General features: G+C 39.8%; 8 protein-coding genes and 1 non-coding gene across 11 annotated transcripts; 6 read left to right on the forward strand and 3 right to left on the reverse strand.

Moving 5' to 3' along the window:
- Positions 1–1,464: 1,464 nt before the first annotated feature.
- Positions 1,465–30,594, reverse strand: LOC119904422 (protein FAM124A). The gene is made up of 4 exons (XM_038721071.1): positions 30,492–30,594; positions 23,995–24,026; positions 9,207–9,973; positions 1,465–2,557 (listed from the first exon to the last, which is right to left on the reverse strand). Exons 1-4 carry the CDS (start codon positions 30,569–30,571, stop codon positions 1,748–1,750), a joined length of 1,689 nt encoding a protein of 562 aa, XP_038576999.1. The 5' UTR covers positions 30,572–30,594; the 3' UTR covers positions 1,465–1,747.
- trnag-ucc lies at positions 28,112–28,183 on the forward strand. Its single transcript has one exon. It is a non-coding gene; the product is annotated as a tRNA-Gly (tRNA).
- A 4,097-nt stretch (positions 30,595–34,691) lies between the features above and the next one.
- Positions 34,692–39,257, forward strand: tsn (translin). The gene is made up of 6 exons (XM_038721073.1): positions 34,692–34,853; positions 35,489–35,582; positions 35,697–35,793; positions 36,221–36,336; positions 36,435–36,514; positions 37,781–39,257. Exons 1-6 carry the CDS (start codon positions 34,788–34,790, stop codon positions 38,009–38,011), a joined length of 684 nt encoding a protein of 227 aa, XP_038577001.1. The 5' UTR covers positions 34,692–34,787; the 3' UTR covers positions 38,012–39,257.
- A 63-nt stretch (positions 39,258–39,320) lies between these two features.
- Positions 39,321–99,760, reverse strand: LOC119904423. The gene is given in 9 exon segments (XM_038721072.1): positions 39,321–41,789; positions 41,791–42,193; positions 42,499–42,644; positions 46,748–47,337; positions 49,156–49,366; positions 50,731–50,926; positions 57,818–59,538; positions 64,877–64,997; positions 99,475–99,760. Coding segments are annotated over 7 exon segments (3,639 nt in total). The 5' UTR covers positions 59,479–59,538; positions 64,877–64,997; positions 99,475–99,760; the 3' UTR covers positions 39,321–41,357.
- A 3,889-nt stretch (positions 99,761–103,649) lies between these two features.
- eaf2 (ELL associated factor 2) lies at positions 103,650–108,342 on the forward strand. The gene is made up of 6 exons (XM_038721074.1): positions 103,650–103,829; positions 104,316–104,410; positions 104,641–104,777; positions 105,176–105,345; positions 105,534–105,770; positions 106,814–108,342. Exons 1-6 carry the CDS (start codon positions 103,727–103,729, stop codon positions 106,858–106,860), a joined length of 789 nt encoding a protein of 262 aa, XP_038577002.1. The 5' UTR covers positions 103,650–103,726; the 3' UTR covers positions 106,861–108,342.
- Positions 108,343–114,037: 5,695 nt separating this feature from the next.
- On the forward strand, positions 114,038–125,306 carry si:dkey-91i10.3 (cytochrome P450). Its single transcript, XM_038721075.1, has 9 exons — positions 114,038–114,422; positions 115,247–115,437; positions 116,965–117,164; positions 118,208–118,405; positions 119,665–119,828; positions 120,097–120,263; positions 120,747–120,828; positions 122,799–123,005; positions 124,177–125,306. The coding sequence occupies exons 1-9, from the start codon at positions 114,162–114,164 to the stop codon at positions 124,315–124,317; spliced, it is 1,611 nt and encodes a 536-aa protein (XP_038577003.1). The 5' UTR covers positions 114,038–114,161; the 3' UTR covers positions 124,318–125,306.
- A 5,586-nt stretch (positions 125,307–130,892) lies between these two features.
- On the forward strand, positions 130,893–154,454 carry slc15a2 (solute carrier family 15 member 2). The gene is given in 23 exon segments (XM_038721077.1): positions 130,893–131,336; positions 133,351–133,438; positions 135,238–135,379; positions 135,844–135,936; positions 136,297–136,396; positions 137,405–137,495; positions 137,612–137,689; positions 139,788–139,870; positions 140,063–140,087; positions 140,090–140,145; positions 140,300–140,389; positions 142,329–142,373; positions 142,707–142,742; positions 143,329–143,417; positions 144,064–144,145; positions 145,275–145,400; positions 145,943–146,107; positions 146,623–146,669; positions 146,784–146,891; positions 148,838–148,937; positions 149,022–149,165; positions 150,054–150,158; positions 152,258–154,454. Coding segments are annotated over 23 exon segments (2,115 nt in total). The 5' UTR covers positions 130,893–131,327; the 3' UTR covers positions 152,471–154,454.
- On the reverse strand, positions 153,788–168,668 carry hspbap1 (hspb associated protein 1). Of its 3 annotated transcripts, none has more exons than XM_038721078.1 (9): positions 168,558–168,668; positions 166,968–167,166; positions 166,293–166,325; positions 165,899–166,083; positions 163,123–163,259; positions 160,671–160,842; positions 157,600–157,683; positions 157,080–157,190; positions 153,788–155,661 (listed from the first exon to the last, which is right to left on the reverse strand). In XM_038721078.1, the coding sequence occupies exons 2-9, from the start codon at positions 167,161–167,163 to the stop codon at positions 155,062–155,064; spliced, it is 1,518 nt and encodes a 505-aa protein (XP_038577006.1). In that variant the 5' UTR covers positions 167,164–167,166; positions 168,558–168,668; the 3' UTR covers positions 153,788–155,061. The 3 variants fall into 3 exon arrangements, with proteins under 3 accessions (XP_038577006.1, XP_038577007.1, XP_038577008.1); XM_038721079.1 differs by lacking the exon at positions 168,558–168,668 and adding an exon at positions 168,352–168,523; XM_038721080.1 differs by lacking the exon at positions 166,293–166,325.
- A 113-nt stretch (positions 168,669–168,781) lies between these two features.
- Positions 168,782–217,106, forward strand: slc49a4 (solute carrier family 49 member 4). Its single transcript, XM_038721081.1, is given in 10 exon segments — positions 168,782–169,048; positions 169,050–169,216; positions 173,404–173,497; positions 182,534–182,805; positions 183,575–183,704; positions 189,307–189,415; positions 195,026–195,093; positions 201,461–201,588; positions 205,990–206,172; positions 215,221–217,106. Coding segments are annotated over 10 exon segments (1,395 nt in total). The 5' UTR covers positions 168,782–168,920; the 3' UTR covers positions 215,337–217,106.
- Positions 217,107–242,250: the final 25,144 nt, after the last annotated feature.

A 242,250-nucleotide genomic window follows, 5' to 3' on the forward strand; every position in this document is an offset into this window, starting at 1 on the left:
GGATGGTCTTACTATTGAATGGTTGACTTATATATATAAGAAAAGTTAAGGGTATATATTTTATTTAGAGTGTAAAAATGTGTCAGGAATCTTGATCTCAACTTGCAGACTGATCTGTTTTCCAGACTTCTTCATGTATAACTTTTGCACCGTGAAAGCGATTCATTAAACCACTCTTGTGTTGATTGGCTGATGATGAGGACACTTCTGAAGGGCTGCAAGAAGACGTCACCATGACAATCACTGTGCACTATTATTAGATTTCCCTCTTCAGACTGAATGGAGACCTCACAAGGAGACTCAAACCTGTTTAAGTGCTCAAACGGTGGAGCTGAAGCAAGAGGTCGTTAAAGATTTCCCCAGACCCGGATGAGCGTTATAGACCTCAATAAAGCAGACATGATGCTGTTTCAACGAGTCCTGAAAAAATACTTAAATCAATAAATAATTAAATCTAAATAATTTTAGAGATTAGTTTAAAATCAAGAAGCAATCATGAGAAATCACTGGACGTGGAGATCCTATCAAATTAAATCGTTCACCTCAAAGTTCAACACAAGAGGTCAGCATTGTCTTGCATTACAATACTTTCCTCTCTGGTAAAAAATGTCCACATGCAAGAGATTAGCTCATGTTTTCATGAGTCTTGTTGAGTCATTTTTACATCGTAAGACCATCTTTTTACTTTTCAAGTTTTTTGTAATGTTATTCAGACTAAATTTTTTGCCATATTCTGTCTTCGTTATTCTGTAGTTTTCTGTACCCACAATATAATTTATTTGAACGTTTTCTTCTTATTGTGATTATTTTTTTCCCACCTGATTGTATTTCTAACTCATTTTTAAAAGCAATTTGGTCAACAATTGTTGGTTTTAAATGTGCTTTGAAAATTAATTGACTTTTCTTGTGTTGGATACATGTAATGAAGATGTCTCACTATCCACCAAACTATACCTCAAAAGCCCTTTTACATTTTCACATTCCCCTTATTCAATAAGCAGCCTGTCTTTTAAACTTGCCATGTAAAGGAAGCATAAGTAAAAATTAGGTCAGGAGTTGGTGGAAATGAAACCAGAGCTAAAAGGAGAGTGTAAATTGTACGTACATTCATCAGATGACAGAAACACAACACCAAATGAATGATTACGTGGCTCTATGTCTGCCATAGAAATGTTGGTGCCCCCCACTTTTAGTACCGGTGCATTTAGTTGAAGTGTTTGGATGGCAGCTCAAATCACAACAGTTTTTACAACTTAAACACAACTGCAAGATAAAGAAATCCATAAACTGCAAGACCGAGCTATGAGTCAAACTTCAAGTTCCCAGCACTGCAAGTCATCTGCCTAACCCAGTTTAATTTATATTCTCACATTAATGCTCAAACCATAAATGCTGTTCAAATAAACACTTAAAAACGGAGAGTCAAGGATGGAAAGTTACATTATGGGTAATGTGTAGCACACGTGATGGAGAAAAACATTTATTGAATAGTGTCTGTACACAGTTATGTGATTGGTCCTTTAAACATGTAATTTCATTTACTTATATAACCTGACATTTACAAAGCTTAAATCTATATGAAAAATACATTCACAAATACAGGAGAACATCAAATACAGTTTGTGCTGAGCTCAAGTTTAAAGTCACTGTAATTTGTAGTTTTGCTATCAAACACCAGGGGGCAGGGTAGAGCTGTCTTGGTGGTCTTTACTGACCAGAGTGAATCCCCTCAGTTTATAACAATAGATCAAATGTAGAATTCTTGGTCTTCTTCTTCTACCTTGTCTGTCTCTTCAACTGGGACACTAATAATGCTGCAAGTGTCAGACTGGTTCATGGAAACATCGCTCAGGGATGGAGCAGCACTTGTGTTCCCACTGGTTCTTTGGATCTGTGACCCCTGGAAGTTAGAGGGAATGCTGTTGGTGATGAAGCTGTTAGGAGTCCGGCCCAATGTGGCTGCCCTGTAGGGGTCCTCTGGGATGCCAGGAGAGAGGGAGGATCTGATGTCTTCTGGCGGTGCCGACAACGGCCGAGAGGGTTGTGGGAGGCTGGATTTAATGTACGCAGACACCACACTAAGGTCCACACTGCTGCCTGGACCTACTTTGTTCCCTGTGTCCACATCCGTCTCCTCTGCTCCAATCAGAGCGTCTACGTTGAGCCGGAAGGGCGGGATGAGGGAGGAGCTCCTGTTAAGAGAGTGGCTCCTGTGATGGGGGCTGGGAGAAGGCCCAGGAGAGGAGCAGGTGGAGCGGGAGCTGGCTGAGCCCAGGTTGGGTAGAGAGAAGAGGGAGCCAGTCTGGTGACCCCTCCACTGGGTCCTCCAGCTATCCGGATGGTGCTGGTCAGCCCACTGCTCCTGCTCATCCGGCTCCTCATAGGCCAGAGGGGTAGTCTGGTGGACTCTGAGACGAGATGATGCCCGATGGTGGTGCCTACGATTCCTGTGCGAGGCAGCGCTACGGGTGAAGGTGGATGGAGCAGAGGCTGATTCAGTGACAGTGGATGATAGGTGGCAGTGATCTTGTAGGTGTTTGAAGTGCGCACCTTGGACCTGAGCAAGAAGGAAAAGAAAACCAATTAGAATATATACTGTACTGTAGAATGTGTGTTTACTGATATCAGACAGTCTGATTAGAAGTTTTATCAGTAACCCAAATCCTTCTGAAGGATAAACATCTTGCAAAGCACCAGCTTCAATATGTAAATAAATCTGTTTTCTAAGATATTCAATATATATTCAGTTATACAAGATATTCAGATATTTTAGTAAGAGGTTTGGGTGGCGATTCAGAGGTGGAACCAGGTTAGAGCTGACAAGAACAAGTGAATTATAATACTCACATCCCAAACATCATGCACAAAAACAAAACAAAAAGCACTGCAATATCTTTTTTTCCCTTCTTCTTTTGTTGGATTGGTGGAAAGGCACTTTGTATTCACTGCAAAACCATGTATATAAAATTAAACAGAATACACCCTTTTCACAGCAGACATTTTGGAAAAGCACAGGTGGAACTAATAACATTAACGTGTCCCAGTAAGCCATGACATTGACCCAGCATACAACATAGCAAAGCATAGCTAAATGGAATGCAGTTGTTGTTATTAATGTTATTGATTACACATTTGCTTTTCCTGTCATGACATGTCAGCCAGGAAAAAGGTCCATAATCTTATGGTGAAAGTATAGTAATGTATAAACGTATAGTTAAAGTATAGTTGACTTAATGCCGACTGCAGCACTACAAGAACTTTATTCTAAAAAATTCTGCAGAAAAAAAATTATTTTAAGAGGGCAGAGCTGTGGCACAGGGGCAGACTGGAGTTAAATTCAAAATTGCTATAAGTACACTGGCAACTCTTACTTGCACAAAGGCACCAATGATCAGCTGCCTCTGTAAAGGAGCTTTGAACATGGTCCATTTGGATTCCATTTTTCTCATCTCGCACTGGTCCTGCCTAGTTTTAGGAACTTTACTTTGCCAATATCAAGTCTTTTAAGTTCAGACAGTGTTATGTATTGGCCAGGTTTCTGATTACCCCAGATTTTGTTGTTTGATACTAGCAAATTTAAACATTTGTTGTTGCTCGAAGGTTCATTCTTGACCTTTGAAATAGCAGTTTGATACGAATCTTTCCTAAATATGTTGCTTGTTTGTTGAAGGGGACTATTCTTTGTATGCCCCGAAGAGGTAGTTAAATATGAGGTCACAGGGGTTCCAGAGAAAGGAGGTGCATATTCAAGACTATTAACATCTCCCTGTAGGGCTCTCATGCAACCAAGCACTGCTGCTGTACAGGCAGCAAAGACAAGGAGGAAGGAATACAAGGGAATCCTGGGTTTTACAAAAGTCCCACATGCCCCCTGTTCTCAGCCTGGCCACTTCATGAATCACACCAGCAGCTGGAGAATTCATAAGCATCCAGAGGAGCCCCATGTGTATCACCTCCATTTATGGACCAAAGCATCTCAAAACTCATAGGCAGCTGTTCAGAAAAACCTGCCATACCACAAATCTACATTCTGAATGTCATTTACAAAGTAACGGGTCTGGAAAAGCAAGAAACAATATGATAGATTCCCCTCTGATGCGATTTGTGGAAATGTTCTTTTTTTGAACATGCAAGGCAGCTGCAGCAGTATTCATTTCATTGCTCTGTCAGTTCAGTTTCTCGTCTATGTTTTCCTTCTCTGTAAGTACTGAAATGCACAGCTCCCTCCTCCTCTCAATGTTGATAGTTTCTCCATGTTTCTGTTCTCATGTCTGCTCTGTCATCTGGCTTTCCAACCAAACAATACAAGCAGAAGCAATAACTTTCCACACAGCAGCCTCAAGACAATTATTTCCAAGAGCATAGGGATTCAGGGGGGGTTCAGATTTCCATATGTTCACAATAAATATCATGGAAGAGAATGGAAGTAAATCTTAAAGTTTCCTCAGAGCAAGTGGGATGTACCACGTTCTCATGACAGACTAAAGTGCAGGAAACAACTGACGTCTGTATTTCTGACATATAATAATAAATATTCTTACTGATCATTGTGATTGTGAATTGAAATATTTATACAGTGCTTATAACTTCAAATTCAAATGTATTATAAAAGTTCATCATTTAGGGTTTACACAGAAAATATGTTTTCTATGTAAATTTGCTTGTTCATATGTGAGAGTTTGCTGCTTTTCTGTGTCTTCTTTGGTTTGCTTGTTGCAGACAATTGGATTAATTGATTAATCTGAATAACAATCGAGAAATTATTTTTCAATACATAGCTGGAATCATGAAAGCAATATAAAACCTAAAAAGTATGAAAGTAACCATAATAATTATAAGAAAGTAAAAAACAGCACAGCTGGAAACAACAGCAACATAATAGCTTGTACATCACAAAAAAACTAGCAATAGCAAATAACAAGACTGAGAGTCTACAGCCATGCCAGCCGCTCTGTGAGGGTGCATTTAAGCACAGTGGTGCTTTGAGCAAAATGCTAACGTGGGCATGCTAACATGGTCACAATGACAGTGCTAACATGCTGATTTATTCAGGTATAATATTTACCATGTTCACAATCTTAGTTTAGCATGTTTGCATGCTAACATTTGTTAATTCAGCATAACACGAAGTACAGCTGAGGCACCTGATGGGAATGCGACTTGTTTTGGAGGTTTCTGGTCATAAACCAAAGTATTGGTATATTTCAGTAATTCAAGGCAATCCATCCAATAGTAGAGATATCAAAAAACACAAATATCAGTCTCATGCTAGCACAAAAGGAAAAGTGACCAAAGTCAGTAGGATTCATTGTCTGGAGATCATGAATGTCTGCACAAGATTCCATGGCAATCCATCTAATAATTATTGAGACCTTTCACTCACTTCTGACAGACTGATGGACCATTGCAATCCGTAGAGCCGAAACAAACAGCACATTATGTAAAAGCTTATTCCAAAATAAACACTTTAAAACCTGAGCTAGAAACAAACTATCTGCAGGGCTAAGGTAAATTGATCCTTTCATATTAAGGAAAGGGTTATGGCTTAGTCGTGTAGTTGTGATGGTTAAAGCTACTATGTTCAATATTTTTATAACAACAGTGTATCAATGTCACATTCTGCCTGTCGGCTACATTAAGTTTAGCACATTAAGTTTTTGGTCAGTTGAGTTTCTGTTATCCTAGTCCCCTGTCTGAGTTTGTCTGCGTTGTCCTGTTTCTTGTCTCCCTTATCCACTCTGTGTTATTACTTCGGTCCCTGTTTGTTTTGTTGCTTACACCTTGCGTTAGACTCCCTGTTGCTGTCCTGTTTAGTTTAGACGTTAGTAGTTTAGCAGTTAGTCTATGTTTAGCCTTGTTTGTTCCATGGTTCATATGCATGTTCTGTTTTGCTCTCTTAGCATCTTTCCTGTCATGTATCTTAGGTTTAGTTCTGCATTTTAGTTCTGTGTCTTAGTTTATGTCTGTGTTTAGTGTCCAGTACCAAGGTTATGTCTGTTCCCCCTGCTGTCTCTCTGCCTCCCTGTCTCTCTGCTTCCCTGTCTCTCTGTTTCCCTGCTGTCTCTCTGCCTCCCTGTCTCTCTGTTTCCCCTGCTGTCTCTCTGCCTCCCTGTCTCTCTGTTTTCCTTGCTGTCACTCTGCCTGCCTGTCTCTGTTTCCCCTGCTGTCTCTCTGCCTCCCTGTCTCTCTGTTTCCCTTGCTGTCTCTCTGCCTCCCTGTCTCTCTGTTTCCCTTGCTGTCTCTCTGCCTGCCTGTCTCTGTTTCCCCTGCTGTCTCTCTGCCTCCCTGTCTCTCTGTTTCCCTTGCTGTCTCTCTGCCTGCCTGTCTCTGTTTCCCCTGCTGTCACCTGTGTTGCTCCCGCCACGCTTGTTAGTCCCTGGTGTATATATGTTTGGTTTTTCTGTTCAGTCCCCGTCCGGTCATTGCCATATGATGTGTGTTCTGTCTGTTGCTGCACTGCCAGTTCTGTCCTTGGATTTTGCCAGTTTGACACAATGCATTGTGTCAATGAGGGTCCTCACAAGAATGAGAGTACAAATGTGTCCGTATGTATGAAGACAAAAGTGAAAGAGTGTAACAAATCCCCAGTGTTTTCCTCTCTCCCAATGTCAATGTCTCTCCTCTCTTATTAACCAACTTTGTCCTCTTTTCTCTCTCCTCTGCAGTCTACTGCCTCCTGTTTATCCTTCTCTCACTCTCTTCACACTTTCTTAGTCACTTTTTCTTCCCTCTTAGCCATAAAGTGGTTGTGCGGCTGCATACTTATCTTCCACACAGGAAACAAAGAAGCAGTGAGTGTTGTCGCCCACTGTTGAGCACTGTGGTTTAAAACATGATGACACTTGAGGGAGGCCAAAGCAGGACGGGTTTGTGTGTGTGTATTGTTATCCCAAAGATGCTGCAGGTCAACGGCACACATTTGTTATTTACTGAAACTAATTCTGTGCATGTTTAGGGGGGAAAGCGTGCGTGCCTTCGTCTGCTAATGCATCATGACAGTATCTGTTCAGTTTTCCGTGAGGACAACATGCTACAATTCTGGTAAGCAGCCACAGCAGGGGGTGCTGGGTAATGAGGTTGTTGACATGGCAATGATCAGACCCTTACTCTAAGCTTTAGTTTTGTTGGGATGAGCACGGTCAGCCAGAGATCTGACCTTGGCAAGCCAAAAACACCACAAATGAACACTAATCCTCAACTACAAGTTACTGCAGAAGCAAGAAAATGTATGACTGAAGTTAATAAATGTTAACTTAAATTAAAAAATGTCAAAGCCGAAATGATTAGTTGATAGAAAATTAAAATAACAGCTTCATAAATAATCTTGATGGCACACTGACTTGTAATAGGGAGAAAGGCATCTCTGCCATTGCCACGCCGGGCCTGGAGTATGAGTGGCTATTTTCTCTCACATACACATAAAATCATTCACATACTATACTGAGAACCTCACACATACACATGCTCTGTATTCTAAAGATGGATGTCATGGCAGACGTGTACAGCTGTCCTTATTTACGACAGCGGTGAATTACACTCTGAAAATGTAGGGGTGCCAAGTCGCAAAAACACCAAATCTTTCATAATGTTGCTTTAACCTTTTTTTTTTTTTTTTTTTTAAACTATTTTGATAATCAATCAATCAATTGTTCATTTCTGTAGCCACATTGTCAGGTGACTGACATTTGGATCACTTCCAAGGCTTGGATGGAAATGAAACTCAGTTAAATGAATATAAAACTTGAATAACTGTGTTAGAATGATTATTTGACAAAAACCCAAGATACACCCCTATGTACAGTCAACGAAGACTCCCTTGGTGCACTTTACTATGAAACATCCAATCATAAAGCTTCAAATTCTCAAGCTGCTAGTGGAGAGCTAAAGCACTTCATAGAAACCTGGTAAAACAATCAGTCATATCAGCAGTTTAAATCCGTCCGCTTTCAGATTCGGGTTGGATTAATTTGGCAGCTGTGGTGCAGTGTTTAGTTTCCAATTGTGACACTGAAACAATGTTTTCTACGTATGGTTTGGTATTATAATATTTAGAGCCATCAGCCATATCAAACTGAAAAAAACACTATTTCCTCAGAAAAGAAGCTGAAATAATTAAACTGTGTTTCTGGGTCAATGAACACTAGGGATATCATTAAAGAACACTTCCAGAACTACTACAGAACATACTACCACGACTCTGCAACTCAATACACGAAGTATTTTTAGAGGATTAGTTTGACATTTTGGGGTAACCATATTTCAAACTTCTTAGCACAAGACATGAAACTCTATCTGCTAACCACTTCCTGGTGTCAGTCATGACACATTGTAATGCAGCGTGTTACAGTGCGACCACATGACTTTAGGCCAGGTGGCAGTTAAGCATCATGCATATGGTCCATTGTCATGATAGATTAGCTTGTTGTTTCCCTCAGTGCTGTTTCACTCCCACTAATGACCTGCTGCTTAATCGGCTTTAACTTTCAAAACTACTTATCTGCCACTGCCTGGACACACATCCCCAATGAAACCGATACCCTCCAAACAAGGACCATTTTGTGTGTGTGCGTGCGTTCATTCACACACGTTTGCTAGTGATATACATCTTTGTTTGATCATTTTTGAACAGTTAGATGTGTGCACACTTTTGACAGTCTGGATGAAGGATGGATGAACATACATTTATGGTTGGATGGATACAAATTTAGGAGACGCTATGGTGCTTTGTCTGCTGTATGAGTTTGTTATTTTTGGCTGCAGAATTTGTTTTACACCCATTTTCCTTCAGTTCTCTCTCGCTCTGCTTCTCTTGTTCTTTCACCCAAGACACTGACTTTTCCCTCTGTTTTTCTTATACACATTTATGAACACAGATATAGAATAAGTAAACAGGCCTTCTTTCTGTAATTCTGTCCTGCAACCTGGTGACTACAGTGCTCTGACTGAGAAAAGAGCTTCACTTGTTATTGTAATAACAGAAATTGATATAGTGACAGATTTGTCTTGATCCAAGGAAATCAGGGAAAAATTATTTTATTTCTAAGCCTTATGTTTCAGGAGTTACGAGCAAAAGGTTAAAGTGCTTTCAAAAGGCCACATGTTACTATATAGTGTATTATACTGTATTTGTCACTCGAAAATTCAAAAATGGAGAATGGATTTATTTGGTGCAGGTATAAACTGGCACCAACAGAAAGTACTCTCACCTGCAGCAAGATCTTATTTCCATCGTAGTCCTCTGTCTGCCAGCGGACCTCACTGATAGGGCTGCAGGGGTGTGGCAGCAGGGGCACCAGTGCCCCGACATCTCGTACCCTCACCTCCATCACTGCCGAGTCCAGCACCACTGGACTCTGACCTCGTGGGAGCCTCTTAAAAGACAGCTGGATCTCCATTTCTGGGTTGGAGTACACCACAAAGAAGCAAAAATCCTCCTTCTTCTGTGCTACCCTCCTCTGAAGCAGCAGCTTGTAAAGCCGCACCATGTAGACATAGTTTTCATGCCGGCAATAAACAGTGAATCGCACGATTTCTTTCCCATAATGGACCTGCCGCACCGCCCAGAGCGGCGTGCCAGGAGACAGAGTGAAAAAGTCCTGACTGCATGGTGTCAGCGGTAGCATCCGCCGGCTATTGCTGACTTTTTCAGTGTGGTGGTAGCGCCAAGGTGGCCTCTGCAGAGTGCGGTGCAGCATCAGTATCTGTTCCTCGCCACCGTATGCCTCCTGGAAGAATAGGATAACTGCTAGGGCCGGCTGGCAGGCTGCAGTCGGGCTGCCATTTTGATGGTGCTTAGGCCAGTGCCGCTGGCAGACGGAGGCCCGCTCTGAGACTCGGAAGAGCTGCAGCTCAGGGTGAACCCACGCCAGCACAGCATCAGCAGCGCGCTGCAGGAACTTGCCCTGACCAGGGTCGGCAATGAGGTGGATGCTGACGAGGAAGGGATCCTGGAACTCGCCCATGGATAACTCACCTCCACATACAACAGCATCAAGACAAGACAAGAGAGGGTAGAAAGGGCAAGAAGAGAAATAGGATGAGAAAGACATGGGGAAGAAGAGATTAAATTACAATCTGCTTGTTGAATTTGAAAAACACTAGACACTGTCTGTGAAGGTTCTCAGTCATTCAGGTCATAGTTACCAAAGGAAGGTTAAAATCAGGGTTGGCTCGAACAACCATAACAACTCTCGTTACAACATCCAGGAGCACTAACAAAGCAGTGGTATTGATCATCTTTGACAAGACCCCACAGAGATAAAATGGCTGAGTTAGCTGTAAAAATAGATGAGTCAGGCGGAACTGTCTCTTGGATGAGGGACGAAACGTCTTTGAGTATCTTCAACCAAGTCCAGTTCCTTCATTTTAACCTTCCTTGGAAAACTAGACATTATTACAGACATACAAAGAAACCATGCTGCCTGTAAACAAAACATTATAGTTTAAAATTTAACATCAATAGTTTCAGAATGAAATCTGTACATGGCACCTACAGTGTGGTTAATGTTTAAAGAGAGATACCAAGTGATATCCCGATATATCTCTCAATGCCATCCTACTTTCTCCCAATTTCTATCTGTCCCCCCCCCCCCTTGCCCTCGCTCCCCTCTCCTTTCCACCAGACCCATGTGGAGCACGGCTCCTCTGTGGAGGCTCATTAGTGCCATTAGGAGGTCATTACTGAAGCCCGGAGGAATGTTCCAGACCACAGCAGGAGCTATGCATTCAGGTGTATCCTTCTGCTGAACCCCTGACCTGGAAAAGCATGGGACCCTGGCACAGGTACTACCACTGCAATGTTCATATTTAGCCGGTGTTTTCATTCTTGAAAGTTACATGTACAAACACACACTGTATCTCCTCATCTCCATGTTCTCTCATTCTTTCTTTTTGGAGCACTTTTTCTATGGTCTTTATCTGACTTCTCAGGGGACTTGTCCCATTTCGTCTCTGCTTTGAGGCAGTTTGGGAAAGGACACACAGCCTTCTTGTCCCTGGCACAGCAGACTGTGTGGCTGTTGCCAGAATCCCTCCATGAAACAGAGAGGCCAAACAGGGGCAGGTTCAGTCTCAAGAGTACCGTTGGCCTTTGCAAAGGAAGAGTTTCTACTTGACCAAAGAGATGACATTTTCTAAATGTTAAGCTCAGGTTACAAGGAAACATTGCTTAAAGGTGGCCATTAGAGAAGCAACATCATGGTCAGCTCAGGGCCCAGAATGATAAACAAACAGTTTGATATACAAATATTTTTAATATTTAAAACAGTGTGATGGCTGGTATAAAATCTGCAAAAACAATGTTTTAAAATTTTGACAATTAAACTTAGTTTTGTCTTCTTGTTATGTATATTGTTTCTTTTTGGGTGTAAAATGAAAACTGGAGAATCTCTATAAAGTTCTTTCACTCCACAATGCAGGATGTCTTTGTCAAATGTCTCAACATGTTGGAGTGACACAAACAAAACAAGTCATCAAAGACCCTGATTTTATATTTCTGGTCAAGAAAATCGTCATGTTAACATTTTCAACTGAGACCACAGAAAGTGTGGAGTTTATAATTATATAATTTAATTGCCTTCTCTGGCTTTTAATGTCTGTAAATAAAAACAACAAGCACCGTTTGGAAGCCAGACCTTTGAAATAAATGAGACGGGTATGGCAGCAGCCTGGAGCCTCCCGTCTCATGCCCTCTCGTCTGGTGCCTATTGCTAATTTCTACATTTCAAAATAAAAGCTTCCGTCTTGTTCCCTATTTCTACCTCGTTCTTTGGTGTTTTTGAACTGATAAATGAAGACTGTCATGCTAATGATAGTGCTATTATAATGCTGTTCCAGCAATCTGGTAGAAAGATAGTTTTAAACGTAGTTTCAAGTGTCAAAATGGAAATTGCGAATTATGTGTGTTACACACTCCTGCACAGTAGATGGCGGTATGCACCTAAACGTCGGAGTCACGGGTGAGTTCATTCATGCAATCAATTAAAAACGTATAAACTCTTAAATTATGATTTTGGCCATAGATATACTTTGCATATTTCTGGGTGTTATTGTTGTGTCCCTGACGTTAACGTATTTGATGAAACCTGTGATGACTTTAACACTTTAAACTGCAACAGCGTTTCAATTAGACGTTTGTTAACGAATATTAGTTCACCACTAATAACTTATTACCTATAGCAATTTATAATAACAGACTTTAGTGGTTTCTTTCTTTGATTTTACCTAAGGAACACATCAGTGTCAAAAATAACACATGCATAGGGCTCTATATTGTTTCCACACTTAATAGGGAAATCGTAGTAGTAAAGTAAGAAGTATTTTATTCATTCGCATGATTGCTGTAACTATTCGGTTCAAAAACATCAAAGTATTTGCAATCTTGAAACCCATTGTCTAAGTTTTTAAAAAGATAATAAAATGCTAATCTATAGTGCTCCGAGACTGATAAAAAGCTAAATCGATGATAGCCGATCGGTTTCCAGACCGTATTTCAGCCAAAGCTACTACTACAAGCAAACCAGAATGCTTTGGATACCAAAATCTTGTTCCTTGCCCACAGATTGTGCCTTCTTATGCAGATATCTGTTTATAAAGATTAGGTCAAATGCAATCAAATCCGAAACCTAACACAACATGTCCTCATGTGGTTCAGTTTGTCTGAAGAGATAAATACAGCAAGATCAAGTAAGATCTTTGTAGGATTAAGCTGGATGCCAGGGCACAGACGTCCTGACACACACACACACACACGCACGCATGCACGCACGCACGCACGCACACACACACACACGCACGCACGCACTGGGCACCACACTCATAATCGTCTGCCTCATCCCATTAGAATAAATGTCTCTCTCCCTGGCATGTAGCTGGCATAAAGACACCAAACATGATACGTGATCACATTGTACTGTCACACAGATAGCTTGATTTCTCTACAGTAACTCCAACTTCAGGAGTTAGAACCTGAAACGGGAATAGAGACCTTTGTCCAAATTGTACAAAAATACAGCAAACACAGCAGAAAATAAATAAGGAGGTATCATCAATTACTCTTGCTTTGGTTCTCTTCCTTTAAATCTCCGTTTCTTGCTCTTACATTTTCATTCCACTTGTTTTATTTGTCTGTTTTTTCATGTGGTATTTTCTTTCCCCGCCTCTCTCCTCCTCCTCCTCCTTCTTCATCTCCTGTCTCCTCATCATCCAAAGTTCTTAGGAGTCGGCACCTAAAATTACTTGGGGATTAAAGAAGAGTCTAAGTTTGGGTCAGGATCGAGGCCACAGACAGGCTCCCACACACACCGAGGGCCATGCACTCGTTTATTTCTGTCTGATCGCATTAGATCCGGTATATACAGTATCTCCTGGGCATCTAACTGATATTTAGACAAAAAACTGTTTGAAACACGTGGATGATTAGTTTCCAATTATATATTTCAAATCCTAGCCAGGCACTCAAACCTGAGAATTTCACCCTTCATTCGCCTTCAAGAACGCTAATTAATGCTTTTAAAGGCACACATGCAGCAAAACCAACTACACAATACATTCTGAGGACCAGTTGACTTATGTCTGTAGCACTGGTTGTTTTTCAAGTACCAGAAGTTGTTACAGGCTTGGTCATAATCAGGTTTATCATTAATACTCCAACAGTCCAATACTGTATATTGGTGCAGCACTGGCAAAATCAATCAGAGCTGCACAGTGTTGGCCAATCAAAATACCTGTAAGCATCCATGGCAACATTTCATAGTATTTAACTTTATTTCTTTGTTTGATATGTCTTTTTTTAGGCATTTAAATTCTTCAATACCATGATACAGTTTATCAGCAGAATGATATATGTTGAAATCATATGTTGGTTCTGCTGCATTTTTGTTGCATGTTAACACTATTAGTTGAAATACTTGTTGTTTCTAGTGTAAACTGTTATACTTATGTTAAACAGTCATTTTTCAGTTTATTAGGTTCAACAGCACCACCAACTACATCCTCCAAAATGTTTATAAAGTTGACTATCCCCCGGCTTGACTCCCGTGTTCCTGCTCAACACCTTCTGCTACAACTATTGTTACTAGTCCTATTGCTATTATTGTTATTATAATCATTAACATTACGATTATTATCATTTACACTACTATAAATTGCTCTACCATTTTTCATTTAGTCTATAGCAACATCACCTTTACTGTCTGTACCTCTGTGTGTATATTGTGTAGGCTGCCTCCCTCCCCTCTCTCTCTCCTTCCATCCCTCTCTCTCTTTCTCTCTGTTCCTCTCTTGCCCTCTCTCTCTCTCGCTCTCTCTCTCTCCTTCACCCCCAACCAGTCAAGGCAGATGGCCGCCCACCCTGAGCCATGGTTCTGCTCGAGGTTTCTGCCTCTTCAACGGAAGTTTTTCCTTGCCTCTGTCGCCTAGTGCTTGCTCTTGGTGGGAACTGTTGGGCTTCTGTAAATAGCATCACAGAGTACGGTCTAGACCTGCTCTTTTATGAAAAGCGCTCTGTGATAACTGTTGTTGTGATTTGGCGCTATACAAATAAAATTGAATTGAACTGAATCAACTCCTCTCTAAAAAAAGTAGTGACGATAGGATTTATTGCAGCACTGTTGCATTAGACTGCATTCCTTTCAGCTAGGTGTACATCCTCAACTAGCAACAGAGTCTTAGTTTGCCTTTATTTTTTTTTCTTTCCCCAAACCCTAGCTTCCTTGCTGTGTCAGATTTTTCTCATTCGTTTTCATCAAACGACCTTCAGGCCTTTGCCAGGCATTTGTAAAAATGTATTTGTTTGTATCCAACGAAGGTTAAAATGAAGGGCAACTGGACTTGGTTGAAGCTACTGGAAGACGTTTCGTCCCTTATCCAAAGGACTTCTTCAGTTCTGACTGACTGGCAGGGAAACTCAGCTATTTAACCTCAGTGGGGTCGTTATCTCTGAGTTTCTCTGATACTCCAGACACATATGGAATCACAATGTTGTTGCGTTTGACCTTCTTTTCCTCCTCCCCTGTAGTTTTGTTCTTCTTGGATTTTGTGGCTGTCTTCACAAAAGCCCATACATGTATGGGCTTTTGTGAAGACAGACAAATTTTGTGATTCCATATGTGTCTGGAGTATCAGAGAAACTCAGGAGGATTTTTAACAAACATAACATCCCTGTGTTTTTTAAACCCAAGAACACACTAAGACAGATGCTGGTACACCCCAAAGACCGCACACCCAAACACAAGAAAAGCAATCTAGTGTATGCGGTCCAATGCAGTGAGGAATGCAAAGACCTGTATATTGGGGAGACTAAACAACCACTACACAAACGCATGGCTCAACACAGAAGGGCCAACTCCTCAGGTCAAGACTCTGCTGTCTACTTACATCTGAAGGACAGAGGACACTCGTTTGAGGACCACCAGGTGCACATTTTAGACAGAGAAGATGGATGGTTTGAAAGAGGTGTCAAGGAAGCCATCTACACCAGGGTTGAGAAGCCGTCATTGAACAGGGGAGGGGGTCTACGCCACCACTTATCCCCCACTTACAATACTGTCCTTTCATCACTTCCCAGGAAACTCAACAAACGTAACCCATTGGCCTCAGGTGAAGATACCAACGATGGTCGTTCAGTCTTGGCCACAGGTAGTCTCAACGACTGTAACGACTGTCGTCACAGCAACAAGGAACACTAACGAACCAGCGGTATCGATGACCCGAGATAACGACCCCACTGAGGTTAAATAGCTGAGTTTCCCTGCCAGTCAGTCAGAACTGAAGAAGTCCTTTGGATAAGGGACGAAACGTCTTCCAGTAGCTTCAACCAAGTCCAGTTGCCCTTCATTTTAACCTTCGTTGGATAACTATGACCTGGATGACTGAAAATCTTCATAGACGTATTTGTTTGTAGTTGACTAACCTCAATGAATAAAGGTTCAATAAATGCATACATGAGCAATTTTAAGTCATTTAAAGGTTAAGAAATCAACATAGTGAGTGGTTTATTGTAAGATTAGTTTAAAAATCTAAATTCAGTAGATTCACAAATGCATTTCTTGTCACAAATTCACTCAACAGCCACATACACAAGGTACTGAGTTGTGTTTTTTTTGGTACACGCAATACAACTCAATACCTTGTGCATTCATGCTGATGTTTTCCTCTAGCAATAAAGGATAATGAGAAGAATAAATTAGAGATTAAGTCACCCCAATCCTGTGAAGGGAATGAAGGGGGTTTGTGTAAAGCTCTGGAGGAGTGTGTCTAAGCTCTTAATCCACTTGAGTCTTCAAGCTGAAGGTGATGCTCTGACTTGACAGACTACATACACACTCATGCATGTACACAACCATCCTCAACACACACAAAATCAATTTGCACATTTCTAGACAGGCCTGTCTTTTCTAATACTCACAGACTTTTACCTTCGCTCTGTGTTGCAGTGCTAACCGGCAGCACATGTTCACGTGACGTAAGATAAAACAACACGCCTTCTAGTGGCCCCTGCACATATGACAGTGATTAGCAGCAAAAACTCAACTAAGGCCTCTGTGTGTGTGTGTGTGTGTATAGTACTGCAGTCACAGCTTTAGCTAGCTTGGCCCTCAGTGTAAGTCAAAACAACTGAAAAAGGAAATTCAAGATGGGGGCCCCTTTTTGTCATCTGGTAAAAAGACAGAAAAAACAGCTTCCAACACTGACTGGTGCCAAAGAAATTTAAATGTAAAGTCAGTCCAGTAAAACCTTAACTACTCACTTATAATTGTTTCAAAATGTCAGACCAGAGGTTTTACCCTGATTCAGGTTAGTTCCTTTGTGAAACTAACTGTATGTGGGACATGTTATGTACTTAATGCAGCAATAACAGATTTTTTTTGGTGACTTGGAAGTAGCAGAAACAAGTTATGAACACAACACTGACATACAGTATCACCTTTAAAGTTTAAATAGTTTCTTATTTACACATCCAGCAGATACAGAGCAATATTAGCATTAATTTGAAATTGTGTTTCTGGCCAATTTTTAATGTCTTTTGGGTTTTTAGAACTGTTTCACTGCAACACTGATGACGGTACTATGAGTGATGAGAGGGAACCATAACAGTAAAGTTGTGGGTTGGCTAATAAGAGCTAAACAGAGAAAAACACCAGCAGCAGCATAAAAATACCAACATTTAACAAGAAGCCTCTGAGTTCTCGCTCCTGATCCTGCACCTTCAAATGTGTTTTTTGGGGAGGGATCCACTGGGGTGCAACCAGACATCATTAGACTGAATATAAATTTAACCTGGCCAAGCTATGGTCCTGGTAGGTCCCAGGCTATGGTCCCAGGTCAGGTCTTGGTTACAATGAACCAAGTGGACCTGTGAAAATATTTAACTTTATTTGTATCGCACTTTTCAATACAGGTAACAAAGTGCCTTATGGCAAGTCGAACAAAAATCAGTAACAGACAGAGTGGTGGAAGTGGAGCCATAGTGGTTCAAAATCAATAAATAAAACAAATCAATATACAAATAAAATAAACAAATCAATATACAAATATGTAATAAAAACATAAATATGCAGCACACTTTGAAAGGTTTTTGTATAAATGTGTATTAAGAAGTGAGATAAAACCAGGAACAGACTCTGCGAGCTCTGTTCTCCTCTGGGGGACTGTTCCAGAGTGTTTGGGCCCTGACTAAAAAGGCCCTGTCTCCTTTTGGTATTCATGATGTGCTGGAGTGCAGAGCCAAAACAACAAAACATATTTCATTGTGCAACTATTTACAGACTGCGCTGAATGTGCACTCAGTGAGCACACACTCTCTAAGTCATTATCATGAAGGGCCCGCAACAAGACTGACAGACAAAACTGTTTCAATGAAACCATTAACAAGCAGCTGACTGCAGCTGACTGCAGCATATTTAGCTGCGATCACGGCCTCGTAGTCCAAACCTCAATTTGGAAAACGCACATTTGGTAACACTTAATCCAAGCTGCCTTATGGCAGAGCCTGGATCTCATACGCAACATTCAACTAGGGAGAAAGCAATGGGTTGTGTGTCTTGTGTGTATGCGCTGAGCAATTACGGGTCCTTGATCCATCAGGTGCTATTCAAACCGATTGTACTGAAAGTGCCTTGGCTGACATCACTGCAACAGGTTTGGCATGTAAAAGGATACTCAGCACTGTCCTTCTAACACAGACAAGTGCGTCATCTTCCCGTGTCTGAGCTGATGAAAGGCAAAGAGGTAGTAAGCACTTTAACAAATGAGGCTGTAATAGACACTACACTCTGTGTTACACACAAAGACAAGCAGAAGGTTGATCTCAGAACTAAAGTTGATACTGATACTGAAATTTGAGAGTAAAAAATACATAAAGCAACATTATCTTATAATCTTATCTTAGAAATATAGAGTTGTGACTTTAAGGGCTTATGGCGTGGCTTTGCAGCCTCTGTACTGTAAGTACAAGTCGGGGCTATGGCGGCCACAAAGATGGGGTGGGGACAGGAAAAATTGTGATTGGCGGCTTGTGTTTTTTATTATCAGTACAGATTGTTGAGAGTGACGATAACATCAAGGAAATTCAGTAATGTAGACAAGGAGATATACAAGTTACCTGGATGTAACTCCAGTTATATAAGAACCACCACTCTATGTCAAAAACTGAATGAAATCTTGTTAACTTTGTCCGTATGGTATCACATAAAGGACAGTTAGACATGCAGTAGTGTATTTGCACTAAAATATGCACAAAAATATACGTTAAAGATTGTAAGCCCATTGAGGCAAATTTGTGATATTGGGCTATATCAGTAAAGTTGCCTAGGTGCCGTTTACAGTGTTATCCAAAACAAAACCTACGCCAAAAAAACTCACTAGAAATTAAATTCTAAATATCAACTCTAAGCAAAACACAAACACTTGTACAGCAAAAATACTTTCAAGTTAAATTAAGAAAATATGTGGAACTGTAGTGCACTGGTGCTGCAGTAGAACTTCAAAACTAACACAACATTAAATACAGAAAAAAGTTCTCGCGCATGGATGTTTCAGTCCGAACCTACAAACTAAAATTAGCAAAAACAAAAAAAATTTAATAAAAAAAATTAATAATGAACCTTTACATATTCCAGTTTCTGTTTTGTCTGCCTCCAGATATATGAGCTGCATGATGTTCAGCAGTTCTAAATGTCACTCAAAACCACAGCAGACCTGTGTGATTCAGTGTAATAACATTCTGTAACTACCTCTCAATACAGTAGTTTTCATTGCTACTGGAAGGGTCCGCCTTTTTTGTATGACTCAAATTGCTTACTAATGCACAAAAGAGTCAATGTTGCTGTTTTGTAATTTTACCTAATTGATATCAGCCTCTGTGTTAATTGTTCACTGTCCCACAATCATATCAGTGCTGTATTAAGTAACTGATAATGCAAACCAAACATTTCCCACCACTGAACATTAAGTGTTTAGCTGGGGATCCACTGGATATACGGTTTATTTGTCACCAAGGTTAGCATTGTGATGTGTCTACAAAACAAGATATTTTTACTTTTTTTTTTTGTGAATGCAGTAAAGTGCATATGCAGGGATACATCTGCACACATTTACACACAGATATATGTGTTTGTCTCAGCGAGCAGACATCTGTTGGTGACAGACTGATCCCTGACGTCAACCTGTGACTCCCAGGCTTTTGTTCGACTACCATCAATCCTGTCTAGACCTCTGTGGACTAAAGACTCACTGAACTGTTCAATATGCTGATAAGCTTTATTCTATTCAATGTTTTGAAATCTTCCTTTCATTTCTGATTTCTTTCTTAGGAAGAAATGTTTTCACAGTCTTTGTTTTGCTTACAATTACCTGCAAAAGTTGGATGTCCTGAATCTATCCCATGTTTTCTTTTCATCTTTCATCCAAATTTTTCTCTTTTTGGATGCTGGCCGGGGTGTAAATTTTCACGAGTCTACATCTGCGAGTAATAAATACATCTACAGTATATTTTTTAGGTAGGTGGAGTGTGACAAATCAAGCTTGTCCTTCTCAAGTCTGTTTATTGCCTCTGTATTTGTGTCTCTGCTTGGCATCTTTGTGTTGTTACAGTGTGACCTCTGTATAGTTTAAAACACCCTTCAGGCCCCAGAACATTAATTACTCTGACAGCCGACCCCCTCTGTCTTACATATATGTACACAAACCAGTGGGGGCAGGGTCACAGGTCACTCAGGCTGAATGGACATTCGTCTGCTTTGACCAATAGAAAGCAAGGTTGTGTGATTAAGTGTTTAGGGTAGGATTCAGTTGAAGCCTCTTGAATCAAAATCTATTTTTCCTTCTATTGAACGCTCAAAGATGCTGCACACACCAGTGCACACAGCATAAAAGACAGATTACGCATAGCACTGAGATTTCCGTCACTGTTGTTGCATGACATTCTTGCTACAATTTCTACTTCTTAACTTTGAGTTACTGTCACTGTATGTATCACTGTTACAAATTCACCTAATGGCAATAGACAACAAAAACACCACATCTTAGCCTGTGATATTGTCTGTTACTGAGTCTTAGAAGATGTTTATTCATCAACTTGTTTCAAGTGTCTTTTCAAATATTCCAGATACTGAAAGAAAAATTACACTAAATTCTTATTTTAAGAAGTAGCTTGTATGTTCGATGTATTTTTTTAATTATTATTATGTATTATTTTAATTTTAAAGGACAAATCAATTATTGTCAACAAATCCCATGAAAGGACCAAAACAACAATGAACTGATCCTTCTAACAAGTATTTTTGTAATATAAAGTCTGATAGATCTTATTCCTCTGTGCTAAGAGCTCTGTTGTTGCCATTAAAACACATCAGTGAGCCACACTGTTGCTCGGGTTGACACACTTGTAGTTTATTTTGATTCAATCCCGCATGTATCATCCAGAAATACTCTGTAAACACCAAATGTGGATTAATCCACCTCTGCAAATAGTCCCCAACAATTGCAATACTTCCTCCTGTAAAAACTAAACTATATATTTGAGATGTGTTTTCAAAGATTTGCGTCTTCTGTAGGAATGCATGGAGCCTGATGCCACAGGCAGGGTATGGAAGCCAGAAAGTACTGAAAGTTTTTAGTTTTTATGCCTTTCATGTGACAATAAGAAGAAAAAATAGAATATCAGCCATCCTTATCCCTTCAGCTCAGGTAGCATTTTATGGTGGCTATATTTTTATGCTAGTTTCACTAAATCTTATGAAGTCATTTTTACTCATCCCACTGGGATTTCTTTTTCATCTCTTGATACAAGCAAGTTTCACTACATTACAGAATGTTTTGAATGTTTTAAATTGGGTTTTTAGCATTATGGATAGGCTTACAAAAGCTTCAAATGATGTGTTAAAAGCTGAACCCTCAACTGCACCAGTGGAGGTGCTGAGTAGATAACAGTAACATACACACTGTCCTAAAGAACTGGTAATTTAATACTCATTACATTTAGATTCAAACACATTGATGTAGTTTCAAGACTGAGGCCATTTGAATCCCTCCAGTCTCAGTTACATAAGACCTACAGTGAAGTAGATTTTAACCTCAGTCAGACTGATGTTGGTGGTTTAGCAGGATATCAGTCTGTCTCCAGGGCTAGTCTGGGCTGAGGTCGAAGGTCAGGTGTTAAGACCACCTGTATAAACATGAGTACGCTCTCTACCAGAACCTAAATATACTTCTGCGGAGGCAGGAGACGAGGGAGACTGATGCAGCATGCAACTTTACGAATGAACTCCTCAGCACACACTGATGTGCATGAATGCAGACACATAGAGGACAAAAACAGGCAGCCACACACAGCGCTGAGACAGATGACTCTATATTGTCCACGACGCTGGATAATCTGTGACCACAGCAGTTTGCATCAATCTGTTGAGTCATCTATAGTGTGATCATTAGTATGAGACTCAAGTGAACATTTGTCTGTAGGATGTGTATGTTTTCATAAACTAATATTGCGTCTCAGAACCAGTATTAGACAAAAAAATAGTACTACCTGGAGACTTCCTGTGATTTGCAATCATTTCAGAACTCATCACTGTTGTCAACCCTGAGAGAATCCTGCCATGTCATTAAAACTCTTTTTTCCATTTGTGAAGGCGCTTAATGCCAGACATATTCCCTGTGGGCCAATAAAGGTTTGACATATAGCAAGTCACTCAGCGCTCAGTAACTTCTTTTCTTTTTGTCAATTCTTTTTTTTTCAGGCAAAAATTACAGACACTGCAGCAGAAATAAACTATGAACATATTTTAGGTAGCTGGTTAAGGAGGCTGATCCAGCTACTCAGCATTAAGACCCCTCAGGAGAATGAGCAAAAGCCATCCAAAAGTGTGAATTTGTTAAAAGATAATAATGAGATAAATATGTGTGCATGACAGCATTTTGGTAAGAACAGGCGTGGTAACAGGTTACTACAAAGTGACAACACTGTACATATTAAGATACTGATATTAAAAAATTATGGACCAAACAAGGGTGAAAATGCTACAGCCCTTCACTAAGTCTTATATTTACTACACCAGGACACCTCAGAGTGTATTATCGCACTGATGGCACTGCCACCTACTACAGAAAAAAGGTGTAGTTCAAATTTGCTTTCAAATTGTCATACAAGTTTGTTTATAGTCAGTTAAAGTTTAACCCTTGGCTAGGTCCATTTTATCACTGAGTCGTGTGGTACATAGCGTCACATGCTATGGTTACCAGCAGTAAATAGTACCTGCACGTTTATATAGAGCAGTGGTTTAACTAGTGATCAGAGCTCCATTTGAGGTGCCCTGATATACAAAGTAAACACCTGCCAAACAATCAGAGAGTATTTTCCATGGAGAAATGGTAGAAATTATATAAAGTTCTAGTCCAGTAGTGTCTATCTAATTGCGGTCACACTTTCCCATGTATTTAAAGTTCCTGGACAACGTGCCTGTGCACAAATTTTCCCCATTCTGACCTCCAGTGGCGACAGGGACAGAGCAAATACAATAATGGGAAAAAGCTCATCTGATACAGGAAAGACACAGGAAACATGAGGGGAAAGACCAAACCAGACACTGCTGGATCATTCTATATGTGTGTGTTGTTTGTGTGTGTGTGTGTGCGCGCGCGTGTGTGTGTGTGTGTGAGTGTGTGTTTGCATGGATCCCTGTACTTCCTGACTTGCGGGAGTGGTGCGGGTGGGATAACGCAGCTTCCTGTAGACCAGATTAATGGGATAATACTGGATATAATCCTCCCATTGTGAAAGGCCTGGAAATCTGGCAACCAGTCAGACACTGTGCATGCAGCAAGTGGCGACATCATAGTTCAAGCACTTATGAACACGTATACACAAACAATATCCAGTAGCTGATCTGTATCATGTATATTTTGAAAGCTGATTTCCAATGGCTTAGTGATAAATACAATGGGAGTGAGCCACACTTTCATCAATTTGAATGAAACAATAATAATAACAAGAAATTATGATTATGAAAAAATTACAAAAAGTCAAATGCTAATACTGTAAAGTTAAAAGTCACAGCTACACAGATTATTCTGTCCATGTTTTGAATTTTGAAAACAATTCCAATTCCAATTTAGTAGTTAATTTTATAAAATCTAATTTCCCCTTGAAGCCAAATTTGTTTTCCCCCTTTCCCAACCATTTACTATGTCCAATGTGCAAAATGTCTAGCATGCAACATCACAGTAAATGTAAGCTATGGTGAGAGGAGGAAGACAATAATAATCAGTCAAGACAATTGTTATTGCCAGACTAAGTGTTCTCCCTAAAATCTGCTGCTGGCCATAAGGACCACTAAACACACACACACACACACACACACACACACACACACACAATCCTCCCCTGTGAGTGGATTTATTTTATTAGTGTGTATTAGGGAGATAAAGTCCTCAGCCTTAGCTTTGTGTGTTTGAGTCACTGTTAGCAATGCTTCATGTCGCCATTGGTTTACTTACTGCTCGTTGAGGACAACGGACTGTAATCAGACCTGCAGAGGATGACAGAAAAGAGAGAAAAAAAGAGCGAGAGAGGCGATGTGGACACAGGGCGAGGGGGAGAGAAAGGACAAGAAACAGAGAGAGGAGACAGGAGTTTATGTTACAGTATGAAGTACAATCAACATGATTTACAGGATGACACACTCCTATTTCAAATAAAGTGCTGACATCTGGCTAAACAGTAGGAGAGGTCCAACTGGAAAGGTCACCAAAAATGCACACACACATTTCATAGTGGTTTCTATCTGAAGGGATAAACACAAGGACATTCACTTGCCTGTACTGCGTTCCACTATCTTTCAGAGTGAAATCAGGACATTTTTACTTTTAACATTTATTTGACAGCTGTATTTATTAGTTAATTTGCAGACTACAATACATCTTCTTAAGTAAAGTAAAATTAGCCCCATCTCAATCAGCCATGGAATTAAACTGCTGCTTAAATGCATTACTAATAATAATCCAGCTATATGATTTATACTGATGTAACATGCTGAAAAGGGATATTCTATAATGATGAGTACTTTATCTTCAGAAACATGAGTAAAAGCACATAGATATCATCAGAGAAATATACTTATTACATCAGTGTTGCCACTTTTACTTAAAGGAACATTCAACATTTTGGGAAAGAAACTTATTTGTTTTCTTTCCGAGAGTTAGAGGAAAAGATCGGTTTCAATCTCATGTAGTATACGTGGTAATGTGCGTTCAAGTCATATCATTTAAACTGTAATCAAGCACAATTGATTCAAAATAAAACATCAGAGCTACACTAGCACAAAGACTAGAATGTGGGAAACAGCTAGCCTGCATCCTTGCAAAGGGAGAAAATACTTTCACCTTAGATCTCACTCCTCAACACGATGCATCTTGTTTGTTTAATCAGACACAAACGGCAATATAATAACAATGGCTAATGGTCTTAGGTAGGGCTGGGCAATATGGCCAAAAATGTTATTGCGGTAAAAACATTTCATACCATCGATATTGATAATTATCACAATAAATGTCAAATCATTATTTATTTCAAGTTTAAAGGCTGATTTTTGCTCCTGAGTGAAATAAAAAAACAACAACACATGGTTATTATGTGGTTAAACTACTCTTTATGGTCCGAACATGACAAACACTTAATGCCAAACAGTGGATCACTTCACAAATTTGAGGTAGAACATTCAAACAACTATGATAAAATCTTTTTTTAACAAATAAAATAAATACATTAAAAGAAAAACTGAAAAAAGAAAAAGTGCTAATTAGTTCGTGATTCAAATAAATAAAATAAAACATTTATTGACGATATATTGAACATTTGTTATATTGTTATTGAGGAAAATTATATTACGTTAATTATCATCATTGTTTTATTGCCCAACCCTAGTTTTAGGATGAGTTAATTCTTTCTTGAAGTGCTGCGCAAACGGCTCCTCTGTTCATCAAGAATTGTACGTCTGTGAGGCCAAAAACCAACTTACACATGAGATGTCTATTCTATTCTATTGGCTGTGGCACATAACATTTGTCAAGTTTACATATCTGTATAAACAAACAAGATACAGTGCATCATGGTGGAGTTGCCGATATATTTTTTACATTGGACAGAGCCAGCTAGACATCACCCGTGCTACCGATCTACACTGTAAGAAAAGATACACCATATCTACTCAATAAAAATGAGGCAACAGATTACAAGCAATTTTGTTTGGTATTGAGTAAATATTAATTAATGAGACCCTTAATAGTTCCATTTAATATGAGTAGATTCAAATAGAAAACAGTACAGAATTAATTATAACCTAAACAAAAATATCGAGTTGAAAAAGAAACTCCCTAATGTGTAATTACTGCCAAATTTAATTCTATATGTCAATGATATATAATTGAGTATTAATCATCTACATATAAGGATGCGTTGTCATTTGCTTGTAAACTCACCCATACAGGAGAACTGCTTTCAATACAACGGTCAATGATCAGTGCAGCCAAACTTATCAAATAAAACAGGCACTTTCACTCCTGGTTTCAATAGTAAACCATAGACTGTATAACAAAAAAACACCACAAGAATGACAATTACCAACCAAAAACACTATATTCTAAACACACACGTTTAAAAAAACATAATTCACAAAGTAAATTTTGTATTTCAAACAAATAGGAGACTTATTAACTAATTTTAACAGAACTCCCTTCACCGCCATGCATTATGGGAATTCTTGACAGGAAGTGCTTTTTAATTAAAATTTGCCTGATTACATTAATTTACTCAATATTCACTCTATTTGGGATTAGATAAATACAATGCTTATGTTTTATTTAACTACAATGGGTGGATTTTAACATTTTTATTTGAAATTTAATTAAATATTTGCCTCAAAATCAAAAACACAATCATATTGAATATATTTTATCTAATACATTAATTCAAATCTACATGACCACAGAATCCTTTTTTACAGTGTATGCGCTAAGATAAGTTTACCACTTAATGGACAGACATGAGAGAGATATTGATCTAACTCTTTGCAAGAAATTTCCAAAACTCCAATTTGTTTCAGCAAAGAATCCAACTGATCTTCTTCTACTTCTGTGGACACACACCCACATAAATTTTCATTTGGGGAAAGAGACATGTCTAATCTAAAGATCCCATATTTGAGCTGAGAGAGAAGCAGAATTAGATTTCAGATCAGATCTTCATGGATTAGAGAAAAAACTGCATTATAATTCCCTGAACCATCCGTGACACACCTCACCTCTCATGTATACTTCGCAACCTGAGATTATTAGTCCCACAGGAGTCAGCTGATAACCAGAGAACACTGTTCCTCCACACACCCTCCCCGTGACTCCATTTCTAAACTAATAAGGTCTCTGGAGCTACAGCACAGCAGGAAACAGAGGAACGAGTCTGTTTCCTGCAGCGGGAGGTTATCAATCTAACTAACAGGCATTAGCGGTGTGGAGGAAGGATTGGATGGGAGTATGGGTAGAAGCAGAGGTGAGCAGAGAAAGGTAAAAAAGAAAAGTTGAACTGCTGTAAGGTACTGCAGAGGGGGAAATGTTGGCGTATAGGGAGCGAAAAAAAAGACTGATATTCAGAGCAGATTATAAACGACCAGAACGTTCCAGCAAAAGAACACAAAGTGAAACTCAAAGACTTGTCCCTGCATGCCCAGAGAAAAATGACAAAATGTGAAAAAAAGACGAGACTCTTTGGAGTAAAGTTGGAGGTAGTAGTGTGTGCAGTTACAGGTCTGTTTTGATGGCTCCCTTGGGTATGTGTATGGCAGGCCTCCCCCACCAGTGACGGTTAGCATCTCGCCAGGCGTTCCCAGTCTGGCCTCGCTGCCTTGCTTCATCTCCGTCCAAACACAATAAACACAAAAGTGAAGCGAAGACAGGCAGCAGCCCGGTCATGCACACAAGGTTTGACTGCAGAGTGACCTGATGGGCTCTGGAGCGAGTCTAAAAGACTTGTTTGACATGTGGAGAGCTGAACAGATTCAGGTGTCTCCTATTTGATTAGACTGTTCCAAACAACGAGTCATATGAAAATTTTATGGCCTGCCACCTCTACAGTTAAGATCTGGTTCAGTTCGCAAAAGATCGCCGTCATGGTTAAAAGAAACCAATGCTGTCTGATGGTAGGAGATGGAGCGTGAATCACAGTTTCCCGTGTTGAATTTACAATCTTTGTATGCCTAACCATTTAACCCTGATCTCCTCCGTCCTCTGTAAGACTACAACATGCTACTTCCAGCCAGACATGCATTATTCAAACAATCAAAAGAGGTTTATTTTCAGGAAAACTTCATGCTGCTAAATGCTCCAATATGTTCACCAGCTAGTCGCTGTCTGTCTGCTGTTTGGTGCTGAGTAGGTCGTGGACAGTGGGTTTACGTGAGCTTGTTTGCTGAAAACAGCTGCCTGCTGTTGCTGGAAACGAGGGTGATGAGAGCTGACTCTAAACCAAACAGTAAATGTGCAGTAAAGCTGTAAAACCACAACAAAAGATGCTAAGCCTTTTATACTGTAGAGGAGCAGAGTATTGCACAGCCTCAGTACACAGGCGTTGGTGGTATAGTGGTGAGCATAGCTGCCTTCCAAGCAGTTGACCCGGGTTCGATTCCCGGCCAACGCAGATGTTTTTCATCAGAGATCATAATCAGCCACTAACTGTTCTGCTATACCGTAGCATCTCTTTCTGCAACACCAGGCGAACCCTGATCCAGGCTCAGGGACAGCGATGTCCTGCAGGCCATAAGGACGCTAATCCTTACTATGAGCTCTCAAGCTCATCACTAACTTGCACTGTATGATACATGAATGTCACTGTACACCACTGCCATACTTACATTATACTTACTGGTACTGTACATACATATTCTACTGTATTTGCTCAACCTACTTATTACCTGGTTTTCTACTGCTTACAATTTGTTCATCTATATATATATATAACTATGGTTTACAAGCTGTTCCTTTATAAGCTTTATGTGGTAGACTGTACATGGATTTTAACTTTAGCGATGTTGGAGGGACCCTGAGAACTAAGAATTTAATCGCCAACATCTGCTCCACTGTTATTGTTATGCATACAACAACACAGAACTTGGACGAACCGTGATTTTGCCACTACGAGTGACCCTTTCACATTACACATAGTCATTTGATCCATTGTTATTATAAACACATTAATTATCGCAGCTTTAAGCATATGTCACTAAAAACAAATTCTGTCATTTTTTTGGTCTCATGGGCCGGTTCTGACAGGCTTTAAAAACACCATAAGAAAGTTATACACTTTCTTATCTTTAAAGTATAATGAGGCCACTCTGAAGTCTGTGATTTGCGATTGGAGAAGAGATGGTGGCAGAGCCAGTCTGAAGTGAGGAGAAATTACCAAAAAAAGTGAATGTGGGAGCTGAACAGGAAGTGGAGTGAGGAAGAAAAGGTAGAGGATGTGACCTGATGGAGGTGGAGGCTCTCTGTTTATCAGCTGGGCATCCCATGCTTTTCCTTTCACATCAGCGCTTTCCACATGGGTCTCCGCTCCCATTTTCCCATGAAACACACATCATGTTATTTGGTTCCAGTTCACAGCTAATGAAACAGCATGGTCCCAGGTGACTCTCAAAACAAGGGCATTGGTGTGCTGCTGTCAGATTAATTTTCCCAGCTTATTAAGAATATATAAGAGTAAAAGGAACTATTGTTGTCTTTTGTAATGTTTCTGTCTGTCACACACTTTTATGAACTTACTTTATTAAATTTCAACAATCATTGACTTAATCCTAATATATACATGTGTGCTTGTAATGTTGTTTGTGTGCCTTTTGCCTCTATTTTTAAATTACATTTTCTTTAATATCAGAATTATAGGCGCCTAAAACTGTACGTGCTACCACTTTTAATCCTGACAATCTCAAGGTACATAGGAGGTAAGAGAGTCTGGGTGATATTGATTAAATTAATTTCACAAGGATTATCAGAGCTTGAAATTGGTACTACATGTCACTGGAATAAGACCCTATAATAAAAACAATACAGTATTAATATTTTGTATGTGTATGTATCTGAAATAACAGGTCTGGATGACTTAAGACTTTTATTTATTCCACAATGACCCCTCAATCTGTACTTAGATGATTGTCCAACCTGTGGCCAGTCAGATTTCCATGTTGAAGTAAATATGAGTTAATATAAACAATTAAAACCACAAGGCCAGATTTTGATGATCCCCCCCCCCCCCCCCCCCCCCCACCACACACCACACACACACACACACAACAACAAACACAGGTCCTACACTACACAACATCCAGCAGTGACATACCGCGGGAGAAAGTGAGGTACATCTCTGTCTAATGGCTGAAAAAAGAGGGAACAATAAATTCATTTAACTCTCTTAGGTCAAAGCATTCTTGCATTAAGCTCATCTACAGTGACTGCACTCTCATTAACAACTGGGCTGGTGACTAGATTCTATCCAAGAGTAGCAGCACACATAAATAATAATCATAGGCTCATGATAATAAAATTTAGGACCTCCAATGATTGACTACGATAAATAAGCACAGCGGTCTAACGTAACTTTCCAGAATGATATAATAATAAAAACGTTTTTGTAGATATGAATGCGTAAGACATGTAACATAAATCACATTAAGCTCTGCTGTCTGTTTTGTTTTGTCCTACGAGTTGTCAGGTCCGGTTTCGCTGGGATTTGTAACACCAAACCTCATTTAAAAATGTGTCGAAAGGGTTCACTAAGCCTACCTCGTAAAAAAAAACTCAAGGCTATACTGTCTGTAGCCTACTCTGCTAAAAAAAAAACAACAACAACAAAAAACAAACAAACCAGAATCTATGAATATGCAAATACGCCTAGATTATTCTTTTGAAAGGTTTAAACATTTTTTAGTAATTAACTCGGAGGCTTCACTCACCCTCCAGTCTCGGCTCCTGAATCCACGCAGTCATCTTCTGCTGAGGTTTTCTCCATCTCAAAGGGTAGGCTGAACAACATTTAGCTGCATCGTTCAAAGCGCAGAGGGAACGAATAAAACAGGGGATTTTTAAAACACAGTACGGTTGAGACCCGCCGGTTACATGAACTAGTAGACAGTTTAGTGTGAGCTGGGTTTCTAACTCCTCACTTACAATGGGGTGTCTGCTTAACTAGTTGGGAGCAACAGGCGACTGACTCTGTTTTTACTGAGTCAGCTGGGCTCTCAGATGATGCCTTCTGGAGCCGTCGGAAATCTGACAACTACAAATGAACCGCGCATGAGCGAGATTTGTAGTTACTATGGGAGTTTGATTTTGACGTTTTTTTAACGTTTTAACGTTTCTTATTCATAATTATGAGATAATAAGTCATAATGCTGCACTCTGTACTAAAATCTGTAGCCCTTTTTATATACAGTCTATGGGAAAGCTTTTCACAGCCTACTGATTATAATAAAATAGTTCCCTTAAGTAAATAAATGGTAATTATAAAAAACAGAAATAATTCTGCCATCCCAAAATGAGGTGATATTTGTGTTATTTTCAAACAGCAGTCTCACCGTTAACGTTCATTCTTACTACACAAAGGGATTTAAAGGGTGTGGAGTAAGTAATAAGTTTTGCCAGTATTTCTCTGGCAATCTTCTTCAACTGTAATAAAAAGTTATGTTAAACTCTGCCACATGAAGAATCAATTAGGCTAAATAGGGCGGGCAGGAGTGAGACTGTTTCGCGTTTAATGTTGCTTTATTTTTGCAGCACATGAAGGTAACATTAGCATGTGTGCTACTTTGGCTCCATCAACAGGGTGAATGAGGTAATGCAGCATGTCTGTCCACCAGAATCAACCCAGGCAAGCAGAGAAGAAGGTGTGGTGTATTGTATTACCTGCAAGCTGCAAACAATGCCGTTTCTGTTCATGAATGAAACCACACACCTGCTTGAAGACCCGACTTGTAAAAAGAACTATGGTTTCATTGTCTTGAATTAAATTTGATTAACACCACACTTTAAAGAGGTAGCCATAATTTGTTCAACAGACAAATTACAGAATTTATTACTATTCTTATTTTTATATGTCATGAAATGTGTGTTACTATGTTAAACATTACAGCTTGTGTAAAAGTGTGTGCTGGAAAGCTAATGAAAAAAATAATTAGCTTACTGAAAATGATTGATGGGGAAAGTATAGGCATCATTGTTGGTGGGCTGTCATAGTGATAATAGATTAAAGGAATGTAGTAAAGCCTAACGGTTGTAGAAGATTAATGGGAATTAACTTTGATTTTCTTATTGTTATTACAGTTGACAGCTGCGGCTGAATGAAAATAAATAGCTGATAATGAATTCTTAAGTTGAGCCATTTAAATATCTTTTATTATTAAGAGTCCTATAATATTAATAACTATAGCCCCCATCTTCACACAAATCACTGGAGCGGTGTGACGTTCCCTGCTGCTTTAAATGCTCCACAATCATCCCGTTCCCCAAAAAACCCTCTATCTCTGGATTAAATGACAGCAGGCCTGTCGTCCTGATATCTGTATTCTTGAAGTCCTTTGAAAGACTGGTGTTGGTCCACCTGAAGGACATTACAGGCCCCCTGCTGGACCCCCTGCAGTTTGCCTAAAGGGCTAACAGGTCAGTGGATGATGCTGTCAACTTGGGTCTGCATTACATCCTGCAACACCTCAACTCTCCAGGGACTTGTGCAAGGATCTTCTTCTTCTTCTTCTTCGTTCTTCCATTCCATATTTATATATATTTCTACATTTATTTATGTCAACTGTATGTTTGTCTACGTGTAGCATCTTATCACCACAGCAAATTCCTCGTATGTGTAAAACACTACTTGGCAATAAAGCTCCTTCTGATTCTGATTCTGATTCTTCTGTTCGTGGACTTCAGCTCGGCGTTCAACACCATCATCCCAGACATCCTCAGCACCAAACTCACCCAGCTCTCTGTGCCAGCCTCCACCTGTCAGTGGATCACAGACTTCCTGACTGACAGGAGTCAGCAGGTGAGGCTGGGAAACATCACATCCAGCACCCGGACTATCAGCACTGGCGCCCCCCAGGGGTGTGTGCTCTTCCCACTGCTCTTCTCCCTCTACACCAACAACTGCACCTCAGGGGACCCATCTGTCAAAACTGAAGTTTGCTGACGACACAACGGTCATCAGCCTCATCCGGGACGGTGATGAGTCGGCCAACAGACGGGAGGTTGATCAGCTGGCTCTCTGGTGCAGTCAGAACAACCTGCAGCTTAACACGCTCAAAACTGTGGAGATGACCGTGGACTTCAGGAGGAGCCCCCCCACTCTGCCCCCCATCACCATACTCAACAGCCCTGTGTCTGCTGTGGAATCCTTCAGGTTTCTGGGTTCCACAAAAAAAAGGAGTGGAACTCTGTACAAGCCTAGTCTGGCTTCGTTCCCTCCTTGCATTGTTCTGGACTTGTACCAAACGTGCTAAACAAATAAACTAAAACTAAACTAAAACTATATCCCAGGACCTGAAGTGGGAGCCCAACATGGACACGATCATCAAGAAAGCCCAGCAGAGGATGTACTTCCTGCTCCAGCTCAGGAAGCTCAACCTGCCCAAGGACCTGCTGATCCACTTCTACAAAGCCATCATCCAGTTTGTCCTCTGCACGTCCATCACTGTCTGGTTTGGCTCTGCCACCAAAAAGGACAAGGACAGACTACTAGATAGGACAGCAGAAAAGATCATCGGTGCCAACCTGCCCTCCATTCAGGACTTATACATTTCCAGAGTCAGGAAATGGGCAGGAAACATCAATGCAGATCCATCTCAGCCAGGACACAACCTGTACGCACTGTACGCCAAAACCAACAGACTCAGGAACAGTTTCATCCCACAAGCCATCACTCTGATGAACAGCTGATTTCTGACTCAGGATCAATTCCTGTGCAATAACCCAGTAACTCTGCCTCTAATCAGCCACCTGTTTACTGGTCACCACTTATTATTTATTCATCATTCTCTATTTCAGTGCTGTTCTTGTTCATATTGTCATTTTGTATATTGTATATACTGTATACCAAATCCACCTACCTCAAGTACATAACACCTGCACATAATACTTATTTATTCCAGCATCCTTTGCTCCATCACACTGTGTCCATGTATACATGTATGTCTACCTGTATATCATATCCACCTCTGACATATACATAATAGTAATTATTATGATAATAATAATTTACTCCTGCATCCTTTGCACTCTCCTCAGTGCACTATTGTCTCAATCAGTCTATACTGTTTTTGTTTCTGTTTATAGTGTGTATTTATTGTGTTCTCTATACTGTAGCCTGTGTCTGATTTTATTTATCTTATTTTATAATTGTATTAATGTATAAGTAAGCACAACGTAAGCAATGTACAATCTTGAGTCAAATTCCTCGTATGAGTACATATACCTGGCAATAAAAGCAGATTCTGATTCAGATTCTGACTGATTCTGAGTGTCATTGTTTACATACAAGATAGTCAAAATGTTTAGCTATGTTGTCAGTATAACAATGTAGGCTACTCTGTAGATATTTTCTGAGTAACCTATGGCACAAGGCTGCACTTTTTCTGTATGGCATATAGGCCTATATCAGTTTTCAGTAGCACAAAATTACACTGAAAGAGATTGGATTCCCTTTTCCTGTATGTACTGTAATCTGTCAACAGAGCATGTCAATGTGATGCAGAAAAGAAAAAAAGACTGGACTGTTTTACAGCACTGCATAGCACAACAGAAAAACAAAAAACAAAATAAGAAATGTAAACACCCCTTAGGCTGAAGTTGTCAGCCTCAGATTCTTGCATTCTGCATGTAGTGATTTGTACAATGAACTTATTGCTAGATGTTTTGGGGGGTAAGACTATTCAACAGAGCACCAGTAGAGTATAATAGGCCTACATTGTGATCAACATGAAATAAGCAATTGATAATTTAGATAATTATACATAATCATTTGGATAAACGCGTCAAAACATTTGCAGTTCGTTCAAAAAGAATGAGAAATTGCTTTTACTGGAGAGACTTTTTTTTTGTTTTTACTGGAGAGACACCGACGTGACGTTGGAAGGGATGACGTCATCGCCACGCGCCACACGAAGCACGGAGTCGGCTCTCGAGCACGTTGATGTTTTTTATGATTTAGCTGCAAACGGCTCATTATCTGCATCACCCGGACAGCCTGACTCTGATCAGAAATGTCTGTGACCGAGATGTTCAGTTATATTCAGGGCTTCCTGAGCGCCGACCAGGACGTCAGAGAGGTATGAATGAGCAGCAGCACGACAGCTGCAGCGCTGCACCAGCATTAGCTCTCAGAGACAGTTAGCTAGCTAGTTAGCAGCTAACTGTCTCAGTTAACGGAAGGATATACTGGGCACATCGAGACATGAGCTTTTTTTGTGCCTGTGATCCACTTAAAGTGTGTGATTTTGGGGGAGGTGGGGTAGAATAGTTGTTAATAGAAGATACGTTAAATTGAATTTATGGCTGGGAGATATGGCCAAAAATGTTATCACGATAAACAAAAAATCATAGTCGATATCGATAATTATTACAATTAATGTCAAATCATTATTCTGTTCAAATTTAAACGCTTATATTTGTTCCTGAGTCAAAGTTGAAGAAACTAGATGGTTAATTGTGGAAATACTTGATGCCAGTGGATCACTCAATAAATCTGATGTAGAACATTCATTCAGAACAATGATGACGGAAATCTGAAAATTAAGTGCTAATTCGTTCGTGATTCAAATGAATTAAATCAATCATTTCTTGAACATTTGTTATATTTTTATTGAGGTAAATTATATCGCAATAATCATCATGATTGTTTTATTGCCTTAATTGAATTATATTCTATTAAGAAAACACTTACACTTGATGGACTTTGCTGCAGGATATCCGTAAGGTGGTCCAGACATTGGAGCAGACTGCCAGGGAAATACTAACGGTACTCCAGAGTGTCCACCAGCCATCTGGATTCAAAGAAAGTGAGTGTTTGACACAGTATGCCCTGTTTTGACGGGTACTGTATAATGTTTGTCTCTCCAAATGAGACTTTTTGATATTAAAAATGAGTCTTATTTTTTATTTTCTCCCATTAGTTCCCAGTAAATGTGCAAAGGCACGGGAGTTGTTCAGCACAGTCAGGACACAAATTGCAGACCTAAAAACAAAATTTCCTGTGGAGCAGTATTACAGGTAGGAACCACTTTTCACAATGTTTGCATTTTTTCTGCTACCTAATTCAGAATTTTAGATTGGATTAATTTCCTTATGCTGAGTATATATAAACCTTTCATCCAACTGTGAAATTGTTGAGCTGGAGCTCAACTTTAAGGCTGTAGCATGAAATAACCGAAAATTTATCTTAAGTCATAGACTTAAGAAATGCATGAAGTGAAATGCTAATCAAATGTGTGTTTGTGTGAGAAGTTACTAAGTGTACTAAACTAAATTTTGTTTTATTCAGGACAGAACAGTTACTTGACCAGCAGACTTACTAACTGTTTTATACATTTATTTTAATTTAAGTACCCAGAACTCCCTAGAAAGCAGAATTAATTGATAAAGGGTGGATATAGATAAAGTGTTTTATCTCTCTCTTACCTGTGTGATCCCACTTTAGGTTCCATGAACATTGGCGGTTTGTCCTGCAGCGTTTGGCTTTCTTAGCAGCCTTTGTTGTCTACCTGGAGACTGAAACTCTTGTGGTTCGAGAGGAAGTGGCCCAGATACTCGGCAGTAAGTGTCTAGTCGCCAGTTAGTGTGTAACTCTCACTTAGGAATGCGACTTTACTAAAAAAAATACAATAAAATTCTCTGTACTTTTCACCTTACAGTTGAAGTGGTGCGAGAGAAAGGCTTTCACCTGGATGTGGAGGACTACCTGGCAGGGGTGCTGATCATGGCTAGTGAACTGGTGAGTCTACTGTCGATTACTCTGGTGCACCAACAATATACTCAGGCTAGAACAATGATTCTAACTAGGGATGAAACGGTATGAAAATTTCATATCACGATTATAGTGACCCAAATTATCACAGTTATCAGTATTATTACGCTATTGTAAAAATGTGCCGAAAAATATTAAAGCGTACTGATACACACACTGAAACCATTTCAACAAGTTTTATATTGAAAACTACAAATACTATTATTGCCATTTTGTTTGCATAAAAAATAAAATGCCACCAAATACATTTGTAAACATGTGAAAATCATCTACGTGTGCATTATCAAGATTTTATGATATAGGTAATACAATGACCCTGTGGACAATTACATGAAAACAAATAAGTCTTTAGAAGACAGTGATGGTAACTGCAATGAGCCCCAAAACTGATAAATACAGAGCAGTCTGTAGCGTTTCTAGATATGCTGGTTGGTTGACTAAACTGCGTAACGTGTCATCATGTGCAGTGGACGAATAGATTCTGCCGACACACACAGCAACAGAACGTGTAGCGTCTTTACGAGAGCAGCAACACTGAGAGCTTCAGTTTACACGCTGTTAGCAAGTCAGAGAGACAAACCAAAGTTAAAAGTTAACTCACCCTGCGTTCACTATAAGGTTTTCTTCAATCAAGTTTCCCTCAGCACTCTCTTAAAAACTAAACTACGACCAGACTTCAGAGTGACTGAAAAATCTCCGCAGCTCTGTCTTCCGCCGTCTTGTCATTGACCCAAACAAACCCACGTTGCATTCTGCGCATGCGCGCCTGCTTCTGGGAGACGCTGGACAGTGTTTGCCGTGAGATTATATAATATTAACCGTACCCAGTTATCATGGTAATTAAAATGTGTACGGTAATAATAACTTTTGGGAATTTTACCATGGTTTACCGTTAAACCGGTAATCATTTCATCCCTAATTGTAACTCCGTTGCCTATTAAAATAGAATCATACATCAGGGTTCCCCTTTGTCCTGGAACTCTTTAAGGGCCCCCTATACACTGCATGTTTGTGCTGTAGCAGATCAAAGTTGAAAGTCATGAGAGAAACATGGTGAAATATCTGGTTGTGAAACCACAACAGTGGTCTTAGAGCACACTGTGAGACATGTCCACCGACGTATGACCTAGAACTCTGGTGACCAAAGACCTGTCAGATATCAAGGACAAAACTCTCACAATTTAACGGCTGTTATTTCAAGCGCTTGATCTGTGCTGTTGTTTCTTCCTCCAGTCACGGTTGGCTGTAAACAGTGTCACAGCAGGAGACTACACCCGGCCGCTCCGCATCTCCAACTTCATCAACGAGCTGGACTCAGGCTTCCGCCTGCTCAACCTGAAGAATGACCCGCTGCGGAAGCGCTACGACGGCCTCAAGTATGACGTGAAGAAGATCGAGGAGGTGGTTTATGACCTGTCAATTCGCGGCCTGGCCAAGGAGCCAGAGTCTGGCATGGACAAGTAGAGCTGAGAGGTGTTGAATGGCTGTAGGAGACGGAGGAGAAGGAGGAGGGACCTCTCCACGGCTGCTGCACCTTACCCCACTGGGAAGGCAAAACCCAGGGATCCACCTGAGGCCCCAGCAGCTGAAGACAGACTGTGTGAGTGTGTGTTTGTGCGAATGCATGCGTGAGAAGTGCTTTAGATGGATGGCAGTCTGTCAGAAGGGTGGCAGAGACGACGACTGAGCTTGGCACCCTTGTTCAGTGGCTTTAGATTGAAAGGTTCAGTTTGTTGCTGGTTTTCAGAAATCTCAGCTTCATCTGATGTTATTGTTTCACTGAGTTTGTTTTGCAACTGTTTGATCTAATTTGCCACAGTCACCTTTACATTATATTGATGTTTAATTCATTGGAAAAGATAGGCGGAGATCAGAGTGGAGTGTCCCATCCATGCAGAGCTTATTTTTTGTCGATGTTTGTGATGTTTAGTTGCAAAAAAAAACCCCAAGAACTGTGTTTGTGTTGTTCACCAGATGAGTCCACGCCTGGTGGCATTTCTTAGGACTGAATTATTGTCAAAAAAAATACAGCAATCCAGGAGCCTCATTTATGTGGGAATATTTTTGCAACAATCAGACGAGTAAATCAAGAGTCCAAAAATACAGAAGGCAGTAATAACCAATGAATGTCTTACAGCATTCTTACCAGATTTTGATCATTTCTTACTTTCATGAAGAAGCCTTTGTTTGGATTTTGATTATTAGCACCTAACCTGCATATACAGCAGCTACCTAATTTTTTTAAAATGAGGCTCCAGGTGGGGTAGAGCCAAAGAAATGATAAAGATGCACTTCATATGACATAAAGCTACTGTGTTTAGTTGGGGGGGGGGGGTAATTTTTTCAACAAACGGTGCCAATAAACATGTCTGTTGAGCCTTTTTAAAATTTTGATTGTCAGGTGAAGCTTTCTCTGGAACTCCATGAGCAAATACAAAGTAGTCAGAATGTCATGTACTGCATGTTAACAGTTTTTCTTGTTTTTTTTTCCACTTAAATGTCTTGGCAGGTTTGTTTCTACTCTCAACATCCACGCTTCTGTTTGCTTCTATACTGTAGTGGAGCTGGATTGTATTTTCTAGAAATGATTCACTTTCACTCTTTTCCATCTTGTGATAAGTGCATTCCACTTGTACTGTATGTATTCATGTCTTTGAATCAGTTGTCCTAAAGATGCTTAAAATTACTGTAAATATATTTCTACATTCTACGTTTGCAGCTTCATCAGATTTTACAAATTTACATATTGCACAGAAAAATACAACAAGCAAGGTTGTGTTTAAAATCTTTTAATATAATTCACAATATATTACATTGGGGAAATAATACATTAGGTCTTTCAAATGCAACACAAAACCAAAAGAAACCATATGCAACTCAGCAGGCTTTGTTTTTTTTATATGTTGAAAGGGTTGAAACCATGTCCTACGACAGCGCACGAGTATTGGTGTGGAGCTGAGCAGCCCTGCCCTCCAAAACACAGTGATTTGCTACCTCTTCTAGTGCTACTTTATATCAAACATGAAACAGTATCAGTCTTAAATAGTGGATTTGGTTTGATGACTGTATTGCGTTGACCTGCTGAAATCTGCTTCGGTCAACTAGGTTCCTTCTAATATGAATAATTGTGAATAAAAAAAATGACATGTTACACTGGAGAGCATTCTATTACTGAATCATAATAAAGTGCATTAAACAAAAAGCTTTCATAAATGAAAACACACTAAAACAAGAGAGGACCAGGTGATCACTGTCAGAGGAATAATTATATTGCCTGTAAATCGTCCTTAAGTGCCAACAGAGGGCTGTCTAGTCCGGATCCCAGATATAAATGCTACTGTGACATGTTGCAAATATTTCAGTATGTTTTAGCATAACAGTAATCAAGTACCAAGGCACAACAGCTCATCGCTAGGTCACATAACACACAGTTAAAACCATGTCATGACGAGATGGGTGGGATGGGTTTATTTTTTTGAGTCAAATAAAATTGCCTAAATTGTCATGACCTCAGCAGCCAGAGAGATTTCATGGTATGACAATATAAAGATAGCATATATATGTATACTCATTTCAAACCTATTCGAGTTCTTTACAAACTCTCAGTGCTGATATAAGTAAATAGGTTAGTTTGATTGACACAATTTTGATCTCTGAAATGTTTGTACTTGTAAATTAAATAACTAAGCCATTCTTCACTATTTTTGTAGACCGAATGATCAGATTAATTGATAATGCAAATAACTGTTTGTGGCAACCCTACAAATAGATCTATCAAATAATCTGTCCCATGGCCCGATCCGTGCAACCCCACATGGGGTCCCGAACCAAAGGCTGAAAAACTCTGCACTTAACACGTGGGGGGAAACTGTGGTGTTTGACATGATGTTAACACAAAGGAGACTGACTAGACTTCTCACAAACTGCGTTCATGGCACTAACATTATCTTAACTCCAGTGACTGAGTGGGACAGAGACTTCCTTGGTGTAAGGATGATGAAGGGAAGCTTTACCAATGTCAAACATGTTCAGATTTGAGACCTGAATCTGCCACATGACACTAGGTAACAGCGCGCGTTAGAGCAGAATAAAGACCTGAACGCCAAAGGAAATCTTGAGAAATTAAATACATACAGTAGCTACTTATTTTGAAACTGGTAGAGATTATTGCTGTTTTGTGACTTCTCATTTACAGTGATACAGGAGGTATGTTCAGCCTGCTGGGGAGGCTTTGCTCAACTGCATCTCTGGCAGTGAAAGTTGCTCTACCGTCAACATACAGTAGAGGGCGGCACACAGAGAGGTGAGGGCAGTGACGACAGAAACCACTGGACAAAGCTCTTGACCACATTTCCATCTCTTCATACTAAAACAAATGTTTCCCCTTTCGACTGTCTTGTATAAAAAAATTAGATTACAATTTTTGTTTTTGCAATCAGTCATGTTCAGTCATGCTTTCCAACAAACGCACCTTATTTACCTAAACCCTGCTCTTTCTACATGAGCAAACAGTCTTTACAATCAAGGCTGACAAGCCCAAGGTTTTTGGTTGTCCAAGAATCAGATCTTTTGTTAACAACTTAAATCTTCATACACGATTGTATGAAAGTATGTTGCACTTATTGTTTTGTAAGAAAAAAGTGCTAGATCTTTTTCTTACCCTTCCGAGACTTTGAGGAAGATTTTATTTTACTGAAGTCTAACATGTTATAACAGTGGCGTCATTCAAACGTTTCTTGTTGTCAGTTTAGATTTGCTGTACAAGGATTTGGGTTATTTACAGTGTAACAAAGGCTGGGGACAGTTGGTCTCAGGAGCGGGTCTGGTTTGTGTTGATCATGATGTTGGGCAAAGCATTGCGTCTTTTTCTCCAGGTGCCCAAGTCTCGGGCATATCTCTTAATCTGATGGAACCACTGCTGGGTGCGAGATTTGTCCGAGGCTCGGAAAACGAAAGACTCCCGACGAATGTCGAGCACCTCAAATGTGTCCTCACAGTCCGGATCTGTTGACACCACGCAGTTACCCAGACGTATGGGCTCTCTCAGCACTGTGAACTTTCCACTGCTCTTGTCCTTGATTAGAACCAGCACTCCATCCCGAATGCTCTCTCCACCCCCCTCCCCCTGGTCCCCCCCTGCCCCCAGGTCGGTGCCCTGTCCTGGGGCTTCACTGGGCCGCTGTGTGCTCACCATCAGCAGACTCTGGACATTTTGAAACTTGAGGGCCTTGCTGCCCTTTTTTCATCCACTGACCATCTGGTGGCTGGGACAACTGGAGGGGACCCTCCATGACAAATCGTGTGTTTTCTCTCGCCCAGCCCACGGTCTTCATTGATACCTCTCGCATCTCGATGTTGATGACCTCCCGGTTTTTGCGGCTGTCACGGCGGAATGAGCGGAGGGACCAGGTGACGCCGTTGCCCTCCTGCTTGGTCTTCATGTTGATGTGCTCCAAATGGGATTCTACCCGACTCTTAGCCTCACGGAGACGTGCATAGTCGGGGTGACATTCGGGAGTGACTTTAATGATGCGGCTCAATAGAAGCGGGTATTTAGTCACTCGCTGGAGGGGTGCCATGAGGAAGGAGCGCAAGTTCATACGACGCAGTGCCGTGTTGTCATTCTGGGAAACATCCAGGAAGATTCTGAGAAGACAAAAGAGACAAAATTAAGTTGAAAACAGAGATACTCTGTGCATGTCCTGGGAAAACTTGATTAATGTGAATCAAAAGGCAGCATGACTCATGGCTGAGCTGTGGTTCTGTCTAAAAATATGAATCATTGCAGCTCTACTCTCAAAATAGAACTTCTTTTGAATAAGTGATAACCCACTGTCTTTTCCATTAAGAATTATACAGAAGAGCCGTGGCAAGAACTAGAGAAAGCTCCCAGAGTAACTTTTTCAGCTCACAGGCTAACTGGAAAAAGAATGATGGTATTTGGTGTGTACCTGAGCAGTTCTTTCTCCTTCTCCAGCGTGTTGAGCATGTTGACCGAGGTAGACTGCTGCAGGCAGTAGGTCTGGAAGGCAGGCAGCATGTTGACAAACTCCAGAAAGATCTCTCCTATGTACACAGTCAGCAGATCTTCATCTCCCTGGGGTCAAACCACATGAGACAAAATGTCAATGTTCGACTAATTTACATCTTGCACTTGGAAACAATTGGTTTTAACAAATCGTTGTTTTATTATCGTGTCTCAAAGATCTGCTACCAGTAAAATTCACCAAAATTGTTAAATTTGGCACAAATATTTAATAATAACTTTTATAGCGCCTTTAACGGGACCCAAGGACGCTTTACACATAACTACAGAGACAGCGCAATAAAAGTCATTCAGGGTTGAATGCCTTTATAAAGAGATGGATTTTTAGGAGGTTTTTGAAAGTGTCCAGAGAGGGAGCATTTCGGATATCTGTGGGGATGGAGTTCCAGAGGCAACTTGCTCAAACAAGTAAAAAGACTGTTACAGTAATCTAAATGAGAGGAAATAAAAGCATGAATGATCATCTCCAACTCAACCTTTGACACCAGTGTTCTTAATTCAGTTACAGCATACAGTGGCATTCAGGTGAACAGTGAGGCAGCAGGACTGACAAGGCAAAAGAGCACATCTTATCCATGTTGGCTGTTTTGACCTTGGAAAAAGCATTTGATCAAACAATCTCTCCCCCACCACATTTTTAACATTAAACACTTAATTTCCTGCATTCTGGTGAAATTTTCTTATTGCTTACACTTCATTATGCTCTACTGACCATAAACACACATCCCTCATGTAAAGTTTTGATTGAAGTGTAAGAAATGTGTTAGTATGTGCCTTACCAGCTTACCTTGTTTAGCCCATTAATATTGGTCATGTCAGAAAGGGATTTGACTAGAGCAAAGGCATACATATATTTTATGTATGCTATGTTACCTGTGAGCCATGTAAACAATTTGCCACTGCTGCACAGTCACACCTGACACTGCATTGCTCTCACTACTACCTTTAAAACAGTCTGTCTCTGTTATAAGCCTGAATGGAAACCTCTTCTAGAAAAATCCTCATAAAGTCTGTTAAGACTGCTGCTGGCTGTACATCTCTGGCTGTGATGGTACTGAATTTGGATCAACTGTGCTCGTACTGGTTTATGATCCAGCATCTACTCTACTGACAAATTTAAGCATAGCCCCTGTAAATAATAGATATCTATACTTGCTAGATATTAATGTTATCAACTCATCAGGCCCATACAAACTGGCTCCCGGGTTTCCTTTTATCATTCAATATCGATAATTATCAAGATAAATGTCAATCATGATTTCTATCGAGTTTAAAGGTTATTTTTTGCTCCTTAGTGAAAGCTGAAGAAACCAGATATTGTGGTTTAAACTATTCTTTATGGTCAGACCATGAAAATCACTTAACAGGTGGATCACAAATCTGACAATTATACTGTTGGAATTATTGTTAGGCTATTGTTTTATTGTCCAGCTCTAATTTATATGACTCGAATAAGTGATGTTATAAGTGATATTATTTACTGAAAGATGTAGTCTACATCCATATTGCCCAGTATGCCCCACTAATCAACATTGTAATAGTCAATGTGAATCCACTGCTTTCCATCTTGCATTAGTTCATAGTTGTAACTAAACCTTCACTGAGAGACAGATAATCACTGCCTTGTTTTAAAATGATGTGGGCCTATGAGGAGTGCCATCACATCTGTGTGCTGTCTGGTCTCACTAATGTTGCTGCTGGAATGCAATAAAGTCCGGCTGTGGACTGTAGCACCGCTCAGCCGGATACGCGAGTTTCATTTCGTGCACGCGCGACGTAGTTATCATTTCCATGCTGCAGTTCATAAGCATCACTGACCGTCGGCGTGTATCAAAGGTAATAAATAGTTGTTTTTCACTCTAATATTGTTCAGTCACAGTCTGACAAGCAACCAAGACATAAACAGACCTAGTTGCGCTGCTCTCAGAGTTAAATGCAATTTATACTTCTGCGACGGCGTAGCCCCCACGTAGCCCCTATACCGTCAGTCACCTACGCCGTAGCCTGACGTGCACCTCCTCAAAAATGTAACACTTCGAGGCGACGTGGACCATAAGCCTTCCTTCCGGCAGACTAGACGCATCTGTAGGGTATTGCTGCCCTCCTCTATTCGTTATTCACATTCTTCTTCTTCTTCTTTGGGGTTTTGTGGCGGTTGACATCCAAAGTTTTGCATTACCGCCACCTACTGAATGAAATGGTTTCCCAATTCAATTCAATTTATTCAATTTTATTTATATAGCGCCAAATCACAACAACAGTTATCTCACAGCGCTTTTCATAAAAGAGCAGGTCTAGACCGTACTCCGTCCGTATTTACAGAAGCCCAACAATGCGATATATTTACAGTTACTACCCAATGTTCTCCCCTTCCGTTGTCCGTACATTGTTGGGTTCTATGAGTCAGACTCAATAGTCTGAGATGATGTAAATCCTTCCCTCAGAGTTGTGTCTATTTCTTCCCCTTATATGTCTGCAATGCCTAGGAATCTCCTTGCTGCATCCAGTACCATCTTGATCCTTTCTGACTTGTTCTTAATTTCCACAGCACAGTTAACCACCATAGCAATAAATGCAAGGGGGGTAGTCCTTTCCATGGGGACTGGGCTTGCCTTGCAGCTGAGCTGCAGCTCTTGTCACTGGAAATGTTTTAATAACCTTCCAAACTGTCGCAATTTTATTTTTGTGCTGCTTTCTCTGTGCTGGAGTTATTGTAAGAACTTTATGGTCTTATCCAGTTTGTTATTAAATGTGTAACAAACTTTATCGCGTGTCTCCTCATTATAGCTCCCACACAAAAAAAGCTGCTTTAATGGTCAAGCTATGCCTATAGTTTTTCATTATATCCAGTCAAATCTGATGTTCATTTATAAATGCTGCTCGTGGATAGTGGTTACAAATGATGATGCCTGTGCATCGCTGTGTACAGCCAGGCCTACAGCCTACGTCAGCTGGTTAATCTGCCTAATCTTTTGCTCTTTGTCTTTAGACCACGGTGGAAACGCACTGAAGGAACCTTTTAGTTCCTTGAAAGTCCCTGGTACTTTTGGTCAAAAAACGCCTATATGTAGTCTAGATAGACCCTCTCAGGTAAATCTCCCACAAAAGTCAGGCACACTGAATTACTTTCCTCCATTTCTCCTTGACGGAATCTTGTCAGTCTTCTCGCCTCACAGACATTTTCAGTGTTCCAAAAGTCCTCGTCTTCCACTGACAGCGGTACGCCACTTATTACTCCTTTCTTTTTGTTTTTTCCCCCCGAGTGGGAAGCATTTCAAACAGCTGAAATCTTTATACATTTTAATCCTCAACGCTTGGTCTCTCTGATGCCTTGAAACACAGTCAATGACAACCATCCCACTCCTTGTTATTTTGATGGACCGAACATCTCAACAAACTTTCCAACCTCGTGCGAGTCCTTGAAGATCCCATCCGTTCTTGTCACTGCTATCATTCCTACTTGAAACCTCTCATCTGTTGATGGCTGCCATCACTTGAATCACTATCCTTCTTCCTTTTCCTATTCACAACTCCTCTTGTGTCTTCTTCGTTCTCCACACTCTACTCTGACTCCATTTTTCGCGCCGGTTCCTTGTAGCTCTCTGTGATTGGTCGGCTGGGTAGCCTCGCAATGCCTCCGAGCCGACCGGAAGTACCCCGCGCTTTGAAGTAACATTTACTAGCGGCCAAAACGGCGGCTTTTGAAATCTAGAAAACCACTTTTTGTCTTTGCTATGGTCCCTCCTATTTTAACTGTTGTGGTAGACATTTCTTCTGCTTGACAGTTAGTAAGATTGATTTTGTTGTTGTATTAAAAATTATAATTGTGACAACTGGGATTCTGTCTCTGTGTGTGCTTGTAAGTAAACCTGTGGGTCACATGTGTGAAAAGCCTCCTTACTTAAGAATACATTATAACTATATACTGTAGGCAGTTGCGCTCTAAAGAAACCATGCCATGTAATGCATTTATAAATATGACCCTGAAGGTAACTTATGTAATACCAGTAGGTGTGCAAAGCTTATAAGAGCATTAAAAATCAGACCACCTTGTTTAAGCCCTTTTTATGTGTGTCAGAGAGAGAGAGAGAGAGAGAGAGAGAGAGAGAGAGAGAGAGAGAGAGAGAGAGAGAGAGAGAGAGAGAGAGAGTCACCTGGTCAAAAGCCTGGTCGATGCTGTCCTGCAGATGTTCAGTGAATCGGTCGTTAACGTCTATCAGCTCCTGAACGTTACCGAATACCACAGCGAGCTGCTCAGCTGTCAGCAGCCCAGCACTCTGCATGGGGCCATAAAACTCCTCCTTGATGATCCGCAGGTCTTCGCCGTAGCTCGACTCTGTGTTCAGAAACTCCAGGATGGCTTCCTTGCGCTCGGTACGCAACTTGGAGCAACGTTCACACATGCGTTCTCCTCGCTCTTTGGAGGCGCCATCCCTCAGTCCACAGTCTGGACAGGGTCTCTGGGCTTCCCAGGCTCTTAGGGAAGCAGATGGTCTCTTCCAGGTACGGGACAGACCTGGCCCAATGCCGCTGTCCACCCGTTCCACCTCGGCTCCCCGGCTTTTGCGGTAACGACGAGGCTCGCTCTCCTCCTCCTCCCGGTCATCACTAAGCCCCACCACTCCGCTGTCGGCACTCAGACTGCTAATGGTGCTCCAGCGATGCTGCCCGGACCGAGTCACACCCAGACCCGCCTGGCGTTCCTCACCAGGGGGCTCTGAGCGACCACGAATTGCTGCTGGAGCTGGGGAGGGAGGTGATGGTCAGATTTATTAGTGCTCATGATGCACTCTCTACAGTCTTTGTTATTCACATTGCATGGAGGCACACGCATGCACACACACAAAGCATTAATAGCAGCTTCCCTAATGAGCGCCCATTTAATCTGGAGTTGTCATTACTGGTCATGTCAAAATGAAGAAACTATAATTGATATCATCTTTCTCCAATAATTAGATCCCTAACCCTCCAGTCAAGCACTTAACCTTTGTCTGTATGCATGTCAATACTATTGTGCGTGTGTGTGTTTGGAGACAGACAGACTGTATGTGCATGTTTGCTTGGTTGCTAAGGTTTTAAATGTATCATTCAAGCATATGGTTCATTATACAGATTCTATGTTGATTATGTATTAATATTAAACCATTGGTTGATGATTTTGTTTTTGGCACTGAGAAAAAAATCAATTTCTAGTCAGTATCACTTTTATCCACTGGAAAGAGCAACAAAGTCATCATTAGCATATGCCATATTGACTGACACTCTGTGGACAGCGTCCAGTGCCAAAGAGCTTCTGCTGACAGGGAAGAGCACGCTATTAGCAGGGGAGCTCTGTACGTCTGTGTGTTTGGTGGGGGAGGTGAGGACTGGTTGCAAAGGCCGACATATCCAGAGACCAGCACGACACAGTTGCATAAGAGATGCTGAAACAATGCTTAATCTTTTTTAAATTGAACAGATTGGAAAATGCCAGGCTTGGTTGGAGGTTCATTCACAAATTAGGAAGCGTCACCTTCCCTGATGAGGTGAGGGAGATGTAATAAGGACATGGAGTTCTGTAATTACAGTATCAGTCATAATTACATGTATGAACAGAGAGGGCTGGGTGTAGTTCTTCACAGGAAGGAAGTATCAAGGCATAACCCCGGATACAAAGGGTCAAAGCCTGTTTTTGGACAAATGTGTTTTATTATTAGTTTAGCTAGACACAAGGAGAACCATTCACGTTGTGATAAAAGCCATCTTTTGTGGCACTGAAGGAGCTTTCTATTCAGATGATGCTATAATGATGTCATCAGGGTTATCCAAGCTTGGAGACTTCACACTTAACAAAAAGTCTGGGTTGCAAACTAGAAGAGTGGAGTTTTAAAAGACCTGAGATAGATTATGGGAAATGGATCCAGCAGTATTGGAGCTTGACCATTCTTTTGTTCATCTGTCTTTTGCCAGCCCCTCAATACTAAATCACTGGAGTACTCTTTAAAACAGATTTAATGAAGTTTGGTAGAAAGTTAGGCTTAAGGACCAAGGAATGATCGATGGCCTTATGAATCACTGTGGTATGGTACCATTTATAAAGCGCACAACCCTTGTGCCATGAGGTGTAGAAACAAAATTCTAATTTTTTTCTGGAAGCGAATCTTCTTCAGATTTGTACATAAAACATTTGGCCAAACCAGAGTGTGTTTTTCACATGCCAACTTTTTTCTTAGTGGCTTCCACATTCGTTTGCGTGCCTACTTGACATAAAATTCAAATTTCTTGTTGACACATGCACATACTAATGTCCAGCAGTCCTGTAAAATTGGTTGGAATATCACTAATATGTGATGCTTCAGTTACAATTACTGATTCACTTACAATTCTTTAAAACTTAGTTTAACCTTAAGCCAATCAGCATACCTGTCTATGGGGTTTTGATGCAGATTTGAATCCATGTGCAGATAAAAAAATATGTAAACATTTTCTGTTTCTTAAATTACACATTGGTAACTGTAAAAAAAGAAAAGAGGTCAAACACTGTGACAACAAAGAAACAGAAATAGTTGTGTCATGTACTCACCACTGTCTCGGTCTCTGTCGCGGTCTCTGCGATGACCATGGAGTCTGGCGGCGGCAGCGATCTTCATCTCCAATTGTTTGCGCTTGGAGGCGTCGGCTGGCATAGGGTCACTGTAGTGGGGCCGGAGACGGCACTCGCGCTGGGCCCTCACCGTCTCAGCCAGCTCATAGGCTGCATCTGAGCTGGAGCGCCTGCAGCCCAGACCGGTGTGCTGCCGGTTGGAAGACACGTGTGTCAATCAAATGGTCACGTTGCTATAGCGACAGATGAAAATAGGCAAAACTCTCCGATGAGATAAGGTGAGAATGATGATAATCACAGCTTGTGTATCTGTGTGATGTCCCCATATTCACTGTCATGACATCATTACATAACAAACCTTGGTTATCTCTCTGATCCCAGCTTGCCGAACTGACAAGAATCCAGATTTCATACTGAGACGCAGCACTAATCGTCTGCCAAGTCTTGTAACAGACTCTAAACACAACAAGGCCGCACATCCAAAAATCCACTCTGATCACAACTTGAAACCACCCAGCCTTAAAGACGAGAGACGTTCCCCGTTTGACAACTAAAAGCAAGTCCTGGCTTGTTCTTATTTTTTATTTTTTTTGTGTGTAAAGCGGGGAATTCCCAGACACACTGCAGCGTTCTGCATGGACAAACACTCCTCAGGTGGCTTGTAAAATCATTTTATCAAGCCCCTGGGAGTTGACCTAAGGTGGGAAGTTAAAAGGTCATTGCTGTGACACGCAACTCCTCATCCCAGAGGCATCACCCATTTCCATCGCATTTGGTGTTATTGGATTTGCATCAAGGTTTACCTCCACAAACGTTGACAGTTCTCAACTAACAGTTTCACATGACTGAAAGGCACAGAAAGGTTTTCATCACTCTATACCAGAAAACAACATGATATCCAGCCTGCAGCTATCAGGTAAAATGAAGGAGAATAATTCATGTTCCGCTGAATTATCAAATTGCAGCCCTTACTTTGGGAATGCAGAGGCAGGCTCCATTATGGATTCCAAGCCAAAAATTAAGAAAGAAGCAAACGCACCTCGACATCTGTTCTCTAAACTACCTACAGCCTCGTAGCATGCAAGCAAGATGTGGCTCCATGTCAGTCGGGCTCTTCTGTTCTGCAGATGCACAGAGAGGAGCACAATGCTAGTTGCAGCTGAGGCTGGTGTCAAGCTGCAGCCAGTCAGTGGAGAGGAGCCATGCAGAGAGCAGGAATAAAATGCTGAGTTACCAGCAGCCAGCTGCTGGAGGGGAGCTTGATCCTCTTTTTTTACTGCATCGTCAGATGTCGAGCTGCTGCTGGAAGATAGAGCGTTGCATGCTCGTTCTTGTCTCAACAAATACCTCTGCATCAGTATGTGTGAGTGATGTGCATGTGGCTATGTGTCGCAGTCCCCTTGCTTGTCCCAGTCATCCTCGAATACCAATAGATCTTTGTGTTTCTGTACACTACGAAGCAACAATGAAAGGTGTCGAGCAAAGACATGCACAGACGACAGACATTTCAAGACAGAAAAAAAAAGAGGAAAGAAAATGAAAAAGAATCCTTACGCATTCTCCTGCTTCCTCTCTTCCTCCTCCTCCTGCAGGCGTCTCGTCGCCAGCCTCGGTTCCGCAGGCCGTTGCCGACGTTGCCATGGCAACGGCGGAGGGCTGACAGTCGGTCGAGGGGGCGGTGATGTCACAGCCTCCGTCCCGGTCACCTGACAGCCTGACGGGGGCCTCGGCGGAGATCTCTGCACTGCAGCTGGTGGAGAGATGAGGAGACAGTGGTACAGAGGGAGAGAGAGAAGGGAGAGAGAGATGGGGGAGTGAAAGGGAGGGACAAGGGGAAGAAGAGAAGGCAAGGAGGGAGAGAGTGAAATGAGAGGAAGACAAGGAGGAAAAGGGAAAGGGGAGGAGAGAGGAAGTTAATGAAGAAAAAGGGAAAGTCAAAGGAGTATGCAGGAAATGCAGGGAAGGAGGAGAGAGAGGAGGGTTGAAATTGTAATTCTGGCAGAGCTCCCTTCTCCTTACAGCATCCCTGTCATTCATTCCACCTCATTCTTCCCTCTCCAGCTCACATGCCTCCCTGCTTCTTCCTCCTCCTCCTCCTCCCAAATCAATGCCTCTCCACTCTTCCCAACACCCCACCCTCAACCCCTCCTCATGAGGACAGCAATTAGACACATCAGTGGACATTAACACCTGAACCCCTGGACCACAGGGACACTGCCAGCACACACAACATACACAGATGCACACACTCATAGAGGCATCGCACTTTTCCTTCATTCCTTTGTCTGGTAACTGGGGATCCATTTTTGCAACCCACAGCCAGTATTTAGTCTGAGACGCCCCACAAAAGCACACAGGCAATGACACACACACTGTACTACTACACTGAAATGCACACATCCATGAACACAAACCACAAATACATGCCTGCAGGGACCCGTACATGTATTTCTAAGAGCACATAACAAACACAAACAGCAAAGACAAAAAGTCTAAACAAGCGGTGTGCCCAAGGAGTAAGATTCTGACCAAACCCGCACTGTGCGCAGATGCAAACTGGGGACCTTTGTTGCAAGTCATTCCCCATCTCTCTCTCTCCCTCTCTTATTTCCTCTTCTATCTCTTTACAGTTGACTGTTCAATAAAAAGAACAAAAAAGTTCATTGCAGTCCAGTAACACCATTTTAATTAATGCTCCATTGATTCATTCTTTTTTGGCCACTTGTAGGGAAGACGATCACCTCAAACACACTTCTGACAAAATAACGCCTTCTGACGTTGCTATGGCAAACATGTTAGCATATAGTAGCTATTTACACATCTGGCAGACACAAAGCAACATAATCAATCATTTGGAGTCATGCTTCTGGCCACCTGATGAATGCAAATTCAATATCTAATTCCTTTTAGCTCTGTTTGGTCTCCTCAAGAGACTGTGTTAATATATTTATATAAATCTAGCAAATAAGATATTGGATGGAATTGGTTATCATGCTTCCCCAGATAATAGTAGTCCAATAAAAATTCATTCAATAAATTTTTTTACTTAATCCCACTTGAAATATTTGCTAAGAGGGGTCTGATTTTTTTAGGGGAAGATTGACTATAAATAATAACAGAACTCTACAGAGGGTATAGTAGTAGCATAAATCGAGTCTCAAAGGCAAATCCCGAGCCAAACAAAGTCTGCAAATTTCTTGCTGCTGTTGTGGAGCTTAATTACTTTGAATGCACGGTATTATTTGAAAGCAACCTAGATGAACATGTAAACATTTTAATCTACATCTTTCTTCTCTCCTGTGGATTTTGGCAGCTGGACTGTCCAAAAATTCAGTTTAGAGAGATTTAAGTGAGTAAATCAAACTAAAACCCTAAAAAACGGAGGGGACATGCCAACCCCATTCACAATTTCAATGGCCTGCCTGCTGCTTCTGAAAACATTGAGGCTGAACAACAATAAATCAAACCAAAACTGTGAGCTAAAAGAGGCTAAAAAAGAATAATTTGCTGTGGGTTCCTTACTGTAAGCGACCCCTTTCACATTACATGTAGTCATATTGATTAGTTGAGCTTTAAAATGCAGAACATGCAGAAAAATGCACACATCTTTAAATTTAGATATTATTAACAACAGGAACTATCCATGTACAGTGTATTGATTTTAGTGAGCTTCACAGCCCAGCAGGCATGAGTGCGAAATATTATATCACTGCAAGAAAGAAAAAAACCTTGCAACAGCAATTTTAGAGTTTATTATAGTTTTAATCAAATTAAAAGGCGATTGCGGTTCTTTATCAGCTCAGCAGTTTTACTAGGCCCAGGGGTCAAAACTCATAATAAAGTCTCAACCAATGTCTGACTCTCAGAATAAAAGAAAGGCTGTAAATCCCTGAAATATTGCCCTCCCCCCAATTGGTGTATGTAACAAGAGAGCAGGATGTCTCAGGAGCACGTAGGGTGTTGATCGTGGCAAGGATAGATGGTTTTTATTCAAAAGCAGCTAATCTTCTCTTTCCTGTTCTTTCTCTTGTTTCTTGTCATGTCCACAGTATTATTAGAAACTGCTGCTGTGGATACATGAATGTTTGCATTCTTTGTCTAATCGAAATCACTTAAACTATTCTTATTATTTGTTTTAAATAGTACAGAAGCATGTTGCATTCAACAAAGAAAAAAAATGTAGACATCTTATCCCCTAATTATGAGAAGATATGTTATAATTACGAGATGAATATTAGTCTGTTGTAAAACCGTTACCTATAAACCTTCTATAAAGTCTTCTAGCAATATTAACTTATAGCCACTGCACTAGAAGTATCAAGCTGATAACTTAAATTTCTGTAGCTGTGCAGTGGATCTTCTGAGCAAAGCAGTGGCCATGAGTGGCACCTTTCAGTTGTCTCATAATTACTACATCCCGATCGTTTTTCTTTTCCATCCATCCATCCATCGTCAACCGCTTATCCTGCGTACAGGGTCGCGGCGGGCTGGAGCCAATCCCAGCTGACATCGTGTGAAAGGCGGGGTACACCCTGGACACGTCGCCAGTCCATCGCGCCATCCATTTGGTGAATGCAATGTGCTTCCTTAAAATAAGGCTGTAATCTAATTTTGTTGGAAATGTTGGAAATTAGGGAAAATCTAATCATCAGAAACAACTCAAGTTGATGTCTTCATATTGCTTGTTTTGTCTGACCAACAGCCAAACATATTCAAGTTACATTGATATAAAACCATGATATAATATCATCAAATCCCATTTCAGAAGCAGGAACCACAGAATGCGTTTGCTTGTTAAATTACTTAAACAATTAACTGACTACAGTTAATCTAATAATCAATTAATTGTTCCAGCATAATTTTAACCCCTGCTATGGTATGCAGTTGCAGTTCACTTTGGCCTGTTACATATCCTCAGATATCCCTATGGCCACTTAACATGCAGTCTCATTATTCTAATGGTTCTTACATAACTGTCTTTTCTTAGCTCCGTCCCTCCCAAACCAGTTAAACTGAGCTCTTTCTGGACACATCATAACAATGATTTGGCAAAATTCCTTTGATGCTCTGTGGCACTTGCACGCACTTTAACGAGCACACACACGTTTTGCATATTAAACTACAGCAAACCTTGGCAACCTGTACCATTTTGTATTACACATGTAATCATAGCAGATGAAAGGTATCTAAATGTCTAAATTAAACTAGTGCCAGGGTGGAAAAAGGCAGATATAATTAATATAGTTTTGAGGACGCAGCTCTGAAGCGTCCAATCGGTTTTCCCTTGGACAAACTGTCATTAAAAGATTTTCCTTCGCAGTTGTAGTCGTAGCTGTCACACTGCAGATGATGCATGGAAAGTAATAACCTGCAGCTCAATTTATCGGGAAACGACTGTATGTGATAAATCATTACTCAACACAGAACCATGTGACGCTGAAACTGGTTGTCATTTCCAGTGATGCATATATCACTCCAATGAATTCAATATATTTATGAATGTGTGTATCTAATAGAGACAATAAATTATTAGTAGTAGTAAAAAAAAGTTAGATACAGTGCCTCCCTCTACATGCTACTGGTGCATTTTTACTGCAGTATACAATTAACTCAAAAGTGCTGGTTTAATGCTTCACTCCATTTCTATAAAAGCTTCCCAGGTGTAATAAAATGAATATTACTGTAATAATACAACTAGAGCTGTGTTATGCTCTGTATGCAAGTTTGGCTGCATACACTTAAACAGATGTATTGGTGGAAGTCAAATACCTCAGGGTGCAGAGATCACACAGAATATTGTCATGTTTAATTAATAAATCTCCAAGTATTAAAACATTCACAGAGCCGCAAGTCAAATTAAAAACACATGAAGAGAGTACAGTGTCTTGCCTTGTGGGTGCTTTTTGAACATAAAAGATGAATCCACTTGGGATAAACAATGTTGAACGTGAGCTGCTTGAGCTGTCAATGGGCTCTATAAGAGGACTGGAGAAATGATAAGTCGACCAGTCCATTGCAAGACAATTAATTAATGAACAATTTTAATAATCTAATAAATACACTCTGGTTTGAGCTTGAATTTGCTTGTTTTATATCAGTGCAAATGTGTTTTTAGCTATGTTAGCAGCATGGCTCCATGGCCCTAGAGATGGCAATGCCAGTCAGTTGGCCATTTTGTTGTATGTTGATTTCAACTCTGGTGATCTCCAGATTTCCCTCTTAAAGTTGACATTTGTTTCACATCACTATTGGATGGCCATAGAATTAGGTTCAGACATACATGTCCCCCTCAGGATTAATTGTAATAACTTTGGTGATCCTCTGACTTTTCCTCTAGGGTGCTCAGATCAAAATTTGAAATTTTCCAATAATTTGGCTTATGACCAAATACCAATAAAAAACTACTGACCATTACAAACTGTACTTTGTGTCCAGTGCTTATTTGCAAATGTTAGCACGCTAACACGCTAAACTGATGGTAAAAATGTTAAATGTTTAGCCTAATACCTGCTTAGCATCAGCATGTTGGCATTATAAGTACAGTACATGTAAGTACAGCCTCACACATCTGCTAGCATGGCTGTAGACTATTAATCTTGTAATAGCGTTGATCTGATAAAACAAGCAATGTAAAAACATCACATTGGGCATTTTCACCTTTTTACAGGTTATGTAGATTCATTGTAAAAATAACCTTTAGTTGCACCCCAACTGCACTTTCACATATTGAACTATAGGCTACTGTATACAGAAAGACACACACACAGCAGTTATTTTTCTGTTGTCTTCATGCAGTGGAGCGTCAGACATCCATCATCACTGCTAGCAGTGCAGACAAAGGCGTGAGAGTGGAGAATCCTGACAGGCAGGGAAAGAGAGCGTCTATATCTCTCATCAATCGCAGCCCGCAGCCCTCAGGGGGGTGGAGTTTATATTGTTCAACCTTATCAAGTAGCTCCTCTGTGTTTAGGGTCTAATATTTACATTGCATGAGGCCTGGACCCAAATGGCACAATAGTGCTGTACTACACACCCTCCTCTTGTTTGTCCTTGATCAGAATGAACCACAGTGGAGTGAAGCCTGCATTTATTTAGCCAACAGCTGACACTGAGAGAGAGTCTGTAGGGACGGTGCCAGTCTTCCAGTCTGTCATGCTTTATGCCAGCCTCCCTCCCACAGTTTCGTCTGCAGAGCCAACCCTGTTAGCTCCGACAGCTGTTATCACAATAACTGAGATAAATCGATAACACATGTGGGCTCACACAGATGGACTCGCACACCCAGTACAGCGTTCAGGCACAGCAAAGCACACACAAAGAAGTGTTCTCACATACACTTCACTGACAAACACACCTCTGCTGCTGAAAGCTGCCTTGGGGCTCAGAAGATGTACACAACAGGATCTAATTTTACTATCAAACAGATTAGCTGGATTTAAAAACAATATGCTTATTGGACAACTCTCGGGTCTCATTGTAAGTATAGTGCAGCAAAAACAAGATAAAAAAATTCTTTGTTCTCATTTGTCTACGTGGAGCTGGTTTGTATTCAAAGGACTTTCACAACTCCACTTTGATCTTGGCAGTGGTGCAAGAAGTAGTCAGATTCTTTGCACAAGTAAGAGCAGCAATGCTACAGTGTAAATAGTATATGTCAGCTGACAACTAACAAAAAATAACAGCACAGAAATATCAAAGGTATATTTCAAGTCATTTAGAAATAGTGTTGCTATGACAGAGGTTGTCCACCAGACAGCACTGTACATGTAAATGTCCCACTCATATGTATACATGTTGGTTATAATAACAAAATTTAAGGGATCCTTGTGTGAAAGTGTGTGTTCATGTTATGTTTTTATAAGAAAAAAGAAATCTTTACTGGATTTTAAAATACTCTACAGTACTATTGATAACGATCTTGGCCTCAAAAATCCAGTCTTGGTCACTTAGTTGGTATGTTTGGATGGCAGGAGTCACATCAGTTTTTACAACTCAACAAAGAAAATCCATGAACTGCAAGACTGTACTACAAATCAAACTTAATGACCAGAGCCCACTTCTGCAAGCCCACTGCAACCAGCAAGAGTCACTTGCTTCAAGTTAATAACGTAACAATAAACTCAAGCCATTAATTTACCACAGTGACAGCTGGCTAGCTTAGCTGTTAAACATCTGGAGTGTTTGTTACCACTGATGCATTAACTTTTAAAATTGTAGCTTGAGCAAATTTTTTCTACTGTATGTACAGTTTGGAAAGTTTAAGTCATAAAATACATCATAAAAAAAATGAAAAAATGTGTACTTAAGTAGAGTGCTTGAGCAGCACTCACACACATCTTATGTGTCTATGGGTCAGAGCTGTTTTCTTCTTTTAGATCAAGTCCATGTCAAGTCTCAAGTCTACAGACTTTGCCACTGAATGGTGCTTCTATTATATAAATATGATATAATGAGTGCCTTTACTTCTCAAGTCCAAAAGTATGCTCAACAAAATTACTTTGTTTGAAAGCAGCACTTTTTACATCAGATGGACTATTTTAACATTGTAGTATTTTCATGTAAGGATCTGAATACTTCTGACAATATTAAACACACATATACCCCACTCATTCCTCTCCTCATGCCCCGCTCCCAAACTAACCTCTTCTTAATGAGGTCCAGTGCAGAGCCGATGAGGCCATCCTTCATCTTGTAGATTTTGGCTCCGTAGCTGGACAGGTCTGTCCCCTCCAGTAGGAGTGCTGGGCAGCAGCTAGAGGGCCGTTCCCCGTTCTCCCTGCTGGGCGGGAAGGGAACTGACCCAGTTGGTTCCAGACTGCTCCTCCTACGTCTGCTGCTCCCATCATCCTGCCCTGCAGTGGAGGCTTTCTCCTGGGCTGTGCTGGCCAGGGGCTGCAGGGGTAAACGTGGAGACGGGCCCATGCGGATGGGAGAGAATGAGCTGGCCAAGGAATTGGGAGCTACAGTGCAGTTACTGCTCACATTGTTACCTGGAGGTTTCTCTGAGGAGGTGACAGTCTGCGGGGCTTCACCACTGTTGCCTGTCCTTTCACCTTTGCTTATTTCTCCTTCCACCTCCTCAGAGTCTTGCTGCTCTCTGTTTCCTCCACTGGAGCTTGACTGAGGGACAGTCCGATCAGAAGTTGGCATCTTACTGTCTGACGTTGCTGGTTCTTGTGGCAAGTCAGCCTCAGGTTTTCCAGATACCACAGAACCTGCTGTGGACACTCTCTGTCCTCCCTCTTTCTGTCTCATTCTCTTAAACTCCTCAAATGTGGGGATATGTAGGCGTCCTACTGGAGCTCTGCAGCGTTCAGATGCAGAATCTGATCTACTCCTGTTACCTGCAATGTTGTCTGTTGTGTAGGATGTCTTAACCACTTCTGGGCTGGATGGGGAGCTGTGGAGAGCCAGGTTGGGGCTGCTGTTCTGCCGCCGGAGCTGTAAGCGCCTCAGGACCTCCTGTTTGATCTCCTCTGGGCTGGTGATGCGCATTGTGCACAGCGGCCTGGACCCAGCACCTGTTGAATTCACATGATGCACACCCTCCCGTTCGATGGGTACAGCACCCAGGTTCACCTGAGGCCGCAATGGAAGGGGCTTCAGAGGCTCAACTGATGACCTTGCACTCTGGAGGCGGAGTTTCTCCCTCAAGCCTTTCCTTGCATCACATTCGTCGACGCCACCTGGAAACAGCAACTGAGGGAAGAGTGGTAGGTCCTTCCTGGACTGTCCATGTCGAGGGTAAATTGCCAGGCTTTCTGGGTTGGGTACCTGTCCATGGGCCCCCACCACAGATCCATCTGGAGGCCCGCTGCACCAGTGGCTAGTCGAAGTATAGCGTAAAATAAACTCACTATCCACGCTCCTGTAGGGGGCAGCACTGAATGCGCACAGGCCAGAATCTGCTACAGCGTTCCAGTTGAGGTTCTCCATACTCCTGTAAGGCCTGCTGACGTAGCTTCCTGTGTGGATGCAGGAGTCCGGAGCGAGCCCCTGACCTGGCGTCGCCCCCAGAGGCCCATGCCTGCTGGAACAGTACCTTAGCCCCAAGTTAGTTAGCAAGGTGCTGCTGTTGCACCTGGCCATGAGCGGGTAGTGAGGCCCCTGGAAGCCTGGGTAGTGAGGGACGCTGGATCTGTGTTGGGGGAAGGAGGACAAGGGGTCGGGGGCCAGGGGGAGGTTGGCGATGCAGGGCTCCATGTCTATGATGAGGCCGAGGGGAGAGGCGCAGCCAGCAGGAGAGCCCGTTGAGGAGGTGGAGGGGTAGTCACATAGTGGTGGAGGCTTTATGTCTGGCATGGCTGTGGGCTGAGAGAGCAGCCCTCAGACGCACAGTCAGCAGGTACAAAGACTTGAAGCCTGCAGGGACGAAGAAAGAATGTATGACGATAAGATCAGATACATAAAGAGGACAATATACGTAGACAATAACTGACTCTGTCTTGCATCCTTTCATACCGTGTTTGTGGTCCTGTTCTTTTTTTTGTTCTTTTAGTATCAGTGTAGAGAAAACTGTAACTATAATTACGGCAGCATCAATATCACAATAAAATATTAACTTTTGTACTACGTATTTCCAATGTCCAGTCAATATTGTACATTCGTGTCTGTATTGTATGAAAATTAATAGCAGGCCGTTAAAACTTGCTTGGTTTGAGCTCTGAAATCCGTCACCAGTATCAACTCTTCATCTATTTGCAGTCAATATTACATTATTGTGGTATGGTAATACAGTTTACATGCAAACATCATTGATGATGTCCACTGTGATGGATTACACAAGTCCAAAAACCTTAAGTTGTATAACATTACATACATCACCTAGGGTTGGATTATCTGATCCTGAATCTGAATATCTGAGAGACTGGAGTAATGGAAACTAACCAAAAATAGTAATTCTGCTAACTAAAGCTGGGAAATGATCCAAAATGACTTTTGATGGGATCATATTGTGATGATATAATCATATCATGTTATTGTTATCCGTTTCTAAACGAATGGTTGCAAGCAAATAGTGATTCACAATTGACAAAATGACTTCATACCAAATAACACTGGCACGATGTTCACTGCATTAAACATCAAATTATTTTATATGTAATTTTGTGTACATTTGCCATATACTGGTAATATTGTGATAGTGATTTCAATACCACCTTGCTCTGGCCATGTGACCAATCTGTCAGTGGTCTTCAGCCATGGGGACGAAAGCACAGTCCACACACCCATATTGGAACATTGAATAACCACAGCTCTGAAGCGTGGTTCCTTCACCCAGAATAATCACATTCATTTGATATAAATGTCTCCCTGTGTACCCCCTTGGGCTTTTTCTTTTTTCTTTCTCTGCAGCAAGAATAATAATACAGGGATTATTGCCTTGCTTGTCAGGCTATTAAAACATGTGATAGAGAGACAGATACAGAGAGACAGACAGTGGAGGAGGGAGAAAAAAAGAAGAAAGCCCTAGTAAAAGACAAAGATGAGACAGAGAGAGGAAATGAGTGTGACGCTAAGAAAAAGCAGTAAACTGAGGGGACAGTAATGAAGATAACTGCTCATCTGTCCGCTGGCGGCCGGCTCTGCTCTTTCCTTCTGATTAATCAGACAGCAGTTGTAGATTAGCCAGGAGCCGAGAGAGAGCTGGCAAGACGGTTCTGGGTATACTGCAGCTCTTTCTCTCTCTCTCTGTAATGAGTACAAATAGCATGTCGACCGCCCAACCCCAACGCCTGTCATCTGTATCTCATATTCTGTCTACATCATGGTCAGCAGCGCAGGGTTACGGGCTGTGATTATGACTATGATTATGAAACAGGGATTTAGAGGGCTCATGCATTAGGTGAATAATAAAACCCAAATCATCTTTAGACTCCAACACTGCCTAATGCCAAAGCACGAACAGGCCACCATGCTTCTCCACATCATCAGTAGGCCAAATAGACAAATCTCGATTCCTCACACGGTTGGAGGTAAGCAAGGCTGTGATCAGAGTTAATCTGTTACCTCCAACATAACAAGCACTGGCGGTTTCCCTCACATCTCATTTGGTGGCTGTTCACGGAATTCACTGAAACACAGGGTTTTCTCATTTTCAATGAACAGGCTGAAGATAGTTTAGATTTTTGCCATTGTCAACAAATCACATGAAATGACTAAACCCAACAATGAACTAAGTGACTAACAAGTACTGTCTGTGCATGATGATGCTTCATTACCATGAACACACACTCTAGTTTATTTTAACTCAATCCCACATACATGGTCCTTACAAACAGACTAACGCTCTGTTGGTTTTTCTTCATGTAGAATGTAGAATAACGCCAGGCTTAGTCTTTAATTATACCTATTGATGGAGTTACGATTTGTATGACTTTTATAATTATTTACTTTACTTACTTTCTAATTCTACAGTATATTGATATATGTTGTTACATCATTTTCAAGAAAATCCTCTGAGAAACTATTTAGAAGTACAAAAAACAAATAGAAGTGTCAGTTTTTGTTTAATCTAGTGAATTAAATACCTGAAAAATCAGTGTTCATCATCATATTTATGCAAACATATACCCTGACTATGAGTCTTCGGCCATGCTTGCGGCTCTGTGAGGCTGTATTACATCTGTGCTTATGACGCTGTGCATTCAAAACAATTTGTGCACAGTATCACACAGTACACATAAAATATTATGCCTGACTAAATAATGGCTTTTAATACGCTTTTTTCCTTTGCTCTGCCTAAGAGTGCCTGAAGAATGTTTTCATTTCTATGATCAGTTTTTTCATCTTGAAGACCACCTTAAGGTTCCCCTGAGTTACTGCATAGGAAACTGACTGCACACTTGACCTCTACATTCCTTTTCCTATTATCCTGTTTGGCAGATACAATATATGTGTGTGTATGTATAGTTTTGATTGGAGGGAAAGTGCTGATATGTGGAATTTGGGTTTAATTAACAGGAGCGTGTGTGTCTGAATAGCAGGCAACATGCTGCTCAGCATGCCTCTGCCTCTCTCCCTCTCTCTGCCTTTCTCTGGTTGAATTACTGCCAGTATAAAGGCTCTCTGGAGGTCTGCACTTTCTCTGCTCCCTCTGTCACTGGAGCTAACTGAGAAATAACTCATCCCTAACAGCAGGACAGTAAATCAGCCACAATGTCCCAGCATGCACAGGGGCAGGTTTCTTCAGATATGATGGCAGAGTGCGTGAAGAGGACAGCATTAAAATGAGGAAATAAATAATTTATGTGATCGGATTCAAACCTCTAAGATGGTGCATTATGGAGTCCTTACATTTTAAATTATGTGACCAAAAGTGTATGGGTACCTCTGCTTTGTGTACTTGGTCTGGACTGTTTTTTCATGGTTTAGCCATGCTTAAGACTTTGCACTACGGCATACTATCTTTTGTATTATATTTGAATATATTTTGTATTCATCCTAATGTCATATTTCACATATTTCCTGTTTCAACATGAAAATGCCCCATGCACAAAGCTGGATCCATAAAGAAATGGTTTTACCAGTTTGATGTGGAAGAACTTGACTGGCCTGCACAGACCCCTGGCCTAAACCCCATCCAGCACCTTTGGGAAGAACTGGAACACTAACTGGAAGCTCCCAACATCATTGTTCGACCTCACTAATGCTCTTATGACTAAACAGGAGCAAATCCTTGCAACCACAATCTGGTGCAAAGCCTGAAACCAGAAGAGTGGAGGCTGATATAGCAGCAGATTAATGGCCATGGTTTTGGAAAGAGATGAACAATCACGTAATGCATTGGTGTAATTTTGTTTTGGCTATGTTTTGTATTTTGGCTAAACAAGAATAACAAAAGCCGATTATTTCATCTATTAGTACAAATCAATGTTAAGAAATTTTTAGTGTAATTTTTATTGATTCTAGTGCTGTGGAATACAATATGTCTTGAAGGCTGACTGTAATATTAAATGACTTGCTAATGCATTATTTTTGTAATGTACTGGATCATTCAATGTAATTCACTATAAAATTCTGAAATACATGGGATTGGCTGGTTTCCAGAGTGTTTTTAAAAAAAATAAAAACATCTGCAGTATTTCAGATATTTTTGTTGTTGAGACGATGCAGTTTTTTCACCACCACAATACAGAAATGGATGAGCATGAATATTTTACAAAACTAATCAAGACTTAGGGCACATTCAGACCAGGAAAGTCTGCTAGTTCACTTGCTCTGGTTTTGGACCAAATACAATGTTGATTTTCTTGTTTGGTGCAGTTTGCTTTCACACCAGGCCATTCCATTACCCATAATTACATAAAAAAGGCAAACAGTGCATTTGTTTCCAGATTTGTCTGTAATATGAGGTAGTTATCAGTGTAATTAAAGACACAATCTGCATTGACTACGAGAGCCTGTTAACCCCAAAAAAGGCACAGTGCTTTCTGCAATTGGGTCGCATCGAGGTCGGGCCACATTCACACCTTAAACAAACCGTCTAAGAGCTTGTTTGGAACCGGACCGAGAACACATCGAAGCAAACAAGACAGGTGTGAATACACCCTTACTTTACGGGCCAACATGATTTAATTTTGCACTTGTTAAGCAACATCTTCGGACAATAGGTTGTCCTGAGTAGACAATTGTTCCCAACCTTGGCCCACAGGTCCCCGGATAAATCTGAGGCATCAAAAGATAGAAGTCAAAAAACGAAACACGAGTATAGTTTTCTTCTGACTTGTCTCAAATGTTTGTCTTTTTCATGTGAAAAAGTGAGGTGAGGTCACATGTAGACCGTGTTCCATGAGTTTTATGCATAGACTGTATATCATAAAAAGTTGAAAGCGTAAAACTCCCAAATAAACAGCTTAAAGTGTGTTTAGAGTGCAACTGCTTAGCGATTTGTATTCACTTTAAGGGATGACAAGCCTTAAAAGGTCAGTGGTATCAAATGTTGTCCACTTTACAGCCATGTGAGTGGAGAAAGAGAACCGAATTGGGACTTAAGCCACTTCAGCCAATCATTGCTGAGATCCAGTGTTGGGCAGTAGCGCCGTTAGTTTAACTACATTTCTCAGTAGCTTGGTGGTAGCTAAGCTCTTTTATTGGCAGAGTAGTGCGGTAGCTTCCACACATGCTACATTTTCCATATATATATATATATATACATACATACATACATACACACACAAAATTATATTTAAAAAATTAAAAGTAGCTTTGATGTAACTAAGCTACTTTTGCCACGTTGCTGTAGCTTAGCTTGCTACATTTCACTGGGGGTTAGCTTCTGTGTAGTGAAGCTTCATTTAATGTAGAGTAGCTAGTAGCTTAGCTCACTACATTTTCCAAGTAGCTTGCCCAACACTGCTGAGATCTGACTTGCTTATGCATAACCTTACAATAAAAGTTCTTTTTATAACAAAACAAAAATATGGTTTTGGTTGAATTTCTATATATTGTGGCAGGTCATTCTGCCATAAGGCTCTACTGTTATTGTATAATTCTGTATGTGTTCATCACATCATACATACTGTTATATGTGAGTCAGTGTTTATTTTGCTATCGGCACATCTGCCCTCCTCTCTGACAGGGCAGAGGTTACCTATGAGCAAGCCATGTTGCAGAGATCAGGTCTGGAAACAAATCCTCCTGTTGCAGCCAGCAGTTCCTGCAGCTGCTGGCAGTGTGCTGTCTGATCTTCTAAACTTACCCCATTTTAATCAATCTTCTCTCCTCCTACAGATCACTGGCTCAGCTCCCAAAGTGCCCGACTTTCTCGTCTCAGAACAGCGATCTGTCTGGAGTTTCCACTGAGCCAGACAGACGTGGCCCTGAGCAACAAGTAAAGACAGAAAGAGAAGAAAAAGCAAATCAATCAATGAGCTGGTTTTTCTAAACATAACAAAACTACCACTGTGGAGATGATCCCTCTGCCAAGTGATACTGCTTTTCACTCTGCTAAAGAGAGAGACCCACAGAGCAACAGAGACTTGAGGCTTGAATAGCAGATGTATCCTGATACTGTAAAACAAACCGTGTCCTCTTTTCGGAGATTGAATTAGATGAGTCAATTACATAATTAGTGTTTCTCTGTCATGAGAGAGTAGCAGATTACATGCACCATGCCAAGAGCTTGCATATAGTGTCTGTGTGTGTGTGTGTGTGTGTGTGTGTGTGTGTGTGTTGAAAACAGCCTGCGGTCAGTTATTCTATGTTATATTTCCAAGCAACAAGATTTCTATTAACAACAGTTTTTCTTTATAGTGAATATAATGATCATGTTTCAGTAACAGTTATGGCTAAGAGAGGAAAGAAATACAGGTGGTGGACCACAGAGGAAAATCAGTTTTAAGCTATATCTAGTGCAACTGCACCTTTTAAATAAACAATAAAGGAAACAAAAAATACATTAAATTAGAGAACAGAATATAATAAAAATACACCTGGTGCAATATGTGTTTTGGGCTTTGTCCTTGTCAAAGAAATGATAAATTACATTTTTTTAAATGAAAGAAAAATAAAGAATGAAATTATCATTAAATAAAGAAATATACTCATTGCTGCTAATACATAAATAAAACTAAACAAATCTGGTGCAAAGAGGAAAAAAAGGAATAAATGAAACAGCAGCAGCTGAAAAACACCATTTAAATAAACAGCTGGTTCCTCAAAATACTGTAAATAAGAAAACACTATGGAATGAATGACATCAACACGTTAAAATATCTAGTTTCAAAATGTCAACTTAAAAAACATAAGCAGTGAGGTTAATGACACAAATTCCAGACATAACTACACAGCAGACATGAATGTAATGTAGGCCAGCAGGCCTAAAATAAAACAAAAGAGACTGAACTGTGCATTACAGAAACAGCTCGGATCAAAGACCCAAATCAGACTGGGAAACACGGCTCTGCAGGAATGATGAATAATCAGCTCACAAAAAGACAAACAAAAGAGTGACCCCACCTCGTCTTTAATCACGGCTGCTCCACTAAACCCTGCATCCATCACTTCAACATCTTCAGCCACACGATGAGAAACTAAATGTTGTCATTCAAAGCTCAGGTCACATGTTCTCTGACGTTAACACAAACATCTCTTCCCCTCCCCTCCGCCTGCGGGATACTGGGATGGAGAGTGCTGTGGCTGCGTCATCTAAAGTTATGACAGGTGGCTGTCACTTAGAAATAAACTCCCCACTCCTCCATCTCCTCCATCCCTGGAGTGCTGGATGATTGACAAGGCTTCCAGTGGATCCTCCCTTCTTTCCATGCAGGATCCAGCTCCTCCATTGCAAAAATGATCCAACTTACTTCATCCACCTTTTGTTTGTGACCAGATCTGTTGATTTGAAACAGATTGAGATGAAACAGACTCTGAATTAGCTCAGATCTGTATCTTCAGCTCCACTTTGCACACTGGGAGACTTTCTCAGCCGTCTTGCTCCCAGAATAACCTCGCTCCGATGATCCCACTGAAACTGTTAGGCTTTTCAGAGAGGGAATGAGAAATTGGCTATCAGCACTGACTGAAGTGACCCATTTATTTATTTGATTTTTTCTCTTTTTATCCGGCAAGCGTTTAAATCACTGAGCCAATTCCCTGCCGTTCCAGCCCGTTTCATTCATCCTCTCCTTACGGGCGCTTCAGAACCTCCTGAACTATGCTATGTTACTGAGCAGACTGTGCAGACAGTCTTATTACTGATCTGTGTGTGTGGCTCTGTGTGCACTGCAGACTGAATGCCTTTCAGATCCTATGTAGTGGAAGAAAAGGTGATAATAATGTGCTCCATTTTTTGACACCTCCATTGTTCCCTACAGACATGCAGACTCACACCTCCTTCTGTCTGGTCCAGCCGTGGTGTCTGTGTGAGTGCGCAAGTGTGTGCGTGTGTGTGAGAGAAGGAGAGAGAGTGAGAGAGAGCGAGTGAAAGAGAGACTTTGGCAATCTCTCAGCCTCACACTTCTCATTAGTTGTTTCTCATGAAGAGGTCATCACTTCATCTTGATAAATATATATTATTTCACACTGTGGTTCCATTAAAACAGATATTTTAAAAGAAGTAAACAAATCTGCTCTCTGTCACAAGAATCACTCCTGCATCCACAAACACCCAGATCAACAAGGGAAAATAGCGACTAAAAGTAAAGAATACAGAAAGTAGATAGGTGGACTCAATTCATGTGCAGCTGTACATATTGTCGACTTAAAAACACATACTCCTAAACATCATCATCATTATTATTATTATTAAGAATGTCTCTATTTTGATTTGGAGGCAGCACAGCACAACTCTGCTTCCACTGAATTAAGGCCCTTTCAGACACAACATGACAACGGCACCACTACACTCTGAAACCCATTATTTTCAAAGGCCAGCTAAGATGACTTTTCGCTGCGTCGAGCAAAGCGGTCAATTCTAATCACATAGCTAATCTGAACAAACTGGAGCTTATGTCGAGGGGATGGTTAGCAATATGACACAATAGTGACGATAGAATCTCTGACACAGTGTCAACAAAAACTGAACATGTACAAAAATGTACATATTGCACGGCTGTTGTAGTGGTTGGTACTCTTGTAACTCAGGGTATATGAGAATACGCCATAATATTTCATTTACAACTTACAGAAAACAAATGCCTAAAAGAACTAACGAACTTGGTGTCTGTAAAATTAGAACAGGAAGTCTGAGGTAACAATATTTAAAAATACCCATAAAACTGCCATGGCATGAATATGTTCACCTCCCATCAATGTGTGCTGCGGCTCAGCAGGTGTCTGAATCTGAAGCTCTGTGCTGTATGTGAATGAAAGGCAGGCTAACGTTAGCACAGCTGGAAGGCACAGCAGGAGTGTGACAGACTTGACAGCGCTCACCTTGAGGCCAAGAGTAGAGAGGACACACAGTCAGACAAACTGAGACGTCCGCACACTAAGCCAAAGATATTTAAATGTGTCTTTTTACCTCTGTTTTGGCCCCCTATCCACACTGGCTGGTGTTTTTAAATAAGCCTTTGTGAAAATGTTCTCCTGAATGGCAAAAAATGCTGGAGGAAAAAAATGACCTACCCCTGCTCAGTCATGGCAGGGCGCTGTGTTGCAGTAAAGTTAAGAGGACAACTGATACAGGTAATTTGATCTGTATGTGTAAGAGGGAAATTGTTACAAACTAGAAATGTCTCACCAATATAAATATTGATAGCTTTATTTTAATCTCTTCAAGGTCAAGTCAAAAGAAACACTGGTGGTAGTACTACAAATGAGCGAGTGTGCATGTGCTTGAGTGCACAGACATGCTGTGTGCGCCACTCAGCATGTGGCATAAAATGGCAGACTGCTGTCCACATACTGTGTGCTGGCATGCAGTCTAGACCCAAACACGACTTGAACATCGACGGCCGCTGTGATATTGCACTGTGCACAACAGCGAGCCTGAAGATGGCGGCCACCAGCGAACACTACAGCCGACTGGTTTCTGTTCTTGTTATGAGCCCCTGAAGCCACAATAACAACAGCGACTTACACTGTGACACAGGGAGTGGAAATGTAAGGCAGTCAGGTGAGGTGAGAAGACTCGACAGGTGACTAAACAGCTCAGAAGTCATAGTCAGCATCACATGCAAAATGTACGATATCACTGCCTGTATTTAAATGTCACCCCTTTCCATTTGCATGACATTTAGCTGATACTGTGACATGTTCAAGCTTGTCAACAGACTCCTGCATACCTCAACAGTTGACTCCTAAATAAATGTCGGGATCAAACATTTATCCCTGGTAAGCTGGAGAGATAGTTGTAAAAACTTTGTTTGCTGCTTCAGAGGCTGTAAGCTTGAATTCACTGGCAAAATTGCACAACAAAAACTTTGCCAGCCACCTCTGAAGCTTAATCCACTTTTTCCCAGTCTACCTGGGGGTTTAGTATTTTGATACTCATAGTAGTTCTGGCAAAATATGGCTAAACACACAAGCTTCAGAGCTTACAGGCAGCAACAGCATGTTACAGAAGCAGTGTATTTAGACATATTTTGGCAAATCAATGACTGTTTGGAACATTCTGAGGGAGCTTGACAGTGAACAAGTGGATCATGTTGCAGGAATAGTCAATAGACAAAGTAAGTGTGTAAAGTACATTTCTAAAGCATTTCTCAAAACTGTGGTTACAAAGTACTTAGCATACGGAGAGAGAAAGAGAAAATATAGAAGACATAATTAAAACCACACAATGTGTACAAACCACAATAAATTTTTGTTATAAGAACAAAACTAAAACAAAAGTATCACTTCAGTGGCCTTTTATCTGTGTGACATGGTACTCTGTTGACACTGACAAACAAAACTCATATGGGGTGGACGCTACTGTCAATTTCTACATGTTAGATTTGAGCAAAAATGTATTTAAATTATTATTTAATACATGAAACATTTTTAGGGAATGTCTGGCAAAACATCCGGGCTAAAACAGCCTCATCAGAAAAACTTCACTTACAATGCTAATTAAGATAAACAGAACACACTCCATACATGTCAAATATTTATCATACGCATCCTGCAGTTTTGCATTAGTGATCTGCCTGTTTAATGGCTTACCTGTCCACCTGCCTCTCAGTGTGTAAGTCATCTGTTAATCCAGCAGTTCGCACCTTTATCCCTATGAAAGTCTACCCACATAAAGCTCCAATCCTCCCAGCGCGATCTGGGCTCAGCGTTATTCTATTGATTGAGATGCTTATCTGCAGTGTCTTACATAAGAAGACTTGACCGCCATTATCATTATAGATTCCTCCATACAAGCAGGACTTATGGGGGGAGGGAATTTCTCCAGCAAAGTAACATCGCTTTGCAATTGATATTTCTGGAACAGATGTCAAAATACTGTATTTTAGGCCTAAAACTTGCAGGCAAGCATTTATAGGTGACACAAACACAAATAATGTTGTATTAAAATAGAGTTGTTTTAAATACTGTTACAATTAATAAATCAGTCTGTAAAGTGAAATTTAGTTGACAATTAATTGTTAAAGAACTTTATCAGGAAGAGTATTTACTTGCTTTTCTTATTTTTTTCATACCGTGGTAAATCAAATACTTATAAGCAATTGAAGCACTCAAATATTTTAATATTTTGTGAGCTAGCTGATTAACTGATGAATCAGAAATATTCAACAATAAAAATAATCAATTTCCAGCCTTATTTGTAATCAAGGACAATGGCTCATGCAACTGAATCACCCTACATCTGAGACTGTGTGAGACAAACACACAAGGAGAGGCTTGCATAGGGCCCGGCAGGTAATAAGAAACTAGTATCCTAATGAAGTAAAGTGGCTCTCCGTCTCATGTCAGGAGTAGGATGGACAGAGGAGAGCGGATTGGAGCTCTGGAGGATCTGTGGAGGCTGAACATTAACTGCTACTAGAAGGATTAGTTTACTAAATGGCTGAGATAGGATGCAAATGAAGGAGGTGAGGAAGGATGAGATAGAAAAGTGAGAAGCAGGGAATGAGGGATGAGGACTGAAAAAATAGATGTAGAGGAGGAGTAGAGCACCTGGATGGGGCAGCTGTGGGACCTGAGCCTCACAGAAGCTTCTCAATGACAGCATGTGAACTGGAGAAGACCAAGTTTACCAGCACCAGAGCACATGCAGGGATATTCTGGATATCAGGAACTATACAACATCAAGGTAAACTGATGGTAAAGGCTTAACTAGGTGCAGACGTAATCTGTAGCTGTCTTTGCATTAATTATATTAAGTGTGAAATAAGGCTGATGAATTAATTGAAAACTTATCAAAATCGCAATATGGCCTACTGCAATTTTATTGGTGCATGTATTATTTTATTTTTTTCTAATCCTAGGAGGTGTAATGTTTGTTAAAATGCCGTTATAAATTAAGCATTGTTGTGCTGCAGAGATTACCTAGCCTACACTTCATATTCTATATATTTAAGAAAACATGTTTGTTTGGTACAGATCCCTGCAAAAATCACACCATTTAAATGTTTTTCAATGAAAATTGGAATAATTATGTAAAAATGATCATTCCCTCTAATCTTGCAAAGATCAAAATTGTAATATCAGTCAAAATAATCACAATTAAATATTTACCCTAGTGTGAAACTTGTTCTGCTGCTTTACATTACCTTCCAATGCAAATTATTATCCCGAAGAGCAGTATACAAAACAATAAAAATATTGAAGAACGTTTGAGAATATTCAAATCAGGTATATCGTATAAATAAATAAGAAACCTGTATCTTTAACTTCAAAGGGAACTCCTTTTACACATCAAAGTCTGTTTACAGATGTTACAGAGTGCTGCATAATGTGAAAAAAGTTGTATAAAGCCTTTTGTGACTCCAGGGAGAGCTGTGAGAAATCTGATAAATTGCCTCAAGTCATGTCACTTGAGTCAGCGCAGTTGGAACTGAAGACTACAAGTTTGAAAATGAAAAACGTCTGGGGGTGTAGAGCTAGAAAGAAGTGAGCGTACAAGGCCTCTGTAGCTCCTCATCTCCGCTTGAGGTTAGCAACTTTGAAGCTACATCAGCTGCTACTAGCATAACGCACCTAACCTCAGACAAACTGTTGGCGGTCAAGTTGCATTGTGGGTAATTTAATGGAAGTTCGTAAAGACGATACATCTCTGAATCTGCCGCATCGATTTTGATCCTTATAAAAACTGTCAGTGCAATGCTAAATCAGTGGTGTACTGTTTTAATGCAGCATTTCCAGCAATGGGGACACGAGCAAGAGGCCAATTTAAACTGGGAAAAAGAGGTTTTATAATCCAAAACAGAGGGGGGAAAAAGAACAGATCCAGGAGACGCTATTGGGTCAGGGCAAATTCATTAAATACATAAAACCGATAGACATCCTAATGGCTGGTTTAATTATTCAGTATTCCAATACAATATAGCCAGTTGCTTATATCTGTATAATTAAAGGTTTCTGGTGCTTGTGAGCAGCCAACCATGTGCATGCATTCTACATCTTTTCCCCACTTTAGGAGCTTGAATGCACAAGGTTGGAAATGAGAGCTTTCCCATTTCTAAGCTCCAACTTCCAACCATAAATAAATACACCATTAGCATTGACAATGACTGTATTACATGGGGAACTGGGTGATCTAAATTGGGAGAAAAGGTTGCAAAATGAAAAGAAAAAAACAACTTCCAGCTTCTGCCATTTATGCATGCAGATGCTGAAGAGTTTCTTCAAAGGAAACGCTCAACATTACCATTTTCCCCCTCCCAGACACATTCCCACATGCACAGAAACAGCCACATAAACCCCACACCCCTCACTGTTTCCCATCACCCAGTGAAATGTGGGTTAATGAGGCACCACCCGGGGGCACTGTCAACAACACCTACACTACAAGTCTCATCAGAGGGAGGGGAGGCGAGGCAAGAGAGTGGGCGGGAGGGGGGCCTGCGAGACACTGAGCACCGGTAACATCAAACATGGAAGTGTGGAAGAGTGCAGTTAATTAGGCAGAATGACTGTGATGTGTGTATGAACTACTAAGTCTCTGAAAAGATGAATAGAGTTGTACAGTAGAAACTGTTTACTGTAGCAGCTGAGCGCTTGGCGCTGCAGGCATCTGTAACTGGTTATTTTGAGCTGTGGAGTTAAAAATAATATGAAGTCATTGTTACAAAGGGTGGCTGTGTATTGAGTAGTAGCAGGAAACAGTATTAAAAAACTAATTTACACGTTTAGATTTAGGTGAAAACAAGCATCACCTAAATTAGCCATACATTCAAACAAAAACAATCTCTGTCCACACCAGCGTTTAAGCTGCATAACAGAATTGATCTCTGTCTGTACTAAAACGAACGACAACACACATATCAAGTGACCATTCAGGTACACTGGGCATGCGAGTGCTTTGTGTGATTCAAAGACATTAAGGTAAGTAACGCTTGTAATTTGTTATCCAAATCAAATTAGGAAGCCAAATGCGAATGTCTGCGTCATTGTTTTCAAAGTCCTCCGTTTTCGCCTGTCCACTAATACACTACTCCGGAGTTTTAAAGAGGTGGTATTGTGCTCATTTTCAGGTTCAAAATCCTATTTAGGGGTTGTACCAGATCAGGTTTACATGATTTCATTTTTTTTTTTTTAAAAACACCATATTTTTGTCATACTGCACATTGCTGCAGCTCCTCTTTTCACCCTGTGTTGAAGGCTTCGTTTTAGCTATGGAGTGATACATCTTGTCTCTAAATGATCTTTGTTGGGAGTTGCACATGCGCAGTACTAGCCAATCAGAAGCAGAGAAAGGCGGGTCAGCAAAAGGCAGCTTCGATTCAGCTGTAGGCTACACGTTGCCGACCAGCTTGGCAACATAGACTGGAGCAAGAGTTTCAGAGTGGTGAGTTATTAATCTGTAACAAATGTATCTTTCATCCGGGATCAAGTTATAACTGAGCTCTGTCTCTACATCACAGTAACAGCTTCACGTCCACTGACTGCCTGGAGGGTAGCTAATGTTTGGAAGGGAGAGGAGAGGTGTGCTGCAGCTCAGTGTTTTTCCACTGGTGTTTTTGAGGGCGTGTCGGACTCAGCAAGCATTATGACACGTATTTTCATTGTGACGTCACAAGAAAGGGAAGTAAAGGCTGGACAACAAACGAGCTGTTTTCAGGCAGTTCAGAGCAGTGTTTTCTGTGGGAGATGGGAACTCCCTTTAGGCTTTTTCACTTTGCAAACCTAGTACATGCACAAAAAAGATATATAACTCAATAAAGGAGAGGGAAAAAGGCAAAAACCATAATACCACCTCTTTAAAATGAAAACTTAGTGTGCAGTGTTTTCAAACTTCTCCGTTTTAGGTGTTTGGATTTGCCGTTTTAGTGTGGACGGCAGGCGTAAATGTAGCAAAAGTGCTGCGTTTAAAAACGAAAACGTTGTAGGGTGGATGTAGCCTGAGAAGAAGAAAATATCCAAGCCCTTCTTCAACTTGCTTAAAGGTACACTGTGGGGTATCTGACCACTAGTAGCACTATAGGGCAATGTCTTTCAGAGTTGGTCCCTGCTTTCTTTGTGTGGTGTCTATGGATTAGGACAGTGCAATTCACATCATACCGTAAATTTAAGACTTTTCTGTTGACTAACAGTGGTGGAAGAAACATAGTAATGCGCCAACAAAGGTACTGAAGAAGAAGACTGCTAGAAAGTAAACATGGATGTAAAAACATTATGATAAATGATTTTATTTTTTTATTTTTAAAATTGGCTTGGCAAGTGTTCCGTGAGGAAGGAAACATTTGTTAGACCTCAAATATTAAAAACAATGGGTTTTTGTGAGTAACATTTGTTTACAAGAAAACTCCAACTTAAGTTTGACATCAACTATCTTCACAGGCACAGGGAACTTGTAGGAGAAACACATGCAGCCCACGCTTCTTGCGGTGCCCATCTGGTATCTCCATAGCTGCAGTAATTCTGATGTGTAGTTACATCTTTGAGGAGGTACACATCAGTTAACAGATACAGTAACTACAGCAGCTACACGTGTATGGTCAGAAGCTACAATTTGTTCAAAGCAGTAAATTCTCAAAGATTGTATGGAACTGCAACTGTGTCAAGTCTTACAGCACTCTGTTATGAAGTTGAATGCACTATGAAAAGTTAAAACAATACATAAAAACACTTTATTGGGAGGCAGTAAACAACCTGCACTAGTGGTTCCAGGTCATCTCGGTCTCATTCATATTTCATGTGTTGGGAGGTAGAAATGTTGCAGATGAATTATACAGGCAGTAGAGAGACCAAACACCTTGCTTCTTTTACATGAGGTTTTCCATGAGCAGCACAGCAGATCTACACATACTCAAAGAGGACAAAAGCAGGAGTCAAGGAGTCAGTTAATGCAAATGATGACCGGAGCTGTCTTTGATATGAGGCCTAGTAATAAAGATTAAGTGCTCTGGAAAGACTGGCACTTTGAAGTGAAAAAGGGTCCGATATCCCTCTGAGAAATGTAGGTTATTATGCTTGATCTGCTTGTTATTTTAAACGGAGTGTTCTTCAGGTTTATTATTCATTGATCTTAGTGAATTTCCCTTTTGTTGTTGTTCAGTCCGTATTACACTTTCCTACCAGAAGGCAATGATTGTAATTGAGAACGCCCTTTATGCCAACCAGTGCTTTTTAGTGTGTTGACACAGGTACTAAAACACTTCATATGATACCCAGGTCTACATGAGAGTCAAGTTAAGAGAAAGAAACACACACACACACACACACACACACACAAAATATCTGTGGTCAATATTAGACGCAATCGAAGTCTGCACGTCTGTAGCTCATGTTTAATTGATGAAGCAGCAAGCCATGTAATTACGCAGTGATCACAGAGGAAAACAAGCCTTGATAAAAATAGGCATAATCTCAATAACTGTGTGTGTGTGTGTGTTTGTCACCCAATCAGCAGAGTGGCTTTCTGTCACACCACAGCCAGCCTCTCCTATCGACTGATGAAGGGTTATGGATCTCACTCAAATTGGTGGCTGCATCCATAACAACAGCTACACAGACCGAACATTTTGTGCGACAGGGAACATACAGGCTCCACACATACACACACACACACACACACACACACACACACACACTTATAGATACCAGATCAAACAATAGTGCATCTCTCCACTGTGGTGATTACGATCCGATGTGACAGTTTAAAGTTCTGATCTTCAAGGATGTTTGATGAACAGAAATAGCGAGTTAGTGTTTTCAGGATGAAAGCACTCGCCCGAGGCTGAGTGCTGTGAAGCAACGATCGAATCAAAAGGATATTTTTGGTTTCTTAAAGATTTAAAAAATACCCTCTCAGATCCACAACAGACTGCAAACAGTAAATCTTAAACTAAGATACATTACAAACTGTCAAAACTGCCTTTTGTTTACCCTTCCCCTTTTGATATTCTTCATTCATTCATCTTCTTCTTCAACTGCTAAAGTTTTCATTCATGCAGTTTTTTGTGAAGTAGAGGGAACCGGAAGGTGGTTTCCTGCACTGTAAAATCCTGTTTTGTGTTCAAGATATCCTCTATGTTCCTCAACATCGGAACATGGGAGTTTCTCTTTGTTTGGCATGGTTCAAATGCTTCAATACCCATGAGTCTCAGCCAATGCCGCTAAGGAGAGGAAGCTACACAGAAGGACATATCAAATTCAAAATGTAATGTTCTTCAAATTGAAGCAAAACACGGCACCTTAGTTCCCAAATTCACCCAAAACTGACCTGAATCTGATTTAAACTGCTGAATGTTTTATCAGCTTGCTGTTAAGTTTTGATGTTTACAAAATAGCAGTGTTTTGTATTCCTATGTGCGATGGCCCACACATTTGGCAAAACTTTAGTACCTGCCAAACTCATTAGATAATAAAAAAATATATAAATGTTTGTTAGCCTGGAAAGAAGCTTCAACCTCTGGAGGATTTAGGGTCATTGTGGGCAGCAGCCCAAACAGACTGAACAGTTGAAACTGTGTATGCTATATCTGGCTCCCATTACTTGGCAAGGCCAATGTTTGTGCTCAGTCTGTGTGTGACCTACGTATAGACAAATACACACATACAACTGCCCCCAGGGTGTTTTTGTGCGTCTGTTGTCATTTCTGCAGGGGATCATAATGACATCAGCAACACCTACATCAACAGTCTGCTCACATTTATATCCATATGCTCACACACACACACACACACACACACGATGAGGAGAGGAAAAAAATTATATCAGGTGAAATAAGAGAAGCAACACATTTAGAGATGAATTCAGCTGAGGAAGTGAAAGGGGGTGTAAGAGAAATACCTGACTGGACAGAGGAGGAGGAGAGATTTAGGTGATCATAGAGAGAGATAAGCAGAGAATGAGATGGATAGAGAAGATCGAGGTATCATTGCTGTCCCAGGAGTCGCGTTAATAAACAAAAGGAGGGTAATAAGGCAAGAGCGGATTTGCTGGGCAGCAGATGGCTACGTGAGTCACTCCCATCAACAGGAATGAAGGGAGACAGGAGAGATAAGAGAGGATGAGCATGGATGGAGAAAAGAAAAATAGGGATTGATGACGATGACAGAGAGAAAAAGAGAAAAATCATTCACGTATCCCATCAAAGCACTTCTGCCTCTCCTTAACAAGACAATCACTCAAGATAAGAATAAAAAGATTGTTCTGTGTGTCATTTACCCACTGGGTCACAGGCATCTGCCCGTGATGAATCCTCCCAGTCATGAATAAAAGTGAAATGTTTCATTGACGCCTCGCTGTTCCTGGAAATTGAAGAGCCGCTAGTTGACTTGAAACTAGACACTTCCAAATGAGACTGTCCTGGTGTATATGATCTTTATTTTATAATTTGATTTTAAAATTTAGCAGAAAGTGAGTAAAAGAAGAAAATGTTTGATGCCTTGCTGCTTGCATGAGCCTCTCTCTTCAAAATAAGAGACCCTGCTCCTACAGAATCAGAATGGACTTAAAAAGATGACACCTGACTCCATCCAAACAGTCAAAGAAACATATTTAAAATGTGTATTACTGAGAAAAGAATCTATTCATCATATAAAAATTACCACTTGAAAACCTGTTTTCAGATTCAGCCATGTGGTCTTGTAGTCGCCTCTTTTATCTGGATCAATGCTGCCCTTTAACCTTGCTGAGGGGGTGTCAGTGTTTTCAAAAAGCCTTTCGTAGCAGCTCATTGTCGACTCTAACAAGGATCCATCACGTATGCAACATGGCTATCGACTGATTGGGTCCTGCAGTGGCCTACACTTAACTGTATCTGCTGAAGGCATTCAGATGGCATTACAAGACTCACACCTTCTTTGAAGAGAGGGAGAGAAAGAAGAGCAGGGAGTGAAATAAAAGATGAGAGAGGAAAGCAAAAGAAGCCCCTCTTCTTTCTCTTTCGGAAGCCAAGGACATGCTTGTAATTGGTTTAAACTGTATGGGGGAGAGGAGAGGAGAGGAGAGATTTGAGAGCAAAAACAGGAAAAGCATTGAAGGGAAAGGGGATGGGAGATGAAGAGATGAGAGTGATGAAAGTGTAGAGCTGGAGGGATGTGATGATTAGCTGCATGGGGGAAGACGGAGAGGAGGGAAAGTGGGGGGGATTGGGAATAAGGAGGAGCCATTGATCAACTGTCACCACAGTTTACAGAGACCTGACTAACAAGCATCAACACTCGAAGGCTGTATGAACTCTGTAATGTATGTGCACACGTGCAAGTGTAATATACTACGGCCTGCAATTGTATGCATCTTCTTCAAGGCTGGGTATCATATTGTTATATTAGTGCCCATACGTAACCAAAGTTTTAGTACAGTTTTTTGTCTGATGCCTTCCATTCCAGGAGTTACGTTCATACAATATACAATATACAATATATCCAGTGCCAACGCTTAGAGCCAAATGAACAAGTAGGGTGTCCTGCGTGGCACAAATCAAGGTGTCTGACTTTCATGCAGGAGACAGGGCTTGGCATCAGAGACCTGCAATAACGTTAACCTTTTAGTTTTAAAAACTGTAACCACGATCTTTCCCTAACGATCATACCATAGTTGCCTTGCACAGATTTTATAGAAAGAAAGAATCTTTAAAATGTTCGCATTGGACATAAAAAAAAACTTTGATACTGAATGTAATCAGGTTTTGCAGAATAGTATTGGCATAAATTATTGGGTGATGGGGTTCTACATGTACTGAGAATATGTTGTTCTATCCGTGGGTTAAAATCAAAGGCAACTGGACTTGGCTGAAGATACTCAAAGACATTTCACCTCTTGGTTGGCCTCTTAACCTTGAATTTAACCCACCCTGGATAACTATGACCTGGATGACTGAGAATCTTTACAGACATAATGTTGTTCTACCATTTTTTCTCTTTTAACAATAGAAACGTGAAATCACTTTAGATGTTAATCTGACCATCTATCAGTACTTTACAGAAAGTCCTGATCTTTATGAGAAACATTTATGCAAATCTCCAACTGTGACCAGTTTAAAGCCACGAGTAGAGCTAGCTAGCACAGAGTGGAAGGAGGAGAAGACAAAAAATATGACAAGAACAACAAGAAGATTAAAAAGAGATGCTTTCTCCCTTATCAGTGAAGCGTCACATTACTCACACACTGTCTGTCTATTCTGAGCTCTGAACACTCTGAGCGCTGAAAATCAAACTTGACATCCCACACTGGGTGCCACTTTATATTCTGTTCAACACTATACAGAAGATACTCCCACAAGATGCTCAAGCTGAAATGTTTCTGCAGGCGGACACAAACCTATCGTTGCTGGGAAGAATTAGGTTTCTTGTTACTCATTTTGACTAACATATTCCAAAGGACAAAGTGAAGTGCCATTTAATTAGACACAAAGGCTGCTAGCAGTGGCTGCCGAGGAGCCGGCCACACTGGACTGTATCTTTTTATCAATGGCAGATGGAAATACCTAATTACTAACCCCAGGAAGCCTTTTGCTCATCCTAACCAGTGGGTACAGACATGATTAGCCTCACATGAACCATCTAAGCCCCGAGTCCAAACCTCTTCCCCTTCCACTCTCCAGCATCAATAATGCTATGCAAACCTGCCTCTGTCAACTCAATTTATTTTCCAATTTCCCGCAGGGTGAAAGAGTACCTCTCACTCTATCTTCCTGTCTGCCATCTATCACTCTACAACTCTATGTTTTGTTCCTTCTCTCTTTCCTCTCTGTCCTTCCATGTGTCCCCTCCTCTCAACTCTTTATTTGTCCGTTTTTCCCTTCAGTTGAGATTTCAGCTAGCGAGTTGTCGTTATCCTCATACTCCATGTGCCAGATAGGTGACATAGGAGAAGAAGAATGGAGGAGGATTTTATTAGAGATTTTTAGCCTCTTCCAGATCATAGTTTTGGCTTTACGGCACATTTACTGCATGGGTTAGTGTCAGCTCTCATCAAACTCATTTCCAGCAGCAGCAGGCAACTGTTTTCAGCAAACAAGCTCTTATAAACCTGCCCAGCATCAAACAGCAGACTGACAAATCTAGCATCTACTAGCTGGAGAGGAAAGTGGAACATTTAGCTAAAAAGCTTGCCAGAGTTGGTGGAGAACAATCCAGAGCTAAACAAGAGAGTGAATATGACTTCAAATGAATGACTTGTACTACATGTGAAAGTATACAACTGTTTGTGAATTAGCCAAACTAAGGACATGATATATCAGTGTGTGTTTTTCAAAAATTATAACTCCTCCTGTGAGATATCCATAAGTGGAGGCTGGTGTATAAACAGATAATGAATGACTAAAAACATAGATGTAATAACTATATAGTTATTTTTATGGATAAAAACTCATTAATACTTAAATGTCCTCATATCCGTAACTCATTATAGTGTGTTTTAACCATTCATTAAATGTTTCTATACTGCTCATAAATGTGAAATAGTTTTACCTTTTTTTTTTTTTTTTTAAATCAGGTGTTTAAGATGAAGTATTTCAAGCAAAGTGAGTGAAAAAGGGTTTGTTTTAGTACTACAGAGTTGTTTTCAGATGTAATGAATAATAGTAAAACATACTTTATTACCTAGAACATCAATTAAAATTTTCCCAAATAGTTATTTACATAATACTACTAATAATAAATATTGTAATCAATATCATAATCATGGGAACCATTTCACCTAGCCCTGGTTGCACCAGTTTACATGAGGCCACAGACCTAGCCAGTTGATGTTCATGCTGCTCTGTGAACAGCCAACAACGCACACAAGCACAAACACAAGGGGCTGGCCCGGCTGCAGCGGAATACACTATCGAGGACCAACCGGGAATTTTTCAGCAACCACAATTAATCTCATGGGACTGCGGGTAGTGACTCTGTGTGTGTGTGTGTGTGTGTGTGTGTGTGTGTGTGTGTGTGTGTGTGTGTGTGTGAGAATCTCTCAGCGTGCCTCCGAGAGAGAAATGGGGCGAGACTACAGGACAAGATTGAAGATATCTTGTGCGCTGACTGCCCCTGAGACACACTCACACACAGGCAGACAGACCACATACACACACAGACTCAAGATTTTAGAGGGTCAGCCATGAAGAGAAGCTCCTCACATTCCCTCTACCTGCAGATCAGATATAATTTCACCTTCAGAGTTATATCTGTAGGTCAGTTGAGCATACAAAGAACATGCTTTAAAATGCTTCATATGCAGTATAAGGATCTGACTAAGCAGAAGGTTGTAAAACTGAGCCGCACTGTCAAAAGAGCCTAAAAGAGCTATCTGTGTCCATGCAAAGCATCACATTACACCTGCTGTCATCCCCTGTCTTTCCTCCATACAAGGCTACATGAATTATTGAGCGATCCCTGCTCTGTCAACTACTACCCCTCCAATTGAGCAAAATAAATATTCAACCTGCTTTCACCATTCATAATATGACAGGATCCATGAATGCAAAAGGTTTTGTTTTTTCAAGCTGGAACAGGGGAGAATTTGAGTATAATGATGATATAGAGATATAAGAATCCATGCTATCCCCTCACCTACAAAGCAGAGCACATGCTTCTTCTTTATCTCTAGTTTTTCCACCGGCAACAACTGTCTCCACTCTGCAGCTATTTCCCTCAGAGAGCTACTGAGAGCAAAGCTACTGAGCTACAGATGCTACAAACTCTTCACCATGAGTAAATAAAAGCCAGGAGATTCAGGGTAATTTTTGCAGGTTTGTGTACTTACCTTTGTTATGAAGGAGTGTGCATATGTTGGTCAGTGTGTGTTATGAGCTCCGCAGCGCAGCAGGCAGCCTCTCCTCTCCGTCTCGCTCCCACTGCGAGCTGGAGTAGAGTGAGTGAGTGAGAGAGAGAGTGTGTGTGTGTGTGTGTGTGTGAGGGAGAGCCCTCTTACTGGCTATTGTTACAAGGAAGGGAGCCAAACTGAGCATGCTCCAACATGAACAGCCCTTTTGGTTGGCATGGAAACCGGGAAGCGGCTGTCGTGCTTGAGTTGTGAGGTGCTTTCTGCTCCTGACACATGCACGTACACACACAGTAAAATGTAGGCAGGTGCTGCTGCTGGGTCATCATCCTGTTTCAACACAATCCTTAATTCTCTGGTGTTTGATTCTCTACAGTCAGAATGAGTGACAGCTGCCCAAGCAAAACATGACCTAGATCACAGACAGAAGTTCACACAGTGTCCTGGATAAAAGTAATCCACAACAGTCCGGAGTCCTCAGTAAAATATCTGACTTTTAATCTGAAAAAAACATAAATGTGACAAACAGAGACACTGGAGCTTTCCAGCTGTAATCACATGATGCATCATTGCACCAGAAACATATTGTGACAAAGCTTAAGGAGAAAATCTTAAAGAGGTGGTATTATGCTTTTTGGCTTTTCCCCACTCCTTTTTCGAGTTATATATCTTTTTTGTGCATGCAACAGGTTTGCAAAGTGAAAAAGCCCAAAGTCCAGCCCAAAGATAGTTCCCATCTCCCACAGAAAGCTCTGCTCTGAACCGCTTGAAAACAGCTCGTTTGTAGTCCAGCCCTTCACTTCCTTTACTTGTGACATCACAATGAAAACGCGTCATAAAGCTTGCCAAGTGGCTTGCGGGGTCAGGCACGCCCTCAAACCAAGCTAGTCTGAGCGGAGGCCCTTTGGCTCTACTCGCCTTTGTTTGGTTTTCCATTGTAGAAATGTTGCACCTGTACCTGCTTCCAGGTACTTTTTTTTCATATCAACTCACCTCCGTTGAGCTTCCAAGCAATCTGAGGGATACTAAAACATAACCTGAAAACACAACAGACTGCTGATTGGTTAGAGAGAATATTCACTATTCACTGCATCATCATTGCCACCAGACAGAGGCCAGCCACAGAAAGTTTTATATTTTACAGTTTTCGTATGGAATTTCATCACTAAATCCACTTCTGAGAAGTTTTGAGGTGAGAAATCAGCTGTGTAGATTTCTAATATTGACAGTTTTACGAGAAGTGATGGCGGAACAAAAATGTGCTTGAATATTGTCGGTGTTGAGGAGCTCAGCAAGTGGCTGCGGGGGAAGCCTGAGACAACCCGCAGGAGGAGCGTGTGAGGCCGGCCAGCCGCCCGCTCACAGAGCCCTCTGCTCCCGCCGTCACACAGACCGCTGCAGCAACAACGGCAGAGGAAACACAGCTGGAAGTTTTCATACCGCTTATCTGTCTTTACATTCTGAGGAATGTTGAAACGTTTTAACCTAAAAAAGAGAAAGCTGTGTGGATCGCTGGTGTGTGTGTCGCACTGAACATTACGTCGTGGCAGTTGTGTCTGGTGTCGCTATGACAACAAGCTACGTGCTATCTCTGGGTACTACCTGCAATGGTAGCATTTTTCAGCAAGGCAGCATAGATCGTCAGAACACCGGCAACAGTTCAACGTTTAGTCCTAAAAGATTCTTCTCCCTTCTCTGCTTCTGATTGGCTAGTAGTCCTTACCTGGGAACTGCGCATGTGCAACTCCCAACAAAGATTTTGTACAAGTAAGATGCATCACTCTGTAGCTCAAGAGCGGAGCGTACAACACATAGAGTGAAAAGAGGAGCTGCAGCAATGTGCAGCATGAGAAAAATGTGGTGTTTTTTGAAAATTAAACCATGTAAACCTGTTCTGGTACAACCCCTAATTAAGATTTTAAACCTGAAAATGAGCATAATACCACCTCTTTAAAGTCATTTCATGATGATGACCTTTTAAGTATATTTTAGGGCATTTTGTGCCTAAGTTGACAGGAAATAGGGGAAGTGGAGAGTTTGGGGAATGACATTCAACACATGTCGCTGGACAGTTGCATGGGGCCACACTGAGAATTTTCATGGTAGAAGATGCACTTTTAATCTGTAGCACTTTTGCAGTTGACTCCTACACAATGCAACAAAGCATTTATCTTAAGTTTTGCTGTTATTTACATCTAAAATAAGTCAGAAATTACTCAAAAAACACCAAAATTTTACAGTTAATTTTTTAAAATTTGAAATGGTTTTGGAAGGCACAGCCAATTTTGGTCATTGTGTTGATACATGCATAAATGTATGAGATCAGAAAACACTGATACATGTCGTTCTGGAGGGCATGGACAATCGGCTATTTCAGTGTTTAATTTAGACGACTTGTTTGAATATTATGACATATCAGTATTGAGATAATGCTATAATAACTGCCTCAATAATAAACATGTCCATATTGCACCACTGACCTTGCTCTACATCAAAGATATGAGTGTTATTGACTGTGAAAGGTAGCATTATACATCATGACTTGCAGACTTGAAATTCATTAAAATAATACAATTTTCAACACCAATCACTATGATTTCTTCACATTATGAATTATGAAAATGAACGTATTAGCAGATATTTCTGTTGTTCACTTGTCTTCTCATAACACCAGGGTGGTTTTAATATGAAGTCTCCCTCTCAGTAAAAGTCAATTTTCCTCATTAATATGCACATTTATTTACACAGCAGGATGCTCAGAATCTAATCAGATGTTCTGCTCTGTTGGAGGAACACGTGTCATAAGAAAGACACACCAAGCGTGTACATTGTGTAACTGTCTCACAGAACGAAGCCGAGGCTCTGAAATTGGAGTATTTGTCCGCTGCTGTAGTGTGTTGTAATGGCAGCATGTTTGTATGTGTGTTTGCATATGTCGAGAGACTCCAGGGGCATCCCACAACCCTGACTTCCTATGGGAATAACAGTCACTAAAGGCACCATGCAAGCATCCACCAGAACGCTCTTGTTGTGTTTGTGTCTATGAAACAGAACAAACCAAGCTGCTGTTGAGCATCAAATGGAGACAAAGCACTAAACTAAGAGTAAATATCGGTAATTTCCAGCACAGTCTTATTGCAAAATTACACCGAAGCCCACCCTTACACTTTTGTGTTTCCGACTACGCCATCCACCAGGACAGAGCAAATGACAGAGCGAGAAAAGAGAGAGAAATCAGGAGTTGGTGAAGCCATTGTCAGCCGTCAATGCAATGCAGCCCACACGCCGTAGGGGGTGTGTTCTCTAAACACCTGCTGTTCTGCATCTCAAGGCTACCTGCCATCAACAGAAACCCACTAAAACGTTCAACACAGTTAAAGTGTTTCTCCATTTAGCAGCTCCATCACCCATCAAACAATCAATATGACGACCGCAGGAGGGCATTAATCAGAGGATGGAGGTGGGTCTGTTGAAGCATATAAATATACAGTATGTAATCATTGCCAAACTGGCCATGTTTAAATCCACTTTTACATTAATTAAAAACCATTTAGAATTTTGCAATGGCTGCACATAGGAGCAAAATGACTGCAGGTGCTGCTCATGTTATAAACAGGTATACAACGCATTTTGCAATTAATTGTTTTGCTGATTAAAGCATTGCAAAGGAAAATCGTTTAGTTTTGGACTCTTGGTCAGACAAATCACCATGAGCTCCGGGAAATTGAGATGGAAATTGTTCCCTATTTTCTGATGTTTAATATACCAAATATTTAATCAGTTAATCAAGAATCAATCAATAGTGAAAATATTCATCAGTTGGGGAGGACGGTCATTATTTTCACCCGATTTTCTGCTAGATTTTGGGCCCAAAGCTCAACTAAATTAAACTTCGACCAAATGTACTGACCTCAGTAAAGACGTCTAATGGTGTTCTGGCAGACAAGAGGAGACATTTTTCTGTTGCCAAATCTGCAATTGTGAATTTAACTTTGTGTCACCCAGAGTTGTATAAACCACAAATTATTTGAAAATATGGATAAAAAGATGGAACATTTTCTAATTGCACGTTGTGAATCAGACTAAACAGCAACCGTACATCATTAAGCTAGTTTTTATGTTATTGAAGCTGCTTTTTGGGCTACTTTCGAACAGGAGAACTGCACAAGAAACACATACTCCAACATATAAATCACTTTATAGACTGATTATGGTTAATGTGTTAGCAAGCAGTGGCCTATTCACATATCCAGCATCATTATAGTTTTTGGAGTGGCGTTTGTGTCCAACCGCTAAATAGAGGTCTATTATTCACTCGCCTTTTAGTTCTGGTTTGGTCTCCACTCCTGAGGAAACTGTCTGTATCGTTTCTTCACCAGCTAGTCACTAAGTTTGTCATTTTGCTGCTTGGTGCTAGATGGGTAGTGGGTCTAACAGAGCTTGTCTGGCGCTTTCGGAAGAAGGACAGAGAAGAAGCTGCAGGCTGCACAACCAACTCTATGAGCTAAAAGAGAACAAAAAGCTCCATATTTCATTATTACGTGTGACACCTTCCACATTACACACAGCCACATAACCATTTAATAATTATTTATACATTATCATGGAGCCTAAAGACCTGAAAGCATTAACTTGGCTCATTATTTATGTTGGTAGTAAATAAATCTATTGTATGAAGACCTTATTACAGGTGGCTGTCCTGATGTAATGTGCTTTGGCTTGAGCTCTACCTTGTGCAGGTTTTGCGCTTTGTCATTTCAGGTTTGAAATCCCAGTCAGACATGTTCTGTAGAAGTCAATAAGAAGTAGTGTTTATTGCAGGGTATATAATGTACAAGTGTGTTAGTGTCCAGGTTGACCCTGTCCTGTTATCAGATCCATACAGATGTCTAGGTGGTACTGACACCAAGGGTCGAGATGAGACGTATCCACTGAGCTACGCTGCTCAGACCGGTGACACGCGGTTTGATAATTTATGAGGGCTCCACCATTGGTTCAATAATTCACAGGGCCCTTGCTCTGCCGTGGGTAACAGACAAGCCTTTTACTGAGAATAGAAGGAGAGGAAGCAAGACGCAATGAGAGAGAGAGAGAGAGAGAGAGAGAGAGAGAGAGAGAGAGAGAGAGAGAGAGAGAGAGAGAGAGAGAGAGAGAGAGAGAGAGAGAGAGAGAGAGAGATGTGGGGTGCAAACTCAATAAGAACTTAACCACACCATTACTTTTTGAGGCTTGCTAAATTTAGCACGACTTCCATGACTCAAGGGAGGAGGCGCATGAGGACATGAAAGAGGGTGAGCCAGCTTTTAGTGTTGAGTAAGTAAGTAACCCTGGGTGCCCAAAAGCATGAAGCATCCTGAACCAACAAACACAGCAGTAAGTAAAGCCAAAACAGAGGAAGCCTAATAGAGTGTGCACACGCAGGGTGTTCACATAATGCAGACCTCGCTGCTGCACAATGGCTGTTACTGTTGGCTCTTCTGGTGAGGAACAATGCATTGTTATCGACCCCCTTAGCTAAATGGAAGTGTTTACATATCGAAGGGGGAGGTACGCGTTAATACAGGACGTTGTAAAAAAAGTCCTTTGCTAGTGTGTTTATCCACCGCTTGATTGCTTGGCAACCACAGGGGCATTGTGGGGCACAGTGCGGTCCTTTGATGTATGACAATCAATAAAGTGATGGGGAGGCTGATAGAGGGCACAATGCATAAAGGCACACTGTGACACACATACAGAACAGCACAGTAGCCACAGGCTCAAACTATAATTTAATCATTAACTAGATCTTTGTCATCTGAAGATAAACCTGGGTAAATTTGGTCAATCAGAATGAGTTCTATGTTCTGTATATTTAACACCTGTGGTGTAGAGGTATGCAAACATCAATTTGTTGGTCTTCAAAAGAGCTCCAAAAATGCAGTTAAATTACAAGTGTTCAAATGTTCCATCTTGACTATAACATTGCCCAAGTGCTTTTAAAAGCACCAAATAAATTACGACCAAAAAGCATCTTTTAGATTAGGTGCTTAAGAGATGGTGTCTAAGAGATGGCGGCATGAGTGTGAACTCTAGTTCTGTTCTCTGTTGTGTGAACACTTACATACTTTGACCCAAAGTGCTGAAGAGACAGGAGGCGGCAGGGGAAGTGGCCCACATTCCTTAGTAAAAACTGCTGCTTCATTCACTCACGATGACGTGTGTTGGTGTGAGTGTGCACAACCCACATTCCTGGGCATACAATATGCTAAATATACTAATATCTACGGTTGCAAATAATGGTTATCTGTGATCTCAATTAATCTTGTAAAATCCAATTTCCCTTTACATTTTCCCAGATGTAAAATTTCTTGTTCAGTCGAAGCACAAAAACATTTAATTTACAGTGATTTTAAAAAGAGAAAAGAACTAATCCTCGCATTTGAGAAGCTGGAGCCACACAATGTTTGATGAATGACTTCAACAACGAATTGATTACCAGAATAGTTGTTGTTTTCTGTTCATCAACAAATACCTACCTATTGTAGGTCCAATATTTTCAATGCTAAAACATGGTAATTTTTTTTTTTATTAGCATGCTGTGTTGATGATCTGCTCTGCCAAATTTGCTTGTCGTGTATGCATGTTTTTATTCATTGGTGCACTAGAACAGGTGACCTGTCTGGAAAAGGGGAAATAAATGGAAAACAGGGCCACTTGTAACCATCATGACAAATTGACCATTCATTATTTCATTTTCCATCTGCTCTTGATGGGTCTGATAGGAAATAGAGGTGACTGCAGAACTTAATCTACCATTTAAATGTCAGATGTTACATAAAAGACAACACTATGACCTATATTCTCACATGTGCTTATGAATGAGCATGTGTGTGTGCATATTGGCTGTAAAGGCTGATTTAAAGCCCTACGTACAAAGAGGAACTGGCTATCATAATCAGCATGCCTTGCAGCTGCACAGTACACTGCATGAACCCGGCCCTCCTGATGGGAAGCCTTGAAATCCAATTTTCCTGTCAATCTATCCGACTCCACAATGCATCATGCAGTCCCTCTCAAAACTGGATTTCTTGTATACCATCTACATGCTTCTCTCATCAGCCTGCCTTGAGTGCTCTCCCCAAGATGATACGACAGATATGGTTGGTGCGACTGATTCACTGCAGGATTATGCTGCTGGTGGCTAATATCGCTTTCAATCTACTGCTAGCAGAAACATGACTGGGCTTCATCTGCGATATGAACGCCTCTCTTAATATTCAGCGTACATTAATTGCCTCTGTAGATATAGTTAAGACAGGGATGTTGACACATTGATGCCTCTGTGCAATATATCTGTAGATGGTGCAATGTACAGAAGTGAAAGACACCAGTTGCAACATTGGCTGGATCACCTTCAATCAAGGCACGATTAGCCTTGTTATTCCTCTTTTCCCAAGAGGTTCATAAAGATTCTGTGCTGCGTGGGAGGTGAAAATAAAAACACATTAGCCATCAAAATTCAACAGCGGCAATCTTCATAGTAAAGCTTGGGCATACTTCAGAAACATCCACATTTACACATCAATAGAGGGGGCTTTGTGAGACGTATTATAATGCAGAATATTCAGACAGTGGGCAAGGTACTTTGAATCTCAATGACATTGTGCTTGGGCAGAATGAAGGCAACAGGCGAGTTTTGTGAACGGTTGGATGCAATTATTCTACATGAGGATGAGGTTCATCTTTGCATTAAAACAGTTGTGCTGAAGAGCACTACACGCAATGACAGTGACATAACCGAGGGTCCGAGGAAAGAGCAGGAAGCCAACAAGGTCGCTGCACTTTGAATAACAGCACATGGAAAAGCCATTAGAGGAGACCTTGGGCTATCTCTGGATGAAAGGGCAAAGCCACCAGTGAAGCAGTTGCCAAAAAAAAAAAAAAGGAGCTTCTAATGTTAAATATGGGCAGAATGAAGTGAGGGCACTGTGGGGAAAACTATTTACAGATTTACTATACACAGAAAGTGCCTTATCTGGAAAGAAACATTTTCTCTTTTAAGCAACAACATGCCAGCCAGGTAACAGAACACACGTGTTTTTATATTTAGAGAGGACAGTACCACATGTAAACCAACATCAGCACTGCATAAAAAAAAGCTGCCTCCTCATTCATTCAATGATTGTCGCCATGATAACTTTACAGAGTTGTAAATCATGTCTTGTAATATTAGAAGCTGCTGTGCAGTGTTTTGGTGTCTCAAAGCCCTTCAAACTCATGGATCAATGTCTGAAAATGGTCTTCATAGATTGCATTTCAAATCTTCTCCCTGGTACCTGCACCAGCACCTCCCACAAAAAATCTGTCCCGGAGTTCTTTTAAATACAGGATCTTCGGTCAAAACGCTAGTACTGGACATCTGAGTGTTTTGGTGCCCCAACATTTACAGGTCCGGACCTGTATATGCTCACTCCTAGGTCCACAAGGGTGCAGAGTCAAGCAAACAGGATGTGCCGGAACTGAGTGGAAATAAAGCAATTTATGCTTCATTATCCTTCCATAGGCTACATAAGTTGATAATGTATTAAATGGTGGAACATTCGAATAAACTTAATGTGAGGATTGTGTTGTATGTGCATTGTATCAAGACAGTAGACGAAAAGAGAAATTAATTGGAGAGGATGGTTAAAGTATAAATCAACAATTATTCATTTTAAGATGCACTAAATAATTTAACTATTAGCTAAACTGCAGTCCACAGGCAGCCAGAAGGCGTGTCACAGGCTATCAAGCACTGAGTTTACTGTCAGTCTCTGGTACATGCATGTGGAGAGCCCAGAAGCCATCTTTAACATAAAGGTAACAGTTGTGTAAAAGGAACTGGTCTCACCTTATATGTATCACCAGCAGTTCAGTCAAGTCAAGTCAGTTGAATATACAAGAGAGGGCCTTTCCAGACAAGGCCATTTTTCATAGCCCGAAATTACAAATTTGTCTGAGAAAGCTTTAAAATATACTATATATGACACTTCTTTTCATCCATCTTTAGGCCCTTGATTTATATACAGAAAACAAAATATTTAACAGGGAAGAAGCAGAAAAGAAGGATAGGCAGAAGGAGAGAACGAAAGATGGGGGAGGATGTGCAGACCAACAGCTTAATCCATATTTTACCAGCCAAATTGCTAAAGGCAAGGCAGATTCACGAGTCAGCGCAGGGTCTTCAGCCTCTCGAACCAGTTTCCTTTGGGATGCTGCTGATCAACTAACCAACCTCTTTACTGAACATGCCGATTCAGCGGTTTTCAGGATAATCCTTCCTACTGCTAAAAATATGCTCCAGCCTGAGTCCTAATAGTCCACGGTAAGGTCGTGGGCATAAACACCCTAACACTCGCAAACACACAAGCAGAAGCTGTCTACAAGCTGTCAGGTAGGGCAGCACGAGGCTTTCAGTCTCATTAACATTCTTCATCTGGCTTCACATCTCACACACACACACACACACACACACACACACACACACACACACACACACACAGGAGCAATCTCCTCAGAGAGAAACATATTCTGCCGGTAAAATGTCAGTGCCTTCACTGTACGGATGGAAAATCTAAGAGAACAATACTTCAATACAATACTGGCGAGTACATTTTTGAAGAAAAGAAAAATGCTCTTGGCCAAAAATACACTCAGTCACAATGCAATTTCTGTTTTTTACATTTTTTTTTACACTAATAGGGCTGTGGCAATGGGGTAGTGGATAAGGTAGTGAGAGACCCGGGTTCAATTCCCCATTGTGACACATCCACCAATGTGTCCATGAGCAAGACGCTTAGAGGTCTGCTCCAGAGGTGTGTAACGTCTGACTTATATAGCAATTGTAAGCATCAGCTAAATGACTAATTACTTATGATTACTAATAGTTAATTACTTTAGGGCTAGCCATTGGAAGATTTTTTCTTTTTTCTTTTTTTTTTTAATTGCTGCTGTTTGAATCTGTTGTGTCCGTCGGCTAACTTGCTTTTTTTGAGGTTTCATTGTGATAAGATCAGATCAGGTGATAACCAAACCTGTCACAGCGTTAAATACGTTAGAATATATATTTTTAATTAATTTTACTGTGGAATTAGTGGTGGGTGATGTGGATTATATCATTTATTCATTGTAATATCTATAATTACATGGTAAAATTTGATTTAATGCAAAATCAAGGCACTTCATCACATTGATGTAAACATTTTGTAAATTCACTATTGCCATAAAGCAGTCCTTCTAAATGATTTGCAGCAACACAGTGCAAAACTGTTTAATGCAAATAGAAATGTTAAGGCAAGATTTAACCCCCTTATAAACTGTACACCAGTCGACACATTTCTACTTTCTTGAGGTATCCATTGTAGTATCACCACAACAGTGTATATCCACTTCCCCATCCCTCTATGTGCAGCCAGTAGTCATCACTACTGCAGCAACAATGGCATAATGCCTGTCTGGCTTCCCACCATGTGTTTATTGCAACGTACAAACAAGGCAGAGATCTGAATCCATGTCTTTACAGTTGTTGGTACAGATGTTGCCCTTCACCACTCATGATGGAAACAATATATGAATGTTTTGCCCATGATAGAACAGGCTGGAACATTAGAGCATGTAGCGTAGAAGAGGTGCAGAAAAAAAAGCAGGGTTAGAAAGGGTTGTTAGTGAAGTAGAGGGAAAAGGTTTAATGTGGATGGAGAGTGAGCACAGCTGGAGCCTGTCTGCAGCTTTACTCATGGTTACACCAGCTGATGGGTGGAGAGGTCTTGCATTGAGGGAGCTTTTACCCTGCCACAGGCTATCAGCGAGGTTGTGCTTTTTTATAAAAAAATAATAATAAATGACTACACTGACAAGAAGCTGCTGCTGCTTGCTGAGGTCATTTCAAAGTAACCAGCTGCATCTTTTGTCTGACTTACTAGAAACCTGCCTTACAATCACTTAACCCACAGAGCTGCAAAGCCCGGTTTCTAGGTGATACTAGAGTTATGAGGCCTGTACTGTAGCAAGCAGTAAACACATGTCAGGTCAATTTAGAAACATCTTGACCCACATTTTTAGTCTGATAAAGATTTTTCATAATGATGTACAGTATAGAGGCAATATGTTAATTCTGGCTTGTGAAATTATTAAATACTAAAGATTAATACTAATACTACCAGACTAATAAACTTAAACAGATTATGCAGACTGATCCAGATAATAGTATTAGGGGATGAAGGCCACATTAGAGAACGTTACACCTCAGAGGGAACACAGACATTAGAAATGCATACTGAAATGTTTCAAGTTTCACATGTAAACTGTTAAAAAAAATTGGATTTTGGACAATCATATTCCGTACAGAACACAACAACTTAAACAGCAGAATAGAGATAATTAGTGTGTAGAATACAGGAGTCTCAGTCAGGTCATTTTTATGGGTTATGATCTCAATTTTAACTTCCAATTATTCAATGTATCTATTTGTATTCCGTTGTTTTCCTTAAGAAAAGTAGAATTTAAAAATGTGAAATTAGATCATTTACATGTAATGACGTCACCACAAGTGAAAGTGCATATGAAATGGTGATCAACATGTGATAAACTGTTTCACATTTCACATTTTGTAAGTACTCAATACAATACAACACAGTAAAATACTTTTTAACAAGTAAAAGTTCTACATTTAAAATCTTACTTAAGTTAATGCATTACATAATTTTGTATTTTCAGAGTTACATTGTTCTATATTATAGAATTAGATTATCAGCATATCACTGCTGTTGGGTAGTTTAATTAATCTCATTTTATCAGAAGATCATATGACTTGCCTATAAAACCCAAATTTAAACTAACTATACTAACTAACTAAAGCTGTCAGATAAATTTAGAGCAGTAAAAATATTTCCCTCAAGTAAAGTACAAGTACCTCAAATTTGCATTAAAGTACAGTACTTGAGTAAATGTACTAACTTATCATGGTGAGAAACATTCCTAACCAAATATCAAACTACTAATCCTTACAAATCTTTGGAGGTCTGCACATCAAGTGACCCTGCGAGGCTTATCAACCTCAAGGTTGAGAATCTCCCAGTTCTGTCCTTCACAGCAGTATTTTTTTAGGCAGCTCTGTGTGTGTGTGTGTGTGTGTGTGTGTGTTTTTACAGAATGTGTGTTTAGTTGAAGAGCTCTCTCAGCCAACCAGCCCTTCCATCCTTGTCAGACTGACAGAGCATAGATGCTAAGCGCTTGTATTAGCATTTTATCAAGTGACCTTTCTGCTCTCCACTTTGCCAAAATAAAAACTGTTTTCTTTTTCACTCCAGCCTTCACTTTGCCCCAGTAAAGACACATTAAGTAGCTCTGTATGACCCAAACTTCACTACATCACTCAAAACTTGGGAAAGATTGCTCTCACTCTGAGCAATATTAACTGTGTCTCCGAGTATGCAGCCATATTTTCAGGTTGTGTGTACATGCAGCATAAACAGGCATAATTAACTGTTTCACCTCCAGCAGCAACATTTCTCTTTTGTTCTCCCAGGGGCAGTGTTAGTATGCCACAGCTGCCCGATTCTTAATTACACCACTGGTAATTAGTGGTTGTCCATAATTGGGATAGGGACTCCAGACTGTCATCCACACACAGTGCCCTTTGTTGATTGTATTCATTGGTAAAAGGGGGAAGATGGGTGATAGTCTCTCTCACTCACTCACTCACTCACTCACTCACACAGTCAGTCATGTCGCCTTCATGAAGCTGTTCATGCAGCTATGACTGATGTTCTAGCAGGACACAAGAGGATGTGTTACAGCTTATCCTGCAAGCAGGATGCGAGAACAAAGGAGGTTCTCAGGGGACAATGGGTTCGATGTACGAGGTTCAATGCTGCCTCGAACACACTCCCATTATCATCATTATTTAGCTTACATTATTGTGTTTGACCTGAATTCCAAACTATAAATCTCCAAATGAATCACCATCAACAACCTTGACATCAGGGATGTCTTTTCCAGTGCATCACTTGGGCCAGATTTTTGAAATGGTACTTGTTATTTTTATGCAGGTGTAATCACTTTGCTCTTGAAGCGAGGTGGCATTCCTTTCATCAAGGCTGAGAAGGCTGAGTTCCTTTTGACTGACATCAACAGCAAGGTGGAGGATTTTTAAATACATTCTCTCTTCTGCTTTGTACTATTTAAAAAAATGTTCATGTCCCTCTATGTAAAAATGCTACATAGATCTTGAGATGTAGAACACATTTCTGGGAAGTCTGGGGTATAACAGATTCAAACCACGATGAGCTGTGCACCCTCAGAAGACTCAAGTCAATAAAAACAGCTGGAAGCGGTTGCAGTGTACATGATAGGGCTGGGTGATATGGTTGAAATCATCCATTCATTACCTACAAACGCTTATCCTGTGGAAGGTCATGGGGTCTGGAGCCTATCCCACCCCTTTTATATACCGTCTATGATCCCACCTTACACTGGGTGAGAGGTGAGGGACACCATGATTAGACTGCCAGCTTATCACAGGGCTGACATAGACAACCATTCACACTGATTTTAACCAAGGGCCACTGCACTTATGGCACTATGGTTTAAATGGATATGAAAAATATTAATAAGAAAGTAGAGATTGAAAACAAACAAAAAATCTTTTTCCAGAGCTTTCCACTGCATTTCCTCAGCAGATGGAGTTTACTCAGTTAAGTTCAGGTAAGATATTTTGCTCAAATAACTAGGAATATTTCTCTGATATTTCTATCATAATATGGCAGATTAATGCGTAATCACTTGTAATTGATGTTCAATGCAATGATCTATGTCCCACTGTTAAAAATAAATCACTAATTTGGACATATGATCATCATGAGAGGATACCACTGGCTTTTTATTTATTAGCTTTAAGAGCAGTCTCTTGTCCGCTCAAAACATGAAATACAAAACAGACAAACCCTGTTCTCTGTGTCATGATAGATTATGATTATCTGTGTGTTTTTGATCAGTTTGTTGGACAGTGTCATCCAAGGACATATGCTAAAATCTTGATATGTACTTAGATTATGAGTATCAGAACTGGTCATTTTTATACTGTGCAAAAAACAGCTCATAACATATGACCTTAATCCTTTAATGACCACAGTAATGACTATTACTTAAGTTCTAAGTAATTGGAAGTCAATGGACTAAAGAAACACCTGATGTCAGCCAATAAGTTAATGGAAGGTACTGATACTCTGTCCAGCCAAGCAGATCTTGTCCCAAAACAAAACTGGTACATTACGATGCCTGTCACAAGTGTGTACATTAGCATTAGAGGACCCTGGGGGCCTTAGGATACCTGCCACGCATTTCTGGTGGCTTAGCCTGATAGATCGACCTGTCTCATTAAATCTAGTGTTATTGACCTGTTTGGCTACGTGTGTGTGTGTGTGTGTGTGTGTGTGTGTGTCCGTATCTAGCAGGAAGCTGTAAAAGTCAGCAAGTCCACTGCTTGACCTTTATTCACATCACCTCACTGATTAAGTCCATGTTGTACAGCTAAGATAGGAATCCATGAGATTCTACAGTGTGGGTTCTCCCACTGAGTTACATTAGGCCCCATCCACACAACTGCTACTACTACTGAGACCTTTTGTTACATTTGCACCTCCCATTCGGACTAAAATAGCGACAACGAAGACCTAAAACAGAGAAGTTTGAAAACGCGGCTGACTCTGTTTTTCGTTTTAAAACTCCGGGTAGCATTTTAGTGTGGACGGGCAAAAACGGAGAACCAGTGTAAGTGAACGGCCACTAGATGTGCGTTTTCAGTCATTTTATTGTAAATTTATTGTAGATCAACAATTTTTTGTTTCATACTGGGTTTAAAACGCATATGATCTCCGTTCACACCAGCATTTTAGCAGTATATCTGAACTGATCTCCGTCAATAACGACTGTAAGTGTTATTTGCAAGAGCCAAATGTGAGCATCTGCATCATCGTTTCTAAAGTCCTCCATTTTTGCCCATCCGCACCAAAATGAGTTTTAAAAGAAAAGGGTCTGCAGTGTTTTCAAACCTCTCCGTTTTAGGTCTTCGCTTTCGGCGTTGTAGTCTGGACGGGAGGTGCAAACATAGCAAAAGGTCTTCGTTTTAAAACGCAGTACTGTGGATGGGGCCTTAGTCTGTCTGTCTTGTTCAGTTGCAAGGTGACCCAGAATAATGCACATATACTGTATATATATCTGCAATGTTGTTCTTCAATTCCATATTTATATATTTCCACATTTATTTATGTTGACTGTATGTTTGTCTACGTGTAGCACCTTATCACCACAGCAAATTTGTCGTATGTGTAAAACACTACTTGGCAATAAAACTCCTTCTGATTCTGAAAGAAAAAGGCCCTGAGAGCGAGGTGATTTACAAACCTCAGACATGCGTTATGTCTTTCAATACTTACGATATCCAATAAGTGCTCTAGCCAGGATTTATAAGTGCGGAGTTTAAATTCCCCAACACAACATCCCACTCCTAAGAAATGTTTGGTTCTAGCTGAAATTAAAGATTTATTTTTACAGCCGTTTTTCTCTAAATGTTTTCTCCCTAAAAGATGATTTAAAGGTTATTTTTAAGGCCTCTCCACATTGCCAAGAATATAATTCTACATAATTCAGGTGAAGAAAATACTGAACCTAAACTTAATTTTTTAATTAAAGATTTTGTTTGTTTGTTTTATCTAATTTAAAATATGAAAACCAGCCTACTATGTAGCCTATAATGTAGTGTGCATTTGTCAAATGTAAACTCCTCAGCAGCTGGTTGCATAAACTGTTCTATACATTTTAAAACAGCACTAACTTACCTAAGTGTTAACTAAGTCCAGATGAATGCATCACTAAATTAAAACTAGTTCATATTCTCGTTTCTGCTTAAAACCCATACACACCAGACATTATGCAAGCTAAGCAATAACATGTTTGAAAGTGCACAAGTACATGTCCTGTGGGGGATGCTTTTGTGAGAGCACCCATGATAATCCAAATGGTTTTCCAGTCATGTGACCCTCATCTGGAAAGGGAAAAAAGCCTCCAACTAAGTCAGTTTTCATCAACTATTTATGTGTAGAAGCACTGAGGTTCATTATACAGTAGTTTCCATTCCTGGAAAACAAAGAAACTGCTGCTAGTGCAAATAGCACAATTTTACCGTATTCATTAACATTATCTGATTGCAGTCTGGAAGTCAGCCAGCCCTCCCATCAGCCCTAGAGGCATTTCCAGTCATGGCTTGGATGCACCTGGCTGCTGTCATCCCCAAAATGTTGAACTGAAGGACTCCAGGGAGTATATAGGAGACTCTAGGGACTCCCCAAGGGAAATAAGCAATAACAACAATGCCTTACTTTCTCATTTACTAAATAGCATCACTTAAAGAGAACAAAAAATAAAGAGTCATCCTTCATGGATGCATGGTTTTACATTCTCCATATCGACCAACAGGAATCTCCCCAGCTGAGTTTGTTTTTAAAGAAATCTGCAGACACCACAGTTACAGTCCCATAGGGCTGTTTGATACTGACGACAGTGTTCAGGCTGTCGAGACAGATCCCAAAAGTGAGCATTGTTCAACCTGACAGCTGTTTCCTCTCCTCTGATTCAGGTAATGATGTTAATTTCTTTAGTGTGGGAGTCCGACACGTCATTTCGGGTACTGCCTGAGCTTTTGGCTACAGAAACCAATCAATTAAGATAAGTTCTCATTCGTTTTTAGATTATTTTATTAGTCAAACTAAATAATCAAATGAAATCTGAGGCAATTTGTTGCTTTTTACCCCTTTAATATCACTGTAAATTTGAGGTTGACAAAATAATTCCACCACGGGTGCCATTTAGTACCTAGCTATCAATCAAATCACACAGTCTTTCTCAGTAGGTAAAGTGGAAATGCAAATGTTTGAATTTCTTAAAAAAACAAAACACTTTTTGTCCATGTTGGCTTTAAAAATGAGATTTAAGGTTCCTTCTTGAGCTTCAAAACAGTGGTCAACAAAATATCTCACAGCAAGGTCCATTGTGACAATACAGACGCCTACATCAATATGTCTTCCATAGTTAATATATCTCTACATATCTGAGGTCACTTTGGGTTCTGTGAAGTTGTGATCATTTTTGTCTGTAAATAAATTAATCAATAAATAAATTATAAATAAATTAGTATATCTGCAGCTCTTATTAAGACCACACACATTGCCAGTCTGTTTTCCATTTTTTTACACACCAGCAGCTAAAACATTAAGTAAATATGTAAGTAGAGATGCCTTAAATTAAGCCGGGATTCTGTAGCTAACCTGTGTATAAAGACTGCTAATTGGGGGAAACATTAAGCATGTAAAGGTCAGTGTAAAATCACAGCTGAGGACAACAAATCCCTACAAGAATTGCAAAATTGACTTGTAAAGCAAAATACTCAACCAGGCATCCTCAGACCGGTCTGTGTTTTGATTTCATAACGAAATACAATTTCTGTTGCGTTCTTGAGAGGCTAGGCTACTTACTCAGAGTTGCTTTCTGGGCGCGTTCACCTCCGTCACATCAGAGAGAAGAAGTCCCGTTTCTGGCTGGATTCAGATCCAGATAGCAGGTTGAACATCCGTCTCTCCTCGGATTGAAGGATCTGATGTGAGTTACAGACCGGGACCCGTGCACACCGGACAGTAACGGCACCGACATAAAATCACACACCGCTTGACCATTCATTTATTCTCTGTCCTTCCCTTGTGCTGGTTTGTGATATTTTACCGGAGGATCCCGGATCCACGGCCTCTTTCCTTTGCGGTGGTCTACTCCTTGGGAACTGTGCTGCCTTCACGCGCTGCTCGTAAAATCAATACTCCCTGTTTTAAATTCAGATCAACGGAATATGTCTTCTTTACAGCTTGATAGTGTGATTTCACATGTAATAAAAATAGAACATGATGTGTTGGTGTTTTTGGCGGCTTTGTTTTTGTCATCCTGTTTATCATCCAACTTTTGTTTGGCAAGTCAGTTGATTAACACATCAAGAAATGTGCGTTGTCCAGAAAACTAGAGGTGAACTGTCTTATCCAGGTTGTCAAATAAGTCATGTGACAAAATCTTAAAGTAATAAATTGATGAATGGGCTTTTGTGTGGCCCCGAAATTGGAAACTTATCTATTAGGTTGCTCTTTTAAAAAACATTTTTTAATCAAACAGCTCAGAGTCACTTCCATGCAATCCTGTGAGAGTCCCATATACCGGATTATTTCCTTTTTTTGTCAGCAATTTGATTTATTGATTGCTGTCGGGATCAACAAATATGAAAATGGCATATTTCTGAAATAAATTACATACCCGAGCTTTAACATAAAGTTCTTCCCGCAGTAGCCATGCTGTTGTAACATGCTGCTAGTTAGGATTATTATTAGCGCAAGTATAGTTTAGGATGCTAAATCATCAAGGTGCTAACTGCTTGGTGCAGTTTTGCATATAAATACAACATAGTTTAATTTTATTCATAAAGGCAAAATTTGAACTTTTTGGGATCTATAATACATTTTTGGCCCATCCATGCTTTGCTTGATTGTTCATGTTGTGATTTGTCTAGTAATTTCCGATTGCAAGTGAAGGCAGCACTAACCATAGGACAAACGCTCGCTCTCTGCTCCTGATTGGCTCAGATGAAAAAAGCTGGCTGTGGCCACTCTCAGACAATCTGACCAACTCTTCGGCTCCCCTCAAGACTGAAAATGCTGAGAGCCGAGATCATGGTGGTGGCCACAATTATGTGGCTCCCCATGATTCAGTATGAGTCAAATCTGACCCTGATGTGTCTACTGCTTCTCTTCTTTTCTACACTGAGTATCCAAAAATAGAAACCTATGTACATTATAATAGATAAAGTGCCCTATATTATAAAAACATTAGACTGAAGGTTCATTAAGTAGCTAAATAAAAAGGAGAAATAAAAAGTCATCATGAGGGCATGTTTTCTCGCATATAGGAGCATGTGGAGGCTGACTAATTTTCCAGCAAGAAGGGCATCCTATACTGTATTGCGTTTTCTCCACTGAAAGGGCACCCATTACTGCTCTTCATCACATTTTCTCCACTAAAAGAGCACCTTAGAGGGCACTTTGTCACATTGTCCAGCAGATTTTTAAGGTAGGAAGGGAACTTAGATTTTTTAAGTGGAACCTGCTTAAAATTATTTACAGTTTATGCATGAAGTGTAATTCATTAATTTATTTCTATAACATTATACGCCTGTATTAATAGTATGGTTATAAGCTTGCACACTTAACAAGTGAAATGTTAATTGTATGTAGCCTAGCAAACTGCTTTATGAACTAAAGAGTCTTACTCTGTGCAGACCGGAGCTGGCATCTCTCCCATCACTGCTACTACCTTACAACCGGGGAACTCTCTATTGTGGCTTGACCACAGTATTGTGAATTTGCGGATAGTTGCTTGGAAACAGTAAACCTTGCCTCCCACTGTCCAAGGCCAACCACAGTAACTGATATCATCTGAGGACAGACACTGTTTACCTCCATCCATGGAAACGGACCCCTGCTGGTTTCTTTTCACAAGGGATACCTATACAATGAAACAGGAGTCCTGGTCTTTTGCAACTTGTCTTGGTCATTTTTTAACACGGCACTGGCATCTTTAAAATAGGAACTAATCACAAAAAAATTGGAAAATCAAGTAATTCAATTCATGTAGAGTGTTCAAAATTACCTAATAATGTTTTATTAATCTTTGCTGTCCATTTCTGAGACCATTCCTACATCTTTTTCTTTATACTAGATTTTCCTTACAGCTGTTTTACTCTAATCCCTACCCTAACTAGAGGTCAAAGGTTGCAGAAGTGGCTAATGTCTGTTCAATACCTCTTCCCTCTCTGTTGTTTATTTCTATTTCACAATTCCCAAGACAATGTGATGATGACAAATTGGTGATAACACACTTGTGTAATCTTGTAAGATGTTGTAAGATGTTGATCCTTTAATGTTTGAAGGCAGCAGAGCATATGGACACAGTAAGTGCAGACAGGGCGGGGGTTTAAGGCTTAGGAATCATTAACAGTTTAAAGAAAGGAAAAGAGATTATTTTCACTGCCACAAGGCTCATGGAGCTCAAAGCCCCTGCAGTCTGTTGAGCTTGAAACTGAAGTCAGTAAATGTTACTGCAGCAGTTCATTAGTCTCTTGCTGCCAGACATTCAGGACCTCCACTCTGTGTTTGAGCTATTCCAGCTAATTCAGTAATTACGTTAACAGCTCAGCCCAGTGATGCTGCTAATTTAGATAAAGGAATATGTTCAGTGATCGACAGAAAAAGTAATAACATGCTTTTATATACTGGCACCTTTCATAAGGTTGCAAAGTGCTGTACATAATGAAAACAACAAACAACAATCTGAATAAAAGTGTGGGGAATTATGAGTAAAACATCAAAAAACACAAACACCAATAAAAAATGACAAGATTATAAAAAACAAAAAAAACACTATAACACATAAAAAAGTGATGAATGTGAAAAATCTTAAAATAAAAGTAGGTTTTCAAAAAAGAAGATACAAAAAATTGGCAAAAAAGAGAAATGTAAATTGACATTCCATGACGTTCTGCTCAAACACAGGAGCACTTTCAGAGCAAGACTCATCCCCCAAAATGGGCCACAGTGCACCACAGGAAGTCATTCCTGCCTGTGGCCATCAAACTCTATAACTCCTACCTCTAAGTGGCTGACACACGGGCCCTTAGTTAGTTATTAAACTAGACCTTATTATCTGTTTTTGTACAATATTATCTGTTTAATAATTAATGTGCAATATTCTCTGCTGTTATTCTGCTGCTATTTATTCACTAGTACTGTTCTACCATAACAATTTTTTAATAATGTAAATATTGTACATACCCACACTCCTTTATATTTTTTATTTATACTCTTATATTTATATATTCTTTATTCTACTTATTCTACTTTCTATTATTATTTCTATTCCTTATGCCTTGAGTAACTGTGACAAAATAATTTCTCCTTGGGGATCAATATGTTTCTAATTCTGGTTCTGATTCTTAAATGAGATAGCATAAGCCACATATTCATCTGCTGACATTCGGTAGATGTTTAACCAGGAGAAAACATACATAAGAGCATATAACCACAGTAAAAGATATACTGACATTTCTTTGAGAAATTCCAAATCTTCAAATCATGCCAACCTGGACCTGTTTTAAACAAAAGCTAAACAAACAAACAAAATCTGTTTTCAGCATTATTATGGTTTGAAAGGATAAGTGGAGAATGTTGAATGAACTACAAGTATCACACATGTAAATCTGAAATAATTATGATAAATTATATTTAGCATCCTACTTGTTCACATTTGATTGAGTCTAACAATGATACCGCTGTGCAACAATCCATGCTATGTGAATAGTAATTTTTTTAGAAGATGTAACTACCGGTATACAAAAACTTTGGATCAGATTAACAATATAAACTGGTTGTGTAGCACAATGCATCAAACTGCGCAGGTCATAAAATGCTGATCATAATAGTCAAGAAACCATGTGATATTTGCCCTGAAGCTGCCCTGTCATTACGAAATCCTGATTGACCGACGTTGAATCAATCAGACAACAGAACGGTCCACTTGACCAATCATAACAAAGAGGAGGCGGGTCTTAACGGTACCAATGAGGTGGCCAGCGCTTTGCCATACATGGTTATCGGGTAAAAAGGAAGCAGAAAGTTTACAGCTCATGAAACTCTCAGAATGAATGGAACAGCGTATTCCAACTTTGACAATCAAGAACATGTCCTGAAATTGGGAGAGACTTTTGAGAAACACCCTAAAAGTGCCTACCATACGGTGCGATGTAAGTGGGATTTCGAATCACTATGCTTTACAGTAGCTAACAGTAGCATGCTAGTTAGCTTTTTTGCTAAAAATCCGAAGGGAACCGTTTGACGTTTAGCCAACTTAGCAGCCTCGTCACTCCTTTTGTATCTGTCTGATGTTGACACGGTTTATTAAGCTGACAGTTCTCCATGTTTGTTGTCTTCATAAGCTCGTTAACCTATATTACAAACAATTGATGTCTATTTATGTCAAAACGTTAGCTAATGTTAGCATTGCGTCAATCTGTACACTTCCTCCATCTGGTGGCACCGGTAGGCAACTGCAGCAGTGAGGGACCAACTGTCGTTGTGTTTGGATAATATCAAAGTCCTCTAAAATGTCTCTGATAATATCTACAAATAAGAAAATGCAACTGAAGTTAATGTTGAGCAGATGATATTTATGTAAAAGTGTATAATATGTACAAAATTCTCCTTTTTCATATTTGTTTTTTTTGTCACAGATGACTTCAAACCAGCCTCCATTGATACAACATGTGAAGGGGATCTTGAAGTGGGCAAAGGAGAGCAAGTCACTATTACTTTACCTAATTTAGAGGTCAGTGTGTATGTGTGTGACCTTTTACTGTGAGCAATAAAATGTACAGATTATATGATCAACGAATGTTTTTACAAAATACGAGTAATATAATGTGAGACTTTATTTTTGGTGTCTGGTCAAAACTCTCTGGTGGAAAGGACACAAATGTCTCCAGCATTTCCAAAAATCCTGGCCATAATCCTACCTGTTTTCATGTGTTTTTTTGTTTTTTTTTGTTTATTTTTTAGGGTTCAAGTGCTCCAGTAACAGTCTTCAAGGGATCCAAGAGACCGTACATGAAAGAATGCATCCTCATTGTGAACCATGACACAGGAGAGTACAGACTGGAAAAACTCAACAGCAATATAGCTGTGAAAAAAACCAGGTGGGTTAAGAAATTGCATACAAATGATGTTACTACCTTTTCTTCTCTTTCTTCAACACATTTTACCATTTGTTATTTGTATTCGTGTTTCCATCCACATTTTTAAATGTGCATATTAAGCATAAAAAACCTGAGTAAAAATGCCAGACGTTAATATTAAAGCCATTTTATAGTTAAATAGTTTTTGAGCTTGACTGAGAAAGAGAAACATAGACTGTATATAAAGGAGAGTCTACATATCTAAAATAAAACAGGCAATGTACATTTGTCACAACCTCTCATGTGCTGGTTCACATTTTATTTTACCAATATTTCCAAAATTTAATTTTAAACTTGTGCAACCTCTTAATAGAAACATTCTGCATGTCTTTGCTTGTATTGTACATGTGTATTTCCAGGGCTGAGGGCAGCAGTAAGATCCATTCTCGCATAGAGCAACAAACCAGTCGCCTGAGCCAGCAGATGAAGAGTAACAATAGCAGCAGTAGCAAGACCTCAGCCAGCTCCAAGAGTTCTCCCCCCAAAGAGAAGACACCCCCAGCATCCCCCATGGACGACATCGAGAGAGGTAACATGGCTTAAGGCAGAATATCTTCAACTGTAGTGACTTTTATGAGCATTTCATAATTTTAAGTACATTCTCATCTAGGGGAAACCGTTACTCTGCTTGGGTCAGTGATTGGCATTTGACTGCTTGGGTTCCATAAATTGGGATACTTGTCACACGTGTTTATCTTTGTTTGCTACTGTGTACAGAGTTGATGGCAGAGGCGCGGGTCATGGATCAGCTTAGCAGTGGCGACAGCTCCTCAGATTCGAACAGCTCCTCATCCTCTAGCAGTGACGACAGCTCCAGCAGCAGTGACTCAGAAGATGAACGGACTTCTGCGCCACCCTCGGCCCCAGCCAACCCCAGCATGCCTATCATCAACACCAGCGCCAACACCAACAGCCGCCACCAGGAGGGTGGAGGAGGACTCATGAACACACTCAGTGAGTAGCCCTCTCAGACCCGTCTGAGGGCCAGGTTTGCGTAATTAAAAACTTGTGCAAACGTTATCACCAGCAAATTAACTTGTAAGCTGATCTACTTACGGTGTGCACGGAGAATGATGTCTTCAAAAGTGCACCTGTTGTTCATTTCCTACTTTTGCCTTAATGAATATGCAATTTGGGCTGTTTCAATTTTATTGTGCAAAGTAATGGGAGGGTAACATGCAAATACATTTATTTACTACACACAATGTGATCTAACAAGCCTAAAAGCAATTTCATGTGAGTTCAACAGCATCTGTATTTAATACGTTTGAAAGGAAGGTGCAAACCACCAAGTGTTGCGCAGAGATGGCTGCTGTTATCGTTGCGAAATTAAGTATCGTCAATCATGAATGACCAGTTGCTCCAAATTCAGTGAGCTAGGAGTTTGACAGTGTCAGCAAACAAATGAAAGCAGAAGCAACTCAATTTCACTCTTACGCAAACAGGCACTCATTTAATCTTCATCAGAAGAGCATGCTTAAAATATTAAAATAGAGGTTAATATGACATTAAATTTGAAGTTTGTTTGCTTCTGCATCAACATACTTCAAATATGTCACATTAATGTTTCATGATCATTTTCTTCATCAAATTAAGGACGATAGTGATGCCTTGGTTCAGAGGGATATGTCAGTATAAATCACAGGAGTTCACGAATGAAACTCTGTAGTCAAATGCTTAAAAGCAAAATTTATTTTTTTTCCCCCTGTTGCTACTATGTTGCACTGTATTACTGTAACAGTGTATCATACATTTGTCTAAAGTGGAAGATGCACCACAGGAATCAGAAACAGTCGGTGAAAAGAGATCACACTCCCTAACTGAATGACTGCTTGTTCCTTCTAAAGTTACAAAGTGTGAAAGAACATACTAAAATGATAAGAGTACCCAGTAAAATTATACAACAAAATACTGAAGAAATAAGCACGAAAAGGTATAGTTGTGTTTATTGATACATGTATACAAGCAAACTCTTCTTCTATCTACTTGTGTTGCAGAGAATGACCTCCAGCTGAGCGAATCAGGCAGTGAAAGTGATGACTGAACAACATGAGGATGTCTGCCTGCTTGTGGACCTCAGGAGGATTTTCATCAAGGAGTAAAGAAACAGACCTGTCACTGTCTTGATCCCATTATGTGTGACAGTCTTCTCTACATATCTGCAATTCTGCTAGGAAGCTTCAAATTTTATGTCACATTTCTCGCCTCATGATCTTTATTTTTTTGTGTGAGGACTGTATGTTAAAGAGATGCTTTAGCTCAGAGAGACGTCACGTGGCTGGTGTAAGAGAAGCAGTAAATTATGACAAAGGTATCTGTAATGTTTCATCTCACCGGATGCACATGTGTGGTTAAACTGACCAAGCATATCGGAGGCAGAATGACAGTGGCATTTATGTCGTGTAGACGGATGTTTCTGCCCACCAATCGGCCATCTTAAACCACCACAGGAGTTTCTGCATTTCAGCTTAGCAATATTAGGAAGTTTTGTTGTGCCTTAGGTCAGATGTCGGTTAATATCTTTAGTTCATTTTTCTCAGCTGCGTTGCATTATTCTCTGATTGAAGACATTAATCTGTCATAACAGAAATTATTATTATTATTATTTTTTCTTCAGGATGAGCCACACTGATAATACAGTCTTTTGTAGAGTTATTGTAAAGTTACATGGGGAGCCTGTTGCTTTGGATTACTGAAACCCAGCTGCAGGACAACAAAAACAATTTTGTAGCTGCATTAAATAAAATACATTTTTGGGCCATTTTGCCAGGGAACAAGCTGAAAACATCGGTGCATTATCTCTTCTGAAATGCTCTGTAGAGCTTATGGGAAACGTTGGGGTAGTAGTTTCATAACCACAAGAGACTCATTTTGCATTGCACCGAACCATTTTATTCATTGTTACTATAAAAATATTGATTTTTGCAGCTTTAAGAATTAAGATGTCTTCAAAACCTTGCTTATTGTGATTTCATTATATAAGTGGGTCCGATGTCTGGCAAACTAGTCTACTAGTACTCGGTTGACTCAGTTGGGGTCATGCTTTGTAGCTTTAAACCTGCAATACTTGAATCTAATTATTTATATTTCAAAATATACTCGACCAACGGTGAATTGCTTAATATATTTTAGATATATTTTAATAGCCAAGCAAGTGGAAGTACAAGTTAGTATGAACTGTATTGCATAACAAGCCAGATGCTTTGATACTGCACCTCAGTGTGAGTCTTTACAGAACTTCATGTGCCTTTTTGTTATTTGCCTCGGCCAGTAATAATGCAGGCCTTCTTGTTTTGTCACAAGCGCCATGTCACTGCTGAGCTGCCTCAGCGCACAGAAAGCTGCTGTTTTAAGTTCCAGCATTTCTTTGGCTTCCCAGTTGACTGATACAGCGAGAGACTGAGATGAAGAAGTCTTTTGAATTTGAAAAGTCAGTGTGTTTAGCCTTAAACAGAGTGATGTCATCAGAGCATCATTTGCAGTCTGAGAGTAATGTCTTTGTAGAAAAATAAAGATTTTAATAGTTTTTTTTTTTGTGCTTTGCATTATTTATATATTATTATTGTGCCACTGTGTGTAGAATATTTGATTATTTAACAGTTGTTCTAATCACACTACAGTTTTGTGATACTATCCCAAACTTTGCAGCATGCTTTAACTGCCATATAGAAGCGCTAAAGTCAGAACATTTGAAGTACCCATGTTGGCTTTAAAAGCAAATCCACTCCCATCTGTTGTCATTGTTGACACTGAGGTCTCCTCAGGGTATAGCAGGATATCCTGGATACTGTCTGTCTTCCTTTTTATCTTGTTTGTTTCCTTGGTTGTTTTTGTTCACCCTTATCAACACAGACAAATCAAGGCAGCATGGTAAAACATACAGCTACCATCTGGTGGCACGTTGAATACCTACATTGTCTGATGCATATTCTATTTTCTTTGACCCGAGTTGACCCGACCTGACAAGAAGAAACAGCACCTGCCTTTTGATTTGCTTGATGTACAGAGCAGTGGAAATGATATTTACAAACATTGCATCATTTCACTGGATTGCTTTATGTTGTAAGGCAGCAGATCCCACAGTCAGGGTTTTGTATTATATAAGTACAGAAATTCTACAGCCCCACAGAAATTATTAAATCACTCTTTGGTTGAACTATTCACATTCAAGAACCACATGTGATGAAGTGTCTCAAGTGACACTGCTTTGTGTTAGGGAGTCACAAGCCAAACCAGTTGTTGAGCTGTGTTGTAAGGTACATCTCCCATATACAGGTGTAGAGCAAAATATTAAAAGTGCAACCTAATTATACCATTTAAGTAACATTACCCCAACACACACACACGAACACACTACTCTACCCCCCCAAATAGAGCAAGTGACCTCAGTGTCTCCCTTCCTAGTGGTTTTGGTTGAAAGTCTGTCATATGTAGACAACTTACATAAACACCATGAGTTACAACTGACCATAATTAAGTGATAAAAAACAAATTCTGATGGTACATTGCTTAGATTTTCGCTTGAGATCTTGAGTGAAAAAACAACCTTAGTGATTGCGGGAGGGAAATTAAGTGGAAGGTGGGAAGAAAGTAGAAACCGATATAGATAGCGATATATAAGAGATGCATAATAAATGTAATCTATTATAATGTGATAATTATGGAATATGATACAAAATTAAAGTATTTGTAGGCTATATTAATAAATGTACTCTCACACACCACTTAATTAGGTACACCTCTTCAATTGCTTTATAACCCAACCCAAGCTAATCAGCCAATCACATGGCAGCAACAATGCACTTTGGCATGTAGACGTGGTCAACACAACTTGCTGAAGTTCAAACCGAGCATCAGAATGGGGAAGAAAGGGGATTTAAGTGACTTTGAATGTGGCATGGTTGTTTGTGCCAGACAGGCTGGTCTGAGTATTTCAGAAAGATTTTCACACAACCATCTCCAGGGTTTACAGAGGATGGTCTGAAAAAGAGAAAATATCCAGTGAGTGGCAGCTGTGGGGATGAAAATGCCTTGTTGATGTCATTACAACCAAGGTATGCAGAATACCATCTCTGAACGCACAGCACGTTGAACACTGAACAGATGGGTTACAGAAGCAGAAGACCACACCGGGCGACACTCCTGTCAGCTAAGAACAGGAAACTGAGTCTACAGTTCACTCAGGCTCACCAAAATTGTACCATAGAAGACTGAACACACGTTGCCTGGTCTGATGAGTCTCGATTTCAGCTGCAACATTCAGATGGTAGGGTCAGAATTTGTTGAACAACATGAAAGCATGGATCCATCATGCCTTGTATCAACGTTCAGGCTGCTGCTGGTGGTGTAATGGTGTGGGGGATATTTTCTTGGCTAACTTTGAGCCCCTTAGAACCAATTAAGCATTGTTCAAACACGACGGCCTACCCGAGTATTGTTGCTGACCATGTCCATCCCTTCATGGCCACCGTGTACCCATCTTCTGATGTCTTCTTCCAGCAGGATCATGCACCATGTCACAAAGCTAAAATCATCTCAAACTGATTTCTTGAACATGACAATGAGTTCACTGTCCTCGAACGGCCTCCACAGTCACCAGATCTCAATCCAATAGAGCACCTTTGGGATGTGGTGGAATGGGAGATTCGCATCATGGATGTGCAGCCGACAAATCTGCAGCAACTGTGGAATGCTATCATGTTAATATGGACAAAATCTCGGAGAAATGTTTCCAACATCCTATTGAAGGTATGCCACGAAGAATTAAGGCATTTCTGAAGGCAAAAGGGGGTCCAGGTACTAGCAAGGTGTACCTAGTGGTCAGTGAGTGTCCATATTTATAGCACAATTAAAAAAGAATACATTTAAGATAATAGAATAAATAGCACAGTATAAGAGTGATGACATAAGACAAAATGATTTATTATTTTAGATACCAAAATCTCTGAGGTTTCTCCAGCATTAAAATGCCTTCATCCTCGCCTGGTTATATAACTTTCTTCTCTGTTTATTCTTTTCAGACATTTTCCTCTTTTGCTGTCTCTCGGCCATCTCTCCTTCTTCAGAACGCCTGGAGAATGTGCCGGTGTATAGAACTCCCACTGCCCCCCTCACTCATGTGCATGAGGAACAATGTTGTGTGGCAAGGTCCACACCACTTTCTTTACAGAGCCAGGGGAAAACAAGATTTTTGGTCTGGTCAGAGCCAAGCACACACAAAACAGAGAGCTAGTAAACCGTGAGGAAATATTTCTGTATAATAATGTGTTGTAACAAGTTGTCTTTCTGACAGAAAAAACATAACATGTAACAACCTGTGTGGATTTCTTTGGTGGTGAAGAAATTTATCTTCTTGAACATTTGCCAGCTGCTGAAACTAAAATACTCTTAAACATTCTCAACCTGAATCCAAACTGTAGTTAGTCATCCGATACCTTCACTCTCCTCTGTTATTGTTGTTGAGTGTTCTTAAGCTTTCTGAACATTAAAATGCATTGGTTGTATTATAGAAATTCTATTCCCTCAGTAAGTATATTGAACTAAAGTTACCCGAGAACACTCTCTATTTCGATTACTGACCTGTGCGATAAATGTAAGTTGGGAGGTACTATATGTAGAAAGAAAAAGCACATTAATTATAGCAAAGTGCTGGCTTAAAGGTAAACATCAAAGGGGAAATGAGCAGGAAACATCATGTTTATATGCCCAGGTTTTCAGATCTCAATCACTGAGATTTCTGTCTTCAGCCAAACACAATAGAGGTGAGTGGAATTTAATTTGTTTCCACTAGCTTTTTCTGGAGCATTCAGTGACATGTCACAGTCCTCACAGCCTGTCTTTTGTGGGTGGCTGTTGTTCAATGAACTACTGTTCACTCAGTCATCGAGCAAAGTCTGTAGAAGACTGTCTGAAGACCGTGAGATGGATCTGGAAAAAGTTCAAATGTGAACCTCTGCTATATATTTTGAATACTATTCATTTTGTTGTTTGCATGTTTTTAATGTGCACAATGTCTTTCTTTGCCATTTCCAGCCATGGCCATTTAGGAAAGTTTGATGCTTTTCAGATGCTTTTGTTTGTTTGTCATGTTTGAATTTGCAGCGTTACCCACAAGCTGTCTTTTGAGAATGGTTAACAGTTAAAAAGATTCATTAGAAATTAGAAAAAATTATTAAATGTAACAAGTTAAATTAGTTTGATAAAGTAATTGAAATAGTTACACTAGTATTACATTTTAAATAGGGCAACTTGTAATCGGTGACCTATCACATTTCCAAAGTAACCTTCCCACCACTGCCACCAACAAAAACACCTTCACTGGGTGAAAATTTAGAAACAGTTTTGTCTTTCAGAAAATGGGAACAACATAATTGTGCAATGCAGATTTTGCTTGCCAGCTATAAAAGTCCTGTCACTATCCAAGGACTTGACTTTTTATTTAAAGAAACTTGTTATTTAAAGAAACACTTACAGGACCACGGCTACGCAAAAATCCAGTTAAAACATGTTAATGTTAATTAGCTAACGTTACCTAACCTAAATGCTCTCTTATTGCTGTTGTCTTTATTTACATATATGCCATTGAGGTAATCCAAAAGTAATGGAAAGTAATCAGGTTAGCCTACATTACTTTAATTTTGTGATACTTGGATTAGATTTGGCTACTAAATAAATTTTAACATAATAACAGGTAATTAGTAATTGTATCAGAGTACATTTTAAAAGTAACCCTCCCAACCCTGGTGACAATGTGACCTGATGCACTGGGGTGTAGTCAGCTAAAATGGGACGCTTTTTTGGTAGGCCTAAATTACTTTGTCCTCTAAGTCATTTACCAAAAAGCGGCTGACTATATCTGACTAAATCAAATAAGCATGAGATCTGAGATGAGAACATATTTTTAAAAATTGGCATGGGTCTTTAAAACGTTTTTTGTTAAAAGAATGTGAAAAAAGTATAATTGTTTTAGAATTATGAGAGTTTGAGTTAGCAGGTACATTAGCAGGTTCCCCCTGGCCCATTTTACCTCAACTCAGTTAAAATGGGCCAGCTGTTCAGGTTAAATGTAAAGAGAGCAACACAGTAATTTGAGCTGAAATAATTGTATTTTTTATCAGTAAACTGACATTATTGTCTTTGGAGTGCCACAGTAACAACACTGTAAATACATTTCATGCAATAAAAAGTTGAACAAACATTTCATTTAAAGATGATTGTGCGACCATGATCATGTTGTATGACTGTGTGCTTCTTATTTTATGCGTAAAGTAATTTAAAAATATTGTTTATATTTTGCATGAATATATGTATAGACTTATGAAGCTGTTTTGCACCCTTAATTTTTGTGTGGAACTTCTGTGTAAGAGTGTGTATGCACGTGACCCATTTTAAATTAAAGTAGTTAAAATTACTAGTCAAGTTCACTTACCATACGATTTCTGATGTTGGCCTACTTCATGTAACACTCTGCCCTGCCCACCAGAGAAACCTCAGACCAATCTAAACTTTTTTTTACATGACAACTAGTGTTGTAACAAAGCTGCAAGATCAGTTAGGCTATTGTGATTGGTTGTAAAATTTTACAGCGCTACCTTATTTGTATTTGGACCATTTTAGGCTGTTATGATGATGGCCCATTTTAGCTGACTCCACGGTCTAAGATGATAAACTTTGTCATTTAATCATTTATATTATCCAAGGTGGGTTAAAATCACGGGCAATTTATCTGAAGATACTTGAAGACGCTGCTTCTCATCCAAGAACCATTAGGCTACTAAAGTCAGAAATGTTCAAATAATTGTATAGTAAATTTAGCATTTAACTTCAATGGGTCAACATTTTGAACAAAACTTATGAAGGCGCAGCAAGATTTGATCCATAATATTTAAAATAACGCACATAACAACAGAATAAGGTGAAACTACATGACAAGATAGCTGTCTACACAGAAAACCACGTGGAGGGGAAATGCTGATTATTGTAAATGCAGCTAACTATCGACCTGGTTTTATATTAAGCTCGGACTTATTAAAGAAGTTAACCCTAATTTAAGTAGGCCTATATTATTATATGTTAGTAATCAGATTTATTACTCTTGGGCTATGGCTTCTCTTAACTAACTGCACCACATTATCAACAGCTGTGTTTAAATTTGTAACTGAAGTTTATGACAGTATCAAAGTCCACAGTGCAGCTCAGAGGGGATTGGATAGGCGGTAGGCTGGGCTGTGTGCAAACAAGTAGCCATTATCAGCAGCATTCACATCGGAGGAGAATTACTGGCCGGCTCTTCACTCCTCTTTGAACTTCAGACACTGTAGAAAACAGGCGGCTAATACGGTTAAAATGTTCAGGAGATCGCTGGTAAACATTGGACTGCGAGTGAACCGCCAACAACTTGAAGGGATTCAGAGTGTGACCGAGGGACTGAATCCAGTGAAGTATGGAGACGTCCGCCGCCGCGACTCATCTACCACCACCACCACCTCCGTGATGGGTGACAACGTTAAACTGAAAACGATGGACGATTTAAGCGGGCCAAGTTTCATGTATACCTTATACTGGCTTTTTGTAAAGGGGTATCTGCAAACGGCGCAACAAATGCAAGTAAGTGGGATGAGAAGGCGAAATCACCGATTCTCTGGTGATGACTGAAATGCGCAGTCATGACTCGTGCACTGATTTTTGTTGCAAGACAGCTTATCTTTCCATCCAGACAGCTTGGGTTTTGTGCGCATTCATTCCTTGACCCCAGTGCAATGGAGACTTAATGTTATTTGTGCTGGTGGCAGCATTGAGAAATGGAAAAAAAAAAAAACACTATGGATATTGCATGACAATCAATCACAGCAAGTTGTAAATGGGACACTGTTTCTGGAAAGACAAGCTGCTGCTTGAAATGTTTTTTTATTCCATTCACCTTCAATACAAAACCAAAACTATCTGTAGGGATATAATGAAGAATGTTTAGGTCCTGCTTAAAGTACACACAACACCCCACAGAGTATTTGTCTGAAATACTCTGATCAAAGACCAAAGAGTTATTAAGAAATGAGCTGGGACTTAATTGGATTACACACATGGACTGTTTCTGTCACAATGCTTCAGTCAGTGCCAGCTACAGGATTTCCAAAACATCACAAATACACCTAAAAAAGCACAAGTGATTTTATTACATTCTACTGAGGCACTTTGTCTTCTTCTTGTCTTTTATGAAAACTGAAGCTAGTGAAATGTTATTTTTTCTATGATTTGGGTGAACTGAACCTTTAACATTGTAGCCATATAATGTGAAAGACTGATGTTGATCATATTCTGATTGTACTTGCTAACTGATTGTGTTGTAAAAATCCAGTTGTTTCATGATTTTAGCGCATTGAACATCCAGTAACCAAATAAATAACTCATTAACTTACATTGTTTGCTCAAAGATTGAGCACAGCAAGATCTACGGTCCTCTGTGGAAGTCATCATATGGCCCTCTGGTCGTGGTGAACGTGGCCAGCGCTGATCTCATAGAGCAGGTTCTGAGGCAGGAGGGGAGACACCCAGTACGGACGGACATGCCCCACTGGAGGGAGTACAGAGAGCTCAAGAACAAGGCCCACGGACCCCTGACAGAGTAAGTGAAACCCCTCTTTAGATCCCCTAGCTTTACATTCGTTTCTATGTCCCAAATCCAGACAGGATTCTAATTCTAAGCAGGCTTTGTGTACGTAGTATGCTCCCAGTGGAAAAAAAAGTATCAAAGTGTAGTATTTTTTAGACAGTGTGCTGGCAATGGACCCTTTTCCTTTGTTTCCCCACAATACAATGTATAAAGAAAATGGAGGACCTGCAAATAGCTAATATGGAAAAAAATCATGGTGGGAAAACAGGCTCTCTATCAATTTAAAGTCATAATAGTAATAAAGTTATGTAGTATGAATTGGGACACAGCACACTTCTCCAGAGGAGGAACCCATAGACAGGTGTGCACTTACAGAAGAACTGATGTAAAGCAGTATCGAGTATAGAGGGTGTTGTATGCTGTGCAAGTTGTAATAACAACACCTTGAACCATATTGGGCCATATAGACCAAATTGACTTGATTTGACCTGCCACACAGTAAACCTGGGGACAGGTACAGAGGAGCTCTGTTTGGTTTCTTGAGAATAGCCTTCTTTTTCATCTGTAACTATATTTGTGGATGCAGCACACATTATACTCAATAACACACACCTTTAAACAAGTTTAAAACACACCTAAAATATATAATACAGGCAATATGCATATAGGACCACAACGCCTTAAAGGATGGTTCCCATTTTGTCAAGCGTGTATTAAAACAATATTAAATATGCCGATATGCACATTGAAATAGTGATTAGTCAATGTAACTGTTCCTCCTGTCCATACTGGCTGTGAACAAATCCTTTCCTTACACGACTCTAATGTAAGAAATTGGGGAGGAAACAATGTCCCAGGAAACAAATTTGCTAATAAAGACTTTTCCTTTGGCTAAGTTAAGTAGTGGTTAATATCATAATGTACTGTACAACCTAATAAATAATCTGATTTAAGAGACAAAGTCAGCTATTTAAGTTCTAGGGAAACATAGTTCTAGGGTAACTAATGTATTCAGTTGCTGTGTGCTTTGTACGTGATGTGTACTTAGAGGTGACAGTCGATAAGTTAAGTGCACAAGTCAGTCTGGGCCCGCAGCTCATTTTTCAACTTATTATTCAGATATGGCTTCATAACAAATCTTTACTTCCTCCTAGGTGCCAGTCACCCTAGTCCGACCCAAACAGCCACAAGGAACATTAAGTCTGACAGGAAAAACCGAATACTTGTGCCAGTATTCGGTTTTTCCTGCCAGACTTGTTGTGTCACCATGCGTCATGGTGAACGCTGTGTTAGACAGCCCTGTACTCTGAGAGTCAAACTCACCTCCCTTATCAGGAAAATATGTTAATTAGGGATGTAAACAAGAGTACAAAAAGCCAAATGTACCACATTTGCACAAAAAAGTTCCCAGTGAAAACAAATGCAGGCCTGCCTTTCTCTGGCCACAAGCTGATGTAAACCTTTTAAAGTTAGAACAACTAAAGTTTTTTTTTTAGTTTGACTATTGTAAGTATTAAACAACTTAATCCTCATTTATAGAATGGGTGCCAACTGGCAGCGCATCCGCAGCATCCTGAATCCTCGGATGCTGAAGCCCAAACACGTCTCCTCCTACACTAACACCATCAATGAGGTGGTGACAGACTTCATTGACAGAGTGGACTTTCTGAGGGAAACCAACGGCCAGGGAGTCATGGTCAATGACTTGACAGGAGAACTCTACAAATTTTCTTTTGAAGGTCAGCAGAGAACAAAAAAATGAAATATTTTCATGTAAATAACTGTGGAAACTAATCTTTTAGATTAGTAATATAGAAGTAACTTAATTCTGATATTAACTTTTTACATTTTCTTTTAGCAAATCACATATTATATGTAAAACACATAGTAGAGGGAACAGTGTCCTTGACCCTTTCACTATTGCAGTCCTTTGCAGCTCTGTTACTTCATCTAGCTTGGCCTTGGCAGTTGATTAGATACTGTGAGATAAAATGTGGGTTTGATCCTAGTACCTTATAAGATTACAAAGGTAGGTTCAGACCTGGTTTTACAGGGGTTTATGTGCGGACAGATCCAGGCTAGCTGTTTCACCCAGTTTCCAAGTCTGTGAGCCAAGCTAAGCTAACTGGCTGGTGTTGTTTGTTGCTTCAAATGTAATGGACAGACATGGCAGGTGCATCTCCTCAACTCTTGAAGATTGAAGTAAGCGTACTTCCCAAAATGCAGAACCATTCCTTTAAACACCACTCAGCTTGTCAAATGATTCACTTACTTTTGTCCACATACTGTTGTGTACTAGGACAGTTCTTCTGCTTAATACTACAGCCTACAATGAGGTACATTGTAGGTACATACATATACATAATGGGTACATATACCTATAACAGTTTGGGGAAGATTCCTTGCTATTTCATCATGACAATGCTCTCTTATTTTGTCACTGCACAATGGCAGGTCCATAAAGAATTTTGTTTAGTTTGGTGTGGAAGAACTTAACTGGCCTGCACAGACCCCTGACTTCAACCCCACCTACCACATTTTGGATGAACTGAAACACTGACTGTGAGCCAGGCATTATCAACCAACATCAGTGTTGGACTTCACAAATTTTCTTGATAAATCAGGGCAAATCCCTGAAGCCAGGTTTCAAAATGTGGTGGAAAGTCTGAAACCCAAAGAGTGGAAGATGTTATAGCAGCAGATAAATGCCCATGATTTTGGAATGACATGTTCAACAATAACTTATGAATGTCTGTATAATAATAAACAAATTTTAATGCAGGGATTTCTTCAGTGTTGTTTGAGACCCGTATGGGCTGCATGGATGAGGTGGTGCCTGAGGAAACCCAAAAGTTCATCATCTCCGTGGGGGAAATGTTCCGGCTTTCCCCAATCGTCATCCTCTTCCCCAAGTCCACCTGGCCTTACCTTCCTTACTGGAAACAGTTTGTGTCAGTCTGGGACCATCTCTTTAAAGTCGGTGAGCAACCTTAGTTTCAAACAGTGAAGTGTTCGTTTTTTTCGCCCATTGTATGACAATATCACATACCATGTCGATTTTGTACTTCTATGTCTCAGGCATTATAAATGCAATTTGATACTTAAATAATGAAATAGTTAAAAAAAACAAAAAAAACAATACACCATGTTTTCAACCATGTGGAATACTACATACTAATACATTGAACAAAGTCCTGTGTGTAATGCTGAGAGAAATATTGCAGACACAAAGTTTCTACAATTCATGCACGTGTTCCTGAGCCTGCTTCTTGATTTTCATACAGAAATAGTGGAAACCATAGTTTCAAGTATACATGATTTGCAATTAAGGAGTTAAAACTTGCAAACACACTGGTAAGTAAACAAGATTTAGAGTCTGGCCAAACAATCAGTTCCAACATTCAGCACATCACAGTTGTTGATACCAGGTGGCAGTCAAATAGTACTAAAGTTTAATGCTCACTCCTGTTACTATTGAAGTTGCCTTGTCATAAAGATCTTTGGAAGCAATTGTGCTGAGATGAAACTGTTTATAAAGAAATTAATCTGTATCTAGCTGAAATTATATTCTGTGATTGTCAAATGCACAAATGTGATCATAAAACCCCTAAGTGGCTCATAAAACCCAATCAATTCACCATTTGAATGGCAGCCTGAGCCCCAAAGAAAGGCACTTTCATTCTTGATTTGCCTCGAGCCCTGGTAGTGTTAGTGTTGTGGATCCCTCAACATCCATTTCACTGCCACTCCCAATTACTGATTGGTGTCATAAAAAGGTTACACAGGCTTCATGGCCATTTTTCAGGTTGCATTAGCAAAACATTTCAAGGACCCTAGACTCTGGTGACTCCCTCAAAGGACAAAGTCCACCTCACAGGCCATGCCGCCGTTATCCCACATCAGTGTCTGAACAAGAACCCTCACAGTGTGTTTCTTTTACCATGTAGTGTTCAAATATGTTGTGCCTGCCATTCCCCATTACTGGTTGTTTTCATAAAAACTTGCTTGAGCTCAGGCTTTATAGCAAATTTTTAAGTTGCATTATCAAATAATTTTAAGCACCCTAGACTCTGGTGACTCCCTCAAAGGACAAAGTCTGCCTATATTCTTAGTCAGTGTCTGAACAAGATCCGTCATAGTGCTTTTCTTTCACCATGTAGTAGGCAAAAGTGTCATGCCCTCCTCCTCTTAGTGGTGGTCCTCCCATGAGAAATAAAAGATTTTTCTCTTGTATCTCAGCTGAAGAGTTGGTGCAGAAGAAAATGGAGGAGATCCAGGAGAAAGTGCACTTGGACCAGAACGTAGAGGGAGCATACCTCACACACCTGCTGCTCAGTGATCAGATGACGGTCACTGAGATCCTGGGCAGCATCACAGAACTCCTGCTGGCAGGTGTCGACACAGTGAGTAGATCCAGTGTGTGTGCACTCTGTGGAAGGAAGGGGTTTAGTGTACAGTAGTTTCCTACATTTAGACGCGTCACGGCTTAAATGTAACAATGTATGCACAATGCCTCTTTGTAACTAAACATATAACCTCTGAAATGATGAAACAGCAGTTTCTCCACAACTTTCACTTGTCTACCAAATATATTCCTTTTCTAACCTAGACATCTGTCCTCTGAAAAAATCAATAAAACAGAATATAAGTGTGTGTTCGTCTCTGTTGCAGACATCCAACACTATCTCATGGTCTCTGTACCAACTGGCAAAGGAGCCAGAGATCCAAGAACAGTTGTACCAGGAAGTGATACGTGTTTGCCCAGGAGATAAGGTGCCAAGCAGTGATGACATCGCTCAGATGCCGTACCTGAAGGCCATCATCAGAGAGACGCTACGGTTAGAGGGATTCTGTCATGTTTATCAACATATTATATCAATAAATGACACCTGATTGCAGGAGCTGTAGGGTCTTTCAGTGACCAGGAGTTTGTTTGGTTGTTTGAAGTATGTTCATAACATCACCTGAGGTGCAAACTGGGGACACCTATCTTTTAACTAGACAAATAAAAATATTGAAATATTATATGATAATGTAATGTGAATGCCAGCTACACTTGCTACACAGGTTTATCATTACAAATGTCTAGTGAAACAATGTCTCATTCTCATTGCACACTATAATAATCTTTAGTCAACTGTGCAAGCACTTTGACACATTGTGTCAAGTGTTGTGCAAATAGAGACAAGCTAGACAATAAAACTATTCATATGTCAACAAAACAATTAATGAACAGTACTTGATGTCCTAGATTTGCAACAAATAATTGTTGCTTTTTCTGAACAAACAATAAATGTTTCACTGTGTTCCGTGGTCTTCAGGCTGTATCCAGTGGTACCAGGAAATGCCCGTGTCACTGTTGAAAATGAGATTGTGGTGGGAGACCATCTCTTCCCTAAAAAGGTATGACACAAGTTGTTGTTGTGTTGTTGTTGCCATTATGAAATAAATCTATATTTCAGTTCCATAAAAATAAATTTTAGTAGTTATAAAAAAGACATTGTTAAAGAAAGGGCCTGACTAATTGTTTTAATTTAATTTTAGATACATTTGTACTGTGTGTGATTTACCATTTCAGCAGTAATATTAGATTAAATTCAGCTTCATTGGTATTATGCAGAGTACAAGTACAAGACAATGAAATGCAGGGAGCATCTAACCAGAAATGTAAATGCTCCATACTTGTATAGCGCCTTTCTAGTCTTTTCGACCACTCAAAGCGCTTTTACACTACATCTGCATTCACCAGTCACATACACTGAGCCTAAGTGCTCAAACGGAAACTAACATTCACACTCACTCATTCGGGGTTCAGTATCTTGCCCAAGGACACTTCGACACGCAACCAGGGGGAGCCAGGGATTGAACCGCCGACCTTCCGATTAACAGCCGCCCCGTAAAAAGGAAAGTAGTATTTACAGATATTTGCAGGTATAAATTAGTACTAAACGTGAGTGATGCTTCCTGTATGTACAGTGTCATTGACAGTGGAGTGCAGTATGTATACAGAATAAGTATGTATGTATGTATGTGTATATATAAATAATATATCAAATATGTTATACATAGAGGTGACGTGGGCAGAGTTGGAAGGGGAGTGTATAGAAAAGAGTTGTTACGTATATACCGACAGAAAATGGATAGTTAGTTGTATGTACAATATAAATAAGTGCAAGAATGAGCAGTGAAAGTACTGAGACAGTGCAGTAATGAGTCCAATAATGCTTAGCGCTGTGATGTGGAGGTATATGCTGTTCTCAGGAAAGAAGCTCTTCCTCAGCCTAAGGTGTGTGCTAACTTGCCTAAAATCCACAATGATCTCCTTGGTTTTCTGGGTGTTAATGGCCAGGTTGTTGTCTGGCCACTACGTAGCCAGGTGCTGGACCTCGTCCCTGTAGGCCGTCAGATCGTCCCCTCTGATCTACCTCCGTGGTGTCGTCTGAAAAACTAAGTGTGGTGTTAGAACTATGTACAGGAATCTTCAAGCATCCTTCATTCACTCAGTGATATTAATCAAGCAGTGTCACACTGTATTTAATGGCCTGTCTGTGCCCAATTCCACAGTATGTAATATGTAGTGCACTCACATTGAAAAGGGGACATAAGTACATATACATTTTTTTCCCTCTTTTGAGTCCCTCAATGTTATCCAGAAAGGAAATAGAAGAGCTGCACATTGCTGGAATTAAAACACGCAGCAGGTGGCAGCGAGAAACACCTCAGAAAAACAGTATTAAATATTTATACATCATTTCACTTTTTCTTTTTGAAGTTGCGACAGTTGCAAAGTTGCAGGTTGTCTAATGTCTTTTGCTAGACGTCTTGTTGGGACAACCATAAAATAATACATAGTACTGTACGCTAACTACAAAAACATTATGTAGTATTTGACACATATTGTGTATGGATGACTCCTGTTGTGCAAATGGGTGAGTGTATTATTTATGTTGTGGGGACAAAAAAAATCTGTTTACACACTCATATTATGGAGACCAAATGTAAGTACCCATAATGTAAATCATCACATTTTAAGGTGAAGGTTAGGTTTACGTTAAGGTTAGGGTTAAGGGTAGACAAGTGGGGGTTATGGCTATGTGTTAGGGTAAGTCTACAGGAAATGAATGTAAGTCTATGTATGCCATATAGAAATAGTCCATATATTAGAATGTGGTAAAGAAATTCTTGTAAAGCTGCTGAGTGAAATTAAGAAAATAAGAGGGGCTCCCTCTACAAGTTATTTCCCAATTTTGTGGACATCCAATTTCTGACATTTCTGACTTAAACTTTGGATACTCATTTCATCTCAAGCTAATAATCACAAAGCTATGCCTCAAATTAATTGACTGGTATGTATGTATATTTTACTCTTACAGACTCTGTTCCACCTGTGCCACTATGCTGTGTCCTATGATGAGAATATTTTCCCTGACCCCCACACCTTCCTGCCACAGCGCTGGCTCAGGGTTGCGGAGGAGAAGTCCAAGCCGCACCCATTCGGGTCAGTGCCATTTGGTTTTGGTATCCGGGCGTGTCTGGGCAGACGGGTGGCTGAGCTGGAGATGTATCTCCTCCTTTCCAGGGTAAGAACATCTCATTGTTGTTGCAACCATGGCTTATTGTGAATTTCTGGTTCTTGTAACAGTGTCATTCTTTCGGTTGTTAGACAGAGCTCATGACCATAGGTGAGGGTTGGTAAATACAGTCCGGTAGAACACCTGCTGACTGTACACTAACTTGCCTGTCTTCTCCAAGCCCAAAAAACACATTATTGTGGAAAGGCAAACTCCGATGATGCCTCTAGTAACCCAGCAAGACTAAAGAGCTGGTCAGCTGGTTTAGGGTTCAACAGCTAGGACGGAATCTGCATTGCTCCTCCTGGAAATGAGGTTCGATAGTCGGCTGGAGCCTCCTTTCCAGCACCCTGGCGTAAGCATTCCCAGGGATGCTGAGCAGTGTGATACCCTGGTAATTGGTTTGATCGCCCGTTGTAAAAATAGGAACCACCTCCATGTCCTTGACCTCCACGTGACACTGAAGAGCCCAAGACAGCCCAACAATGTCTATTGGTACTTTAAAGTGCTAATAATACTTTAATTCTTTTACTTAAGTAAGGGTTTGAATGCAGTACTTGTACTTGTATGAGTATTTTCTCAGTGTGATATTACTGCTTTTACTTAAGGAAAGGATCTTAACACCACTGTGTTTAATAAATAGGAAAATTTGCCTTCTGTATTTTTAAATTCTGTTTGTCATGTCAGCAACCCAACACACAACCATAGCCTACCAATGGTACTTTAAGTATTTTTAAAAGCAGCTACTTTTGTACTTTGACTGAAGTAAAAAATATAAATTGAAGACTTCTACTTTTAGTGGAATAATATTTTGTAAAGGGTATCTGTACTTTTACTCAAGTACAGGGTTTGTGTCCTGTGTCCACCACTGGCAAGTAAAACACATGTTTTCACTCCATGGAAATCAAATCCTCTTGACCTGTAGTAACCATCCAACCAGAGCACAGACGCCTGGCTGCTCTTCTTTTGTTAGTCTTGGCAGTGGGATGGATACAAGCCACAAATCAGTCATCTGACTTTGGACTATCATCTCACCCAAGAACCCCAGTTATATTTCTGTCAGCTGGCGGAAAGTTGGTAATCATTAACTGGAATGTAGACTGTGTCTGCACGTTTGTGCCTCACATAAATAAATATCCTGTCAATAATATAATTTCATGTATTTCTTCTATTTTCTAAGTTGATAAAACGTTATGAGGTGAGGTCGGACCCTGCCGGAACCACAGTCAAGCCGATCACCAGAACTCTGCTTTGCCCTGCTAAACCAATCAATCTGCAGTTTCTGGACAGAAGAGTCCAGCAGGAGGAGCAGAGTGCATGAGTTCCTCTGTGAGCTGTTTGTATTCACACTGTGTTGCCTGCCTGTCACCAAGCAAGTTTATAAAGAATTCACAGGACTGGCTGGAATGCAGTTAGTGCAATGGAATAAAATACAAGCTGGTCGAATATGTAATACGTTATATAGTAATGAGTATAATGCTGTATGTACAGAATTTGAATGTTTTTTTTAAGTGTAAATACAAACACTTTAACCCACAACACTCATAATAACAGTTTTCCTCTGGGGATTTATTTAGTTTAAGTTCAACAAATGCAATATGTTTTCTCAGTTGTTTGGGGTGTTGCCCTGGAGCAGAGTTTTTCTGCCCTGCCCATAGGGTTCACTGAAAACATAAATTTTTAAAAAGGGTTCTATAAAATATAGTAAATTTTTTTCAAAGTCACATTAATTTAAACAACTTTTCATGTTTTCCCCCCCTGTTTTCCTGTATAAAATGGTGAAGTATGTTAATTAGTTGTATACTAACTTCAAGAACAATATTCTTCAACAAAAAGTATATCGTACTGAGTTTTTGCATGTAATTGTGACAATCAATCAGTTTTATTGACCAAGTGTGTGCACACATACAAAGAAAGTTACTCCAGTTTTAAGTTGCTCTCAATTTCACACAGTTCCACAAACAATTTTCAGCAGAATAGAAATAGACATACAGTTAAAAATACGAACAACTAAGCTAAATAAAAATATATACATATACATAGAACTTTTGTGTACATAGGCCTGTAAGTAGGTGAAGAAATTGGTGTATATGTAAATGTGTCTAAAAAGCAACGATGACCAGTAGGTGGTCATATACAGTATATATAGGCAAACATGTCTATGTATATACAGTGTGGGGGATTTATATTTGACAGTGATTATATGTACAACTTGAAGAAGATACGATCATTATAATTACGTTGTTTTGACAAGCAAACCTGTCTCTGCCACCATGAGAAATAAAATAAACTCAGTTTCTTGTTATGCTGCTCTTTGCCTCCATCTGGTGGTTAAAAATACACCACAGTCCCAGCTTTTATTTTTTGGGGAGAAGGAAGGCATTTGTCTCCCCCCACCCCCACCTTTTAGTTATTTTGCATCAGTGTGTTATTCTCAAGATAAAAAAAAATAGTATTTTCATATTGTGGAAGTTTTCCCAATATAATAATAATAATAATAATAATAATCCTTATTTGTAGAGCACTTTTCAAAAACAAGTTACAAAGTGCTTTAACAAGTGTAAAGAATAATACAAAAAAAAAGAATATGCTCTGCCTTAAAATACAGAGTACATATTAAAAACTCAACAATTTCTAACCAAAATGTAAATTTATAACTTATAATGTAAATAATTTGCACTACGAGTACTTTCACTTAAGTAAAAGATCTGAATACTTCTTCCACCATTGGCTCTATACGTCTATATGTGATCTGGTATCCCAACACTGCATGGACTCATACCAATTACACACACAATATGAAGAAAATGAAAGCAACCCACAGCCAAAATACATAAAAATATATAAATAAATAAACATAATATGTTTCATGTTTATTAATAATGTTAGATTATTGCTGCAGGCTACCTACGGCAACCTTTTTCTCCTTTCAGGTTTCTTCTTATAACAACATACCAACTTGTCACGTTAGAGCGAGAAATGTTTGTATTAACACGATACATTGGTTTTGTGAAATAGCAAAAAAAGCTTCTTGTAAAAGCAATTTTGATAACAACCAGAAAATATGTCATAATAACATGCAGAATATTTTGTTATAACATAAAAAGATTTTTCTCTCTCAAAAAAACTAAATTTAAACCACACATATAGATAGATATGCTACTATGAACATCCATTTTACTTTTTTTAAGATTCGAATACAGTTCACTGTCATCTATCAGTCTGTGCATACGATCCCATAAAACAAAATTCTCATAACAGTAGTAGTGATATTAGTATTTGTGTCATGAATGTACAAGTGCCCAGCTCACATGCATACCAAAACAACAAAAACACTGTTGCTTTGGTCTAAAAACAACATAACTTTATGCATCCAAAATTACATTATAAACAAAGAACATTGTCTTCTCTCTCATGACCTACAAAAACTAATTTCTTTGCTGCCTTAGAGCTATGCATGTGGCAAGTCTTCCAATTTCTGTTCATTTGTTATTGTCAATTGTCTTTACAGACCAGTGCTGCCACCTTGTAGACTGTTACTACACTACATTATTTCATTAATTTGTTAAATTATTGAACAGGAATAATGCACATTAATAAACATTATTGAGACTCGCTGGACAGATGTTATAGCTGCCGTGAAATGACTCTGCAATGAGTGTGCTGAGCAGACAGGGCTTTTGCTTATGGACTTGACGTATTGATGACTTACAAGCTCTGACACAGATGTTGGAAAGTACATTTTCTCAAGTACTGAACTTTATTTTTTCTATTTTCTGCTACTTTATACTTCTTCTCTATAACAACTCGGAGGGAATATACCTTTTACTCCACTACTTTTTTTGATACCTTTAGGTACTAGTTACTTTGCATATGCAGATCATTAATAGAAAATATAATCAAATAAATGATGTATTCAAATGGAATGGATAAAGATTAAACTTTGTTGAACCCTTTGAGAAATTCACAAACTACCTGGAAGAATATTTAGTACAACAAATATGCCAATGTACATATAAAAGCATCAATAATTGTAATTCAATAAGATAATAAACATTATTGTGAAATTAGCCATTCGGCATAATGAGTGCTTTTACTTTTGTACCTTTAAATATATTTTGAAGCTAAGGCTTTTCTACACTGTGGCATTGATACTTTTACTTAACTAACATATCTGAGTACTTCCACCACCACTGACTCCCAGTAGCTGCTCTAAATGTTAAATGTGTAGGTCATGACAGCTCGTCACACAACGTGATTACTAAATCGCAAAATTGACATTATCTAGCTTATAAATTGTGACTTCATTTATGAGCCATAACATGAGAGTTTAAGCACCAATCCGTATTTCTGTCTTTGAGCAGAGAAATCCTCATCAAGTGCTCGTGTTCTGCATCTGCACTATAATTTGACCTGATGTAATAAAGACAAAATGTTAAAACTTACAAGACCTCTGTTTTCTCCAATCAGAAACATTGCATGATCTGCACATTTCTATTGATTTTACAGTGTTTTTAGGCAATTAGGAGGCTAAAATATTATGCAATAGAAGTTACACATAGGCTATATCCTGTTTTTGTCAGTCAAGCAAGAGTCATGTGGAAGAGAACCTCCTCTGAAGGATGGACACCCTTGTGTAAACTAATCTATTTCTGTTATACATGTCACAGTTGTCATCAGCAGACGGAGTTTGTAGTCTTGATAACAGGTAGTAATGTAGTACAGAGCGGAGATCATAACCCCTGTCTCTGTTTAAAGACCTCTAGCAGGGCTGTAACCACCATGAGGAGACTGAGATCATGTCCTCAGTAGTGTTTCTTTTTACACTACTAACATTTATTTGATTAAGATTTCACATGTGAGGCAATGTTATAGGTCAAACTTCCCAACTGTATTTAAAGAGTTAAAATGAACAAACACACACACACACACACACACACACACACACACACACACACACACACACACACACACACACACATGTATATACAAAAGTTCAAAGTTGAAAGTAAAAAAATATATATAATCATTTGACAGGGTGGTGGCTATAGTCAAACATTTCTTAGACGGGTGGGTTGGCACTCAAAGACTTGGACTCATGACCTCAGTAAACCCAAAAGGGCTACAACCTTGGTTTTTGGTGTCATTGGCTGGCTGCTGGTCAGTGACCTTCAGCCCCTTCAGTGTTGGTGCAGAGACCGGTTTCGGACTGGAGCACAACGACAGCTGAAGTTGACAGCTTCCTTCAGGTTCTATCCGCGGTCCTGACAATGTAGTGTTCCCCACAGGTGTTGCATGTGATGTCATAAAACACTCCAGTTTTCCTTCAAAGCTGTCAACCAGGAGTCAGTGGAAAGTTCAAGGAGTATATTCAAGCCTGACGAAAAAGATCCTTAAACATCTCTCAAAATATATGACCATCTGACTTGACACCATAGCCATCCCAAGACAACTAAGAAACTATCCTAATAAGGGTGACATGCAAAAATCTCCAGAAAAAGCTAGTAAGTGGACCTTTAGTAATGTTTGAACTATTTGTGGTGAATCTGTTTTGTGTCTTGCAGTTTATCAGCTGGTGTCTAACAATTTCAAGTGTCCCTGCAAACCAATAATCAAGTTAAAGTAGCACTGAGAAAATAATGTGGGTGTCAAGAAAGGCTAAATATACGTATGAAGTGTTATAACTTGTATACTACTTTATGTTTCTACTCCACTACATAAAAAATATACATTTTAACCAACTACAGGTATATTCAGTAGTTCCACTGCAGGTTTAGATTTTACCTAAAAAACATGATCAATTTCTAAAATATAATAAAGTCTTATAATGTTAAACTCGGCAGCATTATACAAAGCAGTTCAAGCTGACCAACATTAAAATTCTCCTTTGATACTAAAGAATCAGTAATAAAACTCCAAACATTTTTTTTTTTTTAACATTGTGGTATTTACTTTTACATAAGTAAAAGACTGTGACTCTCACCCCTCCAAATCCCCTTCCTACTTTTAAAGTAGGCTACACACTGGTAATGTTTGCACAAAGACATCCAGTTGTTTGTGCACATGAAAATATTTAACTGCCATATTGCACATAGTCCTTATCCTTCTTCTATAAGTTGTATATTTTGTCAATTTCATAGATTTATATTTATGTCTAATGTTATGCACCTAGTCACAAAAGCGAATTCCATGAATGTGTTAAAACTGCCTCAAACTCTCATTAACAACTACATTCTTTAACAGGCTTATGCGCACACACATGTATACACACACACACACACATACAGACACATTCACCCACACGCACACAATCTCACACATAGACACAAACAAATTTAGGTTGTCCCTGGTAGAATTATTCCTGCTGCTTTTCTTTCAGTTACTTATTTAAATTAATTGTTATTATTCCAGCTCTCGTGGCTGTGCTGTGTTGCTTATTAGGGTGCGTGACTGTTTCATTTTTCTCTTAGTTGTCTTACTATGTCAGCTGTTTATTACTGTTGTTCGGCTGGTTGTCTTTTACTATTATTATTATTTTTATTGTTTGTTTGTTTGTTTGTTTGCTGTTGTTTTTCTCCTCCCCAAGCCCCCCTCTCTGTTCTATTGCAGGTTTCGTTGCTTTCTGCAATTGGTGTTTCCCTCTGCTTTTCCCTGTTGTCCCCACCTTCCATCCCCCTACTCTTACAGGTCTTGTCCTTTCTCTGTGCTGTCTGTTTGTGCCCCCCCCATTCCCATGTCTGCCCCCCTGTCTGCCCGGTGACAAATCAATACATAAATAAATAATAAAACAGACAAAGGAGTATATTAATTCTCTCTTGTTTAAGTAAAATCTGTCTGGCACAATATATATATATACTCTACACCAGGCTGCTGGGCAGGACAGGTTTATTAAAAAAAAAAAAACTGCCACAAACTTTGATCATTTTGGTTTAACCCATCAAATGCAAAAAAAGTCTAAACACCTGTCACAAGTTAGCCCCTCCCCCCGCCTCCCTGTTTTAGCTTAACAGGTGTTGTGTCTGCCCACCGAGAAGTGCACGCACCTCGCGTGAGCGCGCACAGCGAAACAGCATTGTAATGATCTTTTCACAATCAGAATCACAATCAGGTTTATTGCAAGGTACCTTTTCACATATGAGGAATTTGCCTTTGTATAAATTGCTGCTTACAGTACACATGAACATAAACATAAATAGAAATATATAGAACTGAAGGAGATCAAAAAATGTTCAAGTATACAAAAAAATACCATAATATAATACAGGTACTGTTTTAAAACGATATAACATGGGCTATACGGTTGGTCTGAATGTATTTTATAAAGATAAACACCAACTAAATGAAACCTCGCAAAGACCAATCCTATCAAGGGAATGTTACTCTAGTCTAATAAAACAATGGTGACTCTAAACGTTCATATAACATCATCACAACAATCATTTATCAAAGATTCTTATATCATTTTAAAACAGCACTTTGCCGTAGAAATCATTTCGAAATGTCTGGTAGTTTTTCGCTTTAGCTGTGCGCGCTCCCGCGAGGGGCGTGCGATTCTCGGCAGACAGGCGCAACTGGCACAACAACTGTTTTTAATAAAAAGGGGGGACACGCCCAAAGATGGTGAAAAAATAGTCCAAACTGTATATTTGCAGCTGCCTTCTGAAAGTTTCATTACGCATACTATCAAAAAATGGACTTATTGATTATTAAAATTCAAAATTGTGACCACAGTTAACACAGTGTAGTCATTGGTATTGTTCATTATACAAAGTGGAAAACTTTAAGATGATCCTTGACTAAATGACTTGTCAGACCAAGTGACAACTCCCCCCCCCCCCCCCTCCCACGAGGTTATTGCTCGTGATGAATTAAATCGTCATCCACCCGAAAAAAAGAGGCAGCTTGGCCAGCACTTATAAAACACTTTGACCCTCCATCCCACAGTCAGGTCTGCGGCTGTGCGCCAAACAACGACACTATTGTACAAACCAGAATTTAGAGGCTGCTGCTGCCGAGACCCACTGCAACCACCGGACCTCCTGCTCCACAGAGAGTGAGTTTCATACAAACTTCAAAAATACTGATCTGGTTGATTTGTGTGATTTGTTTGGGAGTCTTTCTCACAAGAGCTGAAGTCTGTGTCTCCTGAAGGAACAAGTCCACGTTTTGCGGTACAATATTAACTTTAAGTCGGCCTTTAAGGACATAAATATTCGAGGGTTTGCATTCGTGCCTTCTGAGAGCAGAGCAGAGTGGGACGGACTTGGATGTCAGTCAGGGGCTTCCGAAACGGCCGTGAACATCCAAAAGCTCAGCAGCAAATAAAGCAAGATGAATAAGGTGAGTATAAGCGATGTTTTTGTGCAGCATTAACTGGGTCGGTCCGTTTGTTTGTGTGTTTTGGTTGTTGAAAAGTTAAAAATTAAGCCTATATATTTTTAATCCACCGTGAAAAGTTGCGTGTCCCTTGCGTGGACACAAGGGAGCGAAGTGTTCCTCAAAGATATGTGAATTAAGCAACGATGTGTTTTTGTCTGTGCTAGACTGCAGAGTCGTATTACATTGTCAGGGAGTTATTCTGATTTGCTAACCAGATCTCACTGAACCGTTACGAGGAATTAGCAGTGAGATGATGCAACAGGCGCATCGTCCCTAAAAGTAAAACTCACACAAATACATAACGTTACTAGGCACTGTTTAGAGAAAACTGGTGCCATGAGTGCCCTGTTTCTGATTAGCTTGTTGGAAACATGTCCTGTGGCAAATCATGTAAAGGGTCACCTAAATAAAATAGGCTACAAGCAAACTTATTTAATCATCCCCATGCAGAAAGCACGTTTCTTTTTTATTTTCTGAGGGTTTGTCTATGCTGTCACCAATTTTTCACTGACACTACTTTCCACATCTTCTGAGCACATTGTGAAGATGCTGTTGACTGTGCTTTGAGGACTGCAAACAAAATTACATATCCACTGTAGCAGGCAGGAGGTAAAAATCTTGGAGACAGATATCTCAAACCCAGGACAAACACAGCCTGAAGTACCGTATTTGCATGATACCACAAGAGGGAAGAGAGGAAATGTGTTTCTTTTTTATTTTGGGGAAATGGTCCTTAAAGTAAATAGACTATTAGCAGCCATACTAAATAACCCATTACAAGCAATGATGTATCAATCCAACCTAAAACCAGGGATTGCTGTGGCACAAAAATGTGAGCATCACTGTGACTGCATGGATGATGGAGAAAACACTGAATTTTATAATGACCTTGACAAAGAAAGTGCACCAATACCAGTTTGGTGTATCTCCAACTGCAAGTAAAAGTCAAACAATCCAAATTTGACTCAAGCACAATTTAAGTTTTAGCAGAAATATTGCTTAAAACAGTTTTAAAGCACTCTGATGATGAATCCTTACTGTCAAAGTCTCAAATTAATAAATTATCATGTAAGCAGTATTTACCATTGTACCTGGTCCAGGTGATGCTAAGTCTTTGTGTGTACTAGGTCTGCATCTAGTGATTATTTTCATTACTTATTAATCTGATGATTATCTAGAGATAATGTAGTAGTGTTAGTATATAATAGAATAGTGTTGAATGCCCATCACAAGTTCCCAGAAACCAAGGTTACAGCTTCAAATTGTTGCTTTATCAAAAATATGGTAGAAAACTGATGAAAGCAGCGTATCAATAGATCAACTAATTGACAAATTGTTTAAGAAAATCAAAAATATCATAATACATTATATATTCTGTTGAGTAGTTCTAGTAAAATGTAACGAGCTTATTGTGTGTTTTAAATTGTCCCTAATTTGTTGGTCAGGTGCTTTTCAAATTAAAGCGTTTTTAAGGGGTTCGGTTTCCACCTTTTCAAAATAATGGCCAAATGATGTGATTTCTCTCTTACCAACAGTCCATGATTAAAGTGATTGGTATGTTTTAAAGGGTAAATTAAGTATTTACTCACGGTATTTGAAGGGATTCTCATTTTGTAGTGACAAATGAAAATTGTGGGTCTAGTAAGTATAAACTAATTTTCCTCAGTTTAGCTCAGAGTGATCATATTAGAAGTCTGTGTAACTTTTATTTCTGCATAATGACTAACGGTGTAATGATTAACAAGAAGTATGTATCAGCCACATTTCTCGCATTCCATGACCAATTAATGGTCAATTCTTTGGTAGAGATTGTGAAACTCCAGTACTGAATGAATCAGAAAGTTGTTTTTTTTATATTTATATTAGAGAAAAGAGATAAGACAATGAACTGCGGATGTATTATCAGTGCGTTTGTATAATGAATGTCTCATGCTGTATGTAAAAATGTTTAGTAAACAAACTTTGCATCTTTTAGAAACTATGTGGGACCAATTACCCAGCCAGCATCTGCTTCATAGTGGTGAATGAGTTCTGTGAACGCTTCTCCTACTATGGCATGAAAGGTATGCACACTTTCTGTCTGGACAACGTGTTAGTATAGATTGACCTAAATTCTGTTTTCAAAGAGCGGTGTTATGTCCTAGACACAAAGTTGAATGAGTAATGATGCTCAGTATATAATAGACAGATCAAGCTGGAGTCTGTCTTCACCTCACATGTCCTTACTTACACTCACATGTCTGTTGGTCACATTACTTCAATCAGTTCAAACACACATACAAACATGCCGAATTTCTGCCTCATCTGCAGTTTAAATTAAAAACTTTAGAAAATAAGCTGGAGATTAGGACTGATGCTGATTTATTGCAGAAAAGAGAATTTTACAAATTTGAAAGGTAGTTCTGAGAAGTACACAAATTATTTTCATTTATTTGATTTATTTATTGATTTTTGTTTGCTCTATATAAGTTAAAATGACATAATTTAGCACTAAATCTGGCTTTTTGAAATGCACTCTGATAAATGTTAGTAACTGAAAAGGTACATTGGTAAATATAGTATATTAAACACTTGTCTATGGGGATTTGTCTTATATTTAACAAATAATCTTTCTCAGGATCAGTGAACTTATGATCAAATGCATATAAATTATTAGAGCAGCAAGTTACTTCTCATTTCATTATCAGTTAAACATTACTACTTAACATTAAACTAAGACAAAGTGTTACACTACTGGGGCAGGTTCTCCGGCTGCTGAGTTTACATTATGAGTTGTGATGTTTACTTCAATGTACAGGAGCATCTCACAAAATTAGAATATTGTGGAAATGTTCATTGTTAGCACCTGAACCACAAGGCTAAGGAAACATTTGTAGGTGTTTTGAGTTAAATAGCTGATTAGAGATCTTCGTAGGTTAAATACATTTTGAGATACCTGGAGTTTTGATTTCCATGGTCTGTAAGTTAATCGTCAAGATTAAAACCAAAACAAAAGGCTTGAAATATTTCACTCTATGTGTAATGAATCTAGAATATATGAAAGTTTCACTTTTTAAATTATATTACTTAAGAAAATGAACTTTTCCACGATATTCAGATGTATTGAAATGTACCTGTATGTTGGACAGACAGGATCCAGGGTTAATGGTAAACATGTCCATGAGACTCCAATTTGCCAGTATTGTCTTATGTAGTGATGGAAATCAAGCTCAAGCTGATAACAGCAGCAAACACTGGAGTTTATCCCCTTCAGGTTACTTATAATAACTTTCCTCTAAATTAGCTTTAAGGTTTGAAAATAATCTCATTCAAAACTTTCTGTAGAGTATCTCATAAATATCTCATTATTATTATCTCATTATATATATATATATATATATATATATATATATATATATATATATATATATATATATATATATAATTTTGTTCGTATTCTTCATTAGCTACATGATGTTTTTACTAAGTGAAACATTCAAGCAAAAGACTGCATGTGTTTTATGGCTGAACCATTCCATCAAATATTCTAGATGGATCTTTGTATACACAATTCCCCAAAATTCAGTCTAACAAATATGGTATATTTGGAAACATTGGGATCTCGTTAACATAAGTAAACATAAGAACTGCAGGTTTGAACACAATATGAACAATACTTCTGATAACTTACATTGTAAATATGTTTCAGTTAACATCTAGAACAGGTTGTATTTCTCTGCCACATATGGAGACGACTTTGGAATTTGCAGGTCTTGTTGACCTGCAATGTTTTGAGGTATTTCTTTTTTTACCTGACATGTGGACTTGGGAGCACCAATGCCCTGAGCTGGGTCACAAATCATGCTTGTGTGTTTCTTCACAGCGGTGCTGACGCTCTACTTCCTCACCTACCTGCACTGGGACAAGAATCTCTCCACTGCTGTCTACCATGCCTTCAGTAGCCTCTGCTACTTCACACCCATAATGGGAGCTCTCATTGCTGATTCCTGGCTCGGAAAGTTCAAGTGAGTCCCTGTGTCCTTCATCCGCACTTGCATTATCGGGTCAGTTCACCCAAAATCAAAAAAAAATCAGTGGTATGAAGGCATGCAGAGTTTTAGCTTCTTGTGCAAATGTTTTGACATATTTGTCTCAAGATATCTGAGGTGTGGTAGATAGGTGACGCAGACAGATGTGTAATTGTGAGAAATAAAGCAAACTTGTTGCAGTTGTGTCCATCAAGCATCTGTAGTGCATCTTTATCAGTGGCATGATTTCAGTTATACATCATCCATTATTTCAGCCCTGTACCCTGGGAGCTTTGTCTAAATGGTGTAACACCATCTATTAGTGGAGACGAATCACTCTGGACACACACACACACACACACACACACACACACACACACACACACACACACAGATCTTGTGTAATAATAAGATTGCAGCTCTGAATGTACGTACATGTAATCACAGTTTGCTTTCAACAGGACCATCATCTACCTGTCCATTGTGTATGTGATAGGCCATGTGGTCAAGTCAGTTGGAGCCATTCCCACTGTGGGAAACAGCGATGTCCACATGTAAGTTAAAGTGCAGTGCTGTCAGATAGAAGACAAAGATGAGTTTATCAGCTCTGTGTATTAAGGTGTGTATTAGATGTATTAGGTTCCCTAAGAATTAGACTGAAGTGCCAATAGCTTTTACTTTGAATCTCTCAACATATCAAAGATTTGGGCTGTGATTCAGAAGTCTTCAAAAAGGCCAGAGATAGGCAGTTTCATCGATTATTTTTATTATCGATTTGAAAGTCAATCAGACAGTAAGAGTTTCCACGTCTGAGATGACATGCTCAAATCAAATCAATTAATAGACAAACAGTTTAAGTTAACACATGATGTACATATCATATCATCAGGAGTTCATTTGTTTGTGTGTTGCAGCGCTTTGTCCATGCTAGGCCTGATACTCATTGCCTTCGGCACAGGAGGAATCAAACCCTGCGTGGCAGCATTTGGAGGAGACCAGTTTGACGAGGAGAATGTAAGACATTTCCTCTTTAGTTTGAGGATATGAAAGTGGTGTAGCATGTACAGTTTTGAATTACACTGAGAGAAAATAACGTGTGAAGTGAGTCAATAAAGCCTTGCATGTGCAGAAGAAGTAAAAGTAAAAAATGTTGCCAACTAAAGTATTACTCTCAATAAAACATCGTCCCTGCAATTCACCTGGATGCCGATCCATTTATGTGTTCATGGCATCTATAAAAGCTGCGTAACTGTTGTGCCACAGAAGTACACTACTCAAGGTTATGGGAATAATAGCAAACAGAGCTTTAAATGTTTAAACTTGGGAATTGCTGTGTATGTACTAGTTTTAATGATAAAATTACACTTGAACAAATAATATGTTCTCCTCAGATGGTTTCCCTTTACTCTTAACCTGCATAATTCAAAATTTTTATATAAACATTGAATTAAAAGACCCATTGTATCAGCGTTCATAATGCTAAAAAAGAATTATTTGTTTATGTAGACAAACTGTGCATATTTTTTAGCTTTACAAAGCGTTTTAGCCTCATTTACCTCATTATTTTGCTTTTATGGCATGTACATAAAAAAGACATCTGTAGCTAAAGAGGCATCGTTTGTTGAGACCAAACCAGAGCTAGAAGGAGAGTGAACATTGGACTTAAATCCATCAGATGGACACAAGCAACACTCCAAATGGATAATAATGTTCCTCAGTGAATGCTAGAGATGTAAACAGGCAAATATTTGCAAACGTGTTATGTATTGATATACGTTGTCGCTGTGTATCTGTCATGTTTTTTTGCTCCCTATTGACCAAAAATAGACAAATGCAGCTTTAATTTATGTTATAAATAGGTTATATGAAATTCTACAGTGCTATAATTGTACGGTATCTACTATATTTTGAATTACACAGTAATCATAGTGAAAACTAATCTTAATCCTTAAAGATCCCATAATGAAATCTTTGCAATAATTGTAAAAAGTGTCTCCTGATTATTTCGTTCTTCACCTCCAGATTAGCGAGAGGCAGAAATTCTTCTCTATTTTCTACATGTCAATCAACGCTGGGAGCCTCTTGTCGACTGTGATTACACCCGTACTGAGAGGTGAGCATTCTTAATGTTCAGCACATGTTATGTACCCAGTGTTTCCCTGTGTGGAGGGTCAGGGTGCGACTGTTGACTTGGGGAAACTGTCATTAATGCTGGATTTGCTCCTGCAGGGGATGTGCAGTGTTTTGGTGGTGACTGCTATGCTCTGGCCTTTGGGGTTCCTGCAGCTCTAATGGTTGTGGCTTTAGGTGAGTGTCAATCCACTTTTAACTAGGGATGCACTGAATGTTCGGCCACCGAAAGTAATTGGTCAAAAGACCAAATAAATTTTACCGAACAATTACGTTGACATGTCGGCAGTGTGGAAGCATTTTAAAGTGTCCGAGAAAGATGCAAAAGAGAACCACATACAAGATTATTTATAAAATCGTGTCGGACTTGATGAATTTAGCGCGAGGATACACATGTGACAGCGTCCGGTTTTCAAAATAAGGTGTCTATACAGTATGGAAATAAGATTAATTGGATTATATTCACAGAAAGTGTAAGACATATCACATGTGTCCATTAAAAGTAAACGGACACATGTAATTTACTTTACCGGATCCTCTTGGGCCTCGGACCCCCCCACCATAGTCTCTTCAAATCCCATGGGAACTGAGTAAAAAGCACATTTTGACTATTTAATTTATGCAATGGTAAACAAAATTGGCAAAATACATGGAAAAAATTGGAATGTACTTGTCGGTGTTTGGCCAATTCTTTAATTATATTCGGTTTCGGCTTTGGCCAAGAATTTTCATTGCAGTGCATCCCTACTTGTAATCGACACAGTGAAAGTGTGAGACGTCTCAACAACTATTGGACGGTCATGTCACCTTCATGATGAATCGTAACCACTTTAATGATCCTCTGACTTTTCCTTTAGCACCATCATCAGGTCAGCATTTGAACTTGTCCGATACTTTGGTTTATGACCAAACAGCTGGAAAACCAATGTCATTCCCATCAGCCTCAGCTGTACTACATGTTTAGTGCTAAATATCTAATGTTAGCATGCTAACATGCTAAACTAAAATTACATTACATTACATTTAGCTGACGCTTTTCTCCAAAGCGACTTACAATTGCTATATATGTCGGAGGTTGCACGCCTCTTGAGCAACTAGGGGTTAAGTGTCTTACTCAGAGACACATTGGTGGATGGGCCACAGTGGGAATTAAACCTATGTCTTTTCCATCACCACCCCCCAGATACTGAACATGGTATCATTATACCCGCTAAGCATCACCATCCGCTAAGCTCACTAACACCACTGTCTGTAATACAGCCTCACAGAGCTGCTAGCACGACAGTAGAGTTTTTATTTGAAGATTTTTGGGAATGATGAATGAAATTAGGTTATAAAAGGGCTGTGATAATAAATGTCTGTTGGGATTGCTTGGTCAAACTATTTTAAACTAAGACAAGTCTTACGTGTTCTTAAGTTTCCACTTATGTGTCAAAATATGTATTGATTATGATATAGCTGCAATAAGCCAATATCAGCTAATAATGTCGGTCTTGTTGATATATTGTATATTTTTGGATATACAGTGGAGTTTCCCATCAGTGTCCTGTTTCAAGGCAACTAAGCACTGGATATAGCTGCTGTGCTAGTAAGTGTGAATGCAAGCAAGCTGTATGGATATGAAACGCAAATCTGCTACTAAAAAGCAAAACATTTGTGCTTAGAAAAGCCACAAAACAAAACATAAATACACTTAATTTGTATGCCTCCAGGAAATAAATAAAAGCACATACAGCAGGCTACAACGTAATGCTGCAATTTTAATAATATAATTATCAATGTCCAAATGAACTGTCACATTTCAGATTCTAAGCTTAGTTCAGGCTGCAATCTGCAGAGAGCAAGTTTGTAAGTCCAGCTTTTGACAGGCTGGGCTTCCTCTTGATCAAGGCCCCTACACATACGTCCTGACAGTCAGTTGTATTTGCCTCTGCCTCCCGTCCCCACTGATCCATATGGGATTTATGCTTGGCTGACCGCACACTTTGAAAACAAACTGTGTTTTATCACTGGAAGGGCTGCAGACAGATCGCAATCAGGGTGAGAATGTGTTACCCTAAAGCATTTTGTAAGTGGACAAAACATCCTTAAAAGGTAAACTAGATTAGATTCTGCTGATTCTTCACATGTTCAGGGAAATATTAAGCTGATATTAGTATGTTGGTACTTGATGGTGATACCAGGAAAGTAGAGGAGAATTGTTGCAACGGCTGAGCCATTTCCAACATAAACTGTTTTCTTCACTCCAGTCTAACGCTTCATTTATCTTGAGCAGTTGTGTTCATTGCTGGCAGCGGATTGTACAAGAGGAATCCTTCCCAGGGAAACATCCTATTGGAAGTCTGCAATTGCATCGGGGTGAGTCATTTCCTAGTCCAATTGAGTCGTATTACATTATTTATTAAAGTGCAAACATTAATTCCGTTTTATGTCAAGAATCATTTTGTCTTATAATAAAGTTATACATTTTGCACATTGCTTCCGCTTCTGTTTCTGTCTGAGCTGTCCACTTTTCCATTTTAATTCACGTTATTAACTTTTGGTTTGCAGTTTGCCATCAAAAACCGCTGGAATAGATCGAGTATGACCCTCAGAGGAAGCACTGGTTGGACTGGGCAGAGGAGAACTATTCGGTAACAAAAGGACTCTTACTGTTAACTCTTCTATGCGACAATTTGTATTTGTTGGATAGTTTTTTATATGGATGCCACTTGAAACAATTTAAAGAGCGTTTGTGGTTTCAGTGCATCAATAATCTTTCCAGTCTTTGTGTTTGTGTGTTAACAGAAGCGTCTGATCCAGGAGATTAAGATGGTGCTGAGGGTTTTGGTGCTCTACATCCCACTGCCAATGTTCTGGGCTCTGTTTGATCAGCAGGTACGTGACTGCAGAAGACTTATAGAGTGTCGCAACAAGAGCTGTCCCAACTCTGTATTTCGTGCACCATGTAGGCCTACTACTGTTAGTTGGGACTGAAATATCTCGACAACTATTGGGATGCGAAAATGGATTGCCATGAAATTTGTTCCAAACATTAATGTCCTCCTAAAGATAAATTACAATCACTTTAATGATTAACTAATACTTTCACTATATTCCTGTAAAACTAATGCCATTCCCGTCAAACTCAGCAGGTTACCGGTGGAGACTCCAGGAAATTACTGGTCCCAGCCAAAAAAATTCAGTCACGTGACCCCCAGTAAAATGGCGAATTGTCATTTTTACACTTCATATTTTGTGCAGATAAAACAACATTTTAATTAGTGAGTAATTTTTTCACTGCTGAGCAAGGCTTCCTGTGTCCTATTTCCAGTCTGTATGCTAAGTTAAGGTAGCCAGCTGTGGGCTAACTCCGTCTGGTCTGTCCGATTGAAAACTAATCAGCGTAGTTGCCAAAATGTTGAACTATTGCTTTAGAACAGAAGTACACTTTGCACATCTATTTCATGAGACAAGTGCGCAGGAGAGGGACGAGTGGATCAAAAGTTGCAAATTAACTCCCACATGTTGTCTAACTTGCAATTATACATTTATTTGTGACGTTTCAGTGCTAGATGATCAGGCAGAAGGCTTGTGACAATGAGAAGCCATCTCAAAGTAGGTAGTGACAGTAAGTCTGCAACCAATCACATTCCCCACGTGCAATAGGAAGGTATAAATACCATAGATAAAAAGAAATGGACGTAACCTCCGGGTCTGAAAAGTGAAGCCAATGTGGAAGTGACCGAAACCTGCATTATTTCTTATGGCAACTCCACTGCTTGCAAAAAGAAGTCGTCTTTAATACAGCACGGTTTCATATTTTGTAAATTACGGTCCCATTTGAGTAAAATAGACAATTAAGCTGGGGTATGCTTGGCTACCTTGTGAGTTACAAGTTGCTAACACAGTGACCTGTAAAGCGTAGCAATGCGTATCCCTCCCCAGCTTCATCCTCAGGTCCAAATATGATCAGTCAAATCAATGGGTGACATCACGGTTGCTACGTCAACTTCTTTTATACAGTCTATGATAAATACCAAACATCACTTTACTAGATGACAGTATGCTATATCATAATGTGGAGCTAGAAAAATAATACACTCTCCATGGTAACAATAACTTAACCCCAACATCCTCAAAAAGATACACTCACTAACATTTGTAGATGAACCATACATTGACATGGCAAGTTTAAAATAAGCATCAATAAATAAAGAGAAGCCTTCAAAATAACTACAAGGCACCAAATATTTTTCAATGGGCAAACACATTAATGTACATAATGTTAAGTAACAATAATCCAATCAAGACTGCAGGGTTCTATTTATTTTTTATGTGGAGTGTGATTGGTTGCAGACTTACAGCTGTCCCTAATTGAGATGGCATCTCATTATCATTATCATTTATTTTGTTATTTTTGGATGTAGCGTGGAGCTGGGACACAGCTGAAGTAGTCTGTAATTTCTTATGAATTTTAATTTCACTTGCTAATTAAAGCAGCAGCTTCATTTTACTGAGGTAAAAGAATAAAGAAGCCATTGTTGAGTTTTTAGTGTTTAAATCAATATCATGTGCAATTCTTGTAAATTGTACATATATGACCAGGTCAAGGTCAGCAGGTCAAGGTCTTGTGTCATATCTCACTAATAAAATCCCATAATGATCTGTTATCTTCTCCCCTGAAAAACAAACAAACAAATAAACCCAAGTCTTCCTTGGAAATCACATCACAATTTCCAGAAAACAAAAAACAAACAATAGGAATCAGCTGTGATTAAAGGGTGACTTTGCTAAGCTAACAATTGTCAACTACATGCGTTTTTCTTTATTGCAGGGTTCCCGTTGGACACTTCAAGCAACAAGGATGAACATGGCTTTTGTAAGAGTTCCTTTACATGAACTTACAATGGCATCAAAATTTGCTGATAACTGATAACATCTTTTATGGCACTTTGATATCAGTAGGTGGGTTTTGATATTCATCTGAATGAGCAAACTGTCTTGTAAAACACACTTTCCCTTTGTTAGGGTGTTGTTGCAGTTTGTCATTTTATTCCAGTAAATTACATAGTTATGGCCTCGATAAATCATGCAATCCCCAGGTTTAAGGGAATTATATTGGGCAATGCAATGTCTGCAGATCGTGTTAGATTTATGAAGTTAAAGTTTAAATGGCTAGCCTGTTTTATCCTGCCATCTTGTTTTATTACAGGGAGATTCCTTCGTTATTAAGCCTGACCAAATGCAGGTATGTGCAGGTCCCCCCACTCTCAGCGAAATAAACAAAAATGCACAACAAGTTGTGATGTGAGAAAATACAAGAAGTGGTGAATAAGCAACACTGCAATGCGGTAAAGTGGACTGGCATTTCCTCTCGTCTCATTATCTTCTATTTCTACATACCTTAATGTGCATTATCACTTATACCATGACCACATACCAAAGGAAAAACAAGGTGACAACCTCTCATCAAAATGTTCTCCAATTAGCAATCGTAACTATGCATGGCAGGTCTGTCAAGCTTTGCCAAAATCATGTGCACCAGGCATGGTGTGCATTTAAAAAAAACTCATTTATCTAATGCCTACAGACGTGTACATTGTTATATAGTTTTATGTGAAAACACACGCAAATGAAAACCTCAAGTAAAGCACGACTGATGTTTGTTTGACTCATGAAAACACTTCTGCTGCTCTTAAACACTGCCATTTTGGCATCACTTTATTGTTGATATTGAATCATAATCTCTCTTTCTTTATTCATGTGTAAACCTTTATGATTTTATGAGTTTCAGTGAGCCTTTTATTGAGTGTTTTTCCCTCCCTGTTGTCTAGATGTTGAACGCTCTGCTGATTCTTCTCTTTGTGCCCATCTTTGACCTCATCATATATCCGCTTGTTAGCCTTTGCAGAATCAACGTCACGTAAGTAGAAAGAAGCCTTTGTTTTGGATAGTCCCATCTTTATTGCAGACATGAGCATAAAAAGGCCTCTTAAACTGGGAAAATTAGCCTTGTGACCTCACATTTATATTCCACAGATGCGCCGCAGGAGAATAAACTGTTCACAAATGAAGAAAAGCATGTGTTCACGTACATATACATACTGTATATTTACAACTGTAAATCTGATGAGTGAGTGTTTAATGTATGTGGAGCACTCAGCAGTTCCCTTTACAATCTGGGGAGAGGTCATAGCATGTTGCAAAACACAAGGTTTTCTTTGTATAAGAAATTATCACATTTCAGTTCTTATTATTTAGGAAAGTGGAACTAAAACTACTTCCAGAAGTACAGATGTGATTTCACAAACAAGAATATCACAGAGCTTTTTCATAATACTGATTTATTTTCTTAGAGAATAGCTCAGATTGTAAAACACACCTTTGCAACAGATGGAACAAGTGACGAGGCAGTCTCTTATCAGGCACGAGATCAGCGAGGACACTGATGTGGAAGTCATCTTTCTGATTCATGAAGTGATAAAACTTGACTTTCAGCATAGTAAACACAAACTGGGCTTACAGTAATGACAGGTGTATAAAAGTATTCACTGTCTCTTTGCCTTCAGACCTCTAAGGAAAATGGCCACAGGGATGATTTTTGCAGCGCTGGCCTTCGGAGCGGCCACACTGGTGGAGGTGAATGTTGTGGTACGTATGAGCAGCAATCATGGATATTGTCTCTCTCTCGCCACAGAAATAAAGAACATTCACCGAAACTCTTATTCTCTTACACACATAGGATTACTTTCATGCATGCATACCCAGGCAGAAACCATGAAAATACCTGCACATGTAGACTGTTCCCGTGCATCCAACATTTAACAAATTCTTAAATCTTAGATTCTAGTTCCTGGAGGAGAACAACTACAACCAAAATGCACTGAGCTGTCCTTGCAGTTGGGTTGTAATATAAACTGAGCACCCAAATTTATTTTTGTAAGATGTCCTCATACTGTAGCAGATGGCAGCTGAAACTTGAGCTGTCGCGTGAGCAGCTTGCAGTTATGTTTTAAAGCTTGTGTGCAGAATGGAGACTTTGTGGTATAGCTATATGGTAGTAATAATAATAACAATAATAATAAACCTTATTTATGTTTAGAATCCTCTTTATTAGGGTGGAATGATTTTTGAAAAAAGGTCTAATTGCAATTATTTTGACTGATATTGCAATTGCAATATGATTTGTGGTATTAGAGGGAATGATTTTCAATTTCATTGAAAGAAATTTTTAAATGATTATAGTGTGAGTTTTGCAAGGCTCTGTACCAAACAAAGATGCTTTCTTAAGTCTGTAGAAGATAATGTGTTTTGGGGCAGGACAATATTTAATTAAAAAAGGTATTTTGACACACATTTTGCCATATTGCGCCTCCTGCAATTTGAAAACTGATTATTGTTCAGCCCTAATCTTGATCCAACTTGTCTTGTCAAAAAATATATACCGTATGTTCTTCTGGGCAATACATGCGCAGCTTTGTCCATTGTTACTTTTTGGTAACATGTTACTGCTGTTACCATCTTCTGCTATGAATAATATGCAATCCCCATAATACCCATGTGTTGTCCACAGTGTATGGGAATGACAACTAAAGCTATGCTTTAACTTTTTGTATTTTCATCTCATTGTAGTGCTCTGAGCATATACTCAAAAAAGTGAGAGCTCCATGAACCGTACAAAATAGCATATAAGTCTTTATAATATTATATTAATTTATTATAAAGACTCTTCTCTGATATTTATCAGTCTGGTGCTGTAATTCCGTTCTCTGTCTGCTAGAAAACGGTGGTGGATCCTGCGCCTGAGGGGACGTGTCTCCTGCAGGTCTTTAACCTGGCAGAAGGTAATGTCAGTCTGAAGATCCACGGCAGCAACCCCTTCACAGAGCCAATCCAATACCTTCAGGTAACCAGACTGGAAATGGGGAAAATTACTTTTTACATTATCCAGTGTGGATGTAAAATAAATGAAATATCTAATGTAAAACACAAAAGCTTGAGGCAATGGACATATACTGTAGGCTCATAATGAATGTGCTCTTTGTGTTTATTTTTGGCAAAGCCCTTTGGATATTTCAAACTCGTTTTGTCTGTTTTATTGGTTTGTATTTGCATTTTAATGAACCCACTAAGCTACACTTGTGTTTACTAACCCCACTATCTGAGCCTACAGCTGTTCTGCAGGAACATTTTAGAGATTAGGTTTTTTTTCTCTTCAGTGGCTAATTTCACAACTTCATTCCAGGAAATATGTAAAATGAATGTTTATGGTTCAGTTTTCTAAACTAATAATACTGATAAATGCATCTTGAATATGTTCTGCTTTTACGTTGAGTTCAGAGCTCAACAGACACTAGAATTTCTACTGTTTTTAATTCTCTCATGTAGTCAGAGATGTTTTTTCAGATCAAGAACCTGAACATTAACCCTCTGGATTCTCTGTCTCAGGACCCTCCTAAATATGAAATGCTTCCGCTGGAGACGTCTGACAAGGGAATTAAGATTGAGGTCACCCTCAATGGAAAAACCTCAGAGTGTAATCACACGTTTGACCAACAGAAGGCCTACAGTCTCATCTTATTCTCCGAAACTACTGGAATCCAGTGTAAACTTGTGAGTGAAAAGAACATCCTTTGGTATTATTATTATTATTATTATTAATCAAGAACTTAAAACTCTAATATTCAGCTAATCGGATACATTATATAATCTGTTTCACAAGGTTTTATAAATATTACGTTAGCTTCTAATAAACATAGATTTTAGCTTCTCTAAGAGATCTCCTGCACTTTATGTCAACCAGACTGTCATTTATCATAGTATTTCTCCATTTAACACACATAATATTTAATAAATATATACAATACAAAATGTAATAAGAATATTTAGCTACTGTTTATTTTTTTACCTTATACCTTCAAATAATACGTTAACACTGCTTTTAAAGTCTTGAGCAGAGAAACATGACTTTTTCAGATCTGCTAAAATAAACTCAAGTAAAAAATAAAAAAAGACTGCTAGTGGAAGTGACACTCACTCTACCCTGACGTGAATCCTCAGTTGGACCCTTCTCCAACTTTGTGAGTGCGGTTTGATCAGATTTGATTGAGCTCCTTTTTTACATTCAGGTGGATGACCATATAAAGAAAAATGAAGGTGGAAATCCTCTTCTGAGGTAAATTATCTTTAACCTTAGAGGTTACGACTCATCTTCTATACTTACAAAAATATTTTAAGCTAATTCATCCGTTAAGTTTGCTCATGAGTTCTTCAAATTTTTATTTGACAGGTTCCTAAACACACAGCCAGAGGAATTAAACCTAACTGTTGGAGATGAGACTTTCCACGTTTCCTCTGATTACAGCATGTCTCCTAACAAGACTGTGGATCGAGGAGAGTGAGTTGGGTTTTCTAAAGCAGTATAAACCGCTGAAATCCTGAAGCCACTTCCTGTCTGGCCAATGTTTAACTAGGTTCTATAACAAATGCAGTCTCACATTGAGGATTTTCAAAGGTAAAACCAAATAACAACTAGAACTGCAAGCACCCTGCAAGCGTCCCGCGGGGGCCGTGCGACACGGGTGCCCCGCCGTGGCTTTGGGTGCCCGTGGCGAATAGATGACCACATTTTGAAATTAAACGAACTTGCGGTTATGGAGATCTAAAATGAATGTGTGTCTATGGGAGTGTTATTTGATATGTGATCAGTAACGCAACCTAGAGGCCGATTGATGCCAAATTTGACACAGCGCCTTGGGACGGCGTCGCAGAAAAGGTCACCGAGTTTCGTGTAGATCGGACATTGCAAACCTAAGATATGACATCACATCCTGTTTTAGCGTTTTCGCAAACATTTTGTAATTGGGACATTTTTTCGCATATCAGATTTTCCTCTACAAACTTTTATCGCCTTGGTCCAGAGATGGTCCGTGCCAAGTTTGGTGTCCATCGGATTTGCTGCTTCTGAGGAGTTAATTAAAATAGGTTTTTCAGTTATCGCGATTTAGCTAAATGAAAACGTCATCGCACAAAGGCGTGTCCTATACCAAATGAATTGCCAGTATCCCCCAAAAACGTAGACAAGGTTTACGAATGTGCGATGTAGTGGTGCGTAGTTACGAGGCAAAATGTGCCTTGGTTCAAAATCCCATTGAAATGAATGGGATTTTCTCACAGTATTTTTGCTTTGATTATAGCGCCACCTTGTGGTCGATAGTCCATTCCAAACATAAGATATGACATCACTTCCTGTTTTTAGTGTTTTTAGCAAACATTTATTAGCTTATAATTGCGACATTTTTTGTCGGATCAAAATTTCCTCTACAAGCTTTTTTCAGCTTGGTCCAGAGATTATCCGTGCCAAATTTGGTGTCGGCCCAGCATAGACTGTAAGGTTCCCAGCCTTGGCTTGGACCCCAAATTATGGGTCACTCGTAGACATAAACCCACAGACATGATTTAGTTTTTTTAGTTTCACAACATTACTGTTTTGGTTCACTCTCACCACTCTCATAGCGTCGTTTCCAGCCGCCGTCTTTTGCTGACATTCATCAGGTGGACATCATCACATCTCCAGATTAATGTGTAAATAGACAACTGTTTGCTAAAAAGTTTTCCATATAAACATAAAAGGTTATACGTCCTCAAATGGCCAGAAAAATCAGTTCTAGTAATTTGCATTATTACAAATGTCAATGTGATTTTGAATGAGGTTTTCTTCGGAAACAGATAGCAGATGTTCTGGTTTCCCTTTGTTTCTCTATAGTGTTGGGAAATTATTTTCTTTACTTATTTTAATTTTAACCAGATCAATACTCCTACTGTCAATCGCCTAAAGGTGGTCATGCATACTTTTATTTCCAGAACAATGGACGTCCAAAATAACTCTTTAAGTAAAATTCCAATTTGACCTCAACTAAGAAATAAATTGCTTTTATGTACGTGATATAAGATAAGAAAACCTTTATTTGTCCCACAGTGGGGAAATTGCGTTTTGCAACAGCAAAGACAAGAGCAGTGATAGATAAGTGAATATAATAATATAACGGTTTAATTCAATGTAGACTCGTACATAGTTTGTCAAATCATTCATTCATGTAGCTGACGCTTTTATCCAAAGCAACTTACAATTGCTATACCTGTCAGAGGTCGCATGCCTCTGGAGCAACTAGGGGTTAAGTGTCTTGCTCAGGGATACATTGGTGGAAGTGTCACAGTGGGGAATTGAACCCGACTCTCTCACACCAAAGCCATATTATTATCCATTGCCCCATTGCCACAATTCATTGTGTCTGTCGGTCTCTCATTCATCTCATCCTTCATGTACCTCCTGCCTTTGGGTAGATACCGAGATGTCAGCTGCAGCTCACAGTCAGAGAAGTGCTCTAATCTTGACCTGGGCCTGCTGGACTTTGGAGCTTCCTACACTTTCATACTCGTGGAGGTGAAGGATGCTTGCCATACAAGTTTATATACAGATCTCACCAGTTATACAACATAAAAGAACCCCCTCTGTGTGTTTTGTCAGGAATCAGGTAAAATTGTGCCCCACAAGATGGAGGACGTAAAAGCCAACAACGTGCACATTGCCTGGCAGATCCCCCAGTACGTCTTCCTAACTGTAGGAGAGGTCATGTTCTCCATCACAGGCCTGGAGTTCTCCTACTCACAGGTTTGTCACGACACACACTAAGTATCAATTAGGTAATTACTCTGTATTCTTTATATTGTTAATACTTCACCTTTGTTTTTAGTATCACCACATGTAGGTCTAAAGGAAAACATTTGCAGCTTCCTTCTTCAAGGATGACAGCAGTTACTGTCAGCTTGGATTCATGAGGATTATTAGTGTAAACCGAAAGGATGGATTTCTTGATCCAGGAAACACAAATTCACCACATGAAAGGCAGTCTTCTTAGTAATGCGAAAAAATAAGAAGAAAGAAATTTGAAGATTTTAGCAGCAGTGTTTGGAACATGTTGAGCATACAGTTGGCAATGAAAAAGAGCATTATGCTGCTGGAGTAGTTTGAAAAGCTCTATTGGCATTTTGATACTTTCTTCTCACCTTCTCACTTGGTTGACATATGAATCCCCTATTACTGCCATAAATCTAAGCTGACTGCAGTTGCAAGATGTCTTTTAAGAGCCACCATTCAAACCTATAAGGATTAAGTGATTGATAGTGAAAACATAGGCTTTTGGAGAGGCTGTCCTTGAAAGATCCGATAAACTCGGTAGTTAAAACGGCTACTTCTTGGAAATCAATACATCTTCGGTAGTGACTTTAGGCTCCATAAGTGGGTGTCCAACCAATAAATGATGACAAAATGTTTTAACAATTCTGCCTTTTTACTTGTTCTCTTAAATTAAATGTATGTTTAAACTTTCTCTCCATAAATTTTTAGCCCACTGGTTTACCCTTAAGATTGTCTGATGTCCAGCTCCCAACATTTTCTAGGATTAGGCAGTAATGATCCCAGTACATGCAACTTTTAAATATGTATATGAGCCCAGTGACTCTTTTCTTCAATACCTGTGGACATCTCTCTTCCCGTCAGGCTCCAGTCACCATGAAGTCAGTCCTGCAGGCCGGCTGGCTGCTCACTGTCGCATTTGGGAATGTGATAGTGCTTATTGTGGCAGAGGGTGCAGGACTGGAACAGGTACGATGTCGTGGGACATTGTGGGAGACATTGAAATTTCTTTAACAATATAAGTCAGGAGGATATACATACCAAAACCATAGTTGACCACCTTTTCTATGGAATAGTTTTAAGGCTGAAATATATCTTAATGTCATGAGCACATACAGTATCCCACAAAAATGAGTACACCCCTCACATTTAAAAAAAATTATTTCTTTTCATGTGACAACACTGAAGAAATGACACTTTGCTACAATATAAAGTAGTGAGTGTACAGCTTGTATAACAATGTAAATTTGCTGTCCCCTCAAAATGACAACAAATGTGAAAGTGAAGTGAAAATGTATAAATTGGGTCTAATTAGCCATTTTTCCTCCCTGGTGTCATGTGACTCATTAGTGTTACAAGGTCTCAGGTGTGAATGGGGAGCAGGTGTGTTAAATGTGGGGTTATCGCTCTCACACATACTGGTAACTGGAAGTTCAACATGGCACCTCATGGCAAAGAACTCTCTGAGGATCTGAAACAAAGAATTGTTGCTCTACATAAAGATGGCCTAGGCTATAAGAAGATTTCCAAGACCCTGAAACTGAGCTGCAGCACTGTGGCCAAGACCATACAGCAGGACACGTTCCACTCAGAACAGGACTTGTCATGGTCGACCAAAGAAGTTGAGTACACATGCTCAGCGTCATATCCAGAGGTTTTCTTTGTAATAGACGTATGAGCATTGCTGCAGAGGGGCACTGCATCAAATTGGTCTGCATGGCTGTTGTCCCAGAAGGAAACCTCTACTAAAGATGATGTACAAGAAAGCCTGCACACAGTTTGCTAAGGACATGGATTACTGGAACCATGTGCTGTGGTCTGATGAGACCAAGATAAACTTATTTGGTTCAGATGGTGTCAAGCTTGTGTGGCGGCAACCAGGTGAGGAGTACAAATCGACTGACTGGGCCGCAGGGCAGTATTCCAACATGATAACGGCCCCAAACACACCTCCAAGACGACCGCTGCCTTGCTAAAGAAGCTGAGGGTAAAGGTGATGGACTGGCCAAGCATGTCTCCAGACCTTACCCTATTGAACATCTGTAGGGGCATCCTCAAACGTAAGGTGGAGGAGCGCAAGGTCTCTAACATCTACCAGCTCCATGATGTCGTCATGGAGGAGCGTAAGAGGACTACAGTGGCAACCTGTGAAGCCCAAGAGGGTTAACACAGTGCTGGAAAATAATGGTGACCCAAAAAAAATATTGACACTTTGGGCCCAATTTGGACATTTTCACTTAGGGGTGTACTCACTTTTGTTGCCAGCGGTTTAGACATTAATTGCTGTGTGATGTGTTATTTTGAGGGGACAGCAAATTTACACTGTTAAATAAGCTGTACACTCACTACTTTACATTGTAGCAAACTGTCTTTTCTTCAGTTACCATAGACTGTATATAAAAAGGTTGTTACATGAAAAGAGATAATCAAATATTTACACAAATGTGAGGGGTGAACTCACATTTGTGAGATACTGTATGTGTAACAGTAAGCTCTTTTAAAGGGTCGCTTCCCCTAAGTATTTTCTCACTTCTCTCTTGTGGTATCCGGCAATGAAGATAGATTTGTTATTTGCCTTGGTTATCTTTTTCTGCTGTTACCTCAAAAAAGGTAAACTTCATTGTGGGCCTTCACAGCATTGAAAGACTGCATTTATAAAAGTAATAATGTGTTTTTCCAGATCGTGCACTGTGCATTCTGGTTACTCTGTAAATAGCGCCAGTAGTTATATAATTTCCTACATGTCATTCTTCAGTGCTGTGAGCACCACAAATGAAATTCCAATCTCCTCCATCGTAGTTTTTTGTTTTTTTCCTTGATGATGCTGTTCTAACTTTTTAATCTCTGTATTGCTTATAATCACTTTATCAAGTTTAAATTTGGCCTATAAAACACCTTTTTATTACGGTCTCACACAAAACACATCCAACTAACTTTCTAATCCTTTTATCATAAAATGTTACAAGAATTTTATTTTGCTTCTCAAGAGTGCAGCAAACCTCGACAAGGAACTAAATGCTTCTCTATTCAGTACAGTTAATACACTAGCTGTCATTTTCTTGTCCTAGTGGATTGAGTTCCTGCTGTTTGCCTGCCTGCTGTTGGGCGTCTGCGTCATCTTTTCTATCATGGCCTACTTCTACACGTACGTTGACCCTGATCAGCTGGACAAGATTTACCCGGAGGATGCCCAGAAGGAGGAAGATTACGACCATGGCGACAAGAAGAAAAAAACTGATGACATACAACTGAACCAAACGGGAAAGAGCACCAATTTGTAACTGCACCACTTTACACCATCAAAATATTAACAGTCTAAATAATCAGGATCCTCTATTTCCTCATTACTCAGATTAGGATCAGAGTCTTGAGGATTTTCTGGACTAAGGGCTAGAAAAGTACATGGCCTTGAACTGTAAAATGTTTTCTATTCTAAAACAGAAAAGAAAATCTTAATTACAAACCAGGTAATGTTCTAATGTTAGTAATACTGGTAGTATTACTAACATTAGTAGTATTTCCACATATTTACTTAACTAAATCAAATATATAATGAAACATTAAATATTGTAAATTGCTAATATGTTAGCATCACTTTCTTTACCACTACGACAATTGAACTGTGTGGTTGAGCATGATTTTAGACAGTAAAAGATCATACTTGTGAACTTATTTCAACGTGTATATAATGGAATAACATATCATATTAACAACAATGAATGAGACAGACATTTTGTTTTTTCTTTTCTTTGTTGATTTAGCTTCACTACCTTTACCTTAAATGAAAATCAACCTGTTTGATAGAGCATGTTTTTAACAAATGAGTTGACCCTTACTACACAAGGCCTCAAAAATCATGTTGAAAAAATATGCCCAATTTTTCTCATGTCTGGAGTGACTTTTTTGTTACTAACTTCTAATAAGGAGGCTTACCAAAAAGGCATACTATTTAAAGACAGATTTTAGCATAACATACCTAAAGCGTTTTTCATTACAACAGAGTGACTCAAAATGTGCTCTACCAAACCGTTCGAGCAGAACATTAAAAGGGTTATGGTACTTTTGTGATAATGAAGCAGTGTGAAGTGATCAATGGATCTTCTGGTTAGAAGTACAGGATTTGTTTGTCACATCATTCAATATAGTGTTTGAAATGTTTCTTAACACCCCAGTCAATTCAACATTTTTAACCTGACTGAATACATGATCGTGTTTAAAAGATGCTGAATACTGTGATATACCACACCACGATCAACACTCTTATTATAAATGAATGTCGACCATTATATGCTGTATATATTTGTTGCATAAATATTACATTGATATTAAGTCCATATCAATGTAATATTTTCTATGATGCTACATAATAACCGTAACCTGTACTGGTTTTGACAGAACACATTGAAGAAATTGTTTACATGGTTTGCCTTTACCAATGATATTAAAGGACCATGGTTATTGGTGGTTTTGTATCTTATAGGTCATTCATTTAAAATTCAGTAGAGAACAGTACAATTAACCCATTTTTAAAGCATTGCAAATGTTTAAGTTTAATACAACACAATGAAACATTTGTAGCCTTTATTTTTTGTGAGCTGCCTTATTATTGATCGGTCTAAAAACTCAGCTTGATGACATTTAGGAGCAGACGTTGATATTTCTGTGTAGGAAACCAAATGAATTTTCTTTTCCTGAAGTTTTCTTATTGTCCATCTTCTGGGTTTGATTTTCCACAAAAAGCAAAGCTGATCAATGCCACATCATCAAGGAAATCCTACTTGCATTACCACACAACAATCAAGAAATAGTCAGATCTGTAGTTTATGTGCTAAAACATGCAACACCAACAGTGTGGTCCTTTAACTTCATAAAATACTTTAATTTATTTTGTAGTCAGGGAATGTGTAAATGCTGCTCCCTATAAACTGTAAACAGTTGTTTTTGTGCCATTTATTTTTGAGCTGTCAATTTTGAAGAAGATGAAAATGTGCATTGCTATCAATTTTAATAAGAAAATAATTTTGTACTAAAATGTTGAAATTGTAAAATCATTTTAAAACAATGAATATCTACGTTCACTCTCTAGAATGCAATTTAGTAAAAAAAAATGTTAGTAGACAGTTTACATTTATTATTCTTATACATGTGCAACCTTCCTTTCTCCCGCAGCTGTGAGACCTGCGGCGGCAGACTGTATTCAAACAGACCCATGTCATTGAGTGCTCCTTAACAGCTTCAATCAATCATTAAACCATTACGATCAGCCTTCTGGTTGTTCTGTGGCAATTTTCATTAGTAAATGACAGGCAAACATTACGCAGAAAACAAATGTTCACATTGCAGGAATATTACCTTGAATTATGTGGCTTATTAGCATACTAAATTGATTTAGGTGGTCATTTTGCTTACTCTGGAAGATCCAAACAGGATTAGTATGTGCAGGACAACAAAAACAAGGAAATGTTAAAGCCACTTAATGGCGTCACTCATCACATTATGATTAGTTGTGGTTGTGACTTCCCACATCCGGGGTTAATCTCAGGAGGACCTTGAAAGATGAGAGGAGAAAGAAAAGCAGGGTGAACGTCTTTTGTTGATCTTCATCTTTCCTCCCTCACTTCTTACTGACACCAAAGGATTACCAGTAGCTTGGAGGACGGATTTCTGCAGCCAAAGATCTCCTGCCTTTTTTTCATAGCTGTAAACTCCAGTGAGACACCCTGAGTTGAAAAGCAAAGACAACCATATCCTGATATTTTCAGATAAAGCGTTCTAAATCGCTCCTGAAGCTCGGACCATTACCAGCGCAATGAGGAGCTTTTCTTCCTCTTCAGGCTTGTATTATGTTGTTTACCGCTGGCAGATATTAAAGCTAGGATGGCATAGTGGTCCTCTCACCTCCTGTGTGCCTTTCCAGTAAAAGCTTTGTGACCCGGTCGATGATATCAGGATGCACCAGGCAGTCTAACAGGTCATTAGTGGTTATTGTTGTATGTACTGGTTCCTCATAATCCTCTGAAGACTTCTCTGACGCCACATCAGCATGGTCACATGGTCTATATTGAGTTAAACCAGGGCTACATTCACATTTTCCCTGGTTGACAGCAGATGCAAGCTTGGTTTTCGTTGCCGCATCTGAGTTGGCGGTGCAGTCATCTGGAGTTTGGGCATTACAGTTCCTGGAAGATTTGACCTCCAGATCTTTAGTGGTCACCCCCCTCGTTTCTGGCGAGTACTCTTGCTGACAGCACACAGGGATGAGATGTGGTCCAAAGGGAACGCTGAAGAGCGCAGAATCCCTGACCAAATCGCTGTTTGTCCTGATTTGTCCTCTGGAGTCCCGCTTGACTGGTCGGGTGTCTCTTGGGTCCTGGGTCAGTTTGCTGTGGCAGAGGCCCTGCTGTCTTTGAGCAGAAGCTCTCACTGCCATGTTCACATACTGCATGTTGTCATTATGGGATGCTACTCCTTCCTGTAGAAACATGACACAAACAAAGTTTTTCAGAGAGCTCCCCAAACAATAGCTGCCAGCTCAGAAGCAGCCTCGTCACGTGTGTGGAAGGCTATTTTTATTCCTAAACACAATACATTCAATACAAATTTGTAGTTGTGGGGAGCAAGTCTAAAGAGGCTGCTGACTCAACAATGATGAAGGTGACGTTGACCGTGCAAGGCATTGTTTGAGTTTGAGGTTTCAATCCAACTTTGGGCCTTTCATAAAAATGTTAAAGCCTCTTATCTTAGTTGGTAGCGTTAGGTTGCGTCATGTTTGTTTCCCCAAAAAGAAATTCAGGAAAACGCAGCACTCCAGTGGTAAAGAAAAGCAAAAGAATAATCTCATAACTAATACTTTAATGGGGAGTAGTAGTTTCAAAACAAGACACTGCAGACAATACTTTAAAGTGCTAATACAATGAAGTGAATGGGGTAAAAGAAACACATAGACTGAACCAGTTTTTTTTCTTACAAACAAAAACCTACTACACACAGGACTCTGTACTTAGCTTTTTATTAATGTCTGTTTATATGCTCAAATGCCGAGATAATATACACTGAACAGGCCCTACAGTGAGGGACTGGCATTATTCTTCTAAATTTCAAGCTGAAGCATCCCAGCAGCTTTAATCTCACCACAACATCTGTGTTTCTGTACTGCTGCTCATACTGTGACTACACAGTAAATTACCTCCTGTAGGTGGGATAAATATACCTTATCAGTGGTAGAAGCAGCCTGGCTTTGCCAACTGATACACAGAGAAAGAAGAATGTGCGGGAGGTACAGTGGTTAGTCATCATATCATCATTAGCATAGGCAGACCAGAGTCTCATCAGGCTTCTGGAGATCCGGATAAGTTCCAAGCACAAAATTCAGTTATACGTTACACCTAAAAAATTGCACAATGGAGGATTTCTTGTACCCGACCAAAATAACAAAAGTTCACAACTTTACTTTAAATTCACAACAAATTAAACGAGGCAATTAATGAGCTTACTGAGACAGAGGTTCTGACTTTGCAAGATGAAGTGTTTAGCGGGATTACACCCAGATGGCACATTCTATGGTGTGTCTAGAATTTTTAAAAACACTTTATTATCATTTATTATCATGATGAAGAAGAAAACATTACAATCATATCATCAAGATACGATTAAACTGAAAATCTCAGGCCTAATTTAGGCCACTACCAGATGAAAGGATTGAAATGAGTAACGAGTTTTCTGATTTTACCATACAGTCCTCCTTGTATAGTGAGAAGTAGTTAGTGTTAAAAAGAAACAACACTGTAAATATATATATTTTTTGTGGCTGCACCAATACAAGCAAGAGGTAGTAATCAGAGAGCTACTGATTTTTAGGGCGTAATTAATATCACAGTATTAATTTGCTACCTCGGTGGGGTTGAGCCAGTCATCAGTGTTGTCATCACTTGGTGCACTTTTAAGCGCACTGACAACAGCCTTGGTCACAGCTTCACTGACTCTTGCCACGTCATCCACTTCCTGTGTAGGAAAGAAAGCCAAGCAAAATAAGAACGAGTACTGCATATCAAGATAATTACAGGTATGCTGGAGGCACAGATTGTTGTGTCTGTGACCTTGAAGGGAAAACTGGGGAGGGACCTGCTCTTTGAATACACATTTGTCTGGCAGTGGAGAACTTTTCATGCGGCACACACATCTCGTTGTGCGCTCACACTCATCATAATGACAGGGAATCTTTTACTGCCAGACCTGTTCATTACTCAAAGCTGAGAGGGGCCTTCATCTGGGAGCACTAAACGCTGAGCAGGAACTCTTCAGGGCAAATTTGTTTTTCAAACTTTCTCTGAAACTCATGGAACATCGTCATTATTTCAGGTTCTGAGCCAAATAGTTCAGGGTGAGGGCGAGACATAATCGGGTTGCTTACCAACTCGATCCAGGAGTTGACGCTGACAGTGATGGGATCCACTGACTCCACATAGTGCCACCAGTGTCTGGGGACATAAAGCACCTGAGCAGAAAAGATTAAAAGACCTCAGAAGCTTAAATGGATAAACATTTTCCTGACATCACCCACTCCCTTCCTTTTTGTCGTTAAGCCTTTGTGATTAATGTTCCACTAGATGGCAGAATAACCCTTTCCCCCACAGACTCTCAGTGGCTCACCCATTCATAAAGTGACTATTTTAAAATGGACTAGCCTTATTGATCATCTGCCTTCTCAGCAGTCCTGATTCACCTGTGGTCTGACAAGACAAGATCAACGATTTGTTCTTTGATTTGATTTGATTTGCAGAGGTAGAGCCATCCTGTAGGAGATTACTATAGATATGAAAACTATCCATTCTGTGTCAACAGCTATATTTCCAGATTTATGGTAAAAAATAATCCAAGCACAAAGGTTCACTTTCAGCAGTATGTAAATGCCAGGCCAAAGGCAGCCACGACTGGAACAGTTAATTGATTTGGAGATTGCGGACAGCCCTAGAAGAATAAAGGAGGCCACTGACATCTAACTCCAAAGGCCAGCATTGAACCAAGACGGGTCACAAACGGTTTCCCATATTTAACCACTTGTTACTGTGTGACTAAAAGACCAGATTAAAGTAACGCGATAACACCTGAACCAATTCCATTTACTAAACAAAGACTGCTGTTGAAAGCTTCATGTGCTTTTTTTCTACCATGCTCAGTTCCCAAAGCTCAAAGTCATTTCAAGGATCCACACGGACAAGCCAGGTCTTATTTACACCAAAACTACCTTGATGGAACTGTGGTAATAAGATGGTGATACTGGAGAAACAGAAGATAGGGTTTTTCAAGCCTTTTGTCTTATCATCTGTATAACCATCAGCATTTAATATGAGGTAAAATAAGCAGAAATGATCTGCTGATGAATCAACAGTGACCTTGACCTGGACATTTCTTCACCAGCCTTCAGAGTTACTCGACAGCTGGGTTTTGTGCTGCTGATAGGAGAGCATTTAGTGCGCTACAGGAGCTCAGGCACAAGCAGATGGTGAAAAGAGACAGATGGCTAATTGCTTTGTCACCATTTTGACTCTTGAAGAATAAAACAATGCAGCCGGAATCTAAAACGAGGCAAAGCAGGACAAATAAATCCAGGAAGACTTTTGCAGGATTGAAAACTACATCAAAAGAGGACATGTCTGAAATTTACATCTTCTGAATGCACAACACCTCAATCATAACTATACTCACTCTGAACTCACCTGCTTCTAAAGCAGAGCAGGTCATTGGAACATTTGATCTACTGGCCTAGACTTGACCCTGTTTTTTTTCCTCTCCTGATAAGACATCAAGAGCAGTGACGCCGATGACTTTGATATAGCTTAATCTTCCACTTCAGAATAAATGCTTCAGTCTGCTGAAGACAATACACTGTAACTGAGAAGATCACACAAGTCATGAATGTCGCCTTTCTTCACACATCTGTGGAGGACACCACGACAAATAAATCTCAGTGTTGAGTCTTCTTTTACATGTTCAGAGCTTAAGGATCAATAAACCAAGATTTAATGGAACAACTTCTTCTGTGTCAGTTATAATCAATCACCTACGGTGGTTTTTCAATGTCTAAAAAACACAACAGAGTTAAAAGTGATGAAAAAAAATGGTTTTGATGTGCTTAGTTTAATGTAAAATGTTTTTCCTTACTGTACAGTCAGCTCACTATTTGGTATGATACATGATACACAGCTCACAGTTCAATACAGCTACAAAATCTTCTACAAATCTGACAATTGCTTAGGCTTTTATAATAGTCTTCTTTAACGACAGCAACTAAAAATATTTTCATTATTGATTAATTTGCTGGTTATTTTGGGAATTAATTGTTTAGTCCCATGTTTCCCAAATTTAGGGTCGGAACCCAAAATGGGTCGCAGTCCCATTTTTACTGGCTTGCTAATTAACACTGTTACAAAATGTAAATATGTGAATGAATGATCTTTTTTGCTACACTACACTTTTCTCGCTCTTTTCTTCCTAACCTGATCTTCTGTCCACAATCATACGGAATTTTTATGTCTGTAGTCTGTAATCCGTTACTGTCAATCCTATGATATTAGTGCCAGTTTATTAATGTTGGCTTCACCAAAGCAATTCAGAATGGAGAGGAGAAGCTTCGATGTGTAATATGTGGGCAAATGCTCAGTAATGAGGGTATTAAAAAAAAAAAAAGAATCAATAAATTGGACAGGTATCTCCAAACAAAACATTTGCTGTATCTGGGAAAGACATTTTTCTTTGCAAAGAAGAATCCTTCAAGATGTTTTGATTCAATATGGCACAACATACTTGTGTGAAGCTGGCTTTCCCACTCTAGCATACCTGAATAACCAATTCAGAAAGACTAAATGCTCAGTATGACCTTAGCACTTTCAAAAACCCAGAGTAAAGATCAACTGTTTCAAAACTTCACCCAGCCACATACTTCTCATTAAATTCAGGTCATGTCTAAAGACATGTTGGTGATGATTGGAAGGGATGAGAAAATGATAGTAGAGAAAGGGGTGACACACAGAAAGAAGAACAGACGTTTTATATACATGGTTTGTTTAGCCTTTTATCCATACTTTGTAAATGTGCATGTATATTTGTAAATTGGGGCCCAGGGACACACCAGATTTCTCTCTTGGGTCTTGAGCTGAAAAAGTTCAGGAACCAGTGGTTTAGTCTTTAAAATGTCAGAAAACAGTTTTGTCTGACCAACTCCTCCTAATACACTCACTGGTCATAAAATGAAATTAAAATTCTTGAGAGAAAATTATTTTATATTTCTGGCCAAGGACATGGTCATGTGTTTTCAAGAAAATCAGCATTTGTAGACTTTCCGGCAGCACAGTACAGTCTTAATTTAATTCCACCCTCTGGCATTCAATGAATGTAGACCAAACAATGGGCACATTTTAGGAGGACTGTTTCTGGGATACATTACATTTTTGTATTGTAAAACACTGTGTCGAGAATCCTGACCTGTCCTGGCTGCAGAGTGACCGTATGTGCCCTGGCTTCCTGAAATGCAGGGAACCTCCTCAAGTCTGGATTGAGAACATCTACCTGGCTGAAGACACTGGACTCCTCATAAGGGATCCTGGTTGGGTAGAGGTTAACGGTGTCCTCTGGAGGAAAGAGGTGCCAGCGCTTCCTACGCACAGGAACATTACAGTTATATATGACTTCAGACTAAAAGAGAGGCAAAATATTTTTATTAGAAATTAATTCGGCTGCTTGGTCGGGCACAGTGTTGTGCGTTAATGATCTAGTTAGCCATACTTTCAGGCTTTCCATAACTGTAAACAAAACTTCACAAAAAATAAATTCAACTGATCAACCCAGAATGGACCCAAAATACAGCCTAGGAAGTAATTGTTCCAGTTTCAATAAAATCAATTAAAACAAAAACTGCATGTTTTTTTTCCAAGGTATGACGTTTCAAAAGCAGTAATCTTTTACAAAGGGGATTCAAAATTCCAAATACTTTTTATTCTGCAAGATCATAAAAACGGATGGGGGCCAATAGCAAATCCATCAATGTAAAATAATTCAGTTTTCTCTAACCTAACCTGAAACTCAAACTGCCTTCCCTGAATAATGTGGTTGTTGTTTAGAAACTCTGCCATTTTTGTTTTCTGTTCATCTGACCCACTATTGTCACAAATGTCATCATATCACTCAGCAGTGGATGAGCAGTGTCAAAGAACAGCTTGAGGTGAATTTCATTCCATTTGGGATCAATACCAAATAAAAACAGCCTGAGACCCAATTACAAGGACTGAGATAAAACTGCTGCTCTCGGGGAGAACAGGGGTGTCAGATAAGATACAAAAAGACCATTTCCCTTTTCTTTCTTCTCTCACATTGCCCCATATAGCGCCTCGCCCTCTGGCTCCATTTCCCTCCTGCTCTGGCGAGCTCTGCGACAAATTAACTGTCTTTCAGAGGGCAGAGGACAGATCACACTCTGTAAGGAGTTACAGTACCGTGCACCTTTTGTGTTGCGGAGGAGCTAGGTGTTTACCAGGCTGCGCTGTATGGAATAAAACAGAAAAACCCGACCCAACCAGACTTCAGAGCGGCTTCTTCCCTCAAGCTGCGAAACTCTACAATTCATTGTGAGCACTGCACCATGTAAAACAGTTTTATTTTTATGACTTGTTATGTATCCACCCGACTTGTGATTATATTATCTTTGTAACATTTGCTTTTTGTGAGTAGCATAAAGGAACCTACAACTCCATGTTGTTACACAACCCTGTGTTGTGAAATGATTAATGATTCATAAATCTACCTTGAACCTTCTTTATGCCCAGTTACTCCTCTCTATTAAATGCCTACTATCATCGGTATGAGGGCAATGTCACTTGTTTTATCATCTCTCGTTATACTTTCTGTTGTCCAAATTGAAATCTATATATAAAAATTTGGATTAATAGAGATTACTGTTAGAAATTAGGTCACGGCAAGAAATCAGTTAACCGGCTTAAATGCTCTACACTGCCTGAATGCTGTTAGACTAGTTTACATGCAGATGGTCAGAGTCTCTCTCACATTCTTTCATATTTCTAAATTTCTGAAACAGAGCACAAAACTAACATATTACAAGTTCCAAGGTTACTACTAACTACTATTTATGCCTTAGTTTTGCACCCTTTAAATGAAATCCTTTCTTGTGACTTAAAATAATACTCACAAATCTATGAGGCAGGGACACAAGTGATGCCATATTCAATATCAGAATGGAAACATATTCAAAGTTAATTCTCAGATTGGTCCATTACTGACTTCACTCAAATATCCAACTGTTAAGCTGTGGGTCTTATTTTTGGATAACACAAAAATGTGACAACATTTATCAGTTAAAATAACCACTGAGCAGAAGCAGAGAAAGAAAATCAAATCTATACGTCCACTTTAAAAAGTAAACAAAAAAGTATTTGTAGCATAAAAACAGGAATTACAGACAGGCTATGTCTAATCTCAGGGTTATCAACACAAGACTCCCCAGAGTAGTATCACATTTATCGGAAAGATGAGGAGAGAGAAATGTAAGTATAGTGAGATGTAGTATGATAAATAGGAAATAGTACTTGCCAAAGCAGTATTTAAAAAACATCCACGTAGGTTTACATTAATTTTGTTATCACAATCACATAGGCCAAATGTTATATGTAAATTAGGGAGCGTTTTTAAAGAATATTTTACATTATAGCAAACTACACACTTAAAAGTAGAGATATTTACTTTCACTTTCTTTTCTTGTCCTGTATAGTTGGACATATAAGCACGTTTGTCTAGCAGAAATCTACCCGTGTTTCCTTAAACTGATAAAGAAAATGTAAACAAATGTTTTAGAAATCGGATTACCGACTTACAGTTGCGTTACTTTGGTGCGTATAAAGCAGCAAACGCATGCTATGGTCCTTACCGTCCATGTACCTGCAGTACCAGGTTATAGCCATAAGAGTCCAGGTGGCATGGTGTGTTGGCCCCCTCTGAGCCAATCCATAAGGTGCTCTCTCTCCCATTACGTCCCTCAAAACCAAACTCGGACCACTTTACATGCTGCAACACATTTACACACACCCACACACACATTCAAATGACAATAATAAGACATGAAGACCCCCACCTCATCAGCTGCTTTGACAGGACCCATTATAGGTGACCAATGGAGGTCTGTGTATAGAGAAACCAGGCTATAGTATTTGTCATCTTTCAAGGAAAACTGGTCTGTCAATCATGTCATGCCAACGCACAAAAGTGTAGCAATCACGGCAGCATCCAGAATAATGAAGTCATTACCATATACTGTATGCAGGCAGCTGTAAATGACTGACTGGACAATCTAGCCTTCAGGCAGCTTTTTCCCTGGCACCATTTATCCTGTAAAAAGCCCATCTCTGCCTGTCTCAAAGGCATGAATGTCAGCGGGTAATAATTGCAGGTGGATGCCCAATAAAAATGTATCACCGAGATAAAAATGAAATGAATTGGTGACAGTGGCTTGAGAAACGATGGCACTTTTATGTCTTTACCTACCGAAGGACAAGAATAGCAGCTAATAAAAAGTCGTTATGGGCAAAAGCTTAACATTTTAATTGAAAATGTCAAAACAACGGCGGGAAAAATGCTAGAAAATCAGACTAGACGGGAATATATTGGCTCTTTCAATTTTTTATTTAATGTTTATGCCAAAGCCCTTGCAACTACATTAAAAATGTAGCATGTGAATAACATTTTTTTTTAAAATAGCTTCTAAATGTGTTTATTATCATCTTAAAGAAAATTTGGTGTTCATAACATTCTTGACTTTGCTTAGACAAAGTATGTGTATGTGGTTGTGTCATAATTCTGGGTCATGTTTAAGTCATACATGACCAGCTCCACCTATGTGATACAGACCCACTGCAGCGGAAGAATGTGAATGTGTCTGTGTATGTGAATTCTACACAGTACAGAGTACAGTACAGTAACAATAAACATGCTGACATACATGGAAATATTTATATAATGAAAACACTATTACAAACAGGCTTTTAAATTGACCCTAGCTTCGCTTTCATCTGTTTTAATTTGAGCATATCCTCAATATGCTCTCACTTGAATACATTAAACTACTCAAGAGCAGATCAGTGATGTTCTCTTGGTCTTGTTACTTACACATCTTTGCACCAGACACTGACATTTGGTCAGTCAATTTACAACCCTGTTTCCAAAAAAAGCTACTCATCAAATGTAAACCAAAACTGAAAAGGTTATTGTTTTGGGAGAATGTTACGCCCATTTTGAATATGATGCCAGCAACACAGCTCGAAAGATAATTGGGACAGTGTCATGTTTACCACTCTGTTGCATCACCTCTTCTTACCACTCTGTAAGCATCTGGGAACTGAGGAGACCAACTGCTGAAATCTTGAAAGTGGGATGTTTTCCCATTCTTGCCTGATGAAGGATTTCAGCAGCTCAACAGGTAAGGGTCTCATTGTCGTATTTTTTGTTTTATAATGTGCCAAACATTTTCAATGGATAGGATAGTTTTCCACTTTGCCTCAGTCCATCTTAAATGAGCTTAGGCCCACAGAAGGTGGTGGTGTTTGTGGACCTGGTTTGTACCGGGTTTCCTCTTTGCATGGTAGAGGTTCAACTTGCATTTATGGACGCAGCGACAAACTGCGATTGTTCACAAACAATGGTTTTTGGAAGTGTTCCTTAGCCCTTGCAGTGACGTCCACTTCAAAACTAGTTAATTGTGAGATGTTCCACCAGAAGCTTTCTTATTACATTTCACAACTTTTCCAGTCTTTTCTTGCCACTGTCCCAACTTTTTTGAAATGTCTTGCTGGCATCAAATTCAAAATGGGCATATAATCAAGGCTTCAAGAACAATAAAATTTCAATATTTGATTAAGTGTTCACTGTGATATTTTCAATTAAATGTGGGGTTTCAATATTTTGCACATCACCACATTTTGTTTCTATTTACATTTTACACAATGTGCCAACTTTTTTGGAAACAAGGTTGTAAAATGTAGACTTGTTTTTTTAAAGTTAAATATTAAAACTACAGCGTACAGTAATTTACAATAGCATTCTTCCAACTGTGTGGAAGGCTCTTTCCTGTTTTCAAAGCAGGGTCCATTAAGAAATGGTTTTCCCAGTTTATTAGGACCTTAACTGGCCTGCACAGAACCCCACCTCAACCCCACCTCACATCTTTGGGATGAACTGGAACTAATGCTCTTCTGGCCAAATTGGAGCCCATTCGAATGTAATGTTCAGGTGTCCAATATTCCAAAAATATACTATTTTATTGTCATTTATCATTTTAATATATTCATAAAGCCAGGAATAGATTTAGATTGTCATATCATCACAGGTCCCATCTTTGTGTTTCACAAGCTTTCATCTTGTAACTGGCTCTTGATGCTGACAGAATAACTTAAACACAATACAATGACTGGTAGGTTGGAAAAAAGGTTGGCTTGACCAGGATCTGTCTGGTGCCCATTAACACCTCATGCAAGCCTGCTGTAATTTTCCTTTACCACACTGCCTAGAAAAGGTTGTGTGATTTTTAAAAAAGCCTTGTAGTTGCAATGTCATTCAAAAATCTGAGGTGATAACTAACACAAAGCCTGTAAAACCAAGAAGCATTATAACACTGACCTGATATCTTAACATGTATGCAGGATGGTGATTACCTCAAACATGGAAGGCTGATCTTGAAACAATATGGCGATGTATTTGTAGTCAGCATAGGCCCAATACTCTGATTTGGGGTATTTAAAGAAAGGCCCTACATCTGTCCCAGCCTGGTCCCGGTTCCAGCTGAGAAAGTGCACCAGTTTGGCCTCCACATAAGAACACTGGGTTTCAAACAGTGGTGCTACGAGAGAAGAAGAATATGCCAAGAAACAGTGCAAGACAGAGAGAAATCATTTGAAAATTGTGATAAACTTTCAATAGAATAATTCAACTGATCCATGCTGAAATAAATGCGTATACCAGAATCACAGTACTATGCATCATCATGGGGGTATGAAATTTTATTTTATCTGTTTTTATGAAAAATAAATAACAGTTATAGCAACTTACATGAGAGCAATGTCCTCATGTAAGCTGTTGCAGCTGAAAAAGATGATTTGAAAATCTAATTGGCTTGCTTTTATCAGGGGACACTCTCTGTTATTCATCACAAGAGGAGTCATCACTGTCAAAATGTATTTTTTTCTTCTTCACTTATGTGACATTTTAAATCAGATCATTAAAACAGTCTCCAATACTCCATCAGGTGTGCCAAACTACAGTCTAATCTTTAAATTACCACATGTCAGAGGATTAACTATATAAGACTGCAGACAATTATGTGCTCACTGAACACTGAGTGGAAGTACAGAACTACAATATGAGTCGATGTGCATTGATGTGATCAGGAACACAAAAACAGAAAAGCTTATTCATTTACCATATTGAATGATCAATTATGAGGCAAATGCATTGCCTATAGGAGTGTGCTTTGGCCAGACTCTTAAGAGTCGAGTGGGTAGAAAACCACTGACTCCTCAACAACAATGTTTTTGGGGGGAAACATTTCATGTACTCTGTATCAAAAAGTGCGTTTTCAAAGCGAATTTACAGCAAATGCTGACTTGGGATGATTTTGGGTCACATAAATCCATTTTCAATCGGCATGTTCAATCTACAGTAGATGATTAATTTTGCAGGAATTATTTCAACTCTGATCCGTCTGGATTAATCTTTTCCTCTTACTGTGCGCCTCTTTTTTTTTCCCAAGCCGGAATCGGACGAGTTTGTCACCAAGGCAGTCAGACAGGTGCTCTGCAGTCCAGTGGAGTACAGGCCAGCCACAGGTCATGTTCAGGAAAACTGCGGGCTGCTGCAGATGATGCAAAATCCTCTGGGTCTCTGCTGGGCTGAAGGGTTTAGAGGAGTCGGGAGCAGCCATGGCCTATAGTACATAACGATGCAACAGAGAGGATGTAGATACAGATTAGCTGACAAACAAATGTAAATTCAGCTGTAAGGTTACATTACCAGTCTGTCACAGAGAATATACCAGAGTCTACTATCTACAACGTGTCTTATCTTCTGTCACACAAAGGTGAACATTTGTGTAATTTTTTTTGCTAAAGTTTTTATGTATCTCTGTTGCATTTGTTCCTCCCTCAGTGCTCTATCACTGCACAAACAACCATGAAAAAACACAATTGTGACATCACTAAAAGTGCTGCTGCTCAGGAACCCAGAGAGCATTTGGGAAGAAGAGGAAACTGAAGCTTCCTAATTTTCAAGGATGTTTGTACTATAGCATAAACCTGCAACATAAACAGGTATCACAACTTCAGACAGACATTTACCTACCAGACAGAATGAGGTACCTAAGTCAATGTGTCACTGGAAGTCAGTTTTTAAGGTTAACCAAAACCATGGGCATTTGATCCTATGACAATCTCTACTCTCGATAGCCTTGAGATCTGCTCCCATTCACTGGCAAGAGCATTAGTGAGGTTAGCCACTACTATGTCCAGTTTATCTCAAAGGTGCTGGATGGGGTTAAGGTCAGGGCTCTGTGCATGCTAGTCAGGTTTTTCCTTACCAAACTATAGTGCATCTCATAGAACCACATAGAATCACATAGGTGGAACTGGTCAGGTATGACTGGATTTATCCATTACCAAGAAGTCATCTGAGCAAAAAGTACATGCCCATATGGGGTCATTTACACTTCACAAAATGGTATTAACACACCACACAAGTAACAAGACATTGCAGTTACGTCACATTAATGCTAGCTACTGGTATTAAGCAACTTTAACTTTATAATTGCGGTTTCTCCTCCAAAAATAATCCCTTATTTTTTTACAGTGACACTTTTGGTAGTCAGTTCTGTACCAGTACTAATGCATCCTCCTCTTAAGGTCCTTTTCAGAAACGTTGCTGTGTAACGTTACACTGATCAAATGCGTTATCAGAACATATTTTTCCTGAAAACTTACTTCTGAGTGTAATATTATATTGATGACGATAAGTAACGATAAACGTTCATAAAATATACACTTTCAATCATCATTACCACCACTGATGAACCCCACAAAGAATATTAACGTTATATCGTTTTAAACAGCAACGTTACTTGGAGGTGCACGCAATTCTCGCTGGCATGCAGAACTCGGCACAACACCGTAAAGTCATTTGTTTCAGCAAACTACACGATGCTATTAGCTAAGTTAACGTTAGCTGGCAGGCTTCGATTTCAGTGTCAAATCACTTTCCCAGGAAAGCTAACGTTAGTTGGTTTCGCGGAAAGAAAGGGTTGTCTTGCAAAAACAGGGGACTCACCTTTCACTACACGTGCAGTTGATGTCCTGACGGAAGTAAACAAACCTCACATGACAGTGTACTGTTTCTTTATACATCGGGAACGCCTCACTGTAAATCTACTCCATTCCGGCTCTGCGGTCGGGGTACCAGCCCCACTCAAGCTAACGCACCAGACGAGCCAAAATGGCAGCCCAGTAAGCACAGTTTCTGCTACCAAACTATTTCCGTTTGGGCATGCGCAGTAAAGTTAAGTGACAGAGCCTGAAGCTGTCGGTTGTTTTTGATTGTGTGGTCGACATAATCCCGGCGAGACTTGAATTTTGCTTGCTGTACAATCGCTAAAATTGGAATTTTAACTGAACTGGCAAACAGACAGCCACTATGGGTGCCGGTTCGAGCACCGAGGCCGAAAGGGAGCCGCTTCTCGTCCCTTCTTCTCACGCGGAGACAAACAATCTGCCAGTAAACAGCAGAGTGTATGGGAGAAGATGGCTGGTTCTGACCCTGTTTTCTGCTGGCACTTATGCAAGGGATGGTGTGGAACTTCTGGGGTCCCATCCAGAACTCGGCCGTTCACTCGTACGGCTTCACCAAGTCGGACATTGCTGTTCTGGTGCTGTGGGGCCCAGTGGGTTTCTTTCCCTGGCTGCTATTTATGTGGTTAATGGATAAAAAAGGTGAGCTGTTGCAATGTGGTACACTGTGTCCTATCTTAACGTTATGGTGTTTGTTTCACACTTTTGTACAGTCTATACATTATGCAGTGATGTTATGAACCAGAATTCACTTATGTCCTAAAAACACATGATACATCGATATCTTTATTGGATAAATCATTGAAAAGTTTGGTGTTTTTACTCGACATCCTACATTTGATAGTCTTATCTTCATACTGTAAGATAAGTTAATTCAGCGTTTGGTGTTTTCTAATATCCGGTATCACACAGTGTTCTGTTATCCACCTTTTTCTGTAATTTCAGTAGAAATCTAGGTATTTACCTGTACTCAAAATATAGCAAAGTATTTTGTTCCTGTTCACCTAATGCATTTTGATCAAAAATGCCCCCCCCCCCACCAATAATACAAAGGCTCACATATTTTAATAGCAATTATCAGTAGTGGATTTTACAATACATTTACTCAAAAACTTAAGTACAAAAATTGAGGTGCTTTTACTTACTGTTACTCCACTACACTAAAATATAGTAATTTTTACTTAAATAATCTGACAGCTTCAGTTAGTGGTTAGTTTACAAAGGGAGCTTTTAAACTATGATGTTTTGTTTAATTGCATTAAACTACGCAACAGTACATATGGGTACAGCTGAAACATTAGTCTATTCATCGATTAAACGATGGACAGAAAATGACCTGAACCCTCCAAAGAGAGATGAATATACATTTATATTGAGTATACGTTTTGTAGAAGCTGATACTATTCTGATATTTCCCCTACCGAACTGACTAATACAGAAATGTGGTCTAAAAAATGCACGAGTCTTAGACAGGAATGCAACAAATGATTATTTTAATTTTATTTGAATCTGTCTATTTTCATTTTAGAAAGTCTATAAACAGTAAAAAAAAAAATGGCCATCATAATTTCTTAAACACATTTTAAAGACAGTCGCTATGATTGTTGAAAATATTGTCAGTTAAAACAATTGATACCACTTTAAATTAACATCAGTCGGGGTTTTACTGTTTCCGCCGTCCATTGTCAGAGTTGGACCCATGTTAAAAGTGATGCAGGACAAACCTCTCTTGAAGATGAGACTTCTCTCTTTCAAAAGAGTTTAAATTTGTTTTGAAACTACAGAACATTTTGTACAGTGCCTTTGCCTTCAGAAGAACTCCTGCCTTGATTTACTGAGTTGGAGCCCACTTCACCTAACCAGTTCCTCTGCATCACCTGACTGACACACATTAGTTCATGCCTGGCTGGGCTGTCAGATGACATAAACAGTAACAATGCAGTAACAACATCACAGTAACCAGGCTGCTGACGATATAAAGACCACACGCAAAATCTTGCCATGAAATTACACAACTCATCTTGTGATCCTGATTCATCAGCAATTAGTGGTTTAGGTGTTCGTTTTAATAATTCTGCCTCTGAGTCACATATCAACCTTGTTTGTGTGACCTTAATAACCTACAGTATATAGAGACTTGCTGTCCATACATGATACACACACAGTCTCTCTCCCACATACGCTCACTGGCTCTGTTCCAGCTTGCAAGTGCAGAAAATGCTTGGTTGTTGATTGTCAACAACACAGTAGAACATCCCCCTTAGGGGAGGGGAGTGATCTACTGGGATGTTGGTTGTCAACAACACACTAGTTGCCCTCCAGGGAATGGAAGTGGCACATGCCACCTGCTAACAGGTAACAGGTACAGGATAAATGTTGACTGTGACAGGTAAAAATTTCAAGTCACCTGCCACCATGGCAGATGGGGCTTTTTTAAAATAAATAAAAGGATTAAGGTTATATATTCAAAATTTCTACTGTCAGGTACTACTCACTCAGTGTTTACAAAGTTTTCTAAATGCATTTCAGACGTGGCAGACAAAAACATTGAGTGGCTGGCAGAAATGTTCAGTAACCTGCCCCAGTGGCAGGTGAGGAAAAAAAAAATTAATTTCAGACCCTGTTGTCATCCAAGAGAGTCTAAGAGCCTTAAGATCAAGTCATTTGTGATGCAGCCATGGAGTAGTAAGCCTACATAATGTGCTTAGTGTATAACATACATATGCTGATGTGTCAGAAAGTGCCAGAGAGATCTTATTCACCCTTTTTAAGTGTGAGGTTATAAGGCTCAAAAGTCTTGCTGGAAGCTGCTGGCCTCCAGAGCCTCTCCCCGAAATACAAGCTAGGTTGCAGATTTTTTTGTGTGTGTGTGTCACTAAATACAAAGTAAGTACTGTGTAAAATATTAGGCCACATGTCTCACAAAAAGTACAATAAAATACCTGCAGCAACCTTATTATGACATGATGCTGCAGAGATATAATTTGATTAACTGATATCTGTTCTCACTTGTAACAATCCAATATACTGAATGATAAGAATACAATGACAAACAGAAACAAGGCTAGAATGCTTCAGAGACTCTGTTTGAAAACGAACTGTATTGTTTGTGCTTAGGATATGAAGTTATTAATAATTTACTTTATAGCAAAAACAGTGAAAAACATCCATTACAAGTAAGACCCCGAGCTGACGTAGACTAGTTTGGTTCCACATACACTCCAAAATTCAAACATATTCAGTTTATAGTGATAAAACAGAAACATTTAGCAAATTCTCACATATCACAGTATAAAATATATTTGCTTGATAAATGACTTTAACATTATCACATTAATTGATCTCCAAAATTGTTAGTACCTGATTAGTTGAATTCATTGTTTCAGGACTGGTTTGGCTTGCTGAGCACAAACCCTCTGTTTTGACAATTACCTGTTTAAACTTTCATGTTGAGTTCATTCATCGTGAGAAGTGCCTCTTACAACTAAAGTCTTCTGTGTGGGAGGAGCTTGGGGGTGTTATGTGCATCATCCAAGGGCACGTAAACATACGTTAAAGAGGGAGGTGCAGGCGGTACTCATTGTCGTCCCCCCCCCCTCTTTTCAGGCCTCTGCTGCCCCGGGCATTTCAAAAGAGGCATATCCAAGGCGTCTAAAAAATCTTTAGAATTGTCTAACCCTACAAAGGCATTTGTGACAGTGAAGCCTAAATATAGCAACACAACCAATTCCCTTTTATCTATAATAGTGGTGTTATAAAAAGCAGTGATTATAGAATCATCATACAACTCTTCAAATTGACAGTGAAACAAAGCTTTCTCTGATTCAGCTATGATTGAAGCCCAGGAGTTGTTTCTTTATTTTAAAAAGCTGACGGAAAACTAATACACTGTTGAGGGATTTAATGACCCTGTCAGTACTTGTTGCTGTGAATTACATCTGTCAATATTTGATGCAGCAGAACACGGCATGAAGACAAATGACCGAGTGCATTTCTGCTTTGAAATCTAAAGGAAACCACCTGACAAACTGCTAACATGCACCATGAGGCTATATTGGCATGTTGTGACCTGTATTCCCTATCCGGGATCAATAAAGTACAATTGCATCTCAGCCTTGATTGACTGGCTCTATATATTGATCTAGTCAAAGGTTCAGCCAACGAACACTCACATGGAAAAAGAAGAATAGGGAAGTGGAGAGAGTTTCCTTAAATGGGTGTCATGTGGGTGAAACTGAGAATAGAGACTTCCAAGTTGATAGAGAAAGGAACTTTGTCTGTTCTATTGCTGTCACACAGCCCAGACAATATTAAACAAGGAACTGTGGGATTCCTTTGTGCACGTTAAGTGCTATCATTGGCCACATATGCCCATTTGCCAGTTTATTAAGTACAACTAGCTAAAACAAATGCTTTCATTTTGGAGCCTGCAGTTTGTTGCGCTGTTGCACTGTATTTGCGTTGTGTTGGTGTTTCTCTTATTTTTCCATCTTGTTTATTGCAGTAATGGTAGACTAAGTAACAGAAACACTTATTTAACTAATATAACTAGGTGTAGCTAATAAACTGGCTACTGAGTGTAGGTGCTTTGAAAATAGTGCTGAAATGATTAGGCAGTCAACAATAAATACATCAGCAACATTTTTGGTAGTGAGGTAATCATTTAAGTAACTTATTAATTAAAACATACAAACACAAGAATACATAGTCCTCAGTGTTAGCCATGGTTTGGTTGCTTTGATTGGTAGAAAACTTGACTATATGGGTTGTTGATCCTCTCAGTATCTGCCATCATATAACTCTTTTCTCCCCTGTCTCGTGTCTTCCAGGTTTGAGGGCATCCCTCCTCCTCTCGGCGTTCTTCATGCTTGTAGGAGCCGCGCTAAGGAGCATCCCACTGACAGACCAGCATCTCAGACGATGGTAAGACTCCTCTGTAAACAGTAAGGTAGCAGATGGTTCAGTGGAGCTAGTGTCATGATGATCATTTGAAAGGTTTTGGAAAAGGAGGCAGAGAGTGACTCGTGATCTTCAGTGCAGCCATAAGACTTCCATAATTTCCATAATTTGATTTATTAGGCAAACCTTTCTATTCGACTGCCACAGCCAATTCAGAACCAGCTATGTTTATCGGTTTATGGATAAAAAGAGCTGCTTGCCAATGTTAGGACCACTCCTTGTCCATAAGTTCCCGTGATTTGTGATGTACCTGAAAAGATTAAGAGATTAATGGAATAGGCAATCCAGAAAAAATTAATCAGCAACTATTTTGGTAATTGATTAATTGTTTAAATTGTTTTTTAAAGCAGAAAGTCACTGTTTTTTTTAGCTTCTGTGAGGAATGTGAGGATGTGATGCTTTTCATCATCAAATGTGATGGTGAACTAATAGTCTTTGGTTTTAGACTGCTAAAACTGAAAACTCTGAGCTCTGGGAAATTAAAACAAGAATGTTTTTTGACATTATACAAAGAAAACCATTCATTGATTTGCACATTACTCCACATTAAAATAATCGTTACATGCTCACAATGTGTCTAGTACTATGAGTTTCAATGTTAACCAAGTTTCATCATCTCAGATTAGCATGTTAGGACGCTAATTAGCACTAAACAAATTAGTTTTGCAATATGTATCATATTGGACAAATTAAATTTTGGGGGGAAGTTAAGCGATGACAGTTCATCCTGAGGGGGGCATGAATGTCTGAACCAAATTTCATGACAATCCATCCGATAGTTAGTAGTTAGATAATTCAGTCTGGACGAAATCGGTGGACAAGCAGACTGACAGACATTGACATCCCTAAGACTCACCACTTAAACATATAAGCCCCAGGATGAACATCAGTACAACATGCAGAGGTGACTATTATTGTGGCTTGTAAGGGTGCTATGCTTCATTCAGCTGTTTTGATTCCAGCCATAGTTTAGTTGCCTTCTCTATAAAGTAGAGACCTGTAACTGGATAGAGGGGAAAGTCAGGAAGCGTTTGGCTGCCAGAGAACAGGATTCTGAGAGAACGCTTACTACTGTAGGGATCCTTTACTTATTTTTTTGTGTCTTTGTCCTTATCAGACAGGATTTTGTCAGGCTGTCACTGGAAAACATAAAAAGAATCCCATTCCTCTTTGTGTTTCATTCTCAGTTTTACTCATGAGCTCAGTGTTCCTCTTTGATGAGAGCTTGGAGAAGGTCATTTCAATTATAATGTGCCTTTTTTTAAATTTCATTGAATATTTCTGAGTGGGCTGCGCAATGAGGCCGTATATCATAAAATATCAGTACATAGAGGAAATTATATTTCCACAGAATGAGTCACATATCACTGTCACTCCATGGATGTGAAGGAGAGCAGATAAATCTATTTTGTTTCTCAATCTCTTTCCCTCTGTCTCACGAGGCTGCGGTAGGAATGAAATGTAAGCAAAAGTAAAACCTTCTGATAAAGTATATTATGAAGAAGTAGTGATAGAATCATGATTCCCTTGTCATAGTGCCTAAGTTGATAAAGAGTAATTGCTGTTAGAGTTTGCTGTGAAATGTCAAGTTTTGCATCCTGGTTGCATTCTGCATTTGTGTGTTCTTCATAGCCCATACTAATAACTTTTAAGGGCTTTTTCCACGGCAAGAGAGTGACACCAGTCCACTTCTACATGCTCATACCAACATTGTGCGAACATTATCACGGACTGTTAATCTTGTATAGGTTGTGTCTTACAGTGGCTGCTTTTACAGACCATACAAGGAACGGGCCTTCATTTTCATAAAAGAAACTTATTCTATTTTATTGAGAAATGTAGAGAATCTTTCCAGTGGCAGTACCATAACTCCCGAAATTATGGATGGATCTAGAAGAAATTTAAATTTGATAAGAATATCAAAACCAAAATCCTGTCAGAGTGGACAAAGTATTTGTTTTATTGTTTTATGTTTCAGTCACCCTTTAACAAGAGTACTCCAGCGATTTTATATTGCACTTCCAAAACGTTGGAGGACACTCCAACTTTGACGGCTTAGAATAGGAAATACCCAAAAATGCTGCAACTGAGGCCAAGATATTCTCACTTGTTGACCTAGTAAGGGCCAAAAATACTGGATCATACACATATCAATAATGTTTTTTTTCTTTAGATCATCCATGCCTGGTAAATGTCAATGTCTTTCAAACTCCATGCCCCCAGTTTTAATGCAAGCTTGATGTTAAAATTGTGTAGACTCTCTTAACTCCAAGACAAGATAACCCATATAGCAGCATCAGGGGTTATTTTCAGAGACTTAACAAAGATCCTTCTCAGTCGCAGACAAATGTTTCCCAAGGTTGAGAAGTGTTAACCATGACAAGTAAACTGATGTTGATGTAAAATTGGTGTTTCCCCTCTAATGATAGACCATAGATCATTTAGATAATTGTTGTTTTATTTGCCTGATTCAGCATTGTTTCAAACCCATATACACCTTTTACTGTAAAGGGGAAATAGAATCAAATAGACACGCGGCTACAGACATCCTCCTTTTACTTGTAAGGATACTCTCAGGGCAGGACTGTTAGTTATCACATTGACAAAAGTACAATTCTGTGTTACTGAAGCATCAGTCCAGTAAAAAAAACAGCACCTGCAACATGCTTTAAGTCTCACCCCTCTGAAATGCAACCATACACCAGGATAACTGCTGTCTGCTGATCTCAAGCTCAAAAGCATAAAAAAAGTTCAAGGTGTGTAGCCCAGGTCACATACATCGCCTTCAACCCTTCAGATTCTGTATTGAAAGTTTAGGTTCAGGTTACTTTATTTGTACCTATAGGCCTGTTTTACCTGTGTTACAGTAAGAATATGGCATCCATTTTGACTCACATTATGTAACACATCTTTAAAAACATACTAAGTACTCAAAAACACTATGAAAAACATGCTAAAAACTAATACCAATCTACCAATCAGGACTTAAAAGAGATAGAGAAGAGATAGAAAAAAATAATTTAAAAAGTATGCAAAAGTGGGAAAACAAGATAGCACATTGAAAGCCAAGATGACACAATTCACACAGCGAATGTTAGTTCTGACACAGCCCCTCCCAATTTGCATATTCACTGTAATTGGTCACAGCCCTGTTTTAATGGATGAACTAGTGAAATATCACAAAAAGGTACAGGCTCATAGAATCACCAGTAGATGTCACTCTTTGCTTTGCAGTAGTTTAGAGAAAAGATGATCAGACTGTCTGTGAGAGCTTTGTTTAGTGACGTGAGTGAGTGTGCGAGTTCGTGCGTGCAAGAGCATTGCGTGAGCGATCAAACACAGCATTTGACTTTCCTGCTTACCTGATCAGGAGACATTTATCCAGGTTTAGAAGTTCCCTTGACAGCACCCTGCAGATCCGTGTTTGTTCCGCATGCGTTTCATGTTTGATGGGCGTTTACGTCTTTTTCTTTTATGATATCCTCTTGAGGATGTAAACCACCTCTTTGTTTTGAGTTTTTAACGTCCTTTTTAGGAAATCAAAGGCAGCTGTGAACTTGTGAGCAGTGGAAGTTCCTCTCTTTTATAACCAGGATGTTCTGTGTAGCTGCTACAATCACGTTTCAAATAGAACTGAGCGTTTGTTTCGTTAAGTTCAGATAAGGAGAGAGAAGGGAGTGTTGCATCAGTGGTCACTGATTAGACCTTGCTGTGATTAAGTCTGCTCTCAAATCAAAGACGTCAAATTTTTACCCTCCATGTTCTCTTGGGTTTTTTCTCTCTCTCTCTCGCATTTAAATATAAACCAGCTATGTGATTAGTAAGTGTCTATCAGTAAGATCTCAGACACTGTCTGATTGGCCATCACAACACATTGTGGGTCCCTCAGCCTGTCCTATTACTGTGACGACTGCTGTGGTGTCATTTTCGAGACAGAATTGGCCTGGCATTTATCTGAAGGTAGAATTGGGTCTGTCAGCCCTGGCGGACTAGAAGCTGTGAGATGATTTCACCACAGTGCTGTTTTTTTGTCTCGTTTCGATCAGATTCTATCTGACAGGGTTCATCAATACTGATTAACTTAATCATGGAGTTGAATAAAAGCTACTCCCTTCTCTTTCTTTACTTTTTCTACTGGCAGTGCAGTGTCCTCAGGTTACTTATCATCTGTCATCATCACCTGTCACAGTAAACGCAGTTTTCTTATTCAGATCCATCCTGAGAGCATATAGACAATAACCCCGGGTACTGAACTTCACTACTTTTAAATTACTGACCAAACTTTGTAACTGTGAAGTACTGTAATCTGTAATCAGATTGATCAGATTATTAATTATGGTTATTTGTTCAGATATGACATTGTGTTAACTATTGTTTTACTGTTTACCATTTTATTAATTTTATGTTGCTTTTTATTTAAAAGTTCCAGTTCAGCTTTTTGTGTTGAGACAGATTGAAACACTTCGTAAGTTTACGTTTGGCTTGTTTTGTTGTCATATTTTGCTAAATCATATACTTATACAATACATCAAATTGAGCAAATTTAGTCTTCATAGGACAGAGAGAGGTAGTAAATGAGAGAGAGAGGGGACGACATGCTGCATGGGCCCGACGCCAATTGAGCCACCTGCACTCATTGTTTTTGTTGCTTTAATAATAAGTATTTGGACAAAAGTTTAGTGTTGGGTTTGAAATAATTTTTGTGTCTAATGAAAATATACAGTACAGCAGGTGGACCAGTCTGGTATCAGGACCCTTCCCAGGCTTAAATGAGATTGTAATGACAAGGAAGGTATGCTCCAAAAAAAAAAAAAGAAAAAAAAAAAATCCATTCAGATGGGTTTCTCTGCTCTTTAATGTTACAGAAACAAGTCACACACCAGCCTGGCCAAATGAGTGACGCCACAACAGTATGTCTAGTGTTTCAGTTAGAGGTCGCCAAAGTGTGAATGTACACAAGAAAACATCTTAATCATGGAGAGATGGCATTAAAAAAGTCTCAAATGTTTCAAAATTTTATGGATGTTTCAAGAAGTTGCGACATGGCCAAACAGTGGATCAGCTAGTGATTCCGACATATAGTGCTGGAGTTTTGCACCACTTGGTTAGAAGGATGATCATAAGTCACAAGCTGAAAGATGCTATCTATGGCCCTAATGTGTATAAAATTAAAGCCATTTTGTAATACCTTAAGTTTTTCAAGTGATAGCCACGGGCCTTTCTGTATGACCTTTTCCAGGTTTTGAGAAACCTGAATATGTCGGCTGAGTTACTGCGGTTGAGACTGGAATGCTGTGGCAAGTAAACACATAAGCCAGGTTTCTGACCTTTTGCTGCGTGAGCAGATGCATGTTTGATCTAAATCATGTCTGTCAAGTCTGTAAAACAAAAATATAATGACACGATGTAATGATGATCTACATGCGGGAATCTACAAGTGGAAATGACACACCTGTAATGTGGAAGATAAATGTTATTGCTTGATGCTGTCGTCTTCTATCACTCATTATAAGATGAGGAAGAAAACAGCAGAGTGGTAAATGCAGCAGTGTCCCGACACTGGGTTCATCCCTCAGGTGCTGAAGTGACTCACTTGATACAGAAATGACAGAGAGTCTGATTGTGGAGTCAAAGACAGGCAGATGAGCAATGTTAGAATCATGTATACGGGGAGATTATTTGAACCAATCACAATGTTTGTTTACAATAACTTCCAGTTAGAAGACCCCTGCGTCATATACATACAGTGTAATGGCAGCAACATGTTGAATCTTTTCTTTTTTCATGATGTTATTTCAAAGTGTATGCATCTCATTCATCTAAAATAGTCTGATTTATTTTTTCATAGCTCATTAATAACAACACTTTCACTAATGTTAAGATGGTGACCTAATTTAAATGATGGACCACTGAACCCATGAACTGAAAATGTAAACTTGAGCTTATCCGAAACTATCCCGACCAGCAGTGAGATTGCTGTTGGGTAGATTTGGATAATCCAACACAGTCCATAAAACACAGTAGAAATGTCAGATAGGACGTCTGTGTCTATTTGTGTATCTTCTAAATGTTACAGTCACAATAAAATGACAGAAATACACACATTTTCAGATTTTATATGTATGTATTTATTTATATGCATCTCCACAATTCATTGGAAGTGACTACTTTTAGCGCGATGTCACACTGATTTGGTTTATAACCAGGGTTATTCTGCGTTCCATGTAAATGTCATGGATGTCCACTAATTTGACCTAATTAAACACAAAGTTAATTGAGCAAGATTTAGACACATATAAAGAAATCTAAAAACACAGAAGGATGAATCCAAAGTAAGAGCCACGGAGTATTTTAGGAACTGCTGGTGTGTAGGCTGGGATGTTAACAGCTCTAAGATGTGGGAAGAAGATGTAGGGGAGACCAGTTATAATATTCACCAATCGGTCTGTCAGTGACCACTGCACTTTGCGTTCTGCCGTGACACATTTGCACATTCGCCTCTGTGAACCCCAGAGGCAATGGGCAGCAAAGTTAAAAGGAGTCAGAGGGCAGAGAAGTGTAAGCACACTGAAGAGTAAAGCAGGAATTGGAAAAGTCTGAAGACATTGCTTGTTTAAATGTATAACTGGGTGTTAAACCTTCATACTTTTTTAGGACTGAACAAAATGTGTCTATAGCAGAGTATCAAAAACAACCAGAAGCTGACATTTAATGATTTGTTCAGATTTGTAATCTTATGTAGGCTACTTATGAATTGGGTACATAGTTCCTGATTCAAATAATGAAAATACCATAGTTGACTTTTATTTAGGCAGTGTTCATGTGTGGCTGCTTGTGTTTGTTTTTTTAGAAAAACATGTTCATAGTTCCCATAGTAAGCTATCAATTTTGTATCTAACACAGTATATGTATATATGTTATGGTATTGGTACCAAAACCTGGGTATCATGTCAGCGCTAGTATTGTGTCCTAATTAAATATGGTTGTCATCCTGACAAAGTAGTTATTTTTAAATAGTAATATTAGTGGTTTGAAAATGATAGAAGCCAAAAGCACTGTAGCTATGTGTTTTTCAGGGTCTTGGCAAGTTCCAACATCTAAGGTCTGGAATAATATTTCTTAATAATAAGTTTTCAGAAAAGGTGGAGGGGTTTTCGTACATCCTTGTCATACACCCTTAGATAGATAAAGTTATTTATTGATTTATTTCACTAACCTAATTGGTTAAGTTAACTTGACTAAACTTACAAACATCCAGTTTTCTCCTTTAAGCCTGCACTCACTTATGTTAAATAAGACTCTTCGGGACCCTTAGATGTCATATTTACAATCTGAACGCAAGTATGCAAAAATTTTTTGAAAACCATAAACTCAGAATTAGCCCAGTCTCGCTCCTTGTCCTCTCTTTCTGTTATCATTTTCTATTGCTGCCTCTTTTTAAATTCATTCTCCCTTCCTCCCCGCTGAGTCATCTCAAGCTGCTCTGAGTGAACGGTGTCTTTATTGAGCTTGCAGACAATCAGCCGTGCGCTGTCTCTGGTGGCTGGCTGTCTCAGCCAGACAGTTTTGGAGGGGGAGGAAGGTGGTGAGGGGTCTGGCGGCATCAGGGGACATCTCAGAGTACATCTGTCTTGCACAGCTCAGTCTGATGGTGAACAAGAGAGGTTGTACAGAAACTTGGACTCTGTCAGAGGCAGGTTGTTACCTATATCCCCCAGAGATAATTGTACCTTGTTTTCTTTCCTTAGCCGGTCAGTATTCCATTCCAGACATTTATTACAAATGCGTCATTACTTCATGTCTTCGTGTGTTTATTTTTAACTTAATAAATACACTGATGTCAGAGTCACCGCTGCAGTCATGTTGGATTGTTTTTTAATAGTTTTAGGTCTGATGCAGTCCATTATAAATAAGGCCCATACAAATCCAATCTCACTTATGGTCAAGGAAGGGCTTCAGACTTACTATTTTTACTAGGAGCACTGTAGCCCCTAACTGAAAGCCTTAGGGGCACAGGCAAAAAATTTAGGGGCGCACACCTTAAATCGACCTACAAATGTGTTTTTACATTTTCCCTATTTTGACTGTATTACTAATAAATGCTTTGGTAATTTTATTTTAGTTCATGTATGTCCATACAGGAAGTGGCAAGGCCATTTCATTTGTGTATCTGTCCCGGAATATTTTATATTTATATGTTTTTGCTAAATCTAAGCCATGCAAACACCCTCAGCCAAGGGCGGACTGGCACAATAATTCAGGCCAGGAATTTGACTCCATCCCAGGCCACCCTGTCACACAAACTACCAGACTCCCAATTTTGTAGACAAACGCTATTTGTTAATGTAACAGGTACCAAACTTGGTGTAGAGTTGACCACTATGTTTATCTGGGAAGAAAGTTATTCGCATTACAAAATACAAACATTTTGGACTGACCATTAAAGTAACCAATCTGAACTTGAGTTTTCAAGGTGGCTGTGGGTACACCCTCAAACCCCCTCAAGAATTAGCCTACACCAATCATAGCACATACACATGTACAAGGCTAGACACAAAAAACAATATTCCTACACCTTTAAAAGATCTACATAGTTAGCTCAAATGTTGCGGTCTGGAGCCCTGGGTAGACAGCGTAAAGTGGAATATCATATGGGATCAAATTTTTATGTTTTTACTGATAGTAGCTTTTCAAGGTCATTGCAGACGCACACAATGCAGACTCAACCTTTCAGAGACAGACTAATCTTCATTACAAAACTGTATTGTGCGCTTGTGTCCCTATGTTGTGGAATGGTTTCTTTAAAATAGTGGGAAACACAAGATCACATCATCACAGGATTATAATTCTGGATATTTGCTGTTTAAGAAAAAAGTACAGCACAGATGTTAAGAGCTCCCATCACACCCCTTTCTCACTATGTGGTGTGGATTTATTTAATGGTTTGTTTTGGTTTTGGTGAGGAATTTAAGCCCTTTCTTTCTGCTGTTTCTGTTCCAGGTTGATACACGGAGGTCATTTTCTGAACGGTTTAGCCGGCCCAACTATAATGAGTGCTGGCCCCTTCCTCTCCACCACATGGTTCGCCCCTGACCAGAGAGCCACCGCCACAGCCGTGGCCTCACTCTTCTCCTACTTGGGCGGCGCTGCTTCATTTATCGTAGGACCTCTGGTAGTTCCAGCCCCCAATGACACCCTGGCAGTATCCACGTTGACAGCAGCGGTTTCCGACAGCTCCATCCGAGACAGGATCCAGCTGGTTATGTATGCAGGTACTAAAAGCAACGAGAACCTCTGAGGGCATGGAGGATCGATAGCACATCATTTCACAACATCATGTCTGCCCCGTCAAGGGACACAAATACAATCAGGCTAGGGGATCCAGGAATTTTGCACAAACTCCAAAAAAACCCAATTATAATCTTCATAACCGCCCCTCTGAAAAATAGATTGCTGGGACTGTTATGCTTAACTGATTCAGAAAATTAAAAGCACGCTGAGAAGAGAAACAAGCATGCTGTAATAGATTGAGGCTGTGGCTTTTGTTCAACCTAAGGTAGTATTGTTATTTACTTTTAAAGGACAAAGCAGACACCTTTTGTAAATGAAAAGTTTTGGAGGTCATCAAAAGAAAAAAAGACATACATACTGTATAACAATGCAACTGGCTACCTTTCCAAATGATAGATCATTGTGAGTGGGAATGCAACTCTTATCAGGGAATAATAAGCAGCTGCTGCTTACTCAGTCCATGTAGGATGAGCTTTTTGGAAATAACCAAACTGTAAAGTGTGATATTTTTTTTTTCACGAGAAATAAGTTATATCAACCACCGCTGTGCAAGATTGTACCATTGTGTGACACAAACATGTATTTCCTCTATAGTCTTGTCTAGTAGTAGTAGTATGTTCATTCCAGGGATGGTTTCAGAGGACTTTGGATGTCACAGTGACCTTTTTTACAATGTCAAAATGGTCTGACTGTCTTGTCTTTGAAAATAACATGTATGTCTCTTTTATCTGTGTCTCTGTGCTCCGGCAGAGTTGGTTGCAATTGCTGTGCTTTTTGCAGCAGTCCTGCTCTATTTCCCATCACGGCCACCGATACCTCCCAGTGTAGCTGCGGCAAGCCAGAGACTCAGCTACAGGAGCAGCATCTGCAAGCTCCTTAGGTAAAACCACAAGCACAAATACACATGCTGACACACGCACAAAGTCATCTGAAAGACCAAAACCATCTGACACCTTTTTGTTAAGACCATTCTTTCAGTACATTATTCAGTATGCCTCACTTGACGTGTCCTTGATTCAACTCTGGTGTAGACGTGTAAAGCAAGTAAAACTTCAGTACCGCATTTGAAATTAGTTTCAAGTGTTGTTATGTTTTACGACATCAGACTCTAAGAGAGCAGTCGAGACTATATTTCTACAGCACCTTCAATGCTCTATAAACAACCGTGTCTACACATCCATTAGGTCTAGTTTGGTTTCTTATTTGCTGATGCTTTGCATGCTTCTTGTCTTAGAAAGTGAAAGTGACAGAATCTTGTGCTGGAGAAGGATATGGAATCTTAATGAAGGGGTCTGCCACTCACCATCTGCTTGGGTTGTTATCAAAGAAACCCCAGCCTTCCCTCTAGGTTAATTACTAAGCTATAATATACTGGTCGCTGTTGAAAACTGCATCATCCTCTGCATCTGTACCATCAGGGTCGTCAATATATTCTCAAGACAGACACCACTGATGCATGCGGTTAGTGAGAGAGAGAGATGGTCTATTATGACAAGGTCCCTAATCTCAGTAGAGGAATGCATTTATTGATGTTTCATCACCTTTGTCTTTTTCCTCTATGGGAAAGGTATTAGGGAAGAGCTAAAAGGAAATTTAAAGACAATGACTTATTCATACTTTACTATAACCCTGCAACATCCCCATCACTACACCCCATCACACTGTCCACCAAGGCAATATCAGCATTGCCTGAGGAGTGAGTGCTGCGCCTTTGGCTTGGCATTGGCCAGGGATTAAAAGGCTGGAGAAGGGAGAGGAAAAACTGGGCGACTGCAGCCGAGGAGTTGGCCTAGCTTTGTTGGCTACACTTGGTCCCCTGCAGTAAGAAATAGCTTCACTACAGTGCCATGCTTTCCACAGGCCTCTGTCCAGCACAGAGAGGCTTAACTTCCTGTAAGAGCTCCCCCAGATAGATCACAGGGACCAAGCTGATATCAACCTAATGCATAGTTTTGGACAGATGTAAACACACACACACACACACACGGATTGGCCAACATAGTAGTAGGACATCCAGCTTTCTGTTCCACTTGTGATAGGCAGCCTTCCAGTGACCTGTTTGGGCAGCATGTTGTATCACGGTCCAGCAACATATAGCCTTAAGCTGATGATACACGGGGCAACTTTTTGAGCAATGTTGCTGGTGCCAAGTCCGACTATGTTTTCAACGGATAGTGGCGGGATGGTGCGGGTGGCGGAGCGGTCGAAGAAAGGAAAGGTAGTAAGGTAGTAATCTTTACTCATTACCATTGACGGCAACATTGCCAAGCATCGTTGCTCTGAAAGTTGCTCCGTGTATCATCAGCTTTAGAATTCTCATTCAGGGAGTGGACACGGAGCAGGAAAAGTGTTTTAGTTTTTCCATCCACGTGTAATCATACAGCAGGTAAACAAAATAATGTAAACACCTCAGGAGAAAGTGATGCAACTTAATGTTTTTATTAAAAGATGATCAAATGGCTCGGTTTATGTAAAAGGGATTGCTTGTAATGACAGACCCATAGAAATATTACCAACTCTGCAGCTCTGTGGAGCTTTTTGGCCTTTGGTTTTGCATCACATTAATTGTTTGGTTAAGTGTCATTGCATTTATCTGTCCTATTTCCAGCAGCAGCAGGGAGCTGATTTCAACTAAACTGCCCTCATAATTCCACTGAATGCTTCCTGCCCATTGCCTAATGTCAGAACTGATTGGCCATTGAGACAAGTGGAACATCTAACAGAGATTTTGTTTTCTCAGGATTTAGTGAATATTGGACTTACATTTATGACAGGAATACAATTCCAAACGTTGCTCTGTTGCTACTGGATGTTAAAATAGGCAACTAAACAGCTTGATAACATGTTAGAGGGTTCTTTTTGTAGTCCTTGAAAAAAAAAAAAAACTTCATGCAGCTTTAAAGTAACTTAAATCACCATTGTAAACTCTGCAACAAAGTGCATAGGATATCATTGTGATTTAATTACTTACAGACTTGAAGTCTGAAGTATCTGTATGTACTGTTGAGATTCATCACCAGTCACAGACAAATTTTAGGGATGCACCAATCAGACGTTTCCCAATACAGTAAAACAACTTAGGGTATCTGCCAATACCAATTCCCAAATTTTAAAATCAATGTACTTCACCGAATGAAACCAATTTGGCTAATTTGTGTTGTTATGTTAGGTAAAACAAGGCTTGAGATTGCTGTGGGACTGAAAATAAAGTGGGTACTCTGCCGTGACCTAATAAATGCTGCGGAAACACAGATTTGTATTGATTGGAATTGTATTTAAAGTGGATTGGTCACATCTGGGCGATAGCTGATGCCAAGCTGATGGATTGGATCAGTGCATCCCTAGCAAAGTCTGTATCTATAGAGGCTGACAAAAAGAAGGTGTCAGCCAACTAGTCAGTTGGTCTGCCTGATACCTATCCATTGATTGGATCTGTTCATCCATTTAGCCTGTCAGGGTCTGAGCGCTGGTTAATGATCTTCAGCTTAATGAGTGCTTCCAGCTGTTCACATCTGCTTCCACAGCAGCAGCCTAATTAGAAAGCTGAGTGTCTCTACACGTGCTGTAAAGTTATAGTTGTATTCTGATCGCAGTGTGAGGGAATACTAAACAGCCCAAACCCTGAGTATTGATGATGCCTCCTTTCCCAGTCATACTCACTTTAGCTTGGAAAGTTGTCATCTTGATACATTGGACTCTGGCCGGGTCTGCCAAGGACAAATGGCACTTAGCTGATGACGCCGCCAGCTTTGGGAGTCCTTCGGAAATATTTTATCACAGCAGGAAAGTGAAAAAATGTCCCCTCTCTTACGCAGTAACTAGTCCCTGCTTGCTTACATTTTGCTATCTAAATAATCTCAGGGATGGGGGGAAGAAGGTGCATGGATATTGATTTCCTGCTGTTGTGGCAAGGTTAATGAAAAGGGTGCTGGGAGGAAAGCAGAGAGGGTGCTCCATCACAGGGCTTTTATGACTGTCCCTCCATACTCTCCTCAAGGCCAAGTAGCTTCATACTGCTTAGGACAAGACAAGCCTGCAGCAGGAAGAAAGGCTGTGTTTGTTTTTCTGTGGAGTCAAAGCCTTCTGTGAATAAAAGTGATTCATTGTCTGAAGTGCAAAGTGTCAGGAAAGGGAAAGGGTGTGCATATGTTTACAGCAACAGTGCTTTTGCTGTACAGGTTAGGTGTCTTGGGACTAGTCCCCCTCCCCTGAGTTTACTACTTAAAGACAGACTTAAGGTTTGTGCGTGAACTTTATCTGTCTGTTTGTTGAGTGCTTGAAGCCATAGTAGGGATGCAGAAGGACCAAAGTGTTCAGATGTCTCTGCACGATACTGCCCAGGATGCTGCCTGCATTATAATGAACAAGGCAAGAGGGAGAAAAAATGCAGTGTCCTTAAATATAAAAGAGGAGAGCAGGAAACAAAACAATCAATGAATCTGCTGCCTACTCCGCCAGCCTTACCTCATTTGTCAGGCGCCCAGCAATTCTAATCATATTGTTAGAGTTGAGGAGGTGGCACTGATTTAAATCAGCATGCCACCTCATTGGGCGAAGGTGATTAGCGTGGGTGTTCCAAGTGATTGTAATTGGTTTGCATGCGATTGGAAGGGTTCCATATACCCTGAAGAGGTGAGCTTCGTGTGTGTAGACAAGATGTGCATACACAACTAGGCATATAGAGTTGTTTTAATTAATTTTTTTTTTTTTACTTCTGTTGTTCACTGTACACTGTGAGCTGATCATATATTAGCAAACAGCTCATATCAGAGCCTGTAGCACAATATCTGTAGCCTAAAGCCATTTACAACAGATGGGACAAGGTGCTTGTTTGTATCCCTTATTTGTACAGTTTGATTTCAGTTGATAACTTAATAAGCAGACACCAGTTGACAATACACTTAGATAGTGCTGAAAAGATAATAGACACAGACAAATAGTCACAATCGTTTTGATAATCAGTAGAAACTTTTTATTACCAAACGCTGAACACTTGCTGCCTTAAACTTTCGGATGTTGTAGTAAATTGAACCTGTCTTTGGGTTTTAAACTGTTGGTCAAACAAAACAAGCAATTTCACCTTGGGTTCCAGGAAATTGTGACAGGCTGTTTTTATGGACTAAATAGCAAATCAATGAATTTAACAAAATATATAGATTAATCTATGAATAAAAATAATTGTGTGGAACAGAGCAAAGCATTTTTTATTTTCACTTTAAGAAGAACACCTTTGGGTATAAAAAATGATCAACGGAAGTATGCAAATGCAAATAACATGCCTATGGATATAGTTCCTCTTAATAGGCTACATCCATGACAAGGACTTGTCAGCTAGAGCTTCGTCAAACTAGTCAGCCACACTTGTTTTGTGCTGAAGTGACCACACACAGAAAGGGTCAACTTTCTGTAGTTGTTTCATGCTGTGCTGGAACATGGCATTTAAACCAAGATGTAAAGACTGAATACCTTCTACACTGAACGAAATGATCAACTAATTAAAATTTTTTTCCACACTTGATAATAATGGAGGCAGTGGTAGTAGTTGCTTTAACAGTAGCAGTACCAGTTTTAACTTTTCAGTCTTACCAGAACAGGGAGTCAGCCCCATTTGATTTGATCATTTTGATTCAAAGGGTCTGATTTGTTATTGCTGAAGTCAGTGTGAACTGATTCCCTTGTTTCTTTTAGCAGATCAGTGTCATTTATTATCACTTGTTTGGTGGATGTTGCCCTCAGTTATACCTCTCAGCTTTATTCTGACAGCTGTGGCCACTGTGCTCAGGTAGCTCCTTTATATCACTGTCACTACGCTCTGCACAAGGATAGATCTTCTGCTGTGACAGAAGCAGGGAGATGAGCCAGAGCTGTATAGGTATAAAGTGACACATACTGTGGTGTGGTCTGGTTAAAAGACTTGGAAACACTTTATGACCCCTCTGTATTAGAATCAAATCCTGAACCTGCCGAGGCTTGCAGTATTAGGCGCTCATCTATAAATAACAACATTTTTGCCCTTTTGTTATAATGACAAAAGGAATGATTTGAACTAGGAAAAACAGGATGTAGTAGAACTGCTGCATGTTAAATGGAAGAAACTGTGTCAAGGAATGATTGATGTGCTTTGAACTATATAGTGGTGTCTGTGAAAGTAGAATAGTAGTAGGTTATTAAAGAGCTTAAGACAGCAATAGGACCTGTCTAAGAAATAATTGTAACGTTTTTAAGAAACAAAGGTAAGTGTTTGTAGTTAATAAATAAAACAGAGGGTGACAAAATAACAACACTGTCTTTTCTCAGAACTTAATGTCCAGCATATTATTTAGGACATCGGGACACATTATACATGTAGTATGGATGCATGGACACGCCTGGTTAAAGAATTCATCCATATGCACTTAGCTTTTAAGACTTTTCTGTGAGTGCAATCTTGAATCTCGTTTGTGTTAAGAACAAGTTGGTCAATGTGTTTTTGTCCCCTTTAGTAACCATCGGTTCCTGATGATAGCTCTGGCCTATGCAGTCCCCACAGGAGTGATTGCTGGCTGGACGGGAGTCCTTGACATGGTCCTCACACCAGCTAAAGTCAGCCAGGTAGGCAGCAAACACACACACAACAGAATTACATTACATACGTGTTAGAGTCAAATAAGTAAACATGTCAGCAAACCAAGGTCACTATCAACACTAAATAGTGACATGACACATTTTGTTCTGTTCGCAATTTGCCAAAAAAATATTTCACTGGAGGACAATTCCAAACACCATGCCATTAAAAAGCACTACTTCTACCAAACACTCTTTTCATCTCGGTTACCCATTTAGATGGATAAGTTGCAACCAAGTATGAATAGAGGCTCACCTTGTATTTCTGCATTAAAAAACGAAGCAGTGCAAGTAGCTCGCCCGTCCATTTGCCAGGTTTGATTTTCCCTTTTTGAAAACCTCCACTGTGCCAGCAATTTGCAAAGCTTTTCACATGTGTAGCCCCACTCAGATGAACAATGTGATGAATAGCTGGTAAAGTATTTCTTTCATTTCTCCTCAGTTTCATAGATGCAGGTGATGCACAGAAAATATGCATTGCATTCTAAAGCAGATCTGAAATACTGGCCACGTTAAGAGATAATTAGCCACAAGGTTTCTGTACTAACATGAGATGTGTATTTCAGTTTAGAGGGCCTCCATACAGCTGAACCTTTCTGCGGGTTTATTAAATTGCTCATATCCTCTTGCAAATACACTTTAAAGTTCAAAAACACTGTCCCTCGCCATACAAAAACAGATTCAGTCTTATTTCAAGGAGCCTAAAAATATAAGAGGAATATGATCATTCATCTTGGCACAATGGTTTTCTCTTTCCACTGTTTTCCATTGAACCTACTCAGAGCTTCTGTTATCTATTGTGAAGAGCCCAATCATGTGCACTTCACCATTTGTATGCCTGCTCGCTATCTTCAGTCTGAGACACACCAAAGAGGAAGACAAGTTGAGTGAGGCTGGGAGTGCGGTTTAGGTTAGAGAAAAAGCTCCATATAGTTTGCCTCTTCCAGGTCTCTACACAGCAGTATGTCAAAAGACAAAGGGAGAATCTTTTCAAGGTTATCATCAGACAGGTGCTGCAGGAGAGGAGATCACACAGAGGAGAGTGGAGGATGAGACGCTTCTCGTCACACCTCTATCTTTATACCTCAGTGAAGAGGGAGCAGAGCGCATACCAAATTGTTCTTAGATTTCATTTATTCTCAAAAGATTTTTTTCTCTCTTTTCCACATTTCTTTTATCCATGCCAGTTAAGAAGATAAAAAAGGTATGTTAAAAGTGTGTCGCAATGAGGTGAGCTTTGTTACAGGATATCATCTGAGTACAAAACTTTGAACTTAAAAAAACTAATGAAATAGGATAGAGGTGCATCCAAACACGGTGAGGTGGAGGAGTGCTAATGCAGCAGATGATTTCTGAAATTGGTCTTTGTTCTTCAGGCATGGAGATGTTTGCTCTTAGAGTCAAGTTGAACGGAGGACAAGCAAATACTTGGGCTCTTACGAATGTCATTTTTTTTTAAAATTCAAAGCTCCTGTTGAGGTTTCCAAATAAAGTTTGTGAAGAGTATAAGACTACATACTAACGAATATTATATTTTATGACGTTTTCACCCTAAAAGGTTTTTCAATCCTGAACAGAGTGCTCAGTCTGAATGAAGTGATATAATTTTGGGTACAGCCATAGCAGATACTACATCTTCTTTTGTCACTATGAAGCTCACTATGAACCCACAGACCCAAACTGTAGCTTTAACTCATCCTGTTTGCGTATGTAAGCTGTGTTGATTCTGTCGGATCCAAAAACAGTGCATAAAGATGATGATGTACAGAGACTTTTTTCCTCTTTCTATCCCATTTTCATTTGAGTAAAATGTTTTGCTTTGCACGGTTCCCTTGCTTTTTTATTATCTTTCTCTCATCCCTGAAGAATGTTACTGGGTCTGACTGTTTCTCTGGTAATTTAAAGTATGCAGTGAGAGCCGCAGGTCAGGGCTCAGTGCATTGATAGCAAGAGAGCAATTTCATACTTTCTATTAATTTCCTTATGCTGTCCAATAATTTGTTCATTTTGGTGTAAATAGGTGGTTAAGCAGGTGTTCTCACAAACTACTGGTACTCTTTTCCATTGCTGATACTTGCTACATTGTACTGCTGCCAATGCTATGTGTCATTCTGTTAAGATACAAACTGTACCTCCAGTTAGGTGTATCTATGCAGACCAGATCCTGCTCAGAATGGGCTCACGGGAAGTCTGCTCGCCGCTAAATGCACCACTTACATTCTGCCGTGCTCCCTTTTGTGCTCAACGACGACATCGGGATCTGATGTAATGCATCCCACCTACGTGCCAACTTCTTGGTTTATTTCCACAGTCTGTTTTAGTTGCAGGTTTCTGCCTGTTCTTGACAGTAGGTCTCTTTCTTTCTCTCCATTTCCTGTCCATTTCTTTCCCTTCTCACAGCATGCAGCACCAGACCTACTTGGTACTGCATGCTCTCATACTCATTTCCAATAAAGACCTCAGATGTCAAATGCTGTTTTCAGTCTTTTAAAGTGCATACATTTGTTAACTTTCCTCTCCCTCTGTTTCTTGCAGTTGATTTATCCGTAGTCGGTTTCCAGATCTTGCTTCATCTCTCTTTTCCTCCATATACCCTCTGTTGATCTTTGTCAGCATTTTTCTTTCAGCTGTTTCTTCAGGGTTTTTCTCCATAAATATAGAAGCTTCTGTCATCTGATTTCTCAGCTAGCCATGCAGTCTGATTGAGAGGTGACAGTGGCTGCTGTGGGGCAGTAGGAGCAGTTGTCATCCGATGAGACAAATATGGCTGCCTACTTGACTGGTTTGGAAAAACAAACTTTCTACAGGTCTTAAGAATAATAATAAAACACCCTTATGGACACCATGACGGCAAAAGAAACATTCCCTGCAGATAATAAAAACGGTCCCAGCACTATGCCAACTGTCTGGTTACAACTGTCATGCTGAGATTTCAGGAGTTTACAAAATATGACCCAGAAATCCACATGGGGTGTTTAACAACTTCCAAGGATTGATTCATTAAATGAAAGGCAGAGGGGCAGAGACACGCAGGGATCAGTTGGCCAGCGGTACAGCAAGAGTTGATGTGGTGATTTGACTAAAACTAGCCTAGGAAACTCAACTTAGGGTTTAGGGTGATGAAACAAATGGGTTGTAACAGTTTTCCCATCTAATCTTCATGTGCTTTGTGTATGTGAGGGAGACCTGTGACTATGTCTCTCAGGGTGTCTTGTAAGGGTGCAATGGGAATACATGGTTCTTGGGGCATTGATGTAAGTCATATAACCCTTATGTAACTGGACTGAGAGCTGTGTGAAGATTCTTGTCAGGAAGTCCAGCTCATTCTGAGTTTGGGTATTGGAGTTTATTCCGTTTTTGTATTTTCATGTAAATAATTTCTAGATAAAGAAGAGGAGTAGAGAGTGTACGGGTAATGACTTCAGATTTGCGTCTCTACTTTATGACGATGATTTAGTGCTGTTGGCGTCTAGCGCACATTGGGTGGCTTGTAGTTGAGTATGAAGTTGTTTGAATAAGAAACAACACCTACAAGTTCAAGGCTATGGTACTCTGCCAGGTGGATTTCCCCATTTTGTGTTGTTGGGAATAGTGTAGCTGCCCGAAGTGAAGAAGGGGCGGCTGTGGCTCCAGAGGTAGAGCGGGTCTTCCACGCATCAGAAGGTTGGTGGTCCCGATTCCTGCTATGATACAGGAGCAAGATGCCAAACCCCAAATTGCACTCCCAATTGAATGTGTGTGACTGGGTGACTATGACTTGTATTGTAAACACATTGACTGGTTGGAAGACTAAAAAGGCTTAATAAGTACAGTCTTTTTACATTTACTTCTATCCAGTTAGTGTTTCCAAGTGAGCATGTAGCTGCCATTGGAAGTAGAGCTGCTTCTCAAGGCCTTTCCACATTGACTTCAGTCCTGAAGACAAAGTTGCCATTTGATTGTGTTGCCATCTTTGTTTCGTTTTGAAACAGATTGTGCATTACGCTCAAATGCAGTCACTCTATCCTTCCTGCAGTTAAAATATTTTGACAGCATAGTCTCCACTGTGTTTGTATTAATTAGGAGTTGGGGTGAGACCAGGACAAGAGCCATTCAAACACAAAAGGATGGTTAAAAGTATAAATGGTCAGACAAAGGCTAAGGAAAAGCTCTTTGTTTGGATCTGATTTGTTATAGGGTCTTGTTAAAGCACTGCACTCCTGGGGCTTGAATGCCTGCTGTGTCGGCTGTGCTCAGGGAAATATGCTAGACCTGCAGACAGAAGGATTAAGCGCCGAGCTTAGCATCACCGTAATGAGTATGAGTCAGGAAACAGGTGCCTTACAGTGCTCATCAGTCATATGTAATTGTTCCCTTAATGGAGAGTAGCCATTTAGAATTCACAGAACTGGAAGACTGATCCAAACTAAGGATAAGGTCTTTAATTATTGGTTTTAAATGCCTTATAACAAAAGATTGAGAGAGAGAATTAGGGGAAATAAACACGTTAAGGTTTCAAGAGCTTAGAGTCCTGGCTTTCCCTACTGTTTCCCTACAGTCATATCCAGCTTACTGACACAAACGCAATATAGCAGACATGATTAAGCTTTAAATCTGGCCTTTTTAGGGTTCCTAGGCACTAAGAATACTGCAGTTAATTAACTCTCCACCCACACATGAAACAGTAATTTGCAATTCAGAATTTAAATGGCTTGGCAAGAAATTTGTTTTTATCTTCCTAAGTTGGTACATGTTATACTCCTTAGAAACCCTTGCACCGGTGCTGCACATCCTAAGCAGTGGTTAAAGGTGTCATGGGGTGCCCACCTATAACCCTGGGGGCAATTTACTTGGGGGGGGGGTGCCTTTCCAATGAGTGTTTGGCATCTTACAAAAGGCTGGCCCACACAGAAAGCTTGGAGGAGTGGACTTTTGATCAAATATAATGACATTTTGACGTTCATCACTTACTAAGCCAGAATACATTTTAAATTTAATAACTTTGATAGTCCACTTTTCTTTATTATAGATTTTCCTGACAGGTTGCTGCAGAGTATGATTAAGCAAAAAGCACCGGATCCTACTTTAGATCAAGCCACCTTGCTGTCTCATCTTCCATCTGGTTGTGTTTGGTAGGACATGAGTTATTGCCTCGGGGAGACTGATGGGAACCAAACACATTGGCACTCAGAGACGTTCTCGTCTGGGTACCATACTGATTCGTTGTGTGAGTGGTTTTTTGTGTGTGTGTGTGTGTGTGTGTGTGTGTGTGCGCGCGCGCACATGTGCCACACTTTACCTCCTATTGATTCTGCTACAGTAGCTTGGCCATAACGTCCTTTCTCCTGACTTTAAGGCCAAGTGTATGCGTTGGCCTTCATCTGAATAAATAACTAAGGACAACACACACACACACACACACACACACACACACACACACACACAGCTATTCTTATAGCAATGCTGCTTGGAAATTTAACATAAACAATGATTGACAGGCCTCTGTAGCATTCAGTCACGGATGGCATGGTGAAAAATGAATAACCTTATCTTCTCTTCTCTCGTCTTCTCACCTTCTTTCCATCTTCCCCTACTATCCACTGTTCTTTTCTAACACAGGTGGACGCAGGTTGGATTGGTTTCTGGTCAACTGTTGGTGGATGTGTGTTTGGAGTAGCAATGGCCAGGTAAGCTTCTATACACCTATCTGATTTTATATACAGACTACTAACTGTGCATATCTAGACCACTGATGTGATACTGGGTAACTTAAATGAAGCCTTCTCATCCCATGTTTTTATGTGCCATGTTTTTATTGCTGCCCCACACCTCTGATTTTGTCAACGTTTAAGTGAAAACAAAATGGCAATTCAGTCTGATTATCAGGCTAATACTAATTCAGTGAAAATGTGATGGACCTGGTGAGGCAGCAAATTAGAAAACAAGCATTTACTATAATGCCTCATTTACATTTGCAGACCTTCTTTGCTGGTGAATCTGGCATCTCTCTAAGATGGTCAGAATACCAGACAGACTGTATACACAGTGACTACAATATGGAGAGAAGTTAAAAATTTAACTGCTATGCAAAACCTATGAAACAGTGTTTAGATCGCTTCACATAAATATTCGGACATCTTAATATTAAAATGTTACTTTAGATCAAGAGAAATGATTTGCTAAAGTTTGCTTTAATTATTATTTGCTAATATGTAGTATTTACATGAATAGTGCTTCCCCATCTGGGGGACAGGACCTAAAGCAGAAGCGTCAGCAGACGATTAACGGATAGGAAATGTATCAAATGTGTACGTCTGCTACACAAAGTGACTTTGTTTAGATTTTTCTCAGTGTACTGAATAGTTTTACATCTTCACATCTGTAAAATTAATGCAAATGAAACACTAAGAAGAAATAAAATCAACTTCACACTCTACTGCAATTGTATGGCTAACAACTCATAGACAAATCAGTAGATACTTTTAAAGGGGCCGAAACCAAAAAAGTAGGGAACTGCTAGCCTAGATGGAGATGAAGGTAAAGTAGATGAACTAATATAAATAAGTTTTCAACTCTGATACAAACAGGACAGTTGACATACTTTGAAAACCATCTATTGCATCAATGAATGTACTTCTGGCATAACATAACACAAAAGACTGTTTTGAACAAAGTGCTTTTTACTTCAGAAAGCATGGATATAATAAATCCATTTTGTGTTCTGTTTGATAGCTTTGCCTGGGCCTCTACCTGACAAACATGATTAAAAACTTGCACCTATGAATTTTCAAATAGCGCTGGTCACTGGGTATGCATACATATTGTATTTAAGTGTATCCTCTGACACTAGGAAAGCTGTACTGTTTATAGCAATAACTAATAAATCTCATATAAAGAACTTTTGAGAGTTGAATTGAGGTAAGGGAGGGGGGTCTCTCTCTTGCTCCCCTAATCTCATCTACTCTCATTTAATATATGATCTGAATCCAGCGACACTGTGATAGAGTGAGGGAAATAGATGCTAATGCAACAGCCACTTCGCCTCTATGATGGATAGGGAGCCGCACTGCAAAGACAAAGTGTGGAGTCTGCAAAAGGAAGGGATTCATTCCTGCTCTGACGGATATATGTTTATCACAGGCGGAGGCCCAATCAGCACTTCCAGGCAGGCCCACTGTTTTCTTTAAGTTGTAATCAGGGAAATGAGCCCATAACTCCCACTGTTAATCAATGAGGCTGTTTGCAGCACGAGATGAAAGTGAATGTAAACAGAGCTGCTGAATTATTGGTGTTGATTACATAGACTCTGAGCCAGTGGAGGGATTGATTAGTCTCTCTTTGGTGCAACAGTTGATAGTTAAATGAAATTCAGCTTTAACATCTGGCCTGCTACTTTGTTGATTTTTATCAACAAAGTTTATTTGGTGGTTATTATTTTGTGCTTTTGTATAATGTTGGTTTTAAAAAAGTGCTTTAAAGGTAAACTTAGGGTCATTTTCTGTATGTAGTTGAAATGAATGTTGAGCAATTATCAAATAGTGATTTGATTGCGGCTTCATAAATGCTACCATCACTGTTGCACTGCAATATCAATCACTTCACTGCTTAGTAATTGCAAAGTCATCTGACAAAATAAATAGTGATAATATAGGTTGATTAAAAACACAAATGAGTGATTGCAGAAAAAAGTCAAAGGTGACAAAAAGGTGTCATACCCCCAGACTCTGTTTGAGCATTATAGTTTTTAATAGTTTATTCAGCTCAGCTTTCCTCACCAACTCTAAAAAGAGAGTTTGACGTTTGTTTTCCAAATGTAGCTATTACTTCATCATTATTATCTCAGAATTCTAGATATCTCACCATACGGTTTTATAGTGTACATCTATATCTGTAATAATGATTACTGATTAAAAGTGTTGTGATTTGTGGCTGCTGCTCCTGGGTCATTCACAACACGGAGCAAACGTTCTCATTACTTATCACCAGTCAACGGGCTGATGGCATTTTTTCTCACTTTTTCTCTTTGATTGGCAGCATCCGTTGGGAGACAGGCCCCTAGATGTAATCCAACTAGGGTCCGTTGAATAGAAAAATGTTTTAAAACAGAAGAAATTAAATCTTTAATTGCTTCTTTCTCCCTCTACTCCTTTAAAACTAAATGCTCCCTCCCTCTTCTTTTCCCTTCTCCTTCTTCATCAACTTACTGCAACATGGCATCATCAGATAAATTCCCTGGAAAGCGTTTGGTAATGAACTGAGCAGAGAGCAATCTGTCCCTCCTCTTACCCACTAACAGCCTATAAGATGTCCGTCTCCCTCCAGCTAGCACAATAATGTGCATTGCTGAGCACAGTTTGCCACAGGGGGCAGAAAAGGTCCCCCTTTAAAGAGGTAATTTTATGCTCATTTTCGGGTTCAAAATCCTATTTAGGGGTTGTACCAGAACAGGTTTACATGGTTTCATTTTCAAAAAACACCATTTTTTTTTGTCATACTGCACATTGTTGCAGCTCCTCTTTTCACCCTGTGTGTTGAAGGCTTCGTTTTAGCTACGGAGTGATACATCTTGTCTCTAAATGATCTTTGTTGGGAGTTGCACATGCGCAGTTCCTAGTTAAGGACTACTAGCCAATCAGAAGTAGAGTAGGGCGGGTTGTGAGAAGCCGGTAAACTAGGCTTCGGTTCAGCTGTGTATCCCCTTACCAGCTTAGCAACATGGATGGAGCAAGAGTTTCAGAGTGGTGAGGTATTAATCTGTAACAAAAGTATCTTTCATCCATAAAGCTTTAACGATTAAAGTTTAAAGTTTCTGTCTCTACATCACAGTAACAACTTTATGTCCATTGACTGCCTGCGGGGTAGCTAATGTTTGGAAGGGAGAGGAGAGGCAGCAGGCGGACGTCTTGTCACTGTGTGCTGCAGCTCAGTGTGTTTTTTCACCGGTGTTTTTGGGGGCGTATCGGACTAGCCACTTGGCGAGTGTTATGACGTGCATTTTGCTATGGCGTCATGGGGATGAAAGGGAAAAGGCTGGACTACAAACAAGCTGTTTTCAGGCAGTTCAGAGCAGTGTTTTCTGTGGGAGATGGGAACTCCCTTAGGCTGGACTTTGGGCTTTTTCACTTTGCAAACCTATTACATGCACAAAAAAGATATATTACTCAATAAAGGAGAGTATACCATAATACCACCTCTTTAAATACTTTTTGTGCTGCAGGTGTTGCAGTTTCACATTTTAAATGGTTTATACTCCTGCAAAGCTAAATTTCTTGGGGGGTTAGCAATTGCCATTCACCAAAAAACACTGCTTGAACACATTTAATTGCCGGTGTCTTGCCAGTGGATAGTTGAATGGCAAGGAGCTTGATGTGGCAGGTCTGGCAGCTGTTTAATTGCATGGCCCAGACAGAAGCTGATTGGATGACAGTGGCACGCTATTTGCTTTTTCGCAGATTGACGAGGGTGGAAAGAATAACTAACAAGCGTCCCTCGTTATCTTCCCATTACAAGCCTCAGGAAGGGGGGGTGGTGAGAGACGATGAGGTGGCAGAAAACAGAATCAGGTTATTGTCCTTCGTCACAAAGGTCTGAGCCAGACAATACTCCAGGTTAATGAGATGAGATAGAGCTAACACAAATGAGGATCAGCCAGTGCCTAATTTGTTTTGCCCGAAAACAGGGACAGTCTGTGATTGCATGCTGGTCATCATATTATACCATCTACATCTATTTGGTTATTTACTGCGTGTCCCTCACTAAAAACGTAAACAGGCCCAATTGATAATATCATACTGATGATGATATTTCATTCCCTGCAGGCACTGGACGAGCAGAAAATGGAATCTGATTCTACATGACTTAAATGATGCTATCTTTATGGCCAATAAATCCTGTTAGAGTAGTGTGAAAGATAGGCTTTTAATTCTGACTTACCTCATGACCCTCTTTACTCACTGAGTAGAGAAACAGTGTTCTGAATTACATTACTGGAGACATGCAAACCTTTATAGCAAAGTGCTTTTTTGTTATATTATTTTTTTAATAATATTGTTCTGTATTTTTCTTGTCAGCAAATCCTATGAAAACAGAAAGTATTTAATACGTTTAAGACTCTCCTACCCTGTTTGTGGCAAGCCCTGTTGTTTCTACCAAGGACATGAATCTTTAAAAACCAGCGACATATAGTTGCATTTTTACAAAAGGTGCAGTCATTTCTTAGCAGCTGGTCACTGTATTTTTTAACAAATATTACTAAAACATGGGTAAATAAAGCATTTGTTGGGGGCTATTTTCAACCATGGATTAAATAATTTGTTCTCTAATGAGTATTTGCGGCAGTCTATGTGGGACTGAGTCAAAATAAACTATGGTTTCCACGTTCATGGTAATTATGGATCGTTTCACCGAGTGCTGCAGTGTGGCTCATTGATATGATTTTAATATTTTTTGGACAATGATGGACTTCTGTGGAACAGACGAAGAAAGTACTGTATCAGGCTTTGACTATACAAGAATTGCTCACTGTTGGGTTTGGTCTTCATAGAATTTGTTGACAGTAAGAAAAACACAGAATATTGCTGGCCTTACCCTTTAAAAACATAAGACTTATGATGTTAGGATATTTACATTGCCATAGGTCAGCTGTAAGGTAGTGGTTTATAAAACCCAAACTCTGCTCAGTTGTATTATTTTAATTCTAACTTATCTTGCCAATAAGTGACCAAGCTCTTTATCAACTGGACTCAGGGACAATTAGAGTTAGTTTAGGAAATAAGCTACTTATGGTGTTGCTGCAAAGAGGATCAGATTGGAATTGATACAGGAGAGTAGCTTGTGATCCTAACCGCAAAGAGAGGGAGGCAAGGCATGGTGCAGGCTAAGAATTTCATCCATCTCTGGCATGAGGGGTGCTCGAAGGGCTGTGGATGTGAGCCAGTCATTGGCAGATGGGTGATACAGATTTGAGGGGTGTAGCTCTGGGCAGAGAAACATCTCTGTGTGTCGTGGCAAGGCCTTGGCCCTAAGCCTAGACTGCCTTTTCTAGTGCAACCAGCTCAGTTGTGTAAAGCAGTAATATACACTTCTTGTATATGACTCCAAAATTCATCATGTTATCCAATGTTGCCCTTAGCCTGCTCTAAATTCTCTCACAGTGATCTGGAGTCCAAAGGTAGCTGGTGTCCTATGAACATGGAGGTAATGTGTTGATGCATGAATGACAGCTCGTGAAATCCCAGGAGACATTGATGTCGTCTGAAAATGAGTGTGGTGGAAGTGAAGAAGTGGAGAAGTTCTCATTATCCGTCCAAAGGATGATTTCCCTCATTCCCCCGGCCCTCATCATACTGACAGAACTTCACAACCTAGCTGAACTAATCAGCCTTTTCCAACACTTCCTTTTTTATTCTTGCATTAAGTTCATTGTCAAGTTCAGGCCTCTTTTCTCAAGCATTTTGTCTGTGAGCAACAAAACAAAAGTAATTAGTGTCTGTCTTTGCTACAGGCTCGTGTAGCTTCATCTAATCTTTCACAACCATACACATGCATACCCAGAGGAGTGGAGAGGAGTTAATGAACTGTGAGGGTTTAGAAAGGGCTACAAAGAGAAACCACAAGTGCTCAAGAGATTTTGGGAATGGCCCGATGGCTTGTCTTCCACAATATAATACAATGAATGCGCATCTTAAGCCTGCCTGCTTAGCTTGTGAGACAAATCGAATCAAAGTCTTTTAGTAGTGTCTGCATGTGTAATGACAAGTACAAGTGACGCACTCGGAAACAAGTGGGAGAAGGAAATGATCTAGCCTTTACTGAAACAATGCATGTCTCCAGTGATAAATTATGACACAACTCACAGAGAAAGCAGCCATTTAGAAATTGCATAGCTGCTCGTCATGTCTAAAGCAACTGTCTTTACTCACTTCAGTAATTTTGTCTGCTCTTTGTTCTGGTGTATTTCAGGATCGGTATCTTGAATATGTTGCACTTTCCTTAAATTTTTAAAAATAAATTGATATTCCTTCTTTTTCCACCCTTTCTTTCGCCCACTCAAAGGTTTGCAGACTCTATTCGGGGGATGCTGAAGCTGATTCTGGTGCTGATGCTGGCAGGAGCCTCACTGTCCTCTACCTGGTTCACACTAACTTGTCTGACTAGAGTCACTCACCTCCCCTCCACTGCAGGTGGGTCCACAGCAGCATCACTGTCAAGGTGACATTGCATACAGGCAGTGCAGCTGGGAGACTCTGATACAACCAGAGCCAAAATACTTTAAATGGGACGTTCTTTTTCTGATTTATGTGTAAAATACTGGACAGTCCATTCTAAATGATTCTATAAATTAGCTAAAGACCAGGTGTGTTTTCTCTGTATTGCAGCTTAGTTCATACAGTCCATTGTTTAAGCATATTTCACGTATTAACGTGTTGGATTTTAAATTTAACACTGATTCTGATGTTGGAATGCTGGCTTTTAGATTTGAGATCATATGAACAATGTTGGAATTGTATGCCTTTTTATACGTATTCCCTCAATTCTTAAGAACCTAAAGTTAAACACAAAGTAAGATAAAGTAGATATCGGCATATTTAAAGGTACACTGTGGACTCTATGTGTAAACAACTATTGTTTACATTCAGTGTTCATCATCGAAACACATTGTGTTTACCTTTTTAAAGCCTGTCATTGCTCTATAGCACCACTCTTGGTCATTAACTCCACACCCTTTATGCGGTTGATCATCATTTGCGGTCAATAAATGTCTGAAGTCTACAACCCCGGGACATCAGCAGAATCCTGCAGCCAGCTTCACATCTTCAAACCTTTTTGTCCAGCTCAGCAAACAAAACACATGATGAGCTTGAACTAGGTCATGTGACAGTCTTGGACACATTTCACTGTTTGGGCCTATGTATAAAAGGTGTCACTGTTAATTCAGTATGGATGTAAACACCTTCTAACACCGTAGGGGTACAGAGCCTAAAAGAAATCTCTCACTTACCAAATACTTACAGACTGCTCTGTATATTTGGTACATATTCAGTAGAACCAATCCATTAGTAGTCATCAGTGATAAACCCATTGGGGACATTAGTGGATTTAGCTGCCTTTTCCTAAGCCAAACCAATGAGCTTACCAGCATGTCGTTCAAAGCCACTGATTCTACCCATCATCATCCATCATCATTCTCCAGGCCCTGGCAATGTTCTCCGTCTATCTCACATCCTCTTATCCCACACACTGGCAGTCTGCAGCAGCCAGGCTCCAACCTTGTTCATCCACCTGGCATATCATACAAGAGGGAGGTGTGATACTGCAACAAAATCTGCCAAAATGCCTCATTATCCCAGTGTGGGATGGTCAGTAGCACACACACACAGATCAGAGTAATCTGCTGTTTCCATGAACACGTGTCCAGTCTTTTGAAAAAGAAAAATATTTAAATTATTTTATAAAGTTGAGACAAATTATACATGCTGCACCCACATAGGGTGTGGGTTAATTTTATACCTTTATCACAGAAGTGACAGTAGAAAGATGATAGGATATAAGGGTTGAGGGACATTGGGAATGACACCAAGCAAAGGTCCACAGATGGGGTAGTTGGAGTTCATGGTCGGCACCTTTCCATCAGTCAAGTACTTGCACACTCTCATGTCAAGCTCTTGGAAGCAGTTAGTCAGTAAAGATATTTTTTTACTCTTAACACTGTTCCTTTTTCATCTTCAAACATGTGATTGTGTGACACCGTTAATTCTTGGCCACTTGACAGATGATCTAGATTCTGATTCTTCCATGGCAGCTAAACACATTGCACACTCTACTAGCCATCTGGAAACCACTGTAGGGTTTACTGGACGCTTTAGGTTTAGGACTGTTAGTCGGAAACAGTAAGAAAACTGATGAAATCCCCTTGAGCTTTAGGAAGACTGTGATAGTCATATTTCACTATCTTCTGACATTTTTAAGGACCAAAAGATTGAAAGATTAAACATAAAAAGTCTGCATATTAATACACTGCTCAAAAAATAAAGGGAACACTAAAATAACACATCCTAGATCTGAATGAATGAAATAATCTCATGAAATACTCCTTTCTTTACATAGTTGAATGTGGTGACAACAAAATCACACAAAAATTATCAATGGAAATCAAATCTATCAACCCATGGAGGTCTGGATTTGGAGTCACACTCAAAATCAAAGTGGAAAACCACACTACAGACCGATCCAACTTTGATGTAATGTCCTTAAAACAAGTCAAAATGAGGCTCAGTAGTGTGTGTGAGGAGGCCTCCACGTGCCTGTATGACCTCCCTACAACGCCTGGGCATGCTCCTGATGAGGAGGCGGATTGTCTCCTGAGGGATCTCCTCCCAGACCTGGACTGAAGCATCCGCCAACTCCTGGACAGTCTGTGGTGCAACGTGGTGTTGGTGGATGGAGCGACACATGATGTCCCAGATGTGCTCAATTGGATTCAGGTCTGGGGAACGGGCGGGCCGGTCCATAGCATCAATGCCTTCCTCTTGCAGCAACTGCTGACACACTCCAGCCACATGAGGTCTAGCATTGTGTTGCATTAGGAGGAACCCAGGGCCAACCGCACCAGCATATGGTCTCACAAGGGGTCTGAGGATCTCATCTCAGTACCTAATGGCAGTCAGGCTACCTCTGGCGAGCACATGGAGGGCTGTGCGGCCCCCCAAAGAAATGCCACCCCACACCATTACTGACCCTCCGCCAAACCGGTCATGCTGGAGGATGTTGCAGGCAGCAGAACGTTCTCCACGGTGTCTCCAGACTCTGTCACGTCTGTCACATGTGCTCAGTGTGAACCTGCTTTCATCTGTGAAGAGCACAGGGCGCCAGTGGCGAATTTGCCAATCTTGGTGTTCTCTGGCAAATGCCAAACGTCCTGCACGGTGTTGGGCTATAAGCACAACCCCCACCTGTGGACGTCGGGCCCTCATACCACCCTCATGGAGTCCGTTTCTGAGCGTTTGAGCAGACACATGCACATTTGTGGCCTGCTGGAGGTCATTTTGCAGGGCTCTGGCAGTGCTCCTCCTGCTCCTCCTTGCACAAAGGCGGAGGTAACGGTCCTGCTGCTGGGTTGTTGCCCTCCTACGGCCTCCTCCACGTCTCCTGATGTACTGGCCTGTCTCCTGGTAGCGCCTCCATGCTCTGGACACTACGCTGACAGACACAGCAAACCTTCTTGCCACATCTCGCATTGATGTGCCATCCTGGATGAGCTGCACTACCTGAGCCACTTGTGTGGGTTGTAGACTCCGTCGCATGTTACCACTAGAGTGAAAGCACTGCCAGCATTTAGAAGTGACCAAAACATCAGCCAGGAAGCATAGGAACTGAGAAGTGGTCTGTGGTCACCACCTGCAGAACCACTCCTTTAATTGGGGGTGTCTTGCTAATTGCCTATAATTTCCACCTGTTGTCTATTCCATTTGCACAAAAGCATGTGAAATTGATTGTCAATCAGTGTTGCTTCCTAAGTTTGATTTCACAGGAGTGTGATTGACTTGGAGTTACATTGTGTTGTTTAAGTGTTCCCTTTATTTTTTTGAGTAGTGTATGATTATTAATTAATGTAATTGTTAGTTTCAGGCCTAATTGCATAAATATCTAGTGATCAATTGTAATACTCAATATAATTTCTAGATAAATGCATTGTCTTGTCTTCAGGCCAACAAGGTGCACCCCATGTTCCTCCGCTGCTCTGCTCACCACATGTCTTCCTTCCTTTAAATGATCTCCTGCTGCCTTCTGGGAAATGGCACCAGATAGCCTAATTCAATAATGTGAGGGGGAAAAGTGCAGTGGTTGAGGCGCTCCTAAGTGTTTGATATCAGTACTTCATCAGGGTTGAATAAAGATGAGCAGAGGAGAAGGCTGCCTTTGATGGCTGCATGAGTGGTTTCTGGGTTCCCTGTCACAGGCAGGCAGGCAGGCAGGCACAGGAGGGCCCTTGGAGGCACTGTGATAAAAGGGACGTGCAGGCTAATGGGGAGCTCATTTGGACCAATCTGCTTTGATAAGGGAGATGGAGGGTACCGTGATGCTCCAGAGGTGATGGCTTAATCTCCCCGCACATCGACTCTAATACACATTCACACATTTTACTTCAGGTTCCAGCCAAAGGAGGACAGCTGAGACTAGACTCTGAGCTGGCCAAACATACTCAACGCTTTCTGATTGCTCTGCAGACATGAACACACAAACAGTTTACAATAAATTGCTGAGATAAGTATATATATATATCGGCATTTTATTTTCTATTCAACCAAGAAGTGGGGGGGGGGGCATTTTCCATCCACATACAGTATTTTGGTTTGGTTTCTGGTAAATTATTTCTTCATAAATCGTAGTGCTGCTGAGAACAAATGGGACAGTAGGAAGCTGTGGAAGGTGGCATAAATCACCACTGCTGTTCCATAAACCTGACCAGTATGCCATCCTTTTAAAACAGTTGGTCAGGTGGGATTTGATTCCCTAGTACATCACATTTTCCAATGAAACTATAACTTATTGTTGTTCTACTGTTTTATTTTGCCCTTCCGCAGCCATCCTGTACACGTCCTGCATCCTGGTGGGCATTTTCATTAACAGCAGCGTACCAATATTCTTCGAGCTCTTCATCGAGACGGTGTACCCGGTCCCCGAAGGCATCACCTGTGGAGTGGTCACTTTCCTAGGGAACCTCGTCACCGGTCTGCTCCTCTTTTTCCTCAGCTTTTACTGTACAGGTAAGACAGGAGCACTGCATGTATTCAAAGGGGGAACAATATGTAATGACATCACTGTTGCTGTGGTACGCTTTCAAAATATAAATCCATCTAGTCATTCATTTGTACTGTACCCACTATTGCATATTTAGTGTCATGGAGTTAGGGCAACGGTTCTCAAACTTTTTCTGTCATGCCCCCTTCAGAAGCTCAAAAGTTCATGCCCCCCGCCCCAGCAAAAGGATATTTAATTTTTATCAATCATTAAAAATTCGGGTGATTGAAGTAAACAAAAGATTAAGGTTAGTAAAATAGTCTTACCAGCATTCGACCACTTTTGTTTGTTAATGTCCCCACATGAATCATATTCATTGAACTTTAGGTCTGCTAAACATCCACGCCCCTCCGGGCAGTGGCTCTACGCCATCCCCAGGGGTTCCCGTCCTCCACTTTGAGAACCACTGGGTAACACCACTTAAATATTTCTTTCATGTATTTGTTATTATTGTCAAAGAAAACATCTAAACCCTGTGGAGTTTTTGGACCATTCAGGAGCTTTCTGCACCCCTACAGGTTGCTCCCACCTCCCAAACGCCACAAGCTCCATAGATTTGAAAAATCCATTTCATGCCCTGCAGATGCTGCCAATAAAAGGCGGACAGTGGGAAAATTAGGTTACAATGTAATTGATACACTCAGCACAAAGAAATAAAAACTCCCTCTTGTAATTTTGCCTCAGATTTTCTTTGAGTTGGCTGCCTGGCAGAGTTTGATATAATAATTTAGGCTCACAGCAGAGAGGACAGCATGTCATCTGCTTCTCTTCTGCTTCTGCAGCTTTCATAGGAGAAGGCAAAATCATAAGTAAACTGAGCTCAGTCATCCATGTAAGGGCCTTGTGTGTGCTAGTGTTTTTCTGTGTACGTGTGTGTGTTCGTGTGTCCTCAGGACCATGTTCAGTTTCATGAGACTGTGATCTTGGACCGCCTGTTTCTGTTTCATTAACCCTCCCTGTAACTTTTGCTGTATCACGGCACCAATCGGCTGGCATGGTGTATCCATCTCTGACACACACTCCTTCTACCCTGTTTGTTTGAGTAAATAAGATATATATTTCATAAGACCTTCATAAATATTAATAAGCTTCATCCTGCTCTGCCAAGTCTCTCTGATTGCTGTGAGCCTACTGACAGCTGCTGCCTGACAACTGTATCGTGTGCTCTCCGTTGTCTTGCCAGTGCAGGTGGATATGATTCTTGTTTGACCGGAACAGCCTTTGAGTCCAGAGGCCCTCAGGGCCCACTAACAAGTACGACAGCCAGGGCACAAAACCAGCTTGTCTTGTCGAAAACAGCAGGTCTCAAACATTTACATAACACATACCCCAACATGGGAAGGTTTTAATCCTCATGATTATTTTCATTATGGATTAATTTAGTGATGTTTCTGATTGAATGATTAATAATTTGGCTTATAAAATGTCAGAAAATAGTGAGAAGGGTCATCGAAAATTGACGTCTTCAAATTCAAAACAAGACAAACCAACACTGCAAATATTTAGATTTATTAGATTTAAAATCTTGTTAGACTCAAGGGAGATTGCTGCACTAGTATTTTTTTAAAATGTGCTTGATTCTTGAAATGGGTTGAATGAGTCTTGTTTTAAGAGGTGCTATTTTGGCACAAGACTAAAGCGCTCCGCTGCCACCACAGACTTGGTTTCAAGTTTTTAGTTAGGACAGCTGGACAGAAATAAAATGCAGATACATGTGTGGCTCAATATGTTTAACAGATGGAGTTTGAAGCTGTAGGGATATTGAGTGGAATAGTTTTAGTTATTTTCTAAGTAAAAAGAACACCACTTAAAGGATAACTCAAACAGAAATTAAGCTGTTTGAAAACAGCTGACAAGCAATGTATTTTGAGTTGAGTGAACGGATAGTATGCCAGTATGGTGATAAATCATAGATTAGACAGCAATATACCAGATGTGGATGGACAGAGCTTTGGGTAGATAGAGCAGCTGAAGACACACACACACACACACACACACACACACACAGTCAGAAGAGTAAGACTCATAAAGAATACATGATCTGCTCGACACTTCTCTCTGCTGTGCTGAATGATAGACTGCCTGGTGTGAAAGTGTGTGTGTGTGTGTGTGAAACTGAATGTGTTGCATGTTTTGTGTGTTACTGCTTCTCCGTGGGTGTGAACGTATGTGCTTGTTTTTGAGTGTAGATGCAATGGTGTGTGTGTGTGGGAGAGCCGAAGGATGTGTGATGTGCTGAGATGGATCCTGACAACTTCCCCGTGACAGCTGGAGAGAAGATCAAGCTGAGATGATGGAGCCTTTTGCTGCTCTTTTCTTACTTCCCACCCTGAAGTCGTCTAATAGAGTATGAAGCTGCCGCACGCTGGCGTTGTAATGTGAGCTTTCATGTAACTACCTGAGTGGTAGATTGCCGCCAACAATCTACTTGTACAGAATGTCTGTAGGTACCAAGTTATTGAAGTCTACTGTTCGTGCCACATCGGCAGGTGACCAACCACTGTTTGAAGGTTAGAACTGTTAGAGCGGGCCGATAAATCTGTATAATATTGCCATCATGATATAAGGTTTAGGATTCCTTTGGAATCATAATAGTGAGATGTATTAAAGGATGAGGCTGGCGTGATTCTATATTTTATATATTTTAAGTTGGCAAATCCCATGAAAAAAACCAAAGCCAACTTGTTAGTCCAACATAGCTCAACAACTTCTCCACCCTGTCTGTAGATTGCAGTTTCCAAGCCCAGTCATTCCTAATGAAGATGAAAATGTTGAAAAATGGGTCTAAAAAGGTTAGGGTATATACAGTGTGTATATATATATCGGCATCATATAATATAACATATACTGCGGTGAAAGACAGATTTTTACCCATATCTACTCTGAATGAAAATCAACCTTGATGTTGAAATGCTGAAATCATCAATGGTCAATATAGCCAGGGAATCAGCTGTGGTCTGTTCTCCTGCTGCAAAGATTAATTTGATTATTATGTTAATTCTCCTTGTAAGTATTCTAGTGGGCCGTCTCATTACTCTAATTTCCTCCCGGTAGTCCCGTAATGGATGTGGCAAATAATATGCATACTTCAAAACTGATAAATTCAGCATGAGCCTCATCTTTTCAAAACTCTTTTTACCTCCTAATATTGAAAATTGGCAACCCTGGCTTTAAAGATTTCTATCTATTTCCAGTTTACGGTTCATTTTTAGGCTTTTCCTTTTGGCTGCCCACTGCCTCGTTATGCATTCTGAATTATGGCCTTTCCCTGTGAGCGAAGAGGCGTTTATGAATTTACCTCCTTGTCAATTTTAATATCCATGAGAGGCCGGTCTTGGTTCAGTGAGTCCAACCCAGCCTCTTGACTCTGTTGTCGTGTTTTTAAAATCCCCTCTGAACCAAGTGATTCAGAAACATGAATGTAGCCTCCGGGCCATATATGTGCACTTGTCGCTCCTTTTCGATTTCATCTGCTGTGTGTTTGTGTCATTTAGTGAGATGCATCGGGTAGAATACAAAGCAGTAGAGAGGTATTGTGGAGCAAAAGAGCTTCAAAGGTTTTGTTGAGGAGGAAGATGAGGAGGAAGGGGAGAGGAGGGGTGGCCTTGACTTTCTGTTCGGCTGTGAGTTGTTAAGAGTCTCCTGCATGGCAGGAAGCAGGGATTATTCAGCACAGAAATAATTGCCGCAGTTCTTTAGTCCCGAGAAGTTTTTTTCTTCCCTGCCTGCTAAACTTTGCATTCTCGTCTGAAGTGACAGCGCCTTTGCCGACTAACTTTTTCAACCCCCCGTAAAGACTGTGGAGGTGTTTTAAAAAAAAACAAACAACCTTTCGTTGTAGAGCTCAGTCATTCCTGAGAGGAAAAAAAGCCTTGTTCATTTGCTGTTTTTTTAAAGTTTTGGAAGTGTTTTGAATCATGAGTGAGAAGCGTAAAAGAACAGCATCGCATACACTCAGTTTACACACTTACAAAGTACACATACACTCATACTTTGGCAGTCATTATGAGTAACTATTATAATAGCTATATATATATATACACACAGTATATAAGTATAACAACCACAGCTGTGCTCAGAAACCTGTTGATCTACAGTATCTATTTCTGCATGCATCATAATGAGAAAGTGGTCATTTGTGGTGGATGTATCTTGAAGTGTGACCCCAGTCTTTTCAAGCAAAGGCTGCAGCCATAAAGGAGAACTGAGCCACATAATTATAACGCTGCATTGACCTCAATTAAGACTGATGAAGCCCATAAGATGCCTGTCGGCCCACGTCTCTTTCTTCATCTGTAGCGGCAATGTGCTGACGGTGGCAGCTACAGTAATAGGCTTTTAATATGATGAACTGTCCAGTGTTCACACTGATGTCCGCTGAATATGATCATACAGTCACAGTGAACATGGTATAGTTAATGTCACTGGTAGTTGTTTGTGGCTGATGACCAATTGTTACGGCTAATTTAAAACTTTGCACATCGGGTTGAATCGCTCAATGTCCTCCACCATCATCGTTACTATTTTTGAATACTTTCTGAATAATGTCTAATCTGGAGAAAACTAACTAAATAGACAAAGCTTACCACAGGTTATCTACCATATATCCACACCTACCACTTGGCATTCACAGTCACACATATACTCGCCAAAATGCAGTGGGGTTTCTATGTTTCCAATGTTCTATGATCCACTGAGTTTCTTCTTCCTCGCTGGTGTAGGCTACTACAAACAATGGTGACTGAAACTGAACAGATCATGTTGGAGTTGGAACTGATCGATGTTGAATAGCAGTTACTTGTAGTGAAATTACTAAAACACAGAAATAAGTCTACAAGTCAGCCATTTAAATAACGCCGCAAATTGCCTAATTGTTAAATACATTAAAACAAGTAAAAGCAAGAGGACACGACCGATGAAATTGATTTATTAAAGGTAAAAAAGTTAAGGAAATTATGAGAAAGGATTTAAAAGATTTTAGTGATTTATTTTTTTTTATTGTAAGCTTCTCAACTGTTTCAAAGCCAGCAGTAGTTTAGAAAAGGAATGTGGCTGCTCCCTGTATTAGAAGTTTTCAAGCCTGCAACACAACTTGAGACAGATACACTGGATCTGTCCGTTAAAGAGTGATCATTAAAATCTAATAATCAACTTTAAAAGTGAACTGAGGAGCATCCAGAAATCAAGCAAAGTGACTACTCTCTTCTCTCCTTCCATCCATCCATCATCAACCGCTTATACTGCGTACAGGGTCGCGGGGGGCTCGAGCCAATCCCAGCTGACATCGGACGAAAGGCGGGGTACACCCTGGACAGGTCGCCAGTCCATCGCAGGGCCACACATAGACAAACAACCAGTCACACTCACACCTAAGGACAATTTAGGGCCACCAATCAGGAGGAAGCCGGAGCTCTTCTCTCCTTCCTTTTTTATGTAATTTGCTTTTATTTGATTCTTCTCCCCCCTCCTCCTCCTCAGTTTCCCTCCTGCCTGCTTGCCGTTCAGCCAAAAGATTGCTGGAGGGGAGCAATTGAGCTGCTTTTCCATTTTTACCACATCACCTCATTGAATTGCAACAATTACCAAATCCCCCATTAGGAAGAGGCCCAAACACACACATGCACACAGACTGCGTGTCTCCAACTTTAAATGGAAGAAATCGAGACAGAGTTAGACAGTGAAGAAGGCAGGTCAGATAAACACAACTCCATTAACCCGCCTCCACGCCGGGTCTCCTGCTGTCCAGCTCACACACTCCTGATTAATGAGGCTGCTTCAGGAGTCTCGGCACCTCGCTGCAAACACCCTCGCCCAATCCCTCAACCCCCTCTCCTTTCACCTCCCTTTTGCCTCGATTTATCCTTTGCTTTCATTTTCACACCTCTTACCCAACATTCTTTCTCCTTGTGGAAGTGGTGAAGGATCGAGCACACAAAGGTTTGTGCCTTACAGCCAAAGCTCATAATTTACCACAAAGAGGCACTGCCGTGCAGTCCAAGCACCACTCTCTTCGTGCATTGATCAGGTACTTTCTTTAGGCCGAGGCAGCTGACTGACGATATTATGAAAAGCTGGGTGATTGGAATCGAAGTGGAGCCAGCGCGAGTTGAGACACATTGTGCTGGCAGTGCCCCCAGGGCTCCACTGTGTGTTACGACCTGATTTCTCTATATTTAGTCTGGCTTGTTATCGGGACCTGAGCAGCTGCCTGCTGCCACCACATCCTCCATCCTGGCAGAGAAAATGGCCCATGTGGCGGATCGTAGACTCTGCTTAAAGTAAGGACAAAAGAGCTACGTGGGGTTGAGACGGGCAGCTTCACACTAATTAATGCATTTGAAAAAGGAGTTTATTGATTTGGGCTTTGTGCAGACTTGATGCTTAAGTCAAGGTATGTGACTGCGTGTTCACGCAGATGTGCATGGTGAAATTCTGAGCTTGTGCCTCACAGAGGCTTGTTAAAAATATTCTAAGGTATCTTAATTGATGTAACAGTGAAAGGTAAGACAGGTCTAGCTTAGTGTCATTTGCTGACCCCACAAGTGTTCACTGACCTTCCAGCCCTAGTTATTTCTCACATGTATCTGTCCTTGTTAGGGACAAACAGAAAAGGTAGAGACAGGAGCTCAGGCTTCAGGCTAGCAGATATTGGTGTTCTCTGGGAATCTTACTAGGTTGAGTCTTATAAGAATGTTTACAAGAACTCACTGGCTTCAGAGATTAGAGTACAACTAGTGGATACGAATAGATTCCAATATGAGGTAGCACTGGAGAATAAACATCAGTTAGAGGTGTTGTTCTAGGTTAAGGCCAGCTAAAGATGACCTAATAGGGAAACCTACAGGAACTAGGGGGAAGACATAAAAAGGGACCAAAAGATGTTATCCTTCAGATTTGGTGTTAGCATTCGATGTGTTCACATGTTGTATGCTGGCACTGTATCTCCTCGGCTGGGCTCAATAAACCATGATATGTTAAGTCTTCATCAGTCTCACACCTGAACCTGGCTCACAATAATTCTTCAACAAGGCTCTACAAGAAGAAGAGGTTATTTGTCTGTGTGCTGATGAGTTAAGATGCCAAGGGTTTAATGCAGTTGCGAGCTGCCCCGCGGATTCAGCATTATTGCAGACAGCCAGAGCACTGCTCCTGTGGTTAATGGAGCTTGAACAGAGCAGAGAAAATAGGACACCTCATTCTGCACCATGTTTAGGTTCAAGTGTAGGTCAATGATAATGGGGAACACTGCCAATATCATTGAATTATTCAGAATCATTATGAAAGACAGCTCAGAAGGCTGTCCTTATTTACTATATGGTATGTCAGGAATTCCTATTGATTAGGAATTGCTCCTTTATGACACACATAAATTATTCCATTTCACTTTATACTAACTCTCATTAGATTTCTGGATGTATCGAGTCATATTTCATTATGAAGGACCATGTGGTCATATAGTATGTTATGGTCTGTTGCTTTCTACAATGGCGGTGTTCAACTGAGTGGTCATTTCTTTTCAGATTCTGAGCCAGTATGATCTTGTTTTATCATATCTACATATACACATATCATAACATCTGCAACAACCAATATGGGCATGCATCTATTCATTTTTGTTTGTGTTTACACTACAAAGGCAAAGGAGCTATCGGTGTGTATATATTTTTCTTTTTTACTTTTTTTTTATACTAACCTCTGCATTACTATAATTCGGTGTGTGCTTCATGGACAGAATTATAGAAGACACCCCTAAATACCCATATGTAATTGTTTGTTATTCCAAATGTTATTCCAAACATCATGGGCAACAATATGCTCCTCTAGGAAGGTTTTCCATCAGATTTTGAAACCCTGCTGCAGGTATTCGCTCCCATTCAGCCACAAGACCTTTGGGTGATAAAGCATGGCTCGCAGTCAGCATTCCACTTTAGGCTTAGGCTCAAGCCAGTCAAGTTTTTCCACACCGAACTGGGAAACAATTTCATTTTGGACGGGGGCATTGTCATGTTGAAATAGGAAAGGCTCTTTCCAAACTGTTAACTCAAAATTGGAAGCACACTGTCTAATACAGTTGTTCTCAAAGAGGGGTCCTGGGACCCAGTAGGGGGTTCCCCAGCCAAAACGGGAATCATTTATTTTCACTATATTTTCATTTCATTTATTTACATATATTTATATAGGACAACAGACATTTCTCGACACTGCTGTAAATGTGCCAGTGTTAGCCAGCTGGCTAATTTTCAACAGCAGTCCTTCGGCAAGATTGTTTTGAAACCTTTAAATGATCAAATTTACAGAACACAGACATCAAAACACCATAAAGACAGCAACAAAACAAAACAAAAATTCTTAAGACAGAAGACAAGCCATGCAGAGCAACAGGAAACATCAGTACAATAAAACAGTATCAGCAAACACCATTTCGTCACAGATACCAATGCAAGCAACACAAATCAGTTCTATTCATAAGTAACACAGTGACGACATGTCTGACTATTTTGGCTGGGGCTGTCATACACTCTGCAGTCGTCCACTTATCAGAAGGTCGGGGTTTCAATCCCTCGCTTACCCTATCCTGCATGTTGAAGTGTCCTTGGCAAAGACACTGAACCCCATGTTGCCCCCGATGGGTGTGCCATTGGTGTGTGAATGAGTTAATTTCAGTTTCTGGTGGGCAGTTGGTACCTTAGCCTCTGCTCATCAATGTGTGAATGGGGTGAATGTGATGTTACAAACCATTAACCATTCACCATAAAGCAAAATTCCTATCAGATGAGGAACCTCGTGACAAAATCTTATCAAATTGGGATGTGTGGTCTAATAAGTGTCTATGTTAAGGTCCTTAAAAGAGTTTGATAACCCGTGGGCTATTATATGATAGTATGTTGTAGCTTTGGGATTCCCCATCATTGGAATTAAGGGCACTAGTGGGGGGTGGTGGCAGCTCAAAAAAAGACTGCTCACAGTCTAACCCAAACATTTTTCCCCTCTCTCTCCCCTTCTCCTTTATCCAGAGCTGTCGTGGTTGAACTGGTGTCTGACTGGCTCCTGTCTCTTCAGCCTTGTCCTCATCCTCTTCTTCAGAGAGTCTTACGACCGCCTCTACCTGGACGTCTTTGTCTCCGTGTGACACTGCTGAGGGCAAAGACACGACAACTTAATAATGGACTGAATAATTGTTTTTGCACAAAGAAGAGCAGAAGGTGCGAGATGAAGGGAAAGCGGAGAGCCCACATTTCTTTTTTTTTTTTAGATTTTAGAGTGTAAATATATATATTGGTAACAGTGGTTATGGACTGCTGTTGTATGGCTGCAGAGAAGCGAAGTGATTCTACACCAGTGTTTGCTCTTTATACGTGATTGACTCAATGCCATAAGACTGTTTAACATATCATTACATGTCTTTATTTGTCAGTCTATGTTTGTATGTAAACAAACTTTTGTGAATGGTTTAATTTTCTTAACCAGGCACGGCATGTCGGACTGTTAGTAATAGTTGTTGTTTACAGATACTGTAATATTTAAATTTGTACTCTCTGTCGCCCCCGTGTGACTGTTCGGTTCACTGTTCCTTGATCGTGTCTTATGTAACTGGACGTTGACTCAAGGCTTTCAAGCTGGATGCCGCGCCGACTCCAGATCAGCATTGAGCGTCGGCCCATAACGAGGAAGTGGGTGATTATAAAAGGACTGCTTCATCAGCCAACCAGCAGGCCTGGCTGTGCTGAGTCGGGGGCTAAAGGCGGGACCTTTTTCTTTTTAGTGCTGCTCCAACCTACAGGCTGACTCACTTAACTGGCCCAACGTTGTTAAGTGACCTGTGATACTGCTGGTCATTGAGAGGCAGGTACTAAATTGTGTTTTATTGCCCTCAAGATGAATATTATGCAAAAATGATCTACCAGATAGGTGATTGGATTCTGGCCAAAGATGCGGGCTGGGACTGGATAAACCCTGAGTTTTTTCCTCACCAATGAACTGTTCACGTGGAAGAAGCTGAGTCACTTCATATTTCAGAAGTTGTTCAGCCTATTTATGATTAATTTCTGGGACATTTGCCTTTTAATCTAACTCAATAATGGAATTTTCTTTTTTTTTTTTTTTTACAGTTTTTTTATTTGTTTTCCTAAGTAGCCTGCCAGTATTTATTGGAAATTTCTGAACACTAACACAGTTAACACCTAGTTTCACTGAAACAGGATGTTTGGTGAATATTTCGACCACAGCTGAGGCACACGGAGGGAGATCATTTTATTGGACAGACACAAGGATTACGGTGTGTTGTAGTTGCCAAGCTGCTCTTCCTCCAAAGCACCAGCAGGTGTCTCTGCGCCAACTGAGAGTCTGCAGATAAAAAATGAAATACCTTAAGGGATTCCTTGACTGATAAAACTGGAGCTGTGACAAAAACTAGCTCCTGATCTGGAGGTACATAACCACAAAGAAACACGTCAAGGGAAATGAAAAATGTCACTCAGACACATTTTTTCTGTGTCCATGATTTCCCTTTGCCTCTTTGTCTTGCGCAGCAGCAATACAAAGGGTTTTAATGTGTTTTCCTCTGGGGTCCAAGGAGGCTCTGTAATGTGTTCCCTGGAGCTTGTTTTTTGTTTTGTTTTTTACTCTTACTCTCCTTAATGGAAAAGGTTGTGTTTTACCTTTTTAACATGTTGCCTTAATTGCCCAGTGAAGTGCGTTGAGCCTGCCTGTCTTCTACACTGTGACTATTTTGTCTGTATATAATGTTAGAGGGTTGTGTTCTTCTGTTCCACAGCACATACTCTGTGGTTTCCCAACTTTGTCCTTGTTATGTGGAAAGGAAAAACAACAAATGTGTCTGTTGAATATTTCCAGCACCTTAATAATCCTTTACCTTAAAAATAAACATTCTTAAGATTAACACTTCTGCTGTTTTCCTTTTTCTTAATAAGATAACTGGCCCTGGATAACCTTTTAGCTGTTTGACATCAATCTTTGATGTTCAATGCTTTCCAGAGTTAATTTGTGATGTTCTATGCCCACTGCCAGAATTATTGTTGAACAAATCTGAGAGTCTAGAAAGAGGCTGTTGCTCTGTTATGTTATTAATAATTTAATTGAAACACTTTCTTCTGTTTGCAGCTGCAATAGAAATATGTCAACATGACGTCATATTCTTTTTTTTTTTTTTTTTTTTTTTACATATAAAGCTAGAATTATGCATCTACAGGCTGCACATAAGCTTAAATGCACAAGGGTCACTCAGACATTTATGTCAACTTGCTTGACATGCAGGTTCGCACAATGTTTTTTGATACTGCTACTGTTTGAGACTGGATTGATGATTAAACATTTGACTTAACAATTGCTCTTCCATAAAGTTGTTGGTCTAATGAGATTTGAAAAATAAGGGTCAAAATAAAGGTAGCAAAGGCCGAGATGTCCTGGCTTTTAGTCCCTAGTATGGGTCAAGCTTTATTCAATTCAATTCAATTCAATTTTATTTATATAGCGCCAAATCACAACAACAGTTATCTCACAGCGCTTTTCATAAAAGAGCAGGTCTAGACCGTACTCTGTGATGATATTTACAGAAGCCCAACAGTTCCCACCAAGAGCAAGCACTAGGCGACAGAGGCAAGGAAAAACTTCCTTTTAAGAGGCAGAAACCTCGAGCAGAACCATGGCTCAGGGTGGGCGGCCATCTGCCTCGACCGGTTGGGGTGAGAGAGAGAGAGAGAGAGAAAGAGAGAGAGAGAGAGTGAAAGAGAGAGAGAGAGAGAAAGAGAGAGAGAGAGAGAGAGAGGGATGTAAGGAGAGAGAGAGGGGAGGGAGGCAGCCTACACAATATACACACAGAGGTACAGACAGCGAAGGTAATGTTGCTATAAACTAAATGAAAAATGGTACAGATATTTATAATAGTGTTAATGGTAACCATCGTAATGTTAATGATTATAATAACAATAAGACTAGCAACAATAGTCGTTGCAGTAGAGGGTGTCGAGCAGGAACACGGGGGCAGCAGGCGACCCGCAGCCACAGATCCAGACTCCACAGCTCCAGAGCCAGAAAACCTGCAGGAAGTGATAGGAGGAGAGAGGAGAGGGACGAGAAAGCACAAGACTACCAGAAAGGGGAGAAGTTGTGTTAGTAACATGCAATAATGGGATAAGGTTGCATACAGAGGGAGAGAAAGTAGAGGAGAGAGGAGCTCAATGCATCATGGGAAATCCCCCGGCAGTCTAGGCCTATAGCAGCATAACTAAGGGATGGTTCAGGACTACCTGAGCCAGCCCTAACTATAAGCTTTATCAAAGAGGAAAGTCTTAAGCCTACTCTTAAATGTGGAGATGGTGTCTGCCTCCTGAACCCAAACTGGAACCTGGTTCCACAGGAGAGGAGCTTGATAGCTGAACGCTCTGGCTCCAAGTCTACTTTTGGAGACTCTAGGAACCACAAGTAACCCTGCATTCTGGGAGCGCAGTGCTCTGGTGGGGTAGTAAGGTACTATGAGCTCTTTAAGATAAGATGGTGCCTGACCATTAAGAGCTTTGTAGGTAAGAAGAATGATTTTAAATTCTATTCTGGATTTTACTGGAAGCCAATGCAAAGAAGCTAAAACAGGAGAAATGTGATCTCTTTTCCTGGTTCCTGTCAGAACACGTGCTGCAGCATTCTGGATCAGCTGAAGAGTCTTAATGGACTTTTTCGAGCAGCCTGATAATAAGGAATTGCAGTAATCCAGCCTAGAAGTAACAAATGCATGGACTAGTTTTTCTGCATCATTTTTAGACAGGATGTTCCTGATTTTCGCAATATTACGTAGGTGAAAAAAGGCGGTCCTTGAAATTTGCTTAATGTGGGACTTAAACGACATGTCCTGATCAAAGATAACTCCAAGATTCCTCACAGTGGTGCTGGAGGCCAAGGCGATGCCATCCAGGGAAACTATATCTTTAGATAATGCGTCACGGAGGTGCTTAGGCGGTGCTTTATGTACTACATTTCCCATGATGCAACCAATAGCATATTTTTCGTTAGACCCTCCTTGCCTAGTAAATACCCACGTCTTTCAAATTCCACATCTCCATCCTGTAAAACAGGCTTCCTGTTTGAAATGTGAAATTTCCCACTGAAATTGAGATAACCCAGTGACATCATCATGGTTATTTTCTCAGACCCAATAAATCGTTCTCCAGAGCCACAGATGGCATCATAGAACTGATTTCACAGGTTGAGAGTAGATCTAACCACTTCAAGTAAACTGATCTCAATGTGTAAACTCAGTGGAGTATTTTTTAAAGCTGCAGTTTGACATTTATCTGACACCAAACACATTATATACTGTTTTCCTCCATATGTAGCTAAAGAGTTCGACTGAAATCTTCATTGACTTTTAAAATCTTTGTTTACTTAACTGATTACAATTGAAAACATTGGTCTGCTTTACCCCTGTTTAGAAATTATCCTGATATAAACAAACACTCAACAACATCAGAAAACATCAATAACCTGGTTCAGTTTTAAATAATTTAGTGTTGGGTATGTGATTAAAGACCCATTAGTTTTTGATTGATAGAAGGTTCTTGACTTGTGGGTTTACATTTGGATCAGAGACAGAGTGTCTCCAAGGAGCAGATTACATCACACTCTGGTGTGGCCTGAACTCATTTGCTGTGTTTTTCACACATTGTCCCAAGGAAGCAGAAGCAGAGGAATCTCTCAAAGGACTTTGTAGGAAATCATTTTTTCTACTTTCTTTTTCTACTGTCTTTATTTGGATACAAATCTGAAAAAAATGTATGACCTATAGGCATGACCTCACTTCAGTGCCTGCATGTATAGCCCTTCCTCCTGGTGGCTCAGCTGGAGATGAGCTCATGCTCTGTTGCTGGCTATGACTAAGGTCTCTGGGGCGAGTCTGATGCAAAAAACTGCTGAAGTCTGCTTCCAATTAGTGTCTGTGGCTGTGTGTGTGTGAACTTAAAGACGCAGAGATTAATTTCACCTCATCTACAAAATGATTCTGTCCGTGATCCTCTGAACTGGTGCCATCCAAGCTGGCAGGAACTCCTGACCTAAGCCAAGACCTTTGTCAAAAATCTAATTCAAAAATGACATGAAATGAATTTGGCCCTTTTAGTTTGGGTGTGCCTCAAATTATTGCACGTCATTTACAAACCAGGCCTGCAGGGATGTATAATTAATCTGCTGTTGGTTTATGGTGATCTGTTTGGTTTTAGAGGAGCTGTCACATGCATTCATCACAAATCCTGCAGTGAAAAGAAACGTGCTTTGTTTTGGCTTTTCAGTTTTATTGACACAGTTTCAGTTTTTCCCCCTCTCTCTTTCAGCCTGTCCCCTGTGGTCACTGTGCACTGTGATAAAGCCAACATCTCAAAAATATAATGTATAAAATAACACAGAAAAAGGCTAATTCTACACATAAATGAACAATGTAAACCTGACAAAATATGTATGATTATTAACTCATTTTATCGTGGGTGTGTTTGTTTGTTTGCGATGTTCAAATCCAAGAAATGTTTCCAAGGAAAGCTGTTGAGTTGCCAAATATTCAGGGTTTTTTATATAAAGGCTATTTAAAATGAATTTGGAATGGTTGCAGTGACCAAACAGCCATTGTTGTGGCATTATTTTAAAGTGGTCCTGGAGGAATTAAATTCATAAACAGACAAGATCATCTTTTCATTCCACAACAAAATAACCTCTGTTTATTTATTCCTGTCCTTTTCCACAGTATCTACAGTCAGATCTTCGAGTGGACCAAAGTAAATCTTGTTCAACTATTAAATTCATGTCCCAGTTAAAGAGAAACTGCAGTAGGCACTAAACCACGGCAGAAAATGTAATTAAAGCTATCTGATTTTCTTTTATCTGATGTAGAAATTACTACAAAAAGAAGAGCCATTTTATTCACACGGAGAAAACACTTCTTTTTTTACAGTGACACCTCAGTGTAAGGCTCACCTTCCCTGACAAGCGCAGGACTAAAAGAGGCAGCTGTGTCTTCTTGTCAGAGAGATAAGGTAATGATGCTTACATGTCCCACTGTTCATACACACTGTTTATTAACAGCCTTTCAGCAGGATTTCAATTCATATTTCTTCCTCTGGCACGTTGCCAGTGCGGGGTGTGGTATGACAGCTCTCAGGGGTCTCTGGGGAGAGGATGGAGCCACACAAAGTGAAACAATAGTTTTCTTTTACCCACAAGCAAATTGGGTATTTTGGCTTTTGTTGCTGTGTCTGTCACAAACTACGAAAGCAGCTGGCTGGCTGACGAAAACTGGTGTCGCTGTCACTGCGTCTGACATTTTTAAACCCCCATCTTTTGTTTTCTCCTTTTAGACACTGCTTCTTACATTTCCCTGTTGTGTTTCTGTTGAGACACTGCTGTGTTTTCTTCCTCTTGTGACTAAAACTCACTTGTGTCTCTCTTCTACCGTTACACCTCAATGTCTCCTTGGGCCTCCCAGAGCTCCACACGTCCCCTAATTGACTTCTCCAGGATTATGAAAAATGAGCCGCGCTTTCAAATGGCTCATTTAGCAGAGCTGCTATCACAGTGCCTGTTACTTTATCTTCAACATATTAAAAAGGGCTAGGTGCTCTTGATTAGGAGCGATGGGCTGCAAAAGTCCAAGTTACAGGCATTTGACAGCTGGCCACTAATTTGCCAATTCATCACTGGGGAATTTCAGATGTTTGGCCTATCAAGCTATAAGTGTTCCACCACCAAGAAAGAGACTTATGGGAGATTTAAGGGAGACATGCCTGCAAGCACACAGTGGGTTGATTTAGTGCTCACAGAGCATTTTGGTCACAGGTTTATGGGCTGTGTGACAGTTATTGTGTGACAGCCGTGTGTCCCAAGCTACATATCAAACTCACTTCAAGATTCGCTCATTACATCAGCTTAGAGCTGGAACACAATACACTGTCACACAAAGCACTGTCTCTCATACATTACAGGTGTGAAGACTCAATATATCAATATATCATATATACTGTATAACATATATACATCCAAAGACATGCAGGTTAGATTTAATTGGTGTCTCAAAAATTGTCCTTAGGTGTGGATGTGAGTGTGAGTGGTTGTTTGTCTATGTGTGGCCCTGCGATGGACTGGCGACCTGTCCAGGGTGACACCGCCTTTCATCCGATGTAAGCTGGGATTGGCTCCAGCCCCCCACGATCCTGTATGCAGGATAAGCGGTTGACGATGGATGGATGGATACTATACTGTATAGACTGTATACAGGAAACCACAGGAGTTATTGTGGTCTGCTTTTAACTTGTTAGAATGATTTTGATAATTTGCATTATCATTGTATTTGCACGCACATTTGATTAGTTGAATCTGAAGTGAAATATTTGAAACCACAGAGTCAGTATATAAAACCTTGATATCCAGATGTCTTGATGTATTTTGACGGTGCCTTCTGGTTACTTTTGCTTTCTGCTACATTACCAGAAAGACTAACTCTATAAAGTGGATAATGATTTAAGCACAGCTTCTCTTTTTGCCTGTGCTAAATGAAGTGTATTATCACATACGTAGAAAATAATGGACTTAGTGGAAGAAATGCTTTAGGTCAATAGTGTGACACAGAAGCAGTATATGGCCATACTGGGGCATAACTGTCCGTAAAGAATATAATGAATATATTTCATGCTTCAGAAATGGTTTTCCAAGGGACTTTTTAAATTCTTTACATTGTAAAATCTTGTCACCATTGGAATCCTTTCTAATTGATGTGATTCAAACTGACACAGCCTTTGCACTCCATCTATTTGGAATCTACAGTTTTACAACTTTTAAGCCTACAGAGGGCATGTTTGATATTTAGTAGATAGTTTCACTTTACTGAGAGAAAGTAAAAGAGGATTTCAAAGGTCAATGAAAGCATGTTAGATGGTCAAATCAGAGTTGGCTGACTAAAGCTAATGAGCCATGATGCTGTCACTGATGAAGTACTCTCTTATTATTCCTAAAACTAGCTATGTCAAGCTTCCTGAGATGTTCTGAAGAGAGAGAGAGAGTGAGAGAGAAGAGAGAGAGAGAAAAGCATCTACCTGCAAAGCCAGGCTCTGCTTGGTTGAGGTTCCTCAGCTCTAATGCAGGAGGACGTGGCCCTGACGGAAACAGCATGTCCTCTGAGCAAGAGCAATTATGATAACCATGCAAGCGGAAAGGCTGTAGCCAGTAGAACAGCAAGACAGGCTTTGATCCGGCAGGCTGCCTATTTAAATCACAGCTCACCTCCACTGCAGACGCCATCCTCAGCTAATGTAGATGGGCTTTCAAAGAGAAGTCCAAGCCCACTGCAGGCTCCTGTGAGCTTCTCCGTCATGATATACAGCTGTTTCACCCCTAGAAACATAATTTTCTCCTCATCAAAGGTGAGTGAAGGTGTTTTGTTTTAGGTTTTAGTGAGTGATATTTCCTTTCATGGCCATTTATGGTCATGCACCAGACGCATAGCCCGTGGAGGCACACTGAAGCACCAAGAAAGCTCTGAGGGAAAATTTAGCTCAATTAACTTTGTATCAGAACACAATCCAAGTCTTTGTAAAACTCTTTGAGCTTTGGATCCAGTCTGTCACCACAGTGCTGGACAAAACAAAACCGTTCTTACAGAAAGGACTGAAAAAAAGAATCACAGTCTGTTTGACCCACGTCTGTGGTAAACAAAGGGGAGGAATTAATGAACTGTGACACATCAGTTTGCTAGATGAGGAGAAAAAGCACAGATTTGCAGAAATTATTAAAGCAATTAAAGCAGTTTCCATGTTATTTCACAATTGCAATCAATAAAAAAAAAAGCAGTGATTTTTGAGGTTCTAAAACATGTAACTTGAAAATCTTTTCACCTTTCAGTTAAGTGCTGCAATTAGTTTATGACATGTTCCATGTGCTACAAGGGTCTTTGTTGAACATGTAAAGCCGTTTTTAAATGGTCTTACACTGCATTAAACAGCTATCCCACCATATATTTTAATTATAAACATTGATTGCCTAGCTTTAATGAATCAGTCTGCTAATAGTCTTTTTATATACTGTATATGTCTTTATTGTAAAGACATCTCATTAAAAAGCTTCTTAGCATATTGCTCTGTGGCATGAAAAAAAGTAACACCTTACACCATTGCAGTGGGTGACATGTTCCTTCATTACTATGAACAAGGCTGTTGTATTTACTGTTTATTATAGTCAATGTCTAATACACCATCCTGATTTTGTAAATACTCACAAGAGCACCAAATGTAATGTGTATAAATCAAAATGTACTATTTACTTCTGTTTTAGTGATATCTTCTAAAAAAAAATACAGTGCCCAGCTATTTTAAGAGTGTTCTAAACTTGAAAAGAAAATTTTAATAAAACTATATATTCATAGCTTCATAATGACACCAACCTTATTTTTGAAAGGTCGTTCTGAAAAGTTCATAGCCTTCTCCTTCACAGATGATGCCAGCTGTAAATTTGCTTGGATTTTACAAGTGTGAAGGACAAAACATTTAATTCAAATATCCTGCTCTAATTTCCTTTAAATATGTTTTTAGTTTTTTTGACGTGTATTTAAGTTTCCAAATCTGTATGCATAATAATTTTGTATTTATATGGTTATTGATAATTTTTGTCAACACATTTGAAATGTTGTTATTTCAGAGCCGTTTTGAACCGCTCATGCCATATCTTGGTTTCATTGGCTAACCAGCTGTCAATCTTGTTTGTTAGCCAATTGGTAATAACAATTATGATTATGGCGTTTCTTGGTGGGTGGTACCAGAGAACGGTAGTCAAATGGCCAGAACAAGAATCAATCTCTGTTTGGCGCAACTGTTTGTCTTTCATTTAGTTCAAATGTGAGGATTCACAATAAAAATCATTGTAAATTGAATATCTTTGGGTTCTGATTTGTTGAAAGAATAAACAATTTGAAGATGTCATTGTCAGCTTGGGGAAAGAGTTCCATTTTCACTTTCATTTATAAACCAGACAAAAGATTAGTCAAATTCTGATAGCAGAACGGATCATGCAACCTTCATATTTATTTAGTTTGGTTTGATTTGATTAATTGAGCGGAATTGTAAAGTACAAATCTCCTAAGTGATCATTAGTTTGATTTGCCAGTTTCCTGCAAGGGTCTGCCTGCTGTCAATGTCATCATCTGCTCATGTCAGGATTCAGGGATTCAGTAGTAAGTGATGTACCTATCAGATGCTAAGAGCAGTTAACATTTGACGTGACAAATCAAATATGTTAATTATGCAACAATATTTTTTGGGGATGTAGGAGTTGTAACAAATGAATAATTATCTTCACTGTAAACCCCGAAAAATACTGTTACATGAATGGATCAAGAATGTAGGAGTAGTTGGGAATGGATTCTGGTTTGGCACAAGTAGCCTATATTTTCTCATTCTTAATCCTGCATACAAAGCTTTGATTGGCTTGGTCATGCTTAATTGGGGAAACAGACATCATAATAATCCACTCTCCACTGTCCATTCTTGTTCTCAGTATTTTGCAAATACTCAAATTTCTGCTATAATGTTGCTTCTTAAACATCAATAATTTGTTGCTAGCATGTTTAGCAGTTTATGTTTTGTTCTGCCATAGAAAAACAAAATTCGGAGGATGTGTATGGAGGACCAATTCTGACATAAAGGGAAATAAATACATAAATAAATAAATTAAATGCACAAAAAACATAAAACAACTTACCTATCTCAAGTTATACAGTAATGCCACATATGTGTATGAAGGTGGATCAAACACAGATAATCTTAAATGTTAAATTGGAGAGTAGCCTAGTAGGCCTATTTTTTTCATTCTTTACACATTACACAAGATGAATTTTTGTGTGTTAGTATGTGAGATCTGAGTTTTTATGTTTTTGTGCAAGATATTTTATGTCATATGGGCCTGAATGAGTGGAACTTTCCAAGAAAAACATCTCTCCTTCAGCTTGGATCTTTGGATGGTCCATTTTTTATTAGATGCCTTTGGATTGCCACAGAACTCTGGAAGTCTGGACTGTTTGAGGGCTTGACCTACTTGGAATCCACCTGCTGCTGTACAACTCCTAAGGACATAACACTTTGTGGATCTTCTAAGTGGGTCATTGGTTGCCAGATTTGTATTATTCTGCTATTTCGGTGCAGATGAACACTCACTGTGGATTACATGCTTCATTTAAACCAAAATTAAGGACTTGCTCCTGCTGCTGGATTTTGGATTTTAAGGCCTAGTAGCACACTGACTGTCATAAATGTGGACCCTGGGTGAGGTGGACCGACTCTCCTGGTCTGCAGATTTGCCCACAGCCACCGTTTCAATCTGAGATTCCACACTTCGTCTGTCCGCAATAAAACAGCAGATAAGTTGATCATCATCATGTATTTCTTTATAATTCTGATGCTTATTCATTGCAACACGGGTCTAAATGTACCAACTGGGCACAACGTGGAGAGTGAATCCTTGTTGTACTTGTTCCGCTCCAGGCAACTCTCAATTTCTCAGACGAGAATTTTTGAGTCACATCATCAGACAATCAGTCCACTTCATCAACTGAAGATTTACTACTCTGAAGGGCAAGTCAAAGAAGTCCTGTATCTTCAGAATCTAATGCTGTTATCTGACTATTTTATTGTCAAAGAGGACTCTTTATCACAGTTTGCAGGTAACAGTGGTTCTGATAATTCATCTCCTGTTAAACTAAAACTGCAATGTATAGTGATGCTTTTATTGTTGTCATCTGGAAATGTTCAGCCAAATCCTGGGCGTACGACCTCTGTCTACCCACTCTCTCAGATTTATTTTCCTCTCCTCATAGTTTAACAAATTACAGTATTATTCATAGTATTTCTTACTCACTGCTTAAGTCACTGCATCAACACCTCAGTTTAATTTTCACTCTGAATTTTAGTTGAAACAGCAGCTGATAACAGCAGAGCAAGGAGCTGAACCATGTGGACCAGTTACCATAAAGTCTTGAATACAAGTGCACGCCAGAATTAGCTGCGCTAGCTGACCATGTGGTTCTCACAAACAACAGCTCACTTTCCCGCAGTTCTGTGTCCGTGTAAGTCGCCAAATGAAATCTCTGTAGGTCAGACCGTCCCCGCAAAAAAGAAGGAAGACATGGCTGGTAGTATTGTCTTCAAATAGAGTTGCTAAACACATCGGTTCACTGAAGGAAGCCTTCTGACTGCATGAGGAGCAATCTTGTTGATGTGTGCAGGTAGAGTCAAGCTCTGCTGTCTGACTGGCCCACCAATAGGGGAGAAGTTCACCCCTTGAGACACAGCCCCTCCTCATTTGCATAATGAGGCAGAAATGCATAGAGAAATGTAAAAAGAGCAGACAGAAATATACAACTATAAACAAGGTAGAAATGCAAAGGAAGAATAAAACAAACAAAAATGCACACACATAAATAAATACATTTAAAAAATAAGTAATTAATAAATAAAGTTGAAGATTATAATGGACAATAAATAAATAAGGTAATTATTACAACGGTGACTAAATAAATAAACTAATTAAAAGAGATATATACATTTATATCTCACTCAATTTATTTACTTCCTACATTTGTTTATCTACATTATTTTTTGTGCATTTAATCGGATGCTTATTTATTGAGCATTTATTTATTTAGGTATTTATTTCCCTTTATGTCAGAATTGGTCCTCCATAGCTGTGGCTTTGGTTTGGGTGTTGAGTGTAAGAGTTCATTCCATTCATTCAGTGTGTTGCATCTCCTTACATTAAGCATGTGTGATAGGGCTACACTCAAATAATCCTTCCTAAATAAATCATTTCAGAAACAGCTGATTACAGTAATTATTTTTTGAATGTACAAACTGTCACAATGTGACCCCTGCCCTAAAGTTGTAGTTAAAACTATGAGGGTGGGAAGTTTTGGGTGCTGGCTGAAGGCAGAAGCTCTGTTGGTACTTGTTTACCTCCTGCTCAGGCTGATACACCTGTTCCTTGCAGGGGAATGGCCACTTGGTGGTTGCTGCTGCTGCTGCTGGCCCACACACAGTAGATTCCACATGATAAACAATAATACACAACAATAATACAATACGATACAATAAAACACAAATATTCTCTGGTTTCAGCTTCTGAAATGTGAAGATTCGCTGCTTCTCTTTTAGGGCTGCCCCTGACTAAATATTTTCCTACTCCACTAGCTTTAGTCAGTTCAAGCCATTTGTTGGCTAGTTGCTGCTTTATGGTATTATTGTAATTATTTAAATAAATGTTATTGGGTCATCAGAAAATGGATCCAGGGCTGAGAAAGCATGGTATAAGTAACACTGTGAACATTTACATCTTACAAGTGGTAATCATTCTGAATGTATCTGAACAACCAGCAAGGAGACTGAACATTTTGTTTCATTATTTCAGCACAGTATAACATCAGACAAGCCTTGTTGTTCAAAACATGGGAATAAAGAACTTTTAACTTCACAAGAACAAATACTTATCAACAGGATGAATGATGTATACTTTACTCGCTACAAAAATCCCAGTGTTTCTGGCCTCTGCAGTTGTCTTGAAACCTGTGAGTTTTGCCTATGTGACTCCACTGGGCAGAAAATATGAGGTGAAACATGTCAATGATTTTCCAGGCTGGGTCGGCGGTTTCATTAACCCATCCCTGTTCCTGCAGTGTGGCGAAACAGCACCTGCTTTGATCTTGACAGCTGCTGTCGACCATAAGCAGGCTGACAGTGACAACAAGAGCTGCTGGAAGATGCCAAACAGCCGCCTGAGACATAGCAGAGAGATGTGTGGAGTGTTTGTAAGTGAATATATGTGTGGGTGATAATCAACTGAAGGGAAATTGAGCTTCAATTTCGAGCCAAGTGACCCACCCAAAAATCACTCCACTGGGTCTTAAATCCTCTGCTGGAGAGAAGAAAATGGCTGCATAAAATTGCCCTCTTTTTCCTCACTTGTTTCCTTTGGTGCAAACACTGAATGAAACAGAGTGCATACTATATATTGTTTCAAGCACATTGCTTCTAGAAATGTAAAGGAAACAGATTAGATACAGTAATGGAAACACATGTACAATGCCTAAATCTCACCATGCACTACTTACGTTACTTCATCCCAACGAGGAGGTGTTGACTAGTCATCGCACTGGGGTAAACATAGTGGAGTCTTGGCTTGCCTCCACCGCGAGCGCCACAGGCTCAGGGTGGGCTTTACCTGGGATGGAAGCGGGGGAGCAGAGATGAAAGTGGTTGCCAAAGCTTCCTGTGATGCGCAAAACCCCAAAAGCTTGCAGCTATTTTCCGGATTGATGGATTTTACAACTTGGATGCAGAGCAAAACTGTGCCAGACTGTAATTCTATGCATATCTAACTTCAGCGCCTGCACGCAGCACTGATCTCACAGGAGCGCTCATGAACATGAACTCTTTTTTATGCACTTTTCCCCCCCGAGTCAGAATCCTGGTCGAAGCTGCTGGAAACCATGTCCTCTGTACTGTATCCCCTGCTGTAAAACTGGCCTCCCATCAGTTTCCAGGGCTGTGTTTGGTCCTGGTCCGAGTTCACTGGGAGGCCGCTGAAACCGATTCTGTTGCCCACTCACTTGGCTCTGGTGCTCATTACGGAACAGCTCCCCCAGTATGAGCTCCCAATCTGGGTAGAGTCAGCTAATAGGACTGCTAACTGAGCTAACTAGCTAAAGGCAGAGCCTACAGGCAGCAGCAGTGCCATGTATAATAATACATTAATGAGCAGTGTGCACCGGTAGGTGACTTCCGCGTTACAAAAGAAAAGGTCCGTGTTGCAACAATCGTTTACGCCCTAACAACAAGGCACAGCTCCCAAATGGAGTTTGAAGTCGTGTTCTTTTTCTATTACTAATTGACCAATGTAAACTTGGTCAACTAAGACTCTTTTAATCGACTAACAGTTTATTCGACTATTAGGGGGAAGCCCTATTCCCTTTGTCATACTGCATATGAAATAATTTGTACATCTTAAGGTTTTGAACTTTTGGTCCGACAATACAAGGAAACTATAGACATCACTGTAGGTGACCATTCACTATTTTTGTTTAACATTTTATAGGCTATACTATAGATTTGTCAAACCTAACCATGATTTTAATCATAACCCTAAACCCTCTTAATCTTAATCCATAAAAAACCCTTTGAACAAGTGAGGATCAGCAGAAATGTCCTCATTTTAATGTCCTCACATTCAATTTCAATTTATTAGTGCATAGCCCCTTGAGATGCAGCATTTCATTTTCAAGGGGGTCCAGAAACACACATACATAATATAACAGCAAAAACATAACATATCTAGTACAAAAAATACAAAAAACCCCATAAATACACAGAACAAATACTCAAAACAATTGAGTTACTAAGCAGCTTGCACCCACATTCCAGACCGATGACAATGAAAACAGAATTTTTAACCTTTCCAATAAACTTTCAGCAAAATACAAAAAAACAGAAACAAAAGACACGTTGTGGTTCAAAGGTGTTATAGCTAGTACAAGTACATCACTTTAAGTTGAGATACACAAGTCAAAACATTTTACCACTACATGATCACGACCTGTAAAACATTTGACATTCAGTGCAAAAAAGTACCACATAAGAAAGGTAGAGGTCAAATCCACAGGAAGTAAATCAATTAGATGATTATTCAGTGTTCAATGGGTGTACATGAAACAAATTACAAGCAATACTGTTGAGTCCAGCATCAGTAACATGCACACACGTTAAGTTAAGTGGAGTGAAATATAGATAACCTAAATTTGTGGAAAGATGAGATGGATCTCAAAGAAAGGAGGAGAGTATTCAGTTTTAAACTTGAATTGGTCCTCAGAACAGTAGTACAACAAAGTACAACAAAACACCGACAGCAGACAATGTACTGTACATCCATCTAAATTCATTTCAGTTGTGTTGCTCTTGATTGTGCAGAAACTTCACCGCAGTATTCAGACTGTTTCTGTGAAGGTGCTGCAAATCTGTAAACCTCCTGATCCTTTCATCAACAGGAAACGAAAGCAGGGCATAAACACGACGAGAGAACTTGTAACAATGAACCTGTTTGTCGTGTTTGGGGTAAACACAGTGGAGCCTTGGTTTGCCTCTGCCGCGAGCGCCACAGGCTCAGGGAGGGCTTTACCTGGGATGGAAGCAGGGGAGCAGAGCTGAAAGTTGTTGCCAAAGCTTCCTGTGATGCTCAAAACCCAAAAGCTTGCAGCTATTTTCGGGATTGACTGATTTCACAACTGGAATGCAGAGCAAAACTGTGCACAGCCAGACTGTAATTCTACACATTCCTGGCTTCAACGCCCACACGCAGAGCTGATCTCACAGGAGCGCTCATGAACAAGAAATCAGTTTTTTATGCACTTTCCTCCACAAAACAGGCCCAGTTTGCTCTGCAGCAGGTACAGCGATGCACCATGACTCATTTCAACTGATTACTGTACTGCGCATCTGAGTTATTGGTTTGTAGAGGCGGTGGAGGAGTGAAGCTAAATTAGTACTGGAAGTAATGATGCCCCGAGGCTGGAACGAAAGATGTTGAAAAATTGCCTGGTAGTTCAGTCTTTACCCCGTCTATCTGTGGTGCGTAGCATTAAAACAAGCCTTCATAGCTCACTACAAGTGCTGCTGTCTGTGTACACACACTGCTATGTTTTAGTTTTTTTGTCCTTGCAGACTCGGTATGATTAAAATGTGCCTTTTAATCTGTGTTGATGTCTGCTGTGGTAATGTCTGAGTTTTGAGGGCACAGAGGAGAGAAAACTTTTCTAACCTCTAGCAGCTTTTCTTTGAAAGAAATTGTCAGTTAATGGGACTCAATGGCTTTGATGTGTGTGTGCTTGTTTTCAATGACACTGCATCAAACAAGCACAAGGACAGGGAAATTGCTTAAAAGCCTGTCTAAGCATGTGGTGAATGCGTGGCCTGAAACCGTTTTGTGGTTATTCTGTCACTTTCTCATTTCTGAAACTTAAATACTCATGTTCCTTTTTTTGTTGTTTTAAGCACTTTTAAATTACCATGCTTCAGATGCAGGCCTATATACAAACACAAGCTCGAACTGTATTGTAAAAGCTGAAGCCCCAGGCTGTATAAATGATTCACGTTGAACAACTTGTTAGCCCCTGAGATCTGTAAAGCAAATGTGTAAAGGGCTTCTCTCGGTGTGTGTTGGATGCATTAACCCTGCCAAAGGGAGAGTGGGGGTCCATATCGCAACACAAATCTGTCATTGCATTGGTTCAATTATAAATCAGGGAGCATTTACTGAAGACTACTGTGTGTTTGTTTATGGAGCAAAATTTCAGATTGTATAAAGTGAGCACTAAGCCTTGTGGGCATAAATGGGCGGGCAGAGTGTAAACTTAATGTATTAGTGCGAAAATGAAAGGACGGTGGTCCACTCCTTTTACATAATTCTGACACCTTCAAAAGATGCAGGAGGAGTGAGGTCATGCTACCTTGCTTCACGCTAAGAGGCAACCATGTCCCTATCAATATTTCTGCGCCATCAGCAGTTTTATTTACGACATTGTCATCAATATTGCTTCCACTCAGTGTGGCTGCCAGCCTTTACAACCTCCGTCAGCTGGTTAAGTAGATTGAATAAAACACAAATGGCTCACTCAAGCTCTGCGCTGTGCAACTGCCATAAACCCCAATGTTCATCGAATGAGCTTCTTGGAAACAGACCCTCCACTCTGTAGCGGCTACTTTAACGGCTAAATGTGGAGGCTTGGCTCTTCGTGAGAAGGAGGCGTTGGAGGTGATTTAACATCGTTTGGTTTCCCCTCTCTGCTTTATTAGGAGGAGGAGAGGACCCTCCATCACTGCCGGCTCCGTCTCTCCCTCTCATCTCTCTCTGTCAGCCGGGGTTAACTCGTGGCACCATTAACCCATCCTGTCCTCCTACAAGGAAGTACAAGGACAGCATCCCAACTTCTCTGTCAACTACATGACCTTATGACCTCTAAGGGCTGGTTTCACAAACCACTGTTAAGAGTAGTTTACAGAGTTGAGTCGTTAAACCGTTTAAAAAGGTGCGTCCAACTTTTTGCCAGATTTTTGCTTTATGAAAGCAAATTTGGGCACTGTAGTTTTTTTGCAGTCGGCATGTCCCACTTAGAAACAGGGTGGAATCAAAAAGAATACATTATCATGCATTATAGATGGGCGTATAAGAGGCTGCAACACTACAACAGCTACTTTCATCTCCTTTAAACACAGGGCTCTCCCCGTCATGACTCATTGACAGTTTTCGAACCACGTCGTCAGAGGAAACTTAATATTGTCGGGGACCTACAGAGTTTCAGATATGAATACAGCAGCTCAGATTTACTGCCAAGAGCAGCAATGTCAAAGTGAAAGAGTTCACTTTTGTAGACATGTTGAATATCCAGCAGTCTCACCGTTCTCCGTGTAATAATGCACGATCATCACAATGATCCACAAATAACCATCTGCAGTTATTTACCACATACTTATATTAAATGAAAAGTAGTAGTAGTAATTAAAAATGTGGTCTAGTTTTTTGCATGTTTTTTTAATTTCTATTTTTAATCACTTTTAATCATTGCGAAATAATTTTGCCAACAATATGGGAATTAAATAGTTGCCCACAATTTTCATATTGTAATAGAAAGATGATCCTGGTAATGATCCACAAATATATTAGAAGTGAACACAACTACGAAATTAAATCCACAAAAATCCTGTATTGTAATTAAAAATGTGGAGCTCCGGGTGACACTTTGAACAGACTCGTTAAAAAGAAAATGATGCACGCAGTCGTTGCCTTGGTTACCCGGTGTTTTGGATGGACACATTGAGGGAGGACTGGCATGAACGGATGGTCCTAAATATATTGGAAAATTTGAGTTTTTTTAGGAAAGTCTATGAAAAACTCATCACTGGTGACACATCCTTATAACCCATAAATTCTTTGAGGGAAAGGTTCGCTGGAACAGTGAGCAGAGTTAGTGCAGTTATTACAGTTTCTTCTCCTTATACATTAAAATGATTATTTGAAGTATAACTGAGTGAGTCATACATGCGCATGTCTTTGTAAAACCATTCCCAGGCTGGAATGAGTACTTAGAGAAGTAGTAGTGTCTGCTTGTTTGTTTGCTCAGTGAATGAAACATCAGTGGTATCAGATTAGCATGACAGACCTGAATAGACAGCTTGATTTTGTTCTACAACAGATAGCACTTTGGTGGCTACTTGACTCCTTGGATCACATTTCCAATACAACCAATTCTCTCTGAGTTCCTCCCAGACAGGCTTTGCACAGACCACACAGAAGAATTGGCCAGTGGATTAATGCTAAGCTGATGAATCAAACAATCGCCCTGTTTTCCCATAGAGAAGGATGGAGAGCTGTGATGGCAGAGGCGACAAAGTCTCAAGTCCCTCCAGACGATGACAGCATTTTCTGGCGGTCACTTCAGACGCAGTGTGATCTGCCCATCCTGTCTCGTTGTGTGACAACACAGACCCGACTGTCTGCCGGCCACCTCCTGGGACGCTGCAGAACACACATCAAAAACAACCGGCTGCCTGCTCTGTAAACACGATACAAATAAAAACATCAGCTGGTCATAATATGCAACTGTGATCTATGCTGGGTGCGAGTAGAGCTAGAGGTTTCTCAGACCAACACTGGGCTGCTGCTTCGCTGGCCATCAGACCTTTGTGGATGACCCTGATGAAGGCCACAAGCCAAAAGCGTTGGTTTCACAATAAACTTGTTCTTTATATTACAAGTGCTGCTTCTGTTTAAATTAATATTTTAACACAATATGTAATTACATCTGTTTGTACAATTGTATTTGTTTACTTTTACATTGAATCAAATGATTTTAATTCTTATGTTTTTCACAGATTGACAAGTCATGTAGTAGACTAGATTACAGATCAAGTACAGAGAAGAAATCTCTGCATCAACTCAATTATTAGATGACCCTGATTATAAAAAGTAAATGAAATAATTCCATGAACGCCTAAGATAAATTCCACATTTGTTAAACTTGTCTTCTGCCAGCAGTCTCTTAGGAGCAGTTGAAATTATTTTCATTGACTGTTATCATTTGTTAACATCTGTAATGCTGGCAATTCTTAGCTGAATCAGTCTCAGGTTTGCTTCTACAGTAAAGACATCAGGAGACGCTTTCAACTCATTCCAGCCCTTTTTGGGCTTACTAACTCTAAAAAACAACACAAATTTAAAGAAAATTTGCTGTCATAGCGTTTTCAAACAGTTTCTATATTTTATCTCATATTTGTGGCAATAGCTAAGTTGTGGGTCACTACAGCTACTGCTGGAAGCTAACATGCAGAGAGCATGAGACAGTTTCCCCAGAGCCAGCGCAGCAGCTCCAGACAGCGACACTCACAACTCTCCTGCTCCGATGGCTAACATCAACAACAGCATGTCTTGGCAAACTAGAAAGTAAGCTGAATGTCCGTGGGCAAGACATTTAACGTTACCTGACAGCACATACACAGAACAGACAGCTTGCAGACCGTGAGAAGATGCTTGCTAAAAATGTTATGTTAAATGTGAATGCTCTGTATTTGTACAGCGCCTTTCTAGTCTTTGACCATTTAAAGCGCTTTTAGACTACATCATTCGCCACTCACATTTATACACTGAGCCTAAGTGCTCAAACATTCACACACATTCATACACTGGCGGAACAGCCGCCAAGGGCAACTGGGGGTTCAGTATCTTGCCCAAGGACACTTTGACATGCAGCCTGGAGGAGCCAGGGATTGAACTGCCGACCTTCCGATAACGAGCAACCTCCTGAGCCACAGCCTGTGCTGTGCCTGTTGGATGTAAAAATAGTTAAATGTTACCCAATACATTTGCATTGGGTTTCTTGTGGAGGGTTAACCCTAACCCCATTCTTAAAGCCCATACACCGTAAACCCAAATAAGCTCAGAATACTCAATATTTGTGGAAACTGATTACCTCAAACTTAATAAAAATAGTAATGGCAATATTTGAGTAAACCTTAACTTAAATATAATGCATATTTAAAAAACATTTAATTTCTGCATACTAAATTACACTGATTCTTATTAAAATTAAATTCCACTTATCCTTCATCAATAAATGTAATTGTGAACTTTTACTCTGAGGGAAATCTACTTAAAAATATGTATTGTGCTAGACTCAAATACTAATTGAAACTAACAGAATTACTACTAGTTAACTTGAAATTTACAAAATGCTCATTTTCAGATAGTAGCTCTGAAAAATACAACTCCATTATTACAATTCAAGTTCCCCTTATTAGAATCAAAACCTTAAAAATCTTCTGTCATTTCTACATTTAACAGACACAAAATAAGGCACATCTTGCATAAAGCTGAATAGTAATTGACTGCTTGATCCGATAATTAACCAGTAACAATTTTGATAATCAATTTTTTTTCATTTTTTCCCCAATAATAATGTTGAACATGCTATTTCCAGATTCTTAGAGATTTTTTGGTGTAAAGTGATAACTTTAATCTCTTGAGCTAAAATTTCCTTTTACCACTTACTTTACTGTGTGTTTTGTGGAAAAAGTGACTGCATAATTTTATTCCATCAGCAGCACTTTTACTTAAATAACATAAACTAGAGCTTTAAATGTGTAGTTTTATGGAACCATAAGCAAATAAAGACTGTTTAAAAGAAGTCCCACACTATGCAAATTTTTAAGTCAGGTAGACGAGTTAATGGAACAATATCAAGGTTTCTGCAGGTTTCACCTGGTCAAATTGAAGACTTTTTAAGACCATTATGAATGAAATTTAAAACCTATATTACGGCTTAAAAAAGAAACGCACAAAGGAAATGCAGCCACAGAGTAAATCAATGTATTCAAATTAGGGTTGGGTTATGTCAACAATGAATCACTGGGATGGACGATGACATTGATAAGCTACATAATTAAGCTGGCATGTGGTGCACCTGCTGACGTGAAAAATGGATCACCGGCAGAAAAACACAGAAAAATAAAGAGTTCTGTGTCTTTTTGGCGACTTTATAAAACTTAACCTACGGCTGATGGATAAATTCAGGGGAGCAGACAGGGAGACAATAATAAACTACACCCCAAAAGCTAAACTTGCTAAAAAAGTCTACTGGGGTTGAATTCTAACCATTAGATCGGGGAAAATTCATTTGGTTAGTTTTGATGCTCTCCACAATGATTTTACATTCATTGCGCAGCACCAAGCAGTTTTGAGCCTCACCACCTTCTAATGGCAGGAAAACACATGACCTCAGAATCATTACAGATAGGACTGTTCATGTTTGTCTTTTGTGTCTTAATTTACTGCTTTTTACATTTGTAGAAATTAACATAATAGGCAACATGAGAACCAACTCCCCTCTTTATTATTACAAGCATTTCATTTGTTGTTGCATTGAGAAGCTCGGACCTTATTGATTTTCGTGTTTTGAGAAATTTTGGAACCAGGGTCCTTTTAGAACTGGTCTCGATCCCCATCCCTAGTGAAGACACAAAGCTGCTTCCTGGTTTCACAAATCAGGTACATTAAATATCAATTTTCCATGTGGTTTTGAAACGGACCAATCAAAGAACAAGACATTCAGGCTGTCCCAGGTGGAGGTAAGGCTACGTACTGAGGCGCTGCTGGAGGGGCTCTCCTCCTCGTTATTGGTGGGTGGAAGCGAACCTGCAGGAGGAGGAAGTGATCTCATCAGCCGCCGCAGTGAGTGCGTGCCTCCCTCATCTTGTGGATCTCATCACAGCTGGCCTGAGCATGCTGCAGAGCCGAAGGATCGGGGTCTGAGTGAAGATTGGCAGAGACAGACACAATCAGCGATCAGTTATCAATCCCTCCTGAAGCGATCAATAAGCATGTGTGTACTGACAGCTGTTCTTGGTGTTGCTCAGGCTCAGCCTCAGGTTGTCCATGAGCTCCAGGATCTGTTCCAGTTTACTGCTGGAACTGTGAAGACTGAGGACGGAGACACAACCACTGTTCAACAGGTACCCAGAGACTGTCCACATCTGTCAGTCTTCACCTGTCTCTGTCCCAGTCTGTAGTGTCTGTGGTTGTTCTAGGAACACAAAGACAAAAGGAGTCAGAGGACTGATCAGACTGGAGGACAGGGACCCTTTCCTGGACACCACTCTCTGTTATATTTAAGGTGTTGCAGAATGGGGATGATGGTCTCCAGGGGGATGCTGTGAGTCAGGAACAGCTGCCAGGTGCTTTAATGCTCGAAGGTCTCCCAGTCTAGAGACTAACCAGACCCAACGGGCATAAGGTAGGCCTGCACGGTATGAGGAAAATATTCAATGTGTGATAACATTGGTATATATTAAGATGACATATGACTTGCAATAAATAATATTGAAGTGTGCATATTAACTACCTGGTTGTTTTAAAATTCATAGGATTAGAATTTAATATTTTAAATAGAGCTAAATGCTGATTCTAGAGCAGCAACATTAATGTTTACATCATAATACTGAGTGACGTTTAGAAAGAATAAAAACTCAGTCTGTATCAGCCCTCCACTTCCTCCTCCCCTCTGCTGTTATTCACTGCCTGCAGGTAATGTTACCTGGTAGAAGGAGGAGTGGCTAGTTTGTCTCAGCCAGCAGCTGAGTTTATGTAAAGGGTTAAAAAATGTGTTCACAGTTAGGCATAAGAGATGGTAAAAAGTAACTGAATTAGTACAGTTCATTATATAGTACCATTTATTGCTAAAATGTGTTAAAAAAAGACACTCATAATTTTTTTCATGATATTGTGTATTAAATAGTTACTAAAAGGCCAATTTCATTGTATTGTACTTTGGTGGGGCGATACTTAAAGAGGTCACTAGGTGGCGCATAGCGCGTGGGAGGAACTTAAAACCCTTTGGAGGCAAGCGCGGCAGAACAAATACTGCAGCTGAACGCAAGCTTTCTGCCTCATTGTTTCTGCATATAGGTGGGTTAATGTTCCTCAAAATTGCATGCATGTACCCTAGTATAAAGGGATAAGTGTGTTTTGAATCCTTAGTGAGAAGTTGCAATGTTTAGAGTTGAGTTGTTTTGCCGTAATGTGTGAAATAGTGATGTTTAGCTATACACTGCCATGCTAGGCTAGTGGACCTGTTGCTAATGAGTAACCCACAGTATAATACAAACGCTAATGGTCTAAGTTAGTTTTGTGTTGTTAACTGATCTGAAAATGCATTCAGTGCTAATGTGTGTATAACACACATTATGTTAAAACGGTTTCCTTGTGTATGTAAGCATTGTACTCGACTTGAAAAGTGATGGAAATACAGTAATTTTATAAATGTGTTACAGAAGTGTAACTTAGTAACATTACTGCAATGAGCGGCAAATGTATTAGTTACTCACTGTAAGCTTGTATATTGGTGTTTGAGGTGCAACGTGATGAAAGTGTCGAACTTAGGAAAATGTTAGTTACAATAACCAAATGAGAACAAGTTAGTTTTTTGTTGTTCTACTGGTTAATATGTAATTCAAGTCAACTGAAGCACAACGAAAAGTACAGACATTTATATTGTTTATTTTGCTGTGCTTCCGTTCTAATGTATTTACTTATGTTATTATTCCTTTGGTATTTTCTGAAGATATGGTGATATCTTATATACTTGAAAGTACTGTGAAATACCTGATGCTACAACGAGCATTTTGTTTTATTACCTCAGGGAGTCGAATATTAATTTCTTCCTTTAAAGCAGCTTAAATACTGCAGTTGAGCTGAACGCAAGCTAAAGTTTCTGCCTCATTGTTTCTGCATGCAGAATTTACAAAAAAAAAAAAAAAAGCTCACACCCCTTGACACCCACTGGGCCAGGGGGGCAACATTTACAACAATGTACCCAATTTTAAGGCTGCAGACAGCTTTCTATTTAGCTTATTTTTAACATTTGGGTAATTACCAAGTTAACATTAGCTGTAATAACAGCCTACAGGATGACAGATGAGTTACCTTACAGACAGGTGTATTGATAGAGTATTGTCTTTTTACTCGGGAAGGTTTTATTGCACGTATTTAGATTAGGCCTAACAAGCATAGGTGTCAGCAACTCGAGTAGTTTGGCGTGAACTTAACTTCCCCGTCTCCACCGCAGCATCTCGGTCTGCTGGCCGCTGTGTGCGTGTGCCGACAGAGCAGCAGAGGCTGCAGCCTAATGATAAACAGTCCTGGGCCCGTTAAATACCCCGTTTTGGTGCCATCATTACAAACATTAGCTTTTTTATCCATCGCGTCTCAAGATAAATCAGATTACACGCTTGAGACATGACGTTACATTATACGACACACTACTATTGATAGCAGTATTCATAGATTTCATGTGACTTCTGTCACAACCTGGCTCAAGGGTCATGACAAAAGAGGGAACGAGGCAGCATAAATGATCAAAAGTGATTTATTTAACAAAAAGCTCACAGGTCCAAGGTGCACCCAATCAGCAATCACCTCAACAAAAAACAAAGATGGTTAACAGTGGTGAGGAATCACTCACAGAGTGGCCTCACCAGATCACACAGGGGCCGTCACACTCCAAGTAAAACGCTCCCTTGGAGGGCAAAAAAGACATATTCTGCTGTGATACACTGTTACTTTGAGTTTGTTACTTTTGTGTTGCCAAAATGCTGGATCGTTGTTATGCTTTCGGATGCAAATTGAGGAGGAGACAAGCCTGGGCTTTGTTAGGTGAGGGATTCCCCAGAAGGTAAATTAAACAATTACTGCAGTCCAGCAGAGGCAGGGACCTAGCGGTTTTTAACATTAAAATACATCAGCGGATGCTGTAATGTTATGTGGATCGGATATGCCCAGCAGTTTGTGTTCATATTTTTCTTTTTAAGTTGATAGGTGATCCACAAAAAATTTGACTGCTTTTGCGGTGTCTGTATGGGGGAGTCGCGGTGTGAGCCAAACTCATTAGCATGTTAGCCGTTAGTTAGCTCGCCAGTTAAATAATTTTACCAACTAGCCCTGAGTCGTCTCTGAGATTCTGGCCGGGCTTTTAAACTAATGCAGTTACTGTTTTTACCAAACTCCATTTAATTTAGAGAAAACACTCACACTCTGGCATTGGACGATGTCAACAATGAATCACTGGGATGGACGATGACATTAACAAGCTGGCATGCGGTGCACCTGCTGCTGTGAAAAATCAATGTGTCCCTGAGCAAGACACTAAACTCCAAGTTGTTCCAGAGGCGGGCCACCTTTAACATATATAGCAATTGTAATTGTCACTTTGGATAAAAGCATGAGTTAAATGACTAAATGTAACTTACACCAAAACTTAAGAAGCAGCGATAAAAGAACCAGTGACACTGCAGTTTATCATTACAATCTTTAATTTAACCCTGGGGCTCATTTAATACTCATCTCTAAAAGAAACATTACAGTTTGTCAAGACCACCACCTATAGCAATGTTACTGATTACTATTTACTCATTTGGTAGATGCTTTTATCCAAAGCAACTTACATTTCAGGAACAACATACAAGCATTAACAAAGCAAGATTAATTTAACTAACTAACATGACTGCCAAACACTTTTTAAAGGGCTGTGAAGGTAAATCAAAAAAGGTAACACTGCTTACTGGTAAATAGGCAGTTATTCATGCGCTAATTGTTTGGCAGGGAAATCTACAGAACATCAAGCTAAAGTTAGCTTGTTTAATCTAAGCCAACTCCTCACACGTGGACTCTGACATTTTAACTGATATATGAAAGATCCCAAATATTACAACAAAATTACTGTTCCACGATGACAATGTTAATGTTAATCTTGCCAACACGGTATAGTTTGACATTAACTAGTACGTTACTTAGCTTCTGAAATGGAGTTTATGGTGAACATCAGTACCAAGTTATTCTACAACACTGCTTCTGTTAAAATACAAAAAATGGTTTAATAAGTAGGAGAGACTTACCACAGTCCAATGACGTTTGATAAGCGACGTCGA

Source organism: Micropterus salmoides, unplaced genomic scaffold (genome assembly GCF_014851395.1).
Source record: "Micropterus salmoides isolate LMB-PRFRI ecotype aquatic unplaced genomic scaffold, ASM1485139v1 Ms_hic_scaffold_15, whole genome shotgun sequence".
NCBI lineage: Eukaryota > Metazoa > Chordata > Actinopteri > Centrarchiformes > Centrarchidae > Micropterus > Micropterus salmoides.

Bases quoted from the DNA above. Each gene is read 5' to 3' on its own strand.
- si:dkey-91i10.3 (XM_038721075.1), top strand. From the start codon at position 114,162: ATGTTCAGGAGATCGCTGGTAAACATTGGACTGCGAGTGAACCGCCAA. The intron at 120,264-120,746 runs GTTAGAGGGATT...CGTGGTCTTCAG, and splicing joins ATCATCAGAGAGACGCTACG to GCTGTATCCAGTGGTACCAG. The intron at 123,006-124,176 runs GTAAGAACATCT...CTATTTTCTAAG, and splicing joins TGTATCTCCTCCTTTCCAGG to TTGATAAAACGTTATGAGGT.
- eaf2 (XM_038721074.1), top strand. From the start codon at position 103,727: ATGAATGGAACAGCGTATTCCAACTTTGACAATCAAGAACATGTCCTG. The intron at 103,830-104,315 runs GTAAGTGGGATT...TTTTTGTCACAG, and splicing joins TGCCTACCATACGGTGCGAT to ATGACTTCAAACCAGCCTCC. The intron at 104,778-105,175 runs GTGGGTTAAGAA...GTGTATTTCCAG, and splicing joins ATAGCTGTGAAAAAAACCAG to GGCTGAGGGCAGCAGTAAGA.
- hspbap1 (XM_038721078.1), bottom strand. From the start codon at position 167,163: ATGGCTGCTCCCGACTCCTCTAAACCCTTCAGCCCAGCAGAGACCCAG. The intron at 157,684-160,670 runs GTCAGGATTCTC...TTTTCTGCTCAG, and splicing joins TCACTCTGCAGCCAGGACAG to GTGCTTTATGTCCCCAGACA. The intron at 157,191-157,599 runs GTAAGCAACCCG...TTTCCTACACAG, and splicing joins TCAACTCCTGGATCGAGTTG to GAAGTGGATGACGTGGCAAG.
- LOC119904422 (XM_038721071.1), bottom strand. From the start codon at position 30,571: ATGTTGTTCAGCCTACCCTTTGAGATGGAGAAAACCTCAGCAGAAGAT. The intron at 9,974-23,994 runs GTAAGTAAACCA...TTGTATGTGGAG, and splicing joins TCCGTTGTCCTCAACGAGCA to GTGAGTTATCCATGGGCGAG. The intron at 2,558-9,206 runs GTGAGAGTACTT...CTTCTTGCTCAG, and splicing joins GAAATAAGATCTTGCTGCAG to GTCCAAGGTGCGCACTTCAA.
- tsn (XM_038721073.1), top strand. From the start codon at position 34,788: ATGTCTGTGACCGAGATGTTCAGTTATATTCAGGGCTTCCTGAGCGCC. The intron at 34,854-35,488 runs GTATGAATGAGC...ACTTTGCTGCAG, and splicing joins CCGACCAGGACGTCAGAGAG to GATATCCGTAAGGTGGTCCA. The intron at 35,583-35,696 runs GTGAGTGTTTGA...TTCTCCCATTAG, and splicing joins GCCATCTGGATTCAAAGAAA to TTCCCAGTAAATGTGCAAAG.